This window comes from Abrus precatorius, unplaced genomic scaffold (assembly GCF_003935025.1).
Source record: "Abrus precatorius isolate BTA unplaced genomic scaffold, Abrus_2018 Scaffold3, whole genome shotgun sequence".
In the NCBI taxonomy this organism is placed as follows: domain Eukaryota; kingdom Viridiplantae; phylum Streptophyta; class Magnoliopsida; order Fabales; family Fabaceae; genus Abrus; species Abrus precatorius.
In genome coordinates this window covers 2,614,831-2,829,186 of record NW_020874373.1, presented here as the reverse complement: position 1 = coordinate 2,829,186, position 214,356 = coordinate 2,614,831, and the positions used below count along the sequence as shown (strand labels likewise).

The following is a 214,356-nucleotide window of genomic DNA, read 5'->3' as shown; positions in this document are numbered from 1 at the left end:
AAATGGAGGACATACTTTTCTACAAGGACCTGTATGATCCTGTGGAAAAGGGAGATCAAAAGCCAGAAGACGTGAAGGATGAGGATTGGAAAAAGATACACCGGAAGGCCGTCAGTTTAATTAGGCAGTGGGTGGATATCAGCATATTCCACCATGTTGCCACAGAGACGAATGCCCAGACTCTGTGGAACAAAATTGAACAAATGTATCAGAGGAAGACTGCACAAAACAAAGCTTTTGTTATTCGGAAGCTGGTGAATTTAAAATATCAAGATGGAAGATCAGTTGCAGAACACTTGAATGATTTCCAACACATGGTAAACCAGCTAGTTACCATGGAGATAAAACTTGATGAAGAATTGCAGGCGCTGTTACTTTTGAGTTCTTTACCAGACAGCTGGGAGACTCTGGTGGTGTCATTAAGCAACTCTGCTCCTGAAGGAAAACTGACTTTGTCTCAAGTCAAAGACAGCATGTTTAATGAAGAAACAAGGAGAAAAGACTCTGGGGCAAGCAGTTCTCATGCCCTTGTCACAGAGAACAGGGGGAGAAGTAAGAGCAGAGGACGAAGTAACAAATCAAGAGATAAGTCACAGTCTCAGCCCAGAAGAAAATTCAAGTGTTACCACTGCGGTGAAGAAGGGCACATAAAAAGAAACTGTAAAGCCTGGAAGAACAGAGAGAAGAAAGACCGACGAAACTCTAGATCGGATGACGATGAAAATACTGCATCCCCTGTGACAACTGGGGATGTGGTAGTACTCTCTGTTGAAGAAGAAGAAGAGTGTCAAGTTACAGACTCATGTGATGAATGGGTCATTGACTCAGCAGCATCTTATCATGCAACTTCTCACAAGGAATTCTTTACTGTGTACAAAGCAGGAGACTTTGGTAAAGTAAAGATGGGCAATAGCAGTATCGCAGATATTGTGGGAATTGGTGATGTGTGCATTCAAACCAATACAGGATGCACAATAACACTAAAAGATGTGCGTCATGTGCCAGATCTACGTCTGAATTTGATCTCTGTGCATGCTTTGGATCTAGCTGATTACGACAGCCATTTTGGTAACGGCAAGTGGAGGCTTACCAAAGGATCGTTGTTGGTTGCTAGAGGCACAGTAAATTCAACGTTGTATAAAACTCAAGTAAAGCTGATCAAGGGAGGATTGAATGCAGTCGAGGATGATGCTTCGCCAAATTTGTGGCACAAAAGATTGGCTCATATAAGTGAAAAAGGATTGCAGATTTTGGCAAGAAAGTCCCTTATCCCGTTTGCCAAAAATACAAAGTTGAATCCTTGTGATCACTGTTTATTCGGCAAGCATCATAGAGTGTCTTTCAGCAAAACGTCAAAGCTGAAAGAGAATATTTTGGAGATGGTTCATTCTGATGTATGTGGACCCATGGAAGTGGAGAGTCTTGGTGGTAGCAGATATTACGTGACGTTTATCGATGATGCTTCACGAAAATTGTGGGTGTACTTCTTAAGAACGAAGGACCAAGTTTTTCAATGCTTTAAAAGGTTTCATGCAATGGTAGAGAGACAGGCTGGTAAACCTTTGAAGTGTCTTCGCACGGATAATGGGGGTGAATATACTTCCCATGAATTCAAGAATTATTGTGCTGAGCATGGCATCAGGCATGAGAAGACGGTACCTGGAACCCCACAACATAATGGTGTGGCCGAACGAATCAACAGAACCATTATGGAGAAAGTAAGATGCATGTTAAGAATGGCAAAACTGCCTAAGCCATTCTGGGGTGAAGCTGTTCTAACGGCAAGCTACCTGATTAATCGATCTCCATCTGTTCCTTTGGGCTTTGATATCCCTGAGAGAGTATGGTCCGGACATGATGTTAAATACTCTCATTTGAAAGTGTTTGGATGCAAAGCTTTTGCTCATGTGAATAAGGAACAGAGACAAAAACTTGATGATAGAGCCATTCCTTGCATATTTCTGGGCTATGGAGATGAGGAATTTGGCTACAGGTTATGGGATCCAGAAAATAGGAAAGTTATTAGAAGCAGAGATGTAGTGTTCCATGAGCAAGAAACTATGTCGGATTCTGCTTCACCAAAAATCAGAGAACCAGGTGGTAAGGTTGATCTTACACCAGTTGTTCCTCCTAAAAATGCCACAGTAGGGGGAGAGTGTGATGAAGAACTTAGGGTTGATAATGAGCCAGCAATAGAAGATGGTGATGATGAAGGTGTTGAGCAAGAAAACCCAGAAGCTCCACCTCAGCCTCGAAAATCAAGAAGACCACACCAGCCATCTACAAAGTACCCTAGTTCGACGTATATTACCATCACTGAAGAGGGGGAGCCAGAAAACTTTGAAGAAGTTCAGACTCATAAGGATAAATCCCAGTGGATGAAAGCCATGCAAGAAGAAATGGATTCTCTGGTGAAGAATGATACTTATGAGTTGGTCAAGCTCCCTAAAGGCAGAAAAGCCTTGAAAAATAAGTGGGTGTTCAAGCTTAAGAAAGATGGTGACAAGCTGTTGAAGTACAAGGCTCGCTTAGTTGTAAAAGGTTTTGGACAAAAGCGAGGAATAGATTTTGATGAAATTTTCTCTCCAGTTGTGAAGATGAGCTCTATTCGAGTTATACTCGGATTGGTGGCTAGCTTGGATCTGGAGCTTGAACAACTAGATGTGAAGACTGCGTTTCTTCATGGAGACCTTGATGAAGAAATCTACATGGAGCAACCAGAAGGTTTTGAGGAAACTGGAAAGAAACACATGGTTTGCAGATTGAAGAAGAGCTTGTATGGATTGAAACAGGCTCCAAGACAGTGGTATAAGAAATTTGACTCGTTCATGACGAGTCATGGATATGCCAAGACTGATGCAGATCATTGTGTATTTGTCAAGACATGTCCAGGTGATAAATTCATTATCCTTCTGTTGTATGTAGATGATATGTTGATAGTGGGACAGGATGTGAAGCTGATTGGTGATTTGAAGAAAGAATTGTCAAAGTTTTTTGATATGAAAGATCTGGGCCCTGCAAAACAAATTTTGGGCATGCAGATCATGCGAGACCGAAAATCCAGAAGGTTGTGGTTATCGCAGGAACGGTATGTGAATCGGATTCTGGACAGATTCAACATGAAGACGGCTAAACCAGTTAGTACACCGTTGGCAAATCACTTCAAACTCAGCAAAAGAAGTTGTCCCACAAGTCAAGAAGAAAAAGAAGCTATGGTGGGTATTCCATACTCCTCAGCAGTCGGGAGTTTGATGTATGCCATGGTTTGTACGAGGCCGGATATAGCTCATGCGGTCGGAGTTGTTAGCAGGTATCTTTCCAATCCTGGAAAAGAGCATTGGGAAGCAGTGAAGTGGATCTTGAGATATCTGAAAGGTAGTTCTAATATGTGCTTGAGCTTTGGAATACCTAACCCAGTTCTTGAAGGATACACAGATGCAGATATGGCAGGTGACCTGGATAGTAGAAAATCTACTTCAGGACTTGTGTTTACCTTTGCAGGGGGAGCTATATCTTGGCAATCCAAATTGCAGAAATGTGTGGCCTTGTCAACTACTGAAGCTGAGTATGTTGCCATGACTGAAGCAGGAAAGGAAATGCTTTGGTTGAAGAGGTTTCTTCAACAACTGGGAATTGAGCAGAAAAGGTACGTTATCCATTGTGATAGCCAAAGCGCATTGGATTTAAGTAAGAATGCGATGTATCACTCTCGTATGAAGCACATTGATATCAGATATCATTGGCTGCGTCAGGCAGTGGAAGAACAAGAATTCAAGCTAGATAAGATTCATACGGATAAAAATCCTGCTGATATGATGACGAAAGTTGTTGCACGAGAAAAACATCAACAGTGTGCCAAGCTGATTGGCATAGATCGCATGTGAAGATTCCAAGAGTGCACCTTTGTGCTGGAGGGGGAGAATTGTGAGGTCCAGCACATTTTCAATTTCGGTGCCCCCTTTTTTGACTTCATAAACAATTAATAATATTTTATTAAATGAATAGTAACTTTATTTGGCTATAAATAGCCGTGAAATGAAATTGAAGGAAGCACAAGCAGCAACACACACAAGATTTCATCAAGCATTGTGAGTGTTTGTGAGAGAAAAAAAAATAGAGTGTTGAGTAAATCCTAAGAGTGTGAGAAAAATACACTGGGGTGGGTATCATCTCTATTTCTTCTTGGTATTACAAAATTTGTAATATTTGAATAGGAGTGGGTCTCACTGTGTACACTATATTTTACACCTCTTGTGTGATAGAGTGTTGAAAGGATATTGTAAATATCCTGAGATATAGTGGAATATTTTTCGGAGTTTGTCCCGTGGTTTTTCCTCCACATTGGAGGTTTTTCCACATTAAATAGTGGTGTTCTTTATCTGCTTATTTTATTCAGTTAAAAATAATTCTTAGTATGCTCTGTGGTTGCAGTTTAGTCTGATCTTCCACATCAGAAAAGAATTATTTTTGTTATCCTTCCGTGGCTGATTGTTGGATTGCTGGAGAAGTGTGTATTTGTATTAGTGTTGTAACTGGAAAGATTCTGGCTAAGGAAAGACCTGGTATTTAAGTGATTCGTTGTGATCCACCTCTCTTTCCTGGGAAGTATTTCAGTGCACACTTTACAAGTTACACCGCTGCGCTGCTAGATCTATTTATTAGGTCTGAATTATTGCTCGCCAGTTTACGCCAGAATTTTAATTTACACGTCCAAGTTATTCCGCATTTGAGCTCAACACCATTATCACAAAAAGAAAGCTAAAGAGAGGGTATCGTCTTGTCTTTAATTTCTTCTATGAAATGAGGATAGATTAGGTTAAGAGTTAGGACACATAATCATAACATTTATCAGTTTTTGAATTCAAATATCTAAAGCTATAAATTAATTGCGTACAATGTGGCAGTATTAACCTCGCATTAGTTCTTAACTTTAATAATTTGATCAATTAAAATTAATCGAACTTATCAGAAAATATAAGATTATTAATTGTGCTTGTCTCTTCCTATTGTTTTAATACGTAAAAAACTTGATTTTTTTAAAATAAAGTTTTAAATTGGAGTCTTGTAAATGAAAGATCAAGTACTAGAAAAGCTTCATCTCTTTCAACAGATTCACTTGATTAGACTTAAAGTGCATTTGGACAACAACTTAATTAAGTTCTCTGTTATCTCCTATTTTTTCTCTGTTATCAACTGAAAAGACAATAACTTATTAAGTTCTTATTGCATAAAGAATTGTACCTTAAATTTGATCATAAACTTATTAACATGAACTGAAAAAATTTATTTTGATAAATAAATCAAAACAAGTTAAAACCAACTTATAATTTTTTTTCAAAACACTCTTAAGAAAACTTGGATTAATCAAGGCTTAACATGACTTCTGAATACCCGACTGTCCAAAAAAAAAAAAGAATATTAATTACGTACTTTTTTGAAAAACATATAGCTTTAACAAGTGCAACATGAGAAAGTAGCTACACATGCAGTGTACATGCGATGATAATAATCCCTGGTACAAAATTACATGTTTGCTGGTTGTGACATAAGCAACTACGTTACTCTTTTCATTTTGTTGTCTATATATGCATATCTCTTTAGCAAACAACATGCCCATAATTCCTGTGGTACAAAACAGAGGAGGGGAAATTTTGCAACATGTTTTCAACACTATTGCCGACCATATATGAGCATGTTTTGATGTAACAGTAGAGGAGCAGATTAGTCAGTGTGGCACAGGCTTTAGTCAACACAACTAAATCCTTAGTGCACAAGTGGTCAACCACTTGAGCTTTTGAGGGCCCCACACCATCCAACATGCTCAAGTGCACTGGGCCCTGGTCGTCTGGTCATAACCCACTCACTCTACAACAGCCTAAGGACATGAACACAATCCCAACATCAACAAAGACCAAAAACAACAAAAAGAACAGGTATTTTCGCAATATTTGAAACAACACAAGGGTATTTTCCACAACCACTTGATTTAAATATTGCACGGTTCGTAGCTCCTTTTCTTGCGTTCACAAAACCAAGTGCGTTGTACTAAATAAATTAGCATCTAGCTTACAAAGCAACCAACAACTGAAAAAAACATGGGGAATTGCTTGGTGCTGCAAGAGAATGTTGTGAGGATCATGAAAACCGATGGGAAAATTCTTGAATACAAAACACCCATCGAAGTGAAACAGGTTTTGATAGAGTTTGCTGGCCATGCAGTATCTGAGTCACTACCAGTTCTACAACATCTTGAGCCAAACACAAAATTGCTCAGAGGACAGTTATACTATCTAGTACCTTTGCCACCACCATCACCAAAAGCATGCAAGAAGGTGAGATTTGCGGAACCAGAAGTCCAAGATGTACAGCAAAGTAGCTTGGTTAGGATTAAGGTGGTTATTAGTAAGCAAGAGCTGCAAGATATGCTGCAAAATGGAGGGTTTTCAGTTAACAAGATGTTGTCTCTAGTTCATGATGAAAAGAGAATTGAGGGTAAAGATTTGTCTCAAACAAGTGATGATGTCTCTCAAGTGTGGAAACCAGCGTTAGAAAGCATACCTGAACTAAACTAGCAATATATTTGAAGGAGATACCACGTTCATACAACAAAACTATACAACAATTTATACAATATTTTCCTTTTCTCTCTCAATCCCTCTTCACCGCATCACTAATCTTATCTCATATTCATCTCTCTTGTTTATGTGGGTTGTTGTATATTTTTATTGTATGAATATAAAATCTTTTGAAGTTCCAATACTATTTCTTTCTCCCTGCTTATATTTAAATTGTATGAATATAAATTCATTTTCTCCCTGCACAGTGTCAAGATATATGTATCGAGGGGGGGGGGGGGGGGGGGGAGGGGGGGAGGGGAACAGAGTTTCAGCATCTACTCGTCGAGGCTAACTTTGTAGTATCATCACATCCAAGCTTACAAACGTCTTCATGTAATCCAGAACATTAAAATGTGTGTCCGCATGCGGGGCGCAAGAGTTTTCAAATAAGTCCAGCATCGTAGGTATCTGTTGCAGAATCGTATAGGGTTTAATTGATATTAACAACAAATAAAAGATAGGATGAATGAAGAAATAGATAAGGGTCCATATCAGTAAATCATGATCCTCTGTTTTTTTTTCTTTTATTTAAATATAATCCATGTGGAAGGGGGAGGTTTACTACAATTGCATGCAGCAAAAATAGCAATGCAGACGTTATATGTGACTGAGATAGCAAAGCCGCAAAAGTATGAGGCTTAAATCAGATAAGATCCAATAACTTGAAAAATAAATGGTTTGAGTATGGTAGGTGGTCTATTATTAGCAACTGTAAGCCTTAAGGGTTTGTGAATTACTTTAACTTCAAAATGAGATGATTAATCTCACATCTTTAGAATTTTTTATTTGAAGAAGAATTAACAGCTCAAGTGAACCCTCCAGCGCTCTCAATTGTTCATTAAAGTTAATAATTTGGGCAAAAACAATGCTTTCAGCTTTTTATTTAAGTCTTTAATTTATACACTAACTTTTTTCCATACAACATTTTTTTTTTATTTGTAACTCCATTATTTTTGTGAACATTTGTAACTCCATTTTAAAGGCATAGTTTTACTAAGCACATTTAACGACGCTATTGTCACAAAAGAACCATTAATAATGGTGTTAAGATGGAAAAGCTAATAAAGAATGTTAGATGAAAAAAAAAATTGAGCAATTAAAGGAATAAATTGAAAATAATAAAAAGTACGGTCATGAAGGTATCTTTTTGCCCATAATTTGGATATTTTAAATGATATTCCTGTATTTTTTAAAATTTTGAAAATAGGTGTTGGCTAATGTAATGACCGTTTTCGCAAAGCAATGAATGTTTGCAACTAGCTACAAACTATTTTGTTGTTACATGGTTTTCCATTTTTAGTTTCCCATAACAATCTCTCCTTGATGATAAATCTTTCAGGATATGATAACGCATCAAAGCAAGGACTCTTCTTAACAACGTTTTGTGAACCTAATTATGTAAATTTATAATAGTTTTAATGATATCATTAGGGTATATTTAAAAATTCTAAAAAGATACAAAGTCCGTTAAAATTATGCAATAACAAGGATTTTTCAAATGCTAATACAACTTCTCCCGTGAAAAAAACAAATAATGGAGAAAATATGATTATGTTTGCCATTCACACTGAGGTTTATGGAGAAAATATGAATAAATTGCTATCGCTATACTGTTCTCGGTGTTATTGCATTGGATCAATTTCCCATTATTGCCAGTACTCTATATAATCTGGTGAGATGGGTCAACTAATAAAGCGTCCATATTCGTTGAAAGTGTCTACGATTTCTACCATAGACATGTTATTTATTTAAAATTCTGCTTTACTTTTACCCACTTTGATCTGCAATATTAGTTGAAACTATCGGCACCATACAACATTAAGGGCATACAACATTAAGAGTATGTTTAGGAGAGGATTTTTAGAAGAAAAAAGAAAAGGAAAATTTATTTTTGAATTTTATATTAAGAGAATTATTTATTATTTAGGATGATAAATATATTATTAATACATTAAATTTTTATTATTATATTAATTTATATCTTTTATTTTTAAAAATTATTAATTTTAAATATATTTATTTAAAATATAAAAATAAGTCATCCCCTCCCTTCCCTTCCAAAAATTCTCTCCCAAACAAAAAAGTAAATCTCCAACTTGTAGATTATACTACTACTCAACTTTTATTAGGCATTGTAATGGGTTTTCCAATTGAATTAGTTGAAAAACAACATAGAACACAAGGTGGCCATCTCTTGAGATATGCTTTCCAAATAATAGTTGTACAAATACAATTACAAACTTTTCTGCTGCTTTTGGGTCGCAACAGCTTGGAAGTTTAGATTCGATACCAACAAGCTAACGGGAGCGAGGACACACAGTCAGTCACGTTCTAAAAGATAGGAAAAATTTCAGTTGGCAACTCCAGTTATTACGTGGGTAAACATTATTTGCAGTGCAGCTGTTCAAATCCCATTGGAACACCATCCATCCTATCAGACCCTCAAGGAAGGAATAGTTCCATACTCAACTCACAAAGGTAGTAAACCTCATGGGAGGAAAATAAAAGTGCTTTTTGAGAGTCATATACTAAAAGACAAAAAAAAAGTTGGAGGTGACAAGGCATAAAGATCGTAAAAAGGAGGAAAAGAAAATCAACAAAGAAAAGGAAAAAGCGTGGAAGGTTAATGAGCAACCGATTTTGACATCAGACATAAATCCAACAAAACAAGATTCTGAGAATTAAAATACCGGGGGTGGGGGAGTTGTGCACACACTACTTTACGACGGAGGGTGGCTAGGATAAAAGTGAAAATATTCCAAGCCCAAATAATCCAATAGAACTTTCCACCCTTGGAGCCTAAATTCCTTTTTCAGATTTACCTATTGAAACTTAAATAAATTAAAAAAAATTGTGAGATCTACATAACAACCATGGCAACCTGCTAGGCTCCAGAAATTACAAATAGTAAATTGTTAGTTAGGAAACAGTAATATTGTTAAAAAAAAAAAAAAAGGCAGCGATGACATCTGTCATCTAGATATCCTGAAATCCAGGTAAACTTCGGACAATAATTTTGATTCTTAGTCCTCCACCAAAGAGATCCCATGCTTTTTTTTTTTACCTTTTTTTTTTCTTTTATGGGCTTTTTTAATATGGTTACTAGTTCCTGTTGAGTATTGATCAATAATTGAGAAACTTGTCTGTGAGTAAAAAAAGCCTAATACTTATGACAAGCTGTCGACTATCAACAACGGAGAGAACGCTCATTCTATTTACGTTCCATTATCTTAAATTCTGCCTTCAAAAAATAGACAAAGATGAAATCTTTCAACACAATATCCACATACTAACTAATAGGGCTCTATGGAAACCATTAAAGTCTCAAATCTCAATTATAGCACATTTGTCAAGTGTACTAACACGTGGCCTTCTGTAAACTGCCATTCCTTATAATGCTGTCTTTCACACTCTTTTCCAATTAGTTATTGGCAAATGTCAATCAGTGCCTTAGGGTTACTGATTAAGGAATCAGAGGTAGAATTTTTTATTAAAAGATGTTATTAATGCACCTCCTCCTTCAATTTCTAATGCATCCTTAATATGATTTTCAATGAAATTTATACTTTTTATTCCTTAATCATTAATGCATTGGTTAACAAAACCCTTAGTTATTTATTGGTTTCCCAGGTATTCTCCATCCTTTGGGTGTAAGACTAACCTCTTTTACATATGGAGCAATATGGTTTAGCCCTCTTCAAGTAACAATTTTCGGGCGCAAACCTATTCTTCCCTAGGAGCGTATATTGCTTACCACAATCTTTTCCTCCTTATTTACTAACAACTTAAACGTTTGGTTTCCTGATATGTGATTGCTGTAGAAAGAACCAAATCAAGGATATAGAAGCATACATGTCAACATACCCATCATTGATATCACAAGTGGATATAAAGTTTGACATTACCATCATCCACAAAACAGAACCAGAATAAAATAAGAAAACTGACATGGTGAGTTAAACATAATACACCTACTAAATATATAGTCAAGTATTGGGTGGAGTTCGATTTGTTTAGGAAATTGTCTTGGATTTAGAACAAACACTTGTCTCTCTTCTGCATTCTATAAGACATGTTTTATGAAGCAATAAAATCATGAACTATTCCTACGTAGACTGATCTAACATTTTGTGCACAAGCTCATTAAGGAACAGTAACAGATCTTATTAATTTAAATATGACGTGGTCTTTCTCTCCATTTTTTTTTTTTTGGGGGGGGGGGGGGGGGGTGTGAAGCAAAGATGTCAAACCATCAACCAACTTCTCAATACTGCCAAAAAGTCAAGGCGCGCATGGGTGTATATCTGAAAAAGCAAGATGGGAGAAGGGAAAGTTACGATTTACATGAATCTTCTAGATCCAGCTATTTATAGGTAACTTTGAAAAAATTCAAATATAAATTTCCATATTATGTAACATGTTAACAATGCCAGATATAAACATATCGTAAACAGGTAGACCCTCCCATCAATTTGATGGTAAAACAGCCAATCACATTATATATTTTTATTAAAAGAGATGCATCAATATTGAGTACAAGATTTATACACAAAAAAGGCAAGCATCAATATCGAGTACAAAAAATCTTGAATTGAAATCCAATTCATGATATTGAACAGGTTAAACTTTTACAGCTTATAAATGCAATGATGGAAACTCAAAAGTACCTCAAGATTGTAGATTGGCTTATAATATTGTTCCTACTTATCTTTCCATTCCACCTCCAATGCAATCTCATTACGGCGTTGAAATGGAAGAGTGAATGGTGGATTATACTGCCAGAAAATAAAAGCATAGTTGACATTTGAAGAAGGGATCAATGGGTAAAGTTCAGAGACCTTTGAACCCAATATTGCATTAAGAATCTGACCTGTGCAACTTCTACTGAAGTTCCCTCTTTAATTTTAAACTGCCTGTCACTTTTTAAAGCTTCTTGCAGTTTTAGTTCACGCTTCTTAACTTCTTCATCATTCACAAAACCTGATTCAGTAGAAAGAAAAGAAAATTATATGTTTGATTGAGGATAAATTAAATTTGGATAGAACTTTTATCATTTATGCTGCAATACAAATGTTTAGGGCAGTCTGATTTACTCTTCTATATAACTTTATGGTTAGCCAAGCACAATTCATACTCAAAGCATACCAACATTCTATTGAAATAAAAATGCAACACATCCATGCACCCAAAAAGCAAACAAGAATTTAACACATCCAGATCAACATACACACATCAATAGATATAAATATACATGTGATCAGAATAAATCAACTGTTTATTATTTATGCTTCCTCACAATAGTAATGCCTTTCTGCATCTAAAATTCAAATAACAAACAACAGGGGAAATATGAAACTAAATTAAGTTTAAATATAAATTATTTGCCAAAAGCATCCGGGCAAGAGCACACCTGAAAAAGAAACTACAGCAACTATTTTTCTGGGCACCTCTTTAATCCTCACAGAGGAATCGTTGGGTAGTGGCAAGTCAGCACCATACTTTGATGGCATGACAAAAGACATTTTCCACTTATCTTGATCTTCATTCTAAGATAATATCATTGATAAATTAGAACACCATAAAATAAATACATATTGAAAAAATAGCTCCCAACTACATTCTGGTATTAATTATTAAATATGAAACTTCGAGAAAATAATATCATAAAATCCACATTTAAGAGCAATGTGATGCCAGTACACTGGATATATATCATAAAATAGAAAAAAAAAAGGGAAGATAATAAAGTTAAAATGATATCTTATCGGGATAGATATAGTTGATTGCTAAGGGGAAGAGAAGAACAGTATCAATTTATCCAAACTGCAAACTATTATCAGACAGAGCTACAACTTTACATATTAATTAGCCCATACATTAAAGAATTTATGAATTCAAAAGAATTTTCAGGTGTTAGCTCGGTATTTTGGTAAGATCATGAAATATCAGCCTGACAAAATATGCAAGGGCAGTCTAGCCATTGTTGAATCATCAGCAGAGCTTTATTTCAATTCAACCTGAATTCCAGAGGGATGGAATAATTTCACTGCCATTATTAACAAAAAATTTTGTCAATTGTTGTGCCTACAGGGGTTTTAGCTTTGGCATTTTAGTTACTACTTACTAGCTAGTGTTGCCATGATATGAAAAGGCATGTTTCTATAGTTATCTTTGCTGAAATGAATTCATCTTAAATTAAAAATATAACACTACTAACTTTCTGCCAATGCATATGAAAAGATTGTATTTGAGATCTTTCACAAAATCCATGAAAAAAAAAATCATAATACCTTTGTTGTTAACACGGGAGTTGTCATATCCATTTTGATCCCATCAGATTGATTCTTACTTGTGAAAACAGGTGTAGTCATCTCCATTTTCTCCTTCGGTGTATTCTACCATCACAACAACAGCACGCATGTATAACTTCTCTCTTCTCTCAAAAGAGAAGCAGAAAACAAAAAGGGGAAGTGCCAAACACAACCCAGTAAAATTTTAAAATGCATGAGTGTGGTTCAGTTCTAAAATATATAACTACCTTACCAAAAAGGTACTCAGCTAGGACATTAAAGGACCGAGAAGCACCATTGAAATCAAACCCACTCTTCCCGGGCATTGTTGTCTCTGCTACAAAGTAAGGCTGCAAAGATAATCATCAGATCATGGGGAAACATTCCCAAGACCAAATGGTTAGTCAGTGACAGTAAAGCACTTAGCATTGCATGGAAGTGTTAAGGCATCCGCTTGTATGCCAGGATTCTGTAACAGCATATCAAATCTAAAACCTAAAATATCAACATCAAGTAAACTGAGTACTCTACATGCAGGAAGCTTAATAAATCATACAATAGGTTCCATTCCTGAATGCAATAATTTATACGGTTTTGCTAACCATTTCCCTAGAGGTAATGGTTAAGAAATCAATAAATAATTATTAATTTGAAAATTATGTTTGGAATGCATTGTAAAAGCATGAAGAAATCACATTACTCTTTAGAAAACAGTGAACTGAACCACAACTTCATATCAAAAAAGAAAGGGAGCTACACACACACACACCTCAACTTCCCTGATCTCATACTGCTCCCTTCTACTCAGAACTTTGAATTTAACAGTCTCAAGGTCCGGAACTGCAACGAAACTCCAACACCGAAACAGTTATTACGCAAGAAAAAAAAAGGAACAAATTAATAGCAATTTGTATATTTAACACCGAAATTTAACTCCGTACCAGTCATCAACGCCTCCTCGAGAGTGCGGCTTTCAAATCTTTTCGGAAACACGTATTTTGCAGTCTCAGTGGTCACATCCGCCAAAACTGCGGCATGAATTAATTAAAAATTGCAGAGTGAAAAAAAGAAGGAAAGGTTGCGAGAGAAAATCACGAGAAATATTTGTTTTTGAACATTTACGCCGCTGGGATAGAGAAGTGGCTTGAGAAGCAAGGGCGAAAATGAGAGAGATTCGGGTTTCGAATGGTGACATGGTTCGTCGGCGCGTGGTGATTCTCTCGCCGGAAGACGCAGAGTTGGTGATAGAGAAAGTTGACGAGTGTATGTTGGGTTTCACAGGAATCGAGGGAACCATACTCGATTGCAGAGAAACAGAGGGTTTGCTAACAGGAAACATGTTTTCTTACACTGCTTTCTTCTGCTTTTTTGAATTTCTGTTGCTCTCTGCGATTTTGGTCCACTTGTGATTATGAATTTTCCCCGCACAACTATTTACACGTATTGAGCATTTTTTGTTTTCCAGATACTTTGCCTCCAACCGCCTCCATGTTCTCTTATAAGACAATACACACCGCATAATAAAATTATTAGTTATACAAATATTTAAATTAACATAATTTGTTTTAAGAGAGTTACAATATAATTATAAATTAATTAAACACTCAAACAATATATCAATAATTAAAAGCAATATTAGAAAATAAAAAATTACAATAGATTGGAGAGTATTATTATTATTATTGTTATTATATTAACTACACAGTTTTATATATATATATATATATATATATATATATATATACTATTTAATACATTTTTATTAATATTAATATTTATATTTATGACATAAAAATATAATAAATACTTTAGTTTTAATATAAATTTATTATTAATTATGTAAACTCAATTATAAAAATTAAAGTTAATAAAATTATATGTAATACTACTAACTTACTTTCACTATAATAACCCTTGAATTTAAGGTAAACCTCTACACACTTGATCGTGAACTCAAAAATTTTACTGGCCAATTACAATGAGGTTTCAACATTTTCTTGTGAAAATTTATTTTATATTCATATTATACACAGTTCATTTTTTCAATTGTTACTTTTAGCCTTACCAGCCATCAGCAATCATTACGGAAAAATGTGGACACGTGCCAATCCATCTTCTTCAGTCTATTGCACATAATGGCCTTGGTTAACTCATGCTTGCTTGTAGAATCTTAATGCGTATTTTATTCTAATTACTTTTAATATGTAATCATTTATTATTTTCAATATATATCTTGAAAGAATATTTAAGAAATAAACAATTATTTCTTTAAATTTAAGTGTTTCCAGACATTCATTTAACTTTTTTAAGATTATCACTTTTTTTTTTTTTTTACTCCAACACTCCTAGCATCAATAGGTCACAACAAACTCCCTGCACAGCTGCTTTGAATATATTCTCGACAAGAATTTTGATGTCATTAATCATTAGTGTTGTTAAATGAAATTACTGACCATTTATTATTTTAGAACATGTAAACTTTCACAAAATAGGCTAACCTGAAATCCAGCAATTGGCATAAACAATACTTCCCAATAGATTGTTTGAAAAAAAAAAATACAGAATTCTGCAGTGGTTCAATATTTAATATTTCCATCAGCCAGTAAATGAAACCACTCATAAGAGTTAAGCCTGAAAGAGACAAGCATATCGCACTTATTGCAAAAAGGAAAATGCTTCCAGAAGGGAATATTCACTTCAAATTTCCAAATTCTATTAAAACTTCAAAAATGGCTAACAAGATGGTCACTCTTCTGATTGTCTTTGCCCTAGCACAGGAATGTCTTCATATCGTTTCTGCAAAAGAAATTGCATTATAAAAACCAGAGTGTCCATAGTTGCATCTTAAACACTAGAATCATTAAAAAAAATGGTTGGCAAAATGGTACAGCACTACAACTAATATACAGTGTCTTCTAGCATAGATGGGTTAGACGGCACAAAATTGCCTATAATTAGACATACAGGATCGCTCCCACCTATTTTTTAATTGATACTATGAATTAACCTTCTGCCAAGCATAAATGAGGCAAAGAAATGCATTTCAAAATCAGAAATATAAAAATGGGCACATGCCCCAAACATGTAGCTCCAAGATTCAGCCATTTAGTGAATACACAATCTTCTCCCCCTCTCTTTTCACTCTCCTCATGGTAAAACAGATGGAGAGCGTATTTACACCTTAACATTTCTATTGTGACTCTTATTTGATTAGATTTTATATAATCTCTCTAAACAATTAGTTTCATTAACAAATGAGAACGTTATTTCAGATAAAAAATAATTAGATTAGGATGGACAAAAGAAACAAGAGAGTAACAGCAAACACTTTCATCAACGGAATATCAACCAAGGCAACATTTTTAATCAGGCCTTCAACCCCTAATCAACAATGATTTTTACTCTATATTTGATCATTTAAAAAAATAAAAAATAATGAACGCCAGAAGAAAACCTACATAGCATTTGGTACATGTACAAAATGGAAGTCCAATTCTCCTTGGTTCCACCAATGGACCAAAATGCACCATTTTCTAACCTCTTGCTTTGTTATATTCTATTTTCAAGATGTACATAGAACAGAACTCATGTTATGTTCCATCCTGTTCTTGCACATATAAGTTCTATCCAGCGCTACCTTATTTTGAACAATGGAATACCAATTACAGCATCTTTTTTAACTTTTAGTTCAGAAAGAGATCAATCATGGAAGCAAGCTTGTCAACACGTGACAGAGAAAAGACAAGTGAAAGAACTAGTTAGTGAAGTCAGAGACAGCAAAATTGGCAACAGAAACCAACTTGTGCCCCTAGATAATTTTGAGTTATTGAGACAAGGAAATTGAAAAAGGAAAGGGCTACATCAGAGATAGAGTGAGTGTATGCGTCTATGTGTGTGTTTTCCACCATATTAGAGAAGGAAAAGCCATTTCTTCTGTATCTTTTCTTCTGGGAGGCAAGCAACCGAAGCATGGTAAACAACGAAATTGATGTTGGATGAACAAGAATAATATAGTTGATACTGATCAGTGAAAGCAAAACTATGATGTGTCAAAATGGCATCATCCGCAAACAATATGATGACTCAAATGCCAAAGTGATGTTAAACTATTTGTAAACTACAATTGAATAGTATTTATAAACATTGAATTCAACATCATAATATAAAAAACAAGGAACATAGGCACAACCTACTGAAGCAGTACCTAAGTATGTGACATTATTAAACACTAAAAATAAGTTGTGGCACACAAAACTTAACAGACCATGCATGTATTTAGAATTCCTTGACTATAACTTTACACGGATAGTAATTAGTATAAGGTGCAAACAATTATGAAGTAATTAGATGAAAACCATTCCTCTGCATGCTTTAACATTCTGTAGTGATGGAAACCTAAAGACTTTTTCCAATTTTGACACTGTTGTCCAGTCAAAATCTGCTTATAGATCTTTTAATATTAATATAAAAACCTTTCAGAGAAAAACCAAGCCTAATCCAATTGAATATAACATACATAGTGATCTAATTATAAATCTAATATACTAGGATGTAATTGTGATAAACTGTGCTCTATTTTGCAGTAGCAAGAAATTAAGTTAATTGGTAGTCATAGTCATAGTACAACAACAACCAATTCTTGGACCCTTACTGGTGTTAGCCAAAAAGATTGCACCCATTTCATGTTCGCTATGATTGATGGTCATAGATTCCAAATATAATGTTAAAGTGAACCAACAATTCAATAAATAGTCATAGAAAACAAGAAATCTTAAGAGATCTTTTCAAAACCACATCCATAAGTTCAATAAAGAAAGGGAAAAAATACCATGGACTATATTTTATTGCAATCGAAACAGTAGAATTGTAGAAATATTAGAAGCTTAATCCCTTCAAAAGTTATACGCACAATATAAAGATCTAGAAACAAATATTATTCAGAAGAATGTAAATTTGACGGAAAAAACGCCTTCTAAGTTTCACAAAAAATAAAACATTAAATACAACATCAGATCCAACAAGAGCATCGTCTCAATTTGCCCAGTCAAATTTATTGTCTGAGAAAACTAACTAGTGGGATAAGGTTTGTTTGTGGTTGTTGTTGTGGAAAACTAACTGAATATGGCAATACATGCACCATAACATCAACGATAGATTAAACATAGAGTAAAGAAGGTTTATTACCCCAACATTATTGCGCTCCCAGAGCTTGTGAACACCATAATCAACAGCCTGCAACCAATAACAGGAATAAATCACTCAGCGAAAAAATAACAAAACGGTGAATAAAAAGAGAAAAGAGAAAGGAAAAATGACGGACCCGTTCACCGAGGAAGGCACCAGCAATGACAAAGGTAACATAGACAGAGTTGCGACGCATGACGACCTTGTAAAGGCCTTCGAAAATGCCTCCTCCTCTTCTTCGAGCCGCAGATTCCATGGCTATTAACTTTGCAGATGCACTCGTTTCGTTTCGATTCTCTGTTCTAGGGTTACCTTTCTCTTCCTTCCTCCCTCTTTCTCTTGCCAATGCAAATTAAATTCAGATCGGAAATTAGGAATTGGTCACCGCTTCAAACGGACTTTAGGATCTCACTTGGACCGGACCCCTGTCTTTATGGGCTGGGCTTCATTGTTCTTAGAATTCAATTCCATGTCAGAATTAATACGATATTTCGGTAGTCATTTTTTACGATAGCTTTTTTCGTACATTAATTTGTAAAAATTAATAAGTTGCATATTGCAGAGTTTTATTCAATACAGAAAAAAAATTTAAAAAACTAATTTAGTATTAAAATATTATTTCATTAATAAAAAAATTAAAATATAAAAAGTAACCAAATATGAACAAAAACAAAAAAACCGTAAACGTCTTCTTTAATTTTTTTTATTATCAGGATTTAATGGTTCACAGAAGCTCCTTCCTTCATCGTAATTTAGTTTTTTTTCTTTAATTTTTAAACAACTAAAATGGAAAGGAAAGAGCTAAATTGTCGTGCTGAGAATGGAAATGTGTCTCATAGCCGTGGTTCAAATATACCTGTGTAAATACTGGCATGTTAAAAAAAGGGAGATTCATTTCGAATAAAAACCAAATTACATTCCTTATTTCGATAATTCGCATTTTCCATCTGCTGGTGTAAATGGCAGAATAAAAACCAAGCTCTCGGGAATAAAGATTGTCATTTTGATGAGAAAAACAAGTCATATAACAATCAGATGAACTAATTGTACTGAACTAAGAAAGCCAAAAAGAAAAAAAAAAGTCATATTAGTAGACTGTTCATCAATTTTCGAATAGACTCCTTGTCCTCTAACCAATCACCCTTACATCTAAATAATTTTTAAGATCTACTCACAATAGTCCCTGTAAACCGTTAGGTGCACCAAAACCAAATACAGTGCAATAATAGTTCATACCATAAATTGACTGCAATTAGAACTCAGTTGAGTTTTGGTGAGTGAATAGACTGCCAGTATTTTGTCTTAGTCGAAGCATGTTTCGAAATGAATCTTCCTTTCTTTTGCATGCCAGGATTTACCTTTTCACCATGATTCTAAAGCACCAAAAATTACATCCAGTAGCTAAAATTTTTACCTGCTCACGTAACTTTCGTTGATTGAGCATTTTCTTATGAAAATTCTTCTCCATGCCCTGCTTCACAGATATAAAGGCCAATTTGCATTACAGAACTGTTTTCCATTCCTACTTTTTTGTGTAAGGTCTGAGGGAAAAGCTTGTAAAGAAATGAAAAATAAAAAAGACTCTAAATAACTTTAGAACAATTAGATGCATTTTTTAATTAGATTAAGCGTTAGGGATTTAATTTTCCCTCAAAACACAGATTTTCGTTATAATGCTTTGGTCACAAAATTCATAAATTAATCCAAATACATACTATAACGAGTAAAAGATATTCATAACAATGTACAGTCAATGAACATCGTCAAAATCTTTATACATGGCAAGAACAAAATCACTTTATACCAATCCCAAGCCAAATTATAGAATAAGCCTTCAAGGAATGCAAGCATTGTATCCAACTATCCATCAAAGTATAGTTGAAATGTTAAGCTACTCCGCTTATTCAGTAACAGGTACACGGGTTTCCTGTCATACAGATGTCCCAGCCCTTCAAGAGGCCTGGAATCTTCTGTAAAATTGAATGATATTTGGTATTTGATAAACTGAATGTATACCTCTACTTCAATGAATTGAAAATAATAACAATAATATAATATTAGTATAATTACACGAGAAACAAAAAAATAAACATTAAAGGGTCATAAATATCAATTAGAAGTCCTCGTCCATCTTGAAGACGTGTGCCCCTCCGTTACCGTTCAAGCTAGACATAACGGAAGCCTTCTGGTACTCTCCAACGCGCTTCTCGAAGAAGTTAGTTTTCCCCTGAAGCGATATCAGCTCCATCCAATCGAAGGGATTCTGAACATTATACACCTTACCGCACCCAAGCGCGTCCAGCAACCGATCCGCCACAAACTCAATATACTGACTCATCAAGTCCCCATTCATCCCCACCAAAGCGCACGGAAGCGCGTCGCATACGAACTCCCTCTCTATCTCCACAGCATCACGCACAATCTCCCTCACGCGCTCCTCACTGAGCTTCTTCCTCAGAAGAGAGTACAACAAGCACGCGAAGTCACAATGAAGTCCCTCGTCTCGCGAGATAAGCTCGTTGGAGAAAGTGAGACCCGGCATCAACCCGCGCTTTTTGAGCCAAAATATCGCGCAGAAGCTTCCAGAAAAAAATATCCCTTCCACGCAAGCAAAGGCAACGAGGCGTTCACCGAAAGAATCGGAGGCCTCAATCCAGCGTAAGGCCCATTGGGCTTTTTTGGAGACGCAGGGGATGGTGTCGATGGCCCGAAACAAGCGATTTTTTTCTTTGGAGTCTTTTATATAGGTTTCGAGGAGGAGGCTATACATTTCGGAGTGGATGTTTTCGATGGCAATTTGGAAGCCGTAGAAGGCGCGAGCCTCAGAGACTTGAATTTCTTTCATGAACCTTCCGGCGAGGTTTTCGAGGACGATGCCGTCGGAGGCGGCGAAGAAGGCGAGGACGTGGGTGATGAAGTGGCGTTCGCCGTCGGTCAGGGAATCCCAATGACGGAGGTCTTGGGAGAGGTCAACTTCTTCGGCGGTCCAGAAGGATGCTTCTGCTTTCTTGTACATTTCCCAAATTTGGGGGTATTGGATTGGGAACATGCAGAAGCGGTCTGGGTTTGCAGCAAGGAGTAGTTCTTCTGGAATCGCAGGCATTATGATTGGGATTTGGAGGGAATATGGATTGGAGAGGGATTAGGGAAGGGTTTGAGTTAGAAATTGGAAATTGGGGGAGTTAAGTAAGGATTGGAATTTTGAACTGAAGATTTTTAAAAGAGGGAAAATTAGAGCGGGTAATTTTCAAGTTTTTGGTGTTTTCAGAAAGTTCGCGGGAGAAGACTGGATGACGTGGAATGGGGCAATTTTGGGATTTTGTACAAGTTAAATCCCGCGACTGCAAGGGGATATTTGTTTTACCAATATGCCCTTGGGGATAGATGAGCATCAGCTGGGTGAGAGGGTAATTTTATTCTTTTTCCGTCGATAAAGAGCGTAGATATTTAATAAAGGTGGATTTTAGGACTTATTTATTTAAATAATTTACTTTTTAAAATTAATTTTTAAAAATAGGGTAAATTTAATATTTTATTTTTTTAGTATTATTTTTTGTTAAATCAGCCATAGAATCATTTCTGTATGTCCAATACAATTGCAGAAGTTAACATATGTCATGTCTTTCAACAGTATTGGATAGTTAGTGTTGATAGTATAGTCATTGGTCAAAATACATCAGAAGTTGACGTGTGTATCGAAGCATTGTTTTATCTGATGGTCCAACATGTAATACAGCTTTTATCCACTTCATCCAAGGCTAATATATACACTTTCCGTTGGTGTTATAAAAATTGCACTGCCCCACAGAAAGCAGCAAACAATTTAATTAAGCAACGGTTGGATGGGTACACCTCCGGCGAACGCGTTGCCTTAGCATACCAAGTATGGACAAGTTTGGCTGGTTGAACGGAGGTGGTAACGCATGGCAAATGGTATCAGCCACCCTTGTGGAGAGATTCAAAGCATGCCAGGGTTAGTCATCCTCTACGGAAGCATAGTCAAAAAGAAATGGGCCGTTAAATCTGCTTTCATGGCTCTCTGTGCATTTGCTGCAGTTGTTCTTTGTTGAGTTACGTGGGCTTATAAGATGTCCTTTGGGGAGAAGCTGTTACCCTTTGGGAAGCTGGGCTTGCAATGGGCCAAAAGTTTCCTTTTATTCCATGGCCATTGGCCACTATGGTGTAGAGAAGATATGGTAATTTAAAAAAATATAGAATTATTTTATACAGTTACAAATGAAAAAAAAATTATAGATGTTAAATAAAAATATGAAACATTTCCAGTAAAATGTAGAGAGGATGAGTGCAGTGCAATTATATGGACTTTCAAGTTAAATGTTCATAAACTTCTCCTCTGCTTTATGTGGTGATTGCACTAATGGAGAGTATACATATAGTGAAATGGATAAAAATCGCATTACATGTTGGACTATCAGATAGAATAATGTTTTATTACATGTGTCAAACAAGTAATATTATTGTCCTGCACTTATACTTATACTGCTAGTAATTTTACTAACTCCTGCACTGTTAGCATTGACTATCAGATATTGCTGTGAAAGATAAAAAGTGTTAACTTTTGCATCTATATTAGTTGCAGTAGAACGATAAATTAATAAAATATTATTAAATAATAAAAATAAAATAAAATAATTTTTATTATAAAAAATAAATAATAAATTTAAGATATATTAATTATTAAAAAAATTTATACTTTTTATTAATATTATTAAATATATAAATTATTAATTATATTATTTAATATCATAAATATTATTAGAATAAAATTTATATTTATAAAAAATATAACTGACTTAATTGTTTTATTTGATCTAGTGATTTAATTTTTTTATAAAAAAGACTTTAAATAGTATTTATTAAATTCTTATAAGATAAGATTTTTAAAATTTGTATAAAGAGTATTTTTAATACTATATATTTTTTTCTCTCGGCATGTCAAGTGTTGTTTTTTACATAATTTTTTTAATTTACTAACAATTTGAATCCTGAATTGTTTATCCGTTTTTTACTTAATTTTTTGTTTGTTTTTTATATAATAGAACATTTATTAATAATTATCACTTTTAAATATTTATATAATATATTTTTAATGGTTTAATTAAAAATATTTTAATTTAACAATACACGTATATGTACCAAAAAAAAAACATTAATAAGAGATAAAAAATAATGGTTGGTTAACACGGAATAGACGAAAAGAAAAAGAGAAATAACTAAGAAATAATGTTTTTTTTAAGAAAAGTAATATAGTTAAAAAGTAATCGAGTTTTAACTCTACCAATGGCCACGAACTTAAATTGTACAAGGCTGTTTTTTTCGATGCCATATGGTTTGTTGTTTATTTAGATTCTCTTAAAATATATATATTTATCTCTCATTAGAGTTTTGCACCCAAAAAAATCCTCTCGTTAGGGTTGTTTATAGAAATAACTCGATAATTATATTGCATATATTATTTTATTGTGCTTGTTATTTCACACGTATGCGCTAACAAGGGCTCTTGTTAGAAAAAGTCTTGTTTGCATTGTCTCATAAAAAAAGCAGCTGGAACAAGCCATATTAATATTTTTAGAATTGATAAAATGTGTTGTATCAGTTAGATCGGTCGATTAAACCCAATAAAATATAAAAAGCAACTTTTAAATCTAAATTTATTTAATTTTAGCATTATCTATTTTAAACAAGAAATTAATTGGACTTTAGTTATTTTGGACGATTTAAAATATAACACGAGTTAGAATTGTAGCCGAGTTTTATTTCTGTGACTCCGATAAAATGGAAACTTCAATTGTTCAACTTATGTTGTCCCAAATTTGGCTGGCCTGTTTCATGCTTAATAACCCACCTTCATATTTATTTAGATTTTCTTATATATATTTATATCTTATTAGAGTTTTAATAACCCACTTTGTTACAATATCCATTTTTACACATTAAATACGAGTCTATATTATTAAATAACAGTGTTTATATATAATATATATTTAATAATAAACTTAAATAAATAATTAACATTTTTTGTTATATCGCATATTTTTAATTAATTTATTAGTATTTTTAAAAATATTATCACTTAATTTAATCTTATTTAACATAATAATATTAAAAAAATTTGTAACAAAATCGCAGTGAAACCTAAAAAGAGAGAGATATTTGACAATGAAACTACTCAATTCGCATGAACTTTGTTGTACAGCAATCAGATCCTACGATACACATTACACAGCCAAACAGTAAAAACTCAACTAGTTTTCCCGTTGGCGCACTCCTCTTCCCTCATTGGCGGCGGCGCATTAGTCTACACCCTTTTTTGTTTGTTTGTGCGGGGGAAATCGTTTTCACCTTTGCCTCTGGCGCGTGCAAAACATATGTGAGAAAAGTAGGAAATAACTTAACACTAGAGTGTATGTGATTGCAGACTAAAATCCCTTATCGATGGAGTTGAAAGAGATTCAGAGACTAGAAGGTCACACCGATAGGGTTTGGAGCTTGGATTGGAACCCTGCCACCGGTCACGCCGGTATCCCACTCGTCTTTGCTTCTTGCAGCGGCGACAAAACCGTCCGAATCTGGGAGCAGAACCTCTCCTCTGGCCTTTGGGCCTCAAAGGTATCTTCCTAACTCAATTCTCATCGTTTTCACAATTTTTCAACTCGCCACTTCACAATTGATTATAAATTATCACCAAAATCAAATGCAGGCCGTTTTGGAAGAAACGCACACTCGAACCGTTCGATCGTGCTCGTGGTCACCGTCGGGGAAACTCTTGGCAACTGCAAGCTTCGATGCCACCACTGCCATATGGGAGAATGTTGGCGGTGATTTTGAGTGCGTCTCTACTTTGGAGGTTTGTTATTGACTGCAAATTTTACTCTGAACCTGTTAATTATTTTTTCGATTGGATGTGTGTAATCATTGATTACTGTTGTTTAGTTTGACATGCGTGTGGTTTTTTACGGATAGGGACATGAGAATGAAGTAAAGAGTGTGTCGTGGAATGCGTCTGGAACGTTGCTTGCGACATGTAGTAGGGATAAATCGGTTTGGATATGGGAAGTGCAACCGGGGAATGAGTTTGAGTGTGTGTCAGTTTTGCAAGGACATACGCAGGATGTGAAAATGGTGAAGTGGCATCCCACCGAGGATATCTTATTTTCGTGTAGCTATGATAATAATGTTAAGGTATTGCAATTGCGAAAGGGAGCTCTGACTTTTTAATTTGATTTTTGGTTTTTAGCATTGTATTTATTTCTTTTGTGTATGAATGGGATGGATTTTCTTCCAGGTTTGGGCAGATGAAGGTGATAGTGATGATTGGCAGTGTGTTCAAACTCTTGGAGAACCCAATAAGTACTGTTTATTAATCTCTCCCGTTGTCTCGAATTTACAGCTTATTTGTGGTCTTCTCTTTTAGACACAAATCGATTTTCTGTTTTTCGTGGAAAATGTGCCTTGCATATATCTTTTATACTAGTCTATGCAAGATGGCTAGTTTTTTAAATCGATGTTAATGTTAATTTGTGCGTATGATTGTATTGTTTGTCAGTGGTCACACTTCTACTATTTGGGCCCTCTCCTTCAATGCTAGTGGAGACAAAATGGTTACCTGTAGGTATGTGAAACATTTTTTTTGTTTATTCCTAGAATTATTGTAGCATTTTCTCTAACTTTTACATTTTAACTCCAATTTCTTCTGGCAGTGACGATCTTACCCTGAAGGTATGGGAATCAGAAAACATCGGGATGCAATCTGGTGGTGGATTTGCACCTTGGTAAGTAACATCACTAACATGAAGGATTCTTGTCCCTTACACTAGTTTTTTTACCTCTGGGATAGAATATTGGAATTTGGAATATGTATTTGACATTTCATAGGAAGTTGTTTGATGTAAAGTATAAACCATAGCAAATGTATTATGGGTTTTTGCTTTATAGTCCTGAGACTGGATTTCTAAGATGAAAAGTAATTGTGCTTTCAAGTCATAATCTGCCTGTTCTGCTCTTTTTATGGTATAGTTTGTAATGGATTGAAACACCATGGTTGATTTCTTTCAAAGATTGTGAAATCAATTAAATAGGTTTGAATTAATATTCTATTATTTACTATAGCACTTCTAGAAATGAGGGTTATATTGTTTAATAACAAAGGCATATTAATTATTTATCCTTTCCATATATTATAAAATTGTTTCTTGTCTCTTATTGGGATTTCAGGAGGCATCTTTGCACTCTTTCAGGGTATCATGATCGGACTATTTTCTCTGTTCATTGGTCAAGGTAAAATGAAATTTGCATCTCACATATTGGCATTTATGTAAATCTTTTAGTGGTTTGCAGATTTAACCTTCTTGATATTTGGTACTCACTCACAATTTCATTTGTTTGGCTTTAAGAAGTCAACTGTGATCATTTTCATCTATGCATATTCCCACTTTTAAGGATTTGAACTTAAGTAAAATAAATCAGGCAATGTCCATATTTGGGATGTTTGCTGACTATTCTTTCTACATTGAGAATGAATTACCCTCTTTTACCTGCTGTCTCATATTTTGAAAAATGTAAATGTCATTTTGGCAGCATGCTGCAGATTCAATCATCTGTGCATCATTACTTATTTCTTTTTTTAAATTGAAATGAGGGCAAAGATAATGACTCATGCACTTCATGTTTGTCATCAAGATATCAGATGTGAGAGGTAGACTATCTTATCTAATCTTTGTTTATATAAATCTGATATTTCTGTATCCTGCATTGTGCTGGTATGACAGAGAAGGTATCTTTGCCAGTGGAGCTGCTGATGATGCTATACGGCTTTTTGTGGATGACAGTGAAAGTCAGGTATGCCAATTCTGTTAGCTTTTCATAATTACTACAGTTATCTGCTAATATATGCTGTTCAAATGCCTTCTTATGGCCATTCCAAGCGTAATGTGTGCCTATTGACAATTAGATAAAGTTCTCTTGTCAGGATGTAGTGTGTAATCATTAAAAAATCTGGCTATTTATGATGGTTTGCTTGAATATCAGATGCGAGATGTTAACTTGAATATTATAGGAACTACAGCTGAGAATGTTAACTTGAATATTCATGAGCTGTTGATCCCTACCCTAAATCCCTCTTTTTAAAATCTTGAGTACCGGTGGGGTGAACAAGTGTCATTGTTTAGTATGACGTGTAATTTTCACTCACTAGGAATGCCATTGGGGGCATATAGATATTTTATCTTCATACATCTAATCTAAAGTGCAGGAAGAATTTGTAGACAGGAGAAGCGTGGGATTTTCTGTCCTTTTCCTTGTCCAGAATTAATCACTAAATCATGGACTCTTCGTGATTCTATTGTCTATTTGTGCCTATCAATAGGCCTGGAGTTTCTTGATCTCTTTGTACATGCTAACAAGGACAAAAGTTGCAAAAAACTTGACAAATCACTGCCAAATATTTCTTTATTTACAACTGAAGTGCAGAGAACACTCGGCCAAACAGTTATTCGTTAACTGTATTTGCAACTTTATTTATCTGCATCAAGTTTTTTATTAGAACTATGTTGTATTTTGAAGAGATTAGCAAGATGTTCTTGCGTAGTTGCATTACTGTTCAAGGTTACTAGTAAGCTGGAGCAGCTGGTTTCCAAATTTTCCTTAATATAATAATCCACCATCTCAGTTTCTCCAAAAATATTTGTGGACTTGCATTGGATCCCTTTTAGGTGCTCTTCTTGGTGTCTGAAAACCTGTGGGTGTTTTGAATCTCTACATTTGTGCAGTTGTTATTAAGGGATAAATCCATATGTACATTGAAATCCAAGTCCCTGAAAAATTCAAACTAAAATAAGATTATATGATTTTGTAGGAAAATAATGACCAAAATGAACATAAATATTTTTTAGATAATTGACTTTGTTTCTTTGTATACTGTAGATGCATCTGACTCTACCAAGAAAAGAAAGGTTATATTTGACAAAGCTTTATTTCTTCCTTATAACATAGGTTGGTGGTCCTCTGTACAAGTTGCTGCTGAAGAAGGAGAAGGCCCATGACATGGATGTAAATTCGGTGCAGTGGAGCCCTGGGGTAAGATTCTCAGACACTACTTTAATGGAATCACATTGATAGTGAAATGAATATCACTTTCCACAAACATCAAGCGGGCGCAATGGTAGATTTCACTGCTAAATTAGATAATGCTCTAGTCTGATTGTGTCTGATTCTGAATAATAACCTCTTAAATTTCACTATAATAACTTGTATTGTACTAGAATAATAAAAGTAGTAGTGATTAGTAGGCTTTCTATTGCTAGTAAAGTGTTTAACTGACAAGTATTGTCACAGAGTTTGCACCCAAAGGACAGAATAGGTCTTCGTATCTGTATAAGAAATATAAAATTTGTAGTTACGATTACGTCGGAGCTTTGGGACATTGTTGGTCGGTCCTTCTACATACAAGTTAATAGCTTATAAGAACTTACATATTTAGAGAATGGTGACCTATAACAGTTTTTTTTTTTTTTGCTTTCTGTGAATTTGTGTCTGTTTCTGCCATTGGTAACACTGTTGCTTACTAAATAGGAGAAGCCGCTACTAGCCTCCGCCAGCGATGATGGGACAATCAAGGTGTGGGAGTTGGTATCATAATGGTGACTCTAGTTTTTCACATTTGCTGTGTCAGTAGCAGAAATTTATACTGTTGGAGCCTAATAGTAATGCTAGATATGCAGGCAATCCTCATAGTTCTTTTTCATATTTCTTTTTCTTGACTCTTGATTATATTTATTAATAATTTAAAACAGATGTGGAATATTGTATTTTTTTTTTTTAGGGAAGTCAGGAGTGTGACTGTAAATTGTAATTACTGTCAACTAAACTTGACATTTTTGCCCAAGAATTGCTGAAAAATTACTTACCCGGGGGTGATCTAGTATCGGGAGTATGCTTGATCATCAGAGTCCTAGTGATAGAATGAAACCAGAAAAAGATACTCACTAATTACTGTGGCAACTTGCTGTCAGAGTAAGGGTTTCCATAACTAGAGCAATAAGTAATTGAATTGAGCAACCTCTTGCCTATTTCCTGATGGGTCATAAGGCTGGCTCCCTACAAGATATTCAGAACCAGTAAAAGATAATAACTCATTCCATTTCCTTTATCTAATACTAGCAGTTGATTTCAATAGTATACCCTCGGTAAGCGATTGGTAAAGGCCAATATATACTACACGCATGGAGGACTAGAGTATAAGAAATAAGCATCATAATAATAATATCGATATTTATGAAGTTAGATTTATTAACGTTCAAATTCGAATGATGCCTCGGCTTTTTAAGAAATGAAACCTTATATTTTTATTTTTATATCTACTACACTTGAACATTTGATAAATAAATCTACAATTTGAGTTAGAAATTTGAATAAACAAATGTACTCAGATTATGTCTTCTTTTTTTGTCCAATGGATTGTTTGTTTTAAATGTGGGCATTTGTTGAAATTGAGTAAGCTGGAGTTAGAATTGATTAGTTATAAATTATGGCATTTTAAAACCAAATAACACGATAACCTTTTTTCTTCCAAAGGCACTATACCAAAAATACTTGCCCAAGGCTGAAAGTTATTTACATTACTATATATATGTTGTCTAATTAAACAAACACAAAAAGACTTCGAATTCGACATTTTATAATCAATGTTTGATGGATATGAGCCAAAGATCACATGGGCAAATGATTGGTCAAGAAAAAGTCCGAGTGCTGAAGGGATAATCGATGAAAATAAAATATAGGAACTTATAATAGTTTACAAATTTTTAGTTTCAAAATGTTGGCAAGGGTTGTCAAATGTATCTTGAAAAGCCACGAAAAATAAATCCCCAAAAGAAAAAAAAATTATATAAAGATTAGGATTAAAAAACAATCCATCATGAACATATGGTTGTCGTTAAACTGAATCACAGAAATGAAAATTCTAACACCTGTTCTCTATTCTTACTCCAGCAGCATTAGCTCTTGAACACTCTTCAACCAAAGCCGCACGTGCCATGGTGATTGTGCTTGGAACTAAAGGAGCATCAAATGCAGTGCAATCTATCCAATCCTTCAACAGCTCCTCCTGACCCCATATTTCTGGAATCCAAACCCTTCCAGCCACTTCAACCCTATGCCTCTTCAGCCTCTCACGTCCACTATCCTCTCCCAAAGCCTCTGCCACGCTTGTTTTTTCTGCAACATCCATTGCATGTGAAGGCTCCTTCAATGCCACTTTCTCTTTATTGCAAAAAAGGGTTTTTGATGCAGATGGGTTTTGTGTAACATCCTTATCTCTATCATCATCATGGCTACGAGTGCTCAAGAAGGGTCCTTCTTCTTGTTCTTGCTCCATGTTGATGTTATCTTTAGATGGGTGGGGACTGTTTAGGTCCAATGGTTGAGAAGGAATCTGGTGATGAGATTCAGAAGGGGATTGGTGAGCCATGAAAGGGTTGTTTGCTTTTCATGCAGAGTGAGATTGGAGTGATTTTATTTGTTTGTGTGTGGTGTATTCATTGATGAGTTACAATCTTCTTGTGTAGAGGAGATTTGAAATTGGAGAGGGTGGCTTTGTGTGGGGAATAAAGCAAAGGGAGTGGGTGGGAAATTAGTTTACACGTCGCCCACAAGAGCTTCTTTTGAATGGTAAGTGACAAATGTACGTGTCTTGTTTGAGATGGGATTCTATTTGTGTGGTTTGGTTCCCACTTGCTTAGTATTGAAAAAATCCAAAATGGAATGAAAAGAAAAAGAAAGGCTCTGTGGGAAAGGAGATCAGTGGGAGAGAGTACTGAGGCCTTTGTAATTCCTTGGATTGATTTTTGGAGGATTGAGGTTGACGTTGATCTACTTGCCTAAGAATATATGATTCTTGGCTTTTAACCAATGAGGTTGGATTATGTGATTTTTTTTTTAATCTCTCTTTTTATTTCATTTCAGCAACGCATTATCATTTTCATTATTATTCTATCCAAATTGAAAAATACAAATACGTGTGTTGTTACTTGTTACTAGTGTTTGATGAGACAGATACTCTGGAGTTGGACATGCTAGGAAAGATATTTGTGTTTTATTCCCCTTGGAAGAGTATTATTTTGAGGTCATTAAACTACAGTTCCCTTTTCTTATTTCCCCTATGAAATAAAAAAATTAGATGCATATTTTTGTTTTGGCATTGATGACTATGGATGTCTTTGATTTCTGAAAAAACCAAGCACTCAATAACACAACTAGTCATTTCATAATACAATTGAAAAATTATCACGAGGCAAAACAAAAATAAAACGTAAGACATAAGATACAAGTATGTACTTTTAGTAATTGATAAAATAGAAAATAATATTTTGTTTCACGCACGTCTAAAAGAAAGAAAGAGGGTACGAATTATTCATTCCCAATCTAGACAAATTTAGAAGTGACCAATGAATTATTATGCGATCTTTCGTGACGAGTGAGAAAGATTAAAAAATCTTTCATTATAATTGCTTGGTTGGGTTTCGTACCAAACATATGTGTACTAAATATCATCATTGGAAAAACAGAAAAACACAATTCTTTAATATTCTCATCAATAACTTGTTTTCCTGAAGCTACCTTCGTTCCTCAAGCTAGCGTTGTACTTTAGCTATCCATAGGGTGTTATTCTACTTTTGATCTCTAACATGCATCCAACACTTCCAATATCTCAATGATGACATTAGTTGTTATATATGGTACATGTGTCCTTTCGCTGCTGTAGTTACATGTAAGACTAGATAGGCTATGAATGATATTTGGTTGAGAACGTAAGTGACTTAATGATTCAATTAATAAATTTGTTGAACTTCAACATCTTACATTTATTATAATACTTTCCACAAATATAAGATGTATATATGTAAAGTTTCATATGGAAAATGAGTTTTTTTTTTTTTAAAAAAAGCTTAATTTTAACTGCAATTTACTCTCTTTTTTTTATTAGAATCTTCCCACAAATAGTACATACAATAAGATTGTTCTCTCACACATTCATAAAATCTTGACACACGCACTGTGCTTTTATACTTAAAATACTGGCTTTACTGTCAAAATAAAACGCATTTAGTGATTTAGTTATATGATGCAATATCAACTGTTAGATAAATGAATATAAATTATCTAATAATTTGTGTTTATCTAATGAGTTATGTAATGACATATCATTCATTACATTGAAGTGAATTAAGACATGAGATTAAATTTTAATGCTGTCAGTATAAAGATAAACTATTTATCACAGTGTAAATATATTTTTTTATATTAATGATTATATACATTAATAATTCTTATCGATATAGTAATGTACTAATGTAATTGGATGACAGTGTAGATTTTTTTCATTGTTAATGTATTTAAATTAAAATATTAAAATGTATTCATTATTTTAACTATTCACCTATTGGTCAGTTATATCTTTTTGTCCGTTATTTCTTAAGCAAGTTGTAAAGAAAATAAAAAAACTTAGTTTGATACAAAGAGGCATAATTAATTATCCATTAAATTTTCTCTCATTAGATCATTATTTTTTTTTTGAGTCAATCATTATGTTTGTTTATTATTCACGAAAAGTTGGATCCAACTAAAAAAATGAACAGACAGAGCATTGGGAATAGTGAAAATTCCAAGTATTATTATTGAAAACAAAATATTAACTATAGATAGTTTATGGTAAATAGAGATTTTCATATAGTTGTAAATTTTGTGCATAAACATAATTCGTATTGTTTTATATTGAAATTTATTTATTTATTTATTTTCATTTAACAAAAATAATATATAATCCAATTTTCCGTTATATTGTTAATCTGCAAGGATACTACACGCATTTTGTTTTTTAATATGTTCATAACATTTAATACTACTACATATGTCTCTAAATGTTTATAATTGGTCTTTTTTTTATTTAGATTACAAAACTTAGTAGATATTTTAAAAAGCCTATTACATAATAAATAGGAGTGGAACAATCGATCGTGTTCCTTTGTCTCTTGGTTGATTTTAATTATTATTATTATTTTTAGATTATCGTAACAATAGTGATTTGAGTTGATTATTCGGAACGAGGCTTCGATACGGAGGTGTGGACCTTCCTTATCAAGTTACGCTCTCAATCACATGGTGTGTTTTCGTTAGCCTTATGGACGTGAGAACAAGTTTCAGACGAAACTTTGGCACTGTTCAACCTACATGATAATGGAATGTAGCCAAATATTTTGATTTGACACCTTAGATTTTTTTCATCTTTTCATCCCTCATCTGTTTAAGTATGTATGCATAACAACGAATACCTTACATGATATTCATTCATTGCACAACTCAATAATATAATCCAATCAAACCACATAACCCTCAACATGAATGTAATTCAAATAAATTAAAAACCAACCCAATATAGCGTAACTAATAACTTAAGAGTTTAATTTTAGTGTATTATTAATATATATTTTTTATATTATCAATTAATTTAATTGTATCATAATTTTTAAATTAATTATTATAAAAGTTAGTAATTCTTCATGGTATGTCAAACTAAAATTGAATGACAATGTACCTTTTTGATACTATCAATGTATTCCAGAAAAATTCATATCTTAATATCACACACTACAAGATGAAAATTCTTAGGAAATATATTTGCATCCTTGCACATGCTACCAATTCTTAAATAAATACATTGCTCTACAATCTAAGCTCAAGCGAAAATTGATTGGTTTGACACCAAGTTAGTAAAAGAATGTTTATGCTACAAAATTAATTCGCAAATGAAGCTACACAGGTAACAGCCTCGTTATCCAGTTCATTTTATGCTCTTAGCATTATTGATTAACTTCCCATATTGCAAAGGAAGAAAACCAACATATTTTGGAACAGAACTAGTCACTAAACGAGCAAAAATAAAATAATTGAGGTTTTGAGATTTAAGCGTTTAACAGAAGTTTACCTGAGATCAAAATTAAGTTTGTTATATAATTATATAAATTAACAACCGAACACATAATCAATTAATAAAAAATTATTCCAACTTAATCTTTGATCTTAAAATAACGTATACTAGTTTCATATTGAATAAATAATAGAAATAAAACTTTTTTTATAAATTTAAAATTTTATTACATTATAAACTTATCCGATAAATTAGAAAGAGGGTACGATGAATTTTAATCATAAATTGAAAGAGGACCAATATAACCGCATTATCATGGGTTAAATTAAATGGTCCAAGACCTGTTTATCTGATTTTTTTCTTTTTTTTTTAAAACCAAAATTTGAGAATCTTGTTAGATTGATTCCTGATCTTTTCGGTTCTTTTGGTCAATACATTCCGTTTTCAACAAAGAGATTTGGCTAGATTAGTCTATATAAGGACAACATCAAATAAAATTTGATAAATTAATATGGTAAAATAAAGTTAATATTTGAGGACAGAAATTGATCAAACCACACTCATTTAACTTGCTCTTGTGAGAACTAACAAAATCCCATAATTTTGAATATGAGACAAATCGCCATGGGGCGGGAACTCTAACGCGAAATATCAGCAGAAAACGAACCAGAAGCAGACAAGGAAAATTCAATGTCATAATTCGCGATATTTATAAGCAAATAAGGACTGGGGTGATTGAGAAGTCTGGGCAGATTCACCTGCCCTGTGACATTGCTCAAAAACGCTCACGGTTTTTGCCTTCGGATCCAAGAAAAACAGTTGCATACACGAAATCTTGTTTTACTTTAAAACCTGTGGTTAAGTCGGTTTCCGATATTCACAATCTTCATTTGATGGTAACACTAGCAAACCAAATATAAATATCTATAACAAGCAATGCCATTACTGATATATTCTCTGTACAAAAATACAAGCTAATCAACTTATTTAAATGTGCCAACAAGCCTCAACTCAAAACACAATAATTTGGAAAGTACTTTGCTTTCACGAACAACTGTATGCACACTACGGACCTAAAAATACTAAAAGAAGAAGCAAAACGGGATCTAATACCTAGACCGATGAGATTTTTATCCTTAAAACTTGTTTGGTAAAGTGATGCAAGGGATTAAAGAAGTTGGGGTAAAGAGTATTAAGCTCTTGGGTAGCGTGAACGCCCCTTCTTCTTCAAGAATTCGGGGATCTCAACAAAACTACCATCAGTGAAAGAGGAAGATCGCCGATTGATACCAATGATATCTCCTTGTGTGAGTTGACTGGCCTGCATTTTGGACAAAACAAGAATTATGGGTATTGCATCAACCGGGGAAGAAGTGGAGGGGGGAGGAATTGAGTAAGACGTACCTGTATAGGCCTTCCTTCACTTTCCTCTTGACGCTTGAATCCAGTGGCAATTAATGTTATGCTTACCTATATTTAACCAAATTGCATGGCAGATTTTTTTAAAACTGATGAAAAATTAGTATAAAATTAAAAATAAAAGCACAAACCTTAAACGAGAGACCGATGTTATAAACTAAACATTACTTCTTATAGATACAGTAAAATAGAATCATTTATCTAATTATCATAGTATTTTCATTTGTATTGGTGTAAAAATTGAAAAGAACAAGAGTAAATTATCCTCTCGTCCTGAGATGGGATTCTATGTGCGTGGCTTAAGTCCCACTAGCTGACTAAGGAAAAATAATACATTCGTCTCTTATGAAACGCTTAAACTATATTGTCCACCCTTCCTATTTTAAAAATTATACTCCCCGCCATTGATAGATGAATATGTGTAACGCGTTAGTTTTTAGTAGAAGCGAGTTTATTGGAGACATTTTTTTTTGGAACCTTTCGGATGAAGTTCAAAAGCCGATAAGGGTGTCTAAAATTCTATTTTATCTTCTAAAGTCCTAAATCAACAATAGGATATTCAAAATCAACTTTTGGTGATATTGGAAGTTGTAAAAAGAAAGGAAATTATCTTCTGATAACTTAATAACTGAGATCACTTTTAAAGCATCTAGAAGCTATTTCTCTTTAACATATATAACTCAACAGCATATGCTAAAGAATTTAGAATTTCAATTTCGTTGCGGACTGCTCATTTCTAAAACTAATTTGCAGTAAAGCCGTTTTAAAATTATTTTATAAACAACTTATGTTTATCGCATGCCCATTGCATCATGCAGACTTTATATTCAGGAACGATTGCAGTATATTTCCGGTTTCTTGAACACACCGGACTGGGGTAATGTTGCTCAATTCACTTTTGGATGAAGAGGTACTGACAAAACATATGTTCATACTTCATATAAATAATATTTAAGGGTTTTCGAAGCTTAACTTACTTGACCGCTGAGTGATGGATCAATTACTGCTCCAAATATTAAGTTAGCAGTGGGGTCCACAAGGTCATATATAACTTCTGCTGCAGCATTTACCTGTAAATGATAATATTGAAAGCCATAGCATACTAAAGAACCATATTTAAATAGAATAAGTATGATGAATTTAACAGATAGCAGATTATGAAGTAGGTAGCAATTCAGAATTCAGAAAAGAAGGCTAGTTTACTTTATTTTACTTCTTTGCTCACGGCATCAATGCCAATGGATGCCTCAAACAATCATTTTCTCACTTCAAAAACCATGTTTATAAATTACTTGTCACAAAAATATGACAACAGAATTATAGTAACTGGATTACTAGATGGAGGCAGATGTCTTTCACAAATATTTTAATAAACCTCAGATTTTTTTCCCTTGGCTAAATATCTCGTCCATGGGAAACTGACACAACTCCCAATCATCTAAATCACGTAAGGAAATGTTACAATAGAATTTGACACGTGGCTGTAACGTTAAAAAAAATCCTGACTTAATTTAGTAAAAAATGCACCTCGCAAGTTCCCACAGAAATTAGATGACCCAGATTCCAAAGGAAAAAAGGAAAATTTTCAAAAAAAAAAAATGGAGAAAGAAAGAAAGAGGGGATAGAAATATAATGTACATACAAATATATAACAAGGACAAAACTGTAAGCACCAGGGGGATAGCTAGCTACCTCAAACAAGGTCAAATCACTTCCACCAGTTATGTTCCATACAATTCCAGTGGCCCTCTCTATACCGATATCTAGTAAAGGTGACTGGATAGCATTTAATGCAGCATCTCTTGCCCTTGTTTTCCCTTCAACACAAAAATAAGCCAGAAGATAAATTTCAAATTTTCAATAATATATTCAATGCAAATACAAATCGGAATATGCTCATCAATTCTGACACTCCCTGCTTTCTCCATAAAAAAAAAGAGGTATGCCAATCAAAGGATAATATATTTATAATTTAATAATTAACCAGGAAACAGAAAGTGGAGTAAAGGGGTAAAATTTAGTTCTTGAGCCATTAAAGCATGTTTCCCATGTGTGTGCTTCTCAAGAATTTGAAAGCGTGGCATGAAAACGAGAATTAATTATACAATCTTAGAATTGCTTTGGTAGGATTTCCTATGAAAAGAATAGTTTCAACTTTCAAGGCAACGCCAGCTATGCTGCCAAACAGCTTTAGTTGAATAATCATTCTCTTATGGCCGTGCACACCATATGGTGCGGTAATATCTATAACTGCCCTGCATATATACTTCGGGTGTAATGCTTTCAGTAAGCAAAACAGAGGTTTAGAAGTAATCAACAGCCATATATTGAAGTACTCACTCTAAAACGAGAGACTATATAGGATCTACTCTCTTTCTCATTAAGTCATGTCATGTGATTTCTTTTGCATCACATATACTTTTTTTAATATGATTTTTATTCCTCTCAAATAACATTTCTTAAATTTAGTCAATCCTGGTTTGAATTTAAAATTTTGATACATCATATCAAACTAAAAGACACTAAGATTATGTGTCTTGATTCAAATTAATTTTATAATTTTTCTTCAATTTTAAAAGTTTTATTTCTTTAATATACTCCTATCTGATATAATAAAATCCTCATTATTGACAATGACGACATCTCCTATAATACTTCTTTCTTAAGATACCCGATCTTCACCATTATTTAACAATGATACAATTTTTATTTTAATATAATATACTTTTTCTTAAATTTAAAATAACCATGCAATTTAAGGAAAACTTGCTAATTATTTGGGTCAAATAGAAGATCAGGATTCAGGAGCATCAATGCATCTCCACCTGCAGTTCCAACTTCCCATACATACCAGTTGCAGTTCCAATCCCCATAAGTGAAGAACCTGCATTGGCCATTATAGCTCGAACATCAGCAAAGTCTACGTTCACCAATCCTGGTATCTGAAATCAATTAAAAATATTATTGAGCATTAATAATTTTACAGACAGATACCATCTATTTTAGACCACGGGAAACATATGATCTGGACTTTTTAATAGTGGAATGGCCAGAGTATTTTTCGCCTACATGGATCCAAAATTGATAATAAAAATTATATAAATTCTAGCAACTAAACTAATGATAATGCATAATTTTGAACCCACATAACAAACAACTTGACAGTTGACACCCACAAGTGACTTACCTAGGGACTATTGAATGTCAAAACAAATAAAGACACAACATACTTAAGGTTCCCCTTTCATTCTTTCTTTCCTTTTTACTGCTTTACAATCAAGATTTGATGGGGGAAAAAAAAACACAAAGCAACAGGAAGGTATTCGTTCATTTTCAAAGATCTTCATGGTTCCATACCGTAATAATATCAGATATGCCACGGACACCTTGTCGAAGAATATCATCAGCCAGATTGAATGCTTCAGTTACCGGGGTAGATGGAGAAACTGCTGTCAGCAGCTTGTCATTTGGAATAACTATCAGAGTATCAACATTATCTCTTAAGGCTGCAATTCCTTCTTGTGCTTGAACGGCCCTTCTTCGTCCTTCAAATGAGAAAGGGGTTGTGACAATACCAACAGTTAGTATACCCATGGACTTTGTGATACCAGCAATAACTGGAGCTCCACCAGTGCCAGTTCCTCCACCCATTCCAGCCTGCACAAATGAGTTCCAAATTTTCAAGTTTACCAAAATTAGCAATAATGCACGCATGCCTGCTATCAGTTTTGAAAAGTCAACGCATTAGAGGATTTCAATAACATGAACTGTTGGCTCCTCATTTCTCATTGGCATTAATTAAAAATAATCAAAATCCAAAACAATAACAACTAGAATTTTATATAGTTTCCAATAATTTTCCTACTAGAATTCATAAAGAAATATTTCATACATGTTATTTGCAATTGCAGAGGTTTCAATTTTTTTAAATATTATATAATCTAATAAACTAAATTTTGAAATTCAACATCATAATAGTACAAAATATGTGAAATATTATTTCCATTTGAGTTATTTTTCATTCCCTATTATCACTCCCCATCAACAACAGAACCAACAGTCCAATGCTATATAAGAGTATACTTAGAAAATGACTGTGATAAAGAGCCATTAGTTATAACTTAATATACTCTAGAATTTAACATCTTGATATGCAGAAGTCCAAAAGAGTGATTCAAAAAACAATATCTGTCAAAAGAGTGATAACTCAGATCATGCATTGGGGATACCACCATAACAAATGTCACAATCAGCACACCACACCGAATAAAAATTTAAACCGGACCAGTGTAAGCCCTCAGATGTAGTCCCTTGATAACCTCTGTAGAATATCATGGTCTATTGCTCCTTGTACAATATATTAGTGTATCCTTTCTTTTTCTATTAAAACATATGCTACTCTATCCTACTTCATGTAATGATTTAACAAACATATATTTCAGTATTGTAATGAAGCATATTTTATTAACCATGTCAATCGGTCCAATGCTACCAAGTGCACTACTAAAAATAAAATTCATTATGCAAAACTCCAATGCAGTTAGCACTAGCAGAAGCTATAATTGAAGAAAAGTCATTGGTTGAATTGAACATACTGTAACAAAGACCATGTCAGCTCCATAAACTGCCTCCTGTATCGATTCCTTGCTCTCTTTGGCAGCATTCATGCCAATTTCAGGGTTACCTCCAGCTCCAAGACCTCGCGTAAGCTCTTGACCAATTTGCAAGCGGTTTGGAGGAATCACAGGCGACATTCTCATGGCTTGAACATCGGTGTTAACAATCCAAAACTCCACACCATTCATCGAACTCTCAATCATGCGGTTGACCGCATTTGAGCCACCTCCACCCACACCTATGACTTTGATTTTTGCTTCATTGTAGTTACTAGGAGTAGGAGTGGCTTCCAAGCTTTCAGCAACATTTCCACCGGAAATGTCCTTTCTCGGCCTAGGGTTATTCAATGCACCACCTCCTTCACCTCTAAGCATTGAAACCTCAGGGTGTAGATCGAGGAAAGGGTCTTTGCTATGGTAGGGACTTATGCTATGTGAATTCGCTGAGCACTTCAATTGAAACGAACCACACTTTCGAATGCCAAAACCGTACTTGTTCTCTTGCATTCTCGAGAAACACGATCTGTTAGCGTGATTCTCTGAAATTGTTCTCCCTCCAACAACAGCCAGCACCCCCGCCGAATTTCTTGCATTCGACGGTGCAAAACACGTTGCCATTTTCACAGTGTCGAAATTCGTGACTTCTGGTAAGTATGGGAGAAAAAGAACACTGAACAAAATTCAATACGTGAAAGTTGCAATTCGCTCTGAATTCTTACTTCTAATACCTGTTCGTGAATAAATAAATAAATAAATAAACAAATTAATAAGTAATCGGTAAAATATTAGGGCCAGAGATAATTAATAATTAAGGAACTGTAATACACTGTGTTGTTGCTGCAAGAGTGGTGTGGTATGAATAGCGATAATAAAAGTGAACGAAATGCAGAAAAAGTGAGAAATTTAGAGAGTGATAATGTGGAAGGTAAGATCAAAATTCGAAAGAGGAAATACGTGACGTTGCAGAGATGAGAGGGAAAGAGAGACCTGAGAAAGATGGAGAGAGTATGAGTAGCATTTGAGTGGGGAAGCGGAACAGTGGAAATGGTTTCTTTTTCTTTTTTTTTTTTTCTCAAGAGAAGTGCTTCTCCATTTTTTTTAGCTATATGTTTTTTTTGTTGATAAATGAAAAATGAAAATGGTCCGCAAGGTGTGTTTTTGTTTCGGTGCGATGTGCTTTCCAAGCTCGAATACAGACACGACTGCTTTGGAATTGAAAACCCTATTCGACGAGGGATTCCATTCCCTTTACAACATCCTCCCTCTCTTTATTCTTTTTCTTTTAAATACGATAAATGTATACAATGCACATCTATTTATTTTTATAGGATATCTTTAAACAACTTTCTTGACCTCAGTTTTCAGAGCTGAATTTAAATATTTATAAATAATTTTTTTAAATTATTATATTCAAGTTGTAAAAACATAATAATTTTTTTAATAAAACTCATTATTATTAAAATATATATGTAATATTATATAATTATTTAAAACATTACTTTTTAAAAAATATTTAATTATATATTTATAAATAATATGTATTAAAATAATAATAATTTTAAAAAATTATAAAAAATATTTTATTTTAAAAATAAAATAATATATTAAATATTGTAAATTTTGCATAAGTATATATTTTTAAAAATTAAATATTTATATAAAATAATGAAAAAAATTATAAATATAATTAAAGATTAATGAAAAATCATATAATCTATATAGAATAAAAAAATTAAATAAAAAATTTTATTTTAAAATTTAAGACAAAATTACTAAAAATGTGAGAAAAATAAATTATTATAATAGTAAAAAATATTATTTACACATTAATATTAAATAATTTTAATCTAAAAAATTTAATACAATAACTTCATTAATATTTTATTCTCCAAATAAAATATTTTATTTATAACATAAAATTTATTTTTAAAAAATTATATATTAATATGTGAAAATAATATTAATTTTTGTCTTTGAAATTATTAATAAATATGTACACTTTCTTCGTACTATAGTAAATTTTTTTATATATCAATATATATTTATAAAGCAAGTCAAATTAGTGTTTAAATTAAATAAGTTTGTATTATAATGTTTATTTATTTTATAATTTACACGTTAGTTGTTTTAATAAACGATAAATATGTTAAATGCTATTTGAAAAATACACACGGACATGTCAAATTTGATAATGTGAAATCTTTAATTTGTTTTAAAACAATTTAGTTTGATCTCAATAAATCTTATTAATGAAAATTGTTATCATCGTCTTCTTTTCTATGAAGCAAAATATAGCAGGGAGTTATCAAGACTGACTTTATATGTTAATAATTATGAAAAAAAAAAGTCTCTTTAATTATAAAAAGTAACTAGTGTAATTTTTTAATTTAAAATATAAAAATATATAATTATTTGTATATATAAATTAATAAAATGTTTTCACAATATTATTTATTATAAGATTTGTATTATTTAATGTATGAATTGGTAATAATTAATATTTATATATTATTTAATGTGTTGACACATATTATATATTGAAACAGTGCATGCAATATGTGTACTAAGGATTTTAATCAAAGTAAAAAAAAAATTGTTTACCTTTTAAAAATAAATAAATATGTTTAAAAATTATAGACGTGTATGTAAAATTAATTTGTATGTAATTAATTCAAAATATTGTTTGAATTGTTAGAGTGAGGTGAGCAATAGAAAATTATTTTTACAATCACATGCACTAAAAGATGAACTCTAAAATTTTTTTGTTAAATTTTTTCATATAAATAAATTAACATGTATTTTATTTTATTTTATTTATTTAATATCTTAAAAAAGACAAATTATTATTTACATTATTTGTTTCGCTCGAGCTGTTTTCTTTGATAATGTCACCCGTGGTCGGCTGACAGGCCATTAAGAATAAGCCGCGTATTCACATAGGTTTCTTCCGGAACGTTCTACGAGGACAGCGTGGTGGCCACGCGCCTAACTGAAATAGAAGGGAATGCTTTAAAAATTAAAATGACGAAGCTATCCTATCGGGACAGAGATAGTTCATCTTTGATGGCTTCGAAGGCGATGAGCGTGGCAGCGGAGAAGTTTGGTACGGCGGCGCGACGCCAAGCCGTGAGCTTAACAGACGCCGCCGCTTCGCGAATACGGCAGTTGCTACAGCAGCGTCAGAGGCCCTTTTTGAAGCTCGGAGTCAAGGCTCGCGGCTGTAACGGCCTTTCCTACACCCTCAATTACGCAGGTCTCTCATTCTCTCTCATTTTTCGCTATAATCCATTGTCACAATATCATATCCTCACTCTATTTTGACATCAATTTCATGCTTGTTTTTAGCTTATAAATTTGGTGATTGATTTACAATGGAATTTGGAAAATCTTGCGTTGTTTTGTGTTTTTCTTTTGGCCTCATCTGACTAGATTTCTGAAGTATATTTTTTCAAATTAATTTTGTATCTATTTCTTAACTGAATTAGTTATGGTTTTCTTTTTGGAATCCCTGGAATCATAGTATTAGGAGAAATTTTTATCGTAAATGATTTAGCTTCGGCTCGTTTGTGTGTAAGGCTGAATTTTCGATTTTGAATTTTCAAAAGAAGTATTATCGTAATCCATTACTTTTCAGTTTTCAAGGAAGCCTCCGTAACTCTTGAGTGTTTTCCAAATTTCTTTAAATTTTTGTATCTTTGGTTGCATATGCATAGCATTTTTACACACAATAGCATGAAAGTGCTCAATTCGTAATTTGCTGAATTAAGAACTTTGGACGATTGAAGTGAGGAAGTAAAATTGGAATTCACATTTGAGATGATGAAATAAGTTATACCTTGAAGTTTGTCAATGAGGAAGCAGCCCAAGTAATAAAATGATTAATGGAAAGCTATATTAAACCAGTTTTAATTCTTCTCCTAGTTTCATCTCCAAAACATCGTTAACTTATGTCTTATTATGAATCTTGCATTCCGTATACTTCATTGTCTTACTCCTGCTTAACTCAAGTTTAGAAGATACTCCTCCTCTTGATTAACTAATAACCATGACTATATCATTAGTCAAAAGCATGCGTTGCGGTATGTCAAATACTAAGGTAAATAAGCTCACGCCGCTCACCTCAAAATTGACCTTTAGTGCGAACCTATTGTTTACTAATTATTTCTTTCAATTGTGGTGAGATGAATGCTTTATGACTTAGCTTAGGTTCCTGTTGCTTTGACAGATGAAAAAGGGAAATTCGATGAGTTGGTTGAAGATAAGGGTGTTAAGATATTGATTGATCCAAAGGCCCTTATGCATGTCATTGGAACTAAAATGGATTTTGTAGATGACAAATTGAGGTAAACGTTTTCTTCAGCACTTTTTCTACAGTTATCATGTACTGGGACACAGATATCTTGAGATTATTGTCTCAAAACTGCATCATCTACATCAAATTTAGTTATTAATTGTCTTCTTTCATGATTCTTAATAAATTAGTCCTATCCTGTTGGTTGATTTTTGGATCGAGAGATTCATCCTCTCACCAAAGTATAGTTTCCTAATACCTCTTAATTATTTTAACCATGTTATGTCTATCCTTGTTTGTTTTCTGATCTTCAATCACCATAAAAAATATTAATTGTAAGTTGGAATTATATTTTGGCAACTTGAGATTTCCCCTTATCATATATTCTGACATTTCACTATCTCCTGTGGCCTTTAGTACATGTCTATACTAGGGGGAAAAAAGAGAGATGGGTTGAAGGGTAGTGGGGGTAGTCAGTTGTGTGTGTGTGAAAGGAAATGTGCAAGAGAGGAATTGGACGAAATAGGAAGTGCTTATTCCTCATTATGGGGAAAATGCAAAAGGAAGAGTTTGTTACAAGGGAATGGAATGGCTGAAATATCATAGATAGCTCTCACATGTTGAGTGGAGAATGTATTGCGGTACCATACCACTACAGGGGAAAAGGGGGTGGGATAAGAAGGGGAAAGGAACAGAGATAGGCATAAATTGAGTCAGGTGGAGAGGTTTGAAATGGGTGAGATATTTTGTACTATGCATATTACCCTTTTTTTTTTCTTTTCATGTTTTATTCTCTGTGATTTCAGTCTCAGAGGGCTACCTCTGCTTGTAGTTTATTATTTCTACTCTAAGTCCAAGTTCCTTTCATAATCCTTACTTTGGTGTCAGTGTTATAAACACTAATATACATAGAATTGAAACACAAAATCATATAAATGTATTAAGTTTGAGAGCATATTACTTCGATAAAATTCTCTTCATCGAACAGTAACTAAATTAAAGCTTCCATTTCAGAACTGCATATTTGGTCATTGACCTGCTTGTGATGTGATAAACTATTTACCACCTCCTCCACTCTGAATTTGCTTTAATTTGTACCTTTGCTGTGGCAGTCAATTATTTTTCAAATTGCTGATATCTTGTCAGGTTAATATATGGCTATATGCATTATTAAAGAAGCTTGTGATGAATTTATGTTACATGTTCAGTTTTGGGGATGATCAATGATCGTCCGATCACAAATATACTTGAATAAAATGTCTGCATAACTGAAGGAAGATTTTGATAAAATATGATCGGTTTTAGTGAACAGTTATTTTGTTGTACTGGTGGTTTCTGTTTGTTCAACTGTTTTCTTGCTATCTTCTTTTCTAATGTGAACTGCTGCTTTGTTTTTCGGTGCTTTTACTTCAACTTCTCTTTTTCTGCTTCTCCTGTCAGATCGGAATTTATTTTTGTCAATCCAAATTCTAAGGGTCAGTGTGGTTGTGGCGAATCTTTCATGACAACAGCCAGTAGTGGAGCTTCTAAACCATGAAATGATTAAAATTGCTCTTCAACTGGGTGCGGATCCACATTTATGAAGTCGTACTTTCATGATTTAATTGATAAACATACAACTAATGAATTTCTTTGATTCTGCCTTCGAGAACAAGAGAAATGAGAGCTTTTGGTTCTCAGACAGAAAGGATACTGAGTCTTCTCATGGTCTCAATATATAGAGTTCTCTGAAGCTGATGCTATTAAGGCTTATTTCAACACGTTGTATTATCATTTGTTCTGCTGATTCTTATTCCTAATGTAAAATTCTTTGTATCATGAAAATTGTAGTTTGTATCATTGAAATAATATGCGTTGTTTACCATAACGTTCAGAGCTAAAGAAAATTTCATCTTAAAATACTTTGGTCAATTTAAAGATTACGCTTTCACTAAATTGCGCCGGATTATCATATCTGGTTGAATGACATAGGTTGTCTTTAGAGTTGGTCTGAGGAGAGATGTGCGCACGTTTAACCCTAACAATCTGGACTGATAATGTGACTGCAAAAGCTGCATGAAGTTCTTGTATTCCACTTCTAAGGGGTGATTACCTACCAATATTGGCACAAGATGCTTCATGAGATGAAAATATTAATCGCGCATGTTCCTGGGTGATTATAGACACCTAATGTAGAGGTAGAATTGACCCTAATATGTTGTTGTATTGATTGTCATTGATGACTAAGGTGTTGTTTAGTTATACTTATTAATAAATATTTATGAAAGTAAAAAATGAAATTGTAAAATGAATTAAGTTTTTTCAAAAGTTGATATTATTTTATGTATTTTATTATTTTTTTAAAAATATTTTTATTTATAAAAGAGTATAGATTATTTTTAGGAGATATTTTTTTATATTAATTTTCTTATTTTATAAGGATTTATTTAAAAGTTTATTTAAACTAGGTTTAATACTAATTTTATCAAAATTTTGTCTAGGTAAATGAAAAAGATGTGATTAGATTTAAATGATTTTAAAACATGAATAATAATAATAATAATAATAATAATAACTAAAGATTTGTAAGATTTTAACTTAGAATTTAATCACAGATAAATTTAAGATGTCTAATTTTGTTTATTTAATCACTAAGATATTAATAAATTCTTTTATAGCATGTATTTTTTCCTAAATCACAAGTATTCTAAAATTATTATTTTATGATCATATAATAGTAATAATTTTATTTAAATACTTGATATATAATATTAATTTATACAAATTAATAATATATCACATTTTATTATATATTTGTTAATAATTCAATAAATTAAAAATAACAAATAAATTTTAATAATTATATGTTAAAAATAAATATAAGCTATCAAATTAGAAAAAAAGAGAGACTAAAATCACATTTAAACTAATATGCGAAGACAAAAAATGTAATTAACTCAAATGAAAGAATACAGGGAAGTGGAGACGGGGTAGTTGCTGGCAGCGAGTGGCAGCACGTGCAAAGGACCTTCCGACACGAATATGAAGACCAAACTCACATTTTGCTTCCCACAGACAAAATTCCCCTTCCCCTTCCTCTGGGAAGAGAGGTAGGCCTCTCTCTCTCTCTCTGGCTTCCCAATTTGTCTTTGCTATGAAGATGATGATCCTTTCATTCTCCAAGTGAGTCTCTTTCAACTTCTACCCTTCCATGCTTCTCTTTAACTATCCTCTTTTTGCCGATTCAATGCTAACTTGTCAAAAATTGCTAATTTATACTTTTCTTATAACCCCAGATACCGATTCACTCGTATCACTCACTTTCGATTCCCTTACATCTCCCCCCCTTTGAACTTCTGTTTTTGTTTATTAAATATTGTTATTATTTTGTTCAATTTGTATTCTCATTAAGTTTAATTATTGAAATATTGACATACTGCTCAGGTTCTGATAAATTGGGCCCTCTTGAATTAATGTTTTGCTTCAGTTTTTGTTAATTTGTTGCTTTATATTATGGAGCACCTTCCTGTTGAAGTGATTGGTAAAATATTATCACGTCTTGGTTCTGCCCGGGATCTTGTGATTGCTTCCTCAACTTGCAAGAAATGGAGGGAAGCATGGTACAATCACCTCCACACTCTTTCATTCAATTCATGTGATTGCCCCCTCTATAATGAATTAACCTCTAGTAGGTTGGAAATACTCATCACTCAGACAATCTTCCAAACCAAGGCATTGAAGTACTTGACCATTTTCATGGATGTTGATCGTGTGTTTTCTGCTGCTCCAGTCATTGCCTGGCTTATGTATACCAGGGATTCCTTGCGCCAATTACGGTTTAATGTGAGGATAACCCCTAATTTCAACATCATTGAAAAATGCAGCAGGCAAAGATTGCAAGTGTTGGCCTTGGCTCGCAATTCTATAACGGGTGTTGAGCCTAGTTATTTGAAATTTCCTTGCTTGAAGTCGCTTTCGTTGAGTTTTGTTAGCATCTCAGCGCTGGATTTGAGTCTTCTGCTCTCTGTGTGTCCAAGACTTGAGACCTTGGCCGTGGTTGCTCCCGAAATCGCAATATCGGATTCGCAGGCTTCTGTGGAGCTTAGTAGCTTTTCTTTGAAGGATTTCTTCATTGAATCATTTAGTTCAGATAAATTTTTATTGGAAGCGGACTTGCTTGAAAAGCTTCATTTAAAAGATTGTACCTTTGAGGTTTTTGAACTGGTGGGAAAGGGAACGTTGAAAGTGTTAAAGATTGATGATGTGAGTGTCATCCATCTTAATATTGAGGAGAGCACAGAAAACCTTGAGATTGTAGATGTTTGTAAGTTTATTATATGGCCAAAATTTTATCATATGATCTCAAGGGCATCGAAGTTACTTAAGCTTCGACTGTGGGGTGTTGTTTTTGATGATGAGGATGAGGTTGTTGATATAGAGACAATTTCTGTTTGTTTTCCTCAATTAAAGCATTTGTCCTTAAGTTATGATTTAAGAGATGGAATACTTCATTATGGCTTGCAGGGTTTGTCTTGTTTGACGAATGTGGTGGTGTTAGAGCTTGGATGGACTTCAATCAGTGATCTTTTCTCAGTATGGGTGGCTGGACTTTTGGAAGGATGTCCCAATTTGAAAAGATTGGTCATTTATGGTTTTGTTTCAGAGGTCAAACCATATGAAGAGTGTCAAAAATTTGCCAATTTTTCTGAATTCATTCTTCAACTTGGAAGAAAATACAGGCATGTAAAGTTTGAGTTTGAATATGAGTAGTGGATTTTGCCGCACTTGTCTAATCTCTGTCAAAGTCAGTGGTTTTATATCATTCACAAATAAGGTACTTGCATTTCTCAAGAGTTTCTTATATCCATTTCTTCAATGGTGAATCACAGGAATTCTGCAATTGTAAAGCTATAGATTTTTTTTTCTAAAAGAGAGAATTTTAGTTTCCATCACAACCCTTTCTTTCTATTCTTGGTTATTATTTTGTAGAAAGAGATAGAGGGAACCTCAGTTACTTTTACGTAATTGAAAGTGACTGCCCAGCAAATGTTTGCTGTTCCTTGTGGATCATTCAGTGGATAGTCTGCATCGTGTTGTGTGCTCTTTCTTTTCTAAACACAGTCGCGAGTTTATTAATGGCCGTAATTAGAATGCGTTTAAATCTTCCATTAACTACATGAATGGAGTTTGATTGTCTAATCTTGATACTTAGGGACATAATGAACCTGTCCATATTAAAGCCGCCCATGGTTGATGTTCCTGTTTCTAACACCTCACATGTATATTTAGTAGCCCTCCCCTTCTTTGTCTTCCTCTTTTGGGGATTTGGGAGCTCTCAGAATTTCATTGTTCTTTTTATCAAATGTCAAGAATCAAAATTAAATATTTCATCCTTTACGTGCAATGTTTATTCTTTAGACATTAGGCCTTTAGACCTCTTGGACGTCCTGTTAGAGGACTAATCATCTGTTCATCGTAATTAAGGAATTAATTTTTCATTACTTGTATGCATGTATAACAAACGATCAGAAACTAAACGAGGGTGTGGTAAGCAAAAAGAACGGTAGACACGTAGTTTACAGACGATGAAAATGCCATCAATAATACAACAGCTATATTTTACACTTGAGTAACTAGTCATCATTTGAAAAGAGTCATCTAAATTGGACGATCCAATCATTCGTCTTGAACTTGAGAAATTTGGCAGCTTGGCCCTCAAATTCATAATTCCTTCGTTTTGATTCTGTCTGTTTCTTCAATTGGCTTTGACTTATTTTTATTCTTCCCTCTTGATTTGCGTCATTGACTTGTCTTTGTTTAACCACACAAGAAGATGCACCATAACCATCTTCTGTGCGCACAAAAATCCAAGGAGTTCACTGCTTACCATGCAGTTTCTTCATAAAGGACAGCTCAGGTTCCTTCTGAGCGCTCTCAGTTTCTCTTTCGCCTGCTGAACTTTGGTTTGAACTCTCACGTTCACTTCCTCAAAACACTGCTGCAAGTGATCAGAAGATAGTAAATATGTGGTTTTAAGTAATTTGCTTCAAAGTAAGGGTGGCGTTTGTCATGACTAGATCATATGACTAAATTTCCAGAGAACCTTTGTTAGTGTGTTTAGTTGAAAAGGAGAGATATAAGAAAGTGGGAGTTCTGTTATGGATTTTTCGCATGGGAATTAAAACAATCATATTAAGTTGCACACAATGTTAACAGCCAGAACTGTATAGATATTATACTACTTTTCATAATGGATGGTTTTACTTTTAATAATGCTCATGCAACTTGAAAAGACACTGCTAAATCAATGCTTTTCTACCCCTATTGTGAATTGTAATTAGATCATCATCGGTTACTGGTTACCTGTTGCTTTCTTCTCCTCTCGAGCTCTGCCTGAGAAATAGAAGCACGATACTTGTCAGTATAATCGAATTACCAATACCAAAGAACAACAAAGGAAAACATTAATTCAACATTCTGCAAAAGTTCATGACTTTTGGCAGTTACCAGCGCCTGTTTCAGTTGGGCATTTTCTTCTCTTAATTGGTTCAGTTCTGCTTCCAACTCAACTGTGTATGCCTGCCATGACAAGAACGGACAAAAGTTCATCAAAGCGAGCTCCATGTTTAAAAAATCTTTCGTCAAATATTAACTAAAATGTTACAAACAAACACTATTCATTTAAACAAGTTTAAAATTTCTTATCCCTCCGATATAATACCATTACTTTAGTAAGAATTCATTGTGGGGGGGGGGGGGTGTTTCGAAGAACTCGAAGCTTCTTGAAACCGAGTCTCTGGTCTCTAATAACACTTAAACTAGTATGTTTTATTTACTTCATATTTCTTATATTCATGTTTTATGTAATAAGACAATGTTCAGGTTACACCAAGTCTATGCAAGAACTCACCAAGTGAAAAACTCAATGAGCCTCATAGCTAGCAGCTACGCGGTCCTTTATTTACATCTCTAAATCCAAGCTAACTAAAAATTAAATCAATCGGCATTTATCAATTAGAACCACAATTTTGATAAGACCAAGTGGATAGTCAGTACCCTCCCGTTTATTTTTATTTGTCATCTAAGGATATAACAATAGACAAAAAAAATAAACTTCTCATTTTTATTAAAATTATTTATAATTTTTAAAGATGTTCTTTATCTCTCTTATTTATTACTTCAACTTTATATATATATATATATATATAAAAAATCATAGACAAAGTTGCATTTCCTAGCTATAAAATATTTCTGCTTCTAATTCCTTAAAACATTGATACACCATCAATTCTTTAAACTAATTTATGTTCACGTGTATACTATCAATGATGTATCAACTTTCCTGTCCTAGTTCACTCAAGATTATCTATAGGAACCATAAAACCTGGAGGCTAGGAATATTATAATACGATATATATCTTAGATTATATGAAGGCATCATCAACAGGATTTATATAACTAGCCATTGCATTGATAAAACTTGTGACCTGTTTTCTGGCTCTAGATCGAGCAGCTGATTCTCTATTCTTGATCATCCTTCTCTGCCTTCTCTCCACCACCTTTTCCACAGGACCATCTACCATCCTCTTTCTACCTCTCAAACCACCCATGTCAAGCCCAAATTGACCACCAGAGTTCTCATTCCCCATCCCATCAGATGAATTAGCTGGGCTCACAGGTGCACCCATTCCCATGGAGGGTGCTACCCCATACCCACCCCCTCCAAAGCAAACCCCTTGTGGAGGAGGGTACCCACCACCACCACCATCCCTTTTACCATTTCCAGCATACCCAGAAACCTCTCCAACTTGATAAGGAGGTGCAACCACATTATTCACTACACCACCACCAATAACATGACTTCCAACAAAAGAAGGACCCATTGTCATTGTAGCGTTATTACTTGGGTAATGATGAGAGTGAGGGAGCGGTGGTTGCACGCATGGTTCCCGAACTACCCCTGCTTTAACCAAAAAATCCTCCAAAGTCATCTCACCAAAAGTGGGTTGACGAGGGGCAGAATCAGTATTCTGAACGTTGTTGTTGCTGCTGTTATTGTTTTCCTTTTGTATCTCAGACCAAACTTGGTCCACTGTTTTTCTACAAAGTGGTGCAGGAATGGATAGTGAAGGTTGGCGAGGTAGACTTGGTTGCTTCCTTATCATTGTGGTTCCTTTGTCTATGTTGTTATTAGTTTGGGAGTTGGAAGAATTTATTATTATTCCTTGGTTCTCTTCAGCGTTCCAAATGCTGCTTAAGAACTCGTCCATGTTCATGGACCCGAAGTTCTTGCCACTCTCACATAGACTGTGTTGGAACTCGTCTAGTGTGAGAGAGTATATTGATGATTGTCTTCCAAGTGACGATGACAATGGAGAGTGATGGTTCTTGTGTTCCACCACGCCCTGTGCGTTCATCTCGTTCTCCTCAACCACCATCTTTGTGCTGAAAAATGAAAATATATCCATGTTATTTGTCAGTACGCGAAAATAATGAAGCTGAATTGGTAACATAATAAAAGGTGGTGTGATGCTACTACAGTAAAAATTACAAATGCAAGATTTTCAAACCAGTGTAAACTTAGGCTAAATAATGTGTTGACAAATAAGTGTAATTGTAAGCTCAAGACTAAACCAACGCCAGCTTTCTCTTAGTTAAGAACCTTACAAATATAAGATGTCAACGAGCCTTCAGGTCTGTTTGTATCCTCATTCAGAAGATATTAAGCTTTCCACTTTTATTATTATTTTTTATAAATAATGTAAATAAAAAAAATTTACCCACAACATGTGTGGGTGTCTTTATGAATTTTAAAATTTAGGATAAAACAATATATTTTTTGAAATATTTTACCCATTTATCATAAATGATAATAATGTATTAAAATTTTAAAATGTGAAAATAATTTCATGTAAATAAAGATATTAATTATACTTTTAATTTGTATATTATTTTACATGGGCAGATAAAAAAAGCAGAAGTAATACTTCCTGGATAAAATTTATATGAATAATCCTCAATAATGTATGTTAATAAGTGAAATTTACATAAAACTAATTCAATCACATAAAATATAAAAAATATATTCCAATTCCTCCATATTCTCATAAATGCGAATTTCATTATTAGTATTGAAAATTGAGTAATGTTACTCTCATTTCAAATTTTACAATAATTTTGCAATAAAAGAAAGAGATAAGAGAAGAGAAAAAGGTGTGAAATAATGATAGAAAGAAATAAAAAATTATTAAAATATAAAGTAAAAAGAATACTATTGCTTCTAAAATTAAATTATATTATCTTTAAAAGAACAGAAATAGTTTTCAATTTGTATAACTGGTATTTTCAATACAACAGTTGGTGAGTAGGTATTTCACATGGGGGTTGGTGGACCTCCATCATACTCAATTATTCATTTTTCTCGGCTTTGGGTGCACCAAGATTCTTTACAAATACCTTACTTCATTTAATATTATCCAAAACCAAATTCCACTGAACTTCACGCAGAAAATCCACTATTTCACAGGACATTACCGGTCTATGCAAAAACGAAGCAATTATTGGTTTCATTCACCACAGAACAGCGCTGCAGGCTTGGAACCTTCTCGCTGCATAGCTAAATATACATAACTTAATTCAATAAGCTCTTCGTAGGTAATTTTTTTTAATATTAAAGTAAAAGAAGTTGTTTTAATAAGTTATATTAAAAGCCTTATTAAAATGAATTAAAAATTTGTACATAAAATCTTCTAACCTAAGTAATCTAAGGAGAACAAATTTAAAATTACAAATTGGAGCTCCTTTATCTTTACACAGCTCCCTGAGTTCCTGGACCTGCTTTACTTCTTATTTACAACTAATATTTGTGCCAAAATAAAAGAGGTAGGTTTATGTTTAGGTTTGGCTCGAAGAAATATTCCTTAAAATATCAATGATTAAAATTAAAAACAAATGAAATCGTCATTTTCCGTTTTCAAGTTTCCTACAGGCTACAGCTATGTTTCAGCATAGCTTGAGCCGATTGCTAAAGAAAAGAAAATCTTTATTCACTTGCCTTGAAAATTATTACAAAATTATGGGATGAAGATATGTAATTAATCTTAATCCTTTGAACAAAAAGTATACATTTACTACTGAGGAATATTTGGTGGGTAGAAAGTTCGATGCTGTTTGACGTTGAAGGAAAAGAATCTTTCCTCCTTTGGAAATCACTTAGTGGCCGAAATTCATACAGATGTAGAGAACATCATTAACATAATTAAAAATGATGAGACAACCTAATAATCTACGACAAACATGACAAAGAGAAGAGCCATTCTCTTATCGATGCAACTGAGGTAAAAATAACTATAATTCATAAATATTTAATATCAATATCTATTTAACATTTTTTATTCATCACATTATATTTACCATTTTTTCTCTCTTCTTTCTCTCTCAGGTGGCAACAAAAAAATTTCTGATTACTAAAAATTAAAAATATGATCTACAACCATAGTTAACTACATAATAGATAGGGAAATAGATACCTGGAAGTTCAAGTTCGATCGAATGCGAGGATCGATGAAGTTCCTTTCGTAGCAGTGGCAAAGTTACAGAGCTTAATAATTATGATACTGAGGATGAGATGTTTGTGTTGAGTTTGAGCAGAGACCGCACCAACACAGTGTTTGTTGAATTTTATTTAAAACAAACGCAAACTCAGAAAGAGGTAGCTATAAGGAACAATGCCCTGCAACTTAAGGGACCATCTTCCTCTAAATGATTCATTGCGCGTAAGGGTACCCCACAAAAAAAATGCATTAAATAATTAATTAAGAATTGTCAAATACCGCAATAGAGAGGAAATTTTGGAGGCCAAGTTCCCAACTCGATCACATCGCATGCCATTGCCACGTATGGGACAGGTGTCGCCTCTCAGCATTGTTTTAGTGCAGAGTATATTATGGGGTCAACACGTATTCATGTTTTTATTACAAATTTTTATATAAGAATTATTAACACTTTACGCTTTATGTTTTAAGCTAGACTTATTTAAGAATAAAAAAAATTAAAATATATTTCTTAAATTTTAATATTAAAAATAATATTATTTTATGTAATATAACAAAAGCACACGCAATTAAAGTATTGAGAAACAACGAGTAAAAATTATATATAAGTAAAAAAAAAAATTTTTTAATTCTCAGAGACTGAAAAATTGTGAACTCCTGGCTAATTAAGGTTCATGGATTATTTTCTTTTCTATACGAGCAGAACTTGATAAAAAAAATATATTTATTTGTAATTGTAACATGTTTGTTTATTTTTATAAACTAACTTTAATAAAGATATTGAGTATAGTTCGTAATTTACATATATCTTTTATATTTGGATTGATAAAAGAAAACGGAGGGAGTAATCAATTTTATTTAGCAGAATACAAGTACACATTAATTGTTTGCAAAAATGCTTCCAAAACTAAATGATTTTGGGCCGGGCATACTCCCTTACGTCTAAAATTTAAAATTCCGGGCAAGGTTGAAACAAGTTTGGGCTTAAAGGACTACTAATAATAAGATAATATTAACTTTTTAGTTGACAAAAAAAATATTATTATTTTGTACATTTTATCCCATGCAATGCAAGGTGATTTTTATGCCCATAATCGAGATTTTAATAAAATACACAAGGACTACTAATAATAATAAAAGTAATTTGAAGTCTCTGTAAAAGAAATATAAAATGCCAACGTTGACCTCTCCTGACACAGAAAGTTTAGTTCCTACTTAAAAGTGACTTTAATAGTAGAATCACTCGTACCATCAGCATGAGCGAACAAGTGACCAGCACCTTGAAGCTCATGAGTCATGATACTGAATCCATGGAAGCTTTTGTGCAATGTATTGCACTTTAACAGGCACTATCAAATCTTCATCTCCTTGCCAAATGTGGACCGAATCTTCATTATTTAGAAATGGATTTTCCAAATCCAAAGGACTCCCAGCTACCAAATCCAAGAATTAAGTCTCGGTGGACAGTTTCATGTTCTCCTTGCTGTCTTACCTGAGCCTATGGATGCCACATAATGTATATATTGATCATTAGGGGCTGGAAAGGATAAAGGATAAAAATTTCATGTCAATTTTCCAATGTATAGATAGGAAATAAAACAACTATATAATTCTATGCAAAGGAGTGATGCTAAGACATAAACTAAAAGTTTATAAACCTTGATTAACGAGTTTTGGGCTATATTTTTCCCACAGTAATCCATGTATAAACTAAATGATAAAAACCAAAAAGGTTTATCAAGAAGTCTAATATTTTCCCCAACTACTAATTTGATACTAATAAATGAATGAATGATAATTATTTAAATAATCCAGTCTTTTCCAAATGTAGTCCTGGTTACAGAAAGTGTAAATTCTAATTAGAGTCGGGTATATCATACAAGACCTTGCTCAGTTGCTCTAAATGATTATTATGGTTCTACTGAAATTAAAATTTGGCTTTTGATGGAGTTATGCAGTGCTTCAAATGCAGCATTAAACAATTAGACAAACACATTTTGGATGGTTAAGTTCTGATCTAGGTACACAACAGTCACCGACAAATAGCAAAATCAATTGGTATGAATCTAACCAATTGATTCTTTCATTCTATAAACCACATAACACATGATTCTTTCCACCAAACCTTTTAGGCATAAGTTCTTTGTCTTGAAGGGTAAAAAGATCTGCACTATCAGCAATTAAACAAGAAGCTGGGAACCATTTTTGAGTGTTCCATCATAAGTTAGCCACGGTATGTAGTGAGCAACACAAGCTGTCCACTGATCTTGTAGTTTTGTTGGAAAAATACTTCACTAGTTAATTTTGCGGGAAGACCAGTCCACCAGTAGTTCACAAGTGATGCTGTGAGCATTGCACTTGCTAACCTGTCACCATTGAAAAAGCAAAGGGTTAGAGAGTGAGGAGAGTCCTAATTTCACTAATATCCAAAGAAATCATATATTTTGTATCTTACACTCTAGAAGATATTGGTATATAGCAATTGGGATTTAAGGTTCATCAATAAAAAAACCATTATTTCCTTTAGAATCCGATCCAGTTCCATCATGTGCTGTATATTTTAATATATCTACCTCTGCAACAGAACAATGAACAGTTCATTTCAGAGAAAATTTTATCCATCAAAGATGTGTGATGCCTACATGCGAAGCCTGGATTTCATTTATTCTTCTATTCACTCTATTCTTTGCAAATTCAGCCCCTAATTACATTTATCACCATAGAAAAGTACAATTACCTCACCCAATTTCGAGCAGCCTAGATCAGAACTCTGCCTAATCTTGTATCATTCACACCACTGAAGTATAAATTTAAGCAAGAGGATGCAAACATTTAATTTTCATACCATTTTTTTTTCAAAATTTTTTTTTTTCCCGTTTAGCCAACAAAATTACATTTAACCTGAATAAATCATACCTGTGGGGATGTACTTAAGGCACCTCTAAACAACTTGGCCACCCAAAGAGAAACCTATTATGTTGAATTTGAAACCTAGTCCTAATTTATCAGCAAGTCCTTCTACATCTAGTGCCAGACTTTTTACTGTTTGATTTGGATGAGGATCACTTTCCCCATAACCAGGCCTATCAAAAGATAGTGTAGAACCCCAAGTCCTCAGTAACTTCCTGTGCAATCCCACCATAAATTCAAATACTACAATTCCAAAGATAGCAGAGAATGTCATGAAAGCAATAATAATAAATATAATAATAATAAATAAATAAATAATTGTAGCATAGGCATCATGCCTGCAAGCATCAAAACCATGAACAAAGACTATTTTATGCTTGGTCACTTGTTTTGGAACACCATGCCTCTATCTTTGTAGGCTGAATTCCTTCCATTTCTTAGTTTGATTCTGGGTGCAGTTATAGGAGGTCCACTAGGAGAGCCACATATACTGGGAGGAGGATGTTGAATAGCTTGATAAGCCATGCTACAAATCCAATGAACAACACTGTCACTGATGTTCTAAAAATTCCTAAGAAAATGTAACCTCAAACTAAAAAGGAAAACAAAAATAATAAAATAGAATTTCAAAGAAAATAACTGTGCAATCTATATTAATTTAATACTCTCTTACTAATAAATAAAATAAAAGGTGAGGATAATTCTACGTAGACATGAGAAAATGAATGTTAGTGCATTCTAAATATGCAAATCCACATTTGTTCAACAAACAGAATGTGTTACTTGAATGGAGCTAAATTGAAATGTTTTTGTTTGAATTTCTTGTATGAGTGTTGGTTGATGTTGCAGAATTCTTTTTATTTACTTTCCTCTCCATTTTTCAATCTTTTTTTATTGAAGGAAAAATAATTAACCTGTACATTGTGTTATTGTTTTTTTTTTTATTAATTTATGAGTTTTGTTTCATTAAGTTAGGAAAATATTTAGTAAATATTCTTTTAGGTGTATATACTTAATGAAATATAATTAATATAAATAGCAAGTGATGAAATAAGATAAAACGAGAAAAATAATATATATATATATATATATATATAAAATAAATTATCTTTTATTGTTATATTTTTTAATTATTAAAAGATAAGTATAAAGATATATTAAAACTTTGAGATAAATATTGACTATATTAAAATATTTATAAATTAAAATTAATTGAATTATTAAGACAACGTCAGTTTGAGTGATAAGAACAAAACATGTGATTGTAAGTGTAGTGTTCATATGAAGCAATAGAAAATTGCTTCCTTATTATTCTTAGATGAAAGTAAGAATGGGTTGGCCTTGTGGAATTTTAACTCAAAAGAAAAAAATTATCACAAATTCGAATACATGCCACAATAATAATGGAACGGATTCAAAACAGAAACAGGAAAAAAAAAAACCCTAAATTTAATTTTAAATATGAAAGTAAGTATGATTTTATTTTTAAATATAACATACACTTTTAAATACAACTATCAAAATAACTAATATAAAAAAAATTATATCAATTTAATTTAAATCGATATAACAATTACTTTCTATATAAGTTTTAATTGAACTAATATAAAAGGTTAAAAAAATAGAAAAATGAAAAAATGTTAAAATTTTAACGTCGAAATCTTTATTAGAGTTAAATAAAATAAATATATAATTTGTATAAATTAAAATTTAATATTAAAAGTAATATCATTTCAAAAGTAAAAAATTGCGTCACTTTGTAAAAGATAGGACTATAAGAGTTAAAAGTTATAAAATTTTTTACTTTGATTGTTTTAGAATTGATGTAAAAAAAATTTATCTCGTTAATTATTAAAAATATAACTATAAAAGTTAAAAATTATAAAACTTTTTACTTTGATTGTTTTAGAATTAATGTAGAAAGTATTTATGATGTTAATTATTTTTAAAACTGATATAAAATAAATTTAAAATAAAATATTTCAAAAGTGCATGTCAATAAAATAATTGACAAAAATTAAATATTAATATCAACACTACATATCTTTGATTTGCAGACTCAATATAAAGTAAATCCTGAATAAATTATTTGTTAAATTATCAAACAAACATTAACATTATTGATAAACATTAATGGAAAGAACATTTTTACATTAGTTAGTTAAATAATTAATATAAATTGTCGTTATTATATGACTTATATTTACATAAGTTTATCAATCCATATTTTGTAGCTGCTGGTCAATTACTTACTTATTTATAATTATGAATAAGAGCGAAAGGTAGATCGTTCTATCATTGCAATCATCCATCTTGTGTAACAAAGGATTTAGAGTATCTGATGTTTCAAGCATTAAAATCTCTTCTTCTACTGACAAAAATCTTTTTATGTGTTGTTTTCCCCTTCGTGATTGTCATCTTATCAAAATTGCAATTTGAAAAACCTTTACTGTCTAAGATTTTCACCCTTTCAAACGCCATAGGATTAGATTATATATACATTATCAATCATTTCACTAAGATTCGATCGTCCTGTCTTGCTAAAAATAGTACTTCTCAATCAAGTTCCTATAAGTACTTATTTAAAATTCAAATTATTTATTTAATGCAAATGCAATATATTAATATACGATATATTTATAGTATATTTAAATTTTCTATATCAATATATATAATTATTTATTTATATAATATACTATATTATTAGAATAAATACTCTTTTCCAATATTTAGACTAATTATTTTCTATTTAAAAAGAGACTTAATTCAATTCTAAACTGCTATATTGTATATCAATTTTCTGAGATATTTAAATTTTTGCTTAAGCTCAATATGCTTAAAATATTGAAACTGATAAATCCATTTTTTTATAATTTTTATATAAAAAAAAGTGTTGTTATGATTATTTTTTATTTTTTGGTTTATTTGAACGGCTTATTTGAATTCAATTAATTTGTTATTTTTTTAACAAGACAACACTAAATAATTTTCTGATTTAACCTACATGATATTTAGACTAATTTTTATTCATATAATATGAGATTAATCTATCCAACTATTAGTTTAAAGGTTTTATCAAATAAATAAATTTTATAAAAATAATAAAAATAAATAATTTATCATATTACTTTATTTAAACATATAACATATTTCAAAATATAAGTAAATAACATACTTATAAATATTAAAATTATATAAAATTTAACATATATAATCATAAAAATAATTCAACAATTGGATTGATAAATTTTAAATTTGATGAAAGGTTATTAAAATATATGTGTTTAAATTTGATATTTAGTATAATTAAATTTTGATTATATATATATGGGGTAGGATATTTTTACACTGGTGTAAGTTTAAAAACTCTTATATTCAATCTGAACCTTTCATTTAACTTATATCTAACGGGTTATAATTTATTACTTCACTGGCTGTTAGATATAAATTAAATAAAAATTTCAGATTAAATGTAAAAAATTTTAGACTTACACTAGTGTAAGAAGATACTTCTCATATATATATATATATATATATATATATATATATATATATATAACATTCATGTATTTAATAATTATCACTTTAATTTTGTAAAATTTAGTTGTGTCTGTAATTTAATAGAAACTGCATTTGGGTCTTTGAATTTTTAATATATTTACATTAACTCGTGTTATTAGTAATAATGCTTAATAAGTTGATAGAAAATTATCATTTTCAGACAGATTTTATATAGCACATTAAATAATAACTTGGCATGTTTATTGTAGTTGAACATTGAGATGAAAATTTTAAATAAATAAGAAAATGATAACTTTAGAATTTTGTATGAGAAAGTAATTTTTAATATTAAATTTAATAACTTTCCTTTTAAGTGTGATGCAATATTTTTTGAAAATGTGACCTGTTATTTAATGCAATAGATATTAAAACTTTAATTGTTATTTGATTGTAGGGATTAAATTTAAATATATTTGAGTGCCATTGCTTGTTAGCTCGTCAATGGAGCAAAATTTTCTCAATAAGAATAATGATTGACAGCTTTTTCTCACAGGTACATACTCTTTGAAAAGTTCAACGTGAATGTTGTTGTCTCTTTATCTCTAACAGGCATGATTGACAACTTTATATGTCGCAACCCTATTCTAGCAAGCAATACAGGCAACTTAATATATATATATATATATATATATGAAAGACATTAATTAAAAAAATATTTTAATATTTAAAAATAATAATTAATTATATTTGACATAAACTAATAATCATCAAATTTAAGCTATTGTAGGATGACAAGAATCAGACTCATCAGTCATGCCCACTTGATCATAGAAATTTTATGATGATTTCATGCACCACTAATTCTAACTTAAGTTGTTATACGACATGGATGAACTATAACTATAATTTAATGAACAACTCTCATGAAAGATTCAAAAATACAGTTGTGAAAAGGTCTACCTCTAACCATGAAAATCAATGATGCAAAACATATTAATATTATTATAATATTGACAGTAATGATAAAAAAAAATCACTAAAAATATTAATTTCAAATAAAATATATAACTTGAATGGAAAAATATTAATCAAATTATTTATTAATTATAAAGTACTATAAATAAAGGGTTTTAATTTAATCATAAAAATTATTTTAAAGTATTCCAAATTTTAGTTATAAATATTAATAAAATATCATACAAATATCCATAAAATTGAAAAGCGTAGTACACGTACTTATACAATTTTTTGAACAATTACTCAAGCTCAAATTTAAATACTTTTTATTTATTATAGATGGTTTTTATGAATACTCGTTAAATTTAGATGCAGCTATAAACCCCAAATCCTAACCCATGTAAACTAGGGTAAACAAAGTTCAAAGACACAAGAAGTCTACAATTAAGAAAGCCTATGTTCCATGGCTCAATAGATTATAAGGGCCAATCTGTTGGTCAATCTACTTAAAAAATTCTTAATTTGGTCAAAATAGAATCATAAATATATAGGAAAACAACTCAATAAATAGATTGAATATATCGGCGAAGAATACTTCACACTCTAAAAGAGATTCTAGTTCACTCAAATGAATAATCAATTAATAAAGTAACTGCATCGAATTATTTAACAATTCTCTACATGCTATTCCATTTCTCACAAGTCAATACAATCACAAGGAATCAATATCCAAATAAAGAAAGAGAAGCCCCTATGCTAAACAAAAAAACTATAATCCAAATTGCGCTTATAAAGTGCAGTGGCAATTCCACCAAGTTTGTTAATAAGAAATATATATAGCAACCAATATTTCACAAGGAATCATTTTCAGCACTGTAATACATAATTGCATCAATTCCAAAAATTTGATGAAAACACTTAATCCCAATTCCAGTAATCAGCATTAATTTAGGGAAGGAGAAGGAAACAGTAGTTCATACCACACAAGTTTCTCCTCATTATACTTCTCAGAAATGGCCATACATTTGGAATAGGTCTTGTTCAAAATTACCAGTCGTGATAATGTGCAAAACAATAAAAAGTCTAGCAGTAATCAATTCAATAAGCAGCAGAAGACACTGATTTCAATTATCAAACTCAAAGATTACCTAATAGTGCCCTTAAATCTCAATAAAACGGAAGGAAAAAGAACCAAATACAATAGACCAAACTGACACGAAGTAAATTACATGACTTTTCTACGGCTAAACAATAGTTGAAGAAATTTTCAGGTTTGCTATGCCTCAACCACAATATTAAGTGCATCTTTCAACAACCTAAATACTCAACAATCGAGCATCCACTCTTGCTCTTTCGATTCGAATTTCGTTCAAAACAGTCAAAGTCAATGACTTTTTTTTTTCATAAATAAAAATACGACAGAGAAATCACTATCAACCAGAACGCTCAGAATTCAATGTCATTTTCTCGGCAACCAGACATTAACAAAGTCAATATATCAAAACCACAGATATAAACACGAGGACATAAAAGAAAATGATAGTTTTAGGGTTTAATGCTAAACGTGCATTCTCCCTACACCTAGTTTAGGGTTTATGATAGCATAAATGTGGATATATTAAAAATATCATTGTGGATATTCATAAGAGCTCATGATTAGTGACTTAATGTTACTGTTTTCAGTACACATAGCTTGTGTCAGCACTTCATCAGGGCCGATCGTATTAGAACTAAAGATCCATTCATCGAAATATTTAAAAACTGTTTATATATATATATATATATATATATTAAAAATAATTCCTATAATTAAAGAAATTATTAAAAGACATCTCACTTTCACGGTACAAAAATTATTTTTCTTCATTGAGTTGGTTGTCCAAAAATAGGATAAAAAAAGGGGGTTGGACAGAATTGTCTCATGGTCAAAAGCTCGTATTTTCAAGTTTCATCTCTACAAAAAATAAAGTACATGCAAAACACATCAAGGGGAGGTATCCCAACATTACATATCTATCTATGCTCTTAACTTGGATTTTGCTGGCCAGAATTGGGATATGTACGAAGAAGCCACGTGTCACGCGGCCAGTGAAGGGCCCCCTAGACCCATTTACACGTGGCTTACGGATTCATGCCCTTACTTTACTTTAGTGGTTAGGCAAATTCAACCAAACCTATATCATGGGAAACACAACACACATTGAAACCCGTAGACAAGTACACATTCTCTCGTGCCTACACTACAGAAAGACAGATTACCTAATAAGCTGAATAAATTATCATGTATAGCAGCTGTGAAGTACTTACGTACTAAGGCACACACTCATCAGTGTAGAATTTGAACTCGAATCCATATATTGATTACCTTTCTCTTCTGTATCCATGCAATGCAAGCCACCCCAGGCTCTCACTGTTCTATTGGGTATGGATCTAAAGATACTCTTCAGAAACTTTCCTGCAATTAAACTCCAACGATAAGAACGTTCTCTTGTTGCCAAATTTAAGTAAAATAGATAATTAATTATCAGTAAAGGGGTTTTGGCAATGACGTGCTTACCAAAGCTTAAACTGTTAATTATGGATCTAGAATGATTTTCATATCTAGTAAAATGATGTACATAGATATTCCAAATGCCTTAATTTTAAGTTTAATTTCTTTTGTTAGGTGAAAGAGGCTGAAAGAAGCCCCCATAATAAACAAGAAAAGTGGATATAAGAACATCCAACAAATAATTAATCTATTTTGCAAATGCGGAATAAGCTTCAAATTTCTTACTAATAGACTATTGTAATGATATGGGAAGTGGAATATAACAAACAAATAAATATGCCAATGATAATGGTAAAGGAAAGTGCTAGGTGTGTTGTATATATCCTATATCACAATCTTCATTTCCTCCCATTTTTTGATGTATTATATTTCTAGCATACTGATCAGCCATAAAATTTCATGTTAGCAGAATTTCTTCAGTTATAAAATTGGCTATCTCCGGCCTCTTTCAATAACTGCAGGTAAATACAGTTAGCATTTAAAATATACTCTGCTTATTGAAGGAACTAGAATCCTTCATATCCAACATGAAATTTCCAATGTGAAATTGACATCGCCTAAATTTATAAACCGAACATGGATAAAAGGCTTGTGTGTAATGCAACAATTTGGAATAATTGAGTCATATAGCACCAATTTCCAATGTGAATTGTTCCATATTTTAATCATTCAGATTTACAAGCGAGATAACCAAAGAGAATTAAAGCCCTAGTTGAATGACTTGATTGCGACATATATGAAAGCATTATCTGCCACCAAATCCACTGCCGAAGTGAAAACATAACAGATTCAGGAGTCAGTATAATAATTGCATCGTGTTGCACCCTTATTAGCACTGCAGTTAGAAGGTATTACCAAGGCATTTGATCCACCATATAATATTGCGACAAGTGGCAAATCACCCAATGTCAATCAATCTCTACGATTCCCTTTTTTCTTTTAATTTATTGGTAATAAATAATAATTAACAATGTTATTTAATAACTTGAATTGCAAGTAAATCACATAAAAAACTGTTAATAAATGTTATTAGATAGTATTTATACTTTATCAATATTTTACTGAAAAAATATATTAATAGTTATTCACTAGACTTATATTTGTTAGTATATATATTATTTAACAAAAAAAAAAGAAGATTACATAGATATATATTAATAAAGAATTTTATTAGTATAGAAAAGTAATACACAGCATTAATGTATCATGAGATCATAATGTTAACATAAACTTACAAATATTTAGTTCAATCTGCCTTTTGATAAAATAAGTCATCAGACTAGTTATTGATACTTGTTTAGTAATGTATGATTAAGTTTGCACACTTTTAGGGCTGTAATTGTATTTTTTAAACTATAAAAGAATTTAACTTTAAGAATGTTTTATTGAAAAATTTAATTAAAAATAATTTCAAAATATTTTGTTTCTTTAGAATATTTTTTTAAAAAAATGCATAAAAAATCCAACATTCTCAATTTAAAATTCTTCAAAATTTTAAAAGAATTTTTCTACTAAATAAAAATACCTCTTAAAAAGTTATGCAAAGGTTTAAATCGACTACATATTTTAAAAATATATAATATCTTATTTTGCTCGATCAATTTCTTGAGATTAAAAATGTATGCATTTAGATGCCAAACTATCTAATATGATATTACTTATTTCATTTGAATTTGAGAATATTCTCATTTAAAATAGAAAGCGCAACCAAGGTATAGATGAAAGTTACAATATGTTAACATGCGCAACCATTTTTTAACAAAATAAATTATGTTATTTTTATTAGTTTCTTTTATTGTTATATACCCAATGAAATTGAGCTCTTTTATGATAAGACTATATGCTAAAATTTATGATCCCGCCCAATAATTTTTTTTTTCATCGTATTCATAAATCTTAAAATCAAATTCAAGACTACATGTTTCAAGAAACTCAAATCCACTTCCCTCAGATTAGTACATTTTTTGTGGGTTTTTTTTATAACTTTTTTTTTTCTTTTATAGATTGCACTCGATCTTTGTGTTAATTTTCAGGCAACAATGAATCATTTTCATTATTGGTCTATAAAAGTACTAACAAGCTGCTAAACTTAAAGTGGCAATTACATCAGTAGTTTTATGTCAAAATTACCCTTCTAAATAGTTCTTAAACTTATAACATAGGGGAGGGGGCTAACTTTATCACCAGAATATGGACCTTATTAAAATTCGTTCTTGATCTAGGTTTCATGGAGTAGGTGGGTCTGGTCTTTATGATTTTAGATTGGCATAATTGACCCTCCGGACAATATTAAGTTTGGATGTGAAACTTTGTTTAATCTTTTTATTCATTTTTATAAGGATTGAAAAGTGTCTTGTACTCCTAATTTTCACTGCTGAAAAAACACTTCACAACCAGAATAGCTCAATTCGATAAATATAAAGTGCTGGATATAAATCATAATTTCTTAGTAGTGATTCGATCGCGCAATCAATTGCAGTTCATGAAAGGACTTGTTGCCAGCTGATATAAGGCTTTTGGAAAAAAATTTCCCTGTAAATTATAAAGAAATTGATTCTAAAATCTGACCGTGTATGCCTGTCATTTTTATTACAAAATTGTCTTCTAGCATGATATTTTACCAGGAAACACACAGTACACACACATATAAATTGAACGAGAAGTGTTTATATATAAAAAATAAAAAAATAAATTATAATTATCATATTTTACTATGAATAATTAAAATTAAAGCATAAAAGTTGTGATATTTTTAAAAAATTATGTAACTTTATAAGTTAATTATGTAATCTTTCATTAACTTTTAATTTTGATTATTTATGTATAGTTGTATAAGCGAAACTTTTCTTCTTCTTTTTTTGTTTCATACAAAAATACAAAATTTACTCCTATAAAGTAAAAAGATATGTAAAGTAATGACTTATTTATCATTTATTAAATTTAAGTATTTTATAAATATAATTAATTTTAAACCAAAAATTGGTAGGTCATTTTTTCTCGCTTTATACATCTCCTATTTTTGCAAAAGTCAAATCTAAAATAACATTTTCACTAAATATATTTCCCATATGTGTGCATGCAAATGAGAGAGGGGTGAATAATTTAATTCTACAGTTTTTTCTTTAATTTTAAGTATGCATATTATCTTTAATACATTTTTAAAAAAAAAAGTAAACTATAGTCTTCATGAATTAATACAGAAGGTATAATTAACAATACAATCCTGTTGTATATAATACGAAATGAATAAAGAATAAAATTCCCTGTTTAATTGGCATCGATTACTTTTGCTAAACGAAAAAAAAAAACGGGAAGTAAAAGATAAACATGGGCAGCTTAGCATTTTAATTAAAATGGTATTGCGACTTTAGAAAAAAAAAAAGTTTACATTGTCTAAATTTGGAAAAATGAATATCAACTTATGCCAAAATAGGCAATTAATGGTTTAAGATCAACAAATTTTAGAATCATGTCTCCACCTGGCACATAAGATAGCTCTTAAATTTAATTAATATTATGTTTCCAAAGTGAAACGATACCTGCAATTTATCATACAAAAAAGGACTATATTCCACTTTCAAATCATAATATAAAACAATTAATACAACCAATGACTGCTTAATTAATTATATGTATCCAACCATGCCACTACCAAAAATTAAGGGGGGGGGGGGGTGTTTTTGGGTCTGGAACTAGAATTTGTGATCTTTTTAAGCAAAGGGTGCGCATGTGCACACATGTCAATCCCTTTTCCCAACAAAAGAGTTCAAATAGAACTTGGAGAAACATAAACTTTCATATGGAGAGAAAAACGGTTTCTAGATAAAGAAGCTCCACCTTCAGGCTCTTTTTTCCAATCTTGGAACTTGGTTTGAATCTGAGTTAAGTTTTATTCTGAAATGACCTTGGGCACTCACAGACTTAATAGTCTCATAGGCAAGTATAGCCTTGAGCATTTATGGTGGAGTTCCTTTAATTATGCCCGGTTCCTCAAGAATCTCTTCCAACAAAATTAAAAGATATACTATGGAAGAGAAAAAAAAAAAGAATCACGCACCCACAAACAGAAAATTGCGTTTTATGTGCATGCAATTAAGGAAGGTTCTCTACGCAAGGCATTCAGCAAAAATTTTGCACGTCCATGGTACTAATGCCTTGTTTGCTATAAAGAAAATAGTAAAATGTGGATGTTCAAGAAGCAAAGCATTTCCTAGAATTTTTGCCTTTTATGCTTTTAGTTTAATAAAACGGCAGAGAGGCTTGACAACTTGCAAAGAGAAAGGACCCACATACACATGATGCTTTTTCTGACCTAAGGTGGGAAGGGAAAAAATCGCTTTTATTGGACCAGAAATTCATTGATCAGTTGTACAACCAATCAAGAACCGATTCCAAGGGACCCATTGTGTGTTTATGAGCAGGGACGTTGAGAGAGAGAAAGGATTTCACATAACATTACTAACATGATTTCAGTAGGAACATCCTAGACTCGGAGGCACTTGTTGAACTGAGCCAAATTAAGAGACAATAAATCAGGAGTGGTGGGAGCCCTGCAAGGCTTCATCTGATTTATTTATAGCCTTTTTTATTTTCACTATTGAAGTTAATAATATTTTCTCTAGATCTAAATTATGCATTGCATCATATTTTAAAGGAGGGGGAAAACCCTCTATACCTTGAAAGATACTTTTAAGACATTATAAATATAGAGCTCACACTCCCTTTCTCACCAGGAATTCTCATTGATTTGTAAACCTTAGTTCCACTAAGCCTTCTTCTCTCTTCTTCTTTGTTCCTCTTATAATGGCAAGAATGCCTTTAGAGCCTCTAATTGTTGGAAGAGTCATAGGAGATGTTCTTGATTCGTTTACCACAAGCATAAAAATGAGTGTGAGCTACAACAACAGGCAAGTCTTCAATGGGCATGAGCTCTTCCCTTCAACTATCAACACCAAGCCCAAGGTTGAGATTGATGGTGCTGATATGAGGTCCTTCTTTACACTGGTAGATATCTACTTTTCCTCCACTCTTCTCATTCATTTTTTAAAAAGGAAAAAAGAAACAAAAAACTTAGGCTGTTTGCCAGTGTGTTTCTTTGTTGTTTTCTGTAATCATGATCACACTGTAAGCATCTTTCATTATGCCCTTCACAAATATTGAATCATTAAGCTAAATGTCTCCCTTTTTCGGTGCAGGTCATGACAGACCCGGATGTTCCTGGCCCTAGTGATCCCTATCTGAGAGAACACTTGCACTGGTACTAAATATGTGGATGATGATAATGATAGCTAGAAACCGCTTATTTCATTTGTTTAAACTTGGTTTAATTACTTATACATTAATACACCTAGTAGCCATTTATTACATAAATGACACACTCATCCCACATAGCTAACATATTCTTTTAACAACTCAACACAAACGAAAATCTTATGATAACAAGTTAATAACAATTTAAAACTAATTAATTTCTATACTTTATCCGTCTTTTGTTTACGTTAGATGTCTGTGTATTTCATGCCTTGTAGAAGTTTTGCAAGATAAAAAAATGCATTCCCAATTCCATCACATTAAATTAGAGAGGTATTTAATTAGTAACACCATGTACCACATGAAGAAGGTGCATACCTTCGTATTCAGTATCAGTTCCATGTTCTACCATGATCCATTCTGAAACAAATTACAATCTCAATGGGTAAAAGGATCTTGAAGTGCCAAACATACACAAAGAAAAGTACATAATTAAGGTAAATTACCCATTCATCATTTCGTAGGTATCTAACAGTGATTTTATTTTTTTTCAAAATATTCTTTTTGCAGGATAGTGACAGATATTCCAGGCACAACAGATGCCACATTTGGTAGGTTCATATATTGATTGATCAACTAGGAAAAATGTATATATATGGGAACTTACTGATCATGAGAGACACTGACTGACTAACTTGATGATCATTAATTTGTAGGCAAAGAGTTGGTGAGTTATGAGATCCCAAAGCCTAATATTGGGATCCATAGGTTTGTGTTTGTCTTGTTCAAGCAAAAACGTAGGCAGTGTGTTACTCCACCATCTTCAAGGGATCACTTCAACACTCGCAATTTTGCAGATGAAAATGACCTTGGCCTTCCTGTGGCTGCTGTCTACTTCAATGCTCAGAGGGAAACGGCTGCAAGAAGACGCTAGCTAGGTAGCTAGTTGGTGCTTGTTACTGCAACCAAAGTAGTATTGAATAAAGAGACCAAGTACAAAGAGTTTCAGTACTAGAAATTGATCCTCACATGTGTCTGAAATAACTTACAGAAAGTGAATCATTTTCTACTTTGACTAGTATGTGCTATGTTTTACTTTCCACCAGATGTGGTACGTTCTGTGTATTTTCGTGTATGCGTATTATTATTACCTTATGGGTACTTTGAGCTTAACTTATATAAAGAAATAAGAGGTTTGGTACGCTATGTCGTTTATTTTCCTTTAATAGTTTAGGGTTTTGCTTCGTTTGTTTCCTTTAGTTGTGTTAGTGGATTTCACTTGGTACCTTCAATTGTTTTATTCTATCTCTTCACAACTAAATTATAACTTTAATATAAAAAATTATATTAATTATAAGTATGGGATTTTCTTGTCATGTTGATTATTTTTCCTCTATTCAGATGCCAAACCTTTCATATTATTACAGTCATATGAGGCCTGCTCACCATATGACATCTGCTTGTAGCTAACTTGATGGATTGACACATCAGGAATACAGTGGTTTCTACTTCCTATAAATCATTTTTTCAGTATTCATTCTATAAAAGAAAATGTCATATGTATTGCTAAGGATTTGACATTGATTTATCTCCATTTAGTATAATATTTATCTAACGAAAATTGCATTATCATTATAAACACTGTAAATTTATCCTATCAAATAATTTCATTGATAAAAAAAATTGTATGCATTATTCTTATTATTAATTATCGTATTATTAACGTAGATTTATAGTATTTATATCAAGAATTCAATTAATATCAAATAAAGACTGTATTAATAAAAACAATCTTAATTAATGTATAATTTTTTTAATATATAACATTTTTTGGTCAATGTTATACATTAGATGGTACGACATGTTATGACAAAGATATCTTCTGGTACTGATACTGCAGAATCGTAATAATGAGATTTGGCAGGCAAATCTTCGCTCTTAATCCAAGTATGAATGAAAAAGAAATAAATACATAAATGATGTATGCACAGTGTTCAGAAGTGTATCGCAGACGTATGTATGCCATCGTTAAGTACGCAATTAATACATCTTGAGTTCAATCTCTCAGGCCGGCAAACTCAAAATCCTTGGCATAATTGAGAAAGACATTCTGGCATGCAATGTTTGTCGTGTCCTTTATATAAGATTTTTCAATTAAATCATAAATTAAGAAAATTATTAAAAATAGTTAATATATAATAACAAAAAAATAGTTAATATATTAGTTTTAAAATTTTAATTACAATATTTTAAGTTTATTTTTAAATAAAATCAAACTCTATTATTATATTAATTATTAAAAATTTAAAAGATTTAACAATAAAATATATATATATATATATATTGTTAGAAAATAATATAATTGTATTTCAAAAAAAATTATTATTTTATTATTTTAATTTCATTGTTATTATTACTAATATTTGCCATTTTATATAATTTTTATAAAATAATTATTATTATTATTATTTATATTTTTAGTTATATCTAACGTTTATGTGAATAATTATATTGGTTTAAGTATTTTACATATTTTAAAAAAATCATATAAGAGAAGGATTGAATTTTTTTAATATATTAATTTTTTGAATTATAAGTTTTAGATTTTATTAGTTTTTGAAAGTCTTATTTTTTCAAATAATAAAAGCCTATTATATTTTGAAAGATTTTTAATTACATTGAAATAATCTTTAAAAATAGTGTTTTACACGTCTCAAGATAAATTATTGATTATTTACTTTGAGTTATATTGAATATATATATATATATATATATATATATATATATATATATATTAAAAATTATATTCAAAAATCAGTAAAAATCTTCAAAAAATTCTTATAAGAGAATTAAAAGAAATATTTGATTAAGTAGACAGTATGTAAAAATGTGAATAAAGATTAAAAAAAAATGAACATAATAAATTAAAAATATCATATCTTTATTTAACGTAAGAAGGTATATATATCCATTACATTATTATACGATAGATAAAAATTAAAAGTGACGTAAACCAATCCAATAATACAATTTTAAAAACGTAACAAAATCAAATTGAAATTACATTGTTTTTTTTTTTTATGGTATTACTCCCTAAATTATACCTTATTATTCTAATATACTTATATGTTTAGTAATTTGATTTAATTTAAATTTATTATTGTAAGTCTCATGTTTTTTATTATATAACTTTTGAATTTTAATCATACATAAATTTTAAGACGTAAATCAGCTAGTGAAGTTTGTTTATCTTAATAAATGCTCTCGAGTGTTGAATCTCTAAAATTATAACTGTGACAAAAAAATATTGCTATAATAATTTTATCTAATTCTACTTGAATTAGTCGGATATATAATATGACTTTCCACTTAAATTATTCTAACTCAATTATATTTAACTTTAGAATTTAATCAATTATATAATAAAATAAAAAGGGCCAATAAATTGAAATAAATTATTCCTTTTCTTCAAAACTAATTCAATCGAATCTACTGATGTATTTAACTAGCACAAAAAAATACAAAATATTTAATAAAAGTATTACTTTATCATACTATAACATCCAATTAATAAACGAGTCACAATTTTCCCACCTTAATTTTAAAGATAATTATAATATATCACATATCACTCTACCTTACTCTGATATTTAATGAATTCACACTTTTATCTTGATTTTAGAAGGGTATAATTTTTCTACATCCTCTATTTTACATCCATTCACACTTTTTTTTTTTCTAATTTCATTATATCATACCATTTATATATATATATATATATAGAGAGAGAGAGAGAGAGAGAGAGAGAGAGAGAGACTCCACTGTGTACACATAAACTATTTATCTTCTCTTTCTTAGCTGGTGGTGTTATTTTTCTAGCTATATAACTTTCCACTTAAATTTGGCCAAGGTTGTAACAACCTCTTTAAAGAGTGAAAGAATATAAAATTATACTAAATTTTTTTACAACCTTTTTTAACAATTCATATTTTTATATATCTTTCTATCTTGTTAACCATCTCATTTCATGCGTCTTTCTTTTCTTTTCCTATCCATCTCTTTATAGTAAGATATGCTGTAAAATTGAATTGTTAAAATCGCATTATGCAAAGGATAATTACCAATGGCACAAAGCTTATGTTTACATAAATAAATATGCTTTTTTTTTTTTTTTTTATGTTTGAACATAATTTTAGTTTCTATAGTCATTTTTAGTTGTTTCGATTACGGTCCTTTATATTTTGATTTTTTCATAAATAATACTTTAACAAGTGAAAACTCCAAAAAATTAACCTAAAATTATATATATATATATATATATATATATAGAGAGAGAGAGAGAGAGAGAGAGAGAGAGTAATGACTAAAATTTTAAAAAGTATTTCAAAGAATTATATTTATAATTTTAGTTATCGTATATTTTCATATACAAGATTTTAGTATCTTTACTTTTAATTACTTATATTTAATCCCCATAGTTTTTAATTATTCAAATTGATTCTTTTATCTCAAATTTTATTTAATAATTAAAAATATATAATATAGATATAATATACCATTGATTTATACAAATTCATAAAAAAAATATTTACATACAACTAATAAATAACTTTATATTTTATACATTTTATTATTTAAATATTTGCTGCATGTTTTACTTTGTTACTTGATATAGATCAATGATTCGTCTCACTTCTACTATGCTAATTTATACAAATCAATGACAAACGTGAGAAATGCTAAAATTTAACGATGGAAAATTTGTAATAATTTGCATTTGACCGTAATTAGCCAACAAACTTGCAATTACACTTCTCTTCAAGCTTGTCAAAACCTAAAAATGAATTCATATACATTACTTGAAGATTGAAGATAATTGAATGCAAATTTTAACATGCTAAGTGGAATGCTAAAAGCTTAAACTCTTCTTACTCTCAACAATCAAGCCAAAAATTTCAGCTCATTATGTTGTTACGAGCTGTGGGTGGCTAACAACAGTGAAACCCCTTCACGGCAAAAACATTTCAACTAGGATAAATAATAACGACTATCCTTAAGGTATGATAAAATTGCACTTGACTCCAGTCTTCCTTCAATATTACAATCCAATTGAAATGAGACTTATGGATCTTCTGTTAGAATATTTAACAATATATTCTGTAATAAATAGGGTTAACTTAGTTTCTATATGATTAAAAAGAAAAATGGCAAACAGCTGATAAATATTATTCGACGATCAGCCACAGGAAGAAAAACAGGGGGCAGAAGGAGGCGTGGATTCACCTTCATATCTCAAAATTTTCCAATCTTCACCAAAGTTTGTTCCATAGTCGAGGATTTAGGCTTTGATTTGGAGTCAACGTAAGTGTCCTCTTTAGCATTGCATGTCTAGTAAGGTGCTATTTTATTTTCAAAATCAATTCCATCGTTCATGAACCCCACTATATATTGGGCTGCAAGTTTGGCAAATTTAATATGGCATCATCTGTTTTTGTGTGTACATAAACAGAATGATTTGCAAAGCCTGCCTTAGAGCAAGGAAAAAACTTCCTCGTGGAGACATTGAATGAAAAAAAACTAGATATATGGCTAATCTAATCAATGGTTACAAACAGAACCCCTCCAGAACATCAATTAGACCAACAAAACCATCCATCATTGAGCCCATTAAGACATGAATACTCGGCGTGGTATTGAGCAGGTGACCTATATCTTTGGTTTTCTCAAGTCATCTGGCAACTTTAAAGAGAAAATAAAGATGCATCTGGCAACTCAACTTCTCCATCCAAATACCACATGCTAGGGCTAACAGCGACCCCATCATTTGAGCATAGCCCAAATTTTTACCCCATCAGCACCTCCCTCTTTCATCAGCATTACCATTTATTTTTGGGTCGACCACATCAAGTATGCTGAATCCTTCTGTCTATCGATCCCACACCCAACCAAAACCAACCCTTCTGCTTATTGCCTTGGGTTAGCCCCATTTTCATACAATCTTGCCAGTCCAAAATCACCTAATCTTCGATTGAGTTCAAAATTTGGCAGCGCATTGGTAGCCTTCACAATTGCATTTGATGAGTTTAGCTACCACTGATGTCACTGACCAACTAATGGCAGAATCATGAGATGAGGTGCAGTGCCTAACGGGGGAAAAATGAAGTTGAAGTGTAATTTTGGCAAATCTAAATGACCCTTTCAATAATGAAAAGAGTTTTAAATACTTAAGAAAATAATCAAGCACTTATCCAAACCAGTGACCATTTTCATAGAAGAGTCAAGAACCCCCATGACCCAAAAGAAGTTTGCATGGTAGAGGAAAAGTAACAAATAAAATTCTAAGTCTAACAGATGCAGACAACAAATTGATCCATAATTCACAGTTAAGCCTCCAACTTAGAGATCTTTATCCACTTGGCCTAACGAAATAATGTAAAATGGAGAAGCACGTTTATTTCAGAATTATGCTATTTGATAGTTTATGGTTTCTACCATATTTTGGGGATCATTATTTATTTTGAGAGATTTTATCTTCAATAAGTTGTTTGTTTTATTGAAAATATGGTCATTAAATGTTCAACTTGATTTCACCGATTTCATAAGATTAAGAATTTATATTTTAGGAAGCTAAAATTTGATTACAAATTTGTATTTCATTATGATTAAGATTTTTCCAGGATTTTGATTATCCTTGGGTTATTATAAACATTCTGCACATGCTTCATGTTATTCAATCTTTAAATACCTTCTACCCAAGAATTCTGTGTTTCGAATTTATGATTGGAAACCATTCGACAAACTTGGGTTGAACTTGTATTTCATTAAATGTATCAGATTCGGGGGTTTCAAATACCATTAACATAATAATACAGTATGACCATTATATTACTAATCCCCCCCCCCCCTCCGGGGTCTCTTTTTACTCAATCCTAGAAACTACAAAGACACATTAACCCCAAATAGTACACAATAACATTTAGGAGGCCTTAAATGTGTGAACTCTTACAAACTACTCAAGTATCTAACCTTGAATGACAGCAATCACAGCACTGATGATTAATATCTACTCAATCTTGTATAACATATTTATTGTTTAAATTGTTAATATAACTTAGTGACTTGATTTGCAATATCCGCTAAATAATAGCATATTATTTGCTGTTTCAACATTGCTCTGTAACAGTTAACAAACAACAAGAGCAACATTGATACTCTTTAATTCATATAACAGCATTTTATACAAAAATCAATAACTGTTATTTGTTCGTATACCACTATTTCTGACAATAGAAACATATACAATGTTGGACAATAATATAGGTCAATGACAGAGCATGGATGTAACGGTACACATGATCTCTAGAGTTCATGGGCAGCAGCACTTCTATCACCAGCTTTGAAATAAAAACTACTTTAGAGAATACTGTGTTGGGAAAGGATATCTTTGTGATAAAATTTGTCTACAATCCTTCACATTTTCAAGTATACCATACTTAGATTTAGGATGCTAAGTAGTGTGAATGGACAGAGACATCCACCCACATAACAAATGGAATCCTCAAAAACAAAGCAGCTATTGAAAAACTGCGCAAGAACTGGTGCCATGAATCTTGAGTTGTAGAGGGTCTGGATTCACTAAGTACAAGGGCAAGCATAATAGAAAGAGATATATGCACAATAATATGAGAAGAGCAAAATTACCAAGCGCACTTCAATAAACTAAGCAAAAATTTTGAGTGATGTGAGAGGAAATAACCGCCCTGCTCATCAGCATCAAAATTTCAATATTTCCACCTAACTTTCTGATAGATGGTTAAAACACAAGGAAATTTCAAATTTGTAGTTTATATAATAAAACTACAATTCATGACATGTGTTTGTCTAAATGTCTAGGGCTACAATTATATTGTAAAATTATAATTCTAAGTCAAATTTCAATTCCATTCTGACACCTACAGCTAATTAGAAGTATTTTGGGCAAGATTAGATTAGGTTTGACTAAAAAAAAATCCACATGTGGCAGTGAGTAGTGACGATGATGGTGGCAATGATCAGTTAGCACACGGATAACTTTGATTGCAAAAGATATTTAAGACAATACAAGTCTCAAACAGCATGGCCAAACTTAAAGTTCCATAGACTTAAAGAAGGCAATCTATAGCTTCTTAAGATGTCACTAAACCACGGTGGATGCTGTGACACTGAGCTGTTATAATTACATGTATTTAGTAAAATCAATCAATCAATCAAAATTGATATACCACATCACCATCAAAGGAAAAAAAATGCATCCCAGAGTTAAATAGTCATTTGTCCAGCACACAAAGTCAAGTTATGCATGATAGAAATCCCCCTACCCAAGCCACATTGCTAAAAGCTAGGACTGCAACGATAAATTTAAGGGCCGAAACTGTTAATCTAATTACAACTAAGATAGGCACAATATTAGCCACTAAATTAATACATCAAAAAGTAAAACCTTCTGATATTATCCAGTTAGACATACAGTTAACTATAACCACAATTACAAACACCATAATCGGGTTAGACCTTGAGAAACATGAGCTAACCTGCTAGAAGCCTAGAAGATCTATGAAAACCTTTCAAAATCATAACAAAAATCTAGTAAACATTATACTTACCACAACACACGCACACACATGTAACCTTGGAATAACTCTTTAAACACAAACATTGAATAAGGGCAATAACTCCATTTTCTATATCATAATATAACAGCAACACAAAATTACAAGGTTCAAAACGCAGGAAGAATTAAACCATAAGCACTGCGATCCAAAACGACATCCCTAGAATATGACGAGCAAGGAAAACAGAGTGTAAATCAAGAAACACGCGTACGCTATCAAGCCGCGATGTTCATCCCCGCCATCGGCGAGCAAGACAACGAGACCCGTCGAAGCCCTCGTCGCCCACAACACGAAAATCGCGGCGATCGAAAGCCGAATGACACCGTCGACCGGTAAGAACAGCGAAAGAGCGGAGAAAATCACCACCGGCAACATGCAGTAACCGACGACACTGGTGCAGGTGTGCAGGTCGAGGTTACCCGCTCGACCGGCTAACATGTTGAAAACGACGTACAAGAAGATGGAAGAGACCACGATCCAACCCAAGATCACACCGAATTGGATTTTCCCTGCGAGTAATTGGAAGAGGCAAAAGGACATGTAGAGGAGAATGGGGCCAGATAGATCCGAATCTTTGTGAACCGTGTGGTTTACCCGTAACGGGTTCAGAACCGATCTGATTTTGCTCCAGATTTGATCTGGGTGGATCCCGAGCTCGTCCAAGAGGGGTTCCTCGTCGTCGAAGTTGGCGGAGCCACCGGCCACGGTGGGGCCGGCGTATATTGGGCCGGAGGAGGTGGATGCTGCCGCGGAACCGATGTCGAAGGACATGAAGGGGATGCCGGCGTTTGGTTGGAACGGTGGAGTAGGTACGCGCCGCTGCTGAATATTTGGGGCTGCGGCGGCCGGGTTTCCTGCTGATGGAAACGCCACCGGCGGAACTTTGAACTCTTTTGCCATGATGAGTTTGAGATCTGGTTGTGGGAACTGGGAAGAGAACTTCGAGGTCAAATTAGGGTTTTGAGAAGGTTCAATCTCTAAAATTTGGGGGCTTTTGTTCTCCGAGTAAAGATAGAGAGGACTGACCACAGCGTTTGGGAGTCTTTCCGTAGGTTCGTCGACGTTTACACTCTAATTACTTCGGGTTTTCTTGTGTAACATTAAAAGTTAATAAATTAGTTTTTTTTTTTTAAATTATAGTATTTTATAATATTAATGTATTTATTTGCATTTAATTTTATAATTTTTAATAAAATATTAGTTTCTTAAAAATACTCTTACACTTTTTTTTAACTTGTATCTCACACACACACACATATATACAAACACATTAATGCCATTTTAAAAAATTTAGTTTTCTGAATGTAACTTGATAATTATTGAAAGAAATATACCTGTAAATAATATGTGCGTGTGAAGAGTACTAACTTCTTTGTTGAAGAAACTTATATGGCAATGGTCTTGAAAAATTTTGGGTATAAATCTTTCTCTGTCTTGCCCTCCATTCAAAAAGCAGTTGAGAAATTAAAATAAATATTTCTTTTGAATTAGGGATAGGACTTAACTCTTTGTGGCAAACTAAATGGTTACCTGGTTTGTTACATTGCAATAAAGTTCTGTATGTTAAACACATTTATGATATCAATTTTAGAATGAAGGATCTTTGGGATGGTTTTGCTTGATATATCAAAACTCTAATGGAAACAATTGATATTCACATTAATCTTAATCTTCCTTACACGTGAGTGTGGAATACAATTTACCAGGCACTTACTCAGCTAAAGCAAGTTATGGCAGGCTTACTACCTCTCAAAATACCACAGCAGAATGGTAGTTGGATTTAGAAAATACATCTTTGGTGCATGGACACTATTCTCCTTATCATAAGTATGCTACCCTTTATCAGGTGCATAACTCAGTTACTTTCACATGACTGGAATGTGATTGTAAAACATGCTCTATGAGAAAGTAATGCTTGTGTTGGTGTCCTTGCTAGTCCTTGCTAATCTAAGAGTTACCCCTCTCATAATTACCACTTGCTTAGGGATTCTCCATCTTCTTTTCTCCTTAACCTCGATGCTGATAGAATTGGTTCCTTGTCTTTGAGATTATAATTTTGTCTTCTAATTTTCCCTACACCTAAAAAAATATATACAAGTGTACTTACATTGACCGGAGAAAATTGAATGTCCACCTTCCCATAGCCGCTTAAAACTCTAAATCTCTTGTAGGAATCTTGTTCCAGGTTGATGATTGTTCCTTATGAAAACAATATTTGTGTCTTTATCAAATAATTTAAACTTTTAAATTGATTATTTTATATTATAATAGCAAATTTATATAATCGATATAATATTGTGATTTAGCATTTGATAAACTTCAAACTCAAGTCATTTTTGTATAAGTAGACGAGTATGTTATAAAAAGTATTACCAAAATTGTAAGTGTGGATTAAGACCTCGACTTTATAAAAATTTTACTTTTATCATTGATTTCATAAAATGACATTATTTTAATTCTTTTTTATATAAAATCTTTAAAAAAAAAAGACTAAAATAAACAAACATCGACTAAAATAAGTGATTTTTTAATTATTAAAACTAGAATATGGTTTTTATAAAATTAAAGATTAAATTAATTTTTAAAAATTAAAATAAGTATTTATTTATATTTTATCCAGTAATTAAATTTTTGAGATATTTAATTTATTACCATAATTCATGTTCAAACTCTCCCATAACTTTCTATTGGAAAATTCATTCATTGCTATATGATTCTGTATGTGCAAAATGGGAGGCATTACTTTATTTTGAGTAAGATTCCTACCAAATTAAAAGACGAATGAAGTAAAAAAAGAAGGGGAAAATGAATGCTGCAAAAAGCCCTTTAGCTAAAAAAGCCACACTATCCAATTCTTAACCTGCTTGGTTTTGTGGGTTTTTTGACCCCAGCTTATCATATAATGAGTCTTTTAGTCTTGTGGACTTTGTGACTCTGACCCAAGTAGTTAAGGACTCACTTGATCAACAGCTTTAGAGAAAATCATAATTAATTATCATAGATATATGAATAATATTATACTTATGTACTAAATTTAAGTTTTATTTAGTAAATTTATAGAAAAATTTATATGAAAAAAATTAGTATAAGTTTTTTTTTAATTTTCCATAAGTTATAAATAACTTAGATTTCTCTATATTTTTAGAAGTTATCTAATTCAAATAATCTAAAATTTGAATAGATAAGTTATTTTTAACTTACAAGAGAAATTTTATTTATTTTTTATACTAATTTTTTTATAATTTTTTTAAAAGTTCACCAAAACTGAGCCTTGATTATGTTTTGTTTTGGTTTATTTTTAAAATCTTATTTTATCTATTCATTTTTTTTATTTCAACTTGATTTTACCGTAACAGAAAAAAATGTCATAAATGAAAAAAAATTAAGCAGTAAAAAATTATCCACAATTGCCAAGTAAAATTAAAATAAAATAACAAAAATTTAAAAGACAAATAAAAAATTGAAGCCAAATTACAAAGTTTACCTATTATATATAGCAAAATTAATCTTCTTTGAATTTTTACGCCCTTTGCACTGTTTAATCAGTATTTGGACATAGGTTCAAGTTGTATTTTGATTTTTTTGTCAATTTTTAACTAGTAATAGCTCAAGGGAAAGATCACAAAGCGGGCTTTGACATCACGTGAGCTAAACTTCTCTTCGAAAGACGAACATTACTATGTTACCCAACAAGTGTTGGACCAAACCCAAACACTAACAACACGAGTGAAAATTCATAACCCAACATAATCGTGGTCTCTAGTACCGATTGTTGGAGGGGAGAGCCCAAAAGGAGAGAGAGAGAGATTTCCTTCAATGGATTAAGTAAACATCCACAATTATATTTCAACTCAAAACCTTAACAATGATTATGAGTCTTTCCATTATATACCGTCCTCACCTAACCACTTCACCACTCACAAGTAATTGTTATTTGCTCTTTATGTCAAAACAAAATAGAATAAGGTCCACACTTAACAACATCCAAAATGACTACTTCACTTCTGATGAACCCATTTTGCATTGCTTCATGGGTAGATTCATACCTGTTATGTAATTCACTTTTTATTTCATGGTACATTGTTGTCGAATTCACTTATCCATCCTTGAGTTTTGCTTTAGTTCCTTTCATTTCTTATTAGGTGTAAAAGAACTCTTTTTGGCAACTCGAAACAGATTATGCAAGTCCTATACACGACCATAGAGCATATTATAATCACACATGCACACAGCGGCAAAGGAATAATGAGCTAAACATATGAATTTATATTCCTTTCTAGCTCATAGCCATACATCCACTTTGTTCAGAAATTCATATCTAAACCCCTCATACAAAATATGACAAAACAAAGAAACGGAAGTGATAGTAACCGGATACCAAATGATTATCCTATGCAACAGAAACTACAACCAACCACTGTTGCGCTCACTTTGGTTCTACAAAAAAAGGGTCTATCTCTTAAGGGGACTAGTTGCTGGAACTAGAAGGATTTTGGCTGGAACTTGAGCTAAGGTTCAGGTCAAGAATGGAGTTTGGAGCATTGGTTTTTGCATTGCCCTTGGAGAGCTTCTTTTTAAGTTCAGACAGAAGTGCTTGGTTCTCTTGATTAAGAAGTTGAGCTTTCTTCCTCAGCTTCTCATTCTCTTTCATTATGTGACAGTTCTGGTAGTACAACTCTGAGTTCAACCTTTCCATGACTGTGAAACAGCTCCCACAACTATTCACAGTGCCTTGTCACCTGAAAAAAAAAAAAAAAAGGGAATCAGAACAAATAGGAAATGGGATCTTCAGATAATACTATTAACTGGCCCCGGGACTATAATTCAGTAATCGAACCCAAACTAACTTATATATAAATAAATATATATAATTACAAATCTCCACCTCATCGTGAAAAACATAAAAGATATGAGTATGATTGAAAAAAGCAAAAGAAGAGAACTCGTGAACAAAAAAGAAGGAAATGCCATCATTAAAAAAATTTAAAACAAAGAACCTTATAATAATTGATTGAAATCTAAAAGGGAAAAAACAATTATTTACAAGCTTCCTAGCGAATGTGTTGCTTTATGATTTGCTTTGGTAGATATAATTATGACACCTAAACGAAGAAGCCAACGACAACAGGGAAAAGCATACGGGGTGGAGGCAGAACAATTGAGTCTTTTGGACCACCCTGTCAAATAAATAGGCCATATGGGTTGTCTGCACAACTAAAGAAGAAGATACAGAGGTGGAATAACAGTTGTCCAAATCTGCACTCACTTGAAAGCGCAAAAAAAATTTGGTTTCTTTCGGCTGTCCCAAGAGGGAAGAAAAGGATAAAGGACACACATAAAAGAGACAAGCTTCATACGAAGATCTTCTGAGTGTTTGTATGCCTATGTAACAAACAAAGTTATTGTTCTCACGCATATAACCACGTTATAGGTGCTCAAATATTTAATGTCAGCATAGCCAAAAGTTGTTAGAACTAATAATAATAAATGAGTAGAGGGGGGACCTTAAAACCCCTATTTTAGTATATTCTATATATTAAAAAAAACAAAATAGGCTGTTATCTTTGAGCTAGAGAAAGACAAAGAAACCATTCAAAGGGTGGGTCTTTTTGTATTAAAAAAGAATATAATAATTAAGTGTAAGGAAACCAAAGCCTAATGAATTCATATAGAAAAGATTTGAATGCCAAACATTTCTGAGAATATAAAACAACATGAATACTTAGGTGGAAGAAGCCAACCAGACACAGAATAAAGATATTTGGTCTCAGATATCTGGAAACAAGTTAAAGCAAATACTACATGCAATGGCCTCAAATGGGTATCAAAATACACCACCACCGGAACACCCTGTCTAATGTCTATATTTCTGTGTGAACACAAACTAAAACGTGTGAGAGAGAGAAGGGTGGGGTCCTATGTCTTTTTTTCTTGAACTTTTCAAAAAAGATCACCTTTTGAAGGAAGTTAGCAGAAAACTTTGGTGGACAAATCAGAAAACAAACTGGAGTTTGGAACAGGAAGGTGAGAGTAGCAGTAGGAGAAAAGGGTGAGTTAAGGAAAGGAATGTGTGGGACAAACTGAGCAATGTGTGTGTTAATTTATAGAGCAAAATCGAGAGAGAGGAAGAAAAAGAAGAAGAAGGGGCATATATGGGTGGGGGACGTGTCCCTCTTCTCTCTGACACAACAATCATGCATGTGTAAGCATGTAAGGCGGCTGGTAAGGAGCCTAAAAGATTTTCATGTTTCGGTTCCATGATGATGTTTTATGGCGTCATGTGAATGATGGTTTTGAATGGAGTTTTGTTTCAGCACTGTTTCCACATACTTTCCTTGTGCGCAGGGGCAAAAGGGCAAAAGGGCATAAGTGGGAATAAAATTTGGCATCATGGACATTAGAGGGACAATAATGGGTCTTTCTTCCATAGGGTTTGTAAAATGATGGTGGGCTAGGCCATCCCAAGATTTGCAATGATGGTTTGGATTGGGTCATCGGTATTCAGCACCCTTACTTAGCCCCCTCCCCCTATCATCAATTACTCTTTTGTTTTTATTTATGCTGCCCTTATTCTATTTTTACCCCTTCATGATTCTTTTGCAATTTTCATGTGTTGCGCACTGTTGGCAATAATCATTCTCATTGCCGCAATATTATTATTGTTATTATTTCTTTTGTTGAAAATCAGCGGTTTTTGTGCATTGATACTTGAGAGGAGAAGATAATGCCAATTTTTGTGGACTTGGCTCTTTGTTTCCCTTGTATTTGTCTTTTACATTTGAGTGATACGAAAATTTGATCTTGTCAATAATTGGTCATCTATAGATTCATTTATTCATGCTTGGGATTAGCAGTGCTTTATTTTAAAAAACGGAATGTGAAATCATTAAAAAAGGGTTCCACAAAAAGGGCGATAAAGAAAGGATGTGGAGGGTGTTATGCATTGTAATTACACTAAAGCAAGGTTCTTTTAGTACAAGTTCCTTGTGAGAATCTAGTCTTACTTCAAGTGGAATTTCCATTCACCGGTTACCCAAATGACCCATCTTTTCCTATCATTTATCCTGTGACTGTGAACCAGTGAGCGTTTTGAACCATTGATGGTATTTTGTTTTACGTTATTATAATGATAATAATTATAGAGAAAGGCAGTATCATAATTAAAGGACCCATTTTCTTCCCAAATTCAGGATATGAGTTTGAAATAATTCGGTGAGAGGAACAGGAATATAGATGTGAACTGGGGCCAGGCATAACGTGAAACATCATGGTTGACAGGTAGTTTTTTGGATGTCTCTTATTTCCTTCTTCGACTGAAACTGTTAACCGGCAAGGTCATTGGTTAGCCCTCGTGCTGCTCGTTCATTTCTCATTCTTGTTTTCAGCTTAGATTGCATCAGTTTATGTTCTTACAATCCATGGGCTGCCTTTGAAATCACTCTTTTGTCCTTTCTTCTCCACAATTTTATGATATTATTTTAATTAACTATTTCAAAATAAACAATTTCATTTATATTTTTAAAAAATAATTAGTTTTTAATAAAAAAAATGTATTGTTTTAATTACTTAAAATCAATTAAATAATAATAATAATTAAAAAAAATATATGCCCACCTTTCAGTTTATAATAATCTGAAAGAAATCAGTGTTTGTTTTCATGCGATGCTCGTGCAATGTATTATATAAATTATAATAGCTTAATTATAATTTATTTATATATAATATAACTTTTTATTAAGGTCCTCATATGATTTTGAAAAATATTTAATAATTCTTATAACTTATTATTTCTATTAAATTATAATATTTAACCTATAAAAAGTAAAAGGCGAATTTGAGCATTGTACATGAAATACTCAAAGATAATAAAAATTACAAATAAGTGAAAAATAATACTTAATAAAAAATTTCACAGATAGATAATAATATATTTTATATAATTCATATTAAATCATATATAAATTAAGTCATAAAAATATAAGTAAATAATAAAATTTTAAAAGTAGAAATGTAGGAAAATGGCATATACTAACTTAATTATTAAAATTCTTTAATACATGAAAAATGAAAAAATTATTGAGAACATGAAAAGCCAAAACCATACATATAAAAATAAATAATTATTTATTTATTAATAATTTTAAACAAAATTAAAAATTTCATCCCAACTTCTAAGATTGAAAATTTTACTTCAAATTTTTTCAACAATAACAAAAAATTCATTTAAAACATAATTAAGTTATTGTCTATTTTTTATTTTATTTTAATTAAATATATGAATATACCTTTATATAATTAGCCAAAAAACCGCATCATAATTTCTAAATAAGAATTTTTTAAAAACTCTATTAAACGATGATATTTTAGAATTTTTATCAATACGTTTCTTAATTTCTTTTATATTGAGATTTAATTTTGAAGTAAATATTAATTAAAAAATTAATTATTTTATTTTATTTTATTTTTATCTCTTTAGTTTTTTAAATTTTAATGGTGATAAAATATCATTAATAATTAATTTTTAATTTTTAAAATTTTAAAATAATGACATGTTATATCTTTAAATTTTATTTTAATTTAATAATATTTGTACAGTAAAAAATCATTAGTTACAATCAGTTAAAGACATAATTTGACAGTAATCCACAAATTCAATCTAAAATTCCATTTATATTATCTAAACTTTCTTCTCCTAACTAAAGTTTTACTTCCCTTAAAAGTAGGCAGATTTGAAAATGAGAGAAAGTACACTTAAATTAAAACCATTTTATCAACAAGTAATTTTGTATTGTTTTTCTCAATAAATCCTCATCATCATAAATTTGAATATTTTATATTCTGCTTCAAATCTGACTTAAACAATGATATCCTTTTTTTTTTTCTCATAAACAATGATATCCTTTAATAGTGGTTCATTTGAATGAATTGTATATAAGCAGTTTCAATTATTTTTATTATGTTAATTTTTTATTTTGTGAAAATATAATTTAAAATGTTATTTTTTATTATTTTAATATAAATTTAATTAGTTAAGAAGTATTAATATAATAAATTATGAAAATATTTATATTTTAATCTATTTATCTATTTATTATTATAAAGGTATACCAATAAAGTATTTTTCTTTCTCTTTTTCTATCCTTACAAATCAATTAAGATGATGATTGTTTTTTCTTCCCTTCCCCTGCTATTACCCTATATATATATATATATATATATATATATATATATATATATAATAATTTACATTTTTCTTTCTTCTCCTTCCCTTTTTGCATTTTTTTTTCTTTCCCTTGAAACCAAATATTTGCTCTTGAAATGTTATACAATCAACTTTTTAAAATAATTAATTATTTTTTAAAATAATCAACCTTTTCATAGTGTTATCCTTTAATAAATTAAATTAAAATATTTAATAATTATTATTAATATAAAAAAAGAAACTTTTAAAATTAAATAAATTTAAACATATACAATCATTAAAAGCAAGTAACACGTGCATAACACGGACATCCGACTAGTTCTTCTAACAATATAACACACTTTCAAATTTAAGAATTTTTTCCGAAATCATGACTCCATTGCAAGATATAAATATTAAGTCAATCACATTATCAATTAATCGAAGCAATTAATTAATTAAAATATTAACAATTAATTATTCATATAATAATCAATTTTGTTGTTTTGTGAAACCAAAAGTAAAAGCAATAATTTTACGAGCACTTCCTCGTGCTCTGAACAATTTAGTTCGGCGAATTGGATGGAACTACAACTTAGCCTAAAAGAAAAGTTGAGTGTATTGATATTTGATTATTTGATTAAATTTGTATCATCCATATATTTGTTACGTGCTCTACTCGACCAAACTTGTAGCCTCATGAGTTCCTATCCCATCAAATGTTGAAGCGTGTTCAAATTGAGATAACAATGGCACAGTCAGAGAAAATTACTAGCGTGAACATATGAGTGAGTGAATCAAAGAAAAGTTGTTGTAAAATGATGGGAAAGCCCCAATAATAATAATAATGCTTATCTATGCAATCTATTCGAGTAACTCTTAAAAAGTGGTTTTGCTTTTCTCCTACCATGTTTGAATCAACCCACTTTCAATAATTTAAGGAAAACTTGTGCTCTCATGATTTGATTGAGGGGTGTGAGAGTTAGGAATCGTTTTCATTTTCCTTCATAAATGTGTGTTACTCCCACTCATCAATTACAATTATGCATTTCTATCACTTCATCAAGGGTCGCCGAGCGTGAGGAATTTTGTTTAATCTTTCACGCCACACCCTTCACATCAATGCCTTCCTCACAGCTAAAATATGCAAAGGTTTTCTTTATGTAATAACTAAACTTTCACTTCATGTTAATTTCATATTTTTACTCTAAATAAGTCATTGAAATTGTATGAGTTGAGTATTTTATTTTCTAAAATTTGTAAAAATTAGAGACAAACATACACGCTAATACAAAAACTCTGTTTATTGTTATCGAACTAAATTGTGCCTTTTTAATTTAAGTCCCTGGATATGCTCCACCTACATGTATGCTAATATTAAGATTATAAACTTAGTTAAAAGTTTATTATTAATAATTTAACAAAATTTATAGTTTGTAGTTAAAATTTATAACATTTAACTAGATGATTTTGATAAAAACTAGTTGTGTAGCTGGTTAAAATGCATTAAACAAAATTTAAAAAATTAAGATTATTTTCTGTGAATATAAATTATTTAAAATGTTAAGAGTAAAAATAAATATTAGTAACTAATCTTTAATAAGTTAAATATCATTTAGAGTACTTTTTTAGAAACTATAAAAAATCTTTACTTTTTATTTATTATATAAATTTACTAATTGATAAAAAAAAACCCATTAATAAGTTATATAGCTTTTTTCTTATGAAAAACAGTAAAAGAATAACTTTAATTTTAAATTAAAGAATTACTTTGTTTTTTAGAAGCTTCCTCACTCATAGGTATTTGATTTGATTTTAGTACTTGATTAACCTTCCTTGATCTCATCTTTAAAAGATATTTTTTTAAACCTGGTCATTAACTAACTTTAGTGCAATCATTAAGTGTTCACTTAAGCTAATCCGCACATTTATCTTATCAATTAATTAACGTTAAAACTTAATATTGACTAACATTAGCACATTTTTTTCCTATAAATGCAATCCAACTTCTTTATACACATTATTGCCGATTGGTTCTATTCTTCTTCTATTACGGCATTATTCCTATAAATTCTGGAAAATTGCGACATCAACGAGACAGATTAATTGCTAAAAGCAGTGTCTTGCATACACGTCTTACACTTGCCATTTGTAATCTTGATTCACCTTTAGCTAACATATTGATTTTGGTTGAAAAATATGTATTATTCTAGCTATGCTGGATGTTTACTTTCTTTCGTCTAAGTGTATGGTTATCCGTGAACTTGACTGATCAAATCTTTTTATTTTATATAATTTTGTATTAAATTATAAGTTTTATTAACTTTAATCTTATAAAAAAATACACAATTATTATATTAAATTATAAAAATATAATAAAAAATTTTTTAATAAAATTTTACTATTATTAGTTGTTTATTCTCATTAGACGTTTAAGTTAACAAAACTCTTAAATTATTTGTATCAACTAGGGAAACTCTTAATCAAATTTCTTTTAGCTTCAAATGCTTTTATTTAGGAATAAATATAGAACGCAATACGATGTTTCCTTGAGGACGAGTAAATTGGCGGATTGATTCCTTCTTTGATTGACCTTATTACTTGAATATATGGTTGTTGGTTAATGGTCGGAGTCTTGGAGATCTCTTGGATGAATGATGAATAAACGGTCAATCTTTTATTGGTATTTTTCATTAAAAGGTGGAATGTGTGCAATTTTTCTTTTTTCTGCTTTACCCAGGAAAAAGAATTAAAACCGAATGATGACATAAACAATCACCTTTATTATGAGCTAGCAATGCCTAATTACTGCAAGTGATTATGAATTTTTTTGGAACCCATATATAACGTTATTTCTTCAAGATGATCAACAATAACAAACGAAAATAACTACTTCAACTATCCTCTTGCGTTTGCATGCAGGGTATATATATATATAGGAGCATTACAGTTTACAAGAAGGATTAGAGGAGAGGCTTGTAAACCAAACAGAGTCACTAGCAACCGCTTCATCATCATCATTCCTATGCCATGTCCACCGTGCATGCGATGCATTAACCACCTCTAATAAACCGTGTCCAAAGCTAGCCTCCCTGAATATTGATATCTCTGGCTTGGGGTCTATGTACCTGTCGCCACAAACACCAAAGAATTAATTAGAAGTTAAAAATCGTGATTTATTATTCAAAGCTTTTATACAGCTTAATTTTTGTTTCAAAATTAAGATTGTTCAAACAAAAGAAAAAGCTAATTACTTGGTAGCGAGGCCTTCACGGTTACCCCCATCCCCGATTGTGATATGCACCGAACCACATTTGTCACCTTTGTCTTTATAAACCCGAGTCTGAGCAAACAAGCAAATAGGTAAGGTACGTAACACATGTTTAACAATGATTTTGCTGTATTAAATAGTGATTGAATAAAAAAAAGTACATACACTTATTATATTAACACAAAAATATTTTTAATATTTTTTAATAATTAAGAAAAAATGTAAGATAAAAAATAAAAAGGATTTAGAATTGTTGTGACAACAAATACTAATTATTGATACTCACGAAGCGCTCATAGGCATGAACATGTCCTGCAAGAACAACATCAACACGCGCTTGATAGAGCAAATCTTCCATGTAAGCCTTCATGGAAACAGATTCAGGTTCACCCTGATGAGCAGTGTTGGAGTTGTACCAAGGGGCGTGAACGAGCACCACCACCCAAGGAGTTTTTCCCCTGTTAACCTTTTTCAAGTCCCCTTGAAGCCATTTGTATTGAGAAGAATCAGGAGCAAAGTCAGTGTAGGATCCCAACATGATAACATGAACGCCAGCAACATCAAAAGAATAGTAGAGGTTAGAGTCTGAGCCACTCTCTTCGAATGGCATTCGCCACCTGGCATTGTAAGCTGTGAATGGCTCAGAGTGGATCACCGGAATCTTCTCAATTTCATGGTTGCCTTGGGTCAACATCCAAGGACGTTCACTAGCTAATGGCTCCACAAGACGACCAAAGTAGTCCCATAGAGGTTGTATTAAGTCAGCGTAGGATATGTCCCCTGGTAGTAGCAACATGTCGTAGTTTGACTTACCTATATGCTCCAAGGTCGACCTAGTCCAATCTGTTTGTCCAAGGTCTCCTGCATATGTATAACACATTAATTAAAACATGTCATTTTAAAAATAGACAATTTTTTATCAAACCACTTAAGAATGATGAAGCTATTTTGATTAGTCCCTCTATTTAATATGATTACAAAAGGATGGGATTATTTAATAATATAAATGGATAGTTTAACTTGTGTCTCTTTCTATGAATTTTTATAGAATATTACGAGTTGTTGTAGTGTAGGAGAAAAGAACAAATTTTCACAGAAATTACATTAATATATGGTATTGGTTGATTAGAACATGAGAGAGGACATACCAACTATGGCAAACTTGATAGGAAATTGACAGGGTGGAGTCTTGAATTGGTAGGTTTGGGAAGAGGGTGAGCATCCCAAGCGGTAGTGATAGACAGTGTTGGGGTTGAGGGGACCGATTACAACGTCGTGAATTTCACCAGACTCGTAGGTAACAAATTTGTAGGAAGAGGTATTCCCAGTGGCAGAGAAAGCGTTAGCCGAAGGTGATGGACCGTACTCAACCTTTGCAGGGGTTGGGCTATCTGTGATCCACGATATCCTCATCTTGTTTTGGCCCACTTGGGAAATATGTACCTGAAAGTTTCAACCAATGTCCACATTAGAAATAATATGAATCTTTTCCTATACCCAGCAAGACGATGGATCAAATGTATTTCAAGTCTCGTGATCTTATATATGTATGATATTAGAAGTGCTAACACACTCTTTAATACAATAAAATTGCGTCCACAAATTCTATTTTGTGTCCAATAATTATGCCCTCATATAAGATATATAAAGCTCTTTATCATAAAATAAAAGCCACCACTTTTTTATCAGATATGTTAACTAGGAAAAATTAATTTACCATATCAATTTAAAATTTATAAGAAATATAATTTTTTTTGGCTAAAAGTGAACATTAACAAGATATGGTGTTCAATTGTTAAAGAATTCAGTAAAATCAATTTCCTTTTCTTGCATCATAATTACCTTTTCTGTTACATCTTTTGTTAAATAAATAACTAATTACATAAAATATAATAATAATGTTTTTTTCTCAAATACCATTGTTTAAAAAATCAAAATATAATTATTTATTAATTAGGTGAGGTATCAATAAATAAGAATATTGTTGAAAAAATAATTAATGATATATTAATTTTTTTAAGAGAAAAACTTCAAGATAAACTAATGCTTTAAAGTACTTTCATTGTTTGTTTCCTTTCACGTTTAAAGTTTTACAAAGGAATTAAAAAAATTTGATATTTTAAATTTTATAAAAGTAAGTATTACTTAATTTGTTATTATACCTTATTTATCATAAAAATAATATTTTATTTATTATTTATTACCTTATACACATTAATTATTTTAGGAGTAAAATTATTAAAAAATATTTTGTATTAATTATAAAACGATAATAATAAATGACAGAAAATCAATAAATTATTAAAAAAAAGAGAAACTAACAAATAATATGAGATACAATAAATAATTAACAAAACATCCATGATATAGAGTGAAAAATAACATAAAAAATAATATTAGTTTTTGTTTTATCACAGTACTTGATTCCTTATAATTGTTTTTCATTTAAATTTTTTTAAGTTTTAAACTAAAAAAAACACCTTACATACCATATATTTTTTTATAATTATTTTATGAGAAATAAATAATTAATACATCATGGTCAATATAAATAGTTACGTATTATAAATGTATATTTTATTTTAACAATACCAAGTAATGAATAAGTGATTTATTAATATAAATTTAAAAATAAATTAAAATATATAAAAAAATTAAGAATTAATGCAGATAAAAAAATCATTTTTATAATGAAAATAAAAATTTATTAAATATTATGTCTTATAAAAAAAATTGAAGAAAACATTTTATAAAAGACTGAATACACATTTAAGAAAGACCAGAAAACTTTTTCAAAAAACAACTGAATTTAGTTATGAAGTATTATTCATTAAAAAAGTGCTAACAATATGCAAATTAATACAAATTGAAATTTATGAAAAAATGTGTAAATTTTAGTAATTTTGATGAAGCTTAGTCAATTAAAGGAGAATACATTTAAAAAAGTGTACAGTATGAAGAGTGTATTCTCAAAAGTTTGTTTTATTCTTCATCTTGAGAAACCAAATAAAGAGTGCTGCCAAGACATTTGGGCAGCGAGGCAGAGTCACAAGCAAACCCACTCTCCCCACGACCGCACACAGTATTATTGGCTTCCTACCCCCTCAAGCCAACACGTCTCCCTCATTTTGGTAATCAAACATTGCCGTCTTCTTCACCTAATAATTAACCAACACGTATGTACACACACAGAGAACCAAGAAATATTGATGTAGACGATGAAAATATTCATTGAACCTGTGTCCCATCCAATAGGCTGGGTGGGACAAATGTGAATTTATTCAGGTCATGCTCCAATTTTCACAATACAAAGTCATCAAGCGAATTAAAAATGTGATTAAGGTATCGTAGTAGTATTAGTGAATAGAAAATTCAAACCTCAAACCCAGCAGGTTTTGTCATTACGCTAACGAGCAAATGCATAATAAATTATTCGTAACGAAAATAAAACCTTAAAATTGTGAAGTTGACGAAGTACCTGTTGTGGCGTGTCGGGGTCTTGATCGGCATGAGGAATAGAGAGTGTTTGACGAGGTGGTGGTCGAATGTAACTACAAACGGCATCGATTTCGAAGATTCCGATGATGAGCAAGAGCAAGAACCCCGACACACGCGTTTGCACAACCATCGTTCTCGATTTGGGTGCTAATGTGCATTCAAAGCTATGAAATTACTGAACCGGATTTCCTGCTTGTACAACTACAACGGATAATGTTGAAGTTGAAGGAGGAAGAAGAAGAAGTGTGAGGTGTCAGATCAGAATCAGAGTGACATTATATTTATAAGTGATTGAATATGGTCCACCTCCCCCGGCCATTAACTCCTTTGTGAACCGGGTTTTATATAAACAATGACAAGTTCATACCAAAATTTGGATTTTAAATGAATTATGGATTGGATAGAGTAGGTTTTCACGAAAAAATAAAAAATTATTTTTATTGAAATTAAATGATAAATTATTTATAAAATATAATACAATATTAATAATTTAATATTTATTGAAAATAAAAATTTTAAATAATACAAAATAAAAAATATAAACTTTAATAATATCTTATAATTTTAAAACTATAAAGTTCAATGTTTATTTTATATTTAAAACAATACAAAATATTTAAAAGCTAAGAAATTACTTATCAATCTTTAATACTTCAATTCAGATAAAACAATGAAAAATTAAAATAAAGTAAAGTTTAATTATATTTTAACATTACAAATTTACGATTCAACTCATATTTTATTAAGTTCAAATATTTTTATTTAAATTAATCCATTTATCCACCCGTTAATTTTCATATTTGAATTGAGCTGGATTAGTCAAGTTAATTAGATTAACAAAATTGGTGAAGAAACTTAAATGTGTAATAAATATTAAATATTTTAATAATTAATTAATTATTAAAAAGGGAGTACACGGGAACCGTTTTCGTTGCGTTCATACTTCACAGTTTGTACAGTGAACCAATAAATGTAAGGTGTCTTGGACGTGGAAGTGGATGTGGACGTGTCTGTAAACTCCGCCAATGCATCCAAGGTTACCCATTTGGCTAAACTTTTGTATAATTTTTAATATATATATTTATAATAAATTAAAACTAATTTGTTATTTTAAAATAAAACCAAAAAACTTCTAAAAAATTAAAAATATATAAAATTTATTTTTAACTTATAAAATAAAAATTATTATATTTTTATACTAATTATTAAAAATATATTAAGACCACGGTCTTGAACCGTAGATTATTTAGATCATTGTTAATATTATATTTTATATATTATTGTCGGTCTTCTTCTCTTAAAAAAAGAGAAAATAAATATAATATATTTTTTTATAGCAAAGTAAATATAATGCTTTGCCTAATGTGGAAAATTGAATTTCGTGTAGAGTTTAAATTTGACACTATGACTGAAGTCTTTTCTCATTCAATTGAACAAACTTTATAATTTAAAAAATCATTTTATTAATATTTTTTCTTAGAATCAACTTTGAATTGAGAAAATATTTATTTTACTCATTAGTATAAGTTTAAAAATATTTTAATAAATTATATAAAAAACTTGATCATACAAGTTATAAAGATTTTTTAAAAGTAATGAAATATTGTCATGAACTCTTTTAAATGCACCATAAAACTAATGTTGTTTTATAGGTAAGAAACTAAAGTAAAAAATTTATAAAGAAAAATAAAAAATTAATATTTATAATTTAAAGAAATAAAATAGATATTTATTTATTTTAAATTTATAAAAATAATTATATTTTTAGAAAAAATTATTTATTATACATTTAAGGTATAAATACTTGATTTTCTAATAACATGTTATCATTTTTAGATTCTTGAAATTAATGAATTGTTGTTAATATTTTTCTTTTAAAGAAAGAACATTGTTAAAAATATCCATAAAATGTAATTTAGTAATAACAAATATAAATTTTAATTAAGTAGATGAAAATAATTTAAATAAATTTACACTGTTGTGTAATCGTTAATTATTATATTAATAAGAGTTTTAAAATTTTACAATAATTAATATAAAAATTAGATTGATATTATAAAAAAATTTACACTAATAAGGCACATAAATTAAATTAATAATAAATTGATTTTCATAGTTCCCTATTAAATAATTAAACCATGATTAAAATCAGAGAGCAAATTGACAAACAAGCTTTCTCATTTGATTATAATTAATAATTCGCACGAAAACTTACAAGAAAGCATTCTGAGAGAAAGAAGTTTAGTGACAGCGATGTGGATTGGCAGAGCTGCTTCCACTGACTTACGTTTCTAATGTGACGATAAATATAAAGTTTACAATTGGAATTATGGGGACATGCAAATTGCAAAAGCCCAGTGAATGAACGAGTAGATATCGCATAATTGTACTGAATATCAACTCAATCTTAAATATGTGTGGTTTTAAGTGTTTAAAATTTTAAAAACATACAAATTATTTATACTTCAAATTCTAACCTAAAAAATTACTTATTTAATATTGTTGAAAGGACTTGCTCCGTTGTCTGATATCATAGTTTTTTTAATACTCAAATAAACACCAAATCACTTTTCAAATACTAAATTGATAATTTTTCTTTTTTAAATTAATTTATAATAACTTATTTATTAAATATAATTTTAAAAATATTTATTATTATAATTTAATAAAAATGAAATGTTAATGTGAAAAGTACTTTATAATATTATCTAATCATGAATTATTAAATTTCGTAATAATTTCTTTAAAAAGTAATCTATGAAGTATTTTAATCGGTTGATGGAGTAATTTTTTTCACATGATAAAGCATCAAAATTAAACTCTTAAGATTAATATCAATATATTTTAAATATTTAATAATATAAATAAAATAGTATTTACTTTATAAACTCGTATACCAAACAGGTATGAAATATAATTATTTATAAAGAATAATAATTCTTTAAATGAAAAGTCAATTTTGCTATATATAAAAGTCAATTTTAAACAATACAACAAACTTTTTTAGAAAAATACTTCATATTCAATATTTTTTTAATCTAGTTTCAAAAATGCAGTTTATATTTAAGATATAGACATTTAATTAATTTATAATTTTTCATATTTTTAATTTAAATAATATAAAAATCATTGCAGAAAAAAATTATTGAAATTAAACTCATTTTCTTATATTTTGAGGTTTTGGAAAGCTTTAATAAATAGTTACTAAACTATCTTTGTTTGTTTATATTTAATTAATTTTCTAGATATGTAAATTCAGTTCCTTTTTCAGGAAAAGTATAATATTTTTTAGATCTAGTTTCATAAATAGTTTTTATATTTTATATTTATTTGATTATTTTACAATATTTAGTATAAAATAATATATAACAAGAATAATATAAAATATTTAAGTGTTTTATTTTCTAATATTTTATTTTTATACAAATTTAAAAATTAACGAGTTGTTAAAGCATTAATAATATTTTCAATTTTTATTATATTGTTTATTTATTTATAGTATTATATACATGTGTATTACTTTCACGTTTTTTATAATTACTTTACAAATTCAGATATTATTTTAAAAATATAATTTTAACATGAAGAATTTCATTTAAACTTATTGTTTCTCAATACATGGTTTATGCATTAAAATATATATATATATATAAGTAATTTGAGTGTAGAAAAAATAAACAAATTAAAGTGAGTTTTTCATGGTTTTCCACCACCCTAACACGAAAGAGATTAAATATATTTATTTTTTTCTACCAGCCATTGTTAAATTCGCTGAGATTTCTAGAGAAAACGACGGAGAGGCAAATAATCCGATATGAATGTGTGGCATTGTCATACTTATGCATGAAATTGTCGTTAACTTGATTTTGCTTCTTAATTAGTAGTTTGTCTATATCATGGCTTCATTTGTGATTGAATTTCGTAGACAAATATTCTTATAATTCAGAAAAAGTAAATCAACAGAAATTTGATAATCTAAAAAAGATTAATGTATTTTTTCATCTTCTTTTTTCGTTTTATAGAAAAAACTAAGTTTGCTTATTGTTTACGGTGAAAAATGACAGTTTTGTAAACAAATAATTCAAGAACAATCTGGGAACTGAATTAGGTCCTCTTGTGTGTTGTTAACGTGATGCTCAAATTAACGGTGTAAAAAGAGTATTAAGCAATAATAGGGGATAGTAAACGTGCAGAATTGAATCAAACGTAAAGGATCTTTACAGAAAAGTGCGAAATAGGAAACAAATTGCAGAAATAGAATTAAAATGCAGAAAGATAAATGTGCAAGAATGTAAATGTGCGTGAATATAAACGTACAACTCCTCACAACAGCGGATAGCGGCCACCGTGAGTCTCCTTGTAGCTAGTGTATGTCGCGGTGCAGAGTTTCAGCGTGCAGAGAGTTTTAGGTGTGGTGTTTGGGTGCAAAAAGTCGTCCCTCGTAAAATGACACTTTAGGGGTATTTATAGGCAAGAAGATCACCACGGTTTTCCTCCTTTTGTGGGCACTTCTTAATTACTGCCTTCAACTGTTATGTCCATTATCCACGATTGCTTGTGATCGTGCTGTCGATAACCGTTATCACCCACGATCTTTTCTCTTGCATAGTTGAACCTTTGTCCAATGTTGGTAATTGCTTTTAAACTTAACCTTTCAAGTCAATTTTAGGAGTCAGGAACTTGGAAACTCCTCGAAAAAGCTATCAGTTTTGTGGACTTAGAATATTTTCTTGTCAATTCTATTTTTCGAGCAGTTTTAAAGGAAAATCAATGAAGTGACAAAAATCTCTAAAATAGTTCGAAATGTGTCCTTTTTGTTATAAAACAAAAAAGTCTTGGCCAACTTTCCAATACTTCTTAAGTTTAGACTTATATTTTTAAGTTCCTTCCTGACCCTTAAAATTTTATCGAAATGTAGCTTCCTTCAACATGGTTTTTTAACTTAAAAATTTTTCCTTATCTCAAACACTTATATTCATTTTTAAAAAATTGATTCAGCTTAACTTGTATTTTTGAGTTTGAATTTCAATTAATATAACTATGTTAAATATACTAAAAAATGAAATAAAGAATAAAATAAATAAATAAATAAAATCATTATCTGATGATAAAAAAAAATCTCCATTTAATAATTTAGATAAATAAATAATATAAAGAAGACCGTGGCTCCTGCCCCTGTCCCTTCCTCACCTACTATATCACACTTTCACGGCAGTGGCGGGTTAAAGAAATTTTAATGAAATCTATCAATTTTTTCTTCTTTCCTTCCATTAACAGCATTTCCTGCAAACAAGAAAAATTTATATATTTTTTATTAAATTACTTCTTTAATTTTAAAAAATTCTTGAATCCAAACGAAGCCTTGTAGATTTTGACTCCCCCTAATAAGCCTCGTTGTATTTTTTTTATTCAAATTGGTACGGTTCGTTTCAAATCAATTGCAACCTTTTCTTTAATTTTTCATGGCAGCATATTCTCAATATATTCTGGAAATTTCGTGTCGGCAAGTGCAAGCTAACTTTGAAAATCGTGAAGTCATCATTGTTTGCAGGAGGAGAATTTTTTATATGGGTGTAAGTTTAAAAGTTTTTATATTTAATTTAAATTATTTATTTAATTTTTATAATTAATTTAAATTTTTTTATTTAAATTAATAAATTATAACTCGTGAGTTTTTACTAATTAATTTTTTATTAATTCACACTACGATTGCCAATAAACAACATATTTAGCAGATGAATGAGGTAAAATAAAGTCGCTTTCCCAGTTTCTGTTGCTGCCCAAAAGCCTAGGACCGTCGAATGCTGTTCCTCTGCATAATCGCTGAATGGATTGGCTACCAACATACTACTGTTTTCTTTTTAATTATTATTTTCCTCCTTTTGCTTCGAACTTTTATCTTTCAGCATGAGAAGCTATCATACATATGTTAGAGGGAAAAAAGGGAAACTTTGTATTATTAAAAATCTATAATCTCATTAATTTCTTACTCTCTCGTCTTCTTCAAGATCTCTCTCTTTGAATGATTAGTTCATGACGCTGATACGTAAGCATCTTTTTAACCATGTGATTTAGAATTTGATCTTTAGTGTCTCATTAATTAAACCAAGATATTTTTTCTTTTATATTTAAAGTGTGAATTAATTTTTTTTGCTATATATATATATATATATATATATATATTATCAAATTTTAGATGTTTAAATAATTTAAGAATGTGATGGATCAATTTGTATGAGCAAACACGATTCCAAATTGTATAATGAGGCCTGAATTTGACAAGGCCGAGAGAGAAAGAACTAAGCAAGCAAGAAGGGGAATGGTTGCTGTAAGATATTAATTAAATTAAATTAAATTTCCACAGATCTTAACCAAAGCCATTGGAACACCTTGTAGCCCTTCCGCAAATTCAACTGAAAAAGTTGCTATTTTAAATGTATTCAATCTCATCCTATCTCTGTTCCGCAACCCCATTATACAACTCCTTCAGCAACCACAAATTGGAGCAATCAACAAGTGGAAGCCAAAACAAGAACACGATGGGAAAAGGTAGCAAGTCTCTTATTCAAATCCCAATCCTCCTACACACACTTTGCATCCTCTTGTTCCCACAACCGTTGCTATCTCAGGACAACAATTTCATTCGCCAACCCGCTGGTCAACTCATCATCACACCACAACAACGCTCCGATTCGGACCCCCAACAGGTTCATATATAAAGTTAGCTCATTTCATTATACCTTATTATAAATTTATCTATATGTCTTAATTAATGTGTATGATATAGGTGCACATTTCGTTGGTGGGCAAAGACAAGATGAGGGTGTCATGGATAACCGAAGATAAGAAGGGAGAATCAGTGGTGGAGTATGGAACAAAGGAAGGAGAATACAGTGAAAGAGCAATGGGGGAAAATGGCATGTACCAATATTTTTTCTATAGCTCAGGGAAGATCCACAGCGTTGTGATTGGGCCTTTGCCGCCCAATACCACTTACTTCTACAGGTGTAGTGGGTCGGGACCCGAGTATTCCTTGAAGACACCTCCTTCCAATTTGCCCATTGAATTTGTCATCGTTGGTAAGTTGTTGTTTTGATTTGTTTCTTTTTGGTGTTGATGAGTTAAATTAGTTATATTACTTAGATCAGATCAGCTACAGAGGGTGTTGATGAGTTCTTCAAGCCAACGCAAACATGCCGTGGGACAGGATAAGGCCTTTAGGATTAAAGGGTGCTTTAAACGTACACCACTTGTTAGGCACTTCTCAAACTTACCTAAAAATATCTGCGATCAATCATTGCACCATAATTTCTTTTTCAGTTATGTTATCGCAATATAAATTTAATGACAAAAAATATGTTAATGAAAAGTATGAGAGGATCAGTTAGTAATTTTTTAATGAAAATTATATATTTTTTTATTAAACGGTATTTTATGGATACTTGATGATGTTTTCTTAAAAGATTTAACGACATTTTAACTCAATTTTTTAATACATTAAAAACCCTTTAGATAACTGGGATGAATCAATCTTCAATTTCCTGAATTCTTCTTTATTAGTATTTAAAAAACCATTTTTGCAGTAGCACATCATTAAAAGCTTAATAAATAGTAAATTTTTCTAAAAAATTATAATATTTAATATTATTAATGTATTATATTTAATAACATTATGTAATTTGTTATGTATTCTTAAATATACGTTAAAAACTATTAAAAAAAATAGAACGTTAGACTATGAGAGTTTTTATTAACCAAGTTGTCTCAAAGGACATTTCTCTTTTTATAATTTCTCTTTTGCTTCAGCTATAGTTTTTTTTATTCTTCTGTTTTCTACTTTTTAAATTCTATGAATGTGGTGGAGAAGAGTTTTTTTTTTTTTTTTTTACCTCTTATACTTTTATATCCCTTTTTTTTAATATTTATTTTTCATCTTCCTCATTCTATCTTTTGCTATCATATTATTCGCTATATTCTCTCTCACACAGAAATTTCTTAATAACACAGAAAATTAGGAAAACAAAAAATATTGATGTAATTTAAAGCCGAGCTTTGCCTCCACTAATTCCAGCTAGAGATTTCACAAATAAAATAAAAACCTATATCGGAATCGGTCAATATATAGATTAAATATTTGTAATGCATGCATGTTATACACTATTGTATATATGCAGGGGACTTGGGACAAACTGAATGGACAGCATCAACCTTGAAACATGTTGACAGCAGCGACTACGACGTGTTCTTGTTACCTGGAGATCTTTCCTATGCCGATTCCCAACAACCTTTGTGGGATTCCTTCGGTCGTTTGGTGGAACCATATGCTAGCAAAAGGCCATGGATGGTTACCGAAGGAAACCACGAGATTGAGATTTTCCCTATTATCTACCCGAAAGGGTTCGAAGCCTACAACACTCGCTGGCCCATGCCCTTCCAAGAAAGTGGTTCCACTTCAAACCTCTATTACTCCTTCGAGGTTGCTGGCACCCACGTCATCATGCTTGGTTCCTACACTGATTTTGATGCCCAATCAGAGCAATACACGTGGCTTCAATCTGACTTAGCCAACATTGATAGGGTGAAGAATCCTTGGGTGATTGCGCTGTTGCATGCACCTTGGTATAATACTAATGAGGCACACCAAGGTGAAGGTGAATCCATGAGACAAGCCATGGAGGAGTTACTTTATAATGCCCGCGTTGACTTGGTTTTTGCTGGCCATGTTCATGCATATGAACGCTTCGTATGTTCGTGCTCTTTAAGATTTTTAATTAATTTGATTAGTCATAGTCTCACTTTTAAATTATCAGGTTGAAATTTGTTTATTTACCCTTAAATTTATTGCAGACTCGAATTTACGACAACAAGGCTGATTCGTGCGGTCCGATGTATGTGACAATTGGGGACGGAGGAAACCGCGAGGGACTTGCGTTAAAGTGAGTGTTACATTGTTACACACTATTTAACATCTTAATTCTAATTTATAATCACTCAAAAAGTGTTATTGCTGATTTAACATGCTTCCTTGTTTTTTTCATTCTCTTTTTATCATATTATTACATTCTTATGTTTATCACTTTCGTTTTTATTTTTTTTATCTCTAAGTGTGAACATCTCTTAAGGTGTTTACTAAATATTTTGACCTTTTCTCATTCTCAACTAATAATTTTAATTTATATACTTTTATTTAAAAAAAAAAAAAAAACTTATTGTATTATCAAAAGTGCATTTCGCTGATCAAAATAAAAGAATAACACTAAAATCACTTCTATTATCGTAACTGGCAGTTTTAATTTTTTTTTCTATTATGTTTCTTGCGGCGTTGATATGTTAATATTATTGGCTGTTGAATTGTTGCACTGTTGAGAATAGGTTTAAGAACCCTCCAAATCCACTCTCATTGTTTCGCGAGCCAAGCTTTGGTCATGGAAGGTTGCGAATGGTAAATGAAACACATGCACGTTGGTCATGGTACCGCAACAATGACAGTGATGCAGTGGTAGCTGATAGCATTGTGATAGAGAGTTTAAGCAGCTCGAAAGGATGCTCCAATACACCAAACCAACAAGTTGTTACTCCTCACGAAGAGTTGTAATTAAGCCGTAATTAATCCTACAAATAAAGAAAAGATCACTACTTATTAAGTATCTTATATTAGCTAGGATGACAATGAATATTTTTATTAGTTGTATATTGGTTGATCTTGTATTAATTGATCTGCATCCAAGTAAGAATTGCTCGAGTAATGTGGATAGCGTGGCTTCTCGCCGAACAGCTTGATTCTGTTATTGATGAAACACTATTGCATGTTCTGTTCATCATACTTGGTGGAAAATAAAACAAGTGTCAGGTTGCTGATCTGAATCGCTGCTGTCAAAAATTGGATCCTTCACCAACTTGCGATGTGAATAAGCATGCTTCCATTAATTTGTTAGTTAGATTATAATTCAGAATAATAATAAACAGAACACTTGAATCTCTTGTTTTAATTTACTTTTTGGTGCTAACTGTTGATATTATAATCATGTACTTATCATTGTCTCGAGAAGGAAATGAAACTCCACTATATATTGGCTCTTAATTTGTTTGGTTATGTTCGACGTTGATTTATGTTTCTGCGCCTCCATTGGGTGACTTGTGAATTCAACAACTACAAAATTAAAATATTGGGTTGAGTAAGTTTGCATTGCCACGAAGAAGAAATTTGGTCAGAATAGAAAATTTAGTGATAGTAGAAGTTGTGCATATATGACAATGACAAAAATTGTTGCGCAAGCATAGAAAGTTCTAATGAATTATTTGAATGAGTTTTCTTGTGAAAATAATGATAAGGACTAAACTGCAGTGGCCATACTTATCTAACAACTTTAGTAGGTTGTAAAGAAGAAATGTGATGAAAAAAAAAAAAACAATGAAAAGACGAGGTTATGATCAAATGAAAAGGGAAAAAAATGATTCACCTAGTGTACATAAAAGATGTCAATAAAGAAGAAAAAATGCTCACAAAAAAGGAGGATAAAGGCCCCCAACAGGGCTAGCATGTTATGATATTTAGGGCTTTCTCATGGTTAAGGGTCAAGAAAGAAAGAGATCTTTCTCACGGTGGATTGGTGCACTAATTTTATGGTCATTGTACTAATTTTTCTTAGGTGCACAGGAAAAAAATTTCTACTTTGGGCCGTTGTTTAGTACTCCAAATTGCATGACTATATTTTGGTCCAATAAACATCAGTGACTGTAGTTGAAGTGTAAAAAAGACTTAAGACAGTATTGGGCTTATGACCCAAAAGTAAAAAGTAGGCCCATTTTAATGAATTCTCTGTGATTGATAAAAAACCAACTGGAAGAAACTTCAAGACCCAAAAAAGGGAAGAATGCAACATGTAAGCAACTCGCGATCTTGCGAACAAAAAAGGAAGCCACTTATCTATCCAATCACCTATTATTAAAGCATGCCTCGCAACATAATATATAATTTCATCATTACCTTGATTTATTTAAATCTGTTAAAATAAATAGATTAATTATAAAAAAATGTATTTTGTAAATCGAATTTAGCAAGTGTAAAAATTATTAAACAACCCTCAATCCCGCGTATTGTAAAGAAGTAGATCCAAATATAATAGTTTTAATTTTATTTAAGCCATCGGCACACTAACTATACATCACATAAATGATTTATTTTGGTTAATCCTCACATTTATACCGACGCAATTTTTTGCTACAATATAATATGACAAGTTGAGTACTTTTGTGATGTAAAATTGAGTAAATTATTTAATAACACAGCGAGTGAAGCATTGGACTAAAAATTTTTAAAATTATATTGGAGGGGTCCATTCTGACCTACTATTTTTCAAACAAAAATCGATAATTTCCCATTTTACAAAAAGTGAAAGCACCAGAAACGCGTTTCAACCACCCTTCAATATCTGAACGAGGGTGCACCCACAATTTCTGTTCCATCATCCACCAAAGGAAAATTCCTTTTTTCTTTTTCTTTTATGAATACAAAGCAAAGCCACGTAAGCATGACTTATTCAACCTTTTCCAGTGTGGTCCCATAATAATAGATAGATTTTTTATGCATGATCGCTCGACGCGTATCAAGTGTCCACAACGGACGCTCCTGATCAACTCATCCAATCCAACGGCTCTGATTAATTTAAATCTTTTCTAGCTTTTCCGCTTTGATCACGGGATTCGCTCGTGCGATCTCTTCTCTTCCCACCGCCTTGAAATCGAAGCCACACGCGTGTTTCTCCGGATACCTATGGGTCCCACAAAACGTCGTTCCACACCTGCACTTGAACCCGGTCAACCCCACGCGCTTCCGACACGTGCCGCACCGGTTCGTCTGAACCGCTGGAGCAGAGTCCGATGGATCGGGCGAGGCCGCCGGCGATGCCAACGCCGGAGGTTGAGGGAGAGATTCAACAGCGGATTGCGCGACCGCAGAGGCCGCGACGGAAGAGGATAGAGCGGCTTCGATGGTGGATTTGGTTTTGGCTTGCTCTTGTTCCTTCAAACGGATATCTCTGTAGCATTTGGAACAGAGATCCATGGTGGCTGGGCTGCCGAAGAAGCCGCAGTTGTTGGCGCAGAGCCTGTGTCCTTCGGGCGCTTGGCATCGGTGCTCTTCCGCCATGTCTGGATCTGAGAGAAAAGCTATAGAACAACGAAGATAACGGCAAGAAGATGAATATTTCACGTGCTTGGATTCCGAGAAAAATCGAGGAATAATTGTATAGATGAATCTTGTGTTAATTTTTTGGAATTGGAAGTGACAAAAAAAATTAGGTATAAATAAAAATTTATGAGATTGCAAACTCAACAAAGAAGAGCCGAAAATAGGGGAATTTAGTTTGTACAGCGAAAATATGAAAAAGGTGCAAGAAATTCTGATTCTTTGTTTCAAAGACGAGGAAAAATGAAAGGGTGTCTGGGATGGAAAAGGGCGAAATTAGTACGTGATTTATAAGAAGGAGTGGTTATGAGTTTGGGATAAGAACGAGATGAGAAGAAATCTTAACGGAGAATAATTAACAGAGTGAGAACTGGGAAATGATATAAGGGAGAAAAAGAGGAAGTAACGGCGAAACGAGACAAATTGTTATTAATCATTTTCAATTGGTCATCTTTAAGAAGATATTTTAATTAGGAGGAGAAAATTAGGTATGGTTGTTTATTTATTAATTAATGATTTGGGTTAATATAATATGAGGATAGAAAAACAGACAGGCTGGCTGTGACGGCACAGATGATTAAGGGTCTAAGCTGAACGTGTTAAATGCTAATTGTACGGGATAGGGAAATTGATGGACCCTACATATAGAAGAAAGGAAACTGAATACCTAGTCTAAATCAGTACTTCTAAGTTTCAAAGATAAATGATAATTAGAATTTTATCTAAACCATGAAAAGAGTTAAAAGTTAGAGTTGACGTAGGCCCATTAGCCCATTACAGTGTCTATAAAAGAAAGGTAGAAAGAGCAGGTAAAGGGTTGACTCTTTATTATTGAATATCATTTATTGCTCTGAGCCGAATCCTAACTTCAACATCGGAGTGCCTTTTGCAGGTACCCTCCTACATCAGCAATCGTCAGAAGGACACCAGAGCGAAGGTTGAAGACAGTCGTTTCTCAAGAAGGAACATTTTGGCGCCCACCGTGGGACAGAATTGACTTCATTCATCAGGATTAAGCATGGTAATGACGAGAAGCCAGCAAGAAGGAACCTCTCGGCAACAAATGGAGGACATCACGCCAGAGGAACCAGTACCTGAAGTGGTGATGCAGGGAGGTACGGAGGAAAGCATTCTAGCTGCACTGAGGCAGCTTAAGGCAGAAATGATGGAGATGAAGAAGGAACGCCAAAGAGATGCACTGGAGCTCTCGGCCCTAAGGAGGGAAAATGCTGGCTTAAGGGAAGAAATAAAGACACACATCCCTTCCCAAACGACGCCTTTCATCCAAGATCAAGGGGAATCCTCAGCACTGCAAGACAAATCAAGGCAAGTCTATCAATCGGCAACCAGAGATGACCGGGACGACCTTGTGAACCGGAGCCCGTTCATTCACCGCATTCTGGAAGCCAAGCTGCCCGATAATTGGAGAGGGTTGGCAATAGACAAATACGATGGCACATCCGACCCCAGAGAACACGTGGATATCTTTACAACGCAGGTCGGTCTGTACACAGAAAGCGATGCCTTATGGTGCAGAATTTTTCCTACTTCACTCCGAGGACCTGCGCTCAGTTGGTTCACCCGACTCCCCCCTCTCTCCATCGACTCGTTTACAACTCTCACAAGGCGTTTCAACTTGCAGTTCGCCACAAGCCGGCCCCATCCCCTAATATCCTTGGCCCTAGTCAATATTCGCCAAGAGAAAGGAGAATCACTTAGAGCGTTCATGGAACGCTTTGGCAAAGTGACTCTCTCAATTCATAACTTGGAACCAGCAGTAGTTATGCACCACCTCACAACAGCATTAAAGCCGGGACCCTTTGTTAATAGCCTCTGCAAAAAGCCCCCGATCGACCTAGATGAGTTAAGGAATCGGGCTGCGAAGTACATGCAAATGGAAGAATTATCCGAATATCGGAGCCAGGTACGGATGGACCAAGGATCTAACTCAAAAGATATAGAAGGAAAGGAAGCCTTTAAAGCAAGGCGGGGGAACGACAGAGGAAATGAACTTGAGCGACCACCTCGGCGACCGAAGTATCCGTCCTACACGACGCTTAACACTAATCAGGCCAGAATACTTGATCAAGCGTTGGCCACAGAAATATTGAGAATGCCTAGACGCGCTAACACTCCACATCGGGCAGATAAAAACAAGTCTTGCCGATACCATCAGAACAGGGGTCACACTACTGAAGAGTGTACGGCACTAAGAGATAAAATTGAAGAATTGATTAAAGGTGGATACCTAAAAGATTTTGTACAGACAGATCCCACAAAGCAATCTAACAGAGGAAGAGATCGTCACCCTGATTCACCAAAGAGATTCGACCACAAAAAAATTGAACGACACAGGAGCAGGTCCAGAGAGCCCCCCGCTAGAAGATTTGAAGAAAAGTATCCGAAAAGGGTCATTAACACCATAGCCGGAGGGTTTGCTGGTGGAGGACCTACCCATTCGGCTAGAAAAAGGCATCTTCGGCATGTCCGTTCGGTCAATAATGTTTCATTGGGCAGCAGAATTCGGATCCCGCCTATTACGTTCACTGACGACGACTTTCAGGGAGTCGATCCGGTGCAGGATGATCCCATGGTAATTAGTGTAGACATTCTTAACTGCACTGTTCGAAAAACACTAATCGACCAGGGGAGCTCGGCCGATATCCTATACTGGAATACATTCAAGCAATTAGGCATCGCAGAACAAGAGCTCAAGGAATACCATGAACCATTGGTTGAGTTTTCTGGGGAACGAGTAGAGACCAAGGGATGTATTGACTTGTACACCACGTTTGGATCAGAACATGAGGGCAAACGCATAAGAGTCACTTATCTTGTAATATACTACTCGGCAGACCATCCCTGAACAAATTGAAGGCCATAGTGTCCACTCCGCACTTGGCCATGAAATTTCTGTCTGAAAGAGGCCGAATTGTTACCGTCCATGCTGATCAAAAAACAGCCAGGGAATGTTACTTTGCAAGTTTACGCTTAAACCATTTCATGGGAATAACCGGGATGTCAACATTGTATTCCCTCGGTTGGAAGAAGAGTTGGATGTTGAACTAGATCCTAGAATGGATGCGGAATATCGTGTCGAGCCCAATGAAAACAAACAATCCTTCCAACTAGGAGCAAAGCCAGAACAAGTTGCGTATTTAGGGATCGGTTTGAACGAACAAGAAAAAGCCGTCCTCCAAAAGATGCTAGTAAATAACGCAGATTTGTTTGCTTGGACAGCCTCAGATATGCCTGGCATTGATCCAACATTTCTTTGTCACCACTTATCGGTCTATAAAGGAGCCAAGCCGGTAGCTCAAAAGAGGAGAAAAATTGGTGGTGATAAAGCAAAGGCAGTAAAAGAAGAAACCAGTAAACTAATACAAGTTGGCTTTATCCGAGAGGTCAGGTATTCAACATGGTTAGCCAACATTGTCATGGTTAAAAAAGCCAGTGGCAAATGGCGAATGTGCACGGACTTCACGGACCTCAATAAAGCATGCCCAAAGGACGCATACCCACTACCAAACATTGATACCTTAGTCGATGGCGCAGCCGGTCACAAAATACTGAGCTTTTTGGATGCTTATTCTGGGTATAATCAAATACGAATGTACCCCCTGGATGAGGAAAAAACAGCGTTCATCACAAATTCTGCAAATTTTTGTTATCGAGTGATGTCGTTCGGTCTGAAGAATGCAGGAGCAACATACTAGCGACTCATGAACAAAATTTTTGAAAAACAAGTGGGTAAATGCATGGAGGTGTATGTAGACGACATGGTGATTAAATCCCTCGCATTGAAGCAACATCTTGACCACTTAGATGAGGTATTCGGAGAAGCCAGAAAGCATGGTATGTGATTCAATCCTGAAAAATGTACGTTTGGTGTAGCTGGCGGTAAATTTTTGGGCTTCATGTTGTCGGAAAGGGGGATTGAGGCAAACCCCGACAAATGTAGAGCCATCATTGACATGGCCAGTCCTCGCAGTGTCAGGGACGTGCAATGACTCACCGGGCGGATCGCAGCCCTTGCTAGATTCTTGCCAGTAATGGCAGAAAGGTCTAGGCCTTTCATCGAATTGTTAAAAAAATCTCAAAAATTTGCTTGGTCCAAGGAGTGTGAGGACGCCTTTGTACAATACAAGCATATGCTGGCGGCACCACCTGTGTTGATTAAACCGACACCAAATCAGGAAATGATTGTTTATTTAGCTGTATCCGATCACACCGTCAGTTTGGTTCTACTTCAAGAAACACCTGAACCGAACCCCGTATATTTTGTTACCAGGACACTCCAAGGTCCTGAATCTCGGTACCAGTTAATGGAGAAAGTGGTACTTGCCCTGGTCCATACAGCTCGTCGGTTAAGGCACTACTTTCAGAGCCATCGGATGGTGGTACGTACAGATTGTCTGATGGCCAAAATATTGAGGAAACCAGAATTAGCTGGTCGGTTGGTAGCATGGACAATTGAATTATCTCAGTTTGATATCCATTTCGAGAACCGACGCCCCCTTAAAGCCCAAGTGTTAGCCGACTTCATCAATGAGTTCACTACACAACATGATACTATTTCGGACATGTGGAATGTGCATGTTGATGGATCATCAAATCAATTAGGCAGTGGAGCGGGGGTCATTCTTGAAGGACCGAATGCGTTCGCCATTGAACAGTCTATCTGGTTCGGATTTAAGGCATCCAACAATCAAGCCGAATATGAAGCTTTACTCGCCGGTCTCAGACTAGCCAGGGAAATGGGGGTTAAACGCATTACTGCTTGGAGTGATTCAAAAGTTGTAACCGAACAAGTGAATGATACCTATCAGATCAGGGACTCGGTCATGCTTAAATATTACCAGGAGGTCAAGAGAATAAAAACCGAGTTTGAGGAGGTATGCATTCGGTACACACCCCGAAACATGAACGCACGAGCCGACAGGCTAGCTAGGCTGGCTAGCCAACGGAAACCAGGGCAACTGCAGAGCATGGTTCACCAACAAATCCTCCAACCTAGTATCACCAAGCAAGAATGCATGGACATAGAAAATTCATCTCATAATTGGATGACCCCCCTGGCCCAATACCTCACTGATGGCAGTCTCCCGCAGGACGCAGCAGCAGCTAGGAAAATTAAAGCACATGCAGCCAAATACCTTCTTCTCGGCAAAGAATTGTATCGAAGAGGAATTTCCACCCCCATGCTTAAATGCCTAGAAGACGACCAAGCTAAGTACGTGATGAGAGAAATCCATGAAGGTATCTGTGGAACCCATTCGGGCGGACGAACTATGGCAGCCAAAGTGCTCAGGGCCGGATATTACTGGCCAACAATAACTCAAGACTGTCAGTTGTTTGTAAAAAGATGCATTCCCTGTCAACAACACGGCCCTCACCTGCGCCAACACGCCGATACCCTTCGGCACATTAGCGCTCCTTGGCCCTTCGCTATTTGGGGAATGGACCTCCTCGGTCCATTTCCCTTAGCAAAAGGGCAATGTAAATTCCTCCTCGTCGCCGTGGACTACTTTACCAAATGGATTGAGGCCGAACCCCTAGCATCAATCACGGCCCATAACGTACAAAAATTCACTTGGAAAAACATCATAACACGGTTCGGTCTCCCTCATGCACTAATTACAGATAATGGGCTTCGGTTTGCAAATCGGCAATTCAACGAGTTCTTGGCAGGCCTGCATATCAAACATAGGGTTACATCTGTTGAACACCCACAGACGAATGGCCAAGTCGAGGCTGCCAACAAAGTGATATTGCATGAATTAAAAAGGAGGTTGGGTTCGGCAAAGGGAGAATGGGCAGAGAAGCTGCCTGAGATTTTATGGGCCTATCGGTGCACGCCGCAGACCACAACAAAAGAAACCCCCTTTCGGCTTACCTATGGTACTGATGCCATGGTACCGGTAGAAATTGGAGAGCCGTCATTCAGGAGAGAGAATTTCAAGGAATCGGCCAATGAAGAGGCTCTGGCCGTCAACCTGGACTTGATAGATGAGATCCGTGACCACGCTGCCATCATGACTGAGGCTAGTAAAAGAATGATGGCTAGAAAATTCAACTCCAAAATAAGTCCTCGACAATTCTACAAAAACGACCTGGTATGGCGAGTAACCGGGGACGCGCGCAAGGATCGACAAGAAGGGAAGTTGGCAGCCAACTGGGAAGGCCCCTTTCGGGTAGCAGCAAGATTAAATAATGGAGCATACAAATTGGAAACCCTGGCAGGAAAATTAATACCAAGAACCTGGAATGTCACTCATTTAAAGCATTATTATAGCTAAAACCTTGTAATACGTGCACAGGTGCACTCTTTTCCTATCCCAGATTTTATCCTCTTAAAAGAAAGTGAAAAGGGGTTTTCCTGAGAAGGTTTTTAACGAGGCACCTAATCAATAAAATTTCTCTTTCTTCACCTATACGGTTTTTTACGCATTACATACCTTTCAAGCACCATTCCCTCCCAAGTTTCACTTGGCCAAGGTTGAATTGTTTCCCTTCCGAGTACCCCACTCGGTCAAGGACGAATTAATTCCCTCCCGAGTACCCCCACTCGGTTAAGGACGAATCAGCTATTTCCCTTCCGAGTACTCCCACTCGGTTAAGGACGAATCTACTATTTCCCTCCCAAGTATGACTTGGCTAAGGATGAATTAATTCCCTCCCGAGTACCCCCACTCGGTTAAGGACGAATCAGCTATTTCCCTTCCGAGTACTCCACTCGGTCAAGGATGAATTAATTCCCTCCCGAGTACCCCCACTCGGTTAAGGACGAATCTACTATTTCCCTCCCAAGTATGACTTGGCTAAGGATGAATTAATTCCCTCCCGAGTACCCCCACTCGGTTAAGGACGAATCAGCTATTTTCCTCCCAAGTATGACTTGGCTGAGGATGAATTAATTCCCTCCCGAGTACCCCACTCGGTTAAGGATGAATTAACTATTCTACGTCCCGAATACCGCGCTCGGTTAAAAAATGAATTTTTTCCTGCAAACTACCTCCACTCGGTTAGGGTGAATCAGTTATATTTCCATTCAAGGTTGAACTTTCCCGGATCAATTACCCTTACTCGAATAAGAATGGAACTTTAATGATATTTTAAATGGCACCTAGTCGATTAAAATTATTTATCTACCCCTGCTCGGTTTAACGAAGAAGCTATTTAGAATAAATACTTTTATGTAGAAGGAAAAATGGTCAACTTCTTTAGCAAAAAGTGAACACCAGTGAGAATTTCTATTTCTGTTAAAAAGATTACAAAAAATGGAGCACTTTGGCCCATGAATAGAATAGAAATTAAACTAATTCTCTGGGCGAGAGGTATCAGGACCGGCCGCCTCTACATCAGGGGCTGTAGCATCGTCGCTTATATTTCTTCTTGGAGGGGCTTCGGCATCAGGCTCTAAATCTTCATCCACGTCATTATATGCTAGGAACCGACCGCCGAAAAAATCTCTAGTAAGATCGAACTGGAAGTTAGGAGGCACTTGGCAAAAACCATAACACTGCCGAACGGCATGATTAAAACCCGACTCGTGTTCAATAGCCACTTGAGCTGAACACTTGTCGGTAAAAGCTTTCATTTCATCATCCGCCTTGTGCCTCTCAGCAGCCACAGCCTCCTCCATTTCAGCAGATTTGGCCCTCAAGGACTCCTCCAATCCTACAGACTTTACCCTCCAAGCCTCCATCTCCTCTTCCCTCACCTTCAATGCTTGTTCAGCAGCTTGGAGCCGGTTTTCCACTATATAATAATGTTCTTTATATTGAATAACCTCAGCTTCCAAAGCTTTATTGGTTTCGGCCAGATTTTGCCGAATCTCCTCATTTTCTGCAAGGGTTTGTTGGGCGGCAGCATACTCGTTTTGAACCTTTCTCAGCTCCCGTGTGGGCTCCAGAGCCAATCGTCGGAGCATCATCATAGCTCGGATTTGAAACTTCGAGAAGTATTTCCACACGGACTCAATCTCAAGATTGCTAACCGCCTCCTTTCCTGCATCCGACAGCAGGTCAGGCGCAACTGCTCGGCCAGCATGAACACCATTGTTGAAAAAGGCGTCGGTCAGAAAGAAAGAAGGGAAGACGCCATTAGAGGAACTGGCAGCGCCAGAGGCCAGCTCACCCCGGCCCTGATGACGGCTACCATCCGAGCCACTCGGCCTTCCTGAATGAGAGTGCTTTCTTTTCTTCTCTCTCTTCGCCTCTTTGCCCTTCTCTTTCTCCTTCCCCTTGTCTTTTCGTTTTTTCGGTTGGTTTTCGGCAATAACAAGGTCTCGGGGAGGAGGTTGCGGCTCGGTCGCAACAGGAATCTGGTCCAGTTGAGGATGTCGGTGCTCTTCGGTGGGCGTGTTCTCAGGGGCCCTAGCTTTCAAAGTTTTCCGATATGTCGGCACATGAACCCCCCGTTGAGCCATTAAACCTACAATAAAAAGCAGCCGGTCAAATTAATATCGTTTAACCCAAAAATAAAAACCACAATCACGTAACATACCATCCATGTCTAGGCGAGGTTGAGGAGATTTTAATACTAAAAGTATATGTCGGGCAGGAAGGTCTCGGGGAAGAGACTTTAAATATTCCAATGCCGCTAACTCCCTAGCCGACAACATATCCTCGGGAATCCAGTCGTACCAGCGAGGCACCCGGGTCCAATGGAAAGGAAAAAGAGGATTATTTTCACTATCAAAGAAAAAATTTTTACCTACAGGATAGACGGTTACTTTGAAGAAACCAGTTTTAAAACCCTTAAAAGACGAGGCATAAGGCTTGAACAAAGGCAAATCTGGTTGCCTTATTAACGATACCCATCTGGCAAGGTCCGATGGACGAGTACAAAAAAAATGAAGAAACAATCCTACGCTAGGTTCAATATAATGAAATTTACAAAGTACTCTAAAAGCCTGGATAGCCGCCCACCCATTCGGGTGGAGTTATGTCGGTGCTACATTTAAAACTCGCAACACCCCCAGTTGAAAATCATTAAAAGGCAATTTTATACTCAGCTCCCTAAACATATACTCGTACATGAAGAAGGTGTCGGCCATATCGGCACCCCCTCGAAAAACAAGCTCAGGGTCTTCGGTTTCGTCCCCGCGACAAGGATTAATGAATATAGGATAGGGATCGGACGGCTCCCACAATGAAATGTCCACATGGTCAACAAAAGATTGGAGATCTTTATTTCTCCTATACCGAGAAAAGTAGGCAGCTACCTCACCGTGCACCCACTCGTATCCGGGAATAGTACAAGGGGGAAGTACTGGTCTCTCCCTAGGGGGGCTCATGCTCGGTAGGGGTTCAGAAGAATCAGAATTGGTGGACTCTGACGATTCGGCTTCGTCATTGCACTCCCTAACGCAAATTTCTACGCCTTCATCGTCCCTACTAGGTCCTGAACCAAGTGCTACCCCCCTCCGGTTTTCCCGGCATGTTGACTATCAACACTACTCGGCGTGGACGACTCGGACAACGAGTCTTCCCATTCTAAGGATCCGGCCATGATAAAAAAGGGAAAGAATGAAGCGTACCTCACAGAAGTCGGTTTGAAAAAGAAAGATTGAATACCCTTCGGTTTGGAGCAACAGCATATACTTCTCGGTATAGAGACAAAGTAGAGAACAAAACACCTGGACCACCGCATATTTATAGAGGGCCCTCGGAATACGAAAGGTCACATCCCTCTCCAACCGACAGATTCGTCCTAGATCGAGCGGTGAGGATCGACTCCCCTTTCGTTTCACGCACACATATCGAGGAAACCCTAAAAAAGTACCTGACATTCTAGAAGAATTCGTTTCCATTTTGTATTATATGAACATTTATTATTATTCATTTATTAAATTCCTTGGATTACATTGACTTTATTAAAAAACCGAATACCCCCTAGGTAACCGAATACCCCCCAGGTATTCTTGATCAATGATTGAACCGAATACCCCTCCTGGTATTCTTATCACTGATTGAACCGAATACCCCCTAGGTATTCTTGATCACTGATTGAACCGAATACCCCCCAGGTATTCTTGATCACTGATTGAACCAAATACCCCCCAGGTATTCTGGATCACTGATCGGACCGAATACCTCCTTCGGTATTCCCTTCCGTTCATCAAATCGAATACCATCCTTTGCTTGGTGATACTATGCGAAAATCCCTCCTCGACCGACCGTACCTCTAATTTACAGCCCTCAGATCGTACCTCTTCGGGCTTGGAGGACTAGTGTACGGGATAGGAAAATTGATGGACCCTACATATAGAAGAAAGGAAACTGAATACCTAGTCTAAATCAGTACCTCTAAGTTTCAAAGATAAATGATAATTAGAATTTTATCTAAACCATGAAAAGAGTTAAAAGTCAGAGTTGATGCAGGCCCATTAGCCCATTACAGTGTCTATAAAAGAAAGGTAGAAAGAGCAGGTAAAGGGTTGACTCTTTATTATTGAATATCATTTATTGCTCTGAGCCGAATCCTAACTTCAACATCGGAGAGCCTTTTACAGGTACCCTCCTACATCAGCAATCGTCAGAAAGACACTAGAGCGAAGGTTGAAGACAATCGTTTCTCAAGAAGGAACACTAATTATTTGTTATTTATCGTCCAATGAAACTAGACGGGCGTGGAAATGCATGAATTGGAATTTGGGATTTTCTTTTTCTATGAATGTTGTCGTATCAAAAACAAGAAGTGGAAGCGTGTTTGGGGAGAAGCCGTGGCACCTCCTTGGACCCATTCCTCCTTCTTCTTCAGGTTAATATTAAATTAATATGACTCAGCTTATCCCATATATTAAAATTCCCTATTCTCTTTTTCTATGCCTTCGAAGAAAAACACTTCCACTCTTTCACTATGCGGATCATCATTGGTGACATTCTCAATCTCAAAAAGAAATATCAATCATTTTATTTTATTTTTCATGATTAAAATTGACTATCTTTTAATAATAATCATAATTCCATCACAATATATTTTAATTAAAATTTAAATTTTAGTTATTTTCAAATTTGCATAAATTTAAATCACATTATACTAAAATAAAAAAAATTACAACATATTAATTATTTTACCTACAAATTCACTTTAAGAGGATTTTGTTGTCAAAGTGTTTTGTTAAATAAGCAATTAGTAATAGTAAATATTATTAAAAATATTTTTATAATTTTAATAAAATAAATGTATAAGAAGTGAGGTTAAACGTGTATATTGATTATAATGTATATTGATTAAAATATTGTTATTATAATGTATATTGATTAAAATAAGTAAGTGACTGACAAAAGATAAACGTGTTCACGTTTTTCCTCCGCATAGCTCCCACGCACCATTCAAGTAAGCTTAAGAACGGTAGCTGCAGGTACATCCAAACTTCAAACACTGAAATGATAATAATGCACGCACAACCCTTCTGCAACCTTTTCATTTCTTAAATAACGATCAAAACCCGCCATTTTTAGTTCACGTTACTCCGTTGTCAACCTATAAAATTAAACAAGAAAGAAAAATTTGAAGGCTTTCAACAATGGATTGGCTTGCAATGAGAAGGTGTTCGAGAACCTCTTCAACTTTTAAAGTCCTTCGCCTACTCTTGTTGGGTCAACTAGTTTCTTTATCCACAGTGTTCATGAGTCTCACTACTTCTATCATAACCCAAGTACTTGGTATTCTTATTTTTGTTGTTTTTTTCATCATTCTTTTGGTTTTTAATCATCTATAAGTTTGTAACACTTTCACATGATGTTGATATGTTTGACTGAATAATGAATACATTAGGTGTTGATGCGCCTCTAACACAGAGCCTGTTTACCTATGCATCTTTAGCTTTGGTTTTTGGAAGCATATTGCTTTACAGGCGTCATAAACCTCTGGTATTTGTATACAAATGGATCTCCTTTTCGTTGGTTAGTGTGTGTGCGTACAGGTTTAAACTTATGTAAGTGAATTGAATTTGGGTTTTTTCAGATCTTCATGTATCTTTGTGTGTCGTGCAGATTTCTTGGTATTGGTACGTGCCATTAGCTTTTGCTGATGTTCAGGGGAATTATTTAGGTTAGTAGTATTGATCTTTGCCTCTATAATTTTATATATTTTTCCTTGGTTATGGAATTATGAGATAGAGATTTTTATATTATCTTTACATGCATGTATTATCCATACAGCAAAACAGAAATAGAAGCTACCCCATTAGTTATTAAGATTATATATAAGCATAAGTGGCTCTAGTTTTTGAAATAATAAACTTTTTTCTTTAATCACGACTTTATAGAAATTTATTATTTTTAATTTATTTTATATTTTCATTTTGTATAAAATATAATAAATATTTTTGTAAAATTAAAAATGAAAATAATTTTTTAAAAGTAAGGAATTAAAATTTTTAATTTCATAAACTTGAACAGGGGTTCACACATTTGGTTTCTTTTAATAATTTTTGGGATGCATGATAAAAACAGAAAATGTTAATATTAAATCTTGAGATTGAATTTAAGTAACTAATAAGGAGAAAAGAAAAACAAAAGCATGAGGGGTGAGTATAGATGATAAGTTCAGGGGTGACATGTAATGAGTAAATGTTAGTGCCATCTATTTTTTGTGGCCAAGATTATAAAAAGCAGGTTGCACGTTGTAAATTCTATACAGGTTCCACTGGGTCTAACACCAATCCCAAAAGTATTATTTGAATTTCTTTTCTCTATGTACTAAAAAAGCAAGTTAAAATGTTTCCGTACAGTTATGCAATTAAAAAGTAGTGCATATATTTGATTTCTGATTTTTCCCTATCCTTTTTGTCTTTGTTCGCAGTTAACAAGGCATATCAATATACCTCCATTACTAGTGTAACATTACTGGATTGTTGGACAATACCTTGGGCCATTATTCTCACATGGATCTTCCTAGGCACACGATATTCCCTTTGGCAATTAAGTGGCGCAAGCATGTGTGTGCTAGGCCTCTGTTTAGTACTGCTTTCTGACTCTTGGGTTGGCGGAGGAGGTGATATTAATGGTATTTAGAATAATTTGAGGGTATTGATATTCAAGCTAAGTTTTCCTAACAAGATAATTACTGTGTCGAAATCAAATTTTCAGATGGATCAAGACCTATCTTGGGTGATGTACTTGTGATTGTAGGGACATTTTTTTATGGAACTAGCAATGTTGGTGAAGTACGTGAACTGTTGACCTCTATTTAATAATAGTTCGGCTTTCGATAGCCCAAAATTAATTACAATTTGGGTTCAATTTGCTTGGTTTCCTTCTTACTAAATGCAGGAATTTTTCGTTAAGAGAAAAGACCTTGTTGAAATGGTTTCCATGCTTGGTGTTTTTGGATTCTTAATAAGCCTTGTTGAAGTGTATCCTTTTTAGTTTTTGTTACTGGCCTATGATGTTTGTATATATATCTTCTAAATATTTGAATTAGGACTTTTAAGGAAGTCTAATGCAAATAAAGTTTGTATTTGTCTTTCGAATTTCAAGAAGTTCCTTCATTCCTTGATCTTATAGATCTGTTATAGAATTGAAGACTCTAGCATCTGTGAAATGGTCTGTTGAAATTGTAAGTATTCCTTTCACGTACATAGTTAAGATATTACTGTGGTTTACCTTCTGTTGTTCTCTAGTCGTATCCATAATGCCCTCCTCCCAAAATAGAAAACAAAAATTTGAACTAATATTTCAGAATTTTAACATCGATAGCACAGAACATGAGTGAGAAAATATGAATTTTTTCCATATGAGTCTCCAACTTGATAAAAATAAATAAGAACATTCACAAATGGCAATATGAATAACAAAAAAAGTTGATTTCATCATGCATGCGTATTGTTATTACATATCTATCGAATTTGACATCATTTCTTATTGTTAGCAATATTACACCAAAAAGGTATGCTTGCATAGTTGAGTTTTAAAAATATATGTTTAAAATTTTTCCTTAGGTACTTTCTTTTCTTGGCTATGCTCTATCAAGCTTCATGTTTTACTCAATAGCTCCTTTTGTTTTAAAGGTTAGTTTCCTTCTCATGGACATGTTTGATACAATTCCTTTTCCTGAATGAAGTAGAGATATTTGCATAGAGGGTAGATTGATTATAAGGGGTTAAAAAAATAATTTTTTTCCCTTAATCATTAAATAACATGCAGATGAGTGGAGCAACAATGTTCAATCTTTCTCTTCTAACATCTGATATGTGGGCAGTGGTTTTTAGAGTCTTTCTTTATCACCAAAAGGTATTATTTTCCAAAATTGACAAATTAGGCGTTGAGTTTAAGTCAACATTCATTTCTCACTTGCAAGTGCCTTATAGAACTGATTTTCTTACTACTCAAAACAATGTGACAAAATGTTCACAGGTGGATTGGTTGTATTTCCTCGCTTTCGCTATTGTTGGTATCGGTCTCGTCATTTACTCTCTAGTGTATGTACCAAATCTAAGATCTTTTCCGTATTTAACTCTGTTTTTCTATTCCTACCATCATGATTTTCCCTTAGGAAAGTTAAGATTTGACTATTAGTTTACGGGTGAAAGATTCCAATACTTGTCTGCATAATAGGAATATCAACACTGATTATTACTATATCAACTGAGAAATGACGCAATGTAGTGGTTAATAAATAATAACCAACCCAATATCAAGATATCAACTAGTAACAATATTTTGGATGGGAAAACTTGTCATGTTTGAAAAATTATACGAAGAAAAATATGTTTTTGTGTTGTTAATGATCTTCATGAAAAACATTATCAATAACATTTTAACCATTAAGGAGAGATAAGTATGCAAGCATAGGGAGAAAAAATAATAAATTTAGTGTGTTTGAATTTACATTAAAAAATCAGTAAACGTGAATCTAAAGAAAAAATTGCAATTAATAACATTTTAGTAAACGTAAATTCACGTCTTGTAAACACGAAATTAAACGTGCAATATTAACTTTAATTTTAGCTTACTATGGTATTATAAATAGCATGAAGCTATTTTTTTAATTATTACATTGGCATAGGCCTTTTAGTGAATTTGTGTATTTGTGCATGAGAATGCTTACTTGCAATTAAAAATGTTTGCACTTTATTTTTGTATTTGGATATTGTTTGTAAGCATTATCTATAATTGCCTTTAAATTGGTAGTATTACTATTTATTTCCATTTTTTCTTAATCAGAGAAAAGGATTCTGTTCCTGCGCCTACCACCGAGGATGATAATCTAGATACTGAATACCAAATGATTTACGATGAAAGCACACCATCTGGCAATGATTCTCGAGGGTGATGACATTTTGCACTTGAAATGGGAAAAATACAATCTTGTAGTTGTAGAATTTTCAATGCTGCAATGTTAGTTGTTGTTCCAATTGGGAAACTAATCAACACTTGAGAGGAGAAGAAATGAGAAACAACGACGACAAATTTTAAATGAAAATAATATTCGAGTCTATATCTTTTCTCTTTTTACAAATAGCATTTCTTTCTGTAATTTGCATGTTTTCGAACTCGTGTTTCTCAAGTTGGTTCTTGAAGGTTATTTTCAATGCATATTGAAAGATAGCATAATAAAAGTAATCGTGTTAAATCATAACTTTTTTTTTTATTATTGTATTTGTTATTTGGTGATGGATAGAATAAAAAGTTAAAAGAGAAAGAAAATAAAAGAATTCATGAAAGAGGTTGAGTAAGGGAAAAAAAGCTTATGTTGTGTTTGTTTTTTAAAAAATTGTTTATTATTTTTAGGAATAAAAGTATGAGTATTATTAATTTGTAAAAATTATTATTAAAAAATTATTAATTTGTTATCCCCATTGGGCTTTCATAGCGTAGGTATTGGGCCAGGCTGTTCAAGCTGGGGACGATTACACTCCCCAACTTGGACTGAGGCTTTGTAACGAACAACTTTTCAACAGTTGGGCCTTATCTACAATGAATTAGAATTTCTCAAATCCTTTTTTTCCTTCACAAGGATTGTTTGACACCCAATACTTTGGTTTACTTTTAGATGATTATGTCACTTCTTTCACGTGTTTTACATCTAAACGTTAAGAAAAAGAGCTAATTGTACTATTTTTCATTTTAGTTTGCAATGTGTATTATTTTAGTTGCTTCAGATTATTTTTTTTAATAACTTGAGTTTTTAAAATTTTTAAATTAAGAAAATTTATTTTCTTTGTTAATTTTGTACTACTTAAAATTCTTAAATTATTTTTTATTAAAAATATTCACGAATGAAATAATTAAATAAATTTTGGTTTGCTCAAAACTCTATCTGAAACATCAAATTTAATAAAATAAAAAAATCTCAAATCTTCTATTTAAATCATAATTTCACTCATTATAAAATATTTCAAATTTTTTATTTTCTTTATTTTAAAAATTATCCTATATCTAACTCCACGGTAAACATCAACTATTTAGATTAAAGATAAGAATACAAGAAAAAAATAAAAAGCTTTAATTTCTTGAAAGAAGACACTCGAGGGTCTAAATTCAAGAAGTAATGAATGTAGCAAGTCTGTAATTAAAATACCTGGGATTTGATCTTATTATATATTTTTTTGGGGTCAAACTAAACAAATGCTTCTTGTAACATTGAACTGTTGGGTATTCTAAAAATACAAGCTTGACTTTAACCTGCGATTTTTCTTTCTCTTGGGATATAAATATTTGAGGAAAATCACAAGTAATATAGCTTCATCATTTCTTTCTGATTACAACGCACGTAATTCGTAGTATATCTTTTACTTTTCTAATTTAGATGCCACTAATATGTAAGCAGCTTTTAATTTTCTTGTAGAGTTGATTCTTAGATGTCAATGATGGCTTTTTTGTTGAAGGTTAGGCCAGTGTCGTGCTAAAGTAGTGCTTCATGTTTCAAGTCTTTTGTCAAATGCCGTGCATTAGTAGTTACAGAAATACAAATTAACGTACAACATATACGGATTAATTATTGATATTGCACCGTTAATTTGGAGAGAGAACTTGGTTAATTACCTTGTTTAACTACTTATCTTTTACTTTAAATATTCGGGCCATATTATCATATATATCTAAGTTGTGTCGCTTATATAATAATTTATTATGATAAATTAAAAAAGAGGGCGAAAAAGTAGAACTTAACATGAACTGAGAAAGTAATACACTTTCATGAGATAAAAAAAAAAAAGTTAAAAAAGTAAGAATGTTATCTTTAGGCGGATATATAAAATTATGATTTATATTGTTTTGTAATCTTATATAACGAAGAAAAATCAGTGTCACAATTAGAATTGTCACTAATTTTTATTTATTTTAAGAAAAATTGAAAAACTTACAAAAAATTGGGAAGCAAAACCAAGTTAAAGGATTTATTTATACAAAAAATTTGAATATCTTAACACTCTTAATACATATACTTTAAGCCAGTACTCTTAGTTAATTGTATAAATTTAAATAACTCAAGAATATCCGTTTTACTCGGTAAAAGTAAAAAAAAAAAAAACACTAAAAAACAAAAATTAAAAATATAAATAAAAAATTAAGTAATTAATTTGGAAGTGACAAGTTAAATAACCCACTCTTATTATTTTTGGTGCAGTAGAAAAATTAAAGCTACATAACTTTTTCTATAAACCAATTGTGGGTTGATAATTTTTTTAATTATATATCTTTTGGAACTTTTTAATTTTTATTATCAACCCTAAAAAAACTACTTACACTATTTTTTATTTTTTAAAACATGTAATATTTTTTCTGTTCTATTAAAATAATAAGAAAAGAAGTAAACTAAAAGTAAGAATAAAATAAAACTATTAAAAAGTAGGTCAAATTCTCAAAAGCCAATTAAAAAAGACTACTTGAGTAATCTTACAAAAAGTATTTTGACTTTTCTCCTAATTCTTACAAGACATCTTAGCAAAAATTAAAAAAATATACAACCAAACAATTACAAATATGACAAAATTTAATTTGGGATAAGAAAACTCCTACACACCCACGTTTTACCAATTAGTATTAAGTCCATTGTCATCTTCTTGGGTGCCTTAAACTTATGGAAACCAACTCCTTTGCACGGTAGAAAGGGAATTTGAGAAAGTGAAACTATTTTGATATATATGCATGGGACTTGAAGTTTTTTTTTTTTTTTTTCTTTCAAGAATGCAAAAGCTTATATAATTTTTAACATATACTTTTTATCTTTCCATTTTTTTAAAAATTCAAAACAAAATAAACAGAGAAAAACACTATCTTACTAGCTGCCTCTCTTTTAATTTGTGCATCTCTTATAATAATAAAAAAAAATTCATTATTTATAATTTTATTAATTTAAAAAATTGTACTCGATCAAAATTAGGCCTTCATAATTGAGTAAATCAAAATCTATGCAAATATGAAGATATGGTATTAGTAATCATGATCCATAACTCCTTTAATATTTCATTGGCATAAAACTCATGTCAAGAATAGCTACATTCCATAGTTATGAAAGGAGTTGAGCAAACCATACTAGGAATCGTACATTAAACATAAATTGATGATAATACTGCTAGCTAGCGTGTTTAGTTCTGTCACATTCATCACTCAAACGTAGATCTATTTCAATACTATGTGTTTTGTACATTTTTACATGGTTTTTTTTAACTTTTCAAACATCACCGTTTAACTTTTGAAGTCTACATTTATGTAATAGCAAAACTTGATTTTGCATATCAATAATAACAGATGTGGGATTCCCTTGACCGAAAAACAATTGTTGGACTCTTGTCTCTTCATTTGCAGTTTGGCCACACATTCATTTGTTGTTGGTACTGTGCTTCAAGAATAAGTAGGGTGCAGATAAGGGAAATATGTCATGTGCATGCACATGGTGAATGTAGTTATGATTGATTAAGAAGATTAGACATCATATGCTTGAGCTGTGTTTTAATTTATAGACATGCTACATGTCTGCACAATGTGATTTCACAAGCCACAACCATGAGAAAGATCCTTAAAAAAACAAAGAAAGAATCCACCTATGGAAACTATTAAAACAAGTTCTTTATGTAGCGATCGAAAACTGTTAGGTAAATATCTCATTCTTTTATAGTAATATAAGATTTTTTGAACTTTATTTTTTCTTTTTTGATGGAATCCGCTAGACCATAATAATTTGAGAACATTATTAAAATGACCACGATCTTGTGATCGTCACTTTGAGCTCATAATGATGTTTTCCCTTAACATCAAAATTGTCATTACAGTCTCACGCACAATCGGAATATCTACAGCCATCTCCTCATCTTAAGTCAGATCAAACTTTTTTCCATGTTCCCTTTTGTTGATTATTCCTGCTGGATGAGAGTTATTTCTGCTTTTAAAAAATTGGATGCATTTTTTATTATATTTTATTTAAGGTTTTATGTTTATAATATTGGGAGGAAGCATCCCAGCATAGAGAAACGGCACTTGCGTGGGAATGGGTATCTAGCTGTTTTTAGCGGACATATGCGACATCTTTCAATGGATTTTGTTAACTCCAACTTTTAGGATCGAAGATAAAATTTAATAATAGTAAAATTTTATTAGAAAGCTAAATATTTATTATATTTTTATAATTTTAATATAATAATTATATATTTTTTATAAAAAAATTTATTTATGAATTAAATTAAAAATAATTTTGAACAATATGATGAAAAATTTAATGAGTGAGATCGCACATGGACCACCACGACGAGTTGAACATGGTGATTTTTATCATACGTAATTTAAACGTGGCATTAGAAGCGGACAATATATCCGTCGTTTTAAAATAAAATATGTTCAATTTTATAACACAGCACGCATCACACATTGGCTGTATATCTTATCTTCCATGTCATCCTTAGCTGGGAACAAGGAGAATAATTGTTTCTTATTATTTATGAATATACTTTTAATATTTAGTTTTCTATTAATTTGTTTAATTTAAAAAAAAAATTATTTCTCTAATTTAGTCTTTTTTTAATACAGTAAAATCTTTCTATTATGATAGAAAAATCATCTATCAAAATTATATATCATAGATAAATTATAAATAATAAGTGTCTAAAATTTTCAATGAGAAGAGCATTTACATTAATTTTGAATTTATTTTTTTATAAATAATAAATATTTATATAAAAAATTTAAAATAAAATATACATAACTACTAAATAATTATTTATAAAATTATTAAATGAGGATATGAATAAAATAATTGACCAAGTCTTACATTTTTAAAATGATAATAATCTAAAAAATTATAATTTTAGAATGGAGGGGGTAATATGTTGGTTTTTAATTATTTTTATTTACAAAAGTTGCCATATAAAACGCAAAAAGCTAACTTGTTAGTTTTGTAAAATATTAGCGAGCCTACAGAAAAGGTGGGGTCGTGGGGAGAAACTTTTCTTAAGACAACTAGAACGTGTAACGTGTCTCATTCATAAAATATATAATAATAATGTATGTATTTGTATATGCAGCAAAGGGTTATCTGTTTCTAAATAGAGCATATGGTGTACCAAAAAAACAATAAAAATAGAGCATATGGAAATCCGCTTTTAAATTATTCCAAGTACAATGTACCATAATAAAAGAGAACAAAATGAGCTTAAAAGGTTCGAACCTTTTCTCCAACACTAATTTCAAGATGAGTTTCTGTTAATTAAAGGTACAATGTCCTTACGATAAATCACTACTTTTTTGCGTTATTACTCAATCAAATATGACACTTAAAAATTAGCAAATATATATTTATTTATTTATTTATTTGTTATGTTTTTTATATCTCTGGTTAGGTACGTGGATGTCGTTATTTATACGATAATAACATTTCTTCGCGTCAAATTTCAACGAGAGAATGTTACTTTCTAAGCTTTTCACCTTTTTGCACTGCGAATTGCGACTGGTGATGCGAAAAAAGGATATTCAAAAATGCAATTTGGATGCGCCACGTGTATCTCTCTAATTGCATAGGATTACATAGGCGAGAAAGGCTCCATTGCAGCCCACGCCAGCCATTATATTATCCCATTTCTCATTCTTTCTCCTCCCTCTCTCTCTCTCTCTCTCTCTGCATCATCTTCAACTTCATCGACCTTTCCCTGCATATTCCTTCCCACTTCCCTGCGTATGTATGTGTGTACGCTCCATCAAATACGCACATACATACATACGTATATAAATACATTCACATCTCCCAACTCTTCTTATTCTTCTTCCTTCGCCCTTTGCTTCGCAATTCGCTGAATCCCTAGCTCTCCTTCGATCCAACCATGGCCTCTATAGTCAACAACGCCCACGGAGGCGTCAACGGTGTACTCAGGAACGCTGAAAAACTCATTATCGATACCGACCCTGGGATCGGTTTGTTTCAACTCTCGCTTTTAATTAATCATTTCGTTTATTTAAAAAAAAACAAACTGAATTGTATATGAAATTTGACTCGTGAATTTGAAGTTTTGATTTGATTTTGATTTTCCAATATTTTATGTTGGAGATGAGGTGATTTTTATGTAAATTGATCTCAGAAATTTCGTATTTTGATGATACATAGTGTTGCTTGATTTGTATATTTTTCCAGAGAGTGAAAGTTTTGTGAATGGTGGTTTTTATGAATTTGATAGGAATGGAAAATTTTTGATTTGCAGATGATAGCATGGCAATTTTGATGGCGTTTCAGAGTCCAGAGGTGGAGGTCCTGGGCTTGACATCTGTCTTTGGTAATACTACTACTGAAGTTGCCACACGAAATGCGTTGCTTTTGGTATGTGTTTATTCTCAAAATTGATCTCTTGGTGGGTGATTTTCTGTTCGGGAAAAATTCACGTCCTTTGTGTTTTTGGAAATGTGTTTTTGATTGTGTTTTTAATATGCAAAAAGGATAGTGTGAGATCGCAGGCCGTGAAAATATTCCAGTTGCACAAGGAAGCTCTGAGCCATTGAAGGTAAATATCTTGATGTTAATTCAATCGAATTTAGTTTTGATTGGATTGTGGGCTTTGCAACCCTTCTTTGCTTCATTTTCTGCTCTGCCTCAAGCCCTCCTTTTTATTTCCTTTTGATTTTGCTCTGTCTTTCTGGTGTTAATTTTGTTTTATTTTCTTGAAGAAGGGTGGAAAGCCTCGTGTCGCTGATTTTGTTCATGGTGAAGATGGACTGGGGAACACGTTCCTACCCCCACCTAAAAGTAAGAAAATTGAAAAGTGTGCTAGTGAGTTTTTGGTGGAGAAGGTATCTGAATATCCTGGTGAAGTTTCTGTGCTTGCACTTGGACCACTGACAAACTTAGCTTTGGTAAGTTGTAAATCGCTGTCTTGTGCTCTGTGGTCCTTGCTCTCGTAACTTCAAGTTGTAGTTGCTTACATTTGTTGGTCTGATAGCGTAAATTCCATTATTAGGCAATCAAAAGAGATTCTTCGTTTGCAAGCAAGGTGAAGAGAATAGTTATCCTTGGTGGTTCATTCTTTGCCTTGGGGAATGTGAATCCTGCTGCAGAAGCAAATGTAAGTGGTGATCTTTGTTTGTTATGTTTTCTGAAATAAGAAAAACATACAAATACTAATCTGCCTCGGGCTTTTTCCTTTGATGTTTTGTAAGTTTCGTATGTTTGAAAAAACGTGCATAGCAAAAAATTTGCATATCCAATATTGTGCTCCTTGACTTGGCGGTTTCGCCTCTCTTTTGTCCCAAAAGATGACATTAGAAATATGTATACAGTACTTTAGTTATCAACTAATGCATATATTTCCTAATTTCCTTGTTAAAATTTCCTGAAATTATATATTTCCTAATTGTCCATTATTTGCTTGACCCACCGAGTAAAATAAGCTTGCAACTGTTCTACTTAAATAGTGTGCTGCTATTATTTCTGTTGATTGTGGGTGCGGGCTGCAATCAATGATAGTGATTGCTAATAGTTGACGAGTTCCTTTGGTGTGATCCAACAATCTAATTTCAAGAAGAGAAAGCCTCTTTTTGGCTTCTCGAAGACTATACTCTGTCCATAACTCCACACCATACTCTAGATCACACGGATATTATTTTCTAGGACTTAGTTGTCCTACAAATAAATGGATTCCATTTTTGTCTAATCTCAATAATTTGATTTCATCGCATATCAATCATAGTCCAAATGATTATTCTGCTTGCAGATCTATGGAGACCCAGAAGCCGCAGATACTGTGTTTACGTCTGGAGCAAATATTGTTGTTGTTGGAATAAACATTACAACTCAAGTCAAATTCACTGGTGAGATTGTAAAACCAGTTTACTACGACTTCTGGGCTATCCTGAGCTATTTGTTATTATTCTAGAAGTTGAACATTGCATTTTGGTTTCAGATGCTGATCTCCTTGAACTGAAGGGATCTAAAGGAAAGTATGCTTCTCTCTTGAGTGACATGTGCAAATTCTACAGGGATTGGCATGTAAAATCTGACGGTGTCTACGGTAATTTTACACACTGTTTTGACATCATGGGTCATTCTTCTACATCTATAGTCACCTAGTAAAGTTGGCATGGGAATGATAATTTGAGTTCTTCTTTCAGGAATTTTCCTCCACGATCCTGTCAGTTTCGTGGCAGTTGTGCGTCCAGATCTTTTCACATATAAGAAGGGGGTAGTGAGGGTAGAGACACAAGGCATCTGTGTTGGGCATACACTTTTGGACCAAGGATTGAAAAAGTTTGTCCAAATTCAAAACTATAATCATTCATTCTTTTTTTGTGTTAATAATTTTATGCTCAACATAATTGTTTTCATTTCATACAGATGGAATACGAACAACCCATGGACGGGTTATTCTCCTGTTTCAGTTGCGTGGACTGTGAATGTTGAGGGAGTTCTTAATTATATCAGGGAGTTGCTGATGAAACCTTGAAGTATAGGCATTTGTACTACCCTTCTGACAGATGTCAAAGTGATAGCACGATAGCTTCTTAATTGCAAAATTATGTATAATGTCATTTTCTTTATTTCACTCAATGTCAACTAGATATTTGGGTATCAAAGGGTTCGCGATGTTTCCCCTTCTCATCTTCAACCCGAGAGCTCTACCCCCATTTAATCTTAAAAGAGTTCATGTACCAATGAAATTCTCTTTACGTAAAGATTTCGCCACTTCTCTTTAAGAAACCAATCATTCTTTACTTTTCCTACTACGGAACTCGTATGCAGCTTTCAACTCTGGTTTTATACAATTAATTTCGGTTTCAACATCTAACTAAAGACTTCTGCTCTCAATGGCAAGAAAATTCATAATTCCTTTAGCATCTCAGTTCAGATGGATGGAGATGAAATGATGTTGGGAGTTGTTTGGCTATGCCATCATTTTCATATGGGTATCCAAGATTCTAAAGAATTTGACGAATCGGATGCCTTTGTTTAGGAAACTATCATAATTTTTTTTTCTGCTTCCATGACACTAACATAATACTCGAGTACGAGAATATAACTCCTTTTGTAAAAAAGAAAGAATATAAGCTGTATGGGCATCTAAAATTCCTTCCGTGAATTTCGAACCATGAAAATTCTTCATAAAAATACATTTGAATAAATAATATAATTAAATATTAATTTAATAATAATTTATCACATTAAAGTTCAAGTCATAAATGCTTAAGACATCAAGTTAAATAATAAAAATTTAAGGGGGTATTGGAATAAATTTATTTTTATAAGCTGTTAAATTTATTGAAATTGAATACAAAAGCCTGTATCATTTAATCCTTTTTTTTTTTTGGCTTTTCTCTCTATTTCAATACATGTTATTTTAATAAGACAATTTGAAATTTTCAACGTGGCGTATCTTCTGGATTTTCGGAGGTGAACAAGTTAGCGCTCATGTTATGGCTGCAAAAGCTGTAACCCAGTTTTTGTGCTGGCTTGATATTCCCCCTCATCCCCTGCTAATTACATCTCTTCTTAAGTTTCAATGTTATATGACTAAAAACATTTTTAATTGAACTTCCTAAAAGTAAAAGCAACTTTTTTACTGAACAAAAGCTCAAGAAATAGGACTTTTTTAAGTTGATTGGAAAATATTAAACTTCAGAAAATGAAATTTGAAAAAAGTAGGTCAAACGCTCCTTAAATTTAATCAAACAAGTGTCATTTTCAGCTCAAGTGTTTACGTGATAAGCAAATATAGACTCCGTATAAACTATTGCTAGCACTCCCGTAATGGCATCACTCTCATAATATTAAATTTTGAGTATCAATGTATCATACGTCCTTAATAATTTTGGAAACTTTTAGTCATTTAATAAATATGAGATTAAATTCCATGGTTTAGATGAGACAGCTTTTTATGATTAATGACACTTTAGTTATCTGATAATTTCTCTTTTGTTTTTGGATTAAAACCTAAATATTATCGTGTTAATTATGTTTGTCAAATCGCAATCAGAATAAGCTTTAAATTACAATTTTGGTTCTACTTGACAAGTCACAGTCAATATCAAGTTGCCTGCATGATTTAACCATTATATCAAAAATGATTAAAACTTTATAATTACACATTAACCATACAGGACTAAAATTAAAATTAAACCTATATATTTCATGCTCGAAAGGGAATTCGAACCCTGGCTCCTTTTATCTCCGTCTGGTTTATATATATCCATCTTGTATACTATTTCTTTTGTTAGATTTATTGTCAATGTCATACACAAATTGAAAATTCTAGCTTATATCTTATTAAGCAAAAGATTCTCTTTTAATATTTATTTAACCGATCCAAAGATAAGGCAGCGATTTTGATCAGAGTGGCGCGGAGGAAACCAACCACCCACCAACATTTCACGACCAGATTAGAACGCAATACTCAAAATGAACAGAAATTATGAGATAATAAAATAGACGTAAGGTAGCCTTTAATTGTTAAGTGATAAGTTATAAAGAAGAATAAAAAATAATTAGCTCTAACATCAATTTTTCTAAACGCTCGGTCGCTCGTTCCGTTCAACAAAACCATTATAATTACGAAGTTTGTATCTTGCAGATCATCTGGAACTTTCTGGAGTAGTTTAAACTCCTTGATTTTATGAGCGTTACCGTTTCTCAGGTCAATTGTGTGCACTTTTATATGATTGAAAATTATAGGTGACGTCTAATTCTTAAATTATTTTTGTATTAAGTTTGGAAGACAAGTGGGTGATTGTACTAATTTCTAGTCATACACATTTTATATTGTGACTGTGAAAACCCAAAAACGTTAATAATTAAAATGCGTGTATATAAAGTAGAAACAAAAGAAATATGAGACATGTATATAATTGTATCTATTGCATAAAATGTGAATTATTTGATGTTTAAACAATGAAACAGATTTATTAACTAAAGCAGATAAACTACTTTTTTAGTTCAAAAGTTGGTAGTAACCTACTTCGCTGAAGGAACCATTTCAACAACCCGCAAGAGTAAACTCTTAATTAATTTATAAAAATAGTTAGAGCCAAAGATTAGTTATTGAGAGGATGGTTTTTAAAAATATTGTTTGAAAGCTAAAGCTTCAAGAAGTCGATAGTTGCAATTAAGACACAAGTAAAATAGACGTGAATAAATTGTTGATTGTTAAGCAATTTAAGCATGGCTTGTGTGTGTTCTTCAACAATAATGGCAAAGAAGGTATCTTGGTATTGTGTTCTATTTGTGGCACTAATACTAGTCTTGAGTTGCTGCGAGTCAAGCACAAGCGAGTTCGGGGTTCAAATGATGCTGCAGAGGAATAGCAACAAGGCGTGTGATGAGATATATGTGGTTCGTGAGGGAGAGACTTTGCAAACAATTAGTGAAAGATGTGGAGATCCATATATAGTTGAAGAGAATCCACATATCCAAGACCCAGATGATGTTTTTCCTGGCCTGGTTATTAAGATTAACCCTTTCTCCAACCGATAGAAAAGCCTTTGTCTTTCATTTATGGTAAGAACAACTTCTCTCTTCTGTTAGACTGGAAGCATCATGCATGATATTCCACCAAACTCCTTGGTTAGTGGGGATAGGTTATGATTCTTTTCATGTTTATATATATATATATATATATATATCACTTCACTTCATAAGGAGAGGAACGCTTTTTTAGTTCTTTGTAAAATAGATAAAAGAGCAATAATCTATTTGTAAAGTGTTTTCTGCAACTTTTCTGCACAACAGAAGTGATCTTTGGTACGAATTGTTCTTAATCATGAAAATTGTATTCAAAGCAACTCATCCTTGTTTTATGTGAAGTATCTCGTCTTTTTTTTCCCCCTATTTTAATATTTATCCAGTAAGATACGAGTATCTGGAATTGTATTAAAATGTATCAACCATTTTTTTAATTGGAATTAAGAAGCAATATTCCCTTTGCAATTAAGAGAGAGATAGAAAATAAAGAAAAAATATATGTAATAAAATTAGTGATGCGATATAAACAAATTTAAGGGAAAAATTAATTAATAAAAGTATGATGTAAAAAGTGCATCAAAATAATATGACTCAAAATGAAATAGAAAAAAGGAAGAAGTTAAATTTGTGATTGTTCGATTATAGGGAAAAAATCATTTGACGAGTGAGTGGGTATATAGACACTTGAGGGATGAGAGAGACATGAAGGAAACAAAATAAATAAAAAAATATAAAGGAAAATACAATATACGATAAATAAAGAAATAAATAAGTACCAACGATGAGGTATGAACAAATTTAAAGTTGTTAATTATAAGTATAAAAATGAGGAGTAATGCTTACTCGTTATCACATTTGTTTTACACTGTTGTAAAGTATTAAACCATTTGGGAGGACCAAAAGAAAAAATGTTGCTTGTTAATTGGTACAAGGACATGATTAAATAAATAACTCAAAATAAACACGTATTTAATAAAACATTTTAATGTGAAAATTTATTTGCAATAGTAAATTTTTAAAAAAATTAATTAAAAATAATTTAATTTGAAAATTTTCATAAAATTAATTTTTTTTTAAAAACTTACAGAATAGTCATAAGTCACTTGCATAATAAATTCGGTAAAACCTCTTCTGAGTAGTCCATAAAAGAAGTGCAATAAAAAAACACACACACACACATATATATATATATATATAATAAGACTTTCTACCTTTTATTTTTTTGGTTCTTGGGTTGAAGTTAGACCTTTACTGAAGTAATAGAGCGTTATGTGGGCTACATTTTTTCGTAACAACAGTTTGATGGACTCGCATATATTTTGTTCCACATTCTATAATGTGTAAAACGATGAAGAAAGCCCTGAGACAGCCCCGGATGGCTTACACTCGTCAACATCCATACCCATCTAAAAATTTTATCAGAAACAGAAGAATCTCATTGGACCCAAAAAATGAAAGAATGGGCTGAACAACGTTTTAGTAATTTTTATATTGGGCCAGAATAAGTAATATAGAGTAATTTTTATGTAGACAATAATATAGATGAAAAGATAACCCATGACCCAAAAATATAAAAGCTTTTGACCATGTTTGCTTCTGCTGGGACACGGGCTATTGTAAACAATTTTACAACCTAGTGAAAAGCATAAATTCTTGACAAAATATAAAACTAGATAGATAGATAAAGATATTAAACACTTTAATAGCCATAATTTCATGTTATAATAAGAAGGATTTTATAATTTCACCATTTCTTTTAGGAAGCTTCTATTAGATTAGGGAAGGATAAAACACGGAGTGGTAGGGTGAACTTCAGATAAATCTAATTCCACAAAGTGAAAAGGAAAAACATAACAATTACCAAAACAACGAAAGATCCACATGCAAAAGAAATGATTAATGTTAAAAACAATCTATGATCTCGGAAAATGCTAATCTCAAAATATTAGCGAATGTTCGCTGTTGGCTCTAACCAAAATGAGGGAGACATAAATTAAAGATGTCTTAGAACTATTCAATAATGCTCTATATGCATGCATGCCTTTGGCATCAACCCATGCATATTCCTGTATATTCTTAAACATCAGATCGTAAGTGCATCTTCTTTTTAAGGGTGTGGCTACTTGAAAGTTTGTGCTCATTCCTTTATACAATCATGCATGTTGCTTGGACCACATTTTTTTCATTTCATATCTCTAACAATCATGAAGGCATTCACTATAACATATTTAGCGTCAGCTAAAAGGTTATGATAAAGGCCAAATTTGATGTTATGTACAAATAAGTGTCGGCTTAGCGTTCACAAATATTATTAAAAAAATTAATTTTTCTTTAACATTAGTTAAATAAGAAATTTGATAAAATTTCATAATTAAATATACGTAATTTTCCTGCAGACAAATTGATATATATTTTTCATAAATATTATATAACTCTTCCAACTTATCAAGGATTAAACATAACGAAAAGTAGTAATATTAGTAATATCTTAATATTTTTTTCGTCTTAGGAACAAGCGTTGGGTTTCGCAAAAGATGCTAGTCCTTCACAAAGTGATAAATTGTGGTTCAAATCTCTAATGATTCACTCATCAACTTTCAAAAATCATGCTTGACCTATTATCACATAATATTTAAAAACTTATATTTTTTAAAATTTGTTTGTAAACTAAATATATATTTTTATTAAATGAATATATTTTGTATTTAAAATGTTCAATTTTTTTATAATTTAATGCATTTATGAGAATTTTTTTAATCATTTTTGTCTCTTTAGATATTCTTAATATTAAAATCATTGTAGCTTTTCACATAAAAATTCTGTTATTGAAGGCTTTTAAAAACAATACTACCTTTTGTTATTAATCATTCAAAAAAATGATTTTATTTATGCCTATATTGCAATAATACTATTATCTTTACGCTTATGAAAAGAAAAAAGAGGCAATTAATGGTATGAGAAATATTAGAATAATAAATAAAATGGATAAAAACGTATTAAAGTAAATATAATAATAATATAAATAAATATTAATTATTAACTCTTATATTATAAATTTATGTTCTCATTCTTAAACATGAGTTTAATTTTTTTTTTTTTTATCATATTCTCCTCTTTATGATACATGGATTTATTATTATTTAATATATTTGTATATATTTTAAAATATTTTTTTTTTGTTTTGCAAAATTTCTATTCATGTTCACATTTCTTTTATGTTAAATTTTCAAATTCATGTTTTATATAGTCTAGAATTAATCGTTTCCAAAACTTTTCGCAATTTCCTGTTGATATTTATTATTTGTGTTAGGTTTTTATGCTTCTTATGCTAAGATTTTAAATTCTTAAATCTCAACTTTAACTACTTTAATTTAACATTTTTCTTATATATTAAAATTATCCTTTTAGTATCAAATTATTATTCATACACTAGAGACTTAATTATTTTATATTTTTTTTCTTTGTTTTCCTTGAAGGCAAGCTGCTTGCACTTAAAAAGAATATTAATGTATTATATAAAATTATTGCTAATATTTCTTTGTATTTATATGTATGTTTTTTTATTATTTATTTAGCCAACATATACTATTAGTATATCCTAAACATTATCCTATTTTATTTTTTAGTGTAAATTTTATTTTATGATGGGGTTAAATAAAATGTACAATAAATAAAATATTAAATACTGCCCATATTTGTAGATAATAATTACATACTTTTTGTATTTAATATTTACTTTAAAAAATCATAGAAAGATTATTAAAAAAATTTATTGGAGGATAAAGTAAATCTTTTAAAATAAACGGACCTATGGAGTTTTTCAAAACATGGGAGACCAATTGACTTTCACAGCCAGTCTCACTCCCTATAAAAATAAAACACAAATCGTTTTTTCCCTTCACAATCACAATCACTTTCCTCAGGCAAATAACAAGTGCCTCTCACCATACCCTCCCTCCAAACAAAGCTTTTGTCTTGTATTACATATTTTCCATCCTTAGGCTCCAAAGCTTCTCATCATGGACTCTCACAAGCACCTCTTCCCCCTTCTCTCCCTTTTCCTAATTCTACATCTCTCAGGTAGTTTTAAACTTCAATAAATATATGCCCATTCTAATATATTTTTGTTCTTTTTTCTTATGGGGTCTCTTTAAGTCTTAACAAATTTATGACAAGTTCAAAATTTAACTCATGGGTCTTGTATTATAGGACAAAGGGTGTTGCAAGCTGAGGCTCACTCTCAATATCTCCCAACAAAACTGTTCGTTTTTGGGGATTCATATGCTGACACAGGCAACGTTAAGAAAGGGATATCAAATTCATGGAAAGACCCTTATGGCGTCACCTTTCCCGGCAAACCCGCCGGTCGATTTTCCGACGGTAGAGTCCTCACCGACTACATTGGTATGTGCAACTTGAACACTTCGTCAAGTGCTACCTTTTTTTTTATCTTTAGCTTTTCTTTCTCAACAAAAGTTTTGCTTTTCGACCTGCTTTAGTTCCTTTCATATAAAATTATTATATGTTATATTATTGCAACACTAGTATATACTAAACTAGTGTTGTTTGTAGAAGTTGAATTGGTGGGGTTCATTTCTCCGCTGGCTTGCCACTTTTCCTTTTTCTCGTGCTAATTCTATTGACCATTGATTCTGACGTGTGATGTTCTCTTTTGCTATTGAAATGTTGCATTATTGTGTTTTTGTTAGTGTCACTTTTTTCCCTTCTTTTTTTTAACTCTGTTTTGGTTTGTTTGTCACGTTGGAACTGAATTGTATCTCTCTTTTTCATCACATCGAATTATTATTAGTGGCATCTTCTTTACTCTCTCGCGTGGCATCATGCGATCGATGTAGCCACTTTTGTCCTTATCATTCCATTAGTAATCATTGCTTTAACATTCAGTGCTTCTCTTTAGTGATCACTTAATTGTGTTTGTCCACTATCGTTTCCTCCTTGACCTCCCCTTTCACAATTAGGGCCATGATGTTTGAAGCATAGAAATTGCACTTCATGGTATGTTTTAAACTTTCAACTGGACTAATAATTATGCCAAAATGGATCTAATTAGCTAATCTCATGCCACTAAAATTGAATTCGTATTGTTTAGCAGATAATTGTCCTACATATTTCATATTTTCTACGGTCAAATTACTTACCAAGGTGTCTTTGCCTTTGGGATAGCCTTATTTTTCTTATCCCAAAAATCGAACTTTATCATCAGTGGTCTGTTCTAGACCTCTGCAGCTTTGTCAGTAAAAGTAAAAGGGTTGTCTTCCTTTTGCAGTTAATTTACAACCCCAAATCCAGAAATTAAAGTATTTGGCGCTGAAATACTAATTAACCAGATCCTTCTCTATTTTCTTTCATTTTTTTATTGGTTTTGCCAGAATATTAAAAAAAATTGTATTAAAAAATGCAGCATAAATGCATTAAAAATTATAACAAATGTGAGTTAATAGCATTTTCTAATAATTTTTTATTTTTAAATTCTTAATCAATGTTTTAAGAATATCTGTTAACATTGTTCTCCTTTGTTTAATTATCTGGCATAGTTCTTTGGTTCATCGAATTATGAAGAGGATAAACTTAAGTATAGTTTTTTTAATTAAAATTAATACGTATGGATCTTTAATGTTATTTTTATCGTATAAATTATCACAATAGAAGTCTAATTTTAATTAGAAAACAATACTAAAAGTACCTGTAATACAGTATATAAATTTCATTCCTTAATAAGAATACCTTGCGAATTATTACTTGCAGATTACATTATCCCAGAATTACATGCCAAATCAATATATAACCGCCTTTCTACTTCATCAGGTCCTCGTTTAATAACTAATTAATAGAAAAAGCATGTTAAGATCTGTTTAGTTAAAGTCATTTAAAAAAATAATTATTTTTCTAGCTTTTAGAGGAGAAAAGTTTTAAAAAATTAATTAAATCTTGTCACTTTTTAAAAAAAACTTGATTGGTTACCACCCCTCACAGGTTTAGTACCTGATTACTAAAATTACCTGTGGGTGTGATGCAGCAAAGTATTTGAAAGTGAAATCGCCAATCCCTTATAAATTGAGGAAACTGATACCAGAGCATGTGAAATATGGGATGAACTTTGCATTTGGGGGTACTGGTGTCTTTAACACGTCCACTCCGGGCCCAAACATGACGGCGCAAATTGATTTGTTCCATCAGGTCATCAAATACAAAGTGTATTCTGCCTCAGATCTCAGCAACTCTGTGGCCTTTGTCTCTGTCGCTGGAAATGACTACAGTAATTACTTGGTCACAAATGGCTCTGCTCAGGTAATTTCATTTCAATCATCTATTCTAGTTAAGGAGTTAATTCATTTACTTTTCACTTTGGAGTTTTCTATTTCTTGTTTTTAGAAAATGAATCTCGGTAAATAATTGGTATAATTATTAAATTCTTAGTTACTATATTCTTAACACCATTTCCATTTAGACTCTTTATTTCAACTTTTGATGAAATTTAATTTATTGTTTGTGTTCAATATAACTTCTCATTTGCCGTTAAATTAAGATTTGAAAGCACTTGTGTAGCTAATATTTGATTATGGGCAAGTTTGTTTGTTGTTTTTTAATAAAATTAAAAACACCTTTAATAGATTTTATGACAATTAAGTATGTTAACAGAACAAAAAGTATGCATAAAAAACAGTTTCATAACTTTTTTAAAAGTGAGAAAGATTATTTGAAAAAAGTTTGAAACGAAATTAATTATAAAAGAACTTTTTTAAAAAGTATGTCCAATCGCATCCTATGTATTAAGTAGTAAATATGAGATTCATTGACAATAGTCGTCTCGAATTAGATTATTGAGTGCTTTAAATATGATACCCATTAGCATCTAACATAATTTATTGTATAACTACTTGTGGGACTTATGTTTGTTAAGTTGACACTAGTGGATCCTAGTTACGCAAGAACCTAACTATTTAATTAAGACAACCATGTATAGGAATTATAATGGATGGATGTAATTAAATGAAATTTAGTTAAAATTTTGAAACTAAGGAACCTTCAGAAAAAACTTTTATTTTTTTTAGTCATTAACAAATAAAAATACTCATCAAAAGTCATAAGGGACACCGTGCCTCACATTTTTAATACTATTTGTCTTTTAGTAGGCTTACTTATGGGCCCAATGCACTTTTAGGTGGGTTTGGTAGATGCTTATCCAGTCTCTAGGAGGAAATGGACAGAAATAAGTTTGTTCAATATAAAAATTGTAAGTTAATAGGTACATTGGGCTCCATTCAAATTGACCATGAGCATCATGTATTATTTATTATGATACTGCACTAAATTCTATCATTTCTTTGTATTGAAACAATCAATCATAACTGTGATATTAAAACATTCTCACTTTCATGATATTAATGAAAGGAACACATTTAACTAAAAACATTTGCATGCATGTAGGGTTTACCATATTTTGTGGCCTCGGTGGTTAATCAAACAACAAATAATCTGATTCGCATCAAAGGGTTGGGAGTGAAGAAAATTGTTGTGGGTGGTCTACAACCCCTTGGATGTCTTCCTCAGATCACAGCCTCGACCTCATTCCAACATTGCAACGCCACCTCAAACGCCTTCGTTCTTCTCCATAACAACCTCTTGAACCAAGCCGTGACCAAATTGAACCAAGAAACGAAGGACCATTCCACCTTCCTGGTCCTTAACCTTTACGACAGCTTCATGTCAGTGCTGAACCACCCATCAACCCACAACATTCATAACAATTTGACGCCATGCTGCGTTGGGGTAAGCAATGAGTACTCGTGTGGGAGTGTGGACAACAACATGGTTAAGAAATATCGAGTTTGTGATGATCCCAAATCGGCTTTCTTTTGGGATCTTGTGCACCCAACACAGGCTGGGTGGCACGCCGTGTATAACAAGTTGCGAACAATGAATAACCTTCAACTCATTCGTTACTAGCTCCCAGAAAGTGCTTGCCATTGTTGACTAGTTAATTAGATGTCTCTTAATTAAGCTTATTGGCTTGTTCTTTTTTGTTTTTGTTCAATTAAATAATACACGTTTTTGTTTGTTAAATTGTCGCTCAATTAGCGTTTTGTTTGTAATTATTCTAACTGCTTTTTCGGATTATGGGTGCAATGTGCAAATAGAATATTCTCTTTTCGCCGATGCTACAGCGTATTTGCTCCAACCAAATTTGATTAAAATGATGTTTTTTAGCAGCATTATATGATAAGGAATATCATGTCCTCTTTTCTGCTTTTGATAATTAAAAACATAGCTTAACCCAATATGTTTTTGTTCAGAAATGAAAACAGTAATCTCCATTGTTAAAATAAGATCACGGATAGTATGTGAAGTGTGAACATTGTTAATACTTTGTCTTATAGTTATCTCATCACTGTATCCTTATATTGTTACGAAATCGATGATCTCTCTATTTAATACCTCTAATTCTCATCACCCTCTCCCTCTTTAAGATTTGAGTGAAATCTGTTCATCACAAAAAAAAAAAATCTGACAAATATCCAAGTATACTAATACACAAAATTCATTTGATAACCATTTCTTCTTAAGACAATATTTATGTTTTTCTTAATTTTCAATTGAAAGGAAATCCCTCGCATGCTTTTTTTTTTTTAACAATATCTTACGCATATTTTTATTAAAATTTTACTCATAATATAATAAGAATATACCAATGATAACCTCTCATTAATATTTTTTTTTGAATTTTGGATCAAACCAAAGTATGTCTAGTCATGCAGTGACATTTTATAATCAACCAATATATTAAAGATTACAATGATATTATTGAAAATAATAGAAATTTTTTAAAATTAATTATTAAAATAATTGATGTAAAAGGTATTTTGTATTTATACTTTTTATTTATATACTTAACAAAAATAAAATTTTTAATAAATATTAATAAACATTGAGAAATATTAACATTATTGAAAAACATTAACAAGATAGAACATTTTTTAAATCAATTATTTATAACTGACATTTTTCACTTAAATTGTATAATCAATGTATGAAGTCATGACTTATTATATTAACGATTGTTTTTTAAGTAATTTATACACTAATAATAGAAATTAGCTTTTCACATAATTACTTAAAAAATGTAAAAATAGAGTTTTTAGAAAATTAAAAAAGCACCAAGACTCCATTTTGTAAAGGGGCAAAATTGATTGGGCCAAGGTGAGATTTTTCAAATTTTTTTTTCACGATGCGCTTCATGCCATTAGTAGTGCATCAAGATCTAATGTATTTAATTCCAACCATATTATCTAAGAAATCATAGGCGTTCTCTTAAAGCAATACAAACTAAGTCCTTAATTCTTATCATATATTATAAATAAATATTTTTAACACAAATTTTAAATTCACTTATATTTTCTTATTTATTAATATTTTTAATGATTTTTTAATATAATTTATGAAAATGTTGACCCGCTTTAAGACAAGAAAATCCAGCTCAAACAAGTTACTAACTAAAGAATTGTATTCATTTCACTTTATAAGAAGATAAAAAAAAAAAATTCCAAACTTATAATTTAAAGAATATAAAATTTTATGACAAACTTCTTTAAGATTATATTTTCAAGATATTGGTTAACACTGGTTATTAAGCTCAACTCAATCGATCATTTATGAACTTATGATAATGGTTAACACATTGCCATTACGTGATAACACAATCCATGCATTGGCTCTGCATCGTAGTCTCTAAGAAATCCCAATTAATTAGGGTTGCTGTCATATATGTATACTGAGGTCTTGGGCTTTTTTCCTTTCTAAGTAAGTAAACTATGATCTTACAAGTTGCACCGCAACCTAAAAATTTATATAATTATTTGTACGATAGAGACAAAAGAATAGAAAGATGAATCGAACAAAAAGAAAATCATAGAACAAAATAATTAATATAATGAAACTTATCGCATTCCACTATTAGAAAACATTATTCTTCATCTTTTTTAGGTGTAATAATTCATGCTTACATCTTTTGGATGAGATGACGTGATATCGATCTTGCAAGACACGTGAAATTTATGGCTCAAATATATCTTTAATTTTTTAATTTGAATTATATATAATTTTAAATTTATTAATTTTTTATTTTTAAAATTAATTAAATTTGGTCTTATTATAATTTTTTTTTGCTTAAAATATTCAAATGGCAATTTTTATTTAAAATATTTAAAAATTGAATTGATTGAATTATTTTAAAAAAATTTCTACTGAAAAAATTATTAATCTGAAAGATCAAATTTCATTAAGAATGATTTTAAACTTTTATTTCTTAAAATCATTATCTCAAAACCTATAATTTTTTAAATAAATTATCAATTTTATTACTTTAAAATTTTTAATTATTTAATATTTTAAATATTTCATAAATTGAAAAATATTTACATAAAAATAATACTTTTAAAATAAATAATAATAATTTCTAGAACAATTTACTTAAGATCTACCATAAAAGCACATAATTAACTTAAAAACCAAAATCACAAAAATCCAAATTTAAAAGATAGAAAAACCAATGATAAAAAAATAAATTAATTAAATCGTGCATTCATTTTAATGTCGCAATATACATCACCCATGGCATCAAAGCGTCAAAGCAGTCCATTCCCTAGCCACATTTTAGTTGTTATCTTACACGTTATCTTTGGATATTTAGTGTTGAATAAAATTAAATAATTATTTTATTATTTAAATATTTTTATAATACAATAAAAAAATATCTTATATTCTAAAGGAAACTACATAAAGTAAATCAAATCTGATGCATATCAACAATTTATATTAACAAATCAATTTGCAACGATTTTAGGTAGAAATATAAATTGATAATTAACCAAAATCATTTTTAAAAACTTGAGTAGCTTAAATTTTCAGAAAGTCAACTGACAAATAACATATGCTTAAAAAAAATATTTGAGCAAACTCACATATGCTAGAATGTATATACAAATTGAACTAATCCTTGAACCGAAATTAATATTAAATAGTTTAAAATTTATGCCAAATAACAAAATATCATTTTCTTTATCAAATTTCATAAAATAAATAGAGGAATGTTAGTAACATAATTTTTTAATTCACTTTTCTTAACTTTTTTAATTATTCTCTAAAATGTATTAAAAATTATAAAAATCACATATATTTTATTTGTTTCATTTCTAAATTAATAATTTTTATACTTTTATATTTTTTAATTAAATTTTAGTTAATAATTAAAAGTGTGTTAAAAAATATAATACTTATATTTTTCAAATAAATATACTGAATTATCCCCCGCCCCAAACTACGTGTCACTGATAAATTGTCTATATATTTATAATGAAAAACATAGAATAAGCAACAATATTAATGAAAATATACTCATCCCAAGTTACATGCGCACTTTCAATACTATTTCTGGAAATGATATCAAACTACATAATTAGCAACTTGGATTAAAAAATTGCGTGGTTTTGTCATGTAATTTATAATATAATATGAATAAGCTGTTCAAAGGAAGATGATAACGTAGACTTTGTTGCAGTACTCGATCAGCTTGTGACTGATTCCCAATTTCCCACTGGCAGAGGAGACAAGGGATGAAGATGATGGGGCCAAGAACATGGGTATATGGAAGATGGCATGACCCATCATGCAATCCACTGCCAATCTTCGTGGCCCTATAACATGGTGCATCGCTATTTTACGTCAAACCAAAATGTTATTTATACTCAGAAAACACTTACCTTAATAATTTGGCTCCTCTCCAAGCCTGTGATGAGATCATGAATGACGTTTCCATGCTTTCATGCTTTGCTTTTGCTTTTTTCTCAGGCGTTTTTATTCATCTTAAAAGAGCGTGAGAAACGACCGAACGAGACCCACACCAAATCATAAATCATGTGCACCATATTGTCGCGAGAATAAGAATAGCATCTTTAATTTACCTGCATGGGACGAGGTATTCTGATGCACAAGCATATCCTTTATGTCTTTACTGATTTTACAATTCAAATACAAGATAATATAATATGGTACATTTGGATATTAGATTTTGGAAGAAAAAGAATAGGTAGACCAACATTTTTTCAAAATTAGGAGAATTATAGAATATTTATAAAATAATGAAGATTAATATTTAAAATTTACTATTAACGATTGCCTTAATTATAAAATATAAACGTTTTTATTGAAAATGAAAAAAAAATACTCTTTTTTTATCAATAATATAAAATGACAGATAAAGTAAAATAATCACTTTTATCAATACAATAACTGATGATGAATGGAGGAAACAGCTCTCAGCTTGAGAAATGTGTCCGTTTGAATGGGAATTCTAACTCCCTATGTAACCCAAAACATGGGTAATATACAAAGATTTTTAATATTAAAGAGCCTTTTAGTATTAGTTAGAAGCTTAATTGTCGCTGTAACATGGGTTTCATTATCTGACCTAATCTCTTCTTGAAAAGATCAAACCCTACCTTCAAAGATAGCCTAAAGATTGTGATAAAAAGTAATGTAAGCGAATGAGTAACTGATGCACTGCTTTTCGAAAGTTTATTAATAATTGGTGCATGTAAGGTGATACTGCGTGGTACCCTACACGCCCAAAGCTTTTGTAATCCTCCATGTAATTTCCAACTTCCAAGTTCTATTCACCAAAAAACTTCCAATTTCTTATATTATGCTCAACAGAGTATTTTTCAATAATGATTTCAAGTGCAGGATATTTACATTTTAATTTTTTTTAAGAGCTTTGTTATGTTATCTTAATAATCCTTCTAAATAATTTTTCGACTATTTTATAAAGTAAATATTAAATAAAAATATTTATTTGTTAATGTGTTAAAAACATAAAACTCATTAACCCTGTTCTTTATTTAATAATTAAGAAGATGTGTAGAAATAAAGAGTAGGAAGATTTAAAATTATTTTCTTAAAACGACTTTAGTAACCATTATCTTCAAGATAATAGTTAAGGACTTACTATTTTTTTAATTTAAAAATTATGTTTTTTTAATTAAATGTCATATTTTAATTAAAAAAAATTAACGTTACTTATGAATTTCTATTTTATTTGTTAATTTTGAAAATATAAATAAAAAATAAATTTTCTTTTATATAATTTAAATATTTGTAAATATTTTCAAAAATTTAATATTTATATAACAAGTGATATGAAATATATATATATATATATATATATATATATAATTTTAACAACAAATGAATTCAATAAGGATGTTAGACTAAAACTCAAGAATCACAATTTCCTTAAAATATATAAAATCAATTTGCCGAAAGCATAATTTATTAACAAAATCAATCTTACATTTAAGTTGTGCTAATATCTATGATTTTAATAAAATATATTTTAAAATAAAATCAATAGAAAATTATGAATGACACTTTTCAAAACTTTATAAATTATTTTCTTACATTCAAACACAAAAGATTACCTCCTTTTTCTTATTTTTTGTGCCCTTCAATTCTCTTCTCTCAGTCAAGTAAAACGAAAAAAATAAGTTGTACGATTAAAAAAAATACTCCTAAGAATACAATAAGAAAGTAGTATAAAAATTAAGATATAAAGTTTTTGCCATGATATTGCCCTAATTTATTATAGTATTGAACTGGATAAGGGCCAATCGCCCAATAAATTAAAAAAAAAAAAAGATATTGGGTCTGTAAAGATTTTTTTCCCTTAAAAAAAAAACTAAAAATAGAACACGTGATTTTATATATAGGTACCGACAGAATTATATTATATTCAGGACGTAGATGCCTTCTTGTTTTATAGGAAGAGCCTGGATTCTTCATGTCCGTAGTTTAAAGGTTTGTGTTGAATCATTTTATTTTTAAAATTTTATTTCACGTTATATTTTCACTTATTTTATTGAAAAAAATAAAATGTGTATTTTCTTATTTTATGAGCTAAAAATGGTGTAAAATTATTAACATACAAATATCATTTTCTTTTTTTCTTTGCCAGAGTTTATCCTATCAATCAAATAGATATAGATTTTATGTAGTTTAAGCAGGAATTGAACTTATAATCTAAATTCGTTTAAGCAAATTTATTAAAAAGATAATTTTTTAAATAAAAAATTTATTTAAGTTAAAATTGTAAAAATTTTCAAAACTTCATATTTTTTTCTTTTTAAACTACAAATTTTTTATTTATAAAATCATATAGTCACATTTTATGATCATGTTACAAAAAGTTAAGAGTTAAAAATATGTAATATGCAACAATTTTTTAAAGTTATTATTTTTATAATCTTTATCATTATTCTCAAAAATTTAACTTAATTTTAAATAATTTTATTTTAATAATACTTAGTATAAATAGTGCACTAAATAATATATTTAAAATATTTAGTGACATGATACACATGTAAAGATTTTTGGCAAACTAGATAGTTATATATGATAAATAAAAGTTCTTTAATTTTTTTAGAGTTTAGAAAAAAAAATGAAGTTTTAAAATTTTCTATAATTTTAACTGAAACGGAATTTTTATTTTTTTATTAAATTCACTTAAACAAATTATTTTAATTTAAAAAAACTATTTTTTCTTAAATTTATTTAAATGAATTTAAATTGCTTTGTGTATACCAAAACTGAAAAGATTCAAATCCCTAATCGAATACATATGAACTTGGCAGTTTGTAAATAACAATATTATTTTTACACCTTGATTTATATATTTTAATTTGATAATTTCTATATTGTTATTCCATTTTTTTCTATATCCACTTTTTTTTTAAAAAAAAATATTTCATACCATCTGTCTTTTTCTTTTCTCTCTCTCTTTCCTGTTATTATCTTTTCTCTCTACCTAATTCATATCTAAAAATAGATTATGAAATAATCTTTTTTCAACTTAATTAACTTCTTTCTATAGCAAAAAAAATAGATTTTTTTCCTTTTTCCTTATAAAAAGAGATGTATAACTAAAGGGTAGAAAATATCGCGTTGAATATTTTTCTCGAATATATATATTCGATGCATTATTTGTTCGCCTACTTCCTATACCTACCACTTTTTACGGGAAAGGTAAAAAAAAAATTGATTGTTTCATATCATTTTGAAGTATTAAGTGGATAAAAAATAAATGTATATTAAATTATTTTATGTCATTAATGATATATTTTTAAATATTTTTTTAAAAAAAATTCAATTTCTGTAATTAGAAAAATGATCTGATGATAATTATTTTTATTTTTTTAATTTAAAATTTAAATTTGATAATTACATTTTAATTTTTTTTTATTATGGATTTTTTCTATCCTCTTACTATTTCTTTTACTAAAAAAAATGAAAAGTGAACTAAATGAAAATATTTGTTTTGTTGCTAAGATTAATAGTACAACTCTCAACTCTGTTATTATAATTTTGCATAAAAGAAATCCTTTATTTATAAGAGTGTCAAAAAAAGTTTATATAAAAATAATTTTTTATTAAAAAGTATTGCTACCATCAAGAATTTGAGAAGAACTCATAATCCATATTTATTTTTTTCTTAATATTAAATAAAAACTTCACTTATCCACAAAAAAATTACATCTAGTCTAACATGACCACATTAAGTAAGCTTGTTTTGGTTCTTGTCAAAATTAATTATTATATTGTATATATGTATTTCTATATTAAATGATATTAAATGTTTTACTTTGTATAAAATGAAAAAATGATCAAAATAATTCTTATAGGTAACTCACCTTGTACACTGATAAAAATTATTCTTACAAAAGAGTTTTTAAAACTTGTTTTAATTTATTCCAAAATAAGACACTGACAACTATTATTGTTTAAATTTTTAGCATAATTAAGTTTCAAAATTGTGCTACATAATATTTTTTCAGCATAATTTTTTACACAATAATGTGAAAATAAATTTATACATGTTTGATTTTCTGTTAATTTATCCATTAAATACACCTAAACTTATACTTTTTTTTGGAAGCCTTGTAGAATTTTTCAAAATCTTATGCCTTTATTATGAGTGATTTTATTTTTTAAAAGTTAAAATAATTTTTATAAAATAAATAATTCATAAAATAATTTAATTTTAAAAAATATGTTGCTAATATTTTTATATAACTATATTATCATTTAATAACGCAAAAAAATTTAAATTCGTTTATATAAAGTAACACACAATAGTGGAAATACATAAGCACCTCACACTCTCCCTCTCACACTTACACATGTATATCAAGCTGCTATATGTTCTTCTATATCATTCTTTCGCTGCTATCTGTTGTGTCTTTATCCATTAACTAAAAATGGAGCTTCAACCTTTTGCTATGTGCTCGTTGATGCAGTTCTTCACTAGTATCTCCTTTGAAACACTCTGTTTTTCCCTCGCCATTATGACCATCATGATTCTCATTACTTTTTCATCTCTCACATCTTTTTTGCCCAAGATGAACATGTTCTTTTGTAGCTGTGAAATATGCCAAACTTATCTCACTTCGAATTGGTCCATAAACTTCGACAATCTTTGTGATTGGTATTCTCACCTTCTCCGAAACTCACCAAGCAAAACCATCCACATACACGTGCTTGGAAACACCATCACCGCCAACCCCGAAAACGTAGAGTACATGCTCAAAACAAGGTTCGAGAATTTCCCAAAAGGCAAAGCCTTTTCCACAATCTTGGGTGATTTTCTAGGGCGAGGGATTTTCAACGTTGATGGTGAATTGTGGAGCTTTCAGAAGAAGATGGCAAGTTTGGAACTCAGCAAGAATTCGATAAGATCCTTTGCCTTTGAGGTTGTCATGTTCGAAATCCAGCATCGACTTGTTCCTCTTCTATTTTCAAAGCAAAACCATGTTTTGGATTTGCAAGATGTTTTTAGGAGATTTTCATTCGACAGCATTTGTAAATTGTCTTTCGGGTTGGACCCTATGTGCCTAGAGTTGTCTTTGCCTATATCAGATTTTGCTATTTCCTTTGACGTGGCTTCAAAATTGTCCGCGGAAAGAGCCATGTCGGTGTCCCCTCTAATTTGGAAGATCAAGAAGTTGCTCAATGTGGGTAGCGAGAAAAGGCTACAAGAAGCGGTTACAATGATCAATATCTTAGCCAAAGAGGTCATAAGACAAAGAAGAAAAATGGGGTTTTCTAATCACAAAGACTTATTGTCTCGTTTCATGAATAGTGTCAATGATGACACGTACTTGAAAGACATTATCATAAGTTTCTTACTAGCTGGCCGTGACACTGTGGCTTCGGCTCTAACTAGTTTTTTCTGGCTATTGGCAAAGCACCCAGAAGTGGAGTCAGCGATTCTTCTAGAAGCAGAGGAAGTAATTGGACAAGACAAGGAGTTAACAAGCTTTGAACAGCTTCAACAATTGCACTATTTACAAGCGGCAACATATGAGAGCATGAGACTGTACCCCCCAATTCAATTTGATTCCAAGTTTTGCTTAGAGGATGATGTGTTGCCTGATGGGACATTGGTGAAGAGAGGGACTAGGGTTACTTATCATCCACATGCAATGGGTCGTTTGGAGGAAATATGGGGTTCGGATTGTTTTGAATTCAAGCCTGAAAGGTGGTTGAAGGAAGGGGTGTTTTGCCCTCAAAATCCGTTTAAGTACCCGGTCTTTCAAGCGGGGGTTAGGGTGTGTTTGGGCAAAGAAATGGCTCTTTTGGAGCTGAAAAGTGTGGCTCTTTCATTGCTTAGACGGTTCCACATCCAACTAGTGGAACCACATCATCGTACCCCGCGTTTCTCTCCTGGCCTCACAGCCACTTTTAGTGCCGGACTTCCCATAAAGGTACGAGAAAAACGAGTTATCCAACACCCTCCCCCACCTCTTCTATCATAAGTATGAATTACTTATCTTTATTCCACCTGGGACAAAACTTGTAAAATAATTTGTGTCTTTACAGTGTGAATTATTCAGAAAATTAGATGATAGCAGAATATTCCTGATTAAATTATATAGAACTCCGTTCTTGTTTATTGATCTTGTATAAAAGGCATGTTAATTAAGTGTTAATATAAAATCACTAGCTCGTTTATTTACACCTAAAATTCCTATGTATATGGACTACATCCTTTGCTTGAGATTGTTTAAAGCTTATATTAATACGCAAGATATTGCAACTTAAACTCTCTGGTTTGTTTTTTTTTTTAATTCTGATCTCTTTCTTCTTTTAGTTAAACTACATTCCATTTCAGGAAGTGTGAACATAATTATATTAGTTTGTATTCTTTTAATATTTTCTTGTTGTCACATCGTTGTTTTTTAATCTCTTTTATGTATTTTTTTCTCCCACTCTCTAAACTTCTCTCTTCTTTTACCCGTTTCACATTTAAGAAAGGGATGTAAGCAATCATTTCTCTGTTGACTATTATTGTTTTGGATTTGGATTCAGTGCCGTTCTCGGCAAAAAAAATTTACGTGTTTTTGTATTTTTGTTTACGTCCATATATTTTTGTTTAAGTGAAAATATAAATTTTTGTTTAAATGCACGATGCAGTTTCTGCGGGAACTGCACTAAATCTGGATCTTATTGTTTCGCGTATGGTTGGTGTCAATCGGGAAAAGAAAGAGACGCCGTTTTTTTCTTCTCTTCTGTACGTAGTGCAAGGTATGTTGCGATGAGCATTATGTGAGGGATTGATGAGGAAAATGAATGCGATGTAATCAACGAACCTTGCAGTAATTAACGTTGATTTACCTCTAAGAAGTCGTTTTACCTTTTTTGCTTTCTACTGTGCATTTGGATAACTCTTTGTGAGTTCAACGGTAGATCAGTGCGCCACAAAATTTGCTACTAACCAAAGACGTAGAGTTGTTTTCTTACAAGTAACATGTGACTAACGTAAGAGACTAAGAAATTAAACAAAAGAAACAAACAAATATATATCAAATGTCTAATGTGAGAGAAAAAAATGTTACCATTGGAAATCAAATGTATTTAAAATTATATAATTTTAATTATTTTAAGGTAAGACAAAGTGTAAGTCAATTAATTATTATATTATATTATCTTCGATTTATTCTTAACACAGAATATAAAACATTGTATTTAAATGTATATATTTAAATTTTGAAAATATAAAAATATTATATTTTTATCCAATAGTCAAGAAGATTCAAATTTATTGAAATTAAGGTAATGGACGGATCTTTCATGTTATTAATCAAATCTTAGTTAGTATTTGAACTTGGACGGATTTTTATTTTTTTTTCATTTTATAATCGTTGGCTATGCCCATAAATCTTGACAGGAATTGACTACTTATGTTCTTAGACCGAAGGAGAAAGGAAACTAAATTACAAAGACATATACACACTAAGTTAAACTCTAAACTTCACCGAATTCAAGTTTTAAAATTTATATTTTGTTATTACAATGTGTATTATTAATCTAATTTTAAATTTTAAGAGTTCTATTTTAAATAAGTAATATTTTTTAAAGAAATATATTATTTTTATAATAAAAAGTTTCATTTTAACTTTAGATCATTTTTATGTAAATAAAAATATATTTTGTTACTATTTTACTTTACTTTTTAGCATAAAAATATTTATTAAAAATTCAATTAAAAAAATATTACAAAATTATAAGCAAGTTAAGGAGTTAAGTTCAAATTTAAAAATTATTAATCAAATCAAACTTAAATTCTAAATTTAGTTCATTTTACTAAAAGTGACAAGTTTGAGTTTTTTTTTTCATGAGCTAAGTTTGAGTTTTAAATATGCCCGAATGAACTCATTTACACTCCTACTTATCATTACTATCTCTTTAATTAATTATTTTATATATTAAATAAAAATTACTCATTGCAAACAAAACAAGTCACATAATGGTTAGTGTTGGATAATCTACGTCGTTATAGCCTTTATTTAACAAATTAAATTATAAATATGAATATTGTGATTCTATATTAAATAAATGATATATTGTGAAAACAAATCTTTGTATGGTATAAAGAATAAACAATAATATATTATCAATAGGTCGTACACATCATATTAACTTTGTTCGACAATATTTATACTAGCATATGTATGAACAAAGATAATTTTAGCCTTTTTTTAGATTTTTACCATTATATGATATTTTGTAGTGATTATACACATCTTACTTTTTTTTCTTTTGTCTATAATCATATATGTTTTTAAGAGATATAATGTTGTTTGAGTTAAAAATAATATAACATTATTTTTAAATTAACTTTTAACCGATAGTTAAAAAAAGAGATTTTGAATAATTATTGTAATTAAAAATGATAAAATATAATTAATGACAAATTTAACATAATTTGTTTATAGTTAATGATAAGAAAAGTTATAACATACACAGATAAATTAAAAATAAAATAAATGTGTAACTTGTCTGGCAAAAAGTGTGATTGTACGTAGCTGGGATGCCTATACACATTATCTTAAGAGATAGCAAAGACAGAAGAAAGAGTATGAGTCCACAGCTATAAAAAGAGGTACAAACTACAAAGATTGTTATCTGCGTCGTCATATATATTCACATTCACGTGCATGCGTGTGTGTAAATTGTTCTCAAGTTACGATTCATAATATATTTGATTTGATTCTGAAAACTGAAGCTATAACTTCACTTTGAGTGTTGAGTTGAGTGCCAATAGCATCCCCTAAAAAGATTAGGGAAACTCAGATGCCATGTTACTTCCTTTTCCCTCGAGAGCTGCACCTTCCATTTTCTATATCTTCATCCCAATCCTTGTGCCAACCCACCAATACATGCTGCTTTTCACACCAAGGGCTTGTTTGTTTGCTGTGGATTGTGGTCACAATATTTGTTTGTTTATAGTTTTTAAACAAATAACTAATTAAAAAGCACGTTTAAAATTCACAATATGAAGAAAAATAAAAAACAAAACTTTAGTCTTATTCTCAAAAAATATAAATTTTGCTTCTAGAAACTTATATCATAAATATATTTTTATTTCAATACAAAATTCTAAATTAGATTTCCACGACACAGAAAATGAAAGCATGTAAGCATTATCATGATAAATTAAAGAAATAGTACTAATTTTATTTATTTTTTATAAATTCTAAGATATTATGTAAAATGAAAAGATATTTTATAATTTTTTTTTATTAAACGAGGTTTATAATCCTATTATATACTTTTTTATATGCAAAACAATTATGACTGTTAATTTTATATTAATAGTTAACATAGACAGTAAAATTAATGATTTATTTTTAAAAAATATAAATATTTTTTAATTTTTAAAATATTAAAAAAATTATAACCTACTATTTAAAGAGAATATAAAATATTTTTTTAGAGTTTAAAAATATCATAACGGATATTTTTTTTTATCTAAATCGATTTTTTTAAGATAATTATATTCAAAATAAGTAAGAATACACTACCAAAAAAACAAGAATAAATTTTAGTTTAAATTGTAAATATAATCTATCAGAAACAATTCGAGATAGGGAAAACCGCTATAAGCGATAAAGCAAGTTAAACTTGACAACTTTTGCCCGTTGATCTATTTATTTTAAGTATTGAGAAGACTTAGAGCAACAGAATTGTATAAAAACTTTACCATTTATTTTATAACTCACTAATTTTTCATATTTTTTATGATTTTTTTAATATAAAATATATGTCTACCTAATGCCTCAATTTAAACCTACCTGATCAGGTTTTTAACAAATTAATTAAAACTCAAACTATTAAAGTTTAAAAAAGTAAAAATTAATCGCTATAAACTAATCTTCTAATAAACTCGATACAATTATTGGGTTACCAGTCGGCACTTTAGAAAGACACGTTCTAAAAACTTATATTCAAATATGATATGATTGTCAATGGTGTAAATCCATAAGTCCTAGTAGTATTATGCAATTTATAAATTTACAAATGGTGTCAAATATTAAGATCATGAAATTAAGATCATTTTCATGATCGTGACAAAAATACCAATTAAAATTTTCATATATATATATATACATATTATTGTTAGTGTATTTCTTTAAAATAGTAAATGAAAATATATTAATACCCATGAATGTTACCATAATCCCGTTTATTTAAAAAAATATTATCAAATTACAACTTATATTAATTAAAAATAGAATTGAAGTTGCTGCAATTTCGTGTGTGCATTGATCATTGTTAATTCGTCAGTTACGAATTTTTTATACATATAATTTGACACTGTATCGAGGAAATTCTAAAGCAAATTGAATTTATTTATTTTTAACTATGATGTGAATTTGATAACCTCTCCAATTTAAATTGTTCATGTTTCTGTGTGGATCGATGCTATAATGCCTGAGATTATTAAAATTGTAAAACGAATCCGATGCTGTACGCAGTGCATTATGATATCACACTTAAGGGGACAAGTTTAAGTGGATATATATGTGGGGGAGAAAAAAGTGGATGAAAATGTTTTGACCCTGAAAGAGTGAAACAAAATGGCTTTAAAAAATTGAAGAGAATATACAAACAAAATCGTATTGTTCACGCTGAAAAGACATTATCAATGTAATAATAGCCTAAAGTCTCTCCTCGTGTTTTAAAAGAATAAAATATAAATTTATCCGCATGCATGGAATCATGTTGATTGATGATGCCCAAGTCTGGTGAGTTGTTGGTGCAGGCGAAGTTTCACTATGGCAAATTATTATTATTATCATTATTATTGAGTCTCTTTTTTGTCATGCAGTGTGGAACAAGGCCTAGATTTTGGGCTTTGATTTAGTCTTGATCCAAAGTTATTGTTGGGCTGAATGAATGACACCAGCCTTTCTTTCATTGCTAAGTAACTATGCAGATCGATGTTAGTTATGGTCGTTACTTGACTAAGATCCAAAATCCAAGCCAACAAATGCTGAGTCCTACACTGTCTTTCGCTGCCCTTTTGCTCCTTCTTCAAAATGTCATTTTTTTCACGTTCCAGCATAATCTGCGCCTTAATGCCGTTGGAGTATACATGCAAGAACAAATCATCAATTTATAAACTACACTCATTTCGTAGTATCAAACATCATTTTTCTCTTACACAAAATACTGTCTGTTGGAGAATGAATAAAGCCATAAAGATGTTACACAATTTGCTACTATTAATACTCCTACACGTCTTCTGTCTTCATCCTTTTCCCGTTCAAGGTTCAAATCAACATGAAAGAAAGGTATACCTAGTTGGGGAGTTTCAGTTACCCATATTTTTTAAGAGACTGATCACTACTCCCAATGAAGAATATTTTTGCTCTAAGATTAATTTATGCTTATTCTCTATTGCCCTCTTCTTAATTGATATGAATTTTTTGAAAAAATAAATAAAACAGCCATATATTGTATACATGGGAGAACTACCAATGGGAAGAACCTATGCCGTGGAAAACCACCATCACAACTTGTTGGCGGCTGCGATTGGAGAGTAATGATCGCTATTCTCAAATATAGAAATGCATTTGATTATATAAATCATCAACATTTCTTCATTAATGCCTTTTTCTTTTTTCTTTTTACAATAGCACCCAGTTGGCCAGAGAGTCCAGAATACATAGCTATGGAAAGAGCTTCAACGGATTCGTTGCCCGACTTTTGCCTCATGAGGCAGAGAAACTGCGAGGTACAATTACATTTTACTTGGAGGAAAAAGTAAGGCTTTTAACTGTGAAATGATCTATAAAGACACAAATTTTCTCTAATAATTATGCTTTGATTTTTAATTTTATGCAGAGGAGGACAATGTGGTATCTGTGTTTCCAAATACACACCGCAAACTGCACACAACAAGGTCATGGGATTTTCTAGGAATGCCCCTAAATGTGAAGAGAAATTCCAACGTAGAAAGTCATATCATTGTGGGCGTGTTAGATACAGGTATTAAGAAAAAACATTTTTCCAATAATAATAATAGTAGTAAGAACGGATAATAAAATATTGTATTTAAACAGGTATTTGGGTTGATTGCCCTAGTTTCAATGATAAGGGTTATGGACCTCCCCCACGAAGATGGAAGGGCAAATGCATGACCGGAGCCAACTTCACTGCCTGCAATAAGTATTCTTTTATATGCATTCTCTGTTATCTGTACAAGCACTGCAAATAAACAATTCACTTTTCTGATAAAAAGACTAATTTAGTAAAATAATATATTTAAAACTTTTTATTCAAAATATATTTTACCTATTCAAATTTTGAATTGTGAAATGTATAATATAAAATTTTATATGATAAACATCTGTGGATATATAATTAAATAATAATTACTTATTTATTAAAAATATTAATTTCTATTTTAAATAATATATCACATGATATATATCATTCTCCTATGTACGTGTTTGCGTGGTTTTGATCTTTCAAAGTACTATAATTTTCTCATTTAGTACTCTATTTTTAATAACTTGTTATTCAGTAATCCTTTTTTTTTCATTCTTATATAATCTTTCTAGTAGGCTTCCATTTATTTTATTTATTAAATGTTTGCATGATTCTAAACTGTTGAGAGGTAAAATAAAATAAAATTAAATCCATGGTATTTAAAAAATTCAAATAAAAAATGTGATATTTACAAGAACTATAACGAAATATATTTAACAGGCAAAACTAACAAATTACTACTACACGAATTACATGAAAAAAATTGTAAAAATAGGAGACTAAAAAAAATAATATTTTAAAGAACCAAAAACTTCATTTAACTCTTCAATTTTTCAAAAATATTTCTTAAAAATCACTTCTGTAAAGCGAATATATGTTAGAAATAAATGATGACTAACATAATTTAAATGTTCTTAACCGAAAAGTGCATGTTACTTTACATGATGTTTCTAAAATTTTGGTTACACTCAGCGCACATATCACATATGTATATATAAGAGAATTTTGAAAGGAGCACCCTCAAAAGTAATTTAATAAATTAAGTTATATTTTATTAACATGCATTTTTTAAAAAATAACGAGTGAAAGTATAATAATTTTTTTTGGTTAAAGAAAGTATGATAAATTAATAACAGCAAATTAAAGAAAATTATGTTGACAAAGTACGTGTTTGAAAATATTTTTACAAATTCAAAATTATACTTATTTAGCTAACATTATTCTTCTCGAAAATAGAGTATATTAGAAAAATTTATATACACTATATGCATGCAAGGGTGATTGGATTTCATAATATGAAAATGGCAGCAAGGTGATCGGAGCAAAATACTTCAATCTGGCCGATAGCAATACAACGAGCGACAATCTGAGTCCGGCGGATGACATGGGGCACGGTACTCACACAGCGTCGACGGCGGCGGGCGCGGCGGTGAAGGGTGCAAGTCTCTACGGCATTGGCAAGGGCACAGCAAGGGGTGGGGTCCCATCTGCACGCGTGGCCATGTACAAGGTTTGCTGGAGCACTGGTTGCAGCGACATGGACATGCTCGCCGGCTTCGACGAGGCCATCGCCGACGGCGTCAACTTCATATCCGTCTCCATAGGAGGACCCTCCCGTGACTTCTTCACTGACCCAATAGCCATTGGAGCATTCCATGCTATGAGGAGAGGGATTCTCACCTCTTGCTCTGCTGGAAATAATGGCCCTCGCCCTATGTCTGTTGAGAATGTCGCTCCCTGGATTTTGACCGTCGCCGCTTCCGCCGTTGACCGCCAGTTCACTACACTTATTGCCTTCGGCGATGGAAAGAACATTACAGTAAGTGGTTGAAACTTTTAACTTGAAACATGAAACAAAGTACTCCTCGTGAATTGTGGTATTACAAGAATACGTACGTGACTGGCTTATTTGGTTTATACTTGGTAGGGACTGTCTATTAATACATTTTCCCCCAAGAAAAAGATGTATCCGTTGACTAATGGAATCCTTGCTGCGAATCTTAGTCGAGATCTCTACGGCAGTGCTAGGTATTGTTATTCTTACTTGACCTTGATGTGCTTAATTACGGAATTTCATTTAGTAAAAAAAAAGTTTATGATTAGTTTGAGCAAATAATGATAATTATGAAGCAGTGCTTGTGATTATGGGACACTACGCAAGGACAAGGTGAGGGGCAGGATAGTGTACTGCACTGGGGGCTCAGGCGCTCAGGATTTAACCATCAAAGAATTAGGAGGAGCAGGGACCATCATAGGCGTAGACGAGACAATAGACACCTCCTACACCACACTTATTCCAGGGGCCTTTGTTGAGGCCAGCACTGTGGGCAATACTATTGATCTCTACATCAATTCCACCAAGTACATTTTCTTTTCCTTTGTCATGTCCAAGTGGGTAATGTCTTAACTTTTTCAAGTGAATTAACCAAAACAAAATTATGGAAAATTGGAATTCAGGAATGCTAAAGCGGTTATATACAAGACAACCACCACAAAAGTTCCTGCTCCATATCTTGCTTCTTTTTCAGCCAGAGGTCCTCAATTTGTCACCCCGAATATCCTCAAGGTGATCTCTCTCTTTCTCTCTTTTTCTCCCCTTGGCTTAGCTTCTAAACTTGTACATTGTTTGCGAAGCCTGACTTGGTTGCCCCGGGAGTGGACATAGTAGCTGCTTATTCCAAACTGTCAACCCTAACAGGGTACAACGAAGACGACCGTTACGACGTATTTAACATTATGTCAGGAACATCTATGGCATGCCCACATGCTACGGCAGCTGCTGCCTATGTCAAATCCTTCCACCCTGACTGGAGTCCTGCTGCTATTAAATCTGCTCTCATGACCACCGGTGAGAACCCCCATTAATGAAAATTCCCCTATTTCTAGTCAAGTGCTGATTATATATGAACAAAATCATTTTCCATATTCCCACCATTTTGGTAATTAGAATATTAAGTGGTCATGAGGTTGTTAGTAGAGAAGAAAATTTTCATTTTCAAATCTAATATTTTCGTCTCTACTATTCAGCCACACCTTTGAAAATCGGTGACAACTTCACGGAGCTGGGAGCTGGGTCAGGACAGATTGATCCAGTAAGAGCATTGCATCCTGGCCTGGTTTACGATATTAGAATGAACTCCTATATTGCCTTCCTATGTAAGCACGGCTATAACAGCACCAACATTGGTATACTATTTGGAGGCAAAAGTTTCAATTGCGCAAGCAATAAGCCTGCACCAGGCACTGATGGAATCAACTACCCTAGCATGCATATCTCGCTGTTGAACGCCAGTTCTAAAATTTCTGCAGTTTTTCATCGTACTGTAACTAATGTAGGATATGCAAAATCAACGTACAAGGCTAAAGTTACGGCACCCAAGGGTCTTTCGGTGAAGATCATCCCAGATACCTTGAAGTTTAGTCAATTGCACGAAGAACAGTCATTCAAGGTTGTCCTGAAGGGACCTCCAATGTCTTCGTATACAGTGTTATTGTCTGCATCACTTGAATGGAATGACTCTAAACACACTGTTAGAAGTCCAATACTTGTCGTTAAGCAAACGTACTAGTGGATACATTGCATAATCTAGGAATTCGAGTTCAGGAGTTTATTTGACGACAAAAAAATAGTTCAGTGGTTTTTACTTATCCCCTATATTATGTACATTTTAGTTAGTTATTCGCTTTAGCTTAAAGAAGAGTTTAGCTGCACGAATGATTAGTTCAATCAACGGTAATGACCAACACAATTCATGCATTACCTGTATCTAATAATCTTAGCAACTTTTTTCTCCCTATTAAAAAATCACACTACCTTCGTATTAAGATGTAGAATTAAGCACTGTCTCAACTCAAGTCACAATCGCTTATGAGCTACATCGCCAACACTGCTCTATCATGTCTAGAAAATGAATTGAGTTTAGGGAGAAGGGAAAATACCCATTTAACGGTACGTGTCATAAGATTTCGTGGATGAAAATCACTCTTAAAATGGACTGCTGCAACGGTAACAGCAGAGTTGTCAAGTTTAGAGACAGATCCGACAATCAACATGATGCAAGAGCAAGCACTCCACCGAACCTATGCTGCCACTTATAATTGACAATAGGAAAGGACGGTTAAAGAATACTTTTTTAAATTAAAACACTAAACTATGTCAAAAGTTATTGTATAACTTCGTGTTCCCACAAAAAAAAAAAAATTAGCAATCACGGCTTTGATCCTTAAAAGAGTTGGGGATGGACTTGTAATGAAAATCGCCATTTTTATCAAGGGATAAAAATTCGATCAATTTAGTTGATGAGAAGGTCTAAATTAATTGATATTTTCATCTTCCAAAGGCGAAAATGGTAATTTTCATCAAGACTTATGTCACCAATTTCAAATCTGTTAGAAACTAGAAGTATTCCACTAAAAAAAATTGTATTTGTTATGTGCTTGTGTGAGAAAGAGAGGGCAAAGAGAGGACTGGAAAAAAGAATGCTCTGTTTGGAAGTTGATTTCATAAAGAAAAGAGAAAGATTTATGCAATGTTTATTCATGTTTAGGACTTTTTAAATGAAAGGGAGATGATTTATAAACACTTAAAAATTCTCCTAATTACATGTTAACTCTTGTTCCTTATCTCTTTCTCTTCCTCTCTTACCTTTCAAACTTCTTAAGGAATTCATATACCATTCACTTTTGGACCATAAAGAAGAATTGACTAACTGCATTTGTGTGTAATTTTTGCACAATTATTTTTTTAGAGACAGAAGAGAAGAAATATGTGTAATACAGAAGAGAGATCACCTGAGAAATGCTACTTGTACAAGTTTTTTTTTTTAATAAATTAGAGATAGATAGAAAGAGAAGAGACAAAAAGGCGATAAGATACGTGATGTGACAGATACACACACAGAATTATCTCATCTCGAAAAAAGGTATAAGTTACAAATGTGTTACATAAATAAGTGAAGCATGAATAATATAACCTAAAAAACTATAGGGCCAAAATTTTCCAGTTAGATCAATATATCCCGATAAACAACAGGCAGATATTCAGGCTATGACATGTAATAAGATCCACACACAAGGTATAAAAGCCCTTGTCTGCATGTACTGAAAAACTAGGTTAACTGCATTTTGAGCTCAGCATTAAAAACAATCTACTTCCTCTGAAAGATTATCTCAGTTGTCAAGTAAAGTTATAAAAGTATAAAACATACAAGGCTTAAATTTCTCTCCTGTGTCCCTCCTGATATGGCATTGCGCACACAATTTCTGGGATTAACTCTTCAGAAATTGAAAGTTCAAAAATCCGGATCATAATAACTACCAATAAAAAATTTGATAAGCCTCATCATTTTAAGAAGCCAACTTCCCCCCACCCCTTTTTCTTCAGTGGGAAGATCGGGAGTAAATAAAAAAAGAAGCAAGTAAGATGATTTGAGAAAAACTTAAACCTTTAAGGATGTCAGTGCTATACATGATTTGGACTTCAGTTCTTCTTTCAAAGGCCCTCAATGGATATAGTTGACTTGTCCTCTCCTCAACTTCCAATACCTTACTTTTCCATCAAGCCATAATCGGGTGCAAAAGCTGGTAAAGGATGAATTTATGCTCCCTTTTGAAATTAAAATATGGTATATTGACAAGTCAACAGTGCATTCGAGACTGACGGTGATGGATGCTTTTCTGCTTTGTTAGCTCCTTTCTCCTCTTTCTTGCTTCTGCTGCAGCAACTGCATCTACTAGATTTTTACCCTGGCATATGCACTGTTCTTGTTTCTTTTCCAGTGAAGAAGTTGCATTGTAAGAAGCTGTTGAAGGTACCTTAGTGTTAGGGGCAAAATGTAATTGAAGCTCATGTTCTTGTTTAACAGTAGAAACATGACCATTACAGCAAAATGCAGGTCCATGGAACTTTTCTATAATGTGACATCCTATTTTCTTCTCACCTCCATCCAAAGAAAATCTTGGAGTGGCACAACCAGTGTCATTAATAGGTAGGGCCTCTGTCCAGCCAGAAGCTTCTGTTTTAAGTTTGACAGGTAGAGCAGCTTGATAATCCACATTTGCCAGTGTCTTCAAAGATGAACTAGAACTACATTGTTTACCTAGAGAAAGCTTATCTTGTTTATCTTTTACGCTACTGGAAGGTGATGGTTGTCCATTTCCAAACACTGGAAGGGGGAACAACCATGGACATGGAAACATATACAACGGATTTTGAGGTCGATTATCATTTACAAGGTTATTTTGCTGGAAACATGAAACAGACTCAGAAGAACATGGCATGTTGGAATTAGGTGGAACAGCGATGGAATTAAATGGTGTCTGTTGTAATTGAGCTGGATTAGAAGATTGAAGGATGGAAGGCCAAAATATCTGTGTAACTGGAAAATGGTTATAAAGGAACCATGGACTGTTACCAGACAGAGGTGTAACCGCAGTCACAGATGATTTGGGCTCAACAGGTGTTTTCTCCACCTCAGCGTTTACTGACTTGGCTATCTGCAAATGGAAGCAAATATCAATTTTACTGTATTTATATAGATATCATGGAAACACAAGGAGTTATACTATGCTTAAATATTTCTACTGCAGCATAAACATCTTACTTGTGCCTTTAAATGCTTATTTGTAGTCTCCAAAGACTGATACTCTTTCAAAGCCAACTCCTTCTCCTTTTCACCAGAGATGTCAAATTGTGAAAGAGCAAATGATTACATAAACATTAAAGAGGATAAAAAGAATTGAGAAATGATAATATCTTAAATAGATGCTTCGTACAGCTAAGCACGACAACTGTATACAGAGGAAGAAAGTGGAAAAGGAGGACATAAAAGGTGGCTTGATGAGAAGATATCAAATAAGGAATAGTACCATACCTTCTTCAGGTTTTCATTCTCCAACACCAAAGTGGCAGCTTTTCTGGTTAACTCTTCACATAGAGCCTGAAACAATTTTTTTAGAGAGAAAAAAGAAAAGGGAAAATTCTCAATATTTTAATGAGTAATCAATCAGCTAGAACAATAGACGGCTTAAAAAGAATCTGAGGTCTTTTTTGTGTTTTATAACAATGTCAGCGCATCGGGATTTCGGTTTCTAATTGGTCCAGAATAGGCCCTCCATCTGCCTATTATCTGACTACCGTTTGTTTAACTCAACAATAGCTACTGTACTTGGCTGGAAGTACAAGAAAGTGTCTAGCTTGTTAGAAATTAGCTGGCTTAGAGATGAGAAGACTTATTAGTAGTTCTCTTACATAACTCTGGCTGCTTGCTTACCCGCTCACTCAAACAAGAGCTCAAAGGCATTCAGGCATGGCAGCGACTAGTCTTTTGCGCTAGGAGTTATCTTATTGTTGTTTAGTTTCGCTTTCATTTAGCAGTGAAAAGGAACATCTTTATGAGAGATGAACGTAATCTATATCTCTTCTTTGGTTAAATCAAGGTTTATTTTATATTCCCTCATTCACATAAATAATATGGAATTGAAATCTGCAATGACCTCTTCATATACATTCATGATTAAAAGGCACAAACAACAAGAGTGCCAGACAAACAAACCATGTTGTCAATTGCAGAAAGATGAAGTCAACACTGGCTATTTTGCAAAACACACCAAGCATGTGCTACATGTGTGTTTGGTTTACATTTTGGGCAACATAAGCAAGCAAATTTAGCAACGGTGAATTGATTTTCCTATGTAATACCTGCCTACGGCGAATTGTCTGCCTTGCTGACTCTCTATTTGCCAATACCCTGCGGATCCTCCTTGCTTCTTTTTCTTCCTGAACAGAAAGCCCAGTAAATTACAAGTGCCAACTACACCCAGAAATTCCTGTAGAGGAAATTGCACACACTCTACTATACCTCAGTTAAATTTCTCCTTGATTTGCTACATCGAACTATAGAGTAACTTGTAGTCTTAGGTAATAATCCAGCATCCTGCTCCACCTTCATGTGTCTCGAGCTGTCATCTTGCGGAATCCTTTCTGTTTCTACAGATGCAGTGGTGGATATTTTCTCATGTAGATGCTGACCTGCAACAGCTTTTCCCTGCCATAAATTAAATCATTTCTAAATTCCTGCATAAAATGTTACAACTTGGTGATACTCTTAAGTATTGGATGCAAGCTTTAGTCAATTGACTAGTTCAACTTTATACCAAGAGGAAAAAACAAGAGCTGAACATGTTAATTGAAGTTTATATTTTTCTCCAAAAAGTGCAGGAGCATAGATGTTCGTCAATAGTAAGCAAAGTGAGAAAATCAAAACGAACAAAATATATGCACGGATGTTCCATTAACAAGGTCACACACTAGGAATTCTGAATATTACCTGATTATACAAAATGGAAATAAATTCAAGCAACTAATATTAGACGTAGCATTACGATAAAATTGTTATGGCGGGAATGGTGTGATTTTTATCATAGGAATATCCAATTAGCAGAGGACCAAAATATTTACATACAGTTTAATTATTTTTTTGTCACTTAAATTTTAGTGGCTGATATTAACCGATAAACCAAACCGGTCATGACAAAAGAAAGCGGGGCACAAAATGTGGGACTTGCTTTCATTATTTCCGAAAAAGGATACGAAAATGCAACCCAGACGATCACTGAGTCTTGACTCAAACAGAATGACACCGGTCTCTACTCCTAAGCTCTCGTTCAGAATTGCGGAAGAATCATTATTATTTTGTTCACGCTTTTGATTAATTGTGGAAAATTGATCTTACGGGTCCTATATCTACGTTGAAATCGAAACAGTTATTTGACTCGCTTCTTCCTCACCCCACCGATATAAAATATATATATATACACATACACTGTTATGGATAATTGTGGACTAGTGTTTCATATAAAAATACAATTCAATAGTGTAACTAATATTTCTCATAGTCAAATCAAGTGCGTTGAATTTGGGCTGAAATTATGCGATTAAATAAGAGAAGAATAGTTAAAGAAAACTAACCCCAGGCCCAAGAGGAGAGTGAGAGAGATCCGAGTCAGGAGTCGGTGACTCGCGAGTGAATCGACTCGTGGCTCGTTTGCCGCGCCATTTATCGGCGGAGTGAGAGTCGCGCATTGCCAAGTGCGCGAGAGTCTCCGCCGCTTCAATCTCCTGCGTGTGGAGTAGCCGATCCACGCGCTCCTCCGAGGCGGACGAAGACGAAAAAGAAGACGAAGCAGAAGAGGTGGATGCAGAGAGCTTCTCGGATTCCGCATCCATGATGGTGTTGTCGATGGCACAATCACAGAGGAAAGAGAGAGAAATTAGTGTAACGGTGGGAAGAGGTAGCAGAGGGAACCGAACACAGAGAGAGAGAGAGAGAGAGAGAGAGGGTATCATCTCAGTCACTGGTTAGCAGGGGAAGCAGAAAGATCGTAGATGAGTGCCACGTGTCATGCCAGCTCACAAGTGGACATCTTTGATAATAAGCAGCCATGTATCTTCGCTTGCCACGTTTCTTGAATTTGACCACGTAGGCGATTTGCCGCACTGCAAAAGTCGGCCCCTATACTCTTATTAATTAACTATACATGCGCCTAATCAAATCCCAATTTCTTTTTCGTGCCAACCACCCTCTCAAAAAATATTAATTAAAAACTTCATAGATCCCAAAATTTTTAAAACTGTGATCAATTTATCTACATAATTTAAATATAAAAAGAGGATCATTGTTACAAAAGAATAAAAAGAAGTGCAATCAAAAGATTCTCACAAATGCATATTTAATACAATAAATTACAATCTATATAGTTTCATTAAATAATAAAAAAAATTCATATTTTTAATAAACTTTATTTTTATTTGATACTTTTTAATGAAAATTAAATATTTTTATTCTTACTTAATTTATACGGTTTTTTTATTGTGTTTGCACAGTTGATATATTTAATAGAAAGTTCTGTTCATCAAATTTTATTAAACGAACAACAGTAACAAATCATAATCAATCTAATCCTTGGAGCTTTGAACTTGACAACATTTCATCATGTTTGACCTTTAAAAAAATAACCACATAAAATTTACTATATCATATATGCCATTTGAAAATTTAAAACAATAAACTTGATTCGATATGACATCAATACCTGGATCCGGCCACTTAATTGAAAAAATTACTCCCATATATCTTCCTTTACCATCTTCTTTTAAATAATTTTGTTCGTAAATATATTTTTATCCAAAATATGATTTTTAAAATCTCTATAAAAAATTTATTTTTAATTTACACACTTAACACAGTTGATTTAGTCCTTCTTAATATAGAGATTCAAAATACGTAACTTCTATTGTTTTAAAAACTTTAAATAAATAAAATTTAAATATTGGTTAATTTCAAATATTAACATATTTTTAAAATTTAAAAGTTCATCTGAAATTTTTTATGAGAAAAAAAAAGGAAAATTTAAGTGTAATAGTTTTTGAATAAATTATATATTGATGTTTTGAACACAGTTAAGTTAAATATTCAAAAAAAACATTGTAGTGTCTCAAAATTTTGATAGGTTTAGATGCATTTAATAGACGAATTAATGATAAATTAATGCATGTAAATTTATATTCCATTCAATTACATGACATGTGTTTTTTTCTCTATTATTTCTAAAGTATTTTTTTGTAAATTTAAAATTATATAATAATTTTAAATATAACAAGATTATCAATGTACAATAGTTGAAAGTTTAATTATGCTAAAAGAACAATAGTTGACACTTTCTTATTGAAAAATGAATTAAAGTAATAAGTTTTGAAACTCTCCTACCTATATAATAATTTTTATCAATGTACAAAATGAGTTACATGTTAGAACTCTTCATTATTTTTTATTTTGCACAAAGTAAAACAACTTAATGTAACAATATTAAAATATTTGATTCTTGAAGGAGATATGATTTTTGGGTCATATTTTTTTATTTCACATTAAGACAATATAATAAAGTCAATATAAAGTGTATGTGTTTAAAAATTGAAAATAACAAAGATTATTTTTTTATAAACTTTCCTCGAATCATTGATTTATTTGTTATTTTTTTATAAACTTTCCTCGAATCATTGATTTAATAAAGGAAAAAGATTATTTTTGTTTAAAATTCTTTTGATTAGACATTCAAATAAACAGAAATTCAATTTTCATTCAAAAATTTTAATTGTGAATTACTATTAATTTCGACAACAGATCAATTTTTTTTATAATGTTTCACTTATTTGTTACTTTCATTTTTTTCATTTAAAAAATAGAAAGAATGCAAAAAAAAAAAAAGTATTAAAATATAATTATTAAATTTAACTTTAAATTTTAAAAAATAATTCTTATAAGATTATTTATCTAATTATGATAATTAAATAATATTTTTTAATAAATCTTTTAAATACATATTATACTAAGACACTTTAGTCATTGTTATAGTAAAAAGAAATTGAACACCATTTCAACCTAATTAAAATAATTAAAAGATTAATAGTTAATAATAAAAAAATTATGACTAATTACCTAATAAATTAGAGTTGAATCATAAAACCCATTAACCCAAATATTGTCTATAAAAAAAAAGAAAAAATATATAAATAAAAGATTAACTTCTAAATATTAAATAACTTTTATTAACTTATATTTACTTCTGACTTTATCATAATAGTGTTTTGCTTTTGTAGATACTCTTTACGTCATAATATAAAGAAATTCAGAATATTTTACAAAAACGTCATATTAATAAATAAGCGAACAGATTACATAAGACTAATGTATCTCTGAAATATATATCATCAATAACAAAAAATAATTAAATAAATATATTTAATTTATATATTTATTTAAACTTTTAAAATATTGTAGATATAATCACCTAAAAATAATACTTTTAATTACCATGTAATTGGTAATTAATAATAAAATACGAAATAATTAAGAGACGTGGTGAACAGCAATCTTAATGACATATACCGTATATATCATGTTATTGTCAGAGATTATCAGAATACTTAGAAAATCGTATCCTTTTTTTCATCTTTTGTCTAACCAGCTCTATCGGTGCCTCAATTCTACTCGAGTAACTCAACCGTGAGATGGGCCAATAGATATAAAGTATAGTCTGCAAGGGAGCATAGTCAATAGAGGAACAAAGAAAATAATCACTCGAGACAAGTGAGAGGAAAGAAAAGAATGCATGGAGGCGAAACAGGAGAAGAAATATAAAGTGCAAGTTAGATAAAAAAAAAATTTAAATCGTCTTATTCTAAATTTATATTAGTATAAAATAAAGTTATTTTTATATCATTTAATTACTTATTATTATTATTATTATTTTGTTTTTTATTTGGTTTAATCCAGATTCGTTTCAGGTTGCGTATTTAGATCTAGAAATTTTTTTTTGCATATAACTTAAGCGATACCGATCACTTTCATGAGTTGATTTTTATTATATAATTTCGTTCAAAAATTACTCTTAAATAAAAATTTACATCATTTTAATTATATTTGCAAAATTTTTGTTAATCGAAAATTTTGACACTATCAATATACATTAAAAATAACACTTTGCGTCTAATCTAATGCAAAGTAATGACACTTAGCGTTTATAAATAAAATGTAGTTTAATATAAGTTATTAAACGAACTATAGACACAATTTTTTAAATACACCAACTGCGTTATTTTTTAACTACACCGAATCTAAATTTGTCCAATTCAAGCCCTGCGAGATGCATACAAGAGATGACCTACACGTTAAAAATTATAACATTCTTATAGCAAAAAACTATAACATTCATGTATACGTATTAGATGTATCTGTAATATATTATAGTTAATAAAAACTTACTATAAGTGTCCTTCATCATTAGAAAAATTAATTAAATGTATCTATTTAACCAGCAAATTCTTGGTGTTAATCCGTCAACATTTCAATATTCTCCTCAACTATAGACCCCAACAAAATTTAGAATTTCGCAGCATTCACTAATCCTTTCAACTACGCATATGTTTGATTGCATTTTTAAAAAGAGTTTTTTTTTTCCATAGAATCGTATTTGAATAGCAATACCGTTTTCTGCAAAGCATTCTTCATGCTGCATTGTATATAACTCCCAAATGGAATTTATTCAACACATCTTATGAGAAAAACCTTTGACAGCAATCATCACACAGACTTTTGTCTTTTAACAGAAACCATCTACCTATTAGTGCTGCTGGTGGCACAAAAGTAGTCACGAGAAACACCATCTTCTTGGCCATTATTGACTTGTGAAGACTTTGTAAGTTAATAAAAACAATATTTTTTTTTTATTTCTTTGTCGTTCTACTTTTAAGTCCCTTCTTTTCTTTTCTTTATTTCCCCTTATCCCATCCCTTTTCTTACCTATTTTTGAGATTTAGTGACCAAGACTAACTCCTGCTGAATAAGAAGGAAATACATGAACTTTCATTTACAAGGAGGTCCTCTATACACCCTTGTTTCATGGTTACGCCGTTTCGTCGAGTTATTATTCCTATTGCACCAAAAATCTTTTCTAACCATTTTTTCTATTCATAATTATTTTTTGCCCATTATGATGCAGCTGGAGAAGGCTATTTTTTACATGCAGGCAATGCAAAAGATTTTTTTGTACCATATATTACTAATGGAACTATAGTGGCAAAGTCAATTTTTTTTACTATATATTACTAAAAGTATTTTTTGTACCAATGAAAAGAATACCTTCAGACTTTAGATATCTCCTTTATATTTAAGATGTATCTTTAATATATGTATATTAAAAAAATAAGCGAAAGATAAACATAATATATACAATATTACATACTATATTAATTATTTAGTGATTTAAATAACAAAATTAATATACTATAGTCACTCATTGCAACTAGTTGATATACAATACAAATTTTTGCATTGAGGTGAAGAGCAAATTAAAAACAGTGGTGATATATGACTTCTAGCCACTAACCATGAAGTCATTCAATGAATTTTGATGAAATAAGAGTTTATTCACAAGTCCAATAAAGAAAATTATTGAAAAAAATCTAAAAGATATACATAAAAAAAAAAGTTATAAATTACTTTTATTAATATAAATAAACTCCTCGAAATGTCACATTAGTCTAGCATAAGGGTTCCACTATTGGTGGTCATATCAAACATCTCTTCACATTTAGTGGGAAAAAAAGCAAGAGGCGAGATCATAACAACGATTGGACCTTACAAGATAACACACAAGTCCTCAAAAAGTTTAGATGATATATGGAACAGGTATTTTCAACACTAAGTAAAGCACCTATAGGCTTGGCTTTAACAACCTAAAGCATCATTAAGCAGGAAGCATTCGCCTAAAGTCATTTAAGTATACTAAGGTCATTTAAGTATAGATCAATCAACACAAGTTCCATTACTATTACCACAAGAAGAGCTATTAGATGTTGAACAAGCAGGAGGTGATAGAAGTTCAACCATCCGTGAGTATGATGAAGGGGTAGGGGGAACCTTTGGAGAAAGGTTGAGCATCTCCAAGGCACATGTTCTAAGCTCCACAGGGTAGTCAGCAACACATCCAATTCTAGGTCCAGCGCCTGTTGACCATTTAAGGGAAAGTCTATGTCCTAATTGGTAGGATTTTGAAGCCTTCTTGGAATTGATTCTCTGCAATATTGCAGTCTTAGGCACCACAGCTCTTGGACTCTGAAGACCACCTGATAGAGTCCTTTTATAAGTAGAGACAGGTTCAGGTTGAGGATCCTTCTCAACTGAAGATGGAGTATTGGCAGCTTCCTGGGATATTTCAGACAAATTCATCGTAGTAGTGCTTGACACTTCAGTTGTTGCTGCTCTTTCACTGAGATTGGTATCCTCGTAGATATCAGAGTCTTCATTCGCCTTGCGCAACTGAAACCATGAATCAGAATTATTATTATTATTATTATATATATACAAGAGGGATTGCCACCTAGTCTTCACCTTGATTATTAAATGTTTAGACCTTGCATAACCATAACCATAAACATCATCCACAAATGCAAGATGCAATCTTATTAACTGAAACAAAAAGACCATCATGATAAAATCCAAATCAACAACAGAAAATGCTCATAAATGATCAAGGAATTGAATAGCCACCTTTCAAATTAAAATTTTTCTACAAATGGCATTTTGACAAAATCTATGACAATTACCTCAACTTCATCGAGCTTGACGCCATTTTCCCTGAGATATGATAAGAAACAGTCAAGAGTGTCATCTGTTGGCCGGTAGTGTCCACTATAAGCAGAGATGGACTGAAAAGTCAAAGGCACAGTCCAAGTAAGAACTAGACATTAGCAATTTAGCAACGCACTAATGTTGGAGCTCAGATTTGTTAGTCAACGAGTCCATATTAGGCAAACAAGATAGCAGCCCCACTATCTCCTTATCATTAAAATATATAAAGGCTGGCAAGCAATACTCAGAAGTTCCATTAGAAACAATAATTTAAAGGTTTTGTTTTCTCAGTTTAAGCATATACGGGTAGAAAATTTTTATAAAAAAAATAAACTGTTATTGTATTGAAATTATAAAAATACAATAAATATTTCTCTTTTTAATAAAATTTTACTATTATTAACTACTTATCCTTATCTCTTAACAAAATCTATAATTTAATTATGCAATTTATGAAATTAATTCACCTTAAGAATCCCATGCTCAGCCTCAAGCCTTCCAGCAGCTAACGTAGCTCCTCCAGCCAAAAAACTAGAATGATGAAATAATCCCTTCTTTTTCTGGAAGTTTAATGCAACAATGTATTAGTGTACGGGAAGGACATGCCAAGTTGTCCTTAAAAGAAAATACTAAACTTCTAAATTTAATTGAGCTTTAATTGTTACCTTGCCGGCATAAAGTTTCTTGGAAGTGCTCATTACAAATATCCATTTTGCATCTTGAGAGTCTTCAATTGTATGAAGCAAGTCCCCATTTTGCTTGTGGAAAATTTTGCCCTCGCAGACAATGTATTCATTCTGTTCTCTCTCTTGCTAATTCAGGCAAATAAGAACAAGTAGAACATGGAGCAACAAATTAGAAAAGCAGGAAAATGAAGTGATACAAGTCAAGACAGTCAAACTTAACTACATTTGCATATATAAATCCAAACAGAGAAGCACATACAGGTCCCAGATACTTAATACATTGTTTTTGAAGCTTTGATCGAGGGCACTGTTCAAGATCAAGATTCTTCCCATTTCCTAAATCCAACCTGCAGAAGGAGAAAAACAAAATTTCAGCAAAACAAACCAAACCGTGCCCTCTGGTTCTCCCCCTTTGCATCCTACTCAGCACCTGAATCCCTTTATATGATAAGCCGTTTGTTAAGATAAGAGACAAGAAATAAAGTTATAAACCTTATTTTATCATGAACTAAATACGTGTATCTATTTCAAATTTCCAATTCCCCATTACTACTAACTTGTAAATGAAGTATCACAAAAGCAAATTTAGTGATAGTATGGGATGGAGATATTTTTTGGGGATTCCATGCTGAACCGTACAAGTGTACGGTAAAAAGGTGATTCCGTTGTTCCCACAGTGGAAACATCAAATAACAAAATAATTATCAATCAGAAAAATCTTGTTCATGACGTTGTTGGTCCATAAAAAGCTTGTAAGTGCTCCAAGTATTTGTACTGAAACAACATACGCAAATTAAAATATCTGTACTGAAAAACCATACTTGAGGGGATTCTGATTTCTGAGTGATTGCTTCATTTGCTAACTTAAATCACAATCAACCCAGTTCAATTTTAACCCAAGGTTACAAAAAGCAATACCCTTTCTTTAATTCAAATAAAATAATCTTACCAATAAAAAAATGGCTGACCAGAATCCGTTTTACACCATTCTTTATAGTAGTATTGTAAATTATGCCCATAACGATGTCGTGGATCAATCTACAATTTTTAGTGACACTAATCAAATTCAGACACATATATAACTTATATATATATATATATTAATATTAATATTAAAGTACAATAATAGTATTATATTGTATATACACTCACAGCTTCGATCCAATGCTGGAAAGCCAACTTTTGTGCTTTGGCGTCCTTGGACAAACCTTTACCCACCTGTGCAAACAATCGAAGCTAAAAACGTAAGTTGTGCGAAGATTATTCACCATAAGAAACGAGGATACAGTTATTTATTTACTTAAAGTTAAAAACACAAAGATATACGTAGAAACACTCGAAGCGATACCTTGGCCGCGTTCAATTTAATTCTATTCCAGCGTGATGCGGCAGTTTGAGGCAAATTAAAGAAGGAAATGGTGCTGTGGTTCAGTCTTACATAATCTATGGCTTGCCACCTTCAAATTAAAAAAATTATATGTATTAATGATCATAATCACTTTGATTCATAGTAGGATATAATTTACGTGCATGCAGACCATAGCTCCTCAGCTACAACGGCGGAGTCCGCCAACCTGCGGCGGGTACGGTAACTCCGGTAGACCTTCTGGAGTTTGAGCGCCGCAGTGGCGTGTCCAAGAGAAGGTTGGTTGGCGCCATTGGGCGGGAAGTAGGTGTCGGTGGGGGAAGAAACGGGGTATTGGGAGTGAAGGTGAAGGTCAAAGTCAAAGTCAAAGGTTGGGGAGAGAGAGTGAGTTTGAACCTCCATGGGAGAGAGTGAGATCAGAAATTCTCTAACTCACAATAGTTCATTAGTTTGTTTCTGTTTCAGTTTCAGTGTGTGAGAGTGAGTGCTGCACTTAAGAGGACATGACATGATCTCCTACGAAGCTGTTCCAGGGACACTTTTTTTTTGGGTTGAAAGTTCAAAGGGACACAGGAATAGGGCACTTCGTTTTCTAACCATTCAAATCATTGGATTATAGCTTTTTTCTTTATATAAAAAAAGGATGTATATCATGATCGTGTCATAAAAATCAGAAGTACTACTCTCTTCTTTCACAATATTTATTACATTTTCAAAATAAACAAATTATGAAACCAATAATATGATAATAATAAATAAAATAAACAATGTTACTCTAAAAAAAAAAATTTGATTTTCTGAACCTCAATTTTAAGAATTAAGTTTAAGCTTTTATAAATAATATAATATTGATCATATATTTATATTTTAAAATAATAAATAATTTTTAACATTAATGTAGCTAACATTAATCCTTTCGTAACAACATTATATTATAATATGTTAAGTTTTAAATCATTAATCCTGTATTGCTTCTTTACTTTTTTTCTTCTAATTAAAACAAAGTTTCCTTAATTAACAATTAATAACATTTTTCTCGATTGTTAATTTTGTTTGAAAATATTTTTTTGCACCAGCACATCTCTTATGTAATACGAGTATTATATAAAAATAAATTAAAATAATAATACTTTTAAAACTGATATGAAAAAAAGTACTATCAGCTGACTAATTTAGGATTTACTAAATTTAAGGAATAATATTTTAAAAATAAATCCTAAATTTAATTTTTAAAACGTAAAAATTCACTTTCATAAAAAAATTTATAAATTAAATAAATTTCTTAAAATACATTAAACATAATTTCAAAAATTAAATTCTAAAAGTAGTAAACAAAAAAGATTTCCCAAATTCTTTTAGTGAAGAAGGCCCATTCCATAATGGGCTTATCAAGGCCGACTTGTATGTGACGCAAAATTTTTCGGATCCGATCCAATAGACCATACGAGGATACGGGTAATAAAACCAAAAACCCTAGAACCCAATTATCGGTGTTTTTGTGCCAAAACGAACCCTAACCCTATTTATAAAATTACAGACACATCGGTTCTTCCTTCACCTTCACAACTTCACTCTCAAATCGCCCATTCTTCTGCAAAATGAAAGTCATCGCTGCGTATTTGCTCGCTGTCTTGGGAGGCAACACTGCCCCTTCCGCCGATGACCTAAGGGACATCCTTGGCGCTGGTACACTCTTCTCTATTGCAACGTTTTCGTATTTTCAATCACCGTTCAGATTTATTTCAAGTGCTTCATTTGTTCACAATCGCGAACTTAATTTCAATATCATTTGGTTTGACTGTGAATTTTCGATGTTCAGTTGGAGCAGAAGCGAATGATGACAATATCAGTAACTTCTTGTCCGAAGTGAAGGGCAAAGATATTGCAGAGGTTATTGCCGCCGGTAGGGAACAATTAGCCTCCGTGCCTTCTGGCGGTGGAGCCGCCGTTGCCGTGGCCCCTGCTCCCGGAGGAGGTGGTGGTAGTGCTCCGGCCGCTGCCGAATCGAAGAAAGAGGAAAAGGTGGAGGAGAAGGAGGAATCAGATGACGTAAGCTTTTTCCTTTTTGTTTTTAATGTATTTAACAGTTCTAGTTGGTTGGATTTGGATTAAACGCAAATATGTCAATTCCGTTTATTGTCGTTTTGTTTATTTTTGAAGTTATGTCATATAGTATACGGTAATGGCTTGGATTATTTGAGCAGTGTCTTATTGTTTCGTTTTTATTTCTTTTTGTGATGCAGGATATGGGTTTCAGTCTATTTGATTAATTGGTAAGCTGTTCACCCTTGGTTCAGAACATATTACCAATTTAGGGTACTTTAGTTTTGCATTTTATATTTTTTTTTTGTTAAAGTAGTATTCATGCCAGAGAACTGTGTGAAAGAATTCGGCTTAATATTGTTTACGTTCGTGATGTTATGGAAGTTTCGTGATGTTATGGAATTCATGTTTACTTTAATGCTAGACACTTTCTTTATTGGAATTCAGTGTATGTGTCTATCGATTGGAGTTAATAGGGGTTATTTATTCAATTGAAATTCACACGATCAAAATTTTTCAGTGTCACTGAATGGTGGATGATATTGAAGACTACTTTGGCTAGTATTGGTGAAACAAATCATGCGGTACAAAAAATAAAAGATTTGGCTGTGAGATCCTACTTGAAATATAGGAAGTAATGGCTATAGTATGTCCAGATGAATGATTATTTCATGTTTAGTAGTATGAAAACAAGAATGCACACAGATGAAACTACGCGTAACGAAGCTACTTACACATGGTTGTTTAATAACAGGAGTAAGTATGGTGAAAAAGGTTGAGAGAGAGGTGTAGATAAACTACTAGGCATGTATTCCTTGAAGTCGGATATAAAATTTTTAAAGAAATTTTCCGCTTGCCATATAACCACAAAAAATTTGTGTCCTTCCGAAAGAGATTCTTTCGTATTTTATGGGCCAAGGGCACAAGAAGACGTATATTATTCAACTAGCAAAGGAAAGTCCAAATTCTTTGCCCGAGGCTGGAGCTAGCAACTTTGGTTCCACCCCCAAAACACCTGCACAAGTTTCCCCTATTTTCAGTCACAATGTCCAAAACTTAGGCTTTGGTAAATTCTGGATTGTTGTTTGCCTCCAAATAGCACTGTCTCACGGACATTGTCGCCATAATTGTCCAGGCAGTACAAATGCACTGGAATAAAGGTATGGAAGGCTATCATACTCAACTATTTTCCCATTTTCAGTTGCTTTGATGGTCTACGATGAACAAAACACGCACAAAATGTGATGACATCAGCAAGCATGATGCTTAACAAGAGACTCTCATGAAGGGATAAATCTTTTTCTTTTTTTTAACATTTCAAAGGATAAATATGATTAGTAGTCACTTTTAGGAAAATGAATGCCACGGTCAAAAGGGCCTTTAGCGTGTAAATGGTATGTTCAAGTTTTTTAGCATAAATGGAGAAACAGAAATTTGAGAAAAACTGCTGTTCCATTCAGCTGATTTGCGATCGTGATCAACTTGTTCAACTCTTCTCAGCTCACCATACAATTTCAAAGGGAAAATAGCAATATCACCCATGGTGTATACATCAATATGCTTGTTTTGGAGAAGGAATCAGTCTGCAAGCAATACAATTAATGGCGTCATGGTAAACGTTTACATGATTCATTAATTACTTTCTTGGGTAATATTTGTAGACTACGAAACCACTGGATGTGGTCTCACTGACCTTGATTTCACCCTTCTCTTTTGCCTGAATGGGGGTAGGAAATCATGCTAAAGTTTGGCTAGCAACTTAAAATGGCATCCCATCCGTGGAGTTTAGAGATCACCTGCGAGTTGCAACCATTCCTCTCCATCATAATTAGCTGTGAATTTAACAGCAACGTTTCCTTTAATGACTTACTAGTAAGATGACCCGGGCGATATACAGATGTGTTATTATGTCATAATATAATATTATAATTATTAATTATAAAAAATAATTTTATAAACTATTTATGATAATATTTAAGTTATTTTAAAGTTTGAAATTAATTTGTACATATTAATTATTATTAATAAAAATTGATTATTTATAACTGATTATTGTTCTGCCTTAAATGTTGTAAGAATAAATGTATTAATATGTTAATATTAAAGTTTAAAAAATATATAAATATATTAATTGTACTAAATTAAAATTTAGAGTAAACTATTAATAATAAAATTTGAAAATATTTTTAAACTTTGCAAGAATAAATATATTAATATGTTAATTTTAAAGTTATAAAAAAATGAATAAATATACTAATTGTATTAAATTTAGAGTAAACTATTATTCTATGATTTTTCAAATTTATAAACTCTTTGTAAACTTTTCAAGAATAAATTCATTAATATGTCAATATTAAAGTTAAAAAAATAGGTAAATATATTAATTGTACTAAATTAATATTAATTTTTATTCATTTTATTGTTACATGACCTTTCGAATATATAAACTCATTAATTCTCATTATTCATTCTATTATTCCTGATTAATCAAATATATGTTAATATTAAAGTTTAAAAAATGCGTAAATATGTTAATCGCACTAAATTAAAATTTAGAGTAAACTATTAATAATAAAATTTGAAAATGTTTTAAATTTTATAAGAATAAATACATTAATATGTTAATTTTAGAGTTAAAAAATGAATAAATATACTAATTACATTAAATTAATATTAATTCTTATTCATTCTATTGTTCTATGACTTTTCAAATTTATAAACTATTTAATTCTTATTCATTCATTCCACTATTCTTCATTATTCAAATACCAATTATTAGTTTCTAATAATAAAATTTAAAGTAAATTATTAATATTAAAATTCAAAATTATTGTAAACTTTTTAAGAATAAATTCATTAATATGTCAATATTAAAGTTAAAAAAAAAGTAAGTATGTTAATTGCACTAAATTAATATTAATTTTTATTCATTTCATTGTTGCATGTCCTTTCGAATATATAAACTCATTAATTCTTATTATTCATTCTATTATTTCTCATTAATCAAATATCAAATATTGAAATTTGTAAAAATATTATTTTAAATCATATTTTAGAAAGCGTTGAAGTTGTAGGTGACATTTTGTAAAATTATTATTTTAAATAAATAATTTGTACTCACCTTTATATATACTAAATAAAATATAATTTATTTTTCTTTATTATTGATTTACATCTGTCTATATTAAAAGCATTTCATTATATATAACATATTAAAATATAACATGCTTGACCTTTCAAATATATAAAATTATTAATTTACAAAAATAAATACATTAATATGTTAATAATAGAGTTAGAAAAACAGATAAATATGTTAATTGCACTAAATTAATCTAATTATAAAGATAAACCTTCCTAAAAATTTAGAATAAATGCAGTAATATATTAATATTAAAGTTACAAAAGAAAGGTAAATATATTAATTGTAGAAAATTAATACAAGAAGACAAACTTCTCCCCAAAATTTATTTACTTTTATATGTATAAAGATAAAGATACCACCCTTATTTGCATAGTTTCCCACGTAGAATGCAGCTAATAGCAGATGTAAAATTTCGTGGCACTGCAACATCTATGATAATGTCAAAATTTTAAATTACTAGATAAGCTATAAAAGTTTATAATAAACAAATGAACAAGGCTTGTGTAGTCATTTTATTGGGTAACCGGTATGTTCTCGTGGATTGCAATTTTAAATAAGTTTGCATCGGCCGAAGAACCGAGTCCGGTCCAAACTTCTTAGGCCAGGCCGACATGAGGCCTCTTGCTGATATTGTGGGGTTGCTACCTTCTGTATTGCAATTTATTTATCGATTGCCAAAAAAATAAAATAACAAAACAGATCATTAACAATTTATTTATGTTTTTCTAATTTTTGAAGCTTTTAATTGACAAGAAAAATTAAAGGTTCTAAATAAAAAAGATACATGACTAAATCAAACTTATTTAATTTTAAAAATATAAAATTTTTATTGACTCAAAATAATTAAGAAACTAAAATTATCCATAATATAGACTAAAAAAACTTAATAAAATATATTTATACTTTTTTTTAAATAAGTAACATGAGTGAAAGAAGCAATCAACCGTGTGCGGGGGCAGGGGATACTGTGAAGGACCATCCCATTACTATAGTTTTATTTTGGAGTCAGCTTTTACTACGAACTGGAGACAACATTATTTGAAACTTAAAAGCAAAGGTCCAAAACTAAAAAGGTGAGAGTTGAAGGGCTTGCAGCGTAGTTCTAGTCCTTGTTTCTTCTGGAGAGAGGAAGTAGCGTTGCTTTCCCACTCTCAAGTTGTGTGTACCTTCGCCTTCGAAGACAAATCTTGCAACCGTCCCTTTCAACCAAAGTAAAGGTTACCCAACACACCCATGTGCAAATCATACTTACATTTGTTCTTATTCCATTTCTTTGAATATATCTTGTACCGTTTTCGTTGTTTCATCAATTTATTATTAGCCTTTTAAATATACACCAGATGTAATGTAATTGATAAAATAAAATTTTGAATGTTTAAATTTGATTTTAAATTAATTTAATTTGAAAAAAATATTATATATGTGATTTATGGTTGAATGTTTTTGTTTTAAATGATATATTTTTTAAAAAATTACTTATTTGAATTATATTGATTAAAATAACTTTAAATGTGTATAATAGATGTAAAAGAATAAAATAATGCATCCTATAATGGTTTTAAATTTATATGCATGCGCGTGTATATATATATATAGGGGCAAGATCTTTTTAAGTAAGTCTAAAAACTCTTATACTAAATCTGAATATTTCATTTAATTTATATTTAACGAGTTATAATTTATTACTTCACTTACCGTTAGATGTAATTTAAATGAAAGGTTCAGATTTAGTATAAGAATTTTTAGACTTACATTGGTATAAAAAGATTATTCTCCACACACACACACACATATATATATATATATATATATATATATATATATATATGGATCATTTTAAGTGAGATATATTAATAATGGTCATTAGTAAGAGAGATAAGAAAGTGAATAGTGAGATAGTATCATCAAATCTAAACTCTTTATTTTGATCTAATGGTCATTATTAATGTCTTTCACTTCTCATAATAACAAACTCCTTTCACTTGAAATTTTTTTTTTCTCTCTCTCTATATATATATATATATATATATACATGTGTGTGTATTTTTAAACTTAAAACATGCATATATAAGGTAGTATTTGGATATTGTCCCTAAACAATGAAGAATAGAGATACTAATGTTTATGCTTGTGAATTATGTTTAGAAATGAAGATAAAATGTTATGTATTGCGTTTTGTATTATGTTTAGATGTAAGAGACAAAACATATTAAAAATAGTGTCTGTAATTTTGTAAAATTATCAAGAGTATTTTGATTTTAAAAAATATAGCCTATATGACCCTAGCGTTAGGACACCAATGTCTGTTATTCTATAAGATACATTGATGTGTTTCGAATTTGTGTCTTACGTGTCCTTTTGTATCTCTATTTTTCTAGCAAGACGCGTGCCTCCATGTTTCTGTCTCATTATTTGTTTCTCTAAACCAAACGTTACCTAAATGTTTCATTAGAGCTTAAACATAATTTTAAGAATAATTTTTTTTTAGCATTTCACAAAATGAAGCCTTAAATATGTAAAACTGAGCTAAGAGACTTACTAACATTGTATTAAATTTTGTAATATTAATTATGAAAAAATACAATTTTTTTATTATGTATTTTTAGACTCTGTTAGAAAAATTGATATATAATAATAAAAAGTATGTTGTCATTAAATAATAACGAGAGAGGAAAGAGATAATATAAAAAAAATTAAAATACTTTTAACTATTAATTAAAATTTATTAAAAATATAAAAATTAGGTAAGCATCACTATTTTTTACTCATAAAAATTAAAAGTATATAAAAAAATTATGATAAAATGTGTGTTACTAACTTTCTCTCACCTATCTTACTTTCGTTTTGTATGATCTCCTCGTCCAAGGTTCCAGATTTTTTCCCTTAGATCATGGACCTCGAAAACATTTTGGGCTCTAATATCAATATCACTTATTGGACATTCATGAAAAACCCCATCTTAGTTGTTAGTGTTTGACCAAAAACAAAAGTTGTGAGTGGATTATGATTAGTAGGAGTGCCGACTAACTAAAATACCTTGGGGCAATTTGGTATCGCCCACTTCAACTAACATAGACTCAAGACTATATGGAACATTTTCTTTTAACAAATAATCAGTGATAAGAAAATAATAACATTTTTATCCCCTTGAAAGAGTATAACTTAAATGTTTAAAGTCTAGAAGTTAAACTTGAAGATGAGCAAATTTTTTTACCAATTACTATATAACCAATTAACCATTTGCACGGAAGAAGGGGGCACAGTGATTCCATTGATAATTTCGATTTGAATTGTAGTGTGTGGTTGGGACAAGAATTGCGTAGGATCACAACAATTAAATTATTTTTGACAGAAATCCTGCTTTCGCTTTCAATGTTTTGAGCAATTATTGAGGGAAGGTAAAGAAAAATCTTTATTTGTATAATATCTTCTCCAGAGGCTCGCATGATTGCTCATATAATCTCTATGTCCTGATTCTGTTCCGTTATGTCAAATGGTCTCAGTACTGTTACATAACATAACATAAGAGAAAAAAACAAAATCTTTGATCTGTTGGTTTATATACTTTTAGATTTTGAGACATGTTCTATATAATCAGGTGAACTACCATTAGGTGAGATTCTGATTAGTCACCAAAATCAATCCACCTTTTATTCAACTTGACTCCTCTGTCACTAATTTTTCTATTTGTTTAAGGGTTGTAAAAATTGTTTGGTTTCAAAAGCCAATCATTAGCAAGAATTTTATATACATTAAACATGTTTTTTTTTCTTTAGTTTTGTTATTAAGACAAATAATAGAATGATATTAGTTTATGAGTTTAATTTTTTTTTGCTATTATTAATACACTATAACTTAAATGATTAAATTTGATCGAATGAAATTAAATTAACTTAAACTAAATCAAAATTTAATTAAACATAGATATCCTTTATTGAATAATTCTATTTAATACAATTGTATTTATTATCTCTAAAACTTAAATTTACAAATTAAGCTGAATAAATTTCATGGGGATTAATTCATAAGACCAATGAAATAGATCAAACTGTCGTAGTGAACTAAATTTATTTATTTAAATCTCTCCCACTTTTCTCAAGTTTCACTCCAACAAGAGAAACTCAAATTTCTCTCTTCAAATTTGACTATCTCCAACGGAGTGGTTGGACGTTTGAGTGAAGAAGCATGATTGTGATATATTAGTTGGAGGTCTCATTTGACAACATTCATGGTTGCTTCAAGATGACGACTTGTTGAGGGAAGGGTTTATACAAATAAAAAAGAAACACAATTTTTGGGTAGAAGTAAGAGTTAAAAAGAAAAAAAGAAAAGCAATGGGGAGAAGAATGATTAACAAGATGATTAAGTTTTGCGTTGGGAAAAGTAAAAATGGGATTCCTTGCAGCTTTTCATTTCTCATTTGACTACTAATTGCCTTCTCATCATTGCTTTCAAATTACGGCTTTCCAAAATAATGAATTTATTTAAATTTACGTAAATCAAATCAAAACGAAGCATCATTTAAATCTTACAAGAAGCCAATAACCAAAAACTTGACCTTTTCTAATGTCACAGGGAGTAATGTTTTTTTTATTTGATAAATAAAAAAATTATAAAAAGTAAAGATAAAAATATCTCAATTTTCAAATGGGAGACATTATTAAATAAAAGACCGCGTGCATGGGAAACCATCATGAATAGTCAATACAGGACAAACAATCTTTTATTTAATTCCCTCCATACCCTTCCACATTAGATGATACATTCTCCTATGTACAATCTTTTCAACATTTATTTTATTTAATTCTTACGTGAAGAATGTATTTAATTTACATATTCGAATTTTGATTTTAATATATTGCATTCTGAGTGGCATGGGTGGGGTCGTGTCTGCACAAACAATCAGTGGCATTGCTGAAAACGGAACAGAAACATACTACGTTCTGCTCCTCTCTCTCTCTTTACCCGAGCTTTCCTCCATTGCTTCGTTTCGAGTCTAGGGTTTTTTTCTTCATTCTTGTTTCTACGGATTCGCTGAATTGAAGCTGCAGCGTCGTCAATGTACCCCTCTCTTTTATCCTTTGCTTCCACTTGCTGGTAATTCTTCGATTCCGATTACACCCTCTAATCATACCTTTTTTGCTTTAATGCTAACTCATTGTCCCAATATGTATGCCTATGTAGAACATTGTTTCACTGTGGTCAACACCGTTCGTTTATACGGTACACCTCAGCACCTGTTTACTCGGATTTCGACTTTTTCTTCTGTGGTTTGAGTTGTTTTACTTTAAAACTGTTTTGGATATGAAAACGGAGTAGTTGTTGCTGGGTTGCACATTCTGGATGATACTGGATTTGTATTTCATCTTCGTGTGTGTGTGTTTGTGTGTGTATATTTATTTATATTTAATTTTTAAGCGAGTTTTTGGTTGGGGTCAATTTTTTGGGAAACGAACCGATCCTGAATTCATAGGACTTCGCCTTCCTTTGTTAATAGGATAATGTGGTGCTAAATATGAAGAAGAACTGCCTTATAGCTTCGCCTGGCTCAGCATTTGTTCCGATCTGCTGCTAATTGATTGGTTTCTGAACGCTTTTAGAAAGATAAGATAATGGAGGGCCTTGATTTGGATAGTTTTGGGAGTTGAGAGGGGAAGGATTGAAAGGAAAATGAAGGGGAAGGGGAAAAGAATGTGGTTGTGGGAGGTTAATTTACAAGTTTCCTTACACTTGTTTGTATCTCACATTATCTGTCAACTCAACTTCCTTCCCTTGTTCTTGCTTAAATTACATTTTTCATATTATGTTTTGGTTTGCTAATGCTTTCAAATGTTTGGCATTATATCAGGTTTCAAATGCCATTTAGCTGGTAGACTGAGTTGATGTACCATTCAGACTTCAATTTGATTTGACCAAAGAATGGTTTGGATTCTGGACGTTGGATTCTGGGTTCTTTTTCCTTGAGTTGTGATTTTATGGTGTCTGATACCCTCTATGTGAAGTGTAGTAGTGAGTAGAGACTTGAGGCATCGAGTTTTGAGTTGCATCCACGATGAAAGAGTTAAGTTAGCTAAGCAATTGGTCTTGTAATGGGTTCATACTCTGGCACTTGTGAAATAGTTGAAGCAAGGGAGGAGCTAAATACACGGAAAGCTCCTGGGATTTATCAGTCCAATTCTGAATGTAGCACATCTGAGAAAAATCAGAAACTTTCAATGCTGAAACTGGGATACAAGAATGATCTAGATGATGATATTAATAAACTGTTTGAATCAATTTCTCTTAAATCTTCATCAAGGGATTTGGGCCTTTTACAAGATGGTACAAGCCCTAAACTGAAAAATGCATTAAAAAAGCCTATGACAATGGGCGTTTCTCGGTCCCCAAGAGTTGGAGCTGCTGAGCCTGTTAATTTGAAACAAGCATTAAGAGACCTGTGTATATCTAAGGCATCAGAAATGGCTGCTACGAAACGATTATCAAAATCAACAGCTTCTCCGAGAATATCAGAGGTTGGAAAGATACAGACATTGTACAATTCAGTTGTAGCAGAAACCAGTCGATCTGGGTCTTCCTCTGTTGAGAGCAAATGGTGTCAAATTGAAATATCTCAGGTGCCAGAAGAAAGCAAATCATTTTCCTTGAAGAAAATCTCCCCGTCTCATCAAACTGCACAAGTCACATCGTTGAGCCAAAACATTCATTCGTCTTGTGATATTGCGGTTGCAACTACTCAAAATGATTCTGGGATTTCATTGATCCGAAGTGGTTTGGCATGCTCATCAAGTAAAATCGGGGTTCAATCACCACGAGTGGTACCTGTTCAAACAGTAGAACACGCTTCTGCTTCTTCTCCATCTCTTTATAATACTCTCGGAAGCAAATTAGAGCTGCCCAAAAATGTATCTTCCCCTAAAAAGTTAGGAAATAAAGCGCTTGTGTCAAATACAGGGCGGAAAGGTAGGTTGCAAACAGCATCTTCTTCTCCATCTACTTCTGTAAATGGCAACAGAGTTAACAAGCTGCCACGCCATGCTCCCCGTACAGTTAAATCAGTCATCAAGAACATGAGTAAGAAGAAACTAAAGGAGGATTCAGATTCAGATTTAAGTGGTCCTACATTTATTGAAGTTAATAAGCCAGTTGCTGGTACACCTCGGCTGGTTTGTGAGAGATGTAGGTGTGCTTTAGAAAATACAAGTGATGAAAAAAACCAAGATATTATGGCATCGGACTCTACTAGTCCTGGAAATGGAGTAAACTTGAGTAATGTGCAATCTGGTTCAAATGGTTTGGTTTCAACAAGTGGTAATAAAAGCAAAACAGCTGCAAAAGTGAAGAAGAGCACCAAGTTGAAAGAGCAACTTGAGTTTTCACAAAGTTCAAAAAGTAGTCAGGGTGAGTACAGTAGTAGTACCAGTACCAGTGATGAGAGCAATTTAAGTGGCTCAAGTCGTGGCACCAGGCCTCACATGTCAAAGGATGTTAGATGGGCAGCCATACGACATGCTCAAGTGCAGCATGGAGTCTTGGGCTTGAGACACTTCAATCTTTTAAAGAAACTTGGTTGTGGAGACATCGGAACTGTATATCTTGCCGAACTAATTGGCACAAGTTGTTTGTTTGCTATTAAGGTCATGGACAATGAATTTTTGGAAAGAAGGAAGAAGACTCCTAGAGCTCAAACTGAAAGAGAAATATTAAGGATGCTGGATCATCCATTTCTTCCCACACTGTATATGCAATTTACATCAGACAATCTATCATGTCTGGTCATGGAATATTGTCCAGGTGGAGATCTTCATGTTCTGCGTCAGAAGCAGCTTGGTAGAAGTTTCTCAGAGCCAGCAGCAAGGTAAGATGCTAAGAGCAAATGTCCAGTAATATATTAGCATTTTAGTTCGCATTTTGTCTGAAGTTATATGCAAAGGGCAATAAACGATACCATTTCTCAACTGCTCAAATATTTCCTAGTAAAAAAAATATATATATAATTTGCACAATTGTTGTTGTGTTCTTGTGCTCATTCTCATTTTTGTCATGCATATATGTCATATCTGGTGTATTCAACAGGTTTTTGAGATGTTTCTTCTGTATAATATATACACTTCATTAAATATGATTCTATAAATCTCAGAAGTTATGAAATGAAGTCAGCACAGTAGTTTGTTTCACTTTGATTGTGCTTCATAATTACTTTGGAATTATCTATTGTTTGTGTATTCAAACTTTGTTCTTTCTATAAATTTGATAGATTTGAAACAGATAGATAATAAAATCCTGTCCATGACTCGGGTTACTGATCAATGAAACATTTACAGCTGTGATGCAACTTGGTTGCACCATGTTTCCTTTGCCCATGATTCAGCCAGCAATGTAATCTTCCTCCTGTATCCACCTACTTAATCTCCAGCTTCCCATGCTACTGCGCTCTGTATTTCTAAACCTGGCAGTCCTCCACTAGTCGGATCTCTGTTCTTGATGCCCTTTGTTTGGTGTTGGAGCAAATATTGATTGAATTACTTGATGATTCATTTTGATGATAATTTCTTTGTATACCATATACTGGAAGCATCTATTGGCTGTTTCTGAAACTTCCATACATGTATTCTGCAGATTTTATGTTGTTGGAGGAAATATTGATTGAATTACTTGATGATTCATTTTGATAATAATTTCTTTGTATACCATATACTGGAAGCATCTATTGGCTGTTTCTGAAACTTCCATACATGTATTCTGCAGATTTTATGTTGCTGAAGTGCTCCTTGCTTTGGAGTACCTGCACATGCTCGGAGTTATTTACCGAGATTTGAAACCTGAAAACATTCTTGTTCGAGAAGATGGCCACATTATGCTCACTGATTTTGATCTGTCACTGAGGTGTGCTGTCAGCCCAACGCTTCTGAAATCATCTTCTGATGTTGATCCTGCAAAAATTTCTGGTCTAAGTGCACAATCAAGTTGCATTGAGCCGTTCTGCATTGAACCATCCTGTCAAGTTCCATGCTTCAGCCCTAGATTCTTACCTGCTGCTGCAAAAGCAAGGAAGTTTAAAGTTGATCATGCTGCCCAGGTAAGATCATTGCCACAGCTCGTGGCCGAGCCCACTGATGCAAGATCAAACTCATTTGTTGGTACACATGAATACCTGGCTCCTGAGATCATCAAAGAAGAGGGACATGGAGCTGCCGTTGACTGGTGGACATTTGGTGTTTTTCTCTATGAGCTTTTATACGGTAGAACACCCTTCAAAGGTTCTAACAATGAAGAAACATTGGCAAACGTGGTGTTGCAGAGTCTTAGATTCCCTGACGACCCTTTTGTTAGTTTTCAAGCAAAAGATCTAATTAGAGGGTTGTTGGTTAAAGAGCCTGAAAATCGTTTGGGTTCAGAGAAAGGAGCTGCTGAGATTAAACAGCATCCCTTCTTCGAGGGCCTTAACTGGGCCTTAATTCGCTGCTCTGTCCCACCAGAAATTCCCGAGTATTGTGATTTTGGAGTTTCAGACATGATGAACTTGCAGGTCAAAGGTGCTAAGTACTTGGAGTATAAAGCAGGAGAGCATGTAGAATTCGAGTTGTTTTAAAGACACTACTCTGTCAAGAGTGGCATTCCTGTATTAGATTCCCATGTTTATGGCTCCATGCTCTTTGCGGCGAGCTGTTATTTATATGTAAGCCTAATAGTCTATCATGAAAATTAGTTTTGTTTATATATCAGTGTCTTGCATTTGGAAGTTATTAATTAGGAGGTTCAGGTTATATGGCAACTCGACGGTCAATGATCTCAATCTGAATTTTCCGTGCTCATGTCCAGAGGGCAAGACCAGTCCTGCCATATTAACATCAGCCTTGAATGGATTGAGATGGAATTAGATCTCACCATTGCATTACATGAGTCCTGAGATGCAAATGCTTACCAAAATATAAGTTTATTATTGTACAGAGCAAGTAGAATGATATTATCAACACGTCGATCAAATTTTGATGTGTGGTTTTTATATAGAAAATTTTTTAAGAGTAACGCTCGAAACACACTTTCCATATTACTTCTTTATATAATTCAATTCTTAATATTAGTTAAAATTTATTGAAAATTAAAAAAAAGAGAAAAACATTAATTTAAAAATAAAAAAAATGTAATTTACTTAATTTTAGTTTTTGCTAAATTATAATTAAGAATAAAAAATGTGTTACAAAAAATATGTTAAAAAATGTATTGTTAACGTTACTCTTAGTATTTATTTTCAATTTACACTCAAAATATTAATATTAATTATTTTTTATTTTTTTCAATAAATTACAAATATGTACCTAATAACTTATAAGCATGTTAAAGTTAAATTTTTGGTTTTATTAACAGGTTAAAATATACAAAATTAATTTTTTTTAATTTAACATAATTATATTTATTAAAATTCAAATATAATATTAAACTTAAATAATACCTAAAAGTTAATATGAGATTCACATAATGGAATTTAATGAGTCTTTATTTATATCATGTTTTAATAAAAAAAAAGTATAAAAAATACTTAATATATATCTAATTTAATAAAATATATATTTTAATTATTATAATTATGATCAAATTTTATTTTAATTCTCCATTTTTTAGTTTGTTATCCTCCTAAAGTTAAAAATTGTTAGATAATAAATTTTGTTATCGCCGTTTGTATACAGCAGTATCCCATCATCATATTATGTATCATTCTAGTTTCTTCATCAACTTCTTCCAAAAGTGAATAGAAATCTTTTTTCACAAATTTTAGGCATTGAATTTGAGTGAGAATACTTGGGCTTCCTTACCCCTTCTCTTGATAGTTTTCCAAACGGCATAAAATTCATAGCAGCTCCGGGCACCGGTGAAGTGAGTAGTGATTGACTCCTTCATGGAGGTCTCGGACGACGAGCACATTATCCTGCTTTGCACTAACACTGATCAAATGGAAACAACTAAAACCCTAAACGAAGAGATTCTTCTGTCGACCACAGATATCCTCGCTTGGGATTTCCCAACCATTCTTAGTTTCAACACGATCAAAGTTCAGGCACATCGCGATAGGTTCGTTACTTCCTTCATTTTGTTTCTCCATAAAATGAAACAATTCAACTTAATTCATCGCTCATGCCTGCGATTATTGTTTCAAACAGCCTCATTGAACAATCTTTGTATTTCCGTGGCCTCCTCAGCGGGAGCTTCAGGTAGACAATATGTGAATCTCACATTCTTCTTTTCTTTTCCCCGTCATGTTATCTTTGAATCGATCTCAAGAGCTTTTGCGTATACTCCGCTTCTCATTACTCCTACAGTGAATCGTGCTTGGCCTCTATCACTGTCAAGTGGAATGTGTGCGAATTTCTGCAAATTCTTAAGCATATGTGTGGCTGCGCATTGGATATTTCGATGGATAATGTCCTACCTCTTTATGAGGTACATTTTTTTTTAAAACTTATTCATCAACGTTCTTTTTAGTTTAATAGTGTTAGTACAAGAGAAGCTGTCACATTTATCAGGCAATCCGTGGCTGTAATGTTTGGATTCTTTATTTTATTTGAGGAGGTTAAATTTGTATCTAGTCTGTTCATCATTATAGGCTAATGTGTTTTGTATCTTGTATGTGTCAGGGTGCACTTTATTTTGGAGTGGAGACACTTCTCCTGAAGTGTGAGACGTGGCTTTCTGAGGTTTTATCACCCAAAGAACTTCAATCTACTCAAATACAAATAGCGGACTTGATCCAAATTTGGAAATTTGGCTTGGATCATGGTAGAATTTTGTTATTATGGAAAAAATGATTGACTTTCAACTTCAGCAATTTTTTTCACTTTTTCCTATAGCATTGCACGGTTCATTCTAATTTTTTAATGTATTGCTTTTGCAGCCAGCAACTTTATCCTGCACTTATGTATGGGCTACCTAGCAAGAAATTTTGTATGTACTCAACTCTTTCACCAGGGCTTGGGCAATAAACAACAACCTTATGCTTTCGAATGGTTGTTCAATTGTTAATCATGCGTTGTTATGTTTCCCCATAAAATGAATCTTATGAGTTGCTTTTACAGATCTACTGATCGGACTATTGCTGCAGTATTTTTCCAAGTGTCCTGACATTATTATATTATTGTTACATTGATATCCTTTTGGTGACTATTTCTTAGAGTTGACTTTTCAGGATATGTGGATTCCAAAGACATATGATATCACTGAGAAATGAACTCACACCCATGCCCTTTCTATAGGGATTTGTTTGTCTGTGTGTGTATGTTTTGTTTATTTTGCATCCGCATGATATGATGCCATCAAGTGACATTTCTTTTCATACCACTGTTGGAAACCTGTATCTATGGACATCAATTGGGTTTAATTCTTTTCCTGTTTCTGTCATCTGAAATACATTAGATGCTTGGTTATGCTTTAAAAGTGGTTTGGGTTACTTTTCAGGAAACCAAACAGCAATATTTCTTTTAAGCTTTATGCTATTCTTAATTTTTTATTTTTAAATTAAATTAAATGTGGCATTATCAATGATTTTTCTTTTATTTTCTTGTTTTGCAGATGTGGGCAAAGTATAGCAATTTTTTTAGAAAACTTCCATATGACCTGCTGTTCTCTTCAGTGAAGCACCCTCATTTGACTGTTGACAGGTTGGTTGATTGTTTACAAAATGGTTCATTCAATATATGTAATTTACTATGTAAATTTAAGATTCTAATGTTATAGTATCTTGACAGTGAGATGCATCTATCTGATGCACTTCTTCTCTGGCTTGAAAGTAGCATGGAAAATTTGGAGAGGCCAAGCAAAACTGAAGACAACTGCAATGAAATTCTAAAGCAAGTGAGTTTGTATGCCTTATTATTGATATACAGGTCTTGAATCTATTCTATAAACGATACAGTCTCTGGAAAAATTCCTGGCATAGAGGGTGCTGGCAAATCCTATTTTTTTCCCCCATCTTCTAGACAAAAGGATATAACTTCACTCTGTTACTGAACGTTGTCAGTGTCAACAATATGATACTTATGGACAAGGTTTCTTTTTAAAATTACAGGATAAAAATAGAAAGGAAAAAAATAGTTCTCTGAATAATTGTGAGATGTTATGATGGCATGATTAGAAAAATACAACCCTAATTCTCCTATTAATACTAATAATCTAGGTAAATGCTAGTATTGTGCCATTAGTACTAAGCCTTTTATAACTTTTTATTTTTGGTTCTTAACAGATTCGTGTGGGCCTTTTGCCTTTGTGGTTTGCTGTAGGTATACCATTTTCTCAAGCTTTTACCTGAAGCCTTGAAAAGTGTTTATTGTTCATGCAGAAATTCCTAGACAATGTTAGGTAATTTTTTTATTTGTTTAACAGGAAAAAGAAACTCTCTTTATTTTAGGCAGCTGGCTGAGGAAAGCCTTGATTCAATTTTCAGACTACTAAATATTGTACCTATGGGTTTGCTAGATACTTTTGAGCATAGTGACTTGCAACATCTCAGGATTCGGCTGACAGAATATTCAAAGGTATTTCTAATACTTGACAATCACAAAATGATTTTGGCTTTGTTGACTATGTTAGCTTGAGATAAGGAGCCTTTAATACTTAGCATTTACGATGTTGCCTGATTTTCTCAGGATAAAAAAAAGAATTGATTACTATCTTACATGAATTTTGCTTTATTAATTATTGGTTTAGATTGCCTCTATATGAACATTTTTACACCAAATTAGAAAATGAAGCAGCAGTTCCCCTCCATCCTTAGCCCATACCAATTTAAGTGCAAGGGATATTTGAACAAAGATGATACTATCTTTAATTTCTTTTGATGACGTGGACAGAAATATAATATGTCAAGGGAAGGATCCATAAAACATTTTAATGATATGGTTCTTAATTCTTCTAGTTGCTTAACTTCCATGTCTTTGGGGCAATTTTTTGACACTTAATTGATCAATGTTACGTTGAAAGTATCTATTTGTTCCTTCTGGCATTTGGTTTCATTGTCTAATTGTGCTAGTCAAACACATTGTTTTGTATTCATATATTTGCCAACTTTATTTCAGTTGTCTGCAAGGAGTCTATGATAATCTATTGAGAATGCTATTGTGCTTTTGTAACATAAATTTCCATTGTATGCAGAAAGTGAACCTATCTGATTGTCCACAAATAACATCTACATTACTTCTTCTGTCACTCATCCCTCCATCATATCTGATAGATCCTGTTCAAAAGAAGATTATAAAACAGTTCTTTATTAATTGTGGACATCCTGCAAGAGATAAATATGCGTTCCCACAAAAAATGTTGGAAACCCTTACCTTCGAAGCAGTGCAGGAGGTGGATATCTCAAAGTGTCGAAATTTGCTTATTAAACATGCTGTTGATTGCTTCTGCAAGTCCTTTCCTTCTTTAAGAATATTGAAAGCAACTTATCTTTTGCACATGGAAACAACCAGTTTCCTACAATTATTGGAGAAATGCCCTTTGGTCTGTGAAATTGACCTGACTGTTGATATTACCCCACTGATACCAGCATTAGTTACTGTTCTATCATCTAGTCCTGCTGTGATACCACAGGTACCAGAGAAGACCTCTAGCATTAAATATAAATCAGTGGAAACTCTGTCGTTTAATGAGTTTGGACCTCCACTTTTGCTTTCTAATGTCACAAAACTCACCTTGGAAGGAAGAACTGATGTCAGTGGTAGGAGGTTTTTCTGGTGAAAAAAATTCATGTTGGATATAAATAATTTTGTTCTAGGTTATATATTTTTGTCTGTTAACATCCAATAATTTGTTTTTTATTTTGCCAGATTTGGGTCTCCACTATATCTCAAATTTCTGTGTTTTATTACAACACCTGAATATTAAAGGATGCATTTCTGTCACTGATATTGGCATATCAGATCTCATGTGCAGATGTAGAAAATTGAACTCAATTGTGGTTTGTGATACTTCATTTGGGATAAATTCAGTTCAAGCTCTTTGCTCAGCTATTTCAGATAGTGGCAACTTCCCCTCTCTACATTCTTTAGATAAACGTTCAAATTCTGTGGTGTCTAATTTTGAAACACTGCATATGGGTGGCTGCCGGGGTAAGTTGTGTTTCTTTCAGTTGGTTTATTTGGTTGAACTGCCAAAATGAATCTGTAAATACTTGGGTTCTATAAATTGAAAAAAAAAAAAAAGTTTTTCAAACCTTTTACTGGCCGCATATGTCTTTAACTTTGAGAAGTTACTGGGGCATTTCATAGTAAACGTTTTTACCTCACTTAGACTTTGTTTTATCTTAAGATGGTTTAAAAAGATCAAATGACTGATAAATGAAAATGGTGTGGCTTACCTATTTTCATGTGGTATGGTGAAAAATATAGATTTTCCTTGCTGTACATATGCTTTTGATACTATGCATACATTAGTTAAGTACTAATGATGTATGGGCCTGGATTACTCTTCTGATCTCTTGAAATGTCAGGCCTAAAAACTTTCATTACATGAGGAAATAGGTGATCAGCTGTAAGGCCTCAGGAATTAGTTGGTCCAACCCAACTTAGTCATGCGCCTTGGGCTTGGAATAAAAGAGGGGGATGTTGCAGTGGGCTAAATGGGAAATAGAAGTGAGAATTGGAAATCTCACGTGTATCTCTTTTATAGGGGAATGGGTAGTAGAGTGTGGGGAGTCAGTTTTGCTTTTCTGTTAGTAGTGGAATAGGAGCATAGCTCTGTGAGTATTGCAGAATACAGTACCTCTAATATATTTCTGTTCTTAATACATTTGTTATTTATCATTTTACTGCCTTCTGGTTTGTCGTCAGACCACCAATTTTTACGTTTTATTTCAAGCTTTTGCCTCACTTTTGAGGTGAAAGAACTCAATTTAGTGACAGCCTTATTGATCATTTGTTGTTTAAGCATAAAAGGGGGCCAAATCATGCTTTATGATTGAAAACAGCTTGTACAGCTCCAAGTACTGTTGGTTTGAGATGGATGTTTTACATTTTTCTAAGCTTTTAGTTTTACATTGAAAAAAATATGATGAATTGTTGTTTTGTAGGTATTTGTGAATCATCTCTAGTAGAGCTTATGTCTCAAACAAAAGCTTTGAGGAGTTTATGCCTGAGAGAGACTGACCTGATTGATCAGGCACTTTATAATTTTGTAGGTTGTTCCTTGGAGATGCTTGATGTTTCAAATACCAAGGTTTGTTGTCAAATTTGTGGAATCCAGCATGTTCTGTCTTTATCTTTGTAGTGGCAGTAGAAGTTGTTGATGTCTTATAATTTTATTGAAAATTTAAAGTGAGATGAAGCTTGAGGGAGTGTAGTTGGAATGCTTGCTTCATTCTAATGTACAACAGCAAGTTTATTTTTGATCTGATAGATGTTAGTTAAGACTTACAGGGTTACTTTCCACCTAAAATAATTAAGGATGATGTATATGTCTCCCTTAATTGCATGAAGATTGGCTAATAAACAAGTTATATCCTTGAATCCCATCTGTTGTTTTAGAAGCATTAACTACTTAAATACACATTATAAACCTTCATGCTTGCTTTAATTATACAAGCTAAGTCAAAGTTGGTTGGTTTGTACTTTTTTCATTGTTGTTCTATTTCATGGTCTCTAGTTAAAAAAATTCTCCTTGTGTGCAAATATCTCCTGTCTGCTTAATTGATATCTTTTATGCTTATCAATGTACAAGAATCTACCATTATATCACAGAACATTGCCCCAAAAATTTTGATTGATATACAGAGACATTTTGCATAACTGTAACACCTTGGAGTACATATGTGATATATCTAGTATTTTGCATCCATACTGTCATTAATTTCATGATAACTATTGTTTACTTTGGATTTTCAATTTTATTTATATATATATATATATATATATTTATTTTGTGAAATTGCAGATTTCTGGGGCTGCATTAGCGTTTGTTATTCATGGAAATCCAAGTTTAAAGTGTCTGAAAGCAAGAAGTTGTCAAAATTTGTTTCCAGGAGACAGTTGTATTGAAAATAGAGAATCTAGCTTTTCCTTCTTGCATGAAGAACTACATACTGAATTAGGAAAGATGTGTAGATTGGAAGAAATTGAATTTGGATGGGGCTTTTCTTCCTTCTATCTGAGTGCTCTGGAACCTGCACTGATGTCATTAAAGACCATCAATATAGGTTTAGGTGCGATGTTAGGTGAAGATGCTTTGAGACAATTACCTGCAATCTGTCCCTTGCTAGAAACAATAATCCTTCATTTTCAGGTAATAATTATTTTCCCTGTGATTTGAGGTTCACAGTATGGAAAAACAATGGAGAAAATTTTTCCTTAATTTAGTAGTCAAACTTTTCCAATCAACATGTACAATCCATGAGGTTCCATCATTATTACTTCCTTCAATTATTCAACCAGGCAAGTCAAAGTTATACTTTGAATCAGTCACATCAATTATAGCTAAAGTTTTGTCTTTCCAATTCTTCTTGAATCTGTGGATGAATGCTTGTTTCTCATGTTATGCTTCTGCTTTTGATTCTCAATTGTTGTAACACATTTCTAAAATTTTGTTTGTTGCTTTCTTTGTTGTTTTGGGTTTTGACAGGTAATATCCGATACTACTGTGACAAAATTTGTTACATCCTTGATAAACTTGCAAGTATTAGCTCTGTGTTATTGTTTTGGTGATATATCCATGTCAAGCTTCAAATTCCCCATGCAAAATCTTAGAAAGTTGAGGCTTGAAAGAGTAACCCCATGGATGACAAATGATGACTTGGTTGTTCTAACTCAAAATTGCAGAAATTTGGTTGAGCTTTCATTGCTAGGATGTCCTCTTCTTAACTCAGGTTAGGATTAATTAGTTGTAAAAATGATTAACTGCACTTGATTTCATTCATTGGATATGATTTTGTAACACATGCCTCTAATTTGATCAAGTTGAACCCTCCAGATAATAAAAGTATTACCAAACAGCCACTCTATGCCATTTCAATAATTGTTTTGTTTCCTATTGCTACTTAGATTTAGAATTCCTCAGTAATAACAAATAGCAACAAAGGGAAAAAAAAAGTTAAAGGGGAGAGTGGACAATATCAATATGGTGAAATTTCTTTTGTACAAGTACAACATAGTGATTGGTCACTGCTAATTTAATCAACTGGTGATAATTTACATGTTTGTAGTTGTTGTTATTTTTCATTGCAGATTCTCTTTGGATAATTTCATGTGGATGGCCAGGCTTGGTCTCTATCCATTTAGAGGTTTGCTAACTTACTCCCTTTTTAAACACTTATTACCCCATGAATGGTTATAACATGTTGATATATAATCATATATAGTCTTACAGAACTGTTAATTTTTGTGTAAATATGAATATGTGGCTTTGCAGCTGTCATCTTCTGGCCTTAAGAAATTTGATAAGAATGTATAATTTTTTTTTGCTGAGGAAGAGGAGGAAAAAAACCAGTCTCCAGTATTGGGAATTCAAAATGTTCTGCTCATTTTCTTGACGTGGAGATGGAGTGCTTATAATGTGACTGTGGGAATTCATTTCTTTTTAATTTGTTTTAATACATCAAATGCCTGTTGTTTAGATGATGTGTATGGTTATAGTTACATCATTCAGGATTATAAACTTGAGAGAGGGGACATGGAGAGATAATCCTAACATTTGTAACTGCACTCTGACATGGAGGTCTTCTTTCTAATAGGGAAATAATATTACAACTGTACTAGGCCTATATATGGAATAACAATAAAAATAACCAATGCTAATAACTCGACAATGAGCTTCTTTTGTTATAAAGCTATATTGTACCATGCTCTAGGTTTCTATATGTAAATTTTGATAGCAAGGATGCCTATTGTTTAGGACTGCGGAGAAGTAACAGCTAATGGGGTCTTTGCTCTTCATGATTGCAAAGCACTTGAAGATCTCTTGTTGCGTCATAATGTGAGCTTTCTATCTGCCTTTTTTTCTATTTAAAAAATACTCATTGCATCTTGCATGCATATAGAAATTACAAATGGTGGTCAGATGATAAGTTATTCATGCCTTTTTTCGGGTCAGAAAGTACTCTTTTACTTGATAATTGATTTTCATGTCTTAGATTTTCGAGTCATCTTTTAAATTAATGTAGCATCTTTTTGTTGCATACTTGCATTGCTACCCAGAATGCAGTTTTTGAATTACTCTTCTAAGTGTATTACCATATATAACATTAATCATTTAATTGTTATTGTTATTGTTTTTGTTGTTGTTATTATATAAAAAAGAAAGATAATCTGATGTGATTGTTACTCGTCTTGATGTCACATGATGACTCCTGGTACTAGACATGGTATTTGAGCCGGTTATGAATTTGTTGATTGCTGTACACATTTTTTTTTTCCAGCAACATTCTTTGATTTATTTGTTTTGAAGACCGAAACATGTCCTTGAATGATTGCGGGGTAACTTCTTGATTTTGATCATCAAAGTATATAATTGAAAGCATAGATGTCATTCTTTCTGCTCTTTTAAGAGACCCCTTGTCTCTCTGAAGTATGAGGCATACTATGCGTCTTTGACTATGAGATAATACTATCGTATGTTTAACATCCTAATTATATTTTTCTCCCCACCTTGCATAAAAAGAGAAGCTAACATTTTCTGTGTGGATCCCTCTGCATTTCTGAAACATGTATTGAAACTGTCATTTACTATTGATTTTACCATACATATGCAGGGCCCTGGGTTACACAGGAACTTCATTTGTCATGCCGCTTCTGAGGTTGCACTTTGCTTTTATTTATTTATTTCCTTTTGGTTTTGTAAAATCTCTAAAATGGTGGAAACTTGATATTAGATGTTGTATCTTCTGTCATAACTAACAGATGCCATTGCTTCGAAAATTGTCACTGGATATATGCGATGCAAGTGAAGGTGATTTTGACATTCCAAATGTAAGTCAGTGCAGCACCATTACTCTTCTGTAATTAGTTATTTTACCAGCTAAGTGTACTCCCAATCTATGGGGAATGTTATAAAGGTGCAAGTCTAGTGGTTATAATTCATACTCACGTTTCATTCTTTCGTACTTAGTTTTGTGATACAATTTGCATTGTGTGGTAAGTTTGAGCCAGTGTTATCCGTTAAGGATCGTCACATATTCAAGGGCAACATGGAATGAAGAATATGTTTTAGCCCTGGGCTGTTCTGATATTTTTGTGTGCTGCAGTTTGCAGATAGATACTCTCTGAGTTCCGTGAAGATAGCAAGATGCAAATCTCAAAGATGTGCTTTTAATCTCCCAGGGGCTCAAAGAAGATCCGTACATGTGGAAACTTTGGTGCTTGTGTGGAACAGCAGAGATCTCATCAGAACAGTGGTGAAGGAAAGGCTTTAGTAAATACATGTCTGAGCATTAATTAGATAATTGTGGGGTCTCATCACCGCTCATGATAATGGATTAGTTTTACAAGAAATTTGGTGACAGGAAGTAAGATTCTTAGTTATTAAGATGGTCTTTTGTATTAAGGAGTGAAACATCTGACAACACGATGCCAAGTTATTTAGAAGTCAGCGGTTTTGCACTGCGATTATGATTCGTGTTTTTGTTTCTCTCTCTCTCTCTCTCTCTTTTTTTATTTTTTATTTATCTTTTAAGCAAATCGTCTTCACAATGCTTTACGTGCGCGTTTGTTTTTCATTGTTATTTTAGTGAAAAATCACATTTAAAAAAAAAAGGTTTTCAGTAAGCTTTTATTTATCGGTTTAGAACATTACACGAGCTAGCTCAAAAACACATCAATAATTTGGATTTCATAGGATTGTCAGATAAAATTTCACAATTTCCGTTTTAAATCGAGCTTCTATTTTTGTGTGTAAAATGCTAGACTCAACTTTCTTTTATATATTTGGATCCCCTTGTGAAAACTTGACGTTCATTTAATGAAAATAAACTCATGAGAGAGAGGAAAGAGGAACTGGGAGTGGAGGGGAAAAGTGGCCGAGGATGAGAAGAGCGATATATGAGTTGAGGAGTTGAGGAGTTGAGTTGAGCACGAGGGAGAAAATGGAGGTGGGTATGGAAGTAGAAATGAGGGTGAGGGTGAGGGTAAGAAAAGAGAGAAATTAAGTATAAGATATAGGGTGGATGTGGAGAAAGAAAAGAGTTAAATATAAGAAGGAAAAGAAAGTTGATTATAAAGGTTGAAACAAGATTATTAAGTATAAAACTGGACATTCAGTTTTTACCTTAAAGATGATCAATATCTTATTTTTTTTGTTTTTTGAGTTTGTAATACTCAACTATTCTTAAATTGGTAAAGTGTCCAACACAAATAGAAGTTATTTTTATATTTTTTAATATTTAAACAAATTAGTATTATAAATATTTAGAAGATAGAATAATATCAAGTATAATATTTTAGAAGGATTAAAAAAATATAATTATTTAACTCAATAATTTATATATATAATTTTTTTATATTGCAGTAATTATTATATGTAGAAAAATTGTTTACTTTTAAAAAAAATTCATAATATGTGTTAATTTTATATTATTATCCAGTAAAAAATATTAAATTATCAAATAGATGAGCGTCAAATTGTGTTCCAGTAGAGATAAAAAAATATTTTTTCTTTATTAAGGTTTTTTCCGTTGGACCTCAAAAGAAGTTCCAGCAGAGTGACATCACACGATCCTCTGGTGATATTGACTGTTTTCATATTTTATAATTTATGTGGGTTCAACTGAGGCCACCTTCTAATAAAGAATAGGGAACCCGTGGGTCACACTCCGCTAATTTAGGACCAAAATATAAGACCTCAACTCCTACCAATACGCGTATCAAAATTATCCAGTAAAAATTATGTAAGCAGTTTTTACTTATAAACATCTTATGAACACATGGAGAACATATCCTTTTATACGTGATACTGAAAATGATATGAACGTTCTTTTTTCATATTAAAAAGAGAGCAGAAACAAAATAGCAATACTAATTAACAGAAACTAGACAGGGGAATGTGGTCCTGCAATAACAACCTGAATTCAAAAGCTTGATATCCCATGATATCCACAGATAAACTCTAAATTTGCCCAGTGATTCTCTTCCCAAAATACATGCTTCATTTCCAAGTTGCAACTCTCAACTTTAAATAATTGAAAAAGAGATCTTTCAACAATTTTTTTCTCACAAATCAAGGCAATCCACGATTGAGAGTCACGGAGAAAGTTATATTATATCTCAATGAAAACTAATACAAGTAACTAGAATTAATAAACTTTCATTATATATACACTCGGTGATGTAACGACGGAAACAAGTAATGATAAATTAATTAGGGGGACGAAAAATTTATTGATGATAGCTGATAATGATTGATTAGTTGCAATCCACTCGCTCTCATGAACAAAGACAAATGTGAGCTTTGAATTTTGCTTAACTTGTGTGAGGTTCACCCAATACCTGTTCTATTTGCATACCATTTGTCTTACGTAAGTTGCATTCTAATGTATAATAATAATGCAAACAAATCGAAAGTCTTGCATCGCTTAGCCGAAGCGACGTAGCGTTACGTCAAGTATTTACAATCCGGCATGCCAATACGATTAATCAGGAAAATCCCATTAAACCATGGATTTTCTTAAAAATAAAAGTTTATAATAAGTTTATTAAAAATACTATGATATACACAAAATTTTTATAATAAAAAGTTTTATACTGTTCGACTTATCTATACGCAAATAAATTTATGGAGGAAAAATTACTACTGGAATTTCTTTTTACAACTGTGATATAATATGACTTCATGTGATTAATTATTCAAACTCTTCATCAATAAATTTGTATTGACTTAATTGCATATCATGAGTGATAAATATTATGAGAATAAACACGCTTAAAAATAATAAATCATTGATGTAAGAAAGATGAAAAAAAGTGAAACTAAAAACAATATACACACTTGACTGCTCTGTACTTTGATGATCTTCCGATTCAAAATGAGTGGATTTTGGCATCATTAATCTCCACAAAGCGTCTTTAATTAAGAATGCTTGCAAATAAATTATTATTATACTAACAATTCTTCTTGTAATTCTGAATAAAAGATATGTGTGTGTATGTAATCAATATGTAGATATTCATGAATAAAAAAAGAGATCATGACACTTAGAAAAGGCTGATACACATGGATTGAGATTCCAAATTCATTTCGATAATCGTAAAATAAAGCCTTCTTGTGAGAAGTGATCAGCTATTAACAAAAGGGGAAACAAACAAGCCTACAAAATGATCCTCTGTTATATCTTATTCTAAGTTTATAACCTTATAATATAATCGGAATATATATTCTTACCATTAATAACATATTCTTTTCAATATATTTTGTAAGTGATTAAAATTTATTAAACATTGTAAAAATATGAAAAAAAAAATTTAAAATAAAAAAGTAAAATTTATCTTTTTTTGTAATTTTTAATAATTTTAATTAGATGAGTTAGATATTGTCTCCTTAAAATTTATAATATAGTGGGGAATATCTTCTGAAGGTACGATGCTTGTCATTGTGAGATTATTAATTGGTTATTACTACTAACGTATCGAATCTATAACTAATAATTAATTGATTATGCTAAACAAGTACAGGCTGTGGGAGCAGGTGAATTGACGCGCAAACTATAAACAAAACTTATCTTTTATTAGGGGACAGATCGATTAAAGTTCTGTCTATTCAGAGGTTTAATATAATTTTTTTAATTTATTTACGCAATTCAAATATATGTCTAAATTAATTTTAATCACAACTCTTATTGAATAACGTGACGTAATAAGATAAATTAATTTTAAAATTTCATCAAACGGAAATTAAGGCCTGTTTAGCTACGTTGATCAACCATTATATTTTCAAATACCTGGCAAATACAAATTGTCAGCTCATCTGAGTATGATATTAATTGATTCAATCTTCATAAACACCCTTATACATACATACATATATTTCCTCTCAGCACACAAAAATTTGGGGTACATTCTCTTCTCCTTGCAAACTTGAGTTCTTTGAAGCACTCCACAAAAGAGTGTGCGAAGTGAATGATTTGAGCTAAGAAGCCAAATGCATGTTACACAGACACATATGTTAAACACATAAGTTGCAATATATTATTATTCATCATAAGTCACCGTTTTAGAAAATAAATGGCTTCGGCATTGGCGGGTGATGACTTGGCCTTATCAGCGAGCAGTCGCCGGAGCTGGACGTCGTCGAGTTTCAGGGAGGTGTGGACGGCGGCGCCGGACGTGTTCAACGCAAGTGGTCGCCACGCGCATGAGGATGACGAGCAAGAACTCAAATGGGCAGCCATAGAGCGGTTGCCAACTTTTGAACGAATGAGAAAAAGTGTGCTGAAGCACGTGCGTGATGATGGTCACGTTGTGTGTGATGAAATTGATGTTACCAACCTTGGCTTTCATGACAAGAAGGTCTTAATGGACAGCATACTTAAGGTTGTCGAAGAAGACAACGAGAAATTCCTAAGCAGACTTAGAGACAGAATCGATAGGTGTTTGTTTCATGTTTATCTATCATGTCAACTCATTATTAATATTAATTGGTCAATGTTATTGCGTGTTTGGATTCAGGTTTGAATCAACATGGATCCATGTTTAGTTGTAACTTCTGCTTTGGACAGATTTTCAACGTGTTTCTGAACACACGTTTATTTTTTGCTACTAAACTGCGTTTCGATTTGAATAGGGTGGGGATTGAAATTCCGAAGATTGAAGTGCGGTATGAGAATTTATCTGTGGAGGGAGATGTGTATGTTGGGAGCAGAGCACTTCCTTCTTTGCTTAATTTTACTCTCAATGCTTTTGAGGTATTTATTTGTTTCTCTCAACTTGCAAACCAGTGGATAAGGAATCTTTTCTGATTCAAAACAAGGATGGTTTGTGTGTGTATATGTTTTTAAGTAAAATTTGAGAGTGGTAGTGCTACTCTACTAATGTTTTGTTTGATTCTTTTGTTTACAATGGCAGAGTGTTCTTGGGTTGTTTCGCCTTGCACCATCCAAGAAGAGAAAAATTCAGATTCTTAACGATGTTAGTGGAATAGTCAAACCATCAAGGTGTTTATCAAGGGTTTCATTTCACCAGAATAGCTTAAGAGAAAAATGTAGTATTAGCTGTTTCAAAGATGGGTGAATCTAGCTTGTCTTGTATTAAGTAAAGTTATGCAGAAAAGAAAATTACGTTGATACATTTTTTTCATTTGTTGATGGACAAAAATTAACTGCCAATTTTATGATTTATTTTCTGGCATTAGACTTATTTTATTTGGTGTGGTAATCTCAGGATGACTCTCCTTTTGGGTCCTCCAGGTGCTGGGAAAACAACATTGCTTTTGGCACTTGCTGGAAAACTTGATCGTGATTTAAGGGTTTGTTCCTATTTTCTTAATTAATATATTTTTCTCATTTACAATCAGTTTACTTTAATAGATTTCTCATTCATCTTAATGGCTATATTTGAATATAATTAAGTGCGATTTATGTTGAGTATGATCAGGCCTCTGAGAGAATTACTTATTGTGGCCACGAGTTAAATGAATTTGTCGCACGAAAGACCTGCGCTTATATTGGCCAACACGACATTCACTATGGAGAAATGACGGTAAGAGAAACATTAGATTTTTCAGGACGTTGTTTAGGGGTTGGTACTAGGTATGAAATGTTGGTGGAACTCTCAAGAAGGGAGAGAGGATCAGGAATTAAGCCAGACCCAGAGATTGATGCATTCATGAAGGCTATATCTTTATCAGGCCAGAGAACCAGTTTGGTAACAGATTATGTTCTCAAGGTTTGTGTCACTGTTGTCTCAACTATAAATTATGAATATTACCTATGTGCTTTTATTTTATCCACTTTGTGTGTCTAAGCTGACAACAATTATATTTTGACAGATACTTGGGTTGGATATTTGTGCTGACATTATGGTTGGAGATGAGATGAGAAGGGGTATCTCTGGTGGACAAAAGAAGCGAGTAACAACAGGTTAACTTTTTCTTTATTAGATGCATAACCTTAACCAACAAACCAAGTTACTAAATGTTTAATCTCACACACCATAAGTTTAACTAACTAATGCTTTATGCTAGAGGTTCATTCAATTCCCTTTGAATTTTTTTTTCAAATAATAATAATGAAGTACTAACTGTAAGTGTGCATATTCTTATAACGACCAAGAATCTTTCCAACTAATGGCTTGTATTTTAAACGAGCATTGGTAATTATCTGTTAGTTTATTACTAACTGCTTTTGTTGTAACTGGATGTAGGGGAGATGCTGGTAGGACCTGCAACGGCACTATTTATGGATGAAATATCAACAGGATTAGACAGTTCCACCACCTTTCAGATATGCAAGTTCATGAGGCAAATGGTTCATATAATGGATATAACCATGGTGATTTCTCTTCTGCAACCAGCACCAGAGACATTTGAACTCTTCGATGATATTATCCTACTTTCAGAAGGTCACGTTGTATATCAAGGTCCACGTGAGAATGTGCTACAGTTCTTTGAATACATGGGTTTCACATGTCCAGAGAGAAAAGGAGTTGCTGATTTTTTACAAGAAGTAACATCCAAGAAAGACCAACAACAATATTGGTCGAGAAAAGATGAACCTTACAGATATGTTTCGGTTCCAGAATTTGTAAAAGCCTTTAATTCGTTTCACATAGGAGAGCAACTTATGAAAGATCTTGGGGTTCCCTATGATAAGACTCGAACCCACCCAGCAGCTTTGGTGAAAGACAAGTATGGTATATCACACTGGGAACTATTTAAGGCATGTTTTTCAAGAGAATGGCTACTCATGAAGCGCAGTTCTTTTGTTTATATATTCAAGACTACACAGATAACAGTCATGTCTATTCTCACATTTACTGTTTTCCTTAGAACTAAAATGTCAGTGGGGACGGTTCAAGATGGACAAAAATTCTTTGGAGCACTATTCTTTACTCTAATAAATGTGATGTTTAATGGGATGGCAGAACTATCTATGACTGTTTTTAGGCTTCCCGTATTCTACAAACAAAGGGATTTCATGTTCTTCCCTGCATGGGCATTTGGGTTACCTATATGGGTTCTCAGGATCCCTCTCTCCATTATGGAATCAGGGATATGGATTGCCCTTACATATTATACGGTTGGGTTTGCTCCTGGTCCTAGCAGGTAATGCGTTTACTTTTTGGGCAAAGGAAGGGGACTTTATTTGGTATTGGAAAACAACATAAATCAATTGTTCGAAGTTTTATTTATTTATTTATTTCCTGGCTTAAAAAGTTTTCAAAGACTAGAAAAATAACAATTTCTTATTTCATACTTACACCTTTATTTCATCAGATTTTTCCGACAATTCTTGGCATTATTTGGAGTTCATCAGATGGCTCTCTCTTTATTTCGGTTCATTGCAGCGGCTGGTAGAACGCTAGTTGTAGCTAATACACTAGGTACCTATGCCTTGCTACTGATATTTGTGCTAGGAGGTTTTATTGTGGCCAAAGGTAAGTCGTTGATCACTTCTTTATAAGATTATATATGTTTACTTTCTCTTACTCTTCTCATATACTCGTATTCTGTAGTTCAACCAAATACTTGGTGCAACATATTTTTCTTTTGGTGTTTGTAGATGACATTGAGCCATGGATGATATGGGGCTATTATATTTCTCCTATGATGTATGGTCAGAATGCCATAGTAATGAATGAATTCTTAGATAAAAGATGGAGTAAGGTACGAAATCAATTTTCTCGTTCTTGTTTCCCGCTGCTTGTGTTGCATGCATTCAAATTTCAGCCATTAATTACTTATGGTCTATGAACTTTAAACTTTGTTAGACATCGTTCTTATCTTTTGCAGCCAAATACAGACCATAGAATTGATGCACCTACAGTTGGAAAAGTACTTCTCAAATCTAGAGGCTTCTTTACAGATGAATATTGGTTTTGGATTTGCATTGGAGCCTTGATTGCGTTTTCTCTTCTCTTCAACCTGTTATTTATTGTTGCATTAACTTATTTGAATCGTAAGTCACATCCTTTTAATTTTCAAAGTCTGAAATCGAATAATCTTTTCATCTTTGATAAACGCTTTTAATGTCAAACCAAATTTTCAGCTTTGGGTGATTCAAAAGCAGTCATTGCGGATGAAGGTGACGAAAGGAACGAAAAGTCATCCTTTAGACAACCTATTCTTGAAGGTGTTCATAACTATCTATTTTCCCCTTATTTCTTGGTGATTCCATTGTTATTTAGAGAAATGTAGGTTTTAGCTAATCAACAATATTAATTTTGATTCAGAATCATGTTTGAGTTATTTAGTTGCAACGTTTCTATTGAATATATTCGAGTGTTTCAATACAGATTCTTTTCCTCATTTTTCTATAACATAATAGAAAATTTTAGGGGCCTTCTGTTCTCATGCAATTCAATAACACCATCTCATTTCAGCTGCTAATCCTCTTTTGACGAAGTGTAGGTACAGAAATGGCTGTGAAAAATTCTTTAGAAATTGCTAGTTCTTCAAACCGAGGACCAAAAAGAGGAATGGTTCTGCCATTTCAACCACTTTCACTTGCATTCAATCATATCAGCTACTATGTAGATATGCCTGCAGTAAGTTGCCAAATTCTATTGAATGCATTCATTTGTGCTTTCCTTACATTGACATATTTATGATCACAAAATTTCCTTCTTGCGGAAGTTCTTATCTTCTTGGTCTTGTGTTTTGTAACATCGCTCAAAGCTTTCTTCAATACATGACATAAATATAAAATCTCTTGTTTTAATCTTAGATCATGTAAATGTATTGTTATCAATTTAATGCTTTTATTTATGTTTATAAAAAATTATAAGACCTATTAATTGTTCTTCATAGTAAATCTTTTGATTTTGTTTTCTCTTTGACTTCTATCACATCAGGAAATGAGGAGTCGAATTGATAAAGATAGACTTCAACTACTACAAGATGTTAGTGGTGCTTTTAGACCAGGCGTATTGACAGCACTTGTGGGTGTTAGTGGTGCTGGGAAGACAACCCTCATGGATGTATTGGCTGGAAGAAAAACAGGAGGGTACATTGAAGGAAGTATTAGAATCTCTGGTTATCCGAAGAACCAAGCAACATTTGCTCGAGTCAGTGGTTACTGTGAACAGAATGACATTCATTCTCCACATGTTACTGTCTATGAATCCCTCTTATTTTCAGCATGGCTGCGACTTCCTTCAGATGTGAATACACAAACACGAAAGGTGTGTGGATCAAGTTTTGTCATCTTGACCATTAATCAAGTCTTTCATGCAATTTTTTTTTCAATATAATTTAATGTAGCTCTAATGGTGTTTGGTGATGTAGATGTTTGTTGAGGAAGTTATGGAATTGGTTGAGCTTAAACCGATCAGAGATGCTCTAGTGGGTCTTCCAGGTGTGGATGGTCTATCAACAGAACAAAGGAAAAGGCTTACTATTGCTGTGGAATTGGTTGCCAACCCTTCAATTATCTTCATGGATGAACCAACATCTGGCCTAGATGCTAGAGCTGCTGCTATTGTCATGCGAACTGTGAGAAATACAGTAGACACAGGGAGAACTGTTGTGTGCACAATTCATCAGCCAAGCATAGACATTTTTGAAGCTTTTGATGAGGTAAGTATGGACTCTAGACTGTAGAGTTTCTAGGTCATTTCTTTTGTTGATTATTGTATGTAACCTTTTTTTGTTACTGTAGCTATTGTTGATGAAAAGAGGGGGGCAAGTTATCTATGCGGGTCCTCTTGGTCGCCACTCACATAAGCTAATAGAATATTTTGAAGTGAGTATTGAAACTTTTCTATGTTATTAGACAGCTTCATATTTTGTGCACCATGGGCTTCTTATAATTTCAGCCACAAAAGTTTCATATATATATATGTGTATATCTGTTGTGCATATATCCAGGCTGTCCCAAGGGTTCCAAAAATCAAGGATGGTTATAATCCTGCCACATGGATGCTTGAGATTAGCTCTCCTTCAATAGAGGCTCAACTCAGTGTAGATTTTGCTGAGATTTATGCTAACTCTACCCTTTACCGGTATGATTTTTTTATGTTACTTTTTGGATTGCTCATAGGCTACCAGAATTATGTCCTTATGAGTTATGACTCTTGTTTTGTTTTTACTTTTCTTCAGGAGAAATCAAGAACTTATTGAGGAGCTCAGTACCCCAGCACCAAATTCGAAGGACTTGTACTTCCCAACCAAATATTCCCAATCGTTTTTTGTTCAGTGCAAAGCTAACTTCTGGAAACAATATTGGTCCTATTGGAGATATAGTCAGTATAATGCTGTCCGATTCTTCATGACAATTATCATAGGACTAACGTTTGGTATAATATTCTGGAATAAAGCCAAAAAGACGTAAGTCATTGATACTTTACATATTCACTGAACTTGTCAATAATATTAAAGACACACAAGGCTTTACATACCACTCATATCGTGTTTGGTATTCTAATAAGTCATAATCTTTCACATTAAAATTTGCTTTTCAAGTTAATATTCCTTTTTGATGTTGGGTTAACAAATTCTTTTGGCAGCCATAAACAACAAGATTTAATGAATCTTTTGGGAGCCATGTACTCTGCTGTGCTTTTTCTTGGAGCCATGAATGCTTCATCAGTGCAACCAGTTGTGGCAATTGAAAGAACTATCTTCTATCGTGAAAGAGCAGCAGGGATGTACTCTGCATTGCCCTATGCATTTGGTCAGGTACAAAAGCAAAGTTGAAGTGACATAAATACACCCTTTTATTGGATTTAACAAAAAGCCGACAAATTAATTTTCGTTTTATTTAGTGAAGCTAAATTTATGCTGTTTTTTGAAATGACAAATATTTCTTTGCATGGGTAATACGCTAATAGCCTCGTTTAGATGAAAAAGAAAGAAAGTATATTCAAACTAAAAAAATTTCATTGATTATGCAGGTGGCAATAGAAGCAATTTATAATGCAATTCAAACAGCCCTTTACTCAGTTATCCTTTATTCCATGATTGGATTTGAATGGAAGGCAGCAAGCTTTTTTTGGTTCTACTACTATATATTAATGTGTTTTATCTACTTCACGTTGTATGGGATGATGATTGTTGCACTAACACCTGGTCACCAAGTTGCTGCCATTTGTATGTCCTTCTTCTTGAGTTTCTGGAACTTGTTCTCTGGCTTTATCATTCCAAGAACAGTAAGTAATTACCATTTTTTTATATGCAATTAATAATTCAATTATGGAAATGATACTCTTTATTCTTCTTATAAAAGCTAATATTTTCTCCTATATGTTACACAGCAACTTCCCGTGTGGTGGAGATGGTATTATTGGGCTTCTCCTGTTGCTTGGACACTGTATGGCCTTGTTACCTCACAATTGGGTAACAAAAATGCAGAATTGGAGATACCAGGTTCTGGAAGCATGGGACTTAAGGAATTCCTTAAACAAAACTTGGGTTTTGACTATGACTTCCTTCCAGTTGTTGCAACTGCTCATTTAGGCTGGGTTCTCCTCTTCTTGTTTGTGTTTGCCTATGGCATCAAATTCTTGAATTTCCAAAGAAGATAGTCTGAACAAAGTCATATAAGTTTTAGCATTGCATGTAAATTTTTTATTTTTCCTATTTTAAAAATTAATAGTATAGGAATTCATGTGCTCATAATAATGATGCTTCAGAAATCTCCACTTTTAGTAAGTCCAACCAATAGGAAATATGAGTATATAAATAGGTAAACAGGTATACGTTACATTCGTGAGAACACTGAATATGAATCCCACCCTTTAATTTAAGAGTGACAATATTACAATGCATGAAGTTATGAGAGCATTTGGCAGTGGCAGTGGCATTGGCTGAAGGCTGAAGAGCAAGTGCGGATGTTTCACAATGTGTTATTCCTTTCTGGCCTATATTTCCACTTTTACAATATTCATTCCCTGTAATCACCAGATTCGTAATTTCTTGTTCATCAATTCCAGTTTCAACTTCAATAGCAATTAGGAATTGTGTGTTTTGAAAGATTCATTTACATGTAATATTTCTGGCAGGACATGTTCCTCCAATTTAATAAACATAAACTAAATATGTTACAATCCATATAATCTCTGGTTCTCTGCATGTATAATATTATACACAGAGAAAGAGAAAATGATTCCTACATGAGATAACATGTACTTCTTCCATTACCTTCAACAAGCCACAGCGAGGAGATTTTGACATAAAAAAAACTCTTTCAATAAACTTAATTACATAAACAAAAATAAGTGCAATTATTTCAAATATTAAAAAAAAATAACTGTTACAAAATATTATTCTCACTTTTTTATTAATAATTGGTACAGTATAAATATTTAACATCAATTGTCATAAACCGACATAAAAAATAGGAAGCTTTTGTAAAGTTTACATCTCTTTTCGGAAGTTTTTAATAGATTTACGAGACATGGGAGTGGTAGAATTAAACTCTCACAGCATAATCACAATTGTGGATAAAGATAAAATAATGTAATAACTATGTATTTTAATTTATGGATTTTTTACATTTTATGGGACAAGAACCTAATATATTTATTTTCTTCAACGCACTTCAATTTCAAATTTTTTTAAATGTAATGCTATTTCTAAAACCTAAACATTTTACACAACTAAGATAGTCAAAGAATAAGGCTAACGTTCTAGAAGAACATCAATTATTGACAAAAGGGTAAACCTATTTTTACATCTTGAAGTTAACATTAATTGCCATAAATCCGTATCATAATTGGGAGGTTTTCGTAAAGTTATTTCTTTTAGAAACCTAATAGAAAAAGGAAGGAAAAAAATATCATTGAGTGGTGAGGGTGAGTTCTCCCACAACATAATTTGAGTTCTTGGCAAAGATCAAATTTCTTAAGACGAAGAGTGTATTTAGAATATATTTTTTAATAAAATTTAAAAATATATTAAATTAAGAATAAGAATAATTAAATTATGAGTAAGACATATATATTTATAATTTTTAATAAAATTTAATTAATAACTAAAAATGTATGGTGTGAAAAGAATCCTCCCTGCAAGGCTGCAACCATCTTTGCCACAGCCAAACTCCATAGCTGCCATTACACGATCCATGGAAATCCAAACAAAGTCCACCGCATCTTCTCTTTCACTTGGCTCACTTCCCCTTAAATAAGCAATCCATTGGATTATACACTGTATATTTGGGCAAGGGACAAAATTGAAAATTTACAAAATTTTAGTATTTGGATTTTGAATCTCCTTCGTTTAATAAAAAAAATATAAAATATCAATTAGAGTCGATGTCATTCATCTACAATGGACCAAGTTATAGATTTCTATCATTCTACCATTATTGACAGAAATGCAAAGATTTCCGTTTAAACTCATTTACTTTGGACAACTAGTAATTCTTGTTGATTCTACGATTTCTATCAAATTATTAAAGGCTTGTACACAAGTTTGGAAAGTGAAGAAAAGGTAAGGAAATAATTTAAAGAGTAAAGGGAAAAAAAGTTAATAATTTTTAAAAAAAACTTAAAAATATGAATTTATGAGAGTTTTAGAAGATTTATAATTTTTCCTATATTTAAAAATTTTTAAACAAAAATTACTATCAAATAAACTTTAATTTTCTCTTCCTTCTTTTTTTATTTAGATGAGAAGTAAAAAAGAAATAAAAAATATTTGATGTTTGAATTCATTAAAATAAAAAATAAAAAATTTACTTATTTAGATAAGTAAAAAAATTTAAAAAATTATGATAATATTTTAATAAAAAATTATTATTTATAATTTTTATATTATATTAACATTTCAAAAAATTAAAAAGCAAAACAAAAGCATTCCATATGCCCCCTTTACCCCCTCCCTCACACTATCTAATGTCTCCCCTCACTTTCCCCAAATGGAGGGACCATCCTTCCATGCAATTTAAACTTAGAAAATTCTTATCTTCTCCTTCCCTTACTCCTAATTTTCTAACCTAAGCAATCAAGTTGACGAGGACCATCGTGGTGTTACTTCATAGAAGTGCATGTTAGATTTCACCCACCAATTAATTATGCTTGTTTGGTGCTTACACATTTTATGAAAAAAAGCACCAAGTGTATTTTGTTATATTTTCTAAAAAAATACTAGTAAAAACTATCATACTAAAATTACATTATTTCAAAAATAAAATTATAATAAAAAACTATATTAAAAATTTTTAATTTTAGTGCAGTTAAATT

The 214,356-nt window shown here is 32.1% G+C and overlaps 27 protein-coding genes and 1 pseudogene across 54 annotated transcripts; 16 read left to right on the top strand and 12 right to left on the bottom strand.

Annotated features, from left to right (window-relative positions):
* Positions 1–6,026: 6,026 nt before the first annotated feature.
* LOC113863567 lies at positions 6,027–6,770 on the top strand. The gene has a single exon (XM_027497198.1). It carries the CDS (start codon positions 6,096–6,098, stop codon positions 6,570–6,572), a length of 477 nt encoding a protein of 158 aa, XP_027352999.1. The 5' UTR covers positions 6,027–6,095; the 3' UTR covers positions 6,573–6,770.
* Positions 6,771–10,487: 3,717 nt separating this feature from the next.
* Positions 10,488–14,408, bottom strand: LOC113861101 (heme-binding-like protein At3g10130, chloroplastic). Its single transcript, XM_027493715.1, has 10 exons — positions 14,369–14,408; positions 14,030–14,277; positions 13,849–13,935; positions 13,677–13,747; positions 13,156–13,257; positions 12,908–13,012; positions 12,028–12,163; positions 11,488–11,597; positions 11,285–11,392; positions 10,488–10,921 (listed from the first exon to the last, which is right to left on the bottom strand). Exons 2-9 carry the CDS (start codon positions 14,244–14,246, stop codon positions 11,318–11,320), a joined length of 903 nt encoding a protein of 300 aa, XP_027349516.1. The 5' UTR covers positions 14,247–14,277; positions 14,369–14,408; the 3' UTR covers positions 10,488–10,921; positions 11,285–11,317.
* A 1,051-nt stretch (positions 14,409–15,459) lies between these two features.
* On the bottom strand, positions 15,460–18,454 carry LOC113861102 (cytochrome b-c1 complex subunit 9). 2 transcript variants are annotated; one of them, XM_027493717.1, is made up of 3 exons: positions 18,228–18,454; positions 18,092–18,139; positions 15,460–15,703 (listed from the first exon to the last, which is right to left on the bottom strand). In XM_027493717.1, exons 1-3 carry the CDS (start codon positions 18,345–18,347, stop codon positions 15,653–15,655), a joined length of 219 nt encoding a protein of 72 aa, XP_027349518.1. In that variant the 5' UTR covers positions 18,348–18,454; the 3' UTR covers positions 15,460–15,652. The 2 variants fall into 2 exon arrangements, with proteins under 2 accessions (XP_027349518.1, XP_027349517.1); XM_027493716.1 differs by having other exon boundaries at positions 15,460–18,139.
* Positions 18,455–20,196: 1,742 nt separating this feature from the next.
* LOC113861100 (ribonucleoside-diphosphate reductase small chain-like) lies at positions 20,197–21,194 on the bottom strand. The gene has a single exon (XM_027493714.1). The coding sequence runs from the start codon at positions 21,192–21,194 to the stop codon at positions 20,205–20,207; it is 990 nt and encodes a 329-aa protein (XP_027349515.1). The 3' UTR covers positions 20,197–20,204.
* A 3,144-nt stretch (positions 21,195–24,338) lies between these two features.
* Positions 24,339–31,133, top strand: LOC113861740 (protein CIA1). 6 transcript variants are annotated; one of them, XM_027494748.1, is made up of 11 exons: positions 24,339–24,428; positions 24,531–24,721; positions 24,813–24,959; positions 25,076–25,294; positions 25,398–25,462; positions 25,659–25,724; positions 25,813–25,884; positions 26,327–26,389; positions 26,881–26,950; positions 28,103–28,186; positions 28,682–28,992. In XM_027494748.1, the coding sequence occupies exons 2-11, from the start codon at positions 24,548–24,550 to the stop codon at positions 28,745–28,747; spliced, it is 1,026 nt and encodes a 341-aa protein (XP_027350549.1). In that variant the 5' UTR covers positions 24,339–24,428; positions 24,531–24,547; the 3' UTR covers positions 28,748–28,992. The 6 variants fall into 6 exon arrangements, with proteins under 6 accessions (XP_027350549.1, XP_027350550.1, XP_027350551.1 ...); XM_027494749.1 differs by having other exon boundaries at positions 24,368–24,432; XM_027494750.1 differs by adding an exon at positions 30,101–31,133 and having other exon boundaries at positions 24,372–24,721; positions 28,685–28,726.
* On the bottom strand, positions 27,128–30,721 carry LOC113861742. Of its 3 annotated transcripts, XR_003504324.1 has the most exons (3): positions 30,079–30,604; positions 28,050–29,206; positions 27,128–27,924 (listed from the first exon to the last, which is right to left on the bottom strand). XR_003504324.1 is itself a non-coding variant. In XM_027494753.1 (2 exons), exons 1-2 carry the CDS (start codon positions 30,576–30,578, stop codon positions 27,819–27,821), a joined length of 606 nt encoding a protein of 201 aa, XP_027350554.1. In that variant the 5' UTR covers positions 30,579–30,604; the 3' UTR covers positions 27,690–27,818. The 3 variants fall into 3 exon arrangements, 1 of the variants encoding a protein (XP_027350554.1); XM_027494753.1 differs by lacking the exon at positions 28,050–29,206 and having other exon boundaries at positions 27,690–27,924; XR_003504325.1 differs by having other exon boundaries at positions 27,791–27,924; positions 28,582–30,721.
* A 3,765-nt stretch (positions 31,134–34,898) lies between the features above and the next one.
* LOC113861355 (cell division protein FtsZ homolog 2-1, chloroplastic-like) lies at positions 34,899–41,362 on the bottom strand. The gene is made up of 8 exons (XM_027494122.1): positions 41,057–41,362; positions 40,049–40,797; positions 38,811–39,110; positions 38,305–38,395; positions 37,146–37,270; positions 36,431–36,523; positions 35,439–35,504; positions 34,899–35,355 (listed from the first exon to the last, which is right to left on the bottom strand). The coding sequence occupies exons 2-8, from the start codon at positions 40,685–40,687 to the stop codon at positions 35,227–35,229; spliced, it is 1,443 nt and encodes a 480-aa protein (XP_027349923.1). The 5' UTR covers positions 40,688–40,797; positions 41,057–41,362; the 3' UTR covers positions 34,899–35,226.
* A 1,727-nt stretch (positions 41,363–43,089) lies between these two features.
* Positions 43,090–46,254, top strand: LOC113863140 (iron-sulfur assembly protein IscA-like 1, mitochondrial). Of its 2 annotated transcripts, none has more exons than XM_027496592.1 (3): positions 43,090–43,322; positions 44,295–44,412; positions 45,801–46,254. In XM_027496592.1, the coding sequence occupies exons 1-3, from the start codon at positions 43,091–43,093 to the stop codon at positions 45,895–45,897; spliced, it is 447 nt and encodes a 148-aa protein (XP_027352393.1). In that variant the 5' UTR covers position 43,090; the 3' UTR covers positions 45,898–46,254. The 2 variants fall into 2 exon arrangements, with proteins under 2 accessions (XP_027352393.1, XP_027352394.1); XM_027496593.1 differs by having other exon boundaries at positions 43,090–43,331; positions 44,286–44,412; positions 45,801–46,165.
* Positions 46,255–47,410: 1,156 nt separating this feature from the next.
* Positions 47,411–49,391, top strand: LOC113862892 (F-box/LRR-repeat protein At1g67190-like). Of its 2 annotated transcripts, none has more exons than XM_027496176.1 (2): positions 47,411–47,522; positions 47,859–49,391. In XM_027496176.1, exon 2 carries the CDS (start codon positions 48,096–48,098, stop codon positions 49,107–49,109), a length of 1,014 nt encoding a protein of 337 aa, XP_027351977.1. In that variant the 5' UTR covers positions 47,411–47,522; positions 47,859–48,095; the 3' UTR covers positions 49,110–49,391. The 2 variants fall into 2 exon arrangements, with proteins under 2 accessions (XP_027351977.1, XP_027351976.1); XM_027496175.1 differs by having other exon boundaries at positions 47,784–49,391.
* A 630-nt stretch (positions 49,392–50,021) lies between these two features.
* Positions 50,022–54,989, bottom strand: LOC113863523 (protein ABSCISIC ACID-INSENSITIVE 5-like). The gene is made up of 5 exons (XM_027497127.1): positions 54,869–54,989; positions 51,827–52,784; positions 50,847–50,918; positions 50,703–50,732; positions 50,022–50,337 (listed from the first exon to the last, which is right to left on the bottom strand). The coding sequence occupies exons 2-5, from the start codon at positions 52,775–52,777 to the stop codon at positions 50,239–50,241; spliced, it is 1,152 nt and encodes a 383-aa protein (XP_027352928.1). The 5' UTR covers positions 52,778–52,784; positions 54,869–54,989; the 3' UTR covers positions 50,022–50,238.
* Positions 54,990–56,103: 1,114 nt separating this feature from the next.
* LOC113860905 lies at positions 56,104–60,283 on the bottom strand (annotated as a pseudogene).
* A 9,331-nt stretch (positions 60,284–69,614) lies between these two features.
* On the top strand, positions 69,615–79,573 carry LOC113861368 (protein TERMINAL FLOWER 1-like). The gene is made up of 5 exons (XM_027494146.1): positions 69,615–69,815; positions 70,007–70,068; positions 70,632–70,672; positions 70,778–70,975; positions 79,545–79,573. Exons 1-5 carry the CDS (start codon positions 69,615–69,617, stop codon positions 79,571–79,573), a joined length of 531 nt encoding a protein of 176 aa, XP_027349947.1.
* On the bottom strand, positions 77,256–79,788 carry LOC113861367 (protein YIPF5 homolog). The gene has a single exon (XM_027494145.1). The coding sequence runs from the start codon at positions 79,610–79,612 to the stop codon at positions 78,872–78,874; it is 741 nt and encodes a 246-aa protein (XP_027349946.1). The 5' UTR covers positions 79,613–79,788; the 3' UTR covers positions 77,256–78,871.
* An 11,049-nt stretch (positions 79,789–90,837) lies between these two features.
* On the bottom strand, positions 90,838–94,787 carry LOC113863285 (probable purple acid phosphatase 20). Its single transcript, XM_027496813.1, has 5 exons — positions 94,643–94,787; positions 92,313–92,607; positions 91,451–92,025; positions 91,148–91,236; positions 90,838–91,021 (listed from the first exon to the last, which is right to left on the bottom strand). Exons 2-5 carry the CDS (start codon positions 92,575–92,577, stop codon positions 90,838–90,840), a joined length of 1,113 nt encoding a protein of 370 aa, XP_027352614.1. The 5' UTR covers positions 92,578–92,607; positions 94,643–94,787.
* A 6,115-nt stretch (positions 94,788–100,902) lies between these two features.
* Positions 100,903–104,740, top strand: LOC113861430 (purple acid phosphatase 22-like). 2 transcript variants are annotated; one of them, XM_027494234.1, is made up of 5 exons: positions 100,903–101,369; positions 101,450–101,741; positions 102,837–103,405; positions 103,510–103,598; positions 104,035–104,740. In XM_027494234.1, the coding sequence occupies exons 1-5, from the start codon at positions 101,097–101,099 to the stop codon at positions 104,255–104,257; spliced, it is 1,446 nt and encodes a 481-aa protein (XP_027350035.1). In that variant the 5' UTR covers positions 100,903–101,096; the 3' UTR covers positions 104,258–104,740. The 2 variants fall into 2 exon arrangements, with proteins under 2 accessions (XP_027350035.1, XP_027350036.1); XM_027494235.1 differs by having other exon boundaries at positions 100,944–101,369; positions 102,837–103,409; positions 103,510–104,522.
* Positions 104,741–106,036: 1,296 nt separating this feature from the next.
* Positions 106,037–107,240, bottom strand: LOC113861433 (zinc finger A20 and AN1 domain-containing stress-associated protein 4-like). Its single transcript, XM_027494239.1, has 2 exons — positions 107,133–107,240; positions 106,037–106,830 (listed from the first exon to the last, which is right to left on the bottom strand). The coding sequence occupies exon 2, from the start codon at positions 106,808–106,810 to the stop codon at positions 106,328–106,330; it is 483 nt and encodes a 160-aa protein (XP_027350040.1). The 5' UTR covers positions 106,811–106,830; positions 107,133–107,240; the 3' UTR covers positions 106,037–106,327.
* A 633-nt stretch (positions 107,241–107,873) lies between these two features.
* On the top strand, positions 107,874–109,715 carry LOC113860904. Its single transcript, XM_027493458.1, has one exon. The coding sequence runs from the start codon at positions 107,874–107,876 to the stop codon at positions 109,713–109,715; it is 1,842 nt and encodes a 613-aa protein (XP_027349259.1).
* Positions 109,716–118,261: 8,546 nt separating this feature from the next.
* LOC113861432 (solute carrier family 35 member F2-like) lies at positions 118,262–122,263 on the top strand. 3 transcript variants are annotated; one of them, XM_027494236.1, is made up of 12 exons: positions 118,262–118,326; positions 118,378–118,524; positions 118,637–118,731; positions 118,855–118,912; positions 119,666–119,857; positions 119,953–120,029; positions 120,136–120,218; positions 120,370–120,421; positions 120,804–120,872; positions 121,009–121,095; positions 121,219–121,283; positions 122,029–122,263. In XM_027494236.1, exons 2-12 carry the CDS (start codon positions 118,386–118,388, stop codon positions 122,135–122,137), a joined length of 1,026 nt encoding a protein of 341 aa, XP_027350037.1. In that variant the 5' UTR covers positions 118,262–118,326; positions 118,378–118,385; the 3' UTR covers positions 122,138–122,263. The 3 variants fall into 3 exon arrangements, with proteins under 3 accessions (XP_027350037.1, XP_027350038.1, XP_027350039.1); XM_027494237.1 differs by having other exon boundaries at positions 119,666–119,869; XM_027494238.1 differs by lacking the exons at positions 120,136–120,218; positions 120,370–120,421.
* A 5,572-nt stretch (positions 122,264–127,835) lies between these two features.
* Positions 127,836–130,968, top strand: LOC113862645 (uridine nucleosidase 1). Of its 3 annotated transcripts, none has more exons than XR_003504470.1 (9): positions 127,836–128,205; positions 128,490–128,605; positions 128,722–128,786; positions 128,950–129,135; positions 129,240–129,344; positions 129,993–130,089; positions 130,182–130,289; positions 130,390–130,525; positions 130,613–130,926. XR_003504470.1 is itself a non-coding variant. In XM_027495741.1 (9 exons), exons 1-9 carry the CDS (start codon positions 128,115–128,117, stop codon positions 130,719–130,721), a joined length of 1,008 nt encoding a protein of 335 aa, XP_027351542.1. In that variant the 5' UTR covers positions 127,836–128,114; the 3' UTR covers positions 130,722–130,968. The 3 variants fall into 3 exon arrangements, 2 of the variants coding, with proteins under 2 accessions (XP_027351542.1, XP_027351544.1); XM_027495741.1 differs by having other exon boundaries at positions 128,727–128,786; positions 130,613–130,968; XM_027495743.1 differs by having other exon boundaries at positions 127,838–128,205; positions 128,727–128,786; positions 128,953–129,135.
* A 6,737-nt stretch (positions 130,969–137,705) lies between these two features.
* On the top strand, positions 137,706–141,707 carry LOC113863476 (GDSL esterase/lipase At5g03610-like). Its single transcript, XM_027497070.1, has 4 exons — positions 137,706–137,809; positions 137,939–138,133; positions 139,767–140,038; positions 141,179–141,707. The coding sequence occupies exons 1-4, from the start codon at positions 137,749–137,751 to the stop codon at positions 141,695–141,697; spliced, it is 1,047 nt and encodes a 348-aa protein (XP_027352871.1). The 5' UTR covers positions 137,706–137,748; the 3' UTR covers positions 141,698–141,707.
* An 8,347-nt stretch (positions 141,708–150,054) lies between these two features.
* Positions 150,055–151,611, top strand: LOC113860901 (cytochrome P450 94C1-like). Its single transcript, XM_027493452.1, has one exon. The coding sequence runs from the start codon at positions 150,055–150,057 to the stop codon at positions 151,609–151,611; it is 1,557 nt and encodes a 518-aa protein (XP_027349253.1).
* A 5,232-nt stretch (positions 151,612–156,843) lies between these two features.
* Positions 156,844–161,700, top strand: LOC113861377 (subtilisin-like protease SBT4.15). The gene is made up of 11 exons (XM_027494158.1): positions 156,844–156,933; positions 157,090–157,181; positions 157,279–157,376; positions 157,487–157,630; positions 157,705–157,810; positions 158,942–159,452; positions 159,561–159,661; positions 159,767–159,994; positions 160,091–160,199; positions 160,268–160,481; positions 160,661–161,700. Exons 1-11 carry the CDS (start codon positions 156,844–156,846, stop codon positions 161,200–161,202), a joined length of 2,235 nt encoding a protein of 744 aa, XP_027349959.1. The 3' UTR covers positions 161,203–161,700.
* A 1,066-nt stretch (positions 161,701–162,766) lies between these two features.
* LOC113861378 lies at positions 162,767–167,016 on the bottom strand. Of its 2 annotated transcripts, XM_027494160.1 has the most exons (7): positions 166,602–167,015; positions 165,493–165,678; positions 165,333–165,410; positions 164,506–164,571; positions 164,236–164,301; positions 163,573–164,128; positions 162,767–163,434 (listed from the first exon to the last, which is right to left on the bottom strand). In XM_027494160.1, exons 1-7 carry the CDS (start codon positions 166,977–166,979, stop codon positions 163,271–163,273), a joined length of 1,494 nt encoding a protein of 497 aa, XP_027349961.1. In that variant the 5' UTR covers positions 166,980–167,015; the 3' UTR covers positions 162,767–163,270. The 2 variants fall into 2 exon arrangements, with proteins under 2 accessions (XP_027349961.1, XP_027349960.1); XM_027494159.1 differs by having other exon boundaries at positions 162,767–164,128; positions 166,602–167,016.
* Positions 167,017–171,717: 4,701 nt separating this feature from the next.
* LOC113862631 (IQ domain-containing protein IQM3-like) lies at positions 171,718–175,415 on the bottom strand. Its single transcript, XM_027495718.1, has 9 exons — positions 175,046–175,415; positions 174,856–174,964; positions 174,660–174,725; positions 174,457–174,545; positions 173,767–173,854; positions 173,487–173,633; positions 173,289–173,381; positions 172,797–172,898; positions 171,718–172,509 (listed from the first exon to the last, which is right to left on the bottom strand). Exons 1-9 carry the CDS (start codon positions 175,273–175,275, stop codon positions 171,997–171,999), a joined length of 1,437 nt encoding a protein of 478 aa, XP_027351519.1. The 5' UTR covers positions 175,276–175,415; the 3' UTR covers positions 171,718–171,996.
* A 969-nt stretch (positions 175,416–176,384) lies between these two features.
* LOC113862988 (60S acidic ribosomal protein P2-4-like) lies at positions 176,385–178,345 on the top strand. 3 transcript variants are annotated; one of them, XM_027496341.1, is made up of 3 exons: positions 176,385–176,559; positions 176,693–176,922; positions 177,117–178,345. In XM_027496341.1, the coding sequence occupies exons 1-3, from the start codon at positions 176,472–176,474 to the stop codon at positions 177,141–177,143; spliced, it is 345 nt and encodes a 114-aa protein (XP_027352142.1). In that variant the 5' UTR covers positions 176,385–176,471; the 3' UTR covers positions 177,144–178,345. The 3 variants fall into 3 exon arrangements, with proteins under 3 accessions (XP_027352142.1, XP_027352141.1, XP_027352140.1); XM_027496340.1 differs by having other exon boundaries at positions 176,385–176,568; positions 176,666–176,922; XM_027496339.1 differs by having other exon boundaries at positions 176,385–176,619.
* A 6,602-nt stretch (positions 178,346–184,947) lies between these two features.
* LOC113861558 (serine/threonine-protein kinase D6PKL1) lies at positions 184,948–190,162 on the top strand. The gene is made up of 3 exons (XM_027494458.1): positions 184,948–185,158; positions 185,910–187,916; positions 188,807–190,162. Exons 2-3 carry the CDS (start codon positions 186,151–186,153, stop codon positions 189,648–189,650), a joined length of 2,610 nt encoding a protein of 869 aa, XP_027350259.1. The 5' UTR covers positions 184,948–185,158; positions 185,910–186,150; the 3' UTR covers positions 189,651–190,162.
* Positions 190,163–190,750: 588 nt separating this feature from the next.
* LOC113861444 (BTB/POZ domain-containing protein FBL11) lies at positions 190,751–200,642 on the top strand. 3 transcript variants are annotated; one of them, XM_027494255.1, is made up of 19 exons: positions 190,751–191,128; positions 191,218–191,268; positions 191,377–191,497; positions 191,692–191,833; positions 191,949–191,998; positions 192,623–192,711; positions 192,799–192,904; positions 193,293–193,329; positions 193,433–193,584; positions 194,201–194,765; positions 194,875–195,156; positions 196,116–196,261; positions 196,976–197,323; positions 197,660–197,903; positions 198,262–198,317; positions 198,929–199,009; positions 199,785–199,829; positions 199,933–200,001; positions 200,277–200,642. In XM_027494255.1, the coding sequence occupies exons 1-19, from the start codon at positions 190,956–190,958 to the stop codon at positions 200,442–200,444; spliced, it is 2,925 nt and encodes a 974-aa protein (XP_027350056.1). In that variant the 5' UTR covers positions 190,751–190,955; the 3' UTR covers positions 200,445–200,642. The 3 variants fall into 3 exon arrangements, with proteins under 3 accessions (XP_027350056.1, XP_027350057.1, XP_027350058.1); XM_027494256.1 differs by lacking the exon at positions 200,277–200,642 and having other exon boundaries at positions 190,784–191,128; positions 199,905–200,001; XM_027494257.1 differs by lacking the exons at positions 199,785–199,829; positions 199,933–200,001; positions 200,277–200,642 and adding an exon at positions 199,481–199,775 and having other exon boundaries at positions 190,784–191,128.
* A 3,601-nt stretch (positions 200,643–204,243) lies between these two features.
* LOC113861018 (ABC transporter G family member 39-like) lies at positions 204,244–211,698 on the top strand. Of its 8 annotated transcripts, none has more exons than XM_027493616.1 (20): positions 204,244–204,608; positions 204,803–204,923; positions 205,084–205,172; positions 205,399–205,483; positions 205,612–205,902; positions 206,006–206,096; positions 206,395–207,280; positions 207,452–207,612; positions 207,738–207,841; positions 207,968–208,133; positions 208,224–208,259; positions 208,586–208,722; positions 209,029–209,358; positions 209,462–209,752; positions 209,835–209,918; positions 210,044–210,177; positions 210,275–210,502; positions 210,682–210,853; positions 211,069–211,323; positions 211,429–211,698. In XM_027493616.1, the coding sequence occupies exons 1-20, from the start codon at positions 204,244–204,246 to the stop codon at positions 211,696–211,698; spliced, it is 4,296 nt and encodes a 1,431-aa protein (XP_027349417.1). The 8 variants fall into 8 exon arrangements, with proteins under 8 accessions (XP_027349417.1, XP_027349415.1, XP_027349414.1 ...); XM_027493614.1 differs by having other exon boundaries at positions 206,380–207,280; positions 208,592–208,722; XM_027493613.1 differs by having other exon boundaries at positions 206,380–207,280.
* The last annotated feature ends 2,658 nt before the right edge of the window (positions 211,699–214,356 follow it).

What these genes read in the sequence shown, in the direction of transcription:
- LOC113863567 (XM_027497198.1), top strand. Translation starts at nt 6,096, where the DNA reads ATGGGGAATTGCTTGGTGCTGCAAGAGAATGTTGTGAGGATCATGAAA.
- LOC113861101 (XM_027493715.1), bottom strand. Translation starts at nt 14,246, where the DNA reads ATGTTTCCTGTTAGCAAACCCTCTGTTTCTCTGCAATCGAGTATGGTT. An exon ending in ATGAGATCAGGGAAGTTGAG is followed by an intron (nt 13,258 to 13,676) that starts GTGTGTGTGTGT and finishes TTATCTTTGCAG; the next exon opens with CCTTACTTTGTAGCAGAGAC. An exon ending in CTTCAGTAGAAGTTGCACAG is followed by an intron (nt 11,393 to 11,487) that starts GTCAGATTCTTA and finishes ATTTTCTGGCAG; the next exon opens with TATAATCCACCATTCACTCT.
- LOC113861102 (XM_027493716.1), bottom strand. Translation starts at nt 18,347, where the DNA reads ATGGAATCTGCGGCTCGAAGAAGAGGAGGAGGCATTTTCGAAGGCCTT. An exon ending in GTGCCTTCCTCGGTGAACGG is followed by an intron (nt 18,140 to 18,227) that starts GTCCGTCATTTT and finishes TATTGGTTGCAG; the next exon opens with GCTGTTGATTATGGTGTTCA.
- LOC113861100 (XM_027493714.1), bottom strand. Translation starts at nt 21,194, where the DNA reads ATGCCTGCGATTCCAGAAGAACTACTCCTTGCTGCAAACCCAGACCGC.
- LOC113861740 (XM_027494748.1), top strand. Translation starts at nt 24,548, where the DNA reads ATGGAGTTGAAAGAGATTCAGAGACTAGAAGGTCACACCGATAGGGTT. An exon ending in GACAAAATGGTTACCTGTAG is followed by an intron (nt 25,725 to 25,812) that starts GTATGTGAAACA and finishes TTCTTCTGGCAG; the next exon opens with TGACGATCTTACCCTGAAGG. An exon ending in CGGTGCAGTGGAGCCCTGGG is followed by an intron (nt 28,187 to 28,681) that starts GTAAGATTCTCA and finishes CTTACTAAATAG; the next exon opens with GAGAAGCCGCTACTAGCCTC.
- LOC113861742 (XM_027494753.1), bottom strand. Translation starts at nt 30,578, where the DNA reads ATGGCTCACCAATCCCCTTCTGAATCTCATCACCAGATTCCTTCTCAA. An exon ending in GGAGTAAGAATAGAGAACAG is followed by an intron (nt 27,925 to 30,078) that starts GTGTTAGAATTT and finishes TGAATTTTTCAG; the next exon opens with GGACTTGGATTTCAATGTAC.
- LOC113861355 (XM_027494122.1), bottom strand. Translation starts at nt 40,687, where the DNA reads ATGGCAACGTGTTTTGCACCGTCGAATGCAAGAAATTCGGCGGGGGTG. An exon ending in GCATATCTGATATTATTACG is followed by an intron (nt 38,396 to 38,810) that starts GTATGGAACCAT and finishes AATTGATTTCAG; the next exon opens with ATACCAGGATTGGTGAACGT. An exon ending in ATCCATCACTCAGCGGTCAA is followed by an intron (nt 35,505 to 36,430) that starts GTAAGTTAAGCT and finishes GGTTAAATATAG; the next exon opens with GTAAGCATAACATTAATTGC.
- LOC113863140 (XM_027496593.1), top strand. Translation starts at nt 43,091, where the DNA reads ATGACGAAGCTATCCTATCGGGACAGAGATAGTTCATCTTTGATGGCT. An exon ending in CAATTACGCAGGTCTCTCAT is followed by an intron (nt 43,332 to 44,285) that starts TCTCTCTCATTT and finishes AGGTTCCTGTTG; the next exon opens with CTTTGACAGATGAAAAAGGG. An exon ending in TTTGTAGATGACAAATTGAG is followed by an intron (nt 44,413 to 45,800) that starts GTAAACGTTTTC and finishes TTCTCCTGTCAG; the next exon opens with ATCGGAATTTATTTTTGTCA.
- LOC113862892 (XM_027496175.1), top strand. Translation starts at nt 47,853, where the DNA reads ATGGAGCACCTTCCTGTTGAAGTGATTGGTAAAATATTATCACGTCTT.
- LOC113863523 (XM_027497127.1), bottom strand. Translation starts at nt 52,777, where the DNA reads ATGGTGGTTGAGGAGAACGAGATGAACGCACAGGGCGTGGTGGAACAC. An exon ending in GATCTAGAGCCAGAAAACAG is followed by an intron (nt 50,919 to 51,826) that starts GTCACAAGTTTT and finishes TTGTCATGGCAG; the next exon opens with GCATACACAGTTGAGTTGGA. An exon ending in AGAGGAGAAGAAAGCAACAG is followed by an intron (nt 50,338 to 50,702) that starts GTAACCAGTAAC and finishes GATCACTTGCAG; the next exon opens with CAGTGTTTTGAGGAAGTGAA.
- LOC113861368 (XM_027494146.1), top strand. Translation starts at nt 69,615, where the DNA reads ATGGCAAGAATGCCTTTAGAGCCTCTAATTGTTGGAAGAGTCATAGGA. An exon ending in CACAACAGATGCCACATTTG is followed by an intron (nt 70,673 to 70,777) that starts GTAGGTTCATAT and finishes ATTAATTTGTAG; the next exon opens with GCAAAGAGTTGGTGAGTTAT. An exon ending in CTTCAATGCTCAGAGGGAAA is followed by an intron (nt 70,976 to 79,544) that starts CGGCTGCAAGAA and finishes TGCTGAATATTT; the next exon opens with GGGGCTGCGGCGGCCGGGTT.
- LOC113861367 (XM_027494145.1), bottom strand. Translation starts at nt 79,612, where the DNA reads ATGGCAAAAGAGTTCAAAGTTCCGCCGGTGGCGTTTCCATCAGCAGGA.
- LOC113863285 (XM_027496813.1), bottom strand. Translation starts at nt 92,577, where the DNA reads ATGAGGATATCGTGGATCACAGATAGCCCAACCCCTGCAAAGGTTGAG. An exon ending in TATCAAGTTTGCCATAGTTG is followed by an intron (nt 92,026 to 92,312) that starts GTATGTCCTCTC and finishes ATACATATGCAG; the next exon opens with GAGACCTTGGACAAACAGAT. An exon ending in CGTGAAGGCCTCGCTACCAA is followed by an intron (nt 91,022 to 91,147) that starts GTAATTAGCTTT and finishes TTGTGGCGACAG; the next exon opens with GTACATAGACCCCAAGCCAG.
- LOC113861430 (XM_027494234.1), top strand. Translation starts at nt 101,097, where the DNA reads ATGTATTCAATCTCATCCTATCTCTGTTCCGCAACCCCATTATACAAC. An exon ending in CATTGAATTTGTCATCGTTG is followed by an intron (nt 101,742 to 102,836) that starts GTAAGTTGTTGT and finishes GTATATATGCAG; the next exon opens with GGGACTTGGGACAAACTGAA. An exon ending in CGCGAGGGACTTGCGTTAAA is followed by an intron (nt 103,599 to 104,034) that starts GTGAGTGTTACA and finishes TGTTGAGAATAG; the next exon opens with GTTTAAGAACCCTCCAAATC.
- LOC113861433 (XM_027494239.1), bottom strand. Translation starts at nt 106,810, where the DNA reads ATGGCGGAAGAGCACCGATGCCAAGCGCCCGAAGGACACAGGCTCTGC.
- LOC113860904 (XM_027493458.1), top strand. Translation starts at nt 107,874, where the DNA reads ATGACGAGAAGCCAGCAAGAAGGAACCTCTCGGCAACAAATGGAGGAC.
- LOC113861432 (XM_027494237.1), top strand. Translation starts at nt 118,386, where the DNA reads ATGGATTGGCTTGCAATGAGAAGGTGTTCGAGAACCTCTTCAACTTTT. An exon ending in ACAGGCGTCATAAACCTCTG is followed by an intron (nt 118,732 to 118,854) that starts GTATTTGTATAC and finishes TGTGTCGTGCAG; the next exon opens with ATTTCTTGGTATTGGTACGT. An exon ending in TCTTTCTTTATCACCAAAAG is followed by an intron (nt 121,096 to 121,218) that starts GTATTATTTTCC and finishes AAATGTTCACAG; the next exon opens with GTGGATTGGTTGTATTTCCT.
- LOC113862645 (XM_027495741.1), top strand. Translation starts at nt 128,115, where the DNA reads ATGGCCTCTATAGTCAACAACGCCCACGGAGGCGTCAACGGTGTACTC. An exon ending in AACTCAAGTCAAATTCACTG is followed by an intron (nt 130,090 to 130,181) that starts GTGAGATTGTAA and finishes TTTTGGTTTCAG; the next exon opens with ATGCTGATCTCCTTGAACTG. An exon ending in AAAATCTGACGGTGTCTACG is followed by an intron (nt 130,290 to 130,389) that starts GTAATTTTACAC and finishes TTCTTCTTTCAG; the next exon opens with GAATTTTCCTCCACGATCCT.
- LOC113863476 (XM_027497070.1), top strand. Translation starts at nt 137,749, where the DNA reads ATGGACTCTCACAAGCACCTCTTCCCCCTTCTCTCCCTTTTCCTAATT. An exon ending in CCTAATTCTACATCTCTCAG is followed by an intron (nt 137,810 to 137,938) that starts GTAGTTTTAAAC and finishes CTTGTATTATAG; the next exon opens with GACAAAGGGTGTTGCAAGCT. An exon ending in AGTCCTCACCGACTACATTG is followed by an intron (nt 138,134 to 139,766) that starts GTATGTGCAACT and finishes GGTGTGATGCAG; the next exon opens with CAAAGTATTTGAAAGTGAAA.
- LOC113860901 (XM_027493452.1), top strand. Translation starts at nt 150,055, where the DNA reads ATGGAGCTTCAACCTTTTGCTATGTGCTCGTTGATGCAGTTCTTCACT.
- LOC113861377 (XM_027494158.1), top strand. Translation starts at nt 156,844, where the DNA reads ATGTTACACAATTTGCTACTATTAATACTCCTACACGTCTTCTGTCTT. An exon ending in GATCTCTACGGCAGTGCTAG is followed by an intron (nt 159,662 to 159,766) that starts GTATTGTTATTC and finishes ATTATGAAGCAG; the next exon opens with TGCTTGTGATTATGGGACAC. An exon ending in TCACCCCGAATATCCTCAAG is followed by an intron (nt 160,200 to 160,267) that starts GTGATCTCTCTC and finishes TTGTTTGCGAAG; the next exon opens with CCTGACTTGGTTGCCCCGGG.
- LOC113861378 (XM_027494159.1), bottom strand. Translation starts at nt 166,979, where the DNA reads ATGATACCCTCTCTCTCTCTCTCTCTCTCTCTCTGTGTTCGGTTCCCT. An exon ending in AGACAATTCGCCGTAGGCAG is followed by an intron (nt 164,572 to 165,332) that starts GTATTACATAGG and finishes AAATTGTTTCAG; the next exon opens with GCTCTATGTGAAGAGTTAAC. An exon ending in ATAAGCATTTAAAGGCACAA is followed by an intron (nt 164,129 to 164,235) that starts GTAAGATGTTTA and finishes TTCCATTTGCAG; the next exon opens with ATAGCCAAGTCAGTAAACGC.
- LOC113862631 (XM_027495718.1), bottom strand. Translation starts at nt 175,275, where the DNA reads ATGGAGGTTCAAACTCACTCTCTCTCCCCAACCTTTGACTTTGACTTT. An exon ending in GTTGTAGCTGAGGAGCTATG is followed by an intron (nt 174,965 to 175,045) that starts GTCTGCATGCAC and finishes TTTAATTTGAAG; the next exon opens with GTGGCAAGCCATAGATTATG. An exon ending in AGAAACTTTATGCCGGCAAG is followed by an intron (nt 173,382 to 173,486) that starts GTAACAATTAAA and finishes TTAAACTTCCAG; the next exon opens with AAAAAGAAGGGATTATTTCA.
- LOC113862988 (XM_027496339.1), top strand. Translation starts at nt 176,472, where the DNA reads ATGAAAGTCATCGCTGCGTATTTGCTCGCTGTCTTGGGAGGCAACACT. An exon ending in ACCGTTCAGATTTATTTCAA is followed by an intron (nt 176,620 to 176,692) that starts GTGCTTCATTTG and finishes TTCGATGTTCAG; the next exon opens with TTGGAGCAGAAGCGAATGAT. An exon ending in AGAAGGAGGAATCAGATGAC is followed by an intron (nt 176,923 to 177,116) that starts GTAAGCTTTTTC and finishes TTTGTGATGCAG; the next exon opens with GATATGGGTTTCAGTCTATT.
- LOC113861558 (XM_027494458.1), top strand. Translation starts at nt 186,151, where the DNA reads ATGGGTTCATACTCTGGCACTTGTGAAATAGTTGAAGCAAGGGAGGAG. An exon ending in TTCTCAGAGCCAGCAGCAAG is followed by an intron (nt 187,917 to 188,806) that starts GTAAGATGCTAA and finishes TGTATTCTGCAG; the next exon opens with ATTTTATGTTGCTGAAGTGC.
- LOC113861444 (XM_027494255.1), top strand. Translation starts at nt 190,956, where the DNA reads ATGGAGGTCTCGGACGACGAGCACATTATCCTGCTTTGCACTAACACT. An exon ending in GAAATTTGGCTTGGATCATG is followed by an intron (nt 191,834 to 191,948) that starts GTAGAATTTTGT and finishes TTGCTTTTGCAG; the next exon opens with CCAGCAACTTTATCCTGCAC. An exon ending in GCCTTTGTGGTTTGCTGTAG is followed by an intron (nt 193,330 to 193,432) that starts GTATACCATTTT and finishes TTTGTTTAACAG; the next exon opens with GAAAAAGAAACTCTCTTTAT.
- LOC113861018 (XM_027493609.1), top strand. Translation starts at nt 204,244, where the DNA reads ATGGCTTCGGCATTGGCGGGTGATGACTTGGCCTTATCAGCGAGCAGT. An exon ending in TAACAGATTATGTTCTCAAG is followed by an intron (nt 205,903 to 206,005) that starts GTTTGTGTCACT and finishes ATATTTTGACAG; the next exon opens with ATACTTGGGTTGGATATTTG. An exon ending in AGGTTTTATTGTGGCCAAAG is followed by an intron (nt 207,613 to 207,737) that starts GTAAGTCGTTGA and finishes TGGTGTTTGTAG; the next exon opens with ATGACATTGAGCCATGGATG.